The sequence below is a fragment of the Mytilus californianus genome, unplaced genomic scaffold (genome assembly GCF_021869535.1).
Source record: "Mytilus californianus isolate M0D057914Y unplaced genomic scaffold, xbMytCali1.0.p SCAF_7, whole genome shotgun sequence".
In the NCBI taxonomy this organism is placed as follows: Eukaryota; Metazoa; Mollusca; class Bivalvia; order Mytilida; family Mytilidae; genus Mytilus; species Mytilus californianus.
The window spans coordinates 76574643-76831127 of NW_026262723.1; the positions used below are offsets into that span (position 1 = coordinate 76574643).

General features: G+C 32.0%; 7 protein-coding genes and 3 long non-coding RNA genes across 15 annotated transcripts; 6 read left to right on the top strand and 4 right to left on the bottom strand.

The window, feature by feature from the left end:
- The first annotated feature begins 23514 nt into the window (after nucleotides 1-23514).
- Nucleotides 23515-25522, top strand: LOC127708417 (uncharacterized). Its single transcript, XR_007985270.1, has 3 exons — nucleotides 23515-23583; nucleotides 23948-24011; nucleotides 24270-25522. It is a non-coding gene; the product is annotated as an uncharacterized LOC127708417 (long non-coding RNA).
- Nucleotides 25523-25893: 371 nt separating this feature from the next.
- On the top strand, nucleotides 25894-28336 carry LOC127708418 (uncharacterized). Its single transcript, XR_007985271.1, has 3 exons — nucleotides 25894-25973; nucleotides 26696-26759; nucleotides 27420-28336. It is a non-coding gene; the product is annotated as an uncharacterized LOC127708418 (long non-coding RNA).
- A 147-nt stretch (nucleotides 28337-28483) lies between these two features.
- Nucleotides 28484-32798, top strand: LOC127708633 (uncharacterized). The gene is made up of 4 exons (XR_007985333.1): nucleotides 28484-29014; nucleotides 30481-30550; nucleotides 32200-32250; nucleotides 32608-32798. It is a non-coding gene; the product is annotated as an uncharacterized LOC127708633 (long non-coding RNA).
- Nucleotides 32799-50494: 17696 nt separating this feature from the next.
- On the bottom strand, nucleotides 50495-59728 carry LOC127709062 (uncharacterized). 2 transcript variants are annotated; one of them, XM_052214405.1, is made up of 4 exons: nucleotides 59604-59728; nucleotides 56923-56970; nucleotides 53777-53878; nucleotides 50495-50872 (listed from the first exon to the last, which is right to left on the bottom strand). In XM_052214405.1, the coding sequence occupies exons 1-4, from the start codon at nucleotides 59700-59702 to the stop codon at nucleotides 50759-50761; spliced, it is 363 nt and encodes a 120-aa protein (XP_052070365.1). In that variant the 5' UTR covers nucleotides 59703-59728; the 3' UTR covers nucleotides 50495-50758. The 2 variants fall into 2 exon arrangements, with proteins under 2 accessions (XP_052070365.1, XP_052070366.1); XM_052214406.1 differs by lacking the exon at nucleotides 53777-53878.
- On the top strand, nucleotides 59727-66632 carry LOC127709061 (uncharacterized). The gene is made up of 6 exons (XM_052214404.1): nucleotides 59727-59849; nucleotides 60989-61036; nucleotides 62681-62753; nucleotides 64738-64763; nucleotides 65055-65081; nucleotides 65774-66632. The coding sequence occupies exons 1-6, from the start codon at nucleotides 59781-59783 to the stop codon at nucleotides 65981-65983; spliced, it is 453 nt and encodes a 150-aa protein (XP_052070364.1). The 5' UTR covers nucleotides 59727-59780; the 3' UTR covers nucleotides 65984-66632.
- A 1216-nt stretch (nucleotides 66633-67848) lies between these two features.
- On the bottom strand, nucleotides 67849-81744 carry LOC127709046 (COP9 signalosome complex subunit 4-like). The gene is made up of 11 exons (XM_052214372.1): nucleotides 81623-81744; nucleotides 79564-79643; nucleotides 78727-78878; nucleotides 76222-76325; nucleotides 74550-74703; nucleotides 73228-73378; nucleotides 72790-72874; nucleotides 71737-71822; nucleotides 70043-70158; nucleotides 68857-68941; nucleotides 67849-68124 (listed from the first exon to the last, which is right to left on the bottom strand). Exons 1-11 carry the CDS (start codon nucleotides 81703-81705, stop codon nucleotides 67988-67990), a joined length of 1233 nt encoding a protein of 410 aa, XP_052070332.1. The 5' UTR covers nucleotides 81706-81744; the 3' UTR covers nucleotides 67849-67987.
- A 6690-nt stretch (nucleotides 81745-88434) lies between these two features.
- On the top strand, nucleotides 88435-123983 carry LOC127709028 (protein lin-54 homolog). Of its 2 annotated transcripts, XM_052214314.1 has the most exons (13): nucleotides 88435-88507; nucleotides 94541-95436; nucleotides 95908-96088; nucleotides 99429-99562; nucleotides 101365-101586; nucleotides 105776-105945; nucleotides 106352-106420; nucleotides 107976-108121; nucleotides 108375-108469; nucleotides 110015-110214; nucleotides 111460-111635; nucleotides 111906-111932; nucleotides 118805-123983. In XM_052214314.1, the coding sequence occupies exons 1-12, from the start codon at nucleotides 88489-88491 to the stop codon at nucleotides 111926-111928; spliced, it is 2331 nt and encodes a 776-aa protein (XP_052070274.1). In that variant the 5' UTR covers nucleotides 88435-88488; the 3' UTR covers nucleotides 111929-111932; nucleotides 118805-123983. The 2 variants fall into 2 exon arrangements, with proteins under 2 accessions (XP_052070274.1, XP_052070273.1); XM_052214313.1 differs by lacking the exon at nucleotides 111906-111932.
- A 5411-nt stretch (nucleotides 123984-129394) lies between these two features.
- Nucleotides 129395-196054, bottom strand: LOC127709020 (transient receptor potential cation channel subfamily M member-like 2). Of its 4 annotated transcripts, none has more exons than XM_052214289.1 (29): nucleotides 196012-196054; nucleotides 188617-189433; nucleotides 187924-187985; nucleotides 187096-187216; nucleotides 184958-185138; nucleotides 183425-183588; nucleotides 182785-182992; nucleotides 181927-182104; nucleotides 181108-181264; nucleotides 179035-179104; nucleotides 175678-175784; nucleotides 173950-174084; nucleotides 173261-173323; nucleotides 171157-171286; nucleotides 167077-167151; nucleotides 166679-166825; nucleotides 165512-165611; nucleotides 161456-161681; nucleotides 159912-160238; nucleotides 159306-159446; nucleotides 154530-154784; nucleotides 152426-152600; nucleotides 149595-149751; nucleotides 147895-148082; nucleotides 143854-143989; nucleotides 143503-143598; nucleotides 138492-138515; nucleotides 133942-134998; nucleotides 129395-133623 (listed from the first exon to the last, which is right to left on the bottom strand). In XM_052214289.1, the coding sequence occupies exons 2-28, from the start codon at nucleotides 189418-189420 to the stop codon at nucleotides 134800-134802; spliced, it is 4626 nt and encodes a 1541-aa protein (XP_052070249.1). In that variant the 5' UTR covers nucleotides 189421-189433; nucleotides 196012-196054; the 3' UTR covers nucleotides 129395-133623; nucleotides 133942-134799. The 4 variants fall into 4 exon arrangements, with proteins under 4 accessions (XP_052070249.1, XP_052070248.1, XP_052070250.1 ...); XM_052214288.1 differs by having other exon boundaries at nucleotides 195815-196036; XM_052214290.1 differs by lacking the exon at nucleotides 138492-138515 and adding an exon at nucleotides 141509-141529 and having other exon boundaries at nucleotides 195815-196036.
- An 11028-nt stretch (nucleotides 196055-207082) lies between these two features.
- On the bottom strand, nucleotides 207083-212435 carry LOC127709022 (WD repeat-containing protein on Y chromosome-like). The gene is made up of 2 exons (XM_052214297.1): nucleotides 208914-212435; nucleotides 207083-208239 (listed from the first exon to the last, which is right to left on the bottom strand). Exons 1-2 carry the CDS (start codon nucleotides 212409-212411, stop codon nucleotides 207883-207885), a joined length of 3855 nt encoding a protein of 1284 aa, XP_052070257.1. The 5' UTR covers nucleotides 212412-212435; the 3' UTR covers nucleotides 207083-207882.
- An 11550-nt stretch (nucleotides 212436-223985) lies between these two features.
- Nucleotides 223986-255262, top strand: LOC127709526 (mitotic checkpoint serine/threonine-protein kinase BUB1-like). Its single transcript, XM_052215131.1, has 24 exons — nucleotides 223986-224186; nucleotides 227643-227702; nucleotides 228752-228896; nucleotides 231097-231293; nucleotides 231808-231956; nucleotides 232120-232304; nucleotides 232670-232749; nucleotides 234687-234728; nucleotides 235234-235445; nucleotides 236729-236885; nucleotides 240955-241050; nucleotides 241316-241751; nucleotides 242633-242771; nucleotides 243979-244069; nucleotides 244938-245028; nucleotides 245561-245814; nucleotides 246316-246656; nucleotides 246957-247081; nucleotides 248326-248412; nucleotides 249165-249254; nucleotides 249630-249784; nucleotides 250476-250665; nucleotides 251022-251128; nucleotides 251742-255262. Exons 1-24 carry the CDS (start codon nucleotides 224053-224055, stop codon nucleotides 251917-251919), a joined length of 3741 nt encoding a protein of 1246 aa, XP_052071091.1. The 5' UTR covers nucleotides 223986-224052; the 3' UTR covers nucleotides 251920-255262.
- The last annotated feature ends 1223 nt before the right edge of the window (nucleotides 255263-256485 follow it).

A 256485-nucleotide genomic window follows, 5' to 3' on the forward strand; every position in this document is an offset into this window, starting at 1 on the left:
AAGTTGACTCTCGGTCATTTTAGAAATACACTGTTTAAAATGTTCTTTGTGAAAAAATGTAACGCTTACAACACATTGAATGTTGGTTTCTGTTATAATGATGAATGTGTTGTCATTGTAAATGAATATTAAAAAGCCGATTGCTGAAGACCTGGTGACAAGTTTTAATCTTATGCACAGCAAAAGAGACCCTTCATCGTTGATATGTTGGGTTTTCCTTGTATTTCAAAACACCTTTTGTCTGGTACATATGCCACGACTCATAAAATCTAACTTATATTTATTAATTTATTTTGTCCGACGAATTTGTGTCCCTGACTTTTTTTTTAATTTAAACTGATTAGCCGTTTTTTTTTTATTGTCTAAAAGAAAGTGTATACATTTTATTGTAATGCACCAAAAATTACCGTTAACATCATTTGATATGAATTTTTACTTTTATTTGTCATGAATGTACCATCCATCATGACCCTCATACAGTGTGTTGAAGTCGAGCACATTTGAAATTTTAATTAAATCTAAAAAAAATCACAGAATCATGTTAACTATTCAACTTAAGTTCTTTATTTTGATTAATTTTTAAATTCATGACTAATGATGCTTGATTTAAAAAAAAAAATACAGATATATAACAAATGAATTAGTATTTTATCATTTTATATATGTTGTAGCAGGGGTGGATCCAGCCATTTTTAAAAGAGGGTTCCAACCCAGGATAAAAGGGTATGGGGTCCAACCATATGTCTCCATTCCAAAGCATTGATTGTTAAAAAAAAGGGATGGTCCAACCCCTGGTCCCCCCTCTGGATCCGCAACTGTGTACACAAAGGTCTAATGAATAAATACAAACAAACAGGTTATTCTTGAGACCCTTTTCATGGAAAAAAATATTGTTTTTAATTTGGGTGATTATTCTTTTAAAAGAATTTAGTATTGCTGGACAAAAGACTGGCATCTCATGCGAAATTGGCAAGAGTTGGCAGTATTGATAATGGACAATTAGCATGGGAAAATGAAGACCGTACTTTGACCTATAATGGTTTACTTTTACAAATTGTGACTTGGATGGAGAGTTGTACCATTGCCATTGGCACTCATACCACATCTCCATATATCTATTAACTATAATTGCAAAGATATAGATTTTTAATAAAGATTTTTTTTTAAATATATATTTACCTATATAATATGTTAAGTAAAATTTTAAATAGGTGAAAAGTCTGCAGAAAAAATAAAGATGATGAAGATGGACAAATTATATAATTTTTTCATTGTTGTATCTTTCATTTTAGCTAGTAAAATTTACTTTCATATTCTGTTTTAGAATTTTCATTTTTGACATATATTGCCTGAAACACAGACTGTATCTTATTTTCGTTACATTGACAACAGTCAGTTTTTACTAATCCATTTTGTCATAACCGCTATAGGGTATAAGATGAATATACTTTAGACAAAAATTTCATGAAATATTTAGAATTACATATATAATGATACAATGAATAAAAAACACATAGTCACAAGTGATGCTGAAGTGAAAGTGTAAAGAAAATAATAATATTGAAAGTAGATCTGTCTGTCAGTCTGTCTGTCTATTCATCAGTCCTGTTCTTGCCATCCCACCCCTCTGAAACCATATCAAAATCAAACTTTGTAGGTTACTGTTAAGGACATAGTAAATAAATGTGCAAAATGACAGGAAATTATGATCCAATTTTTATTCTTCTTAGAGTTATGCCCTTTGAACTTAGAATTTTGGTCTAAATATTGCACAAGGTTGGCATGGTGGGTTACAGGACACATCGTATAAGTTCTATTACCTTTCTGTTTGTGATATTTTTTGATTAAACTGGTAATATTTTATCTTTTCGTAATATGTGCACTTTGGCATATCAATTAGCATTGTCCCTTGGTTCCTCTTGCAGTTGTGTCACTTTAAGGTAACACGATACCGAATGACGTTACGTCACGAGTTATCGTTCCTGCTGTTGTCGGACAAATATGAAATTGACGACAAACGTAAAACCTGATGTTTTGTTATAACTTAGAACGAGTTAAACAAACAATTTGTCTTAGTCTGGTATAAAACAGTTGAAAGATAAATGTTTCTTTATTTCAAATTTACAAATTTAGATAAGTGCATATTAAAAATATCTTCATTTTAGCGTTGCTTACTATACGTACAATGTATCATATTCACAATTCTAATAATCTACATGTATGCGATCGAAATGAAAATCACAAAAACGAGAACAATAGCAAAAATCACACATATGTGAAAGTTTAAACAAAAACATAAAAATTACTTATAAATAGTCTTTTTTTTATATAGATTAGACCGTCGGTTTTCCCGTTTGAATGGTTTTACACTTGTAATTTTTTGGACCCTTTATAGCTTGTGAACCTGGGCTCCGTGTTGAAGACCATACATTGACCTATAATAGTTTACTTTTATAAATTGTGACTTGGATGGAGAGTTGTCTCATTGGCACTCATACAACATCTTCCTATATCTTTAGTATTACATGATCGTGTAAAATGTTCGCAATATTTATCTTATATCAATACCGTGTATAATAAAATCAAACTGCAAATTTGCGGGAATGTGTGTGCTTTTTATATTGTGACGTACACTACAAATCCCGTTAGACGTTTCAGTCCTGCATTTGAACATGGCGGGAAAGCGGCGCATGCATTCTAAAAAGGGCAAGTTCACTTGGAAAAAAAGAAAAGTAGAAGATGACATACCAGTAAAAACCAGTACTTTTGAAACACAAACTGATTCAGACTTTATTTTGTGGAATGAGGGCAGAAGAATTGTAGAGCTTGGGTATTTAGCGGAACAGTTGTCTTGTTGTAAAACATGTAAAAAGTCAACACTCAACCTGTCAGACTGTCTTGCAGAAGTACGATACAGATTCGGTAGCGTATTGAAGATAAAATTCCAGCAGTGTAAAATCGTCAATTGTGTTTACACGGGAAAACAACACAGAGATGAAAATAAAGAAAACAAAGGATTTGGAATATGGGATATTAATACCAAAAGTGCTCTAGGTAAGTCAAACAAAAAAAAAAATTTCCAAGATACTCACAGTCATACATGTAGATACTTTTTTGTCATAAATATTTCCTTCATTTCGTCCATGCATGAACTCAGTGAAGTAATAATAGAAAAAATAATTTACATCTCCGTTTTATAATGATGTTTTAATTGTATTAAAACTTTCCTTTTTTAGAATCAAAATTAATATTTTTTTTAAAAGAAACTGTCTGTTGACACTTTTTATAACCGCAACAAGTGATAATGAAAACCGGGCTAACCTAAACGACGTGAACTCAACTTACCGGGTGGTGATTGCCAGTAAATGTAATTACGAGATGTTCTATTGTTTTTGCCATATATTCTATAATATTTATTATTTGTTTCCAGCAATGATACATACTGGTATAGGATTCGAACAAGTTGGATATTTCTTCTCAACCATGAATGTCCCTTCAATAACTGTAAAAGCACTAAAAAAACGAGAGCGAGAAATAGGATCGACGATAGAGAAAAAGGCTGCTGCATGACACTTGTAAACAAGGAATCGATGAGGAAATACAAATAACCAAGTAATCATTCACTGAACTAATACACAATGTATGTTAATGGGCCGGCTGTACCCCGCCTCCGGGTGCTGGATTTTCTCTCCGTGTTGAAGGCCCATTAGTTGCCTTCGGCTGTTTTCTGCTTTGGTCGAGTCGTTGTCTGTTTGACACATTCCCCATTTTCATTTTCAATTTTGATCATGTATATATATATGTGTGTAATAACAATGCTAGACAAGGGGATTTTATAAGCAGATTTAAAATGTATAGAAATGTACATGTAGCTACATCTCAAAATGTAAATCGTAAAGATCCGTACCCGATTGAATTTCCGTTTTCTTTATATCATATCATACAAAATTGAACATGTATGTTCAGTGATAAAAATCTCGTTGTTTATGTATTTCAATTATAGAACGTCAACAGAAGAGATAAACCTTCCTTCAGATATACAGTCATCGGTATAAGGACATCATTCGTAAATATAACTCAACATGCAGACATCTTATACGTTCGGGTATTTCACATCCAATCTTTTATGGTAATATTCTTTACAAAGCACAAAAATGTCAGTATTCACCTCAAAAGCTAACAAAACCTTTAAACAGACTTATTAAGAAGGGATATAGTTACGATACTGTTGTCAGGTCATTAAAGATTGCATATTTTGGCTTTAATATTGATTCACTTATAGGGTCTTTGCATCGGAATTAAACATATTTATTCTAAAACCAGTTGTTGGCATGACACGGGTTATGTTCTTCTCATATATTTTATGATGGTATAATACTAAACCCCTAACAGGAGGGATTGTGCCTGATATTCATATGATGAAGACATAATCTTTCAATCAGTTTAATTGAGGTCTGGAGCTGGCATGTCAGTAACTGCTGGTAGTCTGTTGTTATTTATGTATTATTGTCATTTTGTTTATTTTCTTTTGTTTCCTATTCTGACATTGGACTCGGACTTCTCTTAAACTGAGTTTTACTGTACGTACTGTTGTACGTTTGTTTTTTTCTACATTGGCTAGAGGTATAGGGGGAGGGTTTAGATCTCAAAAAACATGTTTAACCCCGCCGCATTTTTGCGCCTGTCCCAAGTCAGGAGCCTCTGGCCTTTGTTAGTCTTGTATCATTACAATTTTAGTTTCTTGTGTATAATTTGGAGTTTAGTATGACGTCCATTATCACTGAACTAGTATACATATTTGTTTAGGGGCCAGCTGAAGGACGCCTCCGGGTGCGGGGGTTTCTCGCTGCATTGAAGACCCATTGGTGGCCTTCGGCTGTTGTCTGCTCTATGGTCGGGTTGTTGTCTCTTTGACACATTCCCCATTTCCATTCTCAATTTTAGCCATGTACAAGTACATGTACCATAGAAAACTCTACTGACAATGATGTGGACATTGAACACTTACTTTCCGTCTCGTTTGATGGCGCTTGGCAGAAAAGGGGGAGTGGAAAAAGTTAAAATAGTAAAACAGGTAAGTTATTGAATTCTCAGATAAAATGCAGTGGTAAAAACCTAGCACAATAAACTATTTATTATGCCTAATTTTAGTCTTGTTTTTCCATCTGTAATTTTCTTTTTAAAACTGTTATATAAAACATCGTATTTATGGTCTCGCATCCAGATGAAAGTTTCTTATAATGTTCACCTTGTCTGCATATCTGTCCGTCAATGATTTTTTTTCTGAGACAAGTGCTTGTGACCATCCAAAAGAACTTGCGGTCATCCGATGTTTAGTACTTCAGTACTTTGATTTTATGAATGTTGTGACAAGCTTTGGATTTCCAAATATTTTGACCTCTAGCATCACTGAAGAGACATTTATTGTCGAAATGCACATTTGTTGTCGAATAAATGGTAGAGTTTATGTTATTATTTGTAACCTTAATTACTTATACATTCAGTTTGGTTGTATGTAATCTGTATCTCTATACTGGCTATAATGTATTGAATTTTTTAATCTGTTGTGAAACTACTTCATTATAAATGCAAGGTACTTTGATGTTCATTTTTTTTTCAGGACATGCTACGATGATTGGAGAAAAAACTGGTAAATGTTTAGACTTTGGGGTAAAATCAACAGATTGCAGAAAGTGTCTTTTTACAGATAAACAATCAGACCATGACTGTAGGAAGAACTATGCAGGAAGTGCACGATCTATGGGATCGGCAATAGCAGTAGATCTAGTTTCTAATTTAATGGAAATGGGTTACAGAGTGAAATCAATAACCATGGATGAGGATTCAACTACTATATCACGACTTCATAAGTCAGTTGATCCAAATATAGTCAAACAGTCTGACAAGAATCACATAAAGAAAACCCTTTCAAACTCTCTTTATGAAATAAAGAAAGGTCATAAAGAGTTAAGCACAAGCGCAATCAGTTACTTTGTAAGGTGTGCCTCGTATGCCATTTCTCAAAACCAAGGTCACTCTGACGAATTGAATCAAAGCTTGGTTGCAATTGTCCCTCATGCATACGGTGATCACGATCGTTGTAAATCAGAGTGGTGCGGGTTTTATGTTCCGTGAATTTCAGGAAATGAAGGACAACTGAAAAGAGTCAATGTAAAACAACGTTATATTCTGTATTCCGTAACGTCACATATTTTTGTCAATTTCTAAGCGTACCGGTCATCTTTGAAGCAATTTATCTGAAAAACAAGGATGGTGACATATGTTTTTTATGTATGTATAGATTTGGTACACATTCCTGGATATTATGTTAGTTTTTAGTCTTTCTCCGTATATGAGAAAATAGACATCCATTGAAAAATATAGAAAAGTAGGTCGAAAAAAAGGCATTTTCCCTATATATCTATGTAAATTTAGCGCAAAAAATTGACATTTACTTGTCAAAATAACAAAAAAAAAGAATGGTGACCCCCATTTTTTATTTCATATTCCGATGTAACTCGAATCAAAGTACAAATGTGCCAAAAAATTTAGAAATCGGGAGATATGCCATTCGGTATCGTGTTACCTTAAATAGTACTGACTCCTCTGCACCAGGCACGAGGATGACATACCAGTTATGTGCAACTTCTTACAATATCTTACCATATCATTAATCATGTTAATGTCCCGATACACATTTTAATATGCACCACCATGCCATATAGCATCGTCCCTTTGTGCCTCCTGCAATTAAGCTAGATATATTCAGCCTACTCACAGAATTCTTTTTTGTTACTTTCTAGAGGTGTGCCTTAGACGAAGGTTTTATATATACTCCTATATGTATACGAATATGTGAAAACTGTTGTTTCTTATTTGTGTTTGTAACTATGTATACTGTATTGTTTATTATATTTGTAAAAATAATATTATAATGATATTATATTATGCTCCTTGTGAACCCATTTGATGGAAATAAAGCATCTTCTTCTTCTTCTTCTTCTTCTTCTTATTCTATACTACTGCAACAGTTAGTTGTAGCAACTCATCTGAATCCACATAACAGAATTTCATGAAACTTTGTAGTTAAATAGGACATAATATGTAGATGTGTATATCTACAAGAACTTATCTTTTGTAGGAGTTATGAGTCTTTGAACTTAGGATTCTGGTGAGATTTTGTTTGTCCGGTGACAATGTGGGGGCATGGGGTACATGAGCATGCTTGCTACGATTCTTTAAGTTTCAAAATTGAAATAACGGCTTGAATGAATAAGTTTAAAAAGAGATGTGGAGTATATGCCAATGAGACACATCATAACAAAACAAAAACAATAGGAAGAGATCTTGATATGATCTTCAACAGATGCCTTATATAATGTCAAAATCATTAATATGACTATAAGAGCAAAAAAATTCTTCAAATTGATTTCAACTGTGTCTGTTACTCAAATATTAGAAATAAAATCGGTGGCATTCCAAGATTATTACAAAAAACCTGTATCCAAGACTGCAATGGAAATGACTGTAACAGAGATCTTCATTCAAGAGTCTTACTCTTTTAATCTTTTTCCTTTACACCATTTATGGATGAAAATAAAAATTTTGTTTAAAAGAAGAAACCATAGGTTTTAAAAATACATGATCTTTCTCTATAACACATCCCAAACATCTACTTTTATTCTAAACTGTGGGATGAATTAGAAATTGACCAACACTATCATGAGGTGCATCAAGTTTATATAAGATTTTTTTCTGCAAGCAACCAATAACAACTTTGTTTCTATATTGAAAATAACTATTCAAAGAACTGATTATGGTTCCACACAACAGTCACAGTTTCGTGGATATTATAATGGATCATAATGTCTCTACTGTAGATGAACAGCTTACACGTATCTAATATAGTAATATGTGTCTGCCCGTCTGTGTCAGGTTTATTTTATACTATTCAACTTACGTTAACCAAACTTGGTATGCAGTTGCATTATGGGCTTCAAGGATGTGTCATATCTAAAAGTCAGGTCACTCATAATTTTTGTACCATAGAACTTAGGTAGACCAATTTTGTTATGCTGATACAACATGGAGATTGGGGTGTATCATTTACCAAAGTAAGGTCACTCTGACTTTGAAATTGTCCTATGACCCCGTGATAGCAAAACGTTTTCTGATTTTTGTTTGGTGTATAACTATTCTTCTTTATCACATTATTCTGATCTTGATATTAACACCAAAACACCAAAAATCAATCAATCAAACTTTTTAAAATATGCTGAATCTACTCTTGTATTCAGATTTTGGGCCCCGTTTTAATTTGGTCCACATTGGGGTCTAAAGTGTCATAAAAAATTGCATTGTTGAGGTTCTTTGATATGCTGAATTTAACTGTGTATTTGGATTTTTTTTATTTTAGCCACATTTTACTATGGGTCAACATAAGGGCCCAAAGGGTCCAAAATTAACTTTGTTCATATTGTAAAAACGTCTTTTTTTAACTGAGTTAACCCAAATATCAGTGTTTAGATATGTACTCATTTAAATGCTTTAGACAATATCATGCAAAATTTTCAAAAATTATGCAGGTTATTGGAGCCTCATGTTTTTAGGTTTTACTGTTCATTTACCCTTTAGGTGAATGCTTTATTATCTGAACAAAATTCTGTTACATATTTTGTGAAACACCTTGTGTCATGTTTCATTTATTATATTTTTCTACCCAGCCAGTTACTCAAGTATGAAGTGAGTAGATTTCAAGTGAAAAGATTTTTACCTGTACGTATGATCATGTGACTTACAGGTCCTATAGGATTTGAATTCAAATTAGTTTGATCTTTACTTGGGCAAAGACTTGCATTATTTCCTGAAAATTTTTGAAGACATGAAATAGTTTAAAGTTTCATGACGAGTTTAAGGTATTTAATGTAGTAATAATTATTTACTTTAAGGATTATGTACCCTTCTGTTAATTCAACATGTTCAATGCTAAACATATGGAAATTATATAGAAAATCCACAGCCTTTCCCCTTGTAATCTAATATTTAACAATTCGGTGCTTGATTGACAGACGATAATTGCATGCAGTGCTAGCAATGATTTCCTTAAAACAAAATTATAAATTAAGATATTTGTTAAAACAAATGTAAATACGGACCTATTCAAGTACACCTTCGAGGGTGTGCTAGACTTTAATGACTCACCACGAGTTTTTTTGGAATTAAAAGGTTATTTAGGACTTTTTGTAAACAATAAACCGTTAAAACGCTAGCACACCATGGACAAACAAGTAAGTAATCTATGTTTAGAATTTTATAACGAAAATCTCAGTATTAAAGTCACTATTAAAGTCTCTGGATTTTCTACAAAAATCTGGTGTTATTTGTCTCAAAATTTCCATTTTCTATCGAATGCAATGAAACTATAAATAATAATGCTTTGTTCGAAGTTTCCCCTTGGTGTATGTACAAAATGGCCAATCTCTACTGTACATTATCTTTGCTGTTTTGATATTATTGCAGTTTGAAAATTTCGAATTCAGATGGCTACAGAAGGGGTCATAAACCTTAATGTATTCTGTTCTGGATTTCAAACTTTTAGTTCCAGAAAATTACTTTTAAAGAATTAAAGATTTCACAAATATTTCATACATAATAAGGTTGGATGGGAAACACAATGATGACTCTTAACCATTTCTTCATGTTTATTTATTTGAGAAGTATAACATTTTTTCATTGACTTGTTTTAATATTAAATGTTTCTTTTCAGTTCTTGGATTCTAGGAACTTATAGTCATCTAATTGGTATTAGATAGGAAAACCAGACACTATACGCCATTATATAGATTTTCAACAATGCTAGACTCAGAGTATATACAGTCAGGACAAAAGTGAGTTCCCACTGAAAAAACGTCCTATCATTTCAACTAAAATCAATATTTTTCAAAGAAATTGTACTTTCAGTAGATATTTAAAATACCACAAAGGTCAGTAAAAGACATTTAATTAAACAAGGAGGTTATAAACACCATCTCCTTGAGTTTACTAATATAATAAATTGGGACCATGGTTTCTATTTGGAAAGCTTATTATATGTAATTTCCTTTGGTTTTAGTTCATCATAATCATTTGGCAAAGTTGGCTGTGTTTAGGCAACAAATGTAATCTATGGGTAATCTCATTGGTTGTACACTAAAAAAAAAAACAACGTTATATCATTGATTAATTTCCATTTTTAAGATTTTTTTAAACCAATCATAATGTTTTTTGTGTATGCTTTTGAAAATATTACAGCAAATTGATCACAGAAAAACCAGTGCAGCTGAAAAAGGCATATATATATGGAAAAGTAAATTGAATTTTGCATTTCAGAGAATTTAAAAGACTATCCACAACATTCTCATTTTGATGAATTGTTAAACCACAGAAACTTAAAGAAGACCTACAGAAAACCTAGTCTGTATAGTATATACAACAATATAAAAGAATTGGCCAGGTGGTTCATCTATAAGGTTTGTATTGGTTGAATATTACATTTCCCTTCATCAATTTTCAACATTAAAATGATTATTTTAAATACAATATTTATTACCTTGCTTATTAAAAAGGCTTTGAAAGGCATAAACATGTTGAAAATATGCTGCACAGCCCTGTGTTTTGAACTTTGTAAAGAATAATAGTGCATATGAACTTAAGATTCCAGGATATGATTTTTGTCTCGCTTGACAGAGTGAAAAAGCGAGACATAGGTATGCTGTTTTCGGCGGTGGCAACGTCAACAGTGTATTAGTTTGTGATAAGGTCTAGTTTATGGGGAACCACTAGTGGTAGGTTAATGATAATAGGTCAGCAGTTGTATAAGCATTGGCATATCTCATTTCCATGGAGACTATTTGGCCCTGCCCCTTAGTTATGGTCTATTGACTTTGAAACTTTTGCTTAGTTTTCATGTATTAGTTTGTGATTAGGTCTGTTTATGGGGAACCACTAGTGGTAGGTCAATGATATTTGGTATGCAGTTGTATTAGCATTGGCACTTCTCATTACCATGGAGATTTTTTGACCCCACCCCCTCAGTTATGGTTTATTGACTTTGAAATTATGCTTAGTTTACATGTATTAGTTTTTGTTAAGTTTGTTTAAAGGAAACTACTTATGACAAGTCAATGGTATTTGGTATGCAGTTGTATTAGCTTTGGTACATCTCATTTCCATGGAAATTCCTTTGCCATGTACCTTCAGTCAGGGTTCATTTACTTTGAATAATTGCAAAACTTACATGTTAAAGTGTTGCTATTTTAATTTCAACATTTGCATTATTGAAATTACAAAAAAGCGAGACATTTCTCTGTGATAACAGTTTATTTACGAAACTTTATAGTAATTTTTTTTTTTTTTATCCTTAAAAGGAGTTCCTTTTGGAATTTGCATTGTCTATATTTACAGAGGTTCAACCTATAAGCTAACAAATCTGAACAGAAAGAAAAAACAAATGACTGGGTTTGACAGTATAAATAATACTGGTATTAATAAGATGATGTGGTATGATTGCTATTGAGACAATTTCTGTTTATAAACAGCCATAGGTCATGGAACAATAACCATAATCAAAGTTAATGATACTTGCATGCAAAAAAAACTTTGATCGGCTATTTTTACAGGACAATATTAATATCTTTTTGAGAAAAAAAAAAAATGTACTGTAAATTCAGAAATAGTTGTGTGCATTTATTATTGCGAATTTTTGCATTTTAGACTAAAATGCAATTTTATTTTTTGTGATATTCAGAAAATCCTGTATAATAAAAACATTGCAATAATTTCTAAATTTACAGTATTAGAATTTAAGTGAAAGATAGCAATGATTAAAGGAGACATCATGCATCAAAGAAAACATATGACCATGATGACTGTCTTAGAAATTTTTTAAAGAACCAGAAATAATATAAGTTTCCACCCTTTCAAATATTATATACAAAACCGATATTTTTCAGGAACCCAAAAATTGAGCAATGACCTTGAAGAGTAAGCAATGTGTACAGTAAGATATCCATCTTTGTAGTTACCAAAGAGTGTGGTAAGAACCTCGTCTATAATTATACATGGTAAGTATTTTTTTGTTGGTTAAAAATTATGCATCAGGACACTATAATTTTTGTCGAGCCTTCGACTTTAGTCGAAAAAGTGAGACATAGCGATCCTACATTCCGTCAGCGTCGTCGTTGGCGGCGTCCACAAATATTCACTCTGTGGTTAAAGTTTTTGAAATTTTAATAACTTTCTTAAACTATCCTGAATTTCTACCAAACTTGGACAGAAGCTTGTTTATGATCATAAGATAGTATCCAGAAGTAAATTTTGTGAAAATAAAATTCCTGTTTTTCCGTATTTTACTTGTAAATGGACTGAGTTTTTCTGCCAGGAAACATTACATTCACTCTGTGGTTAAAGTTTTTAAAATTTTAATAACTTTCTTAAACTATCCTGGATTTGTACCAAATTTTGGACAGAAGCTTGTTTATTATCAAAAGCTAGTATCTAGAAGGAAATTTTGTGAAAATTTGTACCTGTTTATCCGTATTTTACTTATAAATGGACTTAGGTTTTCTTCCAGTTAACATTAAATACAGTCTGCAGTTAAAGTTTTTAAAACATTTATTAGATTCATAAACTATCCTGGATTTATACCAAACTTTAACAGAAGCTTCTTACAATCAAAAGATAGTATCTAAAGGAATATTTTTATTGATTTTTTCCTCATTTTTGTTGAGCCTGCAATTAACAGCAAAAGTAGGCGAGACACTGGGTTCCGCGGATTCCTTACGAATTTTTTTCTTAGATCCTCATTAGGAAAAAAGGGGATGTAGGTATACATCAATGAAGCAGCAACCCAACGAAAGTATTTTTTCATATCTCAAAGCTTAAGCCCACCCTTAGACATGAATTGAAGAATGCTCAATCTTTTAGACCTGTAGATATGAAAACTTGTGCAATGCCTAAATCAAACTACATAATTTCAAGCAGAATTATTGTTTTGAACGGCTTCAAAGTTTAGATTTGCTAATTTATGTTCTTTTAAACAAAACTACCAGATGCAACTAAACATTTTTGAAAATCTATGAGATGACACCTAGAGAAAAAATTCAATCCTGTTATTTTTTTAAATACTTTATCATTGGCCTTTAACATTGTTAATTTATCAATTGCTCTGGTACTTTAATTTATTCAAATTTTTACAAGTGAATGGAAGTTGTTTTGATGAAAATCACCTTTTATCAATGGGAGGTAACTTTGATAGCTTTTTCTAATGTGTTTTTAAATGAAGCAAAATTTCATCTTTAAAAGAAACTGAATTTCTTCTCTCAATAATGTTCCTATTAGTAATGTCTTTTATATTCATAATTGATAACTGAAGATAAAGAATTACAGAAATTGGTTATATAACATAACCCTTTGCCATGCATCAACACATTTTTTTTTTCATTTTCCACAAAAATAAGGCAGATGTAGGATGTCATTCTAACAAAACATCACAGCATGGAGACCCACATCATCACACTAACATGTCAAAAGTGTATCCTACTTCATAATGCAAATATTATTTAATAATGTTAATATACAAGTTTGTGAAAAAGAATTTTTATTTAAAAGATTTTACTCATTTCTACTCTGTAGAGACTATTTCACCAGCACTTTGACTGATGCACAGAGACTTCTGACAAATAAGTACCGGTACTCAATAGAGTTGAATGCACTATTGGCGACCGGGCTTGAGGACGTGGAAAGCACTCTATCATTGTTGGTAGTTTTAAGTGCTTTGATCTCTTAGATGAGGTCTCACATAGAAACATATGTTCCTTAGTTTCATATAAATGTTCAGTGCATTACAACTGCCAGACATCTGATTGACTTTGACTGTAGACTTATTTTTAGTGTCTGCAGAGTTTAAATGAGTTTGATTAAAACCCAGCTTATCTATTCCAAGTGTTGAGAAGATTTGAATTCAATATTCTATTAATTTACATTTTTTACTTTTGATAGCAAGGCTGAGGGTTTATGCACTAGAGTAAACTTTTTTATACAAAGAGGTTGTCACTGTTCCTCAACAAAAAATTAACGAACTAATTTGTAAAGCTAAGCTAGAGACACACTTAGGAAAGACTATCTTTTTCTTTGAGGTTGAAATGGTTATAAAAACGTTTAATTATATTGTGTATTTTAGCCAGCTTCCACTTTTTTTAAAGTTTGAAAAAAAAAACTTTAAAATATTTATCCCTTACAGGGTAACAGGATTTTTTTTAAACATTAATTAAAATGAAATAATGAAGTAATAATTTGATTTAAGCAGCCACTTGGGTAAATTTTGTAAAATTGAGCTTAAAAACATAGCTGATATATTATTGTTTTCCAAGACGAAAATTGAACCTCATTCTGGTCTGTATTGCATGCAACATTTAATTTGACCAATAGTAGTGGATGGTTGCACATATGCACAGCATGGTCAGATCTTTAAAGTAAAGAAATGTCAAAATTTAATAAAAAGGAAGCAACCACAAAAAACAGCATCCCTGACTAATTTGGTCCCCATAAAATATTCTTTCACAGGTAAAACTAAAATTTTTATGCTTCCATTTTTGACTTGCTTGAGAAAAATTTTCTTCAAAAGTAAAAATCTTATATTGTTTTTTGACAGCAGTCTTATTCCCTGCAAATTTTATGGCATATCCAGAAATCAACGCCACATTGCTTATTTGAATATTATACTAAAGAAATCTGATACGGGTCTCGGAAATTATATTGAAATGATAGGGAATTTTGAAAAAAATGTCTGTTTTAACTTTAATTTAAGTGATAGACAGGTTGCCGGGACAGAAAATAAATATACACAACAATATACACTATTTAAACGAAACATAATGACTGTCGTTGCAAAAATCAAGGTTCCTGAGCTATTTTAAAAATCGAAGCGAGAGGCTTTTAACATTGCAGTAGAAAATACAGGCTGAAATGGCTGAAACGTCAAATTTGCAAACTTCGTGTTGAAAATTGGCTAACAAGGTCATTACAAAAACAGGTTGCCGGTATGAAACTTGAATGTCCAAAGAATAAGCAAGTCCAAACCTTGTATGTGTAGTCGTTGAACTCTAGGTTCCCACGTAAAGTTAAAATGTCCCTATTTCAAGAAGAATAAACTCACGAAAACACGAAAAATTCACTAAATTCACGTTCATTGTTTTGATTTTGACCGCCTGACAACTTTACGGAAATATCAGAGTGATTATAAACAAGGACTCTGTGACGGGCAACTTATAATATCCGTGTTTTAAAGATTTTAATGATATCAAGCCAGTCCAGTTCAAACTATTATCACGTGGTACAATTCTCATTTACATATTATGAATATTAATTAGCAAAAGTACTACTAATTTCTGGCTATGGTAAAGTGAGGTAAAAAAAAATTTGAAAAAAAATATTTCAAGTTTCTATAAAGGTTTAAAGTTTCTTAAAAGAACTAAAAAAAAGGTTGTTTTATATATAATAATCTTCTTTTTTTTTATATGTTTATGTGTAATGCATATTGTATACTTATTGACTGTGTATGAATGTAGTAGTAAGTTTATTGTCCCTCATGGTGCAACTATTGTCCTGAGGTGTAGCCGAGGGCAATAGTTGTATCCGAGGGGACAATAAACTTACTTTTCCACAAATATCCAGTCCCTAAGTGTTTTATTATATCAAAAAAAGACAACAGACAATAAATGGCTGTGATAAATCAACTATCGTAATATATAAAGCAGAAACCCAACCATAACGTTTACTTCATAAATATTCTGAAATGCTAAGGCTACATCTTGCACTGACGTCAACCCTAGATACAATAGGTAAAAATTACTCTCCCCGGTATTTTCAAAATCCTCCATTATAGCTGCATTGGAAAGCCTGCGAAATATAATGAAGCTTGCAGTCAAGTAGTTTCAACGAGGTCCAATAGTTCAAAGCTTGTAAGTCAAAATATTGTGTACTTACTTTATATAGAAAATGAAAATTGAGGTATAATAAATATTTATATTTCATTTCAGGGGACAAAGTTACTTCAAAGAATTGAAATAAGGTTGGTTGATCCATTTTATTTTATGTTTTTATGTGTAATGTTTTATATGTATTTTTATTTCATTTTAAGGTTTACCACAGACATTTAATTTATGAATTTTATTTTTGTTACAGATGCAGCTGGGAGGATGTTTCAGTCATAGACCTTGGATAGACTCCGTTGTAGCAGACTAGGGAGAGTAGCATATAGTTCTCGTAACGCTATACAATAGTAATAAGATCATTCTACTCTGAGATTGTTAAAGGGCCTGTTTGATAGAAGTGACGCCAACATTTTCCAACACTACTAATTTATGAATTTTATTTTTGTTACAGATGCAGCTGGGAGGATGTTTCAGTCATAGACCTTGGATAGACTCCGTTGTAGCAGACTAGGGAGAGTAGCATATAGTTCTCGTAACGCTATACAATAGTAACAAGATCATTCTACTCTGAGATTGTTAAAGGGCCTGTTTGATAGAAGTGACGCCAACATTCCCAAACTACTAATTTGTAAATTTAATGTTTGTTACAGATGGGGGCCAGAGGCAGATTCAGTCATAAACCTTGAATATGGCTTATTAGAGATCTGCTTCGATGGAATTGACAACAATTTTCTCAAACACATCACTAATCTTTATTATCTGTTTCCATTACAGAGTTTATACAGAGAATATAGGTATACCGTATTTTTAATTTTTTTTTGGGTCCTATGTAAGAGTGTCATAAAGAAATAGTATGTGGTATTAATGTCAATGGGATAAAACACACAGACAAAAATAAGTTAAATACCTTTATAAGTATGGATGAAGAAAGACAGACTAACCCATAACCAAAAGAAATGACAGACAAAAATATACAAAACAATACACAAACTAAAAATGTACAACACCAACCCAATCAAAGACCAAGGAAGAACTCAGGTGATCCAGGAAGTTGAAACCAAAAGAAATGACGGACAAAAGTCTACAAAACACTAAACTGAAAACTAAAAATGTACAACATCAAGCCAACCAGAGACCCGTGGATGAACTCAGGTGACCCAGGACAGAAGTACTACTAGGATGGGTTTTTTACTACCAGGACAGGACAGAAGTGGGTAAGTAATTGATATGTTAACAAATTTACAAATTGACAAAGTCAAGGGTGTTTTTTTCATTCATTCTTTCTTCAATTCTAAATTTTAAATGTGACAAGATAAAGATGGCACATAATTTTCAAATATAGATTTTTAGAATTATTATTCTTTGTTATTTTGAAGTATCTTCATGTTTGACAAAATTTTAACTTCAATTTAACTTTAAAAAAATATGCTCCAAAATTTATTAAATTGATACACCTTTTTTTCACAGAAAATATTGGTTATCTATTTTTTTAACATTCATGTGAGTCAAGTTAAGATAATGATGACTCAGTCTTACTCCATGAAAACACTGGTATCTTGCATTATGAGGGGCTTTAGCAAGGGGTGCTACCAAAATTTGTGTAAAAGAATAAAGCTTTCACTCACTGAGTCAGAAAAATTACTCATTAATTCCAGAGTTCTGATAAGGGTGAATCAAATTCCCACGAAAAATAAAGTCCTTATACTGTATTCCCTTTGGCTTCAAAAATAAATAACCTTGAAGTCTGTAAAAAATCCTTATGCCCCTCCATGATGATAGAAAATTAAAAAATTTCACTGAGTGAAGGGGAGGTAACTCATATGAAATGAATTTACAAATTTGAAAGAATTTAAACTACATGATCCAATTGAGCTATACATTTTTAAAGTAAGACCCAGGGACCATGCTCAGAGAAGTCATTTGTGTATATTATTTTACATTAGGGAAGTTGAGTCAGTGCAATGTGTGGATACAGCCATTTTGAAAAGGGGGTTCCAAACCTAGGAACACCATGAAACGTTCACATATTAAAAAAAAAGAGGAATCAGAATAAAAGTAGGGATTCCAACCCCCAGACTCAAAATTTAGATATTTATGTGAAGTATTTATCAATTGAAAAAATATGACTGGGTTCAGATTATTTAAATTTCATATTTTTACTCTTAATATGTACCGGTATTTAGAACAAAATTTGAATGCAGTAATTTTTTAAATATCTCAACTTTTGATGATTTGAAAATGCACACATTTACTTCTACTACTACTATGTGGTTAATCTGCAGGCGAAATTTCTATGACACAGATGTACTGTGTGTGTCATCCAGTACACCCCAAGTTAAAATTACTTTAATTCTGAATTAGTTATTTTTGTATGAAAAAGTCTTCTTTTATATTTGTTGTAAATATTCACCATTAAAAATTTCTAATATTTCTGAAGGATTATGATGAGCAATTTTTAATTGTGAAAGTTTTCATGTTATTTTTACAACAGTAGCCAAATGATCATTTGATCCATGATAGCCAAGTACCTGTACTCAAAACATGTCTATCTTTTCTTATTGAATGCAGTAAAAGATTTGTCCATAATTTTCAATAGTTAAATTATGCATCTATTAATGTGCAACAACATAAGAAGCAAAATATAGAAGTTGGAGATTAACCCAGGGTATAACGCCGCCTTTATATTTGGGGTGTTAATTTAATATTAAAAGTTATCAATACAGAGATGATGATAGTTGCAATAACTTCAGATGAGGTTTATCCTGGTTATGATTAATTTCTCTGTATTTTCACCACTACAGACTGTCATTTGATCCAACGATTGAAATTTTTTTTTAACATTGTCTCAAAGGTCTATCAGTGCTTTTTTTGTTGTGAAAAAAAAAAAGTAAAATCACAAAAATACTGAACGCTGAGGAAAAGTCAAAACGGAAAGTCCCTAATCAAATGGCAAAATCAAAAGATAATGAGTAAATGCATTTTTTTTTGGTTCTTCGTTAAAAAAAAAAAAGGTCATTTAAATTAAAATTTCGGATTTATAATGAAATAATTTTCCTAAGACATTTAAATTAAAATTTAAGATTTATAGTGAAATAATAATTTTCCTAAAATTTTTACATTTTCAAAGCATTGTAGTTGTCAGATTATAGAATAACATAGTACTTGAAATTGATTTAAACTCGTAGTCTAGTGCATGCAAAGTTCCGAAACAAAACATTCTTTATCTTCAGAGTTTTGGTGTAGACTTAACAAATATCAAATGATCATTTCAGAAATACATTATGCTTGGAGCGCTGCGTGTCTTTACTAACATATAACAAAGTTGCTTATTGGTGTTTAAGTTGTTAAGGGTTGGTTATATCTTCTGTTTGTTTCAGTTGTTCTTTGGATGGTTCTTTGGTTTTGAGGTATTTGTGGTGTTTACCATTCGAAGGAATCTATATATGTAATTCTGAAATGAAAAATATTTGATATTTCTAGTCATAAAAAAAATAATCATAAAGTTGCTTTGAACTTTGAATCTGTACGATTTTCATACTTTCTTTAATTTTCAAAATTGAAAATGAATATCTTCAATCAAAATCAAAATCTAAATTGTATTTGACATTTTATGATGTATTGGAAATGGAAAACTAAATAACATATTCTCGTAAATTAAGTTGAATTCAGGGGAAGTGGAAAATGATCCCAAAAGTTTTTTAGATATACTTTATCTTCTTCAAAATTGTTTCTGGGTATCTACATCTTTAAAGCACTGATCGCTATTAAGATAATAAAGAAGTAAAAATACATTTTTATAACATTCAAGCCATAACGAAAATTCTGCCATACAAAAAAGAATTTGGATGTTTAATCTACATTTATTATAGAGTTATAAACATATTCGCAAAGGTTATTAATTCTTACATGACTGAAAGCTTGTACAAGTCTTAATATTTGGTGAACAATAATAAATTTCTATGATATATATATATTATCACTATTTTACCGAATTTTCCTTTGATCTTACTGATAATTTCCTTTCTCAGCATAGTAGAGAGATATGGAAAGTGTCTCTAGAAACTAAGGCTGCACGTGCCATTGTCAATGTAAATTTCAACATCGTAATAAGCAAAATAGTGATAAACAGATTATCATTGGTCATCTCAACTTGATTGTTTTTCTCACTTTCGCGGTACCGGCTCAAGGGAGAAAATCAATCTCGTTGAGATGACCAACGAAATTTATAATGATTTCCAATACCCTAAAAACTTCATTTTGAGTTATCTGAAACTATCATCATCTCCAAGTAAAGAGTTATCTAACTTATCAATCCCGATATCTTACAGTAGTTATCTCCCTTTGCTTCAAGCTTCTCAACCTTTGTTTAATTTTCAACTCTCACCTTCAACACTAGGTTTTCATCCACAGATTCCAGACATTTAATGATAACTTCTTTATTATGAGACCATAATTGACAACTGGTATTAATGTTTTAATTTTACTTGTTAGTCCCATTTAACAATTGCTCATCGTAATTTGTAAAATTAAATTGTCTTGAGTTTAAGCATTTCTTTGTAAAAATTTCCTGTTTAATAGAAAATTAATCTTTTTAACTTCCCAAGCCATTCTGTGATCAATATATTAAAGGATAATTTTGTCCAGCTTCTTGAAACAATTTTTCTTTTTTGCAATCAAAACTATTGACAGTGAGCAGGATCATTTCAAAATCACAAAAAAGGAGCTTAAAACTGGTCTATTTTATTCTATTTATTATGTGTACATGAAAAGGAGTAGATTGTACAACACAAAAATTTCAAATTTCAAATCATAAGTTTGTTGAAATATAGCTCATTTTATACAATTTAGATCTTTTATTGAAAAAGGTATTAGACTGATCTTCACCCTATCATACCGTTTGAATTACAACATAAATTAATTTGCTCCTTGGTATCAAACCATTCTATCTTTTTCAAATTTGGTAATTACAATATAGGTAAAGCACTTGCCATCATAAAATACTTTAAAAAAATAAAATAAGTAAAACCCAATTATCAATAACTGACTGCAGCTATTCTTCATTGGATCCTTTTTGAAACTCATGGCCAGACAAAGAGTAATCTAAGAGCTTGACTCTTTAACAGGGATCCAACTTGAGCCTCATTAGTTCAAAGGAGTTTTCCATTAGTCCATAGTAATTAAGAAATAATTGTTGCAAGCTATACTTTATTGTAATTTTAACATTGGTAGGCATTATATACGTGATTATTTTTGCCTGAGCGATAGCATACAATCAGTTCTGTTAACCAAGCAGTTTTAGATTTATATTAGACCCTGTTTCAGACTTTGGGGATTTAATCACTAAAAAAGTTAAAGATAACCAGACTATTTTAGATTTAACTGGTAATCTGTTTTCTTTTCCTGGTAGCAAAAAAGAGCTGATTCCTGTAAGTCTGTATATTGGCTGCTTCTGGTTCTTATCCATTTAAGGAACCAATGATTCCGGAGAGTGCAGTTACCTCGACTCGGTCCATTATTGTCAAGATATCAGTGATTTTCCTTTTTTTTTGACAAAAGTCGTTGGAAGTAATCTTACATAAAACAAATTTTGATATAACCAATCAAAAATGCTATCATAAATAATCTGGGAACAAAAAATTTTACTTTTTCAATTGTAAATTTTGCTACTATTTTTCTTTCAAGTATAAAACTAAAGTAAAAAGTAAAAATCTATTTTATTGAAGTATTACGTGCCATTTGAGTTTTGAAATTAATATAAATTATAAAGTATTGAAATTAATTTTTATTATAAAGAATCAGTATTTATATCATTTCTTTGAGTTCTTAATTTTTTCTTTCTAATTTTTTTTATTAAATCTAAAGATTTCATACTTGATACATGTAATATCATTTTGCATCATATTTGTATTTTTTCATTTCAGCTTCTTTTTCTTGTACCACTGACACTTCACAGAATAATTGCGTACATGCTTATATGAAATTGTTTGAGGAATTTCCCCCCATTTTTCCCTTAATTCTGATCTTGATGATTGTTTTCCAAAATTTTCAAAGATGGTACTGATTTTGTGTAATCAACTCCTGCAGTTTTCAATCTCAATCTTTTAAACTTCACACAATGATTGTACAAATATCTAAGTTGTCCACTTGGTACTATGGAATTGTTTGATAATTTTTTTCCTGACTCGGGAACTAAGTAATTTTTTCATCAAAGGTAAAATAAATAGTTTTTAACCCATATCTTTTGGAATTCACAGAGAGTTTGCAAATCTATAGAGGCTTTTACAAATTTTCGGACTATACATGACTACTATGTACATGAGTAGTAAACCTTGAAAATGAGATATTTTTGATTAAACTATGCTTCAAAATATTTAAAAAATGTTGATTTATGTGTGTTTATTATACTATTACTACACTGTACTTTTTTTCTTACATTTGTATAAGTATTTTCATATCAGATGTCTGGTAACTTATATAAAAGCTATTATCAAAAGCTCTGTAAATAAAAAAAAATGTAAACATAGTTCTAAAATATACTTTTAATGAGTGGAAGAAATTGTGGGGTACAGAATACATTTCGTAAATTATCAAAATACAAGTTACCTGTTTAAATTTAGCATGTCTGGTATTTTTACAGTACTTTTTAAATGAATTTAATAAATTATTTGTATTTTAAATTGAGAATTTCTTCAGTTTCCATGATTGGAAAAATAATGTGAGATGCCTTGGAACATTCTGGTGACTATTGTACATTTTATAATGTACAATGGAAAGGACATTTCATTACTTAGATAAAATGGATTCAGTGGACTGATTAGCATAAAAAACTATGATGGAAAACCTTTGAAAGCAGCCAGGATAGCTGAGCTCCAAGGAAGATGGTCAAATAAATCTTCAACCAAGTCTGAGGCTTTACCAAGAAATTAAGAAGGCAAGTTTATTTAAGCCAAATATTTGTATACATTTTCTAGAAATATTCGACAAAAAGTGCATATTAAGACAACACGCCAGCACCCTTCTGATCTTCTGCATGCAAAACACCATTGATGTATTAATTTTAATAAGGTTTTATAATTTAAGTTACCATTTTCTTGAACAAGATTTTCGATCAAAATATTTAAAACTTCAAGGGGAGACAAGTACAATTAACAGCAAGATTTGTTCATTCAATGGGATATAACTGTTAAATTTGCACATCACTTTTGTGCAGTTAAATTCCAAACAAAAACCTTTGACTTGTTTTATTTTTATTATGTCAAGTTTTCTGTTTAGTCAGGTTAAAAGTTACTCCTTGCTATAGATCAATGACATTTTGTATTTATTTGCATTACTAACAAATTATCGAATTAATTAGCAATGTTGCTAATCATCAGATGTTTTTCATTTTCCGCTGCTAGGCAAGACATCTCTGTCAACAGTTTATCTTACAAACTTGTGTTTACTATTGTGTACATTTTGTAAGAAATCAGAACATTATATAGTGACTATATTTATAGAGAAATGGATTTGTAAAATATATAATGTGTCTTTTTTAATTCTTTTTAGGTTCTTCTGTGATATGTTTTCATGGTGTGGGAATAAGACTTAGTGGTCTAATACAGCTAATACGAAGGTATGTACATTGTACCAGTTAGTCCTGTTTTGAAAAAAGAAAAAGTATTATAAAATGTATTTGGAAATAGCATGTGCTCTAAGCGTGAAGGTTTGTAGGAGTTTTGTAAGAAGTCTTTTGCTTTCTTTAATTGCCTTTAAAGGATTAAATTTAATTATCTGATTTGATTATGTAAAAGTTTGTTGGGATGCTGGTTTGCTGTTCTCAACTTCTATTACATATTTATAGACTCTTATTTAATTTGCCACTGGACATTTAGCAACCAACAATCAAATGAATCAATCATTCAAAATATGGAATATACATACAGTATATCAAAAATGATCCTTTTAAACAATCTTGAATGACTAATTTTATTTTTCAGGTTAGCATCACAGCTTGTCTGTAAAGATTGAAGCTGGGAGTGGGCATTGGAGCTGACTTTTATGGTAAGAACCAATACAAAAAAAACAATATGTAAAAAAAGAAATATGTTAGAAATCTACCATTGACTTGTTTTTCATCCTTTTCTGCTAATAAAGACTGGTAGTTCAAAAAATATATCAGCAAATCACTTTTAAACAAAGTAAGAGAAAGGTTTTATGAATCATGATTATAATGACCAGTTATTTATTATTTTGCATTTGATATTGTTTCAATTTTCAGATTTTGACAATTACGTTTAATTCTGTATATTTCTTTTTCAGGTAACTGTGGCTGCATAATTGGGCTATGTGATTTTACTGTAACAGTAAAGAATGTAATTCAGACTATTTTTGTGTATGTTTGAGAAAATGTTTATAATTTTTACAAATAGAAAAAAAAAATTATGTACAGGTTCTCCATTTTCAACAAGATTGGAAGTTGTAGGTTAATAGGTCTTTGAAATTTCAAAAACTACTTTCTATTTTCTGTTCATACTCATGTCTAGGCAAAACACTTCCAGTAGTTTAAGAATGGAGAATCTAAAAAAAAAAAAAAGAAAAAAAAGAAGAAAAAAATGTTCAATTATTGAAATGTTTTTTATTTTTGCAAATTGTAATATATTTTTTCACCTTTGTGTCATTTTTAGCTGAGTTTATAACGAAGGGTATATTATTTTAAGAATATTTTACAAGAAGCATAGTTGAAGAATATCTTGATGAAAGTAAATTGATTGATTTGTGGTATTAAACACCACTTTCAGCATGATTTGCTATATCTTGGCTGCCAGTTTTTATTTGTGGAGACGGCCTGGTGAAAACATCCCCTTCAACAGAGAAACTGGCAACTCTAGTCAATTAAGATTGACGTTAAACACACCTACAATGTGAGGGTTCAGAGTGTTGACAGGCTAGTGATACAGTAGTTGAACTACTTTGACCGTTCAGCCACCATTACTCCATCCGCACTAAATATGTTATTGAAATGTGTTGAATTTTTGTAATTTAATTATTTTTTATTTTGATTACCGTATACTATTTATGTTTTTTTTGTTATATATAACAAAGATGTGGAGTTCTAACAGGGTGAAATTTAGGTCAAAGGGAGGTTATTTATTATACTGTGTTTAACTTCAAATACTTGAAATTCCCTCAATGTTAGATTTTAATTTATTTGGATACTCACATTTATGCACTTTTTTACATATCAGATGTTTTCTAGATAATAGAAATTTAGGGTGGGAAAAATTATGTGTCACTTAAAATAATTACGTGAAATTTTTCAAAAAGTTTATTAATTGAAAGTGCATCTGAAATTTTTTTATGTATGTTACTTTATTTTCTAAAAACAAATGGACACAACATAGATTGACAATAAGATATTGAGAAGAACCACCTTGTCAGCCAGGATAGCAGCTCTTAGGAAGATGGTCAATTAAATCTTCAACCAAGTCGGACTCTTTACCATGAAAATAGAAAAGGCAAGTTTATTTTAGCCAGATCTTTTAAGATAACAGACCCTTCTGAAATATTGCATTTAAAACACCATTGATGAATTAATTTACCAGTTTAGTATTTAATGATACAAGATACATGAACAAGATTTTCTATTAAAATATCAATAGTAAATCCTAAAAATAGTCATTAAACTTCAAGAAAAGACCAGTACAATTTGAAACACGATTTTGCTTTCAATGGGAGATAACTCTGTAAAATATTCAGATATTTTTTGTGCAGTTAAATTTAAATCTGACATTTTTTTACTTTTATATCTTTTATATTGATTTAAAAAAAAAATGATTTCATACAATTGTCTACCTGCAATAAGAAATCAGAACAATATTTAGTAAATTTTAGGTTATCGGTAACACACAAATTAATTTACAAAATGTATAATGTGTTGATTATAATTTCATTTCAGGTTCTTTCTGAGACATGTTTTCATGGTGTGGGAATAAGACTTGGTGGTCTTATACAGCTAATACAAAGGTATGTACCAGTATGTTAGTCCTGTTTTGGAAAACTCAAATGTATTATAAATATTTTATGGAAAAACAAGATTTGAACGCTTAAAAGATTTTTTACAGGAATCTACTCTTATTATTATATCAGTAACCAAATAAGAGTAAAGTTTAGGATCTGAATTGTTTACATAAAAATGTGTTGGCTTGTTGGATTGCTGTCTCATCCATATGTTCTTGACATATATAACACATTTTAAGACTATTTCTATTTAATGATTTGCCACTGGACCTCAAGCAACCAACAACCAATCATTCAATCTATTTAATATACATACATAATACCAACAAAGAACCTTTTAAACAGTTTTTATACGCCCGTTTACGGTATTATTATGCTATACTGTTGTCCGTCCGTCCTTCGTCAACATGTCGGACATTAACTCAAAAACACTTTAACCAATTTGCATGAAACTTTGGTGAATTGTTTACATCTATTGACGTGAGCTCCCTTTCGTTTTTTATAAATTTTAGATTTTACGTTTCCGAGTTATGAGGTTTTATTCATTAAAAAAAGGAGGGTTTTCCAGTATTCAGACAAAACTCAAGAATGCTTTCACCAACTTGCAAGAAATTGTGGTGAATTGTTTATATCTATTGACATGAGCTCCCTTTCGATTTTTATAAATTTTAGATTTTACGTTAATGAGTTACAGGGTTTTATTAATGAATTATCATTTTATATTTCAGGTTAGCATCACAGCTTGTCTGTAAGGATTGAAGCTGGGAGTGGGCATTGGAACTGACTTTTATGGTAAGAATCAATACATAGATTTATGAACTTTTCATCCAAGAGCATTTTAAAGCCCAAGATTTTTGTTAGTCACAGATGTAAATCTTACATATTAATGTCTTCTTTACTTATAGTTGAATAAACAATTTAGAAGGAGAAATAAAGATATATAAGGGAAGTCAAAAAGTATAATGTATAATGCGAAATCTTGGGATTTCAGTTTTTTTGTTATCTATAGTTGTCCCCATATATGAAAATATGTAAGTGTGGTATGTATGCCAATGAGACAGCTATCAACCAGAAACCAAATGATGTGGATGCAACTAAATGTCACCCTATGCCTTCAACAATGAGCAAAACCTATATTGTATAGTTAGCTATAAAGGTTCAACATGACTAAATGTTAAAAAATTCAATCAAGTATGTTAATAGCCTGATATACTATATATAGCTATAAAACAATGTTAAAAAGATATTTGTCAAGACAGTAAGCCAATGACTTTTTTTTCATCCTTTTATTGCTAAGAAATACTGGTACTTTAAAATTTATGTCAACAAATCACTTTATAACAAAGAAAAAGAAATGTTCTATACATTATAATTGTAATGCTCAGTTAATTATAATTGTTTTGCGTTAAATATTATTTCAATGTTCATGAGTAATGTATATTTCTTTTTCAGATAACTGTGGCTGCATAAAATGGTTGTGTGATATAACTGCAACAGTAAAGAATGTAATTCAGACTATTTTTGTGTATGCTTGAGAAAATGTTTATAATTTTTTTACAAAAAAAAAAAAAAAAAATATGTAAAGATTCTCTATTTTCAACAAGATTGGAAGTTGTAGGTTAACTTGTATTTGACATTACAAAAATTCTTTCTATTTTCCATTTATACTCATGTCTAGTCAAAACACTTCCAGCAGTTTAAGAATGGATAATCTAAAAGAAAAAGAAAGAAAAAAGAAAAAAAATGTTCAATTATTGAAATGTATTTTTTTTTTGGCAAATTGTAATGTATATATTTTTGCCATCTTTTTGTTATTTTAGGATTTGAGATACTTTAAAATTTTACAAGTTACTTTATACATGTAGTTAATGCAATTAAATCTGCCGATGTGAATATTCCCACTAAATTTCTTAGCAAAAATTTTAATTATTTTTGTTATTTTTAGCAACGTTTCAAAATACCTTACCATAGCAAATGCCTCTTTAGTGTAAACTAAAAAGATGAATAATGGTCTGCAGTAAATATATCCCCTTACAACCTTTTCTTTCATGTTAATTTTAATATCTTTAAGATATGTGACAAGGGTGCTCTAATGCAGAGGAATTTACGAAGTTAAGAAGTTAGAAATATATTTTTTGCACTTTTTTTGTCATTTTTAGCTGATTTTGGTTTGTAACCAAGGTGATATTTTTTTAAAGAATAATTTTACAAAAGGCATAGTTGAGGAACATCTTGTTGAAATTGGATTGGTTGATTTTTGGTGTTAAACACCACTTTAACATGATTTACTATAATTTTGGCTGTAAACTTTTATTTATGGAGACAGCCAGAGTGCCTGGTGAAAACATCACCTTCATCAGGGAAACGGGCAAACCATAGTCAAATTAAGAATGAAGTTACACATTTCATGTGAGGGTTCTCAGAATTGACAGGCTAGTGATACAGTAGTTGAACTACTTATAGGACCACTCTTGCCACCATAAGTCTATCAGTACGAAATATTTTATTGAATGTGTTAGATTTTTGTTATCAATCTATTTTTTAATTTTAATTGTACTATTTTATTTATTTTGTTTAATATAACAAGGATGTGGAGTCCGAACAGGGTGAAATTTGGGTCAAAGGGAGGCAATTTATTATACCCCTGTTTAACTCCACATACTTGAAATTCCGTCAATGTTAGGATTTTCATCTACTTGGTTATTCATGTTTGTACATTTTTTTTTTTAATATCAGATGTATACTAGCTAATATTGATTATTATTTAGAGCTCTGTAATAAAAAAAAATAAATGTAAGCAGAGCTCTAGATAATAAGTATGCAGGGTGGGAGAAATCTTGGGTCATTAACAATTGATTTGCTGAAATTTTCAAGAAAGGGGACTTATTGGAAATGCATCTGATATATTTAATGTATAAAACTATATTTAAAAAAAAAAGATGTTAAGATGACGAGGAGAGCCACCTTTGTCAGCGGGAGAGCAGCTCTAAGGGAGATGGTCAATTTAATCTTCACCAAGTCTGAGGCTTTACCATGAAAAATATGTGGTAAGTTTATATATTCCACAAATTTTATGGTAATAATATATATATAGGCATTTAACATTATTTTTTTTAGGGTTCTTTTCTATCAGTGTTTGATTTTTAGATTATCTAGTCTTACATTTGTTTTCTGTCTGGTATCGAGTGAGCTGTGTTGGATAGAAACCAACTGTATGCAAGTTATTATCAATGAATTTGTAAACTTATTTGGGTCGAACAAATTTTTATGCAAAGTCTGTAACTGTTTAAATATTGAATTGATATAGAATCATTTTCATAAAAGCGTGGACAAGACGATTTCTTGGCACTCTTATGTTATCTATTGACTGGGTCAGATAAGGTGAAAGTTTGTAATGCCCACTTGTTATAGACATTTAAACTGGGGTCGCCAAAGGTTCTAAATGCCTTCATCAAATAGTACGAATTACTAGCAGAGGACTAAACCTTGTGTGTTGATTTAAATGTTGAATAATTATTTTCTTTTTTTCTTCTCTTGTGCCTACATGTACTTTGCTCTTTTATTCTATTTAAATCCCTATTGGAAGGCCTCTGACTGAGTGAGCGTAAAATCACTGTTATCGATAGCCAATAGCAAAAAAGTTTAGGTACTGTAAATTCAGAAATTATTGCGTGAAATTATTAATAAATAAATTTGGTGTATTTACTGTCTTCTGATTGGTTAAAAGTATTTCTTTTATTTTCAATGTTGTCAATTTTTATGGCGACACGCCCACTCTGACGTTGTATATTCATACAACAACATCCGTGTACGTTATGGTTAATATAAATAATATAAAAAGTTCTTTGAGCCTTATTTTTGATAGAAATTTATTTATAATGAATGGCTATAATTTATTTTGAATTTATTGAACCATAAAATTAATTTTTGACTCTTCACATTTTACATAATCATTCAATGTGAAGAGTCAAAAATTAATTTTATGGTTCAATAAATTCAAAATAAATAATAACCATTCATTAATTGCGATTTTGTAATTTTAGACTAAAATGCGATTTTAATTTTTGCGAAATATTGAGAAAAATCCTGTTTAATTCATATAAAAAATTTCAAAATGCTAGTTTAAATTATTGCCAATACAACCATGTTGCATTTTTCGCAATAATAAAAACATTGCAATAGTTTCTGAATTTACAGTAATTGAGTTAGTATTATTACCAACATAAGTATTGGGGTTGTCTACGCTGTTATGAAAATGATTTTAAGAACCATCAAAAGAGAACAAAAACCATCCGATTTTGTAATTGAATATTCCAAAATCATCGTCTTATACAATTATACATGCACTTGCACAAGGTCAATTTCTATCTCTAGCAGTTTAAAGTTTATATAGTGAAGATGATAATGTATAACAGGTTTTAATAAATGAAACATAGCACTATTTTGTTAGTCTTCTTAGAGACAGATTGATCTGTAAAACAAGTAATTATTTTTTTATTTTTTTTATATTTAGGTTGTTATAATGATGATGTTTTCATGGTGTTGGGAGTAAGACTTGGATGTCTGATATTGTTAACATGTTGGTAATTAATCAAGCATCTTTTTAGTAATATAATATTTGAAATCAATTTCATAAGGTTCTTTTATATAAGTACCAAAAAAATAATTTTTCACTGATGAGATACCGGTTGAATTTTTTTGATAAATATAAAACTTGAGTTTATAATTCAGAATATCAAATATTTTTTCCATGATTTTTGTCGAGCCTTCGACTTTAGTCGAAAAAGCGAGACATAGCGATCCTACAGTTCGTCGGCGTCGGCGGCGTCCACAAATATTCACTCTGTGGTTAAAGTTTTTGAAATTTTAATAACTTTCTTAAACTATCCTGGATTTCTACCAAACTTGGACAGAAGCTTGTTTATGATCATAAGATAGTACCCAGAAGTTAATATTGTAAAAATAAAATTCCATTTTTTCCGTATTTTACTTATAAATGGACTTAGTTTTTCTGACGGGAAATATTACATTCACTCTGTGGTTAAAGTTTTTAAAATTTTAATTACTTTCTTAAACTATCCTGGGTTTGTACCTAACTTGGACAGAAGCTTGTTTATGATCATAAGATATTATTCAGAAGTAAATTTTGTAAGAAAATAAATCCATTTTTTCCTTATTTTACTTTTAAATGGACTTAGATTTTCTGCCAGGAAACAACACATTCACTCTGTGGTTAAAGTTTTTAAAATTTTAATAACTTTCTTATACTATTTTGGATTTGTACCAAACTTGGACAGAAGCTTGTTTATGATCAAAAGCTAGTATCTACAAGGAAATTTTGTAAAAAAATAAATCTATTTTTTCCGTATTTTACTTTTAAATGGACTTAGTTTTTCTGCCGGGAAACATTACATTCACTCTGTGGTTAAAGTTTTTAAAATTTTAATAACTTTCTTAAACTATCCTGGGTTTGTACCAAACTTGGACAGAAGCTTGTTTATGATCATAAGATATTATTCAGAAGTTAATATTGTAAAAATAAAATTCCATTTTTTCCGTATTTTACTTATAAATGGACTTAGTTTTTCTGCCGGGAAATATTACATTCATTCTGTGGTTAAAGTTTTTAAAATTTTAATAACTTTCTTAAACTATCCTGGGTTTTTACCAAACTTGGACAGAAGCTTGTTTATGACCATAAATATTATTCAGAAGTAAATTTTGTAAAAAATAAATCCATTTTTTCCTTATTTTACTTTTAAATGGACTTAGATTTTCTGCCAGGAAACAACACATTCACTCTGTGGTTAAAGTTTTTAAAATTTTAATAACTTTCTTATACTATTTTGGATTTGTATCAAACTTTGACAAAAGCTTGTTTATGATCAAATGCTAGTATCTAGAAGGAAATTTTGTTTTCTTCCAGATAAAATTACATTCAGTCTGCAGTTAAAGTTTTTAAACATTTATTAGATTCATAAACTATCCTGGATTTTTACCAAACTTGGACTGAAGCTTCTTACAATCAAAAGATAGTATCAAGTGGAATATTTTTATTGATTTACTTCCTCATTTTTGACGAGCCTGCGATTAACGGAAAAAGTAGGCGAGACACTGGGTTCCGCGGAACCCTTACGAATTTTTTGTTATCCTAGTGCAATTTTAAATTTAGTACATGTGTAATAATTTTTTTTAGGAAAGTTTAGTATAACTGACAACTTTTATATTCCAGGTTAGCATCAGGTTTCCATTGGGTTACTTGCTGGGATAAAGCTGTTATAAGGTGAGAACTTATTCATCAACATACAACTTTAATGTGTTTATGTTATAGTGTGATGAATGTCACTAAATATATTTCAATATATATATTTTTTCTTAATTTACAATTAAAAAAAATCAGTATTCAATCTTTTCATTTTAAAATAATGTACCCTTTAAAGCAAATACTAGATCTGAAGAAGATATATGAAGGGGAGATAACAATACAATCGGATATTTTTTATACTATATATTTTTGAGTAATCAATATTAAGTAATAAACAAATTGTTTAACATACACTGATGTCTGTTTCTTTATTCCTGTTAGATTATTTTAAAATTAAGAATCAACAATTGAAATTTAACTTTGTTTCTTTTTCAGTCAAAAGAGTTGCTGTTGCTGCCTTCCTTGTATGGTAAAATCCTCAGACTACAATCCTGCAAACCATTGGATGAACTGTTGCTATCTTTTGTTAAAAAATCAGCAGATATTTGTCTTATAAGCAGAATGAATTATAAATGCAATTAATTTTTAATGCTTTATTATTCAAATTATAAATATTTATTTCATTATTTTTTCTTGCATTCAATTATTGTTTTGTGATTGAAGAAATATAAAAAAAAACTGAAATTATTGTTATTTGAGAGGTCCCAAAGGTATGATGTATGGTTTCACAAGATACCCATAAGACTTGCTTCAGTTTACATATATTTTTTAAGTTATGTACACTGGTTAAGAATTATAAGTCCTTTGTGAAATGATTTTTTCTGGTTAGAAACCTATTAAGTAGGACTTTGATGGCCAAACACTAAAAGGGAATAAAACAAATCCCCTATTAAACAATTTAAGTACTGAGTTTTTGGTGCAATATGAACTAGAAATAAAAATGTTTAGTTAGATGGTTTGTTTTGACTCTGCATTCTTTACATTCATACAAATTAATGGCTGTCCGTTTTATTTATTGGTTTTGTTTATATATTATAAATGCATTATTCCGCATCTGAGGCCACTCAAGTGAAAATAATTACATAGTTTTTGCAGTTTGTCATATTTTCTCCTTTTTGTGTGATTGATTTCTATATTTTTCCATTTATGATTATTTATATTTTAATGTTTGATTTTTGAGGCTTGTACTCAGCTTCTAAACAATTACCTCCCCCCTCCACATGTATAACCAGGATCCTGTAAAAGAAGTTTTGGTTTTGAAGGATAGATGGATATTTATAAATGCAAGATTTTTTTAATGTGCTAGTTCATAATGTAAAAGTCTGCACAAGACATCTAACCCTACCTGAACACATTATTCTGACTTCCAGCTGACCAGTCTTTGCTCCTACTTCTAATTGCTGAATGCTTAGCAGGGGAGCATCAAATACCAATACCAATGACCCAGGGCAGGACCAAATCCCATGCCCATCTGCACTATGTTGAGCATAAAAAGGTTATTAAAGAAGATTTGTCTGTTTGTCCATCATCATCTTTCATCCACAGCTTATACTATTGGAAGGTTTTCATTTAAACTTTCAGATTATCTTCTGTATCTAATGGCTGTGTGTATTTTATTTTATTATAATGAAATTTTGGGGTTCTCAATTGTAATGAATGGACCTCCTAAGTATTTGAAAAAAAAGGGAAAGAAGCTTAATTCCCATACCACCATTTTATCATGTGAAGGATAGGTTGGTTCAAATATATTTGTTTTTAAGCATGTTTTTAGTAGTTGGATCTCATTATGACAAAATTTTAATGACTTAAATTCAAAATAAATTTGGGGTTCACACTGTATATATATTACCACTGTAGCTTTAATGTAAATTTTATAAGGCTTTGCTGTAACAAGATTTGTGTTTTATCTGGTTTTATCTGATTTTAGTGGTTTTTATGTGATTTTATTTGTTTTTACTGTCTAATCTTATTATACCAAGCCTTAGTATGATTGAGCTTATATATTTTGATTATACATGCAATTCAAAATATAAATTTACATAATGAGATCAGACATTTATTATGCTTTTAACTCTTCTTAGTGGATAAAATAGAAAAATGAATGAACATAAATATTGAAATGGTCGTTGAAGATTGACCAAATTACAAGATTTATAAATGCAGAATCTTGCTCTAATTAAATCTATGTTCTTATCAGCTGAACCAACCTATCCTTGACTATGAGTAATAAAATTTTATAAATGGAAAAGTCCATTCTTCGATTGGGGAACCTTTGGATGTGAAAAAAATATACACAATGCCAACAGATACTGAAGATTATTTGAAAGTTTAGGCAAAAACAATTCAATCCTTTTAATTGTGATTGGAAGTTGTAGATGGATGAGCAAACAGATGATATACTTGCTGACTATGGCACATTTCCTAAAGGATATGGACTATGGGTATGAGTTTTGCTCATGGTTGAAGGCTGTAGGTGACTGATAGTTTGTTAAATTCTATGTCATTTGGTCTCTGGTGGAGAGTTGTCTCGTTGGCAATCATATCTCTTTTTATTTTTATATGAAATAATTACTTATTACTTCCTGGGCAAAGAGTTCTAGTTCCAAGAAAATAATAAAAAAAAAATATTTATATCATACATGTATTGTTAAATAACTATCCTACTTTGATATAAAGAATTGACTTTGGTTAGAAATTGGGAGGAATTATAAAGAAACTTTATATACAATATAAGAGCTTGGGGTTATAAATGTTTAATGAAATGCAGTTAACTATATCCTTGGTGATCTAATAATTTTTGCACAGATCACGATATCAGTTTATTTAAATAACCCAGTAAATAAATTGAGTACACCTCATAAATGAATTTGATTCATGTATTTTTATGCATTTTTTATCTTAGTATTTACCATTGTATTCCTTGTTATATTTGTAAATGCCTCTTCGTATGTGACAAACTGAGGATTCATATATTTTATGGAATTATATAAATTTATTTTAAGTTTGGTATTTAAAAGTATTGGAAAGCACCAAGTTTAATATTGAGCAAAAAAAATATTCCTTTAAGACCTAAGGATATTAAAATTTAAGACATGTATCTCAGAACAGAATTGATTTTCTAAATTCTATTTAAACAGCTAGTCTGAGAACTGGTATCAAGAAACTAAAAAGAATCCTCAGCGCTGTCAGTTATTTTGTATAATTGTAATATTTAACCAATGATACCTTACCCATGATGCAGATCCTTTTCCTCCTTTTATTTATAAAGGGACTAAAAACTTATTATTATTACAATTTCTTTGGTATTTGTACACACTTGATGGAGCAGAATGGGTCTGGTTTCATTTGGGTATTTCATATTATGATGCATGATGATATAAATAAATAGGTAAATAAAAATTTAATTGAGAAAACCTATCTTATATTTTATTTGAGTCTGAATGACATATAAAGGGGGAAGAGGTTTCTGTGGTCAAGGGTAAACCACAGCTGATTTATTGTATGGTATGGACAAAGTTGAAAAAGCGAGACTTGGGCATGCTTTTTCCATAAGCAGCAGCTTCAACAATGTACTTGATTGTGATAAGTTCAAGTTAAAGAAAACAACTAGTGGTATGTCAATGATATTTGGTATGCAGTTATATAAGCATTGAAACATCTTATTTCTAAGGATATTATTTTGCTTCTCTCCCTCAGTCATAGTCGACTTAAAACTTTTAATTAGTTTACATGTATAAGTTTGTGATTAGGTCAATTGAAAGGGAACTATAAGTGGTATGTCAATGATATTTGGTATACAGATGTATAAGCATTGACAAATCTCAGTTCCATAGAGATTGTTCAGCTCCAGCCTCAGTCATGGTTTATTGACTGAATGTTTTGCATTATTTACATGTGATTTGTGATTAGATCAGTTTAAGATGAGTGACTAATATCTGATATTTGGTATGCAGTTGTATTGGCATTTGCAAGTCTTTTTCATAGAGATTATTTGGTCCTACTTCCTTATCATGGTTCATGGACTTTGAAACTTTCACAGTTTAACAAGGAACCAATTGATAAGTCAATGGTGTTGGGTATGCAGTTTTATAAGCATTAGCATTTCCATGGTGTTTTTATTTTGCCCTGAATCATCAGTCATGGTTCATTGCATAGATAAGTTTAAATATTGCAATTTAATTTCAACATTTGCATTATACCACCAAAAAACGCAAGACATATCTCTGTGTCAACAGTTTATATTTCCATCTCTTGGTATCTTTCAACATCATGTTTTGAGTTTTAAATGTCACAGAAACTTCTTTGCTAGTTTAAACAAGACTTGACACAAATGATACTTAGGAATTACATGACAGAAATGTTCATTGGACTTGCTTATTACCTGATTGGCTGCCAAGTCTTTAAATAGATCTAGAATTCTAAAATGATCTAGTTTATATAAAGGCTCATCAGATACAAAACACAGGGATACAGATCTAGCAGTGGATGCTCCTGATATAAAACTTCATAATCAAGACTAAAGAAGAATGAGTTAATCCATATCTTGTATGCAGTTGCCTTATGGTCTGGTTTAATCTGGCATATGAACATTATCTTAATTCCATTTTTAAGGGTATGTGTACATTATTTGTTTTCAAATTAATTTGACAGTTTTTATGTGTAATAAGGACAATTAATTATCTTATGGTTATTGCCTGTGATCTATTTCTCAAATGAAGAGATATATTTTGTATCACATTGCATGGATTGGGATAAGAAAAAGGTTTACGAAAAATTTGTTAATTTGAGTGGCTTATCCTGCACCATTTGGTCATTTAGGTTCCATGATTTGGTCTGTTCTCGGTCAGATTCTCTAGGTCAACAATGTATGGTGTACAGAATGATTGTAATGCGAATATGATTGTCTGATGAGATACTTCTAACCTTGGTCTTTTTTTTTGAAGTGTGGTTAACATTAAGTTTTTATAGACTGCAAAACTTTTGCCATTTTATAATGGTGTGGATATGTCGTCATTGTGGTCTGTAGACATATGTTTTCCAGACAATAACTTGAGTATAAGTGTATAGATCTCAAAGAAATAAAACCACAAGGTCCCATACCACCAAAGGAAGGTATGAATTGTATTTGGGGTTATTGCCCTAACAGTTTAGGAATAAAGGTTAAAAAAAAGATTTTCCGGGGTTTCCAGACCATAACTTGAGAATAAATCCATGGATTTCTATGAAACTATTATACAAGATTTCAAACCAAAAAGGGAAAGTTGGAATTGATTTTGGTGATTATGGCCCAAACTGTTTATGAATTAGGAACCAAACAAACACCAATACTTTGTATACATTATTTGTTTCTTGACCAATTTCAATTTCAATGAGAATCATGTATTCTTTGGGTTCTTTAATATGCTGAATCTGTTACCATGTTTGTGTATTTCTGTTTTCGAATTGGTTCACATTCAGGTCCAAAGGGTCCAAAATTAACTAAGTTTGATTTAAACCCAAAATTGAATTCTTTGGGTTTTTTTTATATAATCAAACTGTGTATTTAGATATTGGGCCCATTATCAAATTGGTTCACATTGAGGTCCAAATGGTCCAAAATTAAACTTTGTTTGATTTAAACCAAAATTTTAATTCTTGTGGTTCTTTGATATGCTGAATCTATTGGTAACTGTGATCTGTATTTAGATTTTGGATTTTTAGACCTGTTAACAAACTAGTTCAAATTGAGGTCCAAAGGGTCCAAAATCAAAAAATTAAAAATTGAATTTTTTGAGTTCTTTGAAATGCTGATTCTAACTTATTTTAGATTTTGGATATTAGGGTATAGGTAAATGTATTTTTGAATTCTTAGACCACATTCATTTGGAGTCCGAAACCTATGCTGTGTCAAACATTTTATCACAATCCAAATTAAGAGCTGTATCAAGCTTGAATATTGTGTTCATACTTGCCCCAATTGTTCATGGTTCAACCTCTGTGGTTGTAACAAACTGTGCCCTGCAGTGCATTTTATTATGATTAGGTCAGAACTATAGTGAGTGTATAAAATGATTGTAAGGTGTAGTATGGTTTATATTTGCATCTGACAGGGTTGATCTGAAATTGACTTTATATTCATGGGTCAATGATAATGTAAATGTTCTGTTATACCTAGATTAAAACCTGCATTTTTGGTCTTTCAACATAGAATTCAATTTTCATCAGTTTTCAGCCTGTCTGTTTAGTACAAAGCAGGGTTAATATTCATATAAGATTCACATGTTCTCATTCTTAATATGCATATTAATTTGCAGTTGAACTTAAGCAGCCAATGCCCATCCATCATCAGTTACACGGGCAAGACATTTCCCTGTGAGCATTCCTGGCCATTCTTGACCAAGTCATAAAGCCATTTGGGACAAATTTTTGATAACATTGTTCTTCTTTGAACACCTATTAATATTACATATGGTGTAGCATTCTAATGTTTTCATTGGATATGACGATCACGTGTTTCAAATGTTATTTTACGTATCTGACGCCTTGTTTCTATTTTTACGTATATTGACGCTGTGTTTCTATTTAGGCAGTAATCATTTTTCGGGAGGGGGGTGGGGGGAACTATGGATTTTTTTTATTGGAAAAAAAAGTTTGTTTCCAGTGTTTGGAGAAAAAAATAATTTGTTTATGACCCTTAGAAAAAAAAATTGTTTCACCCTCAGCTGCCACTATGTAATGCTAAAATTGAAAGAAAAAAATTGTTTTCGACTTGTCGCCAAAAAAATAGATTGTTTTTCGCCAAAGTTTGTCCGGGAAAAAAATCCATAGCCTCCCCCCCCCCCCCTCCCCCAGAAAATCAAACGTATTGTCCTCCTCAAAAGTCCATAATTGATAAATATTTCGGCAAATGACACCTGGAATATGATTAAACTACAAAAAAGTATTGGTTTGTCTCCCTTGCAATGCATATGATATTATTCCTTAGATATTTTTTTCAAGTCTGCAACATTTTGTCATTGAAGCTGTAGCTTCGTCAACAGTTAACGTCAACGCTCCGTGTAAAATATTGACAAATATAATGCCTACCCATGTTAAAATGAGCATAGAGCATGACATGAAGAAATTATTTCTTAAATAACTTTGTCAAAGTTCTCAAATTGTAAAGGGTCTAAATTAAAATCAATAGAATTTTTTGATAATTTGCAAAAATAAAGTTAATATCTTGCTTTATTCTTTTTTTTTTTATAATCTACAAGTTGTGTAAAAATTGTCAGAATGTGTATAGTTGATGAATGGAAAAAACAAACTTTGTGTGATAGAAAGAACAATAAAATGTATAATTTTAAAACTAAATATGAGAAGATAATTCTAAAAGTTTGCTTAAAATGTGAGAAAATCAAAGTCATGGGATTTGATTACTTGCTACACATGATGTATATTTCCTTAACAAAAGTGGTAAGTAAGTTTAATTGACTTATCTCCCCTTAATAGGCTTCAGGTGCGTTTACACGGTACGATTTTCCATCCGATTTTATACCAACGCTCAGGTAAATCGTAAGCGTCTGTTTACACGATACGTTTTTCCATCCGATTTTGAACAGATTCGAACAAGTGCTTTTGCTTGATAATTGAACAAATATCACGTCGAGTATCATCGATAAAACTAAAACGGAATAAGTTTCCTGGATAAAACATTTTCCTTCGTGTATTTATTAATTTCTAATGGCATATACAATGATATTCTTTCGACATTGTGAAGTTTTGTTTCGTGGAAGACCGTCAATTGCATGTTTTTTGGCGATATTTATGGAAGCTTGAAACAGTTACGAAGAACCGTTCTGTATTTTTAGACCTCTATGGTGTACCAAGAAAAAATCTATTTAAGGAATGACTGTAATATTTTTTCTGTCTATGAAGAAATAACATAAAAAATGTGGTGCACACTGAATAACCCGCGTAGCTGGTTATTTTAAAGTGTGCACCACATTTTTTATGTTATTTCGAATAGACAGAAAAAATATTACAGTCATTTCCTATAATTTAATTCTAAATTCCATTTTAAACCGGAGTAAACCATAAAAAAACGTTGATAACGTCAGGGTCACATGACAAAATTATGTCTATGAGCTGATAAACATAACAACGTCAGCCAATCAGAAGAAGCGTTACATCCAAAATTAAATTATATAACCCTAAATCCCCACTGTCCTTCAAAACAATAAACATACAACTTGAATATTTTATCTTGTATGTATATATATATATATATAGAAGTCTATAAAAAGGACCAACCAGCAAATTTACTATGTACCGGATCGTCTAGAATAGACGATAAGCACTGTGCAGATAAGGAAAAAATTATATAAGTCTAGAGATTTGCACAACGATACTAATATAAGATGGTATTACGAAGATGTTGTTATTAAATCGTGTTGACAAATATTTCGGCTTAACAAATAGCCTTCTTCAGTGTCAATAATTTTAACAATACTGATTATATGTATAAAAATAGCACAGTTCTTCGCAGTGTTGTTTAGAACTGAACACCACTTATCTAATTTAACCCATTATGTGTATATTAATGAAAGTATTCCTAACGGACTACAAATCAAGCTCATGCCACAAACACCTGGCAATTTATCCAACACATTACTTGGCAAATGGGATCAAACCCTCTAGAGTGGGTGACGCATATTCGCCGCAAAATTCGTTCATTTCCAACTGCATCCGACCTACATTCGAATATTTGAAACTTTTTATGTAGGTTTCAGAAAGTTTACTATATGAAAAAAATGTTTGATAAAGGAATTCTCTTCAAAACATTGGTTTAATGTTTTAAAAATGAACGCAAACTCAAGAGGAAATCAAGTTGTTCTTGTACCATGGGGGACACATTTTCGCCGCAATGTATGATATGACCATCCTCATTATCCTTGTATATTATAAAAACAATTGTTTGCAATTACATGAATTAGCTTGAGAGATCATTCCTATACGTTAAAAACACCTGCGTATTTGTGTGAATAACATTGGAAATGGGATAAAGAGGAATATCAACCGTTCGAACATTACAAACAGCGTTTAGCATCTATTTAGGCAAGTATTTGGTAAAGGCACACGAAATTGACAGAAAAATTGCAAAAACGGCGAAAATGTGTCCACGGCGAATATGCGCCACCCACTCTACCATTGTTCCAAGCGGTTAATGGTCCTCCTCAAACAACACTGTTTGTCCAGAACCCCTTTGTCACTTATTGTCTTTGCACTACACATGACGTCATAACGTTCAATATTTGCAATGACGTCATTTCGTTCAAGATTGCAAACAGCAAGAAAAAAGAGCAATCAGATGTTTGGTGGCAGCACTTGCCTTTAAAAAGGCCTCTACTAAAAAAACAAAAGAATTTTTGGACAAAACCCTGGCTAGGCAGGAGAAATCAGCTGAGCGTGTGTAGGACCCTGCTACAAGAGCTAAAGAATGAAGATAGTGATTCTCCTAGAAATTTTCTAAGATGCAGTCCTCAACAATTTTTAACATTGTTGAATTTGATCACAGACAAAATTGCAAGGAAGGCGACAAATATGAGATCCCCAATTAAACCAGAGGAAAGACTTGCAGTAACTCTTAGATACCAAGCTACTGGCAAGTATTTTTAAAAAATCGAAGAACATTGTTTATTTCCATGCTGCAATTTGCCTGTTATAAAACAGTTAACAAAATACATTAAAAAAAACAACAATATAAGTAAAATTGTTAACAAAGTTTAATCGTCCAAATTTATCATACTTTATGAACATGTAGTTTAGATTCTTTATATGATGATTATACCATTCTATTTATAGAAATGTTAAAAGTTCAGTCACACGGCTAGTTATCAAGCTTTAAGGACAATAAGGGTAAAGCATTAGAAGAAAATCGAATAAAACAAAATATTGGCCAAAATACTTTTTTTTTTTTTTTTTTCTTTTTTTAACGACATTATATATTTATTCACCAAATATGCTTGTTACATTGTTACACCAAGAAACAAAGCTTTTCTTGATGTATCCTGTTAGATTCCACTGATTACCCAGGTTAGTAATCAGCTGCTGGTATATATGTTTAAAATGACGAATGTAAAAAATTTCAAACGAGAAAAGTAACGGCCCGATTAAGCAGGTGGAAACCCGTTTGAAATAGAACAAAAGAATCGAAGCTCTTTGTTAGAGAAGGCGATAAATGCTTACTGTAATGTTTACAATAGTACAAAAAAATTTAAAAGTTAATTAAAACAAATAAAATGACAATTTTCTGCTCAATTACGAAGTATTTTATTTTAAAAACACCATTTGCATAAGTTTTCAATTTGTCTATTACATAGTTAAGCAGAACAATTAGATATCAAGTCGACGACATGGGTATCTATCAAGTTGGACGTAGAAAATGCATAACCTCCGATTTAAAAAAAAAATTACCACAGACGGAGAAAATATCAATCTTGTATTCTTTCAGTACTGATTTTCGTGTCTGCCCTTCCATTATGTGACTCAAGAAAAAATTCCAAAAAATGGGTAACAATTGTATCGAAAAGAGAAAATAGAGTGCACCTTTTTATGTTATGGCGTGTTTGAGTTGAATATTTTGTCTTGAAAACGTATAAAACACAAGAGTATTTGATACATCATCTCGCTATATCAAGGCTACATGTTGACTTTATAACATCAAAAATTCACAGTACTAAAAGATGAAATACATAACAAACGACAACCACTGAATAAGATGCTCCTGACTTGGGACAGTTTGTTTTCCCCACTTTTCATAATAACAGTTTGAAATGTAAAATGATCACTTACACTGACTAGAAGACAAGATTCTTAGCTCTATAATGAAGACATTTTTGCTTTTGAGATGAAGAACTACAATCAATTCTTGTTCCTTGGTTTTTGTCAAATGTATGTTTGGATATCCTTTCTTTTATATTGCGGACTATAATTGCTTCCGTAATAAAGATATTTAAAAACTGCACCGAAATATTTTATTACACTTTTATTCCCAGTTCTGCAATTACGTTGTGTTGGTATTGGTTTTATGTATAATAGATTTGTACTAATATTTTGTAATTTTCTATAATTTAAAATATGAACAATTTTAATTTTATGGTCAGTTTTGGTCTTACAATTTTTTGATACTACTATTAAATACAATATTGGAAATGATCATTTACAAGAAAAATATCTCTTGACAGCTAATCCTTAACCATACAATAATTTAACACCTTTTACTAAACTTCATGTTCATTTCGAAGACTAAAGTCTTGATATTTCAGCAAAAGGCAAAATTTAAGAAAACAAAAAAGACAAAAAACACGAATTTCATAAGCAAATATTTAAAGTTCCGTATATACGTTTGGTCCACTGGTGTCATTCGGTTCACCACTCATGGAGCAACTGGAAGATTGGTACTGTCGTTGGTACTGAAACTGTGGGTTATAAAGACTTCCAGGAGGGGTTTGATTGGCAAGTGCCTAATACTGTGGTTGTGTTTTAGATGGAGTTTTGTTGATTAAAGTTGGCAAAGGTGCTTCATTAACATATGACTGGTAAGAATTGAAATTGAAGGACGATTGGTTTGGATACAGTTGGTCGTTTGGCACCTCTGCAGGCATACACATTAACTGTGTCTCATACATCAGATTTTGTATCTTATGTTTTAACATCATCTTTGTCCTCTTGTTAGGCATTGTCGAGAGTGATTTCCCCACCAACTTTCCGAAACAATAGTCCGCTGTCTCTTCTTCTTCAGTAGAACTTAAGGGCATATCCAACAATTTATTTCTGACGGTGAGAATTTTTCCCTTTAAGATATATAGGCTTTTTTTATACCTGCTTAAATGAAATATGTAATAAAAAATATACCTTCATGTGCTACTTTTTGAGTAAAATGAGGTCGAAATTTCAGATATTTGCTCAAAATTCGGATTTGTGGACGTATTTTTCCTCCCGACAGAAATGCATAACTTTTTTGTTTAAAAAGATAAACACAAGCTGTTTTTTGTTAAATTATTTATAAGTTCTCTTTTATATAAGTATCCTATAAATTTATGAAATATTTTGTTTAGAAATAATTAAAATTTATCAAATGTTCATGAATGTAGAAAAAAAACGTCATTTTTGCTGTATATTTATCAAATTTAAAAAAAATTGCATCATTGACTTTTTCATGAAATTTGGTATATTATAATTAATCTTCATACGTAATCAAACCAAAGGTCATTTTAAAAAATAGGGGTCCATGAACTAGTTTAAAAGTTAAATCAGTTTGAATGATAAAAATCAGTCAAAAAATGTATCTTTACCCGATATGTCACAGTTTGTCGCGAAAATAACATTTCACGTTAGCAACGTCATTACCTCCCCTGTAACTGTAACGTATGCCATAAGCTTTCAATGGCTTTGAACATCAATTGATCTTCAAGCTTAACTTTAATCTTTTTCCCATCGGAAGTTGTTTGTTTGGCCTTTTTGGGTGACTGGCTTACGTCTGAATCATCCAACACTTCTGTATTCTCGTTCAATAATGTTAAGTTCTGAAATATGGAAAAGTTAATTGTAAATAAAATAGTTATGGTACTAGTAAGTTGTTGTTATATTCGTTCAACTTTCCAAATATTTTAAAATATTAAATAGATATCTTATAAAGTAAAAGAAATATCAATGGTTATTATACCTATACAAACCATATCTTCTTAATTTTATTGTCGAGCCTGCGACTTTTGTCGCAGAAAGCTCGACATAGGGATAGTGATCCGGCGGCGGCGGCGGCTAACTTTTTAAAAGCTTTATATTTTAGAAGGTGGAAGACCTGGATGCTTCATACTTAGTATATAGATGCCTCAGTTTACGAAGTTTCTGTCAGTCACATGTCCAATGTCCTTGACCTCATTTTCATGGTTCAGTGAGTACTTGAAAAAAAAGTTAAGATTTTTTGTAATGTTAAATTCTCTCTTATTATAAGTAATAGGATAACTATATTTGGTATGTGCGTACGTTGCAAGGTCCTCATGCCCGTCAGACAGTTTTCACTTGACCTCGACCTCATTTCATGGATCAGTGAATAAGGTTAAGTTTTGGTGGTCAAGTCCATATCTTAGATACTATAAGCAATAGGTCTAGTATATTTGGTGTATGGAAGGACTGTAAGGTGTACATGTCCAACTGGCAGGTGTCATCTGACCTTCACCTCATTTTCATGGTTCAGTGGTTATAGTTAAGTTTTTGTGTTTTTGTCTGTTTTTCATATACTGTATATATGCAATAGGTCTACTATATTTGGTTAATGGAATGATTGTTAGGTGTACATGTCTAGTTGACCTTGACCTCATTTTCATGGTTCAGTGGTCAAAATTAAGTTTTTGAATTTTGGTCTTTTTATCTAATACTATATGCAATAAGTCAACTATATTTGGTGTATGGAAATATTTTATGATCTATATGTTAGTCGCTCAGATTTAATTTGACCTTGACCTCATTTTCACGGTTCATTGCTCAGTGTTAAGTTTTTGTGTTTTGGTCTGTTTTTCTTAAACTATAAGCAATAGGTCAACTATATTTGTTGTATGGAAGAATTGTTAGCTGTACATGTCTGCCTGGCATGGTTCATCTGACCTTGACCTCATTTTCATGGTTCATTGGTCAATTTTTAGTTTTCTGGGTTAATGTTAAGTTTATGTGACAGTTGTAATAAAGCTTTATATTTAGGACTATCAACATTATATCAATGATTAGTAAAGAAGGCGAGACATTTCAGCGTGTGCACTCTTGTTTTAATAGGTTGTTAGTGGCTTTTAACTACATGTCAGTAACTGCGAGTACTCTAAGATCTGTACTTAGTTTCCTTATGTTGTTGGAATATACAGCCACTTCCACCCTGTGTTTTTGTTAGATGTATTTTTATTTATATCCATCTGATGAGCTAAACCTTTTTCAACTGATTTTTATAGTTCGTTCTTATGTTGTACTGTTACACCACTGTTCCAAGTATGGGGAGGGTTGGGATCTCGTTAACATGTTTAACTCGGCCAGCCACATTCTGTATGTATGTGCCTGTCCAAAGTCAGGAGCCTGTAATTCAGTGGTTGTCGCTTGTTGGTGTGTTACATATTTGTTTTTCGTTCATTTTTTTTGTACATAAATTAGGCCTTTAGTTTTCTCGTTTGAATTGTTTTAACATTTGTCATTTCGGGACCTTTCATAGCTGACTATGCGATATGGGCTTTGCTCATTGTTGAAGGCCGTACGGTGACCTATAGCTGTTAATTTCTGTGTCATCTCTTGTGGAGAGTTGTCTCATTGGCAATCATACCACATCTTCTTTTTATACGCCCGTCAAAATTTTCGACGGGACGTGTTATGATATACAAATGTCCGGCGTCCGTGTGTCCATCTTCCGGCGTAAGTTTTCGTTCTTTCTTGCTGTGTGGAAAAAAAAATCTCAAACAAGAAAAATTGTTCCAAAGTTTTTATAATCTATTGTTCATGAACAATGTAAAATGTTTTTTTTAAAGGCGATTTATCTATCAAAGAAAAACTATGAATCGTATAAATGAGCTTTGATTTAGGGACGACATCAAAAGATCAATGTAATATAAGACTGTAAGAAAAAAAAAACTTAATTCAAATATTTGGGGTCGGGTTAAAAAGTGCTGCAAGTTTTGTTTATTTGACATCTATTTTACATATACCTGTATTGGTCAATCAACTTGATTTTTCCCAAATTAAGTTAAGAGGGGGTTGGGGTCAGTGAAAAACTATGTGAATTAAGTTTGTTAATCCGACATTGAACTTTTGGTTTCGTCCCTTATTGTCCTGTGAATTTTTATCCATGACTTAATTCAGGCAAATTTTTTGCCTTTCTTGCACTGTTGAAAATAAGGACAGAGGGACATCAGATATAAATACTGTTAGTATTAAATCGCACTGATAGCAGTTACAAAATTTTAGATAAGTCAAAATAAGTTGAAATATGAAAGAAAACTTTCAAATAAGTGTTACTCCTAAACACACATAAAAATGGAGACCCACTATAAAAGCGCTTGCGACCTAACTCACTTCATGATGATGTCTTTAGTTATTGCAATTGATAAATCTTCACTTATCAATCAGAGAGAGAGCTCTACTTATCAATATCAATAAAAATATATTTTAACTGTTGAATGACTTATTCTTCAATTATTTAGTCTTAGAATTTATAACTTTAATTTTCACCAATTGTCTAAATTTGATTTATTGAACCTTTTTGTCTGCCTACGCCTTACCTAACTAAAGATGATTGAGATATGTTTAGCCGTTTTATATTAAACATTTAAAAAATTAAAAACATCTAGCTTGTAAGTTATTTCTTCAAAGACATATATAGCATTATTTTAAAGCAAACTTATTTGTCCAAGGCATAAATGAATGATTGTACTGAAATGAATGAATATATATAGCCTATTGTTAGAAAGCTGGACAAACTTCTGTTTGCTGGTGTTTATATGTTTATAAAAACACAGCTGGTATTATGCCATATAATTTCATTACTAATAGTGATTAAAATGCGTAATCTACGGTTCGGTACCAATTTCGTCGTCAGTGCTAATGAAAATATTAAATTTCTTGGTAACAAGGATGTCATATAACCTCCTAGATGGTATTTTTTAACATATATGAACATCAAAACTCATGAGATACGTTTTATGAGTGTTTGTTAAAAAATGTCATTCAAGATCAATTAACAAAAATTATGGATTTTTTCCCTAATTTTTTAAAATAATTTCCCCTTCGTACATTGATTTATAATCTCGACGCGGTTTTGATCTCAATATCATAGCCCTTTTAAAGACCACTAACTCAAGTATCGTTATTTATAATTCCCGTGCAGACGCGAATTAATTTTTATCAGAGACATGTCTCTGTTGTATTTAACAAGATTAGTAAATGCATCGACGTCTATTGGAAGGAGTTAAGAGTTATCGTTAATTATCTACTGTCCAATTTAAACAGATTGGGTTATCTCGCTTGGAAATGTGACATATTCTTGCACATGAATTGCTGTTGAGACATTGACCTATGACCAAGTGACATAAAAACCTACTAGGGTCTTAATCTACCAAAAACATGGTAAAGATCTGTCAGAGTTATATCTCATATGGTATTGTCTGGAAACGAAATGTTCGCACAAACTTGTCTATCTCTGGTTTGAGGCACCGTGACTTTGACCTTTGACCTACTGATCCAAAAAATAGATTGGGATCTTGTTCTTTTCATGGGGCATTTACAAGCTAAGTTTGGTGATATCTGGACACATGGTTGAAAAGATATCACTTGAAAACCAAAATTTTAGCCCAATTTTAGTCTATCAATTTCTGCTATGACATTGACTTTAAATTCAATAATGACCAATAGTACTGAGTCTTTTCACCTAAGGTCTAGCAAATTGCTGGTGTGGCCTTAACTTTTGTGACCTAAAATAATATGGGTTTCGTACCTATCGGCCATTATCAGAAAAAAAAATGGAAAAAGTTCTAAGATACAAATATATCATCCGGAAACCAAAATTTTATCCAAACTTAACTCAAACAATAGCTAGTGTGACCTTGACTCTAGACATTATGACCTCCATACCAATAGGGGTATTCTCAGCTAATGCAATATCTACTCTACATTGTATCGGATCGACACGCTTAGTAAGATTTTTAACCTGACTGCTCACCAAATATATCATTTTGCAGTGTGCTGTGGCTATCCGTGTTTTTGATTTTTTCATTTCATCATTTCATCATTTCATCATTTCATCATTTTCTATTGAGTAGGTCCTTATTGGGATGATCATTTACTTATTTTTTTCACGAATGTGTAAATTTTAAGTTCCTTTCCTCAGACATCCGAAACCTGTTAACTAGGCGTTTGAATGTTAAACCTGGGAAAGTAGATTCATTTCTATTTTTGCTTATTTTTTTGTGATGTTTAATTAATTCCGACCCCCGAACCCCTCTCCTCAGTTATCAGCATTTTACAAAAATTGCAGGAATAATATACTTAAATACTAAAAATAATGTTTAATATGGTTGAAAAATAGATATTTTGAAGTTGAATTGAATATACATTAAAAAAGTATATATATATATATATCAATGTGTTTTATTATTTCTATACTTTGCATATTGTCATATGTCTACATAAATTTATTTTTCCCAATGTCTCCAGTATATATGGTAACTGTTGTTTTACAATCTCACCAAAATATAGATCTGTGATTCTGCTATGCACATAAGAATGATAAGAGATAAGAGCTTCGACGAGTAAATCTGAATTTTATATCAGGGACCTTTGTACATTTGTTATTCCCTATTCGGATTTTCCTATTCCTGTCGTTTTATAGGTATTAAAACAAAAAGCTAGTTTATATTGACTGATTTTTGTTTGCTTAACGCCCAGTGGACAATATTGCATCCATGATGAAGACAGGACGAAATTAACAATTAACTCAGTAAGTAGGTCTACAAAGTGGGTAGACCAAGATTTTCCAGTAGAATAAGAGGGTATGTTGGATGGGACAGAAAATTGCTTTTAAGGACCATTCAAAATGTTGTTGCAATAGTTCTTTTACGCACATAGAGCATGGCATTCTCCCTGTATGGGTCATCGGTTTAATGTCCGCATTTTGACCGAAAGTGGCTGTGTATTTATAAATCCCACTCAATCAAACGGACGCTGCTCTTGGTGGGTTTTACTGCTGAACGGGAGAAGTACATACGTGACAATATTTCCATATCATATTTAACCCTTGGGCTGTACAGAATTCATAAAATATATAGAAGGAGATGTTGGTTAAAGTTCGATGAGAAATACATAGCTGAATCAGATGAACTTCTAAAGCACAGGTCCGGTTTAGAGAGTCTTCAAATTGGCAGGGCACTGGTGTATCTATTATTTCAAAAACACGATCTCAAATATTGGAATGAAAGAAAATCCACTTTATACAAGATCTTTGTTTGACACATATGATTTCGGTTATTATTTTAAATTCTACTTTGAGATCCAAATTCAGGAATAGACGTGGTTTAATCTTCAACTACCCTAGACTGTTCCTAGGATGTTTTTGCCATAATTTGCCCATTGAAATACTTAATGAATTTTCCCCCACGCATTTTGTTTGTATAGTTTTTTTTACTGCTGTATCCCCTTTTCTGTGTATCGTATATATCATTCAACATTTATCTACTTCACTACTTCATGCATTGGCCAACTTTTTTGCCAAAAACATTGTTACTATATTTTGGAACAATGATGGGTATAATAAAAATTAAACACAAAAAGAACATATAATGTTAAAGTCGGTCATATTATTGGAAACAACCTGACATATTACATATTTAAGGCTTATAGCATTGTTAGTATTTTGTATCCAAATAAATTAGAACTTATGTTAATTGGCAAAATAAAAACAATATATACATGCATTGTAAGAAAACTACGAATAAATATTTTGTGAAACAGGTTACATAGAAAACAAGAAGTCATGTTAAACAAACTCTTTGATCTGTTAGTTTTAATTATACTGCATATCTTTAGGTCGCTGAAATTCGTTTTACTGGTATAACAAAACATCAGTAAATATAGATTCTAGAATAACACATCCTCCTACAAAGTATAGAAACCAGGTTTTCTCCGTGGGCAACTCTCCTTTCCGAATAAACAATATCTGCAAGAGAACACATTAGTAATTTCAGAAAAACCATTTAAATTGTTTAAAAAGTTAATCAGAAGTCAATAAACAGCGATTTCTGACGAGTACAACATCTACGAACTCATACAAAACTGCATATAACGTTAGATGCTCTAGCTGGAAGGTGTGTGTTTAAATCAGATATTAAGTTAAAAAAAAGTGTCTAAGCAAGCGGTTTTTTTTTCTAGATGACAACACTATATAGAATAAGGAGATGTGGTACGAGTCCAAATAACGTGGATGTAAGCAGTTGTAGGTCACCGTACAGCCTTCTACCTGATAACGTATAGTCAGATATAAAAGCTAGGTTCCGACGTGACAAAATGTGAAACAATTCAAACGATAAAAACTAGCAGCCTAGTTTATAACAAAACAATTTTCGAAAAACATATAATAGACATGAACCACGACAACAACTAAATTATAGGCTCCTGATCTGGTACAAGCACATACAGAATGACAGACATGAACCAACGACAACAACTAAATTACAGGCTCCTGATCTGGTACAAGCACATACAGAATGACAGACATGAACCAACGACAGCAACTAAATTACAGGCTCCTGGTCTGGTACAAGCACATAAAGAATGACAGACATGAATCAACGACAACTAAATTACATGGCTCCTGATCTGGTACAATCACATAAAGAATGACAGACATGAACCACGACAGCAACTAAATTACAGGCTCCTGATCTGGTACAAGCACATAAAAAATGACAGACATGAACCAACGACAACAACTAAATTACAAGCTCCTGATCTGGTACAAGCACATAAAGAATGACAGACATGAACCAACGACAACAACTAAATTACAGGCTCCTGATCTGGTACAAGCACATAAAAAATGACAGACATGAACCAACGACAACAACTAAATTACAAGCTCCTGATCTGGTACAAGCACATAAAGAATGACAGACATGAACCAACGACAGCAACTAAATTACAGGCTCCTGATCTGGTATAAGCACATAAAGAATGACAGACATGAACCAATGACAACAACTAAATTACAGGCTCCTGATCTGGTACAAGCACATAAAGAATGATAGACATGAACCAACGACAGCAACTAAATTACAGGCTCCTGATCTGGTACAAGCACATAAAGAATGACAGACATGAACCAACGACAACAACTAAATTACAGGCTCCTGATCTGGTACAAGCACATAAAGAATGACAGACATGAACCAACGACAGCAACTAAATTACAGGCTCCTGATCTGGTACAAGCACATAAAGAATGACAGACATGAACCAACGACAGCAACTAAATTACAGGCTCCTGATCTGGTACAAGCACATAAAGAATGACAGACATGAACCAACGACAGCAACTAAATTACAGGCTCCTGATCTGGTACAAACACATAAAGAATGACAGACATGAACCAACGACAGCAACTAAATTACAGGCTCCTGATCTGGTACAAACACATAAAGAATGACAGACATGAACCAACGACAACAGCTGAATTACAGGCTTCTGATCTGGTACAAGCACATAAAGAATGACGGACATGAACCAACGACAACAACTAAATTACAGGCTCCTGACCTTGTACAAGCACATAAAGAATGACAGACATGAACCAACGACAGCAACTAAATTACAGGCTCCTGATCTTGTACAAGCACATAAAGAATGACAGACATGAACCAATGACAGCAACTAAATTACAGGATCCTGATCTGGTACAAGCGCATTAGGAATGACAGACATGAACCAACGACAACAACTAAATTACAGGCTCCTGATCTGGTACAAGCCCATAAAGAATATCAGACATGAACCAACGACAACAACTAAATTACAGGCTCCTGATCTGGTACAAGCCCATAAAGAATGACAGACATGAACCAACGACAACAACTAAATCACAGGCTTCTGATCTGGTACAAGCACATAAAGAACATTGCGAGGTTCAGTACTCTGAGTTTTCAGTAGCTCCGAAATTTTATGATACTGTATTGATCTTTACTTCTTTGCTTTTGCTTTTACTTGTGTTTTTTTTTTCTTTTTCTTTTTCTCCTTTTAATATATCTATTGTGCCAGTATAGTTGTCTTTGCTTTACCTTTACCGAATTTCATTGTGCTGTTTGATGTTTTACTGATCGAGATTAAAAGGGGTAAAATCATAAAAAGAATCTCTATGTTCTCATTTCTTACATACTATATATTTATATATCATATGTATCTTTCAGATTTATTTAATATTATTATTTGGAAAATTTTAGTTCGTAATTTAAAAACATCCGTCTTTCTAGAATTTGTTCTAAAATTGAAATAAAAGAAAACCAGAAAACTAGTAGCTACCAATTATGTCATTTGGTCGCTGGTGGATAGTTCTTTCATTGGTAATGGTTCCACATTTCCTTATCTTAAATCTGTGTATTGGCAATTTCAGATTTGCTTGGTAACAGCATGATTTCAAAACTAAACAGTTTAAGATGTGATTTGTAATTCGATATAAGTTTCAATCTCACAAACACTGCGAATGCCTTCGTAGTTATTAGAATACTAAATTCTCATCTTTGAAAACTGTCCAACTTGGTCGGATTTTCGGAATCAACATGCATTTCAGTGCTTTGCTTCGAAAAACCGCTATACTATTCTCAAGTACTTGAACAATCATTGAGCTCAGAAAAATATTGGGTACATTTAGAAGCTGTGGAACCGTAGCTCTTAGGTCCTTACGATATTTTTTTGACAATTTGTGGACCATACACATACTATGGTACACAGACCGAAAAACATAATGCCCCTCTACTATCGTAGGTGGGGCACAAAAATTGTTTTCTGCTGAAAGACTACCTAAAGGTTAAAACATGAAAAGTATAACTACAATAGGTAAACAATTCTCACCAGAATTATTTCAATCACAACAAATCCAATAAGACTTATACCCAACATGAAATAGTTAGCACCATGTTTGAATCCCTGGTCCATACTTAGGCCTATAGTTATCTGGAAAAACAATAAATAAAACGACAGAGATTACTATCATCCGCGACAAACTTTTAAGAAAATCTTACATGTTTGCTTACTACATTCGTTTTCGTTTATATTTATTCCAATTTTTTCCCGCTCAGTCACCTTTAGGTTGTCAAGACTGATCATTTATTTTCTCCTTTTTTTAAGGTATAATTGGCATTTTTTTCTGATGAGCATCACGTCTTCCAAATGTTTACCACGAAAAGTAAAAAAAATATAACAGATTAGACGATTCGGCCAACGCTTGGTTCAAATGGGTGCCAAATTCCGTGGGCTGAGTAAACCACGAATTTAAATAGTCAACAATCTACAAATTTTCTATAAACTTGTATGCAGACTTGGGAAAAACTGCGAATTCAAATCAAATATCCACGAAAATACAGTTTTTTCTCAATCCACGAAAATTGGTAACCACGAAAATAAATAAATCCATAGAAGCAGATGAACCTCTTTTGCTATAAGTTGGAAAAGGTCGGCATGCAAAATCAGGACTAAGTGATTCCTACAGCGTTTTTTAAATATAAAAATAAGGAGATGTGGTATGATTGCCAATGAGACAACTATCCACCAAAGTCCAAATGAAGTTGATGTAAGCAATTATAGACAACCGTACGGCCTTCGGCAATGAGAAAAAAAACATACCGTATGGTCGACTATAAAAGGCCCCGACGTGTAAAATATGAAACAATTCAATTGAGAAAAATAACGGCCTAATTTATAACAAAACAATTTACGAAAAACAAATATGACGGACATGAATCAACGACAAACACTAAACTACAAGCTCCGGACTTGGGGAAGGAACTATAGAATGTGGTGGGGTTAAACATGTTTCAACGCGCCAACCCTCCCCTAATTAACCTGGGACAACGGTGTAACAGTACAACATAAATTTAAATCAAACTATAAGAATCAGTTGAAAAAGGATTAACTCATCAGATCGATACAAAGCAGAAAAACATCAAACAAAAACACAGACCGTACGTGGCAGGGTATTTATACATCCATCACAACACAAAAGACCCAAGTACAGATCTGAGAGCCAATAACAACTAATACAAAAATCATGCAGCTAAGACTGTAAAATCAACTTGTATACAACATCCAATGGATTTAGTGTAAAGACGTCTTTAACAGTCAGAGGAAAACATGACCTTGTGCAATACCAAACTATCGGTATCGAAATATTGTAGTACCGTGCATGTGAATATGCGTATAACAATAATATTTAGTATGGTTTTAATTTACTGATAACAAAATCAATATTTATACCAATAAAACAATATGTAAAGATCTGACTACAGTGTAGAATTGGTAGCCTTAAGTTTATATAAGGATAGATAAGTTTACCCGGGTCGTATTTAAATTTCCGGGCTCGGTAAACAACACCACCATATAAATTTGGATGTGCTATTCCGTTTGAAATAAGTTTCCTACATGCACAGCCAAACTTACAAACCAAATATTTGTATCTATGGAATAATTCAGTAAAGGTTTTAAGTAATATGTGCAAACGAAATCCCTGACTTAACAATTCACCAGTAAAACATAGATTACGCTCACTGAAATCCAAAACGTCACTACAGGCACGAGCATAGTGAACAAGTTGAGATATATATACCGATAGATGGTGCCAAAGGAACATCACCGTCCAAAAAAGGAAAAATTAACAACAGGGAAAGACAAATCATCCTTTATGTCGTAATTTTTTGTGTAGAGTTTCTCGAGTAAAACTTAAACATCTAAATCTAGGAAATGACATTTATTGCTGTTTATATTTGATTTATTTAAAGTAAGTTCATTTGGTTAAATTTCGGCAGTATGTTTAGAGAAGTATTGATTATTGTTTGAAGTGTTGTTTAATTTATTAAGCAAATGGAATTAAGATGGGTCTTCACTGACTTTAGCTATTAACTGTGGTTCATAACAGTACAGGAACAAGTCAGCTATTAAAGGGGCACAAATGGTGCCAATAAGAATACGTACAACCTGTCGATAAACTGTATTGCCGAAACGTACATAAATGTTGTCAAGGAGAAAATTTACAGCTTAAATCATCTCATCACTCCCCCAGTAAGTATATATATTTAGCATATTTACCTTTCTCATTAGAGACAAATGCTTTATATGAGTTGCAGCAAATAAATTTTGGACCAGATTTTATCAAACGACCATTTAAACAAATAGGAAAACATGTTTGAAAAGATTTTGTAGAAGTTTAGTTTAAGGAGTGGAAAAGTCAAAACTGTCACGGCAACCGAATCAAAAGGACCTTTAAAAGCACGAAATTTATCTAAAACATCCAAAGATTTTTTCTTCACTCCAAAAATAGTTCATTCCACGATGATGAGTTCTTTTATATTAGTTAAGGAACCAGTTAAAAACACTGAAAGGTTAGAAGTAGAACACTTACTATAGAGGCCGAGACGAAACGATATTCTACGGTTTTTGTGTGTAGTTTAGGTAACCAATACATAGTGGGGACCTTCAAATGTTCAGAGGATGCCTTAAGCGGAGCTGTGGTAGTGATATGGTTATTTACTATTTGACTCTCTGTGGATCGTACGGCCTTGAATCTAGTTGAATGTATAATTTCATTCTTAAGGACTTCCGTGTAGTATTTACGTTATACCACCACCACATTGTTGGCTGCTTTGTCGACCGGTACGAACACAAAACGCTTTGCGAGTATTTGAATTTTTTTAAAGGAGGTATTAGTGAGATGTACATATTTAGATGCTCATTAACTTAATCTATTTCACTATACATCACTTATGTATTTTTTTTAAAGATTATATCTTCATTAACTATTATATTTTAATATCATTATATGGACATTCATAACTGTCTGTGAAAAATAGTTTTCTTGTTATTATTTTTTTAACCTTTTGTCTTGAATGTACATCTGATATGTACATATATATATCATAATGATTTTTTTTATTTTATTTTTTTTTGTTTGATAAAAAAAAAATTGACTTTGACTATATTAAACATCAATATATACTTTTACTTACCCCAACCATTATGACTACCAATGCAACAAATAATATTTGTAGCCGTCGCTGAAAATAAAAAAAGAATAAAACAACAATCTTACAGTAAATCGGCACACATCACTAATACTCGGTTGTTATAGGCGGAAAATATTATATGCAAATTAACGTGCCTTTGTGTGTTGTGGATGGAGAATGGTAATTTATTGATATAAGCTAATACACATTTTTTTTTATTGTATTGTGTGTTTTCACTGAAAAGTGTTTTCTATGCAAGTTTATATATAATTTATAATAACTTGTTCTATGATGTGTATGTATTTTGCCAGACAAGGGCCCATAATTGGTCAAATAAAAAGGTTTAATGTCCAATGTCTATTACCGTTGTTCAATACTATGAAAAATTAGTATGCATTTTGTGATCTTCCGGTATTTTAGTTCAGCTTAACTTAAAAACACCATTCTTGTCGCATTGTGAATTTGAACTTGAATCAAGATATGCATCGGTAAATGCAGTGGCGGGTATAAAGTGAGATGGATCTCCCTATGTTAGGAGTTTCCACTTCAAAATAACGTTTAAAACAACGAAAAATTCGCAAGGGTTTCGGTTCCACGGAACCCTGTGTCTCGCCTGCGATTGCCGCTGTCATTGTAAAAGTGTAATGTTGACTTAAAAAGTGAGTCCATTTATCAGTAAAATACAGAATTTAAAAAAAAAATCAAAATTTTTCTTTAGATGCTATTTCTTGGTCTTGCAGATTAGCTTCTGTCCAAGTTTCATAATAATCCATAAAAGTTTACAAATTTATCATGTCGAAAATATTTAATCCCTGACTGTAAATGTTAACTGTAAAAAACGAAGTCCATCTATCAGAAAAATACTAAAAATGAAAAAAAATATATTTTCAAAGGTTTGCTTCAGACATTATATCTTAGTTATTTAAAAAGCTTCTGCCAAAGTTTCATAAAACTCTATGAAGGTTTGACATTTAGTAATTGACGTGTAAAACAATCTTTAACCACAGTCTACTTGTTAACTGTAAAAGAATTAAGTCCATTTATCAGTAAAATACGGAAAAATGAAAATAAATATTTTCAAAATTTTGCTCTGGATACTGTATTTTGGTCATAAACAAGCTTCTGTTAAAATTTTATTCAATTCCATTAAGGGTTGACAAAGTTGTCTAACAAAACTTTAACCTCAGACTAAATCTGGATGTTGACTAATAAAAAAACTAATATTCGCTCTGGATACTGTATTTTGGTCATAATCAAGCTTCTGTCCTAAATTCCATGTAGGTTTGACAAAGTTATTGATGTATAGAAAAAACTTTAACCACAGACTGAACCTAAATGGTGACGCCGCCGACGCCGACGACGGAATTTAGGATCGCTATGTCTCGCTTTCGCGTAATAAATTTCGCAGGCTCGACAAAAATATGCTGGGACCAAAAGGAGTTTACACAATTCTGATCCGCAGCTGGCATGTAATTGGAGGGTTATAAGGTAAGAATACTTCGTTCAGCAGAGATTTTTTTTTAAACCCGAAGATTTACACAAGGGAAAAAAATCGTTAAAGAGTAGATATAACTGAGGACAATATGATTCTAATTCAAAAAGAGAAACGAAAGATACCAAAGGGATATTCAAACTCAGGAATCGAAAATAAACTGGCAATGTCAAGGCAAAAACGAAAAACGACCAAAAGACAAACAATAGTACACAAAACACAACATATATAATAAACTGTTGACACAGAGATATGTCTCGCTTGTCGGCATAAAGTTCAGAAAAAGACAATCTGATGGACAACAACATGGTTTATTAATTCATAATATGTACTGATAAAAATATCATTGATCCATCACAAGTAGTTCTTATCAAACTGACTTAAGCAGAAAACTTAACATTGAAAATTGCTAATTAATTCAAAGTCACTGGACTATGACCAGGGGACAGGGCCTCGAAATAGTCGTCAAACTGATATGAACTGATATAAATATATAGTAATGCAACTTCATACAAAATATCATTGAACTATCACAAGTAGATCCTATCAAACTAACTTAAGCAGAAAACTTTTAAAACAATTGTTGACGCCGTCGTCGCCGAAGCCGTCGCCGGAAAAGCAATCCCTATGTCTCGCTTTTTGAGACATTCGTCGCAGGCGAAACAAAAACTAAAGACTGAGCAACACGAACCCAACCATAAACCGATACAGGAGCTCAAGAAAGGAAAGCATATTCTGTTCCAAATGTAGCACCCGTTGGTCGTGTTGTTCATGTAAGTACAAACCCGGTGATAAGTCTAATTCGGTAGATCCCATTCGAGGATGGGAGGACGGGATTGTGGTTACGACATAGGGACATATTCTCCGTCATCTGTGTATTCAAGACTTTAATGGACAATTCTATCTTGCAGTTTTTCAAATTTGCCCATTTTGGTTAACGTAAAGTATGATATTTTAGTGTACTTTAGTACACTTATTGTGGATTATTTTTTTAACATGATCATGATGACGGAAAGTTAACAAGCATCAATTATGCGACTTTACTCAAGGAAGTAAATCTGACGTGATCAATTAACTTTTCATATTATATCAATGCAGATTTATATTTATTTATCGAATCTTCATATAAGAGATAACATGTCACTCCCATAATAGATCATAATAAGGACGGAAAGTAAGGATAATTACTTACCGATGTTGGCGACAGGTTATTGCCATAATACAGAGCATTTTCCTGAGGGTTGCCGGCACTTTCAGTAGATTTTGACAAAATAGGAGTTTTATCCGACATTCTTGACACTTCCTATTGTGAGCACGTGTTTATGATTGTTTATGTTAAGATAAACAGTCACATGAAACAATATCTAAAATGTCGGATAAAGCTAATGTAGCTTCGATAGATACAAATGCTATATACCATGAAGTATCGCCAAATATTGTAAGTACTTTTTGTAGAAATACAATCATAAATACACTTTTTTAAAACAATAATCAAGCTATCAAAAATTGACGCCCACTTAGTTGCATGGGTACTTATAATCTTATCTGTCAAGTAAAACTTATTTGTTGATTAATATTTAACAGGTTGGGATATATAATATCCCAAATAGGATACTAGCTGCGTAAACAATTTTTTTTTATTTTGGGGACAAATATTGACAACTGCAAATTAAAAGTCAGATACAAGATACGTTGCTTATAGCAACTTTTCTTATCAAATTATTCATGAGATCGATTTCAACTGGTAGAACGTATAAATTTTCAACAACAAAACTATCTTGTTTTTACTCCTTTTATAAAATTTAGCAATGATATTGTTTAAATCTACAAACTTAACTAGATGCTCCTCAAGAATCGCTCACCTGGCAATAATGTCATTTTTACTTTCACTTTTATCGCGATCAAAATATTTTTCCATTTTCAAATATACAACTGTTCCAAGTTATTTAAGTTAATTAAAAGCTTTCTTTTTTATTCAGGACCAATTATTTATTAATAATTGACGTAAAATTCAGGATACCAAAAAAAAACTTTTTACAAATTTTTCGAACTTGCTCTCCCCCAAATCAAATGACGTCTAAAGCATTCATGGCAATATAAAAAAAGACGCGATTTTTGTTATCTCAGTTTGCTTGCTTGTCAATTTTGCTTCCTAACGGTTTCTCTCAATTAATTATTGTTTCGTAACTGGTTTATTGGTTATTTTGATAAATATTTTTTTTAAAACGTTCACGACGACGGACGTCAAGTAATGGCTAAAGCTCCAATGGACGAATGAGCCAGATGAGCTTAAAAGAAAATGTAAAGGATGGGCGTTTCTGTGTTTGGTTTACGTTTTATCATTTTTGAATGCCGAAGTACCGATCGACGTGTTTCCGTTTTAGATCTGTAAAAAATACATCTACATACCTTTTCTTTACACATGTTAAGTAAGGGTGTATGTGTATATTTGTTGCATAGCCTATGGACCAGTCACATAGGACTTTAAAATATCCATTTTTTTTTGGATTTTTCAAGCAGCAGTTTTCTCAAACCTTTTATTCTAAATACATTTTGGATGAATTTTTTTATTTCCAGATTTTGCTTCTTCGCTTCTTCAATTTTCTGACGTTTATAATGGCCGTGGTAAGTATACCAAAGACAAGTTTATCACATAAATATGTTTGGCTTCAACCATTAATCATTAAGTGGTATTACTAGATATTATCATCAATATAATAAGTTCACATTAAGTTTACACATTTAAAACAAAAATCTTTTTTGTAATTTGTGAGCTTAAAATTATAGCAGTCACAGGATACATACATTTTACCATCCATACTTAAAAACAACCTTGGTTTAAGTATGGGATGTCATCAGGGTAAATAACTATACAAAAAAAAAACCAAAGTAAGACAAGCATAGTATTGTTATGTATGTGGTATACAAATGGAAAATTTAACAATGAAAAAAAAAAAAAAAAAATCTTATACCCAAGCGCCTTTGCGTGTCAATTGAATAACAAATGACCTGGTGACTATATACTAGAATAAATACTTACATAAACCAAAAGGTGACCAACACAACTAATTAACCAATTAAAACGATATTGTCATAATCAGTTTTTAATCATTCACAATTTGATAGAATATTACATCATGTTGAATGTGGGCAGTATATGAAAGAAGAAATTTGGAAGAAATGAAAAACAAACAACCCCTTCATCACTAGTTACACAATAATAGTTATTTGAAAGGGTTTTGAGTATCTTAATAAGCTCAGTTGTTTTCAAATTTGGCAGCAAGAAATAACATACGATGTAGTTTTCAAAATCTGAGAACATTCAACTTGATGTATACAAAAACAGTAAAAGGCAATCATCAAATAAATCCTTTGAAGTTTCAAACGAATTTTCTGTGGTACTCAGGATTCTAACCTGTTGATAAAATATTAAAATGAACCACTTTTTGAACTAAACTTACATATTAATCTGAATTATTTACGTGTGCTGACTCACAATGATCCGAGGGTGACATGTAAAATGTGAATCCCTAACCGGGGTGACATGTAAAAATGTGTATCCCCAATCGGGTGGCATTTTAAAATGTGTATTCCAAACCGGGGTGACATGTTGAAATGTGTATCCCTAACCGTGCGAAAAAAAAACTCGGAGCCGTCCATTCTCATAATCCGTGAAGTCTTTGGTTTGTGTATATCAAGGTAGAAAGCATAACATGAAATAAAAGGCGATGTGAGATATACATCTTTAAGCCAGTCACATAACACACAAATAAACAAAATACAAATAAAGACCATTATACATACTTCAACAATAGATTAGTGACCTTGCGACATTTCAAGCTCTATGTCGACCCCTGGTCTCAAGAGTTATGAGCATATCACACAGAGATTATCAAAGATCTGCCAATTTAAAACAAAACAAAAACTTTTAAGACATGACAACCAGTGACGAAGCTCCCGACTATGGACAGGCACATAAACATGTGGCTAAGTTAAAGTTGTAATGTTGTCAGAATTTTTTAGCCCTTGTCTGTCCCTTTGAGTTAATAAAAACATCAATTTGGTTTATAATAATTCGATTAACCCTACTGCATTCTTTAACGAATTGCTTGGTCTGAACAGAGACATATATACACATATTATATTGTATATATGTCTCTGGTCTGAATAAGTATGGAATAAGTGTGTTTAATTATTTACATATTATAACTTGATGGTTCCCCATAACGAAAGCTAGTTTTTCACAACAAATCTCTCTCTCTCTTACAGATCTCATTTATCTTGTGTATAGTCCAGGGAGATGGGAACGAGACATATTATTTATTAGCTTGTAATACTGTTAGTAAGTATATCGTTCATCTTACACAGGCGCTTTGGGAATAAACCCCCCTTTTTCTATATACATAATTGTGTGTTTTATTATTCTTATTTACATGTAAAATAAGAATAGAGGGCGTCATATGTAAACTACCTATTGAAAAATCATATGAATCAGAGCAAGAAACTCAAATATTAAGGAATATTTACAACAACAAAAATATGAAAGGAAAAGGGGGGGGGGGGGTCATTCTGCAAGCACCTGTGCCATCTTGGGGATAATTCTTTCTTTGCTCTGAGCAATAGCAATAACAATTAAATTAAGTTAGAGATACAACAAACAGATTGACATTCAGAAGTGTCATATCTTAAATAAAATGCTCCGCTGGGTGCAGCTTGATACGACCGCAGGGGTCGAACCCTGAACAGTTGGGGCAAGTATGGACACAACATTCATGCTTGATACAGCACTGAATTTGGATTGTGATTAAATATTTGACACAGCATAGGTTTCTGACACAGAATGAATGTGGTCTAAAACTTAAAAAAATTTAATTTACCTATTCAAACCATATCATTATTATTTGCTTTTATAGATAAATCAGAAATAACCAATTTAAAATGGAAAATTTTAAAGAAAAAAATCCCCCCGCAAATGTTTTGAACCCCCTTATGATTCATCACCCCCAAACTTAATCCCAGCCTTCCCTTTGTGGTATGGTACCTTGCAGTACAATTTCAGAGAGATCCATACACTTGAACACAAGTTATTGTCTGGAAACTAGAAAAATGCTTGTTTTTTGGCCCCTTATTCCTTAACATTTAGGGCAATTACCCCCAAACTCAAACCCAGCTTTCCCTTTGTGATATGGAACCTTGTATTACAATTTCATAAAGATCCATACACTTACACACAAGTTATTGTCCTGAAACTAGAAAAATGCTTGTTTTTACCCCTTTTTGGCCCTTGATTCCTAAAATTTTGAGGCAATTACTCCCAAAATCAATCCCAGCCTTCCCTTTGTGGTATGGTACCTTGCAGTACAATTTCAGAGAGATCCATACACTTGAACACAAGTTATTGTCTGGAAACTAGAAAAATGCTTATTTTTGGCCCCTCTTTGGCCCCTTATTCCTAAACATTTTGGGCAATTACCCCCAAACTCAATTCCAGCTTTCCCTTTGTGATATGGAACCTTGTAGTACAATTTCAGAAAGATCCATAGACTTACACACAAGTTATTGTCATGAAACTAGAAAAAAATGCTTTTTTTTGCCCCTTTTGTGGCCCCTAATTCCTAAAATTTTGAGGCAATTACCCCCAAAATCAATCCAAGTATTCCCTTTGTGATATGGAACCTTGCAGTACAATTTCAGAGAGATCCATACACTTGAAAACAAGTTATTGTCATGAAACTAGAAAAATGCTTGTTTTTTGCCCCTTTTTTGGCCCCTAATTCCTAAAATTTGGAAGCAATTTCCCCAAAATCAATCCCAGCATTCCCTTTGTGATATGGAACCTTGTGGTACCATGTCAGAGAGATCCATACACTAACACACAAGTTATGTCTGGAAGTTACAAAAATGCTTATTTTTGGCCCCTTTTTCCTTAACTGTTGGTACCATAACCCCCAAAATCAATCCCAACCTTCCTTTTGTGGTATTGAACCTTATGGTAAAATTTCATAGAGATCCATTCACTTAAACTAAAGTTAGAGTGCGAAAACCAATGTGTCTTCGGACGGCGACGACGACGCCAACGTCATACCAGTATACGACCGCAAAATTTTTTTGCGGTCGTATAAAAATTACTTTTGTGTCTAGTACAAAACAAGGTTCATTCAGATCTCATTAACATGTTTTCATAATCATATGTGTGTAATATTTGCCACATAACCTTAAGACACCAATTGGTCCTTTTCATCCAGGCTCTTTGTTTAATGACAAAAAGGCTACTCAAAGTTAGATTCTATCAGTTGTGATACAAATATTTTTTATTCCTTTTTCAGTCAGTTGTCTTGTTGGAATTGTTGTGGTAAGTAAAATTTATCAATTAAAAAATTAAAACCCACTTTTCAAAACCATTGAATGAGTTGATATATGTTTGAATGGAAATTATTACAATCATTCTTTTAGCAGATTTGTGTTTTTGTATTCCAAAATCATCAAAAACAGTCAAGATAAGTCTTCCTGACAAAAAGTTCTTCTGCTTTTGTGTAATATCACTGTGCAGTCCTAAATACAATTAACACCTATAGGTAAAGAGATAAAGGAAAAATCGATAAAAAAGTTATATTCTAAGGCTACATATATACTTTCTTTACAGAACTGGTGGTACAGAAGTGGAGATCTAGTATGTATCTAAATTACACAAAGGAGAAGTGGTTTGATCCTCAATGAGACAACTATCCACCAGAGACACACTATACATCCCTTTAATCAGTAGTCATCAACATATTTTGAAAAACACAATATTTCTGAGTTGTACTGGCTTTTAAATATTCAAAATATGCTTTTGTGGAATTTAAATTTTGTGACTTTCTGTTTGAATTAAGCAATTATGAAGGTTCTGAAAGATAAATATTATCCTGTTGGAATGGAATGGTACAGTTAGCTGTTGATCTTCTGTCTAAATAATTTTTCAAAAAAAATTGTACAAGTACTTGCTCATCTTATTAGGAAATCAAAAGATGAAACTAGCTACTATACACAAAAAAAATCACCATACAGATGTTTACAGAAAACTAACTTAGGAAGATTTAAACATATAGTTTACATCCAATGTTTTCAAACATGAAATCCAAAATATTCTATTGAGAGCAATACAGATAATATAACTTTGAAAATACATCTAAACAGCTATTCTAGTTTCATACAGAAGGTCTCCATATTTAACACCCTACACCCTATACAATTTTGGTACAATGTACTGTATATTGTTCTCTTCCTCACAGAGCAATGCAGGGTTTTGGAACTTTATAACATTTTCTTCATGGCATGTCACAGAAAACTTCTGACATCTTACAATACCTCCTTTTTTTACAGGGTCCAGAAAAGTTCTGGTACATCTTTATAGTAGGTGCAGTAATCATGTTCCAGTGTATTACAACAGATATTTTTGTGTTTCATGTTCTGAATGAGGATAGCAAGAATATAAATCCTCCTTCTATTAACAAAACAACAATTTTCCCTGCAATATCTGTCAAACCTGCTTCAACTGTAAAAACTTTATTTGATTTTGCTGACAGACTTTAAATGAAATTATATAACTTTTTGCCATATGTTTGGTTTTGTGCAATGGAATATTTATAAGCCATCTTTTTATATGTTCAGCTGTTGTTAATATTGGTATAGTTAATAATCTGATATGTATAAGGTTGAAAATAAACAACTACACTTGTCAATGTATTCCCAGTTAACATATTGTTATGAATACTCATGTATGAATACACATGTAATAATTGCCACTGGACATATCAATTGATCAATTAATTTATACACGGCCCTTATTTCACTTCTTTTAACTATTTATCAGTGAGCAAGCAATATGTGATCAGAACAGAAGATCTCTGTTTTATGAATAATTTTCTTTTATCTTATATCTATTAAACTGTCGGATCAAACATTTTTTAAAACATGAATTCTTTTATACATTTTCAGAAAGTATTTCAGTCATTTTGGAAATATTCTGGTCTTTTTTTCTGTGGAATTTTATAGATTTAAGCAAACCTTCCTTATAGATTTGATTTTATGAATTTGTTGTGATATGCACTAATGGAGATGTCAATCCAAATAAATACTTGTATATTTGCAAGGATAAAATGTACAACAATTCACAAAATTTTTTTTAGTGTATGATTTTTTCCATTTTGTATTTTGTTTAATAAATTCATGTGAAACATATAAATCTTTAGTATCTTCAACATATGATTGCCTGTATTAAAACATATCCATAGAATTATTAAATTCCTCATGTATTTCTCATCCTTTAGATTTTGAGAACTCAACTGCCTTATATCAACTCCATAATAGAATCTAAACAAAAAGCATCTCAACTGCCTTGCATTGCGCCAATTTCTTATTAAAATCTTTAAGATCTTTCACTTTGCTCAGTAGATGTTTGTAAGATCTGAAAACATCCAATATATATGAGGTCTTGGACATAGGCGGATCCAGGGGGGCCCAGGCCCCCATTTTGTGGGAAAAATTTGGTAGATTATATAGGGAATCACTGAAGCGTGACTGGAGCGGGCCCCCTTAGGTCAGTCAGCGGGCCCTACTTACAAAAAATTCTGGATCCGCCACTGTTGGATGACCTAAAATGTTATTGCTTTCTGTAAATTTGCTGTTGTGTCTTCAAGAAAGAAAGGGAACCATGCGTGATGACATCTTGCAGAAATTACACACTCTTCTTGCAAACCATTCAAAAGAAATATAAAGAGTGCTACAGATTCCATCATCCTATCTTGTGCCATAAAATATTTCTAGATTTTCAACAGTTATAAATTTAAAATAATTAAAAGCCTCTCATTTTAAATTTGAAAATTTAACCATATCTAGAAAACAGATTTAAGCACACTTAATGAAATGGTAGAATCACATGTACTTTTCAAAAATCAGCAAACAAAATTTTGTCAAACTTAACAAAATTCACGAAGAAAAAGATAATATATTAAGTCTGTGATGCAAAATGTGTCCAATATTCCAACTTGATAAAATTGATATATGCTGTCTTGCTAACAACTGTACTTGCTTTGCTTGAATCCTGATTTTTTATCTTCATAAACCCATGAGCCAATTTGGATAAGTTTTTTTTCAAAGTCTATATTACAGGTCAGTTACCAAACAGGAAACATAGAACCATTTTAGACAAACATTGTGTGATAGTTTTCAATGCAGTTCCTTTATCTTGTCCTGAACATATTTTGGCTACTTTTCAGTAGATATATTATTTTCCCTCTTTTGGCCACATAATTAGTTTTCAACTTTCACATTTTACATTCTGTAGGTAGCTAGCTTACTGATGTAGTAATTATCATTGGGATTTGTTATAGACAGAAGTATCTTAGCTCATGTGTGAGTAGAAAATGGCCACAAATTCAAGAAAAATGAACTCTAAGGAAAATTCAATATTTTATTAGCACTTGTCCACATTCTTCAACAGCATTTTAACAATCTTCTCATGATTTCATTGTTTTACAGAGTATTTGCCCATTATGAACAACACAAACTTTACCATAGATATCACTTATTTATTCCTCATCCTTGAGCCATTTCTGAATCTACCATTTTTATCATCCATTCAGGATTAGTTTGGTCTATTTTTTCTATGATTTGATTTACTTGAAAACACAGACTTTGTATTTGTTTATCCCAAAATGGCAATGGATCCCGTTCTGAAAAATATAAACCAAATCATATCAATCTAGATAAAAATGATGGCTGCGAATGGATATTTATCTTTAGGTGAAAGAAGAAGCAAGTTGTAAAGATCCATCAATGAGCTGATCGAGTTGTTATACACAAGAAAATTTTATTTAATTTCATAAACTGATAAGATCAATTTTGTATAGAATGCATTCCAAATTACAAATATAAAGTCAGGTTATTTGAACAAGGTGCTGTGTGTTGTTTGTCTTTGCTAGTGTGTTTATTTTCTTAGAGAAGTTAGTAGTGGGTGTGGTCTGTTGTCCAATGTTTTGGTAATTCCAGTTATACTTTTAATGTACTCTTAAATAAGGTAATATAACTCGAAAATCTAAAATTATCTAATAAATCATTAAGGGTGATACAACTCTAATTCAGAACATTGGAAAAATCCATTTAACATCCATACGTTTCTGACCAGTTAAGAGGCTGATTCTCCTATTAAAAATCTAGCATTTAGTTGGTGCTAGCAAAAGCAACAAAGACAAACTGTTTATATTGAAACTTGAAATGTTTGTGAGTATGACCAAGTTCTTGCACACCTCTGAAACCATAAAAATGCTTAAATGAGTTTTCCTTGTACATCAGTTGTTCTCATCTCCACAGTACATTGTTTTTGTGAAACTCACTATATTTATGACATTTTTTTTGTACTTGGTTCCCATCCTATAAGGTATAAAATGATAATACAGTAATTTTACCTTCAAAGTGTACAATGGAATCTATCTGATCTATACATCCATGCATTCTTTCCTCTGTTATCATCTGTGATGCTATTTTTTCAGCCTAAAATCATTTATTGGATCTATGAACAGTATAATCTATACAAACATGAAAGAAGAAAAATAAATTTTATTTCATAAGAAAACTTTTATCATTTTACATTTCTTTTTAACCTTTGATATTGAATGAAAATCAACGGCGTAATCATTATTCAAAATGTACACAGATTTATGGTCGGAAGTAATCTCTTCCATTTTTTCAAGTAATATAGGATTAAATAAAGATTTCATCCATTTGTTATACCCCTGCCTCAAAGAGGTTATGTCCCTTATCTACCTTAAAAATGTGATTATTTTTAATTTCCAGAGGTTAATTAAAGAATCACTCAACCAAATCTTTTGAGCTTTGAACACAAATTTCATGAATCATCAAATACAGGTCAAGTTTGATTTTTACAATTTTGACATTTTTATTAATCATAAGCTATTTCCCTTAGTTACCTTAATATTTGGATTTGTTTTTTGTCTCCAGGTGGTAATGAAAGTACCATTTGATGAAATCTTTTTAGATACATTGTTATGAAATATAACATACAGGTCACATTCAGTTTGAATTTTGGTTTTTGCATTTATGGTTAAAGAATTTTCTGCAACCAGGGGTATCTGTGTTCATTAGATCAACTTAACAATCCCCCTCTCCAATACATGGTCCTTCATTTCACATTTTTCTGATACAAATTTGAAGAGGATCTTATAAAAAAAATGTTGAATCAGAAAATAATATTGCATGCATGTAATTTTGATACATTGTAGTAAAATGCAAATGTTTGATATTAAATGGCTATATATTAACATGTAAACTTCGGGGAGTTAGACAAAAATGAAGGCACTATCTTGGCAACATGAATTATCATTGAGTTTTTTACAAGTTCCCTCTTTGAAAAATAGTTCCCTTTTTCAGATTTTTCTGTTTCATGAACTCATCCATGCATGATTTTGATAAGCACAAGCCTTCAGTGTTGACAGATGGACTAACTGATGGGACAAAAACATAATACCCTATATAACTTCTTCGTGTCAGATATAATAAAGGAAAATAATTTAGTCATTCATTGATATTTCATATAGTTTATTATCTGAATGAATACTGTGTCCTGTAACATACCTTGCTAGGTGGTATTTCAAGTAAAGAACCTAGTTCAGCAAATGAAATATTATTATATAATTTACTGGCAGACAGGAGATTGTGTTCTGTAACAGCTCTGTTTAATATTGTTGAACCTGGAAAAAAGAATGAGTACTGTCTTGACTAACCATATTGAATATCTAAAGAACCCCCCACCCCATTTTTTTAATGTATCCAAGTTATTTCCATATAAAAAGACTCATCAAGTCAGGCTGAAATTCTTTTGTTAATTACTTGATTGATTCTAAGTGATAAGTAGCTGTTTTAAAAACACAACCTCAACTGTGTTGAACAGTTATAAAAGAGGACATTAATGGTTTGAAATAAGCCTTGTTTTAATGGTATCAAATTACATCAATCAATATGATTTGACTATAACTGATGGAAAGAAATATACTTTTGGTAGCATGTTTCTAAAACCAAAATTTGTAAATAAAGATGGATTTTCAAAACATTTTAGAAGATATTAAATAATATGAATAAGAAGAGGAAGTATTGTGAACTATTAAAATGGCAAAAAAAAACCAATGTTACTGGGACCGATGATATGTGAACAAACCACAAAAAATGAAATTCACAGTTAAATTTTTTGGAATAAATGTGCTCTTGATTTTCCATTTCATTTTAAACTCTGGTGAGTACTACTGTGAAGTTTTTAATAAAAAGATTATCTATTATGGTCTCTCTGGTCTGTATCTATGAAAAATTTGTAAGGGTTCAGCGGAACCCAGTGTCTCGCCTACTTTTGCTGTTAGTCGCAGGCTCAACAAAAATGGGGAAAAAATTATTAAAAAATTTTCCTCTAGATACTATCTTTTGATTGTAAGAAGTTCTGTTCAAGTTTGTTTAAAATCCAAGAAGGTTTATGAATCTAATAAATGTTTTAAAAACTTTAACTGCAGACTGTACGTAATGTTAACTGGAATAAAACTAAGTCCATCTATAAGTAATATACGGAAAAACCGGAAATAAATTTTTACAAAATTTCCTTCTAGATACTAGTTTTTGATCATAAAGAAGCTTCTGTCCAAGTGTGGAACAAATCCAGGATAGTTTAAGAAAGTTATTAAAATTTTGAAAGCTTTAACCACAGAGTGAATAATGTTAACTGGCAGAAAAACTAAGTCCATTTATGAGTAAAATACGGAAAAACAGGATTTTTTTTTTACAAAATTTTCTTCTGGATACTATCTTATGATCATAAACAAGCTTCTGTCCAAGTTTGGTTGAAATGCAGGATAGTTTAAGAAAGTTATTAAAATTTCAAAAACTTTAACCACAGGGTGAATATTTGTGGATGACGCCGACGACAGAATGTAGGATCGCTATGTCTCGCTTTTGCGACAAAAGTCGCAGGCTCGACAAAAATGTTAATAAAACCATTTAACTATGAGGCCACTAAAATGGATCTTTTCTTCGTTTTTTCACATTAATAAAGTATAAAATAAGGTCAGGTTAGCCTACTTTCACTGATAATAAGTTCAAGCAGGAAATGTTACAACAATTTCAGATAAAAAATTTGACAATCCTTCATACTTGTGGGATAAGCTTGGATATTAGCTTTGACCCAAAATCATAGCAATTTATGCTGATTGTAACTTAGTGAAATTTGATCTCCAACATTTGTTCAGATAAAAAGGTACAACACAAACATGCAATATCTCAATACAAACCATCAGATGTGGAAGCTTTCTGATGAGGTTCTAGAAGAGCTGAAAATTCTTGTAAATCTGTCTGTCTAATTATTCTGTCTAAATACCTACAAAAGATTAAATTTGATTGCTGAATCTCAGTTGTATTAGTTACTATAAATATAAAAACAAGGAGATGTGGTATGATTGACTCTGTTAACTCTCCAATGTAGACCAAAAGACTCAAATGTGAACAACTACAGGTCATCATATGACCTTCAAAAATGTGCAAAAGCCATACCTTATAGTAAGTCATAAAAGGACCTACTGTAGAATGACAAAATGTGAAACAATTCAAGAGAGATGTCAATAGCCTGATTAATAATAAAACAAAAAACAATAACATATGTTTTGAGACAATAATTAAACATTGTAAACTAATTTTCACCATTTTTATAAATAATGAATTAGTATCTCACTCTCCAATTTCTATTTGCTAGTGTTAGCTCTTCTAGTGAGGTACAGAATATCTATTTGGGTGTGTGCAAATTCAAGAACATTGAATATGAAAATTCAGCTTGTTTCTAAATATTTTCAAAAAAAATCAAAATGACTTTTTACTTCCTGTCCAAAGTGTAACAATTGTTGTTATCTTCCAACCATATCATAGGATAGGCAACAAAAAATTACTATAAGACCAGTGTGTTTCTAAATATACAAAAGCCTATAAAGTATATAGTGTTCACTTAAAAGCAACAAACCTCATATAGTATGCACTATAGACTCTCAACAAGTTTAATGCCTGTCCCAAGTCAGGAGCAATAAATATGTATGGTGGCCTATAATTGCTGATTACCACTTCATTTGAATTCTGGTGGATAGTTGTCTCATTGGCAATCATACCACATCCTTTTAATTTTTAGATAAGTCGTAAATTTCAGCATATTTTTAGTACATTTCGGCTACCTAGCATATATATTGTACTGTATTGCTCATCTCTACATCAGTGTTTTTTTTTTAAGAATAATATGATATGTTAGTGTAGTTGTTGTGATTTCATTCAATATTTCTGGCATTTTTTAATTTAATACCTACATTTTTTCTAAAATATTATATGCTGGTAGCTGTTGGCATCTTTCATCTTTGAACAGTGTTGCTAACATTCTAGATCTCTGCTGTCCTGAAATTTGAAATAAACTTAACTGTAAACAAGACAATCCAAAATATTCTTGTCCTCTCTTTACAACTCTAAATATATTTTTTGTTTCATATAGATAGTATCTTATTTTTTTAAATCAACAAGGTATATCATATAATTGATATCCATATGGCAGAGGTATAAACACAAAGAAAATCCATTCAAAACAAGAGGTTCCAAAGAGCATGCAATGGCTAACTGACATAGTTTTTTTTTCAGATTTTGAAACAAGCATGGTGTTATGTGTAGTTGATTGTTGTTCTCCTTTTACATATCAAAGCTTTCATATTACATTCCACAAAATCTATTGACCCATTTGCAATATAATAACTAACCTGCAGATGCTAATATAGTACATATTAAAGCGTTTTTCAATGCTGTCATTCTCTCCTCTTCAGCTATCATTGTTTTATATGATAATTCATTATATCTTGCAGCTGCTTCTATGAACTTCCTCCTGTAGTCTAATACTCTAGCATAGCAAGCCTGTAAATAGATATATATAACATGATCAAACATGTCCATTACACCCAGATGTAGTCTAATACTCTAGCATAGCAAGCCTGTAAATAGATATATATAACATGATCAAACATGTCCATTACACCCAGATGTAGTCTAATACTCTAGCATAGCAAGCCGGTAAATAGATATATATAACATGATCAAACATGTCCATTACACCCAGATGTAGTCTAATACTCTAGCATAGCAAGCATGTAAATAGATATATATAACATGATCAAACAATACACCCAGACATGTCCAGTTATCCTAAAAAAGCCAGGAATGCATGTTCCTCAGCAATTTCAACTTTCTGTTTACTTCCCTAAATGCATCTGTATTTTTTCAGGATAGATTTATTTTCCTCATTAATAATTTATGTTGTGAAGGGGGAAAAAACTAGAGGGTCTAAAGAGCCTGTGTTGCTCACCTGCATCTTCAACAATGGCCACTTTTAAGTAAAAATCATCATTAAAGGTGAACAACTCTATTAAGAGTTAACTGACAATTTCATTCATGTGGACATTTGTAGATTTGTCCTTCTGATACTTTTTTTCTTTTTAAAGTTTCTATTTATCTATTATAGTTTTTAAGATAATAGGAAAAAAATGCAAAATACAATTTAAAAATTAACAATGACTCCAATAACGAGTTGACTAAGATTTTGGCCATTATGGCTTATTTGTAGATCTTGTCTTGCTGATCATTTGCGCTATTCAAAGTTTCCATTTATCTTTTTCATTTTTCAAGATAATAGGCAAAAATGGGAAAAAATAAGCAAAATTCGTTATTGAAGGGCAATAACTTCAATAAGGAGTTGAATAACGATTTTGGTCATGTTGAATAATTTTTATATCTTGTCTTGCTGATCATTTTTGCTTCTTAAAGTTTACATCTATCTATTATAGTTTTTAAGATTTAAGGCAATTTTTTGTAAAAGTTGACAGTCAAAGACCGACAACAACGACAGATGACAACAGATGATGACAGACATCGACGGAGGCCATGTGATGAGAACAGCTCACTTGGCCCTTTGAGCCAGGTGAGCTAAAAAGCAAAAATCAAAAGTATGTTATATAACCCACACTGTACAAGGTTCACGGAAATCATGTAATAATATTAGCACATAATAACTTATATTGACAATACTAACCTTATAACGTATCTGTAATTCTTCATTTTTGGAATCAGCTTGAAGAAGAGATGCCCTATTGATATAAGCTTCTGCTTGTACAGGATCTTCATCTTCCAGATATAACCTGGCAATCTTTAAGTATGTCTTCAGTTTGTAGTCAGCTGGATACTGTCTGCAATCAAATGAAAAAGGATGTAATTATAGAACATAAAATCCTCAAATTATACTATCCTTTGACATATTTGTTGCATGTAATTTTGCAACAAACAAATGATATTTTAAAAGTCTAATAATCAAACAACCTATTCACCTAAGAAAAACTTCCTAAATATCCTACAAAACATGTAGGCATGAGCAAGTTAACAATGTTTTTTTTTTTTAATTTCTATTTCCAAGGAGCAAAACTCCCGTAAAAATAGTTGATCAGCACTGGTTAACCAACTCTTCAAAGACCTTGCTGATATAAACCTTTGATTAATTTGATGAAAATCTGACAAGAAATGTAGGTGTGATAGTGCTTACACTGTAATGCTTAATATAAATGACATTTCAAAGGGACATTATTCCAGCAAAAATTGTTGTTTGGCACTGATTTTCTCACTCATCCAAGACATTACTGATATAAACCTTTGATTTTAATTTGATAAAAATCTGACAAGAAATTTGGGTTTGACAGCGCTTACAATGCAGTTTCCAAGACATAACTCCTGTAGAAATAATTGATCAGTGATGATTTTCCAGCTTGTCCCAGAAATTGCTGATATAAACTTCATAACAATCCTACAAGAAATGCAAATTTGAGCGCACTCACAATGCAATTTTCCATATAATTTATGTTACCAAGGGGTATAACTCCTCTTTAAATAATTGATCAGTAAAGATTTTAATGTAAGAGAAATTGCTGATAAAAAAATTTATTAATTTGATCAAAATCTGACAAGAAATGTAGGTTTGAGAGTGCTAACAATGCAATTTCCATATAATATATATTACCAACTCCTTTCAAAATGTTGATCAGCACTCATTTTATGCCTGTACCAAGTCAAGAATATGACAGTTGTTTTCCCTTCGTTTGACGTGTTTGAGCTTTCGATTTTGCCATGTTATAAAGGACTTTCCTTTTTGAATTTTCCTTGGAGTTCGTTATTTTTGTTATTTTACTTTTTCGATATTGTTCAAGACATGGTTGATAAAAGAATTTGAAATGAATTTCATAATAATCTGGCAAGAATTGTACATGTGAGTGCTTACAAGACCAGACAGACAGATGGTATTTCTATGTCCCCTGCAGAGTGTTGTGAGGGGACAAAAACTTAATATTGGCTAATGAATCAAGAAATCAAATCAAAAACTGAAAAAAAAAGCACCAAAATTTTACAGAGATTTAAATAAGTCATCAAAATATCAAAATGATGTTTGACTGTTGGTATATGTTAGACAAAACTCTACACCATAGGCTATTATCGAATCTTTTAAAATATGTGTTCTAGAATATTAATCTTAAACTTTTAGTTGACATTGGCACTGGATAAGCAAACATTTTTCTCACATTAATTACAGGAAGGACATTACAATGTTTGGTAAAACTATTTCATTATATAATTATCCCTTCATGTAACCATAACTGAAAAAGAAATTGATGAGTGATTGTCAATTATGGTAATTATCCATCTATTTATACTTTTCTAACCTTTGTCCTGTTTCAAGTGGTATCCCTACCAATACATTTGCAGCTTCTCTCCAAGACTGTTCTCTTTCATATATATTTGCTAAATGTTGTCTTATTGCACCAACCTAAAATATAAAAATACAGATTGGTGATGGTTTGGACTGAAGAAACTGTATTTTTCTTCTTTTTTCTAAAAAAAATATCAAAACATTCTTGGTTTCATATTGGGACTACATTGTGAGTTCCAAAGATATTTTCTCCATCTCTTTGATAATGTGAAAGTCAACCAAATATCAGTCCAAAATAACTAAATGACTCTGTAAAATGACATGCCAATTTGTGAAGTCCTAGATGTAGAGCCATGTTAATATAATTACTGTCTGTAAGTACACTCATATAATACATACAAACAATACTTTTTGTGTTGAAAAAAAGGTAACAATTAAAGTTGCGAGTCTACAATGTAAAATAAATTGCTTCGCCAAGCGCAGCTGGATACCACCGCAGAGGTCCAACCCTGAACAGTTGGGGCAAAAATGGACACAATATTCGCGCTTGATACAGGTCTGAATTTGGATTGTAATTAAATATTTGACACAGAATAACTGTAGTTAAAGAACTTCGAATTGGTTATATGAATTGAATTTATATTTAATTTTTGCTTTAGTGCAATACACTGTTGCGAATTGACCCCCCCCCCCCCCCCCTCCCCCCATTTTTTTTTGCAAAAAAAAAAATATTTGAAGAAATTTTCTTTTTAATTTCTGAAATCTGAAATGAGAAAAAATTGTCCCCCACCTCACAATTTCTTTATTACCCCCCACCACCAATTTTTTTTCACCTCCCCTCCCCCCCCCCCCCCCCCTTTCTTCCAAAAAAAAAAAATCTTTCCCTCAAGATATGGTCATCTCAATTCAAATTTCCAATGGAGTTTGCAACCATAATTACCCATTTAAATACATCATAAAAGTCTTAAAATAGAAAATGACATACATAATCATTGGTAAAATTAATATTCCTTAATCAGCATTTTTAAATAGTAACTTCTAAAATTAAATTGACAGGTAATCACCTCAAGACAATACAACATTTCTTTATACATAATTTAAAAGCAGTGTAAGGGAGGTAATCCAAACATAACATTGTACTTTTTTTTAATTGTCCATTAACCAGGACACCTTTGTTTTTTCTCACTTTTTTGCCTCTAATTGGGTCAATATCCCTAATGGACCTTGAGATGAGGAACTCAGATGACGTAATTAAAAAAAAATATTAGTCCGCCATACAATTGTGGATGCTGTGATTTAAAAAATGGACATAAATGAACAATAAGAACTGTTTTATAGAGCTGATGTGATGAGAAAAGAAATATGTAGATTTGACCTTTAATAAATTATCAGAAAGGACAAATTTTTTATTGAATTTTATGATCAGAATTTTGGGATTATTTCATGAGGAGAGTGACATTTTTCCCCATCTTCCGGGGTCTGGCAATTTTTGAAAAAAGTAATCTCACTTGCCACCCCGAAAATTTAACCAGACATGTATAAATGTATCAGCTTTGATATGAGCCACCATACATATTCAAGTAAACAATATGGACTGAGCAACGGAGGAAAATGTTACCATTACGGCCTATGGAGAATTAATTAAAGATCTTGACCCAAATTGGGTCAATATCCCTAATGGACCTTGAGATGAGGAACTCAGATGACGTAATTAAAAAAAAAATATTAGTCAGCCATACAATTGTGGATGCTGTGATTTTAAAAATGGACATAAATGAACAATAAGAACTGTTTTATAGAGCTGATGTGATGAGAAAAGAAATATGTAGATTTGACCTTTAATAAATTATCAGAAAGGACAAATTTTTTATTGAATTTTATGATCAGAATTTTGGGATTATTTCATGAGGAGAGTGACATTTTTCCCCATCTTCCGGGGTCTGGCAATTTGTGAAAAAAGTAATCTTACATGCCACCCCGAAAATTTTACCAGACATTTATAAATGTATCAGCTTCAATATGAGCCACCATACATATTCAAGTAAATGATATGGACTGAGCAACGGAGGAAAACGTTACCATTACCGCCTATGGAGAATTAATTAAAGATCTTGACCCATTTCCTAAACGGTTTGAGCCATAACACCCAAAGCCAATCTTAACCATCCCTTTGTGGTATGGAAACTTGTGGTATAATTTCAGAGAGATCCATACACCGTTCCACCAGTTATTGTCTGGAAACTAGAAAAATGCTTATTTGGGCCCCTTTTTGGCCCCTAATTCCTAAACTGTTAGGACTATAACCCCCAAAGTCAATCCCAACCTTCCTTTTGTGGTTATAAACCTTGTGTTCAAATTTCATAGATTTCTATTTACATTTACTAAAGTTATTGTCCGGAAACCAAATGTCTTCGGACGACGCTGATGACAAAGTAATACTAATATACGACTGAAAAATTTTTTTTGCGGTCGTATAAAAATCAGAACAACACATATTACAGTACTTATACAAACAAACCTGTTCTTCGAATGAGATCACACGAGTGTGAACTTTCTCCAGTGTGAAATGAGCCACTTCTTTTGCTAATGCATCTGGTAGCTTTGTAAGGTGGGAACAGAAATCTGACAATAACTGTCTTGAAATGACTAGACTAACATTTTCATTTACCACTGAAAAGGAAATTTATAAACTGTTCGAAAATAATATTTTGCCATCTTAATTTCAAATCATAAAGATTAATTTTTCATTAATTTTTATTTATATTGGAACTACAAAAAGAACAATGCAGATTTGAATTACATGTTAGTGTATTTTTTTTCTAATTTGGGCTGTTCAGCTTCATTATTTTTTCATTGGTAGGTAAATTACCTGTGAAAAGTTGATGGCAGATTATTCAAGTGATCTGTAAATCATTTACCTTGTGTTACACATCTATGGTTTTAGAATATATGATTGATTGATGGTTGCTTAACGTTCTTTAGAATATATATGCATTTAATTAAGAATCCTGTCCAATGTGTAGTAATCACATAAGACAACACTTGCTGCCTAAAAATCAATTCAAACATTTTACAAAAATGAAGTTCAGAATCAGCAGGAACATGTATTAATCTCTGATGTATGACACTTATATCAAATCACCAGTTTTCAGCTGTCATAATATATCTTTTGTGATTTTCGGTTGACTAAAACATTTTTAAGGTTTTCATATGCCTGTACTCATCTTAGAGTAAACACTTAATTGTTTTAATCCATATTATTTGGACTCTGTTGGATAGTTGCCTCATTGGCAATCATACCACATCTTCATATTTTATACTAAAAGAAAATTCAGGGAAAATTTACTTTACTTACATGCCTCTACAAATGCCTGCAAGCCCTGAACAAGATTACTGCCTTCAGACTTCAAAATTTCTTCCAAAAATCCTTTATACCTTGATTAATAAATTATTATTTTAAACATGATTATTAGCAAACTTAGAATATAAGGATGTTTAAATAACACTGAATAACAACAAGTGTACTTTTAAATCAATCTTACAACACAGAGATATATCTAACCTGCTTTGCAGCTAGATCAAAACCACTCTAATATTAGTACTTTACTGCATATGGACAGTATTATTCCACTTTAAGCCTTTTTATAGGGTGCAGAATCAAACCTTTTTATCCAACACCCTGTTGACATTTTCTTTTTATCTTGGCATCCTGCTCTTTTTGTTGAGCAGCTCTTTCCTTTTTACAACAACCAAATTTATATTTTTTATCACTGATATACTTCCAGTTTGTCACCACATTTAACTGAAACTAAAACACGTCCTGTCTGTGTTTTTGTTAGATTTTTTTTCTGCTTTGAATCGATCTGATGAGTTAATAGATATAAGAAGATGTGGTATGAGTGCCGATGAGACAACTCTCCATCCAAGTCAAAATTTATAAAAGTAAACCATTATAGGTCACAGTACGGTCTTCAACACGGAGCCTTGGCTCACACCGAACAGTAAGCTATAAAGGGCCCCAAAAAATTACTAGTTTAAAACCATTCAAACGGGAAAACCAACGGTCTAATCTATATAAAAAACGAGAAACGAGAAACACTTATGAACCACATCAACAAACGACAACTACTGAACATCAGATTCCTGACTTAGGACAGGTGCAAACAAATGCAGCGGGTTTAAACGTTTTAATGGTACCAAACCTTCACCCTTTTTCTGAAACAATAGTGTAACATCACAACATAGAAAGACACACTATAAAATATCAATTGAAATAGCTTAACTCAATCAAAGGACATATTAACACCATTGAACATACACTGAACAAATAAATTTGACCTATGACACAATGTAAATACAAAATAAATAAACTAAGGGAAGAATAATAAAAGTAACATGTTATATCGGTAAGAAATGTTAAACAATTAAAGAAAAAAAATATGTTCGAACAAAAATACCATCCATTTGCAATAACTTTAAACACAGGTAAATGAAAATAATTTTGTTGTTAGGTATACGTGTACAATACCAATAGAGAAAGGAAATATTTTTACAAAATAAATAATTTTGATATTCATAGTACGAAGTGAAAATTTATAGTTATACCAAACACTTATCAAAGCTGGTATATAGACTAGATATAACCCTGAATAACATTAAATAACAAAAAAGCAATACAATTAGTATCAACAGGTCAAATAAACAAGAAAGTACGATTTGAGAGTACTCGCAGTTACTGACAGCTAGTTAAAAGCCAAAACAATTAATAATAAAAAATCATGCATCAGAGACTAAAATCAACTAAAACACATCCCAGGGATTTAGTATTTTAACGTCATGGACAGTCAAAGAAGACATGACTAGTGCAATGCCAAAAATAAATGTATCGACAGACAGTAGGATAGTTAGTTTAACCTCTTTATAGATCTAAACGAACGTGGGTGTGTCTTTATACATCCCACTTAAGCATAAGCCTTTTTTAACTGATTTTTATAGTTTGTTCGTACTATATATGCTCTGTACAAAAAGTCTCTTATCTTATTCACAGAAAATGAAAACATGGAGCAGATTTTTTTAAGTAGGATTTGTATTTCAGATATATTAGTTGGAACCATATCAATCTGCTCTCATCTGTCTAGAGCTGATGCAAGCTCATGACAAAGCGTGCGAACATGTTTACATCAAGAGAAAACAAATACAACTGATAACATAATCATGAAAAAAAATCCAGCCATTTCTGCATCTTTTAACCCCTGATTTGTTTAAATCCAACCAGAAAATTATGCCTTAAAAATATTATTTTGAAAAAAAAATGTTTTTAAAGGAGCAATAAAATGTACGTTACGAATATAAGTGGACATGCACTGTACTTCAGTTTTTTAGTATATTTCTTTAACAAACGAATATATTTTTACTTTTCTGTGACATCTTTATGGGAACCTCCACCGTGCGATAATGTGGCTAACTGAGAAAGTTGTTGTCTAAAATTTGACGCCATTTTGACGCAAATATTATTCGAAACTAACGTCGTTGGCACAATTTGCTGTGTGCAAAATCAATAAAACTTTATCGGGAAAGACATGCTCTAAATGTCCGGAAAACAAAATTTTAACATGACGTTTTCCCCTATTTAACTTTGTTGGCATTTTCAGAAAAAAATTCTGGGCATAAATAAAGATTTATCCTGTCTAGTACTATAATAAAAAAATTCACACAACATTTCACCGGTAGTAAGCAAAGCAACTGTTTACCCCTTTTTTTTCTTCTGTTTACAAGCTTTATTATAAACAAGGAATTATACAAATCCTTGTTATAAATTAGGCCACCTCAAGTCACCTCAAGTTTCCTAAATATTCAACAGAAACACCAAATAAAAAAGAATGGTGATTTAAAACACACAATATATATTGGTTTATGACTAAAGCAAATTTTTCTGCATTTATTTTGAACGGTTAATTTCCCTGACAACTGTCGAATTCAACGGATTTTGTTCGTGCCCTTTTTACATGAAACCGGATATGTCGTACTATGGGACAACTATGTTTTGGTGGTATTAAACCCTTATGTCACAGGCGCTTGGGAAAAGGACTTTTCTATGTATTATTTTATTGTGTTGTATATTTTTTCATCAATATTCGTTAATATTTTAACTTCTTTAATGTGTTTTTCCCCTATTACAATTTTACAATACCAGCAGTTTTTATATGATACCCCTCTATTCTTATTTTCCACTAAGAATAGAGGGCATCATATAAAAACTCTCAATAAAAACTACTGGTATTGTAAAATAGAATGGATAAGAGCACTGAAGAACACATCAGTAAATAAGAGAAAATAAGTGAAAATATTACTGAATGGCCGTTTACTTAAAAAAATATAAAGAATACATGTAGAAAAGAGAGGGCATTCCCAATTAAGCACCCGTGGTTTATTTGTGCTTGAGCTAATACATGATATCTGTATGTCCCAGATTTGTCCACATTGTAAATGCGTACTTGTAAATTTAAAAAAGTTCTGTGATTATTTTATTCAAAATTTGCCTGTATAAATTTGCATCTTATTTATGCACCGAGTCTGTTCAAACATGAGCAACACAATCTAATTAAAATATGGCAGTGGCTATTTTGCCGGCGCCGGCAAAATAGAAAATATGCCATTTTGCCGGCTCTGATTAAAATATCTTAATGTTAGTCGGCAAAATATCATATTTCTACAGCAATGGCTATTTTGCCGGCGCCGGCCATATAGTGAATTTGTTATTTTGCCGGTTCTTTGTAAAGAGTGAATTTTAATATTTACTTTTGAAAAGTACTACGAAAATGAGCATTGTCAACTTCAAAGAATCAAATTATTACTCCATATACATGAAGTAAAGTAAGATAACACTAACAATATTTAAGTTACACATAATCGTTTATAATCATTTATGAGTCCAAGTGATAATAGGAATTTGTAAAGACATAAAAATAAAAATATTGAGCATCCCATTCGTAGCAATGAAATCATATCAAAACATGTAGTTGAAATTACTTCAAATTTAATCACACAGCCTAATACTGCATAAGAATAAAATCTCAGATTTTTAACTGTATGGTGTTAAAAAAAAAGTTAAAAATCTCATTGCATATAAATTTGATAAAACATTACACAATCTAACAAAACCTATCACATAGCTTCAAAACCAAAATTATTTAATAACATTTGCTTTTGAAATAATAGTCAGTTCTTTAAATTGCATATCTGTAAACACAATCTTTTTTACTAGCAAAATTGGCTTCCGCTTACCTAGAGCCGGCAAAATAGCCATTGCTATAGAAATATGCTATTTTGTCGGCTTAAACTGGGAACAGTATATCTAATATATATGTTCCTGGCTTAAATTAAGATATTTTAATCAGAGCCGGCAAAATAGCCACTGCCTTAAAATATCGATCCATCGTAACTCCGTCGAAGCTCATATGAGTATATAACGAAATCAGAGATATATATTTTAATTAGATTGTGAGCAACACGACTAGTGCCACATGTGGAGGAGGATCTGCTTACCCTTGCCGCGGAGCACTTGAGGTCACCCCGGTTTTTGTTGGGGTTCGTGTTGTTCAGTCTTGAGTTTTCTGTGATGTGTTGTGTTTTGTATACTGTTGTTTGTCTTTTAGCCATTTTTCTTTTATTTTTACATGGCTTTGTCAGTTTGTCATTGATTTATGAGTTTGAAAATACCTTTGGTATCTTACGACTCTCTTTTATCACAATGTCCATAAGGTGGCGAAACTTAATATAAAAGTGTTTTTTGTCTAATGATGAAATGAGACTGGTGCAACCTGATGATCTTCCAAAGGCTATAGTTTTGCTATGGATTTTGCTGGTTTATTTTACATGTCATAATACTTTTCAGAAAATGGGATTTACAATTTTTGCGGGAAATTGTTTGCTCCTTTTTGGTATAATCGGGTACAAATTGCGAAAATTTTGTTATGCTTATTTATGGGTCGATGTCACTGCTGACAGACATTTCGACTCCGAATGTATCACCAACCCAGTGGTCTGCACTTGTGTCTTGACATGGAATATCATTGATATGTTCATGTTAGTAAATGAATTGCTACAAAATGTTGAATTAATCGAAACACTAAAGTTGTTCTACCCCCATGCACATATTGCCTAAGCTGTATTTTACACAACTTATTCGGAAATTTTAGATTTGAGTGTTTTAGATCGGAGCGCCACTGATCAGTCTAATGTTGACGAAACGCGCGTCTTGCGTAGCAAATTATAAGCCTGGTATATTTAAGGAGTTATTATGGTGTCATAAAAACGAAAATTGAAACTTCGTCGCCATGTTGAAAGTTTTCAGGAAAATATATAAGTTAACTAGACCCAAATCGACCCTTCTACAATTTATGATTGCTTCAGGAGCATACAATATGAGGCAGGTGCTATACCTGATCAAGGTAACGAATGTTGTGATTTGCAATTAATTTGGTCAGAGGTTTCATACAGCCCGGAGATCAGATGAAACCCTAGATATTCCAGATGATTGTAATTTTTACAAGTTTCTGAACAGAAAATGCTTGTCAAATCTAATAAAGATACGACAACTGCAGTTCTAGTTGTTTGTCAATCACTTAGAAAAACCCCAAACGAGTTTGAGGGGGGGGGGGCGATCACAGTGATAATGGTGGGGAATCAAATTGAGAATGGAAATGGGGAATGTGTCAAAGAGACAACAACCCGACCATAGAACAGACAACAGCAGAAGGTCACCAACAGGTCTTCAATGCAGCGAGAAATTCCCGCACCCGGAGGCGTCCTTCAGCTGGCCCCTAAACAAATATATATACTAGTTCAGTGATAATGAACGCCATACTAAACTCCAAATTGTACACAAGAAACTAAAATTAAAAATAATACAAGACTAACAAAGGAGAGGCTCCTGACTTGGGACAGGCGCAAAAATGCGGCGGGGTTAAACATGTTTATGAGATCTCAACCCTCCCCCTATACCTCTAGCCAATGTAGAAAAGTAAACGCATAACAATACGCACATTAAAATTCAGTTCAAGAGAAGTCCGAGTCTGATGTCAGAAGATGTAACCAAAGAAAATAAACAAAATGACAATAATACATAAATAACAACAGACTACTAGCAGTTAACTGACATGCCAGCTCCAGACTTCAATTAAACTGATTGAAAGATTATGTCTTCATCATATGAATATCAGGCACAATCCTTCCCGTTAGGGGTTTAGTATCATACCATCATAACATATATGAGAAGAACATAACTCGTGTCATGCAAACAACTGGTTTTTAAATAATTGTGTTTAGTGCCGATGCAAAGACCCTATAAGTGAATCAATATTAACGCCAAAATATGCAATCTTTAATGACCTGACAACAGTATCGTAACTATATCCCTTCTTAATAAGTCTATTTAAAGGTTTTGTTAGCTTCAGAGGTGAATACTGACATTTTTGTGCTTTATAAAGAATATTTCCATAAAAAATTGGATGTGAAATACCTGAACGTATAAGAAGTCTGCATGTTGAGCTATATTTACGAATGATTTCCTTATACCGATGATAAAATTTAGTAAATGTTTTGACTAGTGGGAAGTCTGTTTATGCATCCGGGTGGTTTTTAGTCCAGAAATGTGACTGTCAGGTGGTGCATAGATTACAGGAAAATTAATGAAGCACAATTGAAGATGCCTATCCACTTCCAAAAATTACTTCATGTCTTAATTGCTTGGCAAATGCATCAGTGTTCTCAGTTTGTAATTTACAGTCAGGTTATTGACATTTACAAATGGCAAAATAAGACCGTCACAAGACGGCATTTATTACAAAATATGGCTTGTTTGAATATACTAAACTTCCATTTGGGTTGAGCAATACTCAGTCTACTTTTCAGCGTTGTATTGAATTAATATTTATAGGTCTACCGTGTAAGACACTTCTTATTTACCTTGATGATAGGATCATATATAGTTCGAACCTTGATGGTCGTTATTTTTGAACAATTAAACAAAGTTCTGGGACGTCTGCAAAATTCTGGGTTAAAACTTAAACCTTTAAAATGTGAACTGATTGAATCAGACCTTCTACTTTAGGTTGTATCATTAATCTAAAGTTCACTGTGAAATATGAGATGTAGGCACTCATTGAAATGTGGCTTTTTGAGTGCATGACAGAACAACATCAATATATCTGAAAGCGAAATAAAAGAAGTTACTTTGCTTTTTCTTTTTGTCTCTGAGAGAGTTCTGTATGGATTCTGATTTGAGAAATACTCAAGATATGCACATACAAGTCACGATGGACATTGCATAGTCATGCTATCAGAGTCAGTCTGTCGTTGGGGATTAAGATCAAGGATTTCAATCAGATAGTTTCCTACTATCAAATTCGTTGCTTAGATGTATATAATCAGTTTAGAAAAACAGCAGTCGATTTTTGAATGTGAAATCTCAATAATAAAGGTGAAAGATATCAAAGGTATATTCAAAGTCGTAAACTTACAATGCCAAAAAACGTCAAACGGCGAAAAGACAAACAACAGTACACAAAAAACATTATAAAAAAATAAAGACCGAGCAACACGAACCTGAATTAAGTCACAACTTTTGTTCCACTCTGACAGATTTAGAGATTGACATGTTGTATAGAAGGCTATATGAGGGTTGTTGCAAGGTTGCTGTCTCAATTACGGAAACAACATTCTCAACAGTTTTATAGACAATCTGGGACATAATATATTGACTATATATATCAGTCATGATACTATTCCCAGAGACAATAGACAATACCTATTTGCACAAACACATTTACATTAAAATTAAGTAATTATGGCATGATCAAATACAAACATGAATAAAACAGGAAATTGTGTAAATACATGCGAGTGACAGTGGCTTTCATGTGAGAATTTGAAAAAATATAATAATAAATGACAAATCAAACATTAGTGTATTCTTAAAAAATCATTTGTGACCATGTACACAAATGTAAAATTGAGAATGGAAATGGGGAATGTGTCAAAGAGACAACAACCCGACCATAGAGCAGACAACAGCCGAAGGCCACCAATGGGTCTTCAATGCACCGAGAAACTCCCGCACCCGGAGGCGTCCTTCAGCTGGCCCCTAAACAAATATGTATACTAGTTCAGTGATAATGGACGTCATGCTAAACTCCAAATTATACACAAGAAACTAAAATTAAAAATGAAACAAGACTAACAAAGGCCAGAGGCTCCTGACGGGACAGGCGCAAAAATGCGGCGGGGTTAAACATATATACACTTAAAATTTAAACACCTGACAATCATAACTATATTTTTCTGTGTTTTGTATATGCCTAGTGAACTGCGGCTCAACAGTTAGAACATATGCCTCAGTGATATTACTGAATGTTACTAAAAATCAAATTATTTTATTGGTGTAAATTCCAATACAGCAATGATATCAGCTGACATTTATAAAATGCAAATGCAAAAATAAACAAAGATGAACAAAGACGAATATACAGAGACATATTTTCTCAATGATAAGAGACACATATTTTATATCTACAATGCGTGTAGGTGTGTTTCATACTATGTTATCAAGCTATTACAATAAGCTTTAATACTACAACACGGTTCTTAACAACATTGTGATTGCTTTAAAAGAGTGTTCGTTTCGTATACAGAACAAATGTCAGTATCATTACTTTTCAAAATAAAACTAAATTTATCTTGTTCATACACATTAACAAAAGATGGAACTATATCACTTAAATTACAAAGTATATTTCTATCAAATTCTAACGCTTTACATTTATTGAGGAAATGGAATTCATCTTCAATTCCATTCTTGCAAAGTAGACCAATTTAATACATTTTAACATGTGTTTATCTTTTAAATATATGTATCTTTAAAAGGGCATGGCATGTACAGCCTTGAAAGAATTGATATCCATATTCACATAAAAAGCGTTGTTAAATCTGTTTCCGTATTTTAAACGGGGTTTATCCGAATAAACTTTCATATTACATTCTAATTCAGATCAGATAAAAAAATCGACTATTCTATTTTGTAATTTATATTAGAAATTTGATAGAAGAAATTTATTTTTTTCAAATACATTTAAAAATGAGCTCCTTCAAACAGATTTTCCTGTCATGTCACTTATTCAAAACTAAATAATATAGCTTTACTTTAGATCACCTTCGCGGAAATCAACACCGCAATGTATTATGGGATGGTAATGGTGGGCGCGTGATTTTGAACAAATACAGAATGCCTGCCCAGAGAACGGGTACTCTGCAATTAATCATAAGAACAAAATAATAATAAGCGTGTTATCATGCAAAGACTGGCTACTTATCTCTCTTCTCATATATAGAACGCCTGCCAAAGTGCAAAATTAACAGAACAGGGAGATATTTTCTGTTCATACCCCTCTCAATAAGTTCGATTTTTCCACGTCTTCACGATCAAATACTTACTGCAGCCTCCCTGATCAACAAAAATACATAAAAGTTATTGAAATAAAAACCAATTGATGTGATTTGATAAAATGGTCGACTGTTACGTTTGTATTTGACGGAATTAGGAAGTTGGATTTAGTTTCGTCATTTTAAATTTCCCTGCATTCATGTCGGGCAAATGGCGGGTTATTTGAGTTGTTCCTATGGAAAAATTTTCGTTTGACAGGAAAATAACGCTAATGGTAGTTTTTTTCCTAATACCATTCATAAAAAATATTGTAGAACACAAAATTCTTAGGCTGCAGAGGAAACATGTTTTATTATATGGTATTTTTTTGGACTAAAAAAATTTAAATTAACACTAATGTATCAAAGATTTCACCAGCTATAAGATATGTATATATAGCTGGAAATAGCATGCACTTTAGGTGCTCTTGTCAATGTATATTTGTTCCGCCTAAAGAAGTTCCACTTGAAACTTTGTTATAATCAATGTCATAATATCTGTTCCTGTTGGAACAAATATTCTATACAATTTATTCTGTTAGTAACATATACTGTTCCAGAATATTTTTTCCACTTGGAACTTATATTATAAAGGAACTTCTATTTCGTGACACTCTGCTCAATGCTTGTCTAGGCGCAGAACATTTCAACACAGACATTACAGCCCTTGGCTGCATTTATCATTTCACCTGTATTTTCAAGAGCCCATTTGCATTAGAAATAATTGCCTGTTTGAAAAGATTTATTGACTAGGCCTAGTCCCCAGAAAAAATTGATTGTGATAAATTTGCCGGATCAAAACTATTTTGAACATGTTGAAAGACAGCTTTCGAATTTGTGTACTTTCCTGTAAACTTCCTATGTCACAATGCTTATGTTAATATGTCACAGTAAGAACCGATTGCTCGATGACATTGATTACGCTGATTGACCCTGAAAAAATAAATTTGACGATCTTTTCTGCATTAGTGATTACTCGTCAACTTGAACTTCGAATATGTTCAAAATTTCATTTGTTATATTTCTTACTAGTCCGGTCAGGCTTGTGATAAATGAAAATAACTAGTCTGGTGCATCAGGCTAGTGGCTAACATCGCAGACTGTTAAAGTGATAAATAATTAGACAGCTGAAGCTAATGAAAATGTAAAATATAAAACCAAAAAATTGTATCATGAGGTTGATTATAGAAATGAAATCATTCTTATTTTCAAAGACAAAATTAACACAGAAGGGTTAAATTTGAAAAGAGCATGAAATGTATTCTATTATAACTATTTACCACCTCGGTGGTCTCGTGGTAGCTTATTCGCCTTGAATGTGGGAGGTTGTGGGTTCAAACCCTGGCCATGTCAAACCAAAGACTTTAAAATTGGTATTTGCTTCTTATAAAAATAAGATTTGGTGTGATCGCAAATGAGACAACCATCCACAAGAGACCAAATGACACAGACTTTAACAACTAATGATCACCGTAAGGCCTTTCAACAATGAGTAAAACCCATACTGCATATTCAGCTATAAAAGGCCCGAAAATGACAAATTTAAAACAATTCAAACTGGCAAACTAACTTCTAACGGCCTGATTTATGTACAAAACAATGAACGAAAAACAAATATGATATACAGCAACATACGACGACCACTGCATTACAGGCTCCTGACTTGGGACAGGCACATACAGAATGTGGCGGGGTTAAACTAGTTTGAAGTCGCCAACCCTCCCCTAACCTGGGACAGTGTTGTAACAGTACAACATAAGAACAAACTATAAAAATCAGTTGAAAAGGGCTTAATTCTTCAGATCGATACAAAGCAGAAATACATCTAACAAAAACGCAGAGTGGATGTGTCAGGGCACTTATACATCCCCACAACAAAAAGTACAGATCTGAGAGTACTCAGTTACTGACAGCTAGTTCAAAGCCAATAACAACTAATAAAAAAATTATGCATCTAAGACAAATATCAATCAGGACACATCCATGCCAACGTCCAATGGATTTAGTGTAAAGATTTCATTAACAGTCAGAGAAAAACATGACCTTGTGCAATGCCAAGATACAGGTATCGACAGATTGTAAAGCCATGAATGTGCATATGTATATAAAAATGATATTTAGTTTGATTTTAATTTACTGATAACAAAATCAATATTAATACCATTCCCGCTAAGCACACACAGGGGTTCAAATTTACTTTAGGCAATGAAAGGTCCAGGACCTTTGACCAAACATTCTTAAAGGTCCTCCTTTATTCTTAGAAGGTCCAATTTTTATTGAAAATTCAATTTATAAAAACAGAAAATGCTTACCACTCCAAAGCAATCATCATATCTTACTACATTAACCTCGTTTTTTTCTGAATTTCTTAAATAAATTCAGTCAGATAAAGGCTTCCCCTTTTCACCAACACTATATGCTGTGTTACATAACACTTTGTACCTTTTTAATTGTTTTGGTTTCAATAGCTGCTTAAGAACATACTGGCCTAACTTTGTGTCAGATAACAGCTCAACTTCATTTTCAAACTTGGGGTCAGTTTCTTTTAACCACTTTTTTGGCAAGATATATAGATACTGGGTGCTAATTTTTCATCCTGATTTTTTATGGGGTCAAGTTTAAAGTTTTTTGGTCTAACAATCCAGTGCACTTTCCCTTTCACTGTGTGTGGGAAAAATTTACCTTCTTATTTTTCCCTGTCATATTTTTGGTCTTTAGTCAAATCCTGTCTTTCAGGCTGCGTTAAACAGTTTCATCCATCACCCCTTGCTGTATCACCCATTTAATCTGGTTTTCTTTTGGAAGAGGTCACCCCAAAACCAAACAGACTCATACTGTTTACTAGTTATGTTTTAATAATATAGTCTCAAGTCCCAGTGTCATCTACGACGACCAATCAAGTGACTACACATCAAATCAATTGTGAAGAATTTAAGCGAACACAAGTTTCCTTTCAGTAAAGTTGCATATTTTAAGATTATTTTTATACTAGTTTTTGTCGAGCCTGCGACTTTTGTCGCAGAAAGCTCGACATAGGGATAGTGACCTGGCGGCAGTTACGGTGGCGGCAGCGGCATTAGCTAACTTCTTAAAAGCTTTATATTTTAGAAGCTAGAAGACCTGGATGCTTCATACTTTGTATATAGATGCCTTATGTTACGAAGTTTCCGTCTGTCATATGTCCATTGTCCTTGACCTCATTTTCATGGTTCAGTGACTACTTGAAAAAAAAGTCAACATTTTTTGTAATGTTAATTTCTTTCTTATTATGAGTAATAGGATAACTATATTTAGTATGTGCGTACCTTGCAAGGTCCTCATACCCGTCAGACAATTTTTATTTGACCTCGACCTCATTTCATGGATCAGTGAACAAGGTTAAGTTTTCGTGGTCAAGTCCATATATCAGATACTATAAGCAGTAGGTCTACTATATTTGGTATATGGAATGATTGTAAGGTGTACATGTCCAACTGGTAGGTGTCATCTGACCTTGACCTCATTTTCATGGTTCAGTGGTCAAAGTTAAGTTTTTGAGTTTTGGTCTTTTTTTCTAATACTATATGCAATAGGTCAACTATAAATGGTGTATGGAAATATTTTATGATGTAGATGTCAGTCTCACAGGTTTTATTTGACCTTGACCTCATTTTCACGGTTCATTTCTCAGTGTTAAGTTTTTGTGTTTTGGTCTGTTTTTCTTCAACTATAAGCAATAGATCAACTATATTTGATGTATGGAAGGATTGTAAGGTGTATATGTCTGTCTGGCAGGTATCATCTGACCTTGACCTCATTTTCATGGTTCATTGGTCAATGTTAAGTTTTCATGGTTAAGTTTGTTTCTTAGATACTATAAGCAATAGGTCAACTATATTTAATGCCTAAATTGATTGTAAGGTGTATATGTCTGTCTGGCATGGTTCATCTGACCTTGACCTCATTTTCATGGTTCATTGGTCAATGTTAAGTTTTCTTGTTTAAGACTGTTTCTTAGAAACAATAAGCAATAGGTCAACTATGTTTGGTTTGTTGAATGATTATAAGGTGTACATGTATTTCTCATTTGGTTTATCTGACCTTGACCTCATTTTCTTGGATCATGTTAAGTTTATGTGTTACTTGTAGTAAAGCTTTGTATTTAGGACTATCAACATAAAATCAATGGTTAGTAAAGAAGGTGAGACATTTCAGCGTGTGCACTCTTGTTTATATTTTTTGTTGGAAATGCTTTTGTAATTTTTTAACCTGCAAAAATACGAAAGTCTGTCGGGTGTAACTAACTACCGGTAAGAAGGTCCGAATCCTTAAATGGGAGGTCACGGACCTCGGACCACCGCTAATTTGAACCCCTGACACAGCATAAAGGAGTGAGAGCAAAGACTGGTCGACTCATGGTCAGAATAATGTGTCCGGGTAAGGTGACATGACTTCCTGCGGACTGTTACCTTGTGAACTAGCGTGTCAGTCTAGTACAAAACAGGGTTGATATTGATATTACATTAACATGTTCTTGTCCTGAATATGCATATTAATTTGTCACTGGACATTAAACAGCCAGCCATAATCATCATCATTATAATCTGGGTTGGCAAAGTATTACCCGCCCGGGGAAAACCCAGGTGGGACATCCCGGGTTTTCCCAGGCTGGGCAATACTCCCAGAAATGGTTAATACTGGGCAATACTAGGCAATATGATTTTTTAAGCTTATTTCAACACAAAATAGTAAAGACTTGTTGTAGTTTCATAGTATTATAGCTAAATATATACATTTTATACAGATAACCATTGAGAGTCATTTCTAGAAGATTGAAAATTCAATTTCATTCTCTTCTCCACTAATTCTATGTAGGCAGAATACAAGATTTGCACATTTTAGGATACCTTGTTAATTTCCAAGCATTGTTTCAATAATCCAAACTTTGAAAAATATGCATTTTATTGCAGTGTTTAAGTGAATTGTAAATTTAAATTGCTATGCAATCATATTGCTAAATAAACAACCTACAGGGTCATGTCATTAACACTCATAAAAATGAAAAGGCTGATTATTGTTATATAAACATATCTGTGTTCTTATCTGAATAATTACTTATCAATTAGTGATGTACATATAAATTATTTAAAAGTAATTTTTCTTACATGTAATTGTTAATTCTTTTTTTTAGGTATATATATATATTTGAAAAAAATGAATTCATTTGCTTATGTTAACAGTTTGACCAATCTAGACAGAAGGGTGATGTAATAGATTTTTAGGAGAATTATTGAGAAAGGCTTTTTTCCATTAATATTTGTCTAATGTGTCTTCATGTACACTTGTCTCAGAGTTGCTAGAATAATACTTTCTCAAATGTATACACTTGTATTATAAGACTCTCAAACAAGTAAACTTATTGATAAATTAAAATATGTTTATAAATATCTTAAGTGTATTGCATTTGTGTTTTATCACTGAATCCTCTTTAAAATTCAGGCCAGTATTTTATATTACCTAGTATTGCCCAGTATTTCCTGGTAAAACCCGGGTTTTCCCAGTATTTCCCACTGGGCTGGGCAATTCTTATAAAACCCGGGTTTTTGCCAACCCTGATATAATTATGTTTAGTTTGTACCAAATACTGAAATAAAAAATTCAGGCTTTTAAAGAGTAATAGCTATATAGGGAATATCAGATTTCTAGATAGGCTAAAATTAATTCATGGGAGCACCACTTATATTGCCCACTATGCATGCACACCCTCTATGATCCTCTAGGGAAAACACTTGAGCCTCCGTTCATTATTTGTGCTATTATATAACTGGAAAACACAGCAGAAAATGCCTATTTATGTTTATATTTTATGTTTGCAGGCATTGGTGTAGTTAACATTCATGAAAACGATCCATCTGCTCAGTCAATAGAGATAAATTCCAACAACAGCTTTTCTGGAAATACTATTTCAGTTGATTATGGTCAGTTAAAAGGCCATGTGTTGAATCCATTAGACAATCTGGAAGGTACACTTGGAAGTTTAGAGCCCACAGAATCCAACTTAGGAAATGTTGATCAGGTTCTAGTGGATTCATCAGACTCTAATAATCATACTCAAATTCAGATTGTCAACTCTACAGCAGATAGTGGACATTCTGAAGGAACTTTATTAAGGTTAAGTGATGGATCTGTTGTTAGTTCATTAATAGACAATTCACAAATTGTAAGTGCTAGTAGTTTATCAACTACATCTTCTCAGGCTGTTAAAAGACAATTGAATGCTTCATCATCTAGTCCTATGGTAACTAAAGTTATAATTACAAAAAATCCTATCTCAAGTCAACCACAAGCTGTACCGATTCAATTAAATCCATCATCTTTGCAGTCTTTACAACAGGGACAGACATTGACGTTTAATCAAACAATGGCACCTGCTGTCAGTGTGGTGCCGCAAAGTGCACAGACACCTACAAAGACCATTACAATTTCTCAGCAAGGAATTATGTCACCACAGAAACAATATTTTGCTTTACCTGTTAGTTCACCAAAGCCTGGGATAACAAAAATCCCTATTTCTCCAGCAAAGACTCCTACAAAAATAACAATGATACCAGTGACTGTTGGCAAATCTCCGCAGAGGATAGCGCCAGCTTCAGGTGTTTCTGTATTAAGTAAGAGTTTATCGGATAGTGCTACGTATACAGCTGTTCCTGTGTCATCAGGACCTACAATGATTACTTTATCACCTTCAAAAGTTTTTAAACAAGGCACAGTTGTAAGTATTATAATAGATAGACAATTAACAAACATATCTTAACATGTTTATTGTAAACGTTTAGTGTGTATGTCATTACATATTAATACAAAATGTATGCTTACAACGTACCAATATACAATACTAAAATTGATAAAAATAATAATCAGTTTTATAATACAATGTTAGTTGATTATGTTTTCATGTCAAATTTGAACCACATAATTGAACACCTGTAAAAGAATTTTAATTTACAAAAATGTATTGAGGAAATTGAGTTCCAGAAGAAAGTACATTTGGGCTTCAAAGGTTTTTCAGGATTATCTATCAAATGTAATACATCTTGTGCCTCCAATAACTTAAGGACAGTTATGTGGGCTAAAATAACGACTTCACTTATTTCTAAAAGGAGTACATGCAGGTATTTTTTTTTTAAATCAATGTGGGATCAAAGCTATGCCCTTAAGATGACTAACCATTGAATTTTATCAGGTTCAGCAGAGACCAGGGCAGATACAATTCCAACAAAATCAGGCTATTACAATAAATAAACCTCAGACACAAGGTGGTGTACGACAAGTGGCAATACCCTTATCTAGCATGCAACAGATTCAAGGCAGCAAAGTTCAATATGTTAGACTGGTAGCTCCAACACAGCAAGGCCAAACTACAGGTAGGAGAAACAAAATAGGTTAGACAGTTTCATTTTTGAAGCAAGAGCCACGATTTAGTTTTAATCTGTTGCTTCATTTCTTGATTTCAAGCTGAAATATAAGTTTGTCAGTCAGTCAATATGAAGAAAATAGGGCAAACACTACATGACACACTTTCAGAATCATAATAGAAATGCTTGTTTGGTCTCAGCTTTTGATTTTTGATTTTTACAATATTGCTATGTTGCATTTGTCTCCTAAACTTGTACTTATATTACCCCTGCTCTGAATGGAGGGCATATTGTCTTGTTTTTGCCCATCTGTCCCATAAAATTTTTTTATTGCATTTTTCTCAGGAACTTGAACTTCAAATCAGAGCTTCCTAAAATTTGGTATCAAGCTTCATTTGAGCATGCTTTACTGCATGTATGTGATATATTTTCAGATTCATCGCTAATTACGGTTTAATGAAGTTAAAAATATTTTTCATGAACACTGATTTGCATATTTAAACAATGTTCTATGAAAGAATATACAAACTGTCTTCAACATCAATGCTTTCACCTCCTTTACAAGAAATATATTGTTTATGTATTTTAGCTAAATTACTTACAAATGAAAAATTCAGTTTCATCAATTGATAAATAAGTGATGAAACACCAAAGCTCTTCATATTTAAGAGATAACTATTGTATTTAAAGCTTTGTTGACTTCCATCGGTAGTTTTGCTGTCACATATTGATTTTACCTGGTGACGCATAGCGGAGACATGTAAACAGATATTTGCGACAGTAAATCTTCTGATTGACTCCCACAAACCTTCAAATACAATACAGTTATCTCTGCTTTATAAACAAATCATTCTATTTTGGTCATTATGTTGGTGTAAAATTTTCATTAAACAGAAATTCAGCAAATTATGTTATCTTCTTTGGCATCTAAACTAGGCATGCTTCTGGTGTTAAATGTAAAATGGGGTGTTTTCTGGATTCTTGTCTGTCTTTGAATGTAACAAAATTTGATAAAAAGAAGATTTCTAGGTGCAAAATGTGGGTTTTTTTGCTTATTGTTGGAGAAATTATATGTCAATACATTCCAGAATTCAAAATGTCGGCTTCCCTTAGTCATCAGATCAGAACCTTTGATACAAAATAATTGCTTTAGAAAATATTGGAGTCTCGTGTTGATACAGGTGTGATAAAGAAAAAGCCATATTATATACCCTGATCAAGGATTCATATTACTAAAAGTATTCATTCTTGCCTCAACAGTCAAAGAGGATGTTTTTATACGTCCGTTTACAGGACGTATTATGGTATACTGTTGTCCGTCGTCAACATGTCGGACAATAACTCAAAAACGCTTAAACCAATTTGCATGAAACTTTGGTGAATTGTTTATATCTATTGACGTGAGCTCCCTTTCAATTTTTATAAATTTTGGATTTTACGTTTCCGATTTATGGGGTTTTATTCATTAAAAAAGGGGGATTTTCCAGTTTCAGACAATAACTCAAAAATGCTTCGAGCAGTTTTCATGAAACTTTGGTGAATTGTTTATATCTATTGAGGTTAGCTCCCTTTTAATTTTTATAAATTTTAGATTTTACATTTCTGAGTTATGGGGTTTTATTCATTAAAAAAAGGGGATTTTTCAGTTCTCGGACAATAACTCAAAAGTTCTTTGAGCAGTTTTCATGAAACTTTGATGACTGGTTTATATCTATTAAAATAACCTCCCTTTAGTTTTTATACGACCGCAAAAATTGCGGTCGTATATTGGTATGGCGTTTGGCGTCGTTGTCGTCCGAAGACACATTGGTTTTCGCACAATAACTTTAGTTTAAGTGAATGGATCTCTATGAAATTTTACTATAAGGTTCAATACCACAAAAGGAAGGTTGGGATTGATTTTGGGGGTTATGGTACCAACAGTTAAGGAATTAGGGGCTAAAAAGGGGACAAAAATAAGCATTTTTGTAACTTCCAGACAATAACTTGTGTTTAAGTGTATGGATCTCTCTGAAATTATACCACAAGTTACCATACCACAAAGGGATGGTTAGGATTGGCTTTGGGGGGTTATGGCTCAAACTGTTTAGGAATTAGGGGCAAAAAAGGGGGAAAAAACAAGGGTTTCCTGGTAAATGGACAATTTAAAAGCAGTGTAAGGGAGGTTGTTGGATTACCTCCTTTACACTGCTTTTAAATTATCTATTTAAGACTTTTATGATGAAATTATATTGGTAATTATGGTTCCAAACTCCATTGGAAATTTGAATTGAGATTATGACCATATCTTGAGGGAAAGATTTTTTTTTTGTTTTTTGGAAAAGGGAAGGGGGGGGGGGGGTAAAAAAGAAATTGGGGGGGGCAATTTTTTTTTTCATTTCAGATTTCAGAAATTAAAAAGAAAATTTCTTCAAGTATCTTTTTTTTTTGCAAAAAAAATAATTGGGGGAGGGGTCAATACGCAACAGCATATGTGTATTTCACAAAAGCAAAAAATAAGGGGGGTTAATTTGTTGTTGTTGTTGTTGTTGTTTGGGGGGGGGGGGGGGGGGGTCAATTCGCAACAGCATAGTGTATTGCACAAAAGCAAAAAATTGAATATAAATTCAAATCATATAACCAATTCTAAGTTCTTTGACTACAGTTATTCGGTGTCAGAAACCTATTATGTGTCAAATATTTAATTACAATCCAAATTCAGACCTGTATCAAGCGTGAATATTGTGTCCATTTTTGCCCCAACTGATTAGGGTTGGACCTCTGAGGTCATATCAATCTGTGCTCAGCGAAGCAATATATTTTTATAAATGTCTGATATGACATTGAAGAGTTATGGAACTTCATTCTTTGAAAAAGTGACAGTGTATCAAGCACTCATGGCACAGCTCTTTATTTTCACATTCCATGACATAATACAGATTAAGGGTTTAATAAAGCCTTTGCAATGGTGATCGATATGAGTTACATGACATCATACAGTTTAGGGGTTTGATAAAGACTTTGCAACAGTGACTATCTATTTCATCAAGGATGGCTGATACAGCATGATAGCACATACACTTTTCTTGTATTTACTACTATAAGTATATAATAAAACATAAAACTAAATGAAAGTTCATTCTTTTGTAAACCCTGGCACAAAATTTGATTGGTTAACTGATCAAAGTACATTCAAATATGTTATTCAGAAAAAAATAATAAAAATATGTATTAACATACCTATTGAATCAAGAAAATGATTGTGATACATTGTAACCTTGATTAATTTTTCTCTCATGAACTTTTGATGTGAAACATTGTAATCATGACTAATTTTTCTCTCATGTACTATTGATGTGTACTATTGTAGGTATTAAGACATCTTTGGCATCATTAGTCCAAGGTAAACAGATTTTTACCACAAGTGGTGCACATCCTTTGACCATACAACAAGCAGGAGGACAACAGATGAAGATTACATTACCAGTTCAAAGTAACCATCCTGTAAGTGTTTTCCAACAGTGTGCAATCGAAAATAAGTAAATAGCCATTTTACGGTAAAGCAGTATATCTCAATTACATAAATGTACAGTATTTTTTAGAACAAATAGGTTTTTGTCGAACGAGTTGCAGAGGGTATAATGTTTTTGACCGTCCGTCCGTCTGTCAGTCCGTCAGTCCTGTTTCTTGTCATCGCAACTCCTCTCAAACCACACAACAGAATTTCACGAAACCTTTTCAGATAATAAGGACATACTACGTAGATGTGCATATTGACAGGAATTATGATTCAATTTTGTTTTCTGATACAATTTTTGTCTCGCCTTGACGGAGTCAAAAAGCGAGACATAGGTATGCTGTTTCCGGCGTCGGCTAAGGCGGCGGCGGCATCAACAATGTATTAATTTGTGATTAGGTCTAGTTCATGGTGAACCACTAGTGGTAGGTCAATGATATTTGGTATGCAGTTGTATTAGCATTGGCACATCTCATTAACATGGAGATTATTTGGCCCCGCCCCCTCAGTCAAGGTCTTTTGACTGAAACTTTTCATAGTTTACATGTATTAGTTTGTGATTAGGTCAATTTATGGGGAACCACTAGTGGTAGGTCAATGATATTTGGTATGCAGTTGTATAAGCATTGGCATATCTCATTTCCATGGAGATTATTTGGATCTGCCCCCTTAGTCATGGTCTATAGACTTTGAAAATTTTGCTAAGTTAACGTGTATTTGTTTGTGATTAGGTCAGTTCAAGGGGAACCATTAGTGGTAGACCAATGTGAATTGGTGTTCAGTTGTATAAGCATTAGCACACCTCATTTCCATGGAGAATATCTGGCCCCACCCCCTCAGTCATGGTCTATTTACTTTGAAACTTTTGCTTAGTTACGTGTATTAGTTTGTGATTAGATCAGTTTAAGATGAACTGCTAATGTTAAGTCAATGATATTTGGTATGCAAATTTATTGGCATTTGCAAGTATCATTTCCATGGAAATTATATAGCCCCACCACTGATCATGGTTCATTGACTTTGAAACTTTTACATAGTTTACAAGTTAATGTTTTGTGTTTAGGTTTGTTTAAAGGGAACGACTTATAATAAGTCAATGGTATTTGGTATGCAGTTGTATTAGCATTGGCACATCTCATTCCATGGAGATTGTTTAGCCATGTACCTTCAGTCATGGTTCATCGACTTTGAATAATTGCATAACTTGCATGTTAAAGTATTTGCTGTTTTAATTTCAACATTTGCATTATCAAAATTACAAAAAGGCGAGACATATCTCTGTGATAACAGTTTATTTTTTCTTACACTTATTTTATTTCTCCAATGACAATGTGGGGACGTGGGGTATGTGAGCACACTCATTAAGGTTCTTCAATGATTTATATAAAATATCCAATCTTGACCAAACATTGTTTTATTTTGCTATAAAATTTTAACCATTTTGTTATCAGAAATGAATTTCTGTCAAGATTTTTGAAAAAAATGGTTTGTCCTGATGCTGAAAAGAGAATAATGGGTACTTAAATGTACAGTTTTTTTGTATAAAATTAAAGAATACAAAAAATTATGAGCTTGGGGTCGTAAACTTGTCATAAAATTGTTGCCAGGTAAATTTATTTTTTTTTTTTTTTTTTTTTTTTTCACTTTTACAGATTTAAGTGATGAAATGGATCAAAAATACTTTGAAATTTCTTTCGTAAATGTCGAAAATAATGAGCACTTGTGAAATCGCTGATGAACTTACTTCTTATGCATACAATTGACTTTGTAATGTTTTCTTTATTTCTAGAGACCTGTTATAGCTTCAAGTAATACACAGACAGTACAAAGAATACTGTTACCTGCTGGCCCAAATCAGTTGCAATTACGAGCAGTACCTTCTACCTTAGCTCAGATACAAACTAGTGGAGTGTCATCACTAAGTAATCTCCCTCCAGGAACAACTATTCTGTCCTCGGGTAATGCTGGTTCTGGACAAGGATTTGCCTTGGTACCTACAATGTTATCACAGGTGTGTATTAATCAGTACTGTTTATCATTTCCTATTGTTAATTATCCATTTTTAGCTCACCTGGCCCAAAGGGCCAAGTGAGCTTTTCTCATCACTTGGCGTCCGTCGTCGTCCGTTAACTTTTACAAAAATCTTCTCCTCTGAAACCACTGGGCCAAATTTAACTAAACTTGGCCACAATCATCATTGGGGTATCTAGTTTAAAAAATGTGTCAGGTGACCCGGCCAACCAACTAAGATGGTCACCATGGCTAAAAATAGAACATAGGGGTAAAATGTAGATTTTGGCTTATATCTCTGAAACCAAAGCATTTAGAGCAAATCTGACACAGAGTAATATTGTTTATCAGGTCAAGATCTATCTGCCTTGAAATTTTCAGATGAATGGGACAACTTGTTATTGGGTTGCTCCCCCTGAATTGGTAATTTTAAGGAAATTATGCCGTTTTTGGTTATTATCTTGAATATTATTATAGATAGAGATAAACTGTAAACAGCAATAATGTTCAGCAAAGTAAGATCTACAAATAAGTCATCATAACCAAAATTGTCAGTCGACCCCTTTAGGAGTTATTGCCCTTTATAGTCAATTTTTAACAATTTTTCGTAATTTTTTTTTAATCATTTACAAAAATCTTCTTCTCTGAAACTACTGAGACAAATTTAACCATACTTGGCCATAATCATTATTAGGGTATCTTGTTTAAAAAAAAATTCTGATGACCCCGCCTTCCAACCATCATGGCCGACAAGGTTAAAAATAGAACATAGGAGTAAAATGCAGTTTTTGGTTTATATCTCTGAAACTTAAGCATTTAGAGCAAATCTGACAGGTGGCAAAATGTTCATCAGATTTAGATTTATCTGCCCTGAAATTTTCAGACGAATCCGACAACCCGTTGTTGGGTTGCTGCCCCTGAGTTAGTAATTTTACAGAAATTTTGCAGTTTTTTGTTATTATCTTAGATATCATTATAATATCTAATATCTAATACTATTAATTATGATTTTAACCTTATTTTACATGATTTCCAAAGCATCAGTAAATACAGGTGAGCGACACAGGCTCTTGAGAGCCTCTAGTTAGATGGTGAAGTTCCTTTGTCACCATCTCATGGTGTTTATATATCTCAACTTGTTCGATTTGCTCGTGTATGTAACAACGTATTTGATTTTAACGAAAGAAATCTATGTATTACTGAAAAATTATTACACCAGGGTTTTCGATATCACAAACTAGTCAAAACATTTACTAAATTTTATCATCGGTACAAGGACATTATTCGTAAATATAAATCAACATGCAGACATCTTATACGTTCAGGTATTTCACATCCAATCTTTTATGGTAATATTCTTTACAAAGCACAAAAATGTCGTCATTCACCTCACAAGCTAACCAAACCTTTAAACAGACTTATTAAGAAGGGATATAGTTACGATACTGTTGTCAGGTCATTAAAGATGGCATATTTTAGTTTTAATATTGATTCACTCATAGGGTATTTGCATCGGAAATAAACACATGTATTCTAAAATCAGTTGTTGGCATGATACAGGTTATGGTCTTCTCATATATTTTATGATGGTATGATACTAAACCCCTAAAAGGAGGGATTGTGCTTGACTTTCATATGATGAAGACATAATCTTTCAATCAGTTTAATTGAGGTCTGGAGCTGGCATGTCAGTAACTGCTAGTAGTCCTTTGTTAATTTATGTATCATTGTCATTTTGCTTAGTTTCTTTTGTTACCTATTCTGACATTGGACTCGGACTTCTTTTAAACTGAGTTTTACTGTGCGTATTGCTGTGTGTTTGTTTTTTCTACATTGGCTAGAGGTATAGGGAAGGGTTGAGATCTCACAAAACATGTTTAACCCTGCCACATTTTTGCGCCTGTCTCATGTCGGGAGCCTCTGGCCTATGTTAGTCTTGTATGATTTTTGTCGAGCCTTTGACTTTAGTCGAAAAAGCGAGACATAGCGATCCTACATTCCGTTGTCGTCGTTGTTGGCGGCGTCCACAAATATTCACTCTGTGGTTAAAGTTTTTGAAATTTTAATAACTTTCTTAAACTATCCTGGATTTCTACCAAACTTGGACAGAAGCTTGTTTATGATCATAAGATAGTATCCAGAAGTAAATTTTGTAAAAATAAAATTCCTGTTTTTCCGTTTTTTATTTGTAAATGGACTTAGTTTTTTGCCGGGAAACATTACATTCACTCTGTGGTTAAAGTTTTTAAAATTTTAATAACTTTCTTAAACTATCCTGGATTTGTACCAAACTTGGACAGAAGCTTGTTTATGATCATAATATATATAGTATGCAGAAGTAAATTTGTTAAAAAAAAATTTCATTTTTTCCGTATTTTACTTATAAATGGACTTAATTTTTCTGCCAGGAAACAATACATTCACTCTGTAGTTAAAGTTTTTAAAATTTTAATAACTTTCTTAAACTATCCTGAATTTGTACCAAACTTGGACAGAAGCTTGTTTATGATCAAAAGCTAGTATCTAGAAGGAAATTTTGTTAAAATTTTGTACCTGTTTATCCGTTTTTACTTATAAATGGACTTAGTTTTTCTTCCAGTTAACATTAAATACAGTCTGCAGTTAACATTTATTAGATTCATAAACTATCCTGGATTTATACTAAACTTTGACAGAAGTTTCTTACAATCAAAAGATAGTACTTATCTAAAGGAATATTTTTATTAATTTTTTTCCCTCATTTTTGTTGAGCCTGCGATTAACAGCAAAAGTAGGCGAGACACTGGGTTCCGTGGAACCCTCACAAATTTTTAATTTTAGTTCATTTATATGTTTTGGAGTTTAGTATGATGACCATTATCACTGAACTAGTACACATTTTTGTTTAGGAGCTAGCTGAAGCACGCCTCCGGGTGCGGGGTTTTCTCGCTGTGTTGAAGACCCATTGGTGGCCTTCAGCTGTATTCTGCTGTCTGGTTGGATTGTTGTCTCTTTGACACATTCCCCATTTCCATTCTCAATTTTATTATCATTCTCTTAGTTACGGTAGTTGATAAGAGTCTCACAGTTAACCATATATTGCAAAACAGTACAAAAATATGATATTGGGTTTTAGTTTCATTAATCCCCATAATGATGTATAGTATAACTATCTACATTTATTTATATGAGAATCTATCAAACTACACTTAACAATGATTGTCAAACAGCCAGTTTTGCATTAAGGTCTGGGTACTTGCTAAGAAGTATATGATATTAACCTGTTAGTCAGTCATTTCTCCCAATACTTTATATAGGATTGCAACCACATTTAGATATATGGTAAAATAAAAAGAGAGGAAGATCATTTTTGAATTTGAGGTCACTTCCACCAAGCTTTAGTTCTAACAAATTTGTGGAGAAAGTGGTTTCTGGTGCTAAATAACAGGATTGCAACCATACTTTGAATTATGGTCACATTTGATAAGCAGGAAGATCCTTGTCAATTTAGAAGTCACTGCATCCAAGGTCAAGGTTGAAAGTTACTGGAAACATGAGAAATAAACTGAAATTTATGCAGGAAACAGGTTTCCTGATGCTATATTAAATACTAAATATGGAATTGCAACCTGACTTGGAAATATGGTCACATATGATTAGAGAAAGATCCTTGTAGACTTTGAAGTCACTAGGTCAAACTTTTTAAAATAAGATTTGTGTAGAACATCTTTACTGTCTGAAATCATAAAAGAAAAGAATCATGTCTTAAAGTAAACAGAAAAAAACTACTGTGGATTCATTATTATTAGTTGTAGATCAAATTTTGTGGAACTCCTGACAAAAAGTGAACCACGAATTTAAATGTTTAACGAAGTACAAATTTTCCATAAATATAAAAAGAAGATGTGGTAAGATTGCCAATGAGACAACTCTCCACAGGAGACCAAATGACACAGAAGCTTGTAAATATGACCTAAACAAAACCATGAAATCAAATATCCATGAAATACAATGATTCTTCAATCCAAGAAAATTGGTACCCATGAAAATAAATGAATCCACAGTATGTCATCAGATCATAATAAACTTTTTCCATTTACATTGGGGGTTTTGGGTATGTGAGCTTGCTCACTAGATGTTCTTTAATCGATACTGCCATGATTATTGATTACTGATGATTTTTATTAACATTCATATTTGACTTTTATCAGATGGCTCAGCAGCAGCAACAGGCAACAGTACAAGTGAGACCAATGACTTCCCAGGCAACAGTAATAGCACAACCATTACAGAATAGACAAGAGTTTATACCTATAGCTAGTAATAACCCAGTCCTTAGTGCTTCAGTGGCTAATTCAACGAGAAATAACAATAGTGAGGGGTATGTGAATAATAAAGTACATCCTGTTCTAAGATTAAATGGATTAAAAAGTAATTGAATTTCTAATTGTTGCCAATGCTGCTTAGTTATAAATAAATATATATGTTTTAGGACTAAATCTTTTCACCAACCTATTTCAGAGTCTTCATTGTGCATGGCTTTTTGTTTTCAGCATTTATAGAGCTGAAAGGAAAGATAATTCTATGTTCTGAAACTACAATTAACGTTTAACAAACTGTCATTTTTGCAGAGTTGAATTGACTTGTTGAACTTGGTTCTACTAAGGAATGGTAAATGCTTCAGTAGCAACTATTTCTCTCAGAATATTATACCTAAGGATAAATATGATGTTGAAATGAAATAATAGGTTTGATATAATTATATAAGGTTATTGTTTGTATTGCAGAGCAATTGAACCAACAGGTGCAAGACCTAGGAAACCATGTAACTGTACAAAGTCACAATGCTTAAAATTGTAAGTTTACCTAAATTGAAAAGATTACTTGAAGAAGATAGTTTTTGTTTCACCTTTTCTGCTGGTGGCATCAACAATTGTTAAGTTTTCTGCTTAAGTCAGTTTGATAGCAACAACTTGTGACAGGTCAATGATATTTTCTATAAAGTAGCATTAATATCAGAACATAACAGTTTGATGACTTTTGGGACCTTGCCCCCCCATAGGTCATGGTCCAGTGGCTTTCAATTAATTACCAACTTTCAATGTTAAGTTTTTTTAAGTAAGTTTGATAGGAACTACTTATAATAGACAATGATATTTTGTTGCCTGAACAGGTAAATTTCAGCTATCAAACATCTAATTAACCTGGATTGTAAAGAGGGGGTATTAAAGTAGGATTTGATTTGATAGTACTTATTCATCATGTGACTTTTAAGACTGGAAATTTGTGGCTGTAGGCAAAAGGTCAGGTCTAAAAGATCCCATAAACTTCAATTTTTTTAATTATGTTAAAATGCCAAACCCAGGGGCACTCTGGCTTCCTCCACCAATAAAAACTGAATGCCATGAAATAGCACAAAAGTGCTGAAAGTGGCATTAAACTCCAATCAATCAATCTTTTAAGTTTATGTCAGTAAAATATTAACATATAAAAATAAGGAGATGAGGTATGATTGCCAATAAAACAACTATCCACCAAAGTTCAAATAAAGTGGATGAAAGCAATTATAGGCAATATAGTCTCAGATTAGTTTATACAACATGTACAAACATCACACAGCTAACATCTTGCAAGAAAAGAAAATGGAACTTCCTTCCTACCTACCCTATTTTTTTTAAAGGATGTAACCTTAAACAGACATATATTTATTTTTTGCCTAAAGAGATATGGAATGATTAGATAAGACAACTATCTATTGAAGACCAAAGGAAAAGAATGTTGACAACTACAGGTCACTGTATGGCCTACAACAATGAGCAAAACTCTTTTAGTTACAGTATTAAGCTTTAAAAGGCCCAGCATTAACAAAATGTCAAATAATTCAAACCACTTCGGTGGTCTCGTGGTAGCATGTTCGCCTCGAGTGCGAGAGGTTGTGGGTTCAAACCCCAGCCGTTTCAAACCAAAGACTTTAAAATTGGTAATATGCTGCTTCTCCGCCAAGCACGCGGCATTAAGGAGTAACAGCAAAGACTGGTCAGCTTGTAGTCAGAATAATGTGTCCAGGTAAGGTGATAGTCTTCCTGTGGACTGTTACTTTGTGAACTAGCACATTAAAAATCCGGCTCAGCATGTCGGTCTTGTACAAAGCAGGGTTAATATTCATATAACATTAACATGTTCTCGTCCTGAATATGCATATTAATTTGCCTTTGGACATTAAGCAGCCATCCATCATCATCATCATCATCATCAAATAATTCAAAAAAGTAAACCAGGGGTCAGTAGTGAAACAAAACAACAGTAAATCAATCTAAAAATCAGTTGGAACATGTATGATTTAAAACTCTTTTCAAGAATCCATACCAATGTACTCCATATTTATTTTATATTATATTTTGTTTTTTACAGATATTGTGACTGTTTTGCTAATGGGGAATTTTGCCATAATTGTAACTGTACTAATTGTGCCAATAACCTTATACATGAAGAAGAACGGTCAAGAGCTATTAAATCGTGTCTGGATAGGAATCCTATGGCATTTCATCCAAAAATAGGTGAGGGAATATAAGCATGACAGTGAAATTACAGCTGTTCTCATTATAGAGATATTCATCTTTTGAATTAGAAACACAGAATATATGAAGATTATCTGGCCCTACCACATCAGTCATGGTCCATGGACTTTGAACATTTTTCATACTTTACATATTAAATTGTTCCATTTAAATTTTAACATTTGCATTATGCTATTCATATAACATACAGGCAAGACATATCTCTGCGTCAACAGTTTATTGCTATTTACAGGTAAAGGACAGATAGGTAATGGTAACAGACGACATAATAAAGGGTGTAATTGTAAACGGTCAGGTTGTCTGAAAAATTACTGTGAATGTTATGAGGTAAGTACTATAGGCTTAGTTAGATCAGGTTGTCTAAAAAGTTACTGTTCATGTTATTGAGTAGGTAATGTGGGCATAGTTAAGTCAAGTTGTTTGTAAAACTATTGTGAATATTATGTTATCACGTTTCTTATGCAATGCCATAAGTAATGTGGAAATATCCTTTGACTGCAGTGTTGTATTGTTACTGCTTCTGACAATCAGATGTATTCAACTAGATGTGGGTATACAGCAATCAGACACCAGCCCAACAACATAAAAAATCAAAAGAAATGAAACACTAATTTTCATCTCAAGCATTTGTCATTTTCAATGAAAAACTTGATACAACACATTGTTTTCACTGTATAAATCTAACCACACTTGTTATATTGTAAAAAGTTTTTCAGGAGTACCATATAGTGGGTTATTTTCGCGAGGTTTTTATTTTTCGCTTATTTTGGCGGGTAAAGGAAAATCACGAAAATTTAATTCCACGAAAAATTTAGGCATATGTTCGGGACTTTCTAATAACTAAAGCATTTTGTAAACGATCTATTTTTTTCCAGGTCGACGGGTCAATGACAGTTTATGATAATTTGAACAACATAAATGCCAAAGGGTATTATTCACATATACTTTATAAAAATTATAAAATGGCTGTCAGGTGTTAATCAATTGGTGTCAAATAATATAAGAGTGTAAGGTACTCTGTCAGGTATTTAACCCTTATTAATTAGTGTCAAATTATATAACAGTTGCAAGTCACTCTTGATAATTTTATAATCTAATTAGTACATCAATTTCATAACAAATAGACCGTAACATTTACAAGAAGTTTGTACACCTCTGACAAATATCTAAGTACCGGTATTCTATTGATTTACTGTGTCAAAATGTAATCAATAAATAAGACGTCATGCAGGTAAAACAATCATTTAGCCATAACAATAGACGCTTGTTTGTCAATTTTTACAACTTTTTAATGGCAACCATTTCAGTATCCGTCAAAATATTTAATAGGAATTGAGGATTAGGCCAAAATAAAAACCGCCATATTTTTCGTATACTTTGTTGCCCCCGCGAAAAAAACCCGCTATCGATATTATATCAAAACTGTGTCAGATGAAAACTTGTTAAAATTCAATCTCAGACACAGAAATGTCATACTTTAAAAATAGACCACTTTCGAATTTGTGCACTTTCCCATAAAATTCCTATGTCACAATGCTTACGTTATTACGTCACAGTAAGAAACCAATTGTTCAATGACGTTGTTAATGCCGATTGATCTGGGGTCAACTGGTGTAGCTTATTCATAAAAACAACTAGAAATTGGTGTATGACTACATTAAAACAATGTATTAAAAATCAGAATATTGTTCAGTAAGATTTATCTGAAAGATGTTAAGATATTTGATATCATTAAACAACTGTCATGTTAAGAAGGTGAGCTTTCAGAAAACCAGTCTTTAAGTAGTTCCCTTGCCTTATATTTAGTAAACTTCCATCTTTTGATTCCCTCTAGAAAAAAATATTTATGTTTATCTACTTTTTTCTTTTCAGGCAAAAATTATGTGTTCTAATGCTTGTAAATGTTTTGGTTGTAAAAACTTTGAAGAGAGTCCAGAACGAAGGACATTAATGCATTTAGCCGATGCTGCTGAAGTTAGGGTACAACAACAAACTGCAGCCAAAACGAAACTGTCTTCACAAATATCAGGAGTGCCATCCAAACCACCTACATCAACAGCTACAGGAGAAAGGTACAGAAAGGTTATCTCAAGATAGAACAGTTTCAATGTAAAGATGAAGGCAATTTTTTAAGAATTTCAGATCTCCTTTACTAGAAGTTTAGATTTAGTGTTGGTAAAACGTTATTTATGTCATCTGTGTATGTTAAAGGGTAATAACACTAGCATTATCCTACCCAAGAAACCCTCTTTTTCCAGTGGCTGTCCAAATTTCCCAGCCTTCCTACCAGTTGACTATTTCAGAATTGTTTAATTTGATCTTGTCCTCAATATATGTGTGAAATATTTCCCACTGAGCATTAAGCAATCAACAATCAGTTACTCTTCAATACATTATTACTCAATATGAGTGCAGTACACCTATAGAAGTATTATTATAACCCCACTAATAGAGTGAATTGACCTTGTCCATCTGTTTGTCCTTCCAAAACTTCTGTTACTTAATTCTCAGCTTCTTGAACTTTAAAATGTTGAGCTGTTCAGTTTTAAAGATTTTCAAATTTAAAAGGCAGTCATTACCTTAGTTTGCAAAACTTTGAATATTTATTAAATATACATGGGGGAATTTTTTGTATGACATTGCAAGGAACATGTTGTTGTCCCACATGCAACATGGTGTGGGGGACATAGAAATACTGGGTTTCTCTTTTACTTCCTCCTATCCATCCAATCTTGTAAGCTCTTTTACATGTACACAGTCCAAATCTGTATGAAATTTAAATCAAAGGTTTATATCAGCAATGTCTAGAATGAGTTCGTAAATCAGTGTCAATCAACTATTTGTAAAGGCGTTTATGCCCTTGAAAATGTGAAATTATATGAAAAAATTGCATTGTAAGCACTCTCAAGACTACATTTCTTGTAGAATTATGAAATTTATATAAAGGATTACATCAGTATTATCTGGATCAAATTTGAAAATCCGTGCTGAATAATTATTTTTACAGGAGTTATGTTTTTTGAAATGTTAGTTTAAAGCATTTTACGCACTCTCACATCTACATTTCATGTTGGATTTTTGTGAAACAATTTCAACAAAATCTTGGAAGAGTTTGAAAATCAGCACCAATCAACTATTTTAAGAGGAGTTATGCCCCTTTGAAATATAGATTGAATGGAAAATAATATTGTTGGCAAGGGTATTAATGAAAAAATTTTCAAAGAACAAAAAAAAAATTGGAAGTAAGTACCCTTTGACTCATCGTCCTAGGATATTGGAATGCTCTTCTTTATATTCAACATGTTTGACTTTTTTAGATTACCGTACACCTTTATAACAAGTGAAGTTGCAGAAGCTACATGTGCCTGTTTGTTAGCACAAGCTGAGGAGTCAGAACGAATGAAGATGCCACCTGTTGTACAGGAGCGTATGGTGATAGAGGAATTTGGACGATGTTTGTTACAGATCATAGAATCAGCTAATAAAACCAAAGGTATATCCCTATTTTAGAATGTATAAAGATGACTTTATTTGTATAAAGATTCTTGGAAGTATAAGTAATGATGAGTATGATATTGTATAAATTTTCTGATATGGCTCTCTATTCGAATAATCATTTATTGTTACATTGACTTTCAATTTGTACAAATTTGTTCTATGGTTTAACTTTTTAACAATTGAAAAAAGTACAGAAAGCCTTTTTTTCATTTTGTACATCAGTTCATTTCATCAGTTCTGTTCATTACTCTCATTCATTTTCCAGAACTCATCATATTTGCTGAGTAAAAAGGTGAGCTGTGGTTATGTGGTCTGTATTCCTTCCAGACAAACCTTTTATTGTTGAAATTCTCATTTTATAAAGATTTCGTGAGAGTTGACCAAATTGCTATTAATGAAGAGGGTAAACATTGCTTGTTGCATTATTTTTCTGTTCACATTACAAGTTGTCTGAAGGAATATGAATTCATCAGTTGTTGCATGACATTGTTGAGTGGATTTGAATGATATTGCTTTAGGTATTTAGTTTCAATTAGAAAATGTGAAAATCAAGTGCAAGCATGATTTTCTGTTTTATTTAGTTGATTGTAATGTTTACATACTTGTTAATCAATCAGCCATTTTCCTATAACTGGCCCAAATTTTGCCAGTTTGAAGTATTGCCATTACTTGCATTCTGTTAATAATAGGCCCATTCTATTCAATGGATGTGGTAGGATATGAAGCGACTTTTAAAATCTCCCCGCAACCAACATACTTTCTTAGGTTATTTGGCATACACCAAAGGACATAAAACCATTAATGACCCATGACAAAAATAAACCCTCGAAATTTCCCTACCACATATAGTTTAATGGAATAGCCCTAACTTAAATATACCCCACGCAATTTTTGCGTCGGGTATAATGTTTTTGACCCATGCGTCAGTCCTGTTCTTGTCATCGCAACTCCTCTGAAACCACACAATAGAATTTCATGAAACTATAGATAATAAGGACATACTATGTTGATGTGCATATCGACAGGAAATTATGATTCAATTTTTATGTCCGTGTCGTAGCGGAGGGAGCATTAAGTTTTACCCTTGTCCGTCTACGTACATACGTACGTCCCAAAATTGGTTTCCATTCTCTTAACTTTAGTTTGCCTCTACCAAATGTTATGAAACTTATACACAATGCTTATTACCACAAAACACAGATCAAATTTGAATTTTGGGGGCGTCACTTTTACCATTCTAGAGTTATGCCCCTTTACAAATGGAAAAATTGCTGAATTATTTGTTCCCGTTCTCTAATTTAAGTTTGCCTCAACCAAATGTTATGAAACTTATACACAATGCTTATTATCAAAAAACACAGATCAAGATTGAATTTTGATGGCGTCCCTTTAACCGTTCTAGAGTTATGCCCCTTTACAAATGGTAAAATTGCTGAACTATTTGTTTCCGTTCTCTTACTTAAGTTTGCCTCAACCAAATGTTATGAAACTTAAACACAATGCTTATTACCACAAAAAAACAGATCAAGTTTGAATTTTGGTGGCGTCACTTTTACCGTTCTAGAGTTATGCCCCTTTACAAATGGAAAAATTGCTGAAATATTTGTTTCCGCTCTCTAACTTAAGTTTGCCTCAACTAAATGATATGAAACTTATACACAATGCTTATTACCACAAAACTCAGATCAATTTTGAAATTTGGTGGCGTCACTATTACCGTTCTAGAGTTATGCCCCTTTACAAATGGAAAAATTGCTGAATTTTTTGTTTCCGTTCTTTAACTTTAGTTTGCCTCAACCAGATGTTATTACCACAAAACTCAGATCAAGTACAAATTTGGGTAGCGTCACTTTTACAGTTCCTGAGTTATGTCCCTTTATTAGTTATGTGCAAGTGGGGGCATCATCTGTGTCCCATGGACACATTCCCCATTTATTTTTCTAAGAGTTATGCCCCTTTGAACTTATTGGCCTCAATATACTACAGTCTGTCAGTCCTGTTCTTGTCATCGCAACTACTATGTACATATCAACAGGCAATTATGATTCAATTTTTTTCTAGGAGTTATGCCCCTTTGCACTTACTGGCCTCAATATACTACTGCAACAGTTTGTCATTGCAACTCCTCTGAAACTACACAACAGAATTTCATGAAACGTTGTAGATAATAAAGACATATTATGTAGATGTGCATATCGACTTGAAATTATGATTCAATTTTTTTTACAGGAGTTGTGCCCATTTTAACTTAGTATACTACTGCAACAGTTTGTCATAGCAACTCCTCTGAAACCATACAACAGAACTTCATGAAACTTTGTAGATAACAAGGAAATACTATATAGATGTGCATATCGACAGGAAATTATGATTCAATTTTTTAAAAGCGTTTTCTTTTATTGTCATCGTATATGGCCATTTTGTTTATTGTCAAAATAGAGTACACACGTTTTTCATTCTAGAGTTCTTTCAAGATCGAGTAAAAGTATGTGTTTGCTTGATTTTTGTATTGAAAATAAGTAAATTTGATAAAACATTCCTCAAATGCAATATTTAAATGGAAGTTTAATAATTAACCCTTTTACTTAGAAATTTTTATCCTCTAAAGGTTCGTAACAGGCTTCATTTTCGAAGCAGTGATTCAAGAAATTCAGCACCCAGTACCAGCTAATTCTCAATCAGTCTTATTACCAATTTAAAGGGAACCAACACGTTATTTTTTTTTTTTTTTTTTACGAATTAAATTTTGATGTTTTTAAAGAATAAGTATGGGCTCTCTTGCTTGTTTAAATATCAAAATACTTATGTTAATTTAATCGGAGTATCGTATTAGTATAGTTTTTGCAGATCTGTTAAAAGATGTGTTTATTTTCACGTTGTAATTTGTGGTATTAAGATATATCATTACGGGGACTGTTTAACAATGCCTGTTATTTCGTATGGAAACAGTTTTAAAAAAGCGATTTAAGTTTTGACATTTTCTGTAAGCTATACGGCAAATGCTTTTACCAGCGCTATCACGCTTTGATTTTTCTAGAAGTTATGCCCAGTTGAACATAGAATTTTGGCCTCAATATACTACTGCAACAGTTTGTCATTGCAACTACCTTGCATCCACACAACAGAATTTCATGAAACTTGGCAGATAATTAGGACAAACTATGTAGATGTGCATATTGACAGGAAATTATGATTCAATTATTTTCTAGGAGTTATCCCCTTTGAAATAGAATTTTGGTCTATGTATACTACTGCAATAGTTTGTCATGGCAACTCCTGAATACACACAGAATTTCACGAAACTTTGTAGATGATAAGGACATAATATGTTTATGTGCTTATCGCAAAGAAATATTTATCAGTTGACTTTTGTAGGAGTTAAGAGTCTATGAACTTATGAATCTAGTGAGATTTTGTTTGCCCAGTGACAATGTGGGGGCGTGGGGTATGTGTGCGTGCTCCCAAAGGTTCTTTCATTATATGGGGGTATACTGTTTTACCTGTGTCTGTCCATCCGTCAGTCCGTCCGTCCCATGAATATTTTTCGTCGCATCTTTCTCAGGAACTTCATTACAAGGATTTCTTTAATTTGGTTTCAGGGTTTATATGAGTCAGCTATACAGTATGATGTGTATTTAGATTCATCACTCAACAATTTCCTGTTTACTTTATACTTTTAGCGGGGCAGGGGTATCATTAGTGAACAGTAGCTGACAGATTCACTTGTTTTATAATATTTTGTTCAATTTGTTAAGTTGAATATGCTATATTGTGTTTTTTAACTGAATTTTGTGAATAAAATGTTGACAGTTATTGACTGCATCTTTTAGTGTTCGCATGTGGATGTCCCCCTCCTTATTGTGGAATTTTAACAGCATGATATTCCCCAAAATGAAAAATGATGAGCACCATTCTAACATGAGGAATGTTATAGGTACTAATATGTCTTGTTATCAGTCGGTTTTATTGTCCAGTTGAAATTTGCATTCAAGAAACAATTTTGATAGGTCTCTAAAAATTGGTTTCCATAAAGAAAATGGAACGGTCACTCTGATCTACATTGTATGTTTCACTGGTTTTGATTGAATTTTGATACTAAATGACCACGACCATATAACTTGTTGTGTAGGGATGTATCTTTGGTAGTACAGCAGCTTTTCATAAAATGTAGTTCACTTATTGATTTGAAGAATCTTTCCAACATTCTATTTTTTTCTGTTTATTTAGGCAGTTGTCAAAAGCATTTACTGAACAAATTGCATGATTTAGAATAGTTTTAATTTGAATGACTTGTATGTTCAATAACTTGAATATATGCAATAAAAGGAATATTTAAAAAAAAAACTCAAAAAATATCTCTATTCATTTAAGTTTTATGATTTTTCTTGAATATTTCAAAAGTTAAAATTTCTGGTACTTATTAAGTGGGCTTAAATGAGACCGAAATATCGTGAATGCTTCATATTTTCAAAGTACATATTCATCTTGACCTAATCCAAGGTTAATTTTAACTGTATCATATGTCCTTAAATTTTACATTTCATTACTTTTTGTCTCGCCTGGGACGAAAGTCGCAGTATGTGAGACTTGGGTATTACTATATTTGTATGAAGCTTTATATTTCAGAAGCTAGAAGACCTGGATGCTTCATATCTTGTATGCAGATACCTTATGTTAAGAAGTTTCTGTCTGTCATATGTCCATCGTCCTAGACCTCATTTTCATGGTTCATCGACTGCTTGAAAAAAAAATTGAGTTTTTTGTTATATGTATTTCTCATTTATTATGAGTAATAAGATAACTATATTTGGTATATGGGTTCCTTGCAACATCTACATGTTCTCCAGACAGGGTTCACCTGACCTCTACCTCATTTCATGTATCAGTGTTTAAGGTTAAAGTTACATGAATAGGTCAGTTTCTCAAATACTATAAGTAGATGGTCAACTAAATGTGGTGTATGGAATGATTGTAATGGGTACATGTCAGTCTGGCAGGTTTTATCTGACCTTGACCTCATTTTCATGGTTCATTGGTCAATGTTAAGTTTTAGTGTTTTGGTCTGTTTTTTTCAAATACCATAAGCAATAGGTCAACTATATTTGGTGTATGGAATGATTGTAAGGTGTACATGTCTGTCTGGTAGATATCATCTGACCTCATTTTCATGGTTCATTGGTCATGATAAGTTTTTATACGACCGCAATTTTTGCAGTTGTATATTGGTATGACGTTGGCGTCGTCGTCGTAGTCGTCCGAAGACACATTGGTTTTCGCACTCTAACTTTAGTTTAAGTGAATGGATCTCTATGAAATTTTACCAAAAGGTTCAATACCACAAAAGGAAGGTTGGGATTGATTTTGGGGGTTATGGTACCAACAGTTAAGGAATTAGGGGCCAAAAAGGGGCCAAAAATAAGCATTTTTGTAACTTCCAGACATAACTTGTGTGTTAGTGTATGGATCTCTCTGACATTGTACCACAAGGTTCCATATCACACAGGGAATGCTTGGATTGATTTTGGGGGTAATTACTTCAAAATATTAGGAATTAGGGGCCAAAAAAGGGGCAAAAACAAGCATTTTTCTAGTTTCATGACAATAACTTGTGTGTAAGTGTATGGATCTTTCTGAAATCGTACTACAAGGTTCTATATCACAAAGGGAAAGCTGGAATTGAGTTTGGGGGTAATTGCCCAAAACATTTAGGAATAAGGGGCCAAAAATAAGCATTTTTCTAGTTTCCAGACAATAACTTGTGTTCAAGTGTATGGATCTCTCTGAAATTGTACTGCAAGGTACCATACCACAAAGGGAAGGCTGGGATTGATTTTGGGGGTTATTGCTTCAAAATTTTAGGAATTAGGGACCAAAAAAAGGGCAAAAAACATTTTTTTCTAGTTTCAGGACAATAACTTGTGTGTAAGTGTATGGATCTTTATGAAATTGTACTACAAGGTTCCATATCACAAAGGGAAAGCTGGGTTTGAGTTTGGGGGTAATTGCCCTAAACGTTTAGGAATTTGGGGCCAAAAAGGGGCAAAAAAACGCATTTTTCTAGTTTCCAGACAATAACTTGTGTTCAAGTGTATGGATCTCTCTGAAATTGTACTGCAGGTACCATACCACAAAGGGAAGGCTGGGATTGAGTTTGGGGGTGATGAATCATAAGGGGGATCAAAAAATTTTGGGGGGGGATTTTTTTTTTCTTTAAAATTTTCCATTTTATATTGTTTATTTCTGATTTATATATAAAAGCAAATAATAATGATATGGTTTGAAAAGGTAAATTAAAAATTCTTAAGTTCTTAGACCACATTCATTCTGTGTCAGAAACCTGTGCTGTGTCAAATATTTAATCACAATCCAAATTCAGTGCTGTATCAAGCTTGAATGTTGTGTCCATACTTGCCCCAACTGTTCAGGGTTCGACCTCTGCGGTCGTATCAAGCTGCGCCCAGTGGAGCATTTTATTGTGTTTTGGTTTGTTTTTCAAATACTAATAGCAGTAGGTCAGCTATATTTGGTGTATGGAATAACTGTAAGGTGTACATGTCTATCTGGCAGGTATAATCTGACCTTGACCCCATTTTCATGGTTCATTGGTCAATGTTAAGTTTTTGTGTTTTGGTCTGTTTTCCAATTACCATAAGCAATAGGCCAACTATATTTGGTGTTTAAAAAAATTGCAAGGTGTATATTTCTGTCTGACAGGATTTATCTGACCTTGATCTCATTCTCATAGATCTTTAAAATGTTAAGTTTATATGATACTTTAAATAAAAAATTATCTTCAAGACTTTCAACATAAAATCAATGGTCAGTTAAGCAGGCGAGACATTTCAGCATGTACACTCTTGTTTCAGATAGTGATCGTGACTTACAATTATGTAATTTAGTGTAAGGAATATAAGAGAATACAAAAAACCTCTCACAAAAAGTAGTCACTTTGACCATATCTTTAGGCTTCATTGCATGATTGATTCTTACTGAGTTTAATATCCAGTTCTTTTTTCAGATATTTGTGATCACATTTCATTCTTTATTTCACTGAAGTTATATTCCATGTCTTTTAACTTTTATTTTTAAGATATAAGGATTATGAAGGTGATTTGGGGAAAAGGTAATTTTTTTAATCCTACATTATCTATTTTTTTTATATAGGTGATGACGAAGAAGAAAGATGATTTCAATGGAAGATATCTGATTGGTTAAGAAATCATGTGATAGAAAGAGTAAAGCTGAATGGAAGGAGGGATAAAAGAAGTCATTATATATATTTACTATGTAATTATATTAGACTGTTTAACCTGGCAGCAGTGTATCTATGCATGTTATCATGTCGTCCATCAATATCATACTTACACCAAAGTAAAGCTTGAAAATAACCCCTACTGCTCACATTCAGAAGTCATTTGATTTTGTGTAGAATGTTAGTGTGTGAAGGCGTGAATGAAATTCTTAATGCTGCATATCTCTTGCTGGTTATCATGTTAAAAAAAAACCAAGCTAGTAGTGAAATATAACATAGCCTTATTACATACATACATTGAAGGCAGAGGAAATGTGTATTGTGTTTTGGATTGGATTGTCTGAGCTATTGTGTAATTTCAATTAGAAATTGTTACTGGATAAATGTTAATAAATATTTTATGATATTGTACATTTTTTTAATTTCAACAAGTAATATTTGTTATTTCATTATAACTGTATAGAATTATTGTAAATAATGTACATAATTGTTAAGTAATAATATATAATTAAATTTTTATCATGTCAAGTTTGCTTCCAAAAGAATGGAAGTAACATAAAATATGTGAGGCATGTTAATGTTTAATTCTTCTTAACTACACAAACTTTATCAATCTGTAGGTTCTGTCTATTTATTGTTTTAATGTGTGCTGTAATAATATAGGGCAATTAGATATTCAGAATGATGGAAATTTGTTTAATTTAGATATCAGATTTTGTTTCAATAATTTCAAATTTTCATGTTCCCAGTTTGCAGTAAAAAAAATTTTTTTTATATGTTGTACATATACAAAATTCAACCAAAAGAAAAACCCTTAGATCTAACGTGATATTATCAACGTGATGAAAACAAATTCTTTTTAGTATCCAAGTAAACCTCTCCTCATTATTTTGTGATTATTAATGAGTTAACTTTCAGGGGCACTAGCTGTCAAATTCATGTTCACCGATTTGACTCAAATTTTCATATTTGATTTATAATAATGTAAAACAATTGTCAAAATTATAAAAAGTCTAAAATAAACATTTTACAGAGCATGGGCTCGATAATATGTAACTTCGTTTCATGTGTATTTTAGTCTTGACGCCATCTAATTAACTATCGAGTTGACCTCTGAACATGTCTGATTGCCATATAAGGGATATATACATAAATATAGATATAAATAAGATATTGAAATCGTGCAATTAGATTTTTCTAGGTCTGTTTAATTTCGTATCATAGATTAAAACTATATGTTAATCGTCATTTTTACCTGTATAAGTATGATTTTTTTGTGGATCGAATCAGTCAATAAAATTATTTACCTTTGTTTCACTTTCAATGTTGACATTCTTTTCCTTTAAATACCTTGACACGCACAATGCATGCGTTATCAATCTCTAGCTAAGGGGTTAAATTAAAGTTCACATGAATACGGATTCAATGAGGTCGAAATATTCACTTGCAAGTGAATAATTCATCATCAATGTTTCTTAGCTTAATTTGACAAAATTGAACCATATTGGCTGCTAAAAGCGAATTATTATTTCACGATTTCACTTTCATTAAGGATTGAACAAAAAAAAATCATACATTGAATTTTTTGTATATCTCATAGCTAGTGCCCTTTTAATGATTTGATTTTCACCATTCTGAAAAATATAATAATGATCCGTTTAATTTATATGACATACATGAGTATAGAAAAGAAGCATAAAGATTTCATCTTGCACACCAATATAAACTCTAAAACAAGATTGCTGAATTTTGGGAAAAGTCTTGTAAAAAGCAGTTTAACTCATAATTTGAAAAAAAAATAAAAATATCCATTAATTTTTATTTATAGATCTGAAAATATTGAACCAACTTTTTTTTCATCATAACCTGTTAAATTCTTAACACGACTTTTAAGTTCTTTACTTTCAGTTATGCCTATCACATTAAGTGATATTATTTCATATTTCATAGCATTTACAAAAACAGTCTTTTTCATTGTTGACATACTTGTAGTTTTAATCATAAACAAAGGGCTTTAGTTTTATCATTACATATAACTTTTACTGCATTTAATTTTAATCTTTAAAATTAAGGATTTTGCTTGTCATGTATGATTTGTATGGTTTTTATTTTATCATGACTGTTTAATTAAAAAGACTAGGTGATTTAGAAAATAAGTTTTCAAATTTTGTAGTACATGTACCTCATTTCTCTCTTCTCTTTCAATCATTTTAAAAATCATTTTCAGTTTAATAGGAGTCATTACAATTACATCATATTTAAAGTTACATCATTGATATATGTATTGTTTAATGTAGTATTGTTTTCTCTTAGGCAGCTTTCAGAATATAGAAATAGTGGGATGTTTCAAAGGTGAATGGAATATTGATATATCAGAAAGATAAAAATTAGTACCACATATATACACATATGTTACATATTAAATACATGTATACACATTTATGTTTATAATATTGAATCAATTTGACCTAAGGGCTATTAGGAAATTAAATGAATGGGGGAAATGGCAAACACCTTTAGGCCATAACCACCCATAATATAAAATTTTCTTTTTTGTTTATGTTTCTAACAAAAATCTAAGGAAAATGCATCCAACTGACAATGAGAACCAGTCGTTCGCCAACCTCTGTCAATTTTGAAACGACCCTAAAGTATTTACTGTTGGCAGTTGAAAATTGATAATTATTGCCCATTACATTTAAATTTTAAGAACTCCCATAAAACAAGAAACAATTCAGACTATTGAATAATGCTTTACTATCCTCTTTTGATTTATGAGATCTGAACATGGTTAAACTTCTGTTGCCTAAATTTACTGATCATACATTGTGAAGTTTTAAAATTAAACATTGCCTTTTGTTAAGCAAAGAAACATATTAGGTAAACTTTTGAATTGAAATTTGTCAATTGTTGGAGTTAAATGCTCTATTTTCTATTTCATGTGTAAATTTTGGTTGAATAAAACTCGACTTAAAGGGGTATTATCGGCCAAATTCATGTCTGCCGAATTGACTCAAACTCTCAAGTTTGATTTATAACATACTAAAATGCATATTAGAATTACAAAAGTCCCACTGGGAAAAATAAACATTGCCTGAAATCGTAAAAAGTATCAACATCTTATTTATGATGGACATGGCCTTTGAAGATTACAGATAGGCATGTGACCCCTATATAGATATAAAAGGATAATAATAAGTAGCATGTTAAATAGTATAATGCTGAGTTTTCTGTTTTTATATCATGGATTCAAAAAAATTAGGTGCATCTCTTTGCCTTTAACCTGTATAAAAATTTTATTTGGTGGGTCCAAAGAGGAAACCAAATCTGTCTTCCTGTTGAAACTTAGATTCATTTTGAATAACTGAACTTGCTAAGTCATACAGGTTGCATGCATATGGATCTAAATGAGGTTGAATTGTTGTCTTGCAAGTCAATAATGTATCAATGAAGTTTTTGGTCTTATTTTGAAAAAAATTTAACCAAAATCAAATGCTTATAATGAATAAAGTTCAATATTCAGTTCTTGTAAATGATTTTCAACTTATTCTGTCAAAATCGTAGCTAACTAAAATTTGGGCAAAATATTTGCTTTAACAATTTGATAATGTCCCATGAGATTATTATGATTTCTATCGACTTTGAGGTGACTTGGTCAAAGGTCAAGTTACAGTATTCATTAATAGACTGGAGTGAGGGCAAACAAATTTTGGATTGAGTGATATCTTTTGAAGCATATGAGAGTTGTGATCTGTTATACCTTTTGAATAAGGCTAGGATTTTTTTTAATTGAATCCCTTATTTGGCTTTGATATGCTGTTTCAATTTTTTCTCGCAAGTTATGTTATTTTAAATGCTTATTGAAGTTTTTGCTTCAAAAAAAAAGGTAAACGGCTAGCACCTCTTCAGAATAATAGGTAGAAGGGACTTCTCTTTTTGAAACTGATGGGGAAATGTGGTGAGACTTAATTGCCTGTTGGCTCATGGTGCTATAATATTTGGGTTTTACAATGATTTATCTTGCCTTTACTACTTTTGTAAAAGAAAACACCTCAAAATTTTATGTGAAATGTTTCCCTTACATGTTGTGGAAACCAATTTTTCTGAAGATAGGTCAGTGTGTAATAACATTGTAACTATTTACCACTTATGCCTTTTGACAGTATATACATGTTGGATTTACTTTTCCTCTATGTGTAGAATCTTTCAATCAAATTTCTATATTTTGTTGTACATATTGTAGACCCTTGTAGATATTGTTATCTAATGTTGTTTGTACAGTTAATCATTGCTCACACTTCACCCTGGGATTGAATTCCCCAGTATGTAGTTATTTCTATCTGTTTTGCATGAATGTATTTTAGAATGGAATCTAGTGTGTTATTGAACATGTGATTTATCTTAACATTGCTTTAGTTGGTATGCGAGTGTGATCATGAAGAAAATTTACTTTTTTAACTACCCGAATATATGATAATATTTTTGTGCTATAATAAAATGATGTACAAAAATAATGTATTAATTGAATTTGAAAACTAATTTTTCTGGCATAAATGCAGAACTTATAGTTTCAATAAAACCATACAGTGTATACACAGAAGTAACAAAGCCCCTGTCAGATACTAGTGTTTATAGAGAATTGTTATTACACTTTCTTATTGTAAAATCTAATATACTGATAGACCACTCAGATTTTCATTTTGATATGGTCTATTTATAAAATTGTATATCAAAATATTTGAAAAACAATATGTTCTGTTTCATGTGCATTCTGCACAATAATTTTTGACTTGATTTACCTTAGAAAAACTTCAATTTATTATTAAAAAAGAGAAAACATGTCTATATTTTTTAGTTTGAAAAAATATCAAGGAAAATTATTTTTGTTTTTCTAGTTTTCTTGTTGATATGCATAATATTAGAATACAGAGTGCACAGTTTTTAATATGACAAGCTCCATAGTGAAGCTTTATTAACCAGGGACTATTAGTAAGGTAATGGAAGTGTGGTTTATGTGCAATATTATAACTGTTGAATGGTATTTCATTTCCTTGCAGCTTGTGTGAAGCAAACAATAAACAATCTCTATAATCTGGCATTTAACTTATTTTTTGTCTAGATTTAATTAACATGGCTGAATAATATCAATTACTGTGGATTCATTATTATTTGAAGGATACCAATTTTCGTGGATTTCAAAATTAAATGTTCAACAAATGACAAATTTTCTATAGGCTTGTATGCAGACTTCGGCAAAACCACAAAATCAAATATCCACGAACATGCAAGTTTTCCTTAATCCACGAAAATTGGTACCCACATAAATAATGAATCCACAGTAACTGACAATCATCCAGATAATGTGTGCTGTTTTTTTATCCGTCAATGAAATGTCACAGAAAAACCGAATTCAGGAAAAATCTCTTATTTGCATGTTGTTTTTTAAGCTTAATTGGCTCTATGGCCATCTCTTCACTTGGATTGTGTGCCACAGACCATTTGATATTATTCCATCATGTTATATCTGTCATCTTATTTTGTTATGAACACTAATCTAAAAGGCTGGAGAAAATAAGACCAAACTTTGGCAGCTACACAAAACTGATTATGATTGCTTAAGTTAAGCTACTGCTTTAGTCTATTGTGTTAACATAAATCTCTGCCTTGACAAACAAAAGTGCAAATGCCAAAATACAGCCTGTTTACTGACCATGATTGTATTTATTTTTAAAGGATTTAAGATTAAGGGTTTACTACTTGTATCACATAAACTTGATATCATTAATTCTCTCTGTAAATGAGGCCATGGTCAGAAAAACCCTGTCAAAAGACATGAACACCTTACAATCATTCCATACACCAAATATAGTTAAGCTATTGCTTATAGTATCTGAGAAACAGACCTTATCATGAAAACTTAACTAACTAATGAAGAGGAGGTCAAGATCAGATGATCCTGCTAGGCAGACATGTACACCTTACAATCATTCCACACACTATATACAGTTTACTTATTGCATATAATATCTAAAAAAAAAGACTTAACCAGGAAAACTTAACATTGTCCAAAGGTCAGGTGAAGTCTGGCAGATAGACAATTTCACCTTATAATCATTCCATACAATAAATATAGTTGACCTCTAAGAAACCGACAAAACAACAAAAATTCTACATCAACCAATGAACCATATGGTATCTGAGAAACATACCTAACAATGAAAAACTTTATGTTCTCCAAAGAACCATGAAAATAAGATAAGGGTTTGATAAAACATGCCAGACAACAGACCTGTACACCTTTCAGTCATTACATACATCAAATATAGTTGATTTATTACTTATAGTGTCCCTGGAACAGACTCTACTATGTATTGGTTACCTAACTACACAAATAACTTCTATGTCATTTGGTCACTGGTGGAGAATTGTCTCATTGGCAATCATACCACGTCTTATTTTTATATACGGTAAACCACAAATACTAAGCATGAATGAACCATGAAAATGATGTCAAGGCCAGATGATACATGGCAGGCAGACATGTACACCTCACGTAAGGTAAAGTAAAGTAAACTATCATTGAATTCAATACATATAGTTACCTATTGCATATACATGTAGTATCTTGAGAAAAAGACCAAACCACAAAAAAACACTTAAATATTGAAAATTGATCCATGAATATGAAGTTGAAAGTTTAGATGAAACCTAGATAGAGATGTACACCTTAGAATCATTTTATGCACCAAATATAGTTAACCTACCGGTACATTGCTTATGGTATCTGAGATCAGGACTTCACTTCAAAACATGAACCATCATCTTTTCATTGATCCATTAAATGAGAGCAAGGTTAGGTGATCTGTCTTACAGACATGTAGACCTTTTGAGGATCCCATATACCTTTAATATATAATTATATTACTCATAATATTAAAGTGAGAAATTCATGTGAAAAAAAAAATTGCTTTTTATTCACTTTCTGAACCATGAAAATGAGGTTAGGGATATGAAGATACAAGATGGAGCCTTGTTACATGTGGCATCTTTATATTCTAATTTGCAAACACAAACGAAGATAAAATATTTATCAAATAACCACAAACTATCACATGGGAGACGCCACTTGAAGAGACAAATGCACTCTTTATTATTAATATTAGTGTAATAATGTAGAAAGTTTGTGTAAATACACAGAAATTTAGCAGCTGGTACAAATACTGGTTTCCATGTACTAGTGGTCTACAAATGTGATAATAAATGATATAAATTATTATATTATTCATCTATTTGTCAAAATGCTTTTGTACACTTTGACTGCAATGGCTCGAATGACTTTAAACTGCCTAAATTTACTCATGTATGAACACAATACCCCGATCATACTGACCTTACTATAAATAACCAAACACATGTTAACTATAAACAAACAACATTTTTACATATAAAAATAAGATGTTCATATTTTTGTACAACTTCTGAAGCATATAGGTTTTTTATTATCTGAAATATAAAGTGTTCAATACAAGTAAAGGCAGTGGCCAAAATTGCAACTGAAGAAGCATCTCTATGTTTCCCTTTGGGAAGACAAAAATTGCTTTTCTGACGATACTTAAAACTTGAAAGAGCTTGCCTTGACAACGACAATAACAGAATAGACCAAGTACTATGACAGAAATGTCCCTTTCATGGTAGTTATGTAGAATTGCTACTCAATCACCATTTGCAATGCCATTGTAGAATTTATTTTCACACTTGATCTTATGAGAAGAATTTAGAAAAATCATCTTGAGAACTTTTCCATATGTCATTAAAGTTTATTGTGTGGTACCAACAAGGAGTGGTTCCTTAAATGCTTATAAATATGGCCATTAATAAGGGACTGCTGTTGTTTGCTGTCTGTCATATTTGTTCATTGTTTTTAGAAGACACCAAACTGTTGTTTTTTCCTTTGAATTGTTTCATTTGTCATGCTGGGGCCTTTTAAATCCTACTAAACGGTATTGGTTTTGTTCATTGTTAAAGACGGTACAATGACCTATAGTTGCTTTCATCCATGTCCTTTGGTTTCTGATGCATAGTCCTCTCATTTACATCAGTGTTTATATTGAACAGATTGAAAATATATTATTGATATTAAATAAATACAAAATCACAAGCAGTTTTTTTTAGTTGAAACATGTATTTTTAATCTTTAAGAAGATATTTTTTTTACTCAGGTAAATTAATCAATGAGTGATGGATTTCTCTTGGAAGAAATTTAAGCTTCCTAGTGAATAAATTACACAGAGAACAATAGCTTTTGTATTTATTCAATGGGACAATAGAACTGACAAAAGTTTAAATAGAGTGACCAATAGATGAATCTGTGGAAAAGTTTCATTTAGTTCACAATAATATAAAGATAAGGAGATGTAATATGATTGCCAATGAGACAACCATCCACCAGAGTTCAAATGACGTGGATTTATGCAATTAAAGGTAACCATACAGCCTTCAACAATGAGAAAAACCCATTCTGTACAGCCAGCTGTAAAAGGCCCAGACTAAATGTGAAACAATTCAGACAAAAAACTAACGGCCTAATTTATAACAATACAATTTACCAAAAAAAATATGACAGACATCAACCAATGACAAGCACTGAATAACAGGCTACTGACTTTGGACAGGAACATAAAAATCTGGGTGGGATGGGGGTAAACATGTTTCTGAACACTCAACCCTCCCCTTTACCTGGGACAGTGGTGTAACAACACAACATAAGAACAAACAGTTAAAATCAGTTGTAAATGACTTAACTCAATAGGCCACTTCACAGTTATTGCAGCCATATTGAATAGGGGCAGATTTCTTGGATGGAGAAATAGTAAGAAAGTAAGGGAAAATCTATGCATGTTTCCAAGCAACTTTTCTGTTTCAATATGTTTTTCAAAGCATTTTCACCTCCAATATGAAAATCTGCCATTATTATACATGGCTGCAATACCTGCGAAAGGGCCTATTGATAGGTATAAAGCACAAAAAAAATAAAAGATCCAAAGCACCCATATAGTACTCGCCATTTACTAGTAAATAAAGTCATTTTCTCAGCAGCTACAGCTGAACTAATTGGGTCTATAGAGTCATAAGGTGTTCATGTCCAACTGACTGGTCAGCAGACCTTCCCCTGTATCAATGTTCAATAATCCACATACATTTTCATACTTAGGTCAGTTTTCAATTACTATATGTAATATGTCATCTGTCTTTGATCTGTAGAATTTATGTTAGATGTACATCTTAAAGGGTTAAACTGATCTTAACCTTATTTTCAAGGTAAAACGATCAAAATATTTAGATTTCTTTTAAATGTAAAACTTTAATATGTAAAATTTTAACATACTATTTGGTCATTGTTAACTAAGCATATATTTTACAGCTCTTCTATAAAAGCATGCAAAGCAAACCTTTGATCAACTTGCTTGCTATGTTTGTTTGGATGTTTGTAAACAAAAGGTAGGTAGTCTGTTTCAGTCTGTTTACTAATCAAATCCCAGTATATACAAAACAGACTGAAATTCCGCCTACCTATTGTTTGCAAACATCCAAGCAAACCTAGCAAGCAAGTTGATCAAAGGTTTGCTTTGCATGCTTTTAAAGAAGAGCTGTAGTGTATATACACTTGTCTTATCATGTATAAATTAAAAATATATAGTGAATGAATGTAAATAATGACTACTAAATGAATGTAGATCAAAATGACCACAAATGTTCACCTGTATGAAACAAGAGTGTGCATGCTGAAATGCTTAACTTAACATGATTGATTTTATGACGATAGTTCCTAAAAATAAAGTCTTACTACAAGTATCACATATACTAAACATTATCAATGATCTATGAAAATGAGATCACAGTCAGATAAACCAAGCCAGACAGACATGTAAACCTTAATTACAATCATTTTATACACCAAAAATAGTTGACCTATTGCTTATAATATAGAAGTTTATAGTTGTCTCATTGGCAATCCTACCACATCTCCTTATTTTTATAAAAACAGACCAAACCATGAAAAATTGATATTGACCAATGAACCTTGAAAATGAGGTCAAGGTCAGATGAAACCTGCCAGACAAAAATGTACACCTTACAATCATTCTATGCATCAAATATAGCTGACCTTGATCACTGATCCATAAAATGAGGTCGAGGTAAGGGGAACTCTATGTTAAGGACGCGTAAGCCTTACAAGGAACCCATATACCAAATACAGTTATCTTATTACTCATAAGACAGAAATTCACATGACAATGAAACTGAACTTTTTTTTCAAGCAGTCACTGAACCATGAAAATGAGGTCAAGGACAACGGACATAAGACAGACGAAAACTAAAGCATAAGGCATCTGTATACAAGGTATGAAGCCTCCAGGTAGTCTACTCTCTAAAATATAAAGCATAATACAAACAGTTTACGCCAAAAGTGAATTGTAATCTGAGACAATAATAACACAGAATTTTAGTAATTCGTTTTATTTTCTTTCTATAATTAACAGTTTTAATAGGAGTAAGTGTAAAATGTGTAAAAAAATAGTAACAACCATGACATAAAAACAATTACATGTATACATAAACACTAACCCACAAAATATAGAATGGTAAATTTTCCAAATCTGATGCAATTTTTTTGACAGTCATGGTAGTTCTTTGATACTAGCAATATCATTCAGATATCTAGGTTGCTAATAGATTAGGAAAAAAACAATAATAACTTCCTTAATTATGATAATTTAAAGGGAGAACATTCATATTGTTTACTTGGTATATTGGTTTATACAGTCAATACTGCATTTAACCTTAAAAGTTATCTAGCAATATAAAAAAACAACAGTGTACCCTACTTATCCACATAGTTTCTCTGTCCAAGGGTAATAAATCCAAATTACAATGTTTTTGTTGTTTTAAACTTTTTCATAAATCCTGCAGAAATGTAGACATGAATCGCTTACAATGTTATTTTCCATATAATTTCTATTTTCAAGGGGCTCCAGAAAATATATGTTATTGACACTGAATTTTGAACTCTTCCAATAGTTATACCTTGATGAAATAAAACTTTAAAATATATGTTACATAATTTTTTTTACAAAAAATGTAGGTGTGCAATTTTCTTACAATTAAATGTTCAATTTAAATCACATTTCAAAGAGACATAATTCTTGTCAAAATGGTTGATTATAGGCATTGATAGAAATTTCATAAAAATTTGACAATAAATGTATGCATGAAAGCTGTTACAATGCAATTTCCATTAGAATTTACATTTCCAAGGGACACAACTCTAGTAAAAATGGTTGATTGGCACTAATTTTCAAAACTTGTCCATGACATTGCTGATATAAACCTTTGATATGAAATGTGGACGTGAGTGTGCTTACAAGACCCGACACAAGGAAACACAGACACAGGGATTTTGATTGCTGAAGACAGTTGAAAATAAGTGCATTCAAGTACATTTTGAGGCTTATTTGGCTCTGAAAATTCACATAAAATTAAAAATCATAATCTGGTCATTACAAATCAAATTCTTGATTATAAGCTTAAAGAATGGCTTTCATAAAACTTAAATATTTGCTAAGCATTGATTATACCATTTTGTCTTTGACATCATAAAAGTGTGTCATAAGGGAGTTTTTTTTTCAGATTTTAGCAAAAATAGGCTCATTACAGAACATTTTTGCTGAATTAACATAAAGCAAAAGTATGGCCAAGATTAATTTCGACAGTGGAAAGATAAATAAATATACACTTACTGTCAAAATATCTTTATGGACAACAGTTATGCTGTATGGTATTTGTAGCATGTGCAAGCCAAATAATTAGAATTTTGAAATTTTGCTTTATTTTCTGTCCTTCTATAGCTGTTTAACCCATGAAAGGAGTATATTTCAAAACAAACCAATGTTAGTCACACACATGACATCTCAAAAATTTATACCATGTCTTATTATTGGTATGCATAATCTACTTCGCCAAGAAATTGACAGTAATTCATCACCAAATAATACCTGAATATAACATACAGCTTTTATACTTTACAATGCTGTCAGATAACACTAACTAGAATAAGTATTTTTTGTTGTTTTAAATACTAAAACTAAAGAAAAAAAGTAAAGGAAAAAAGACAATATTTCAATGAACAAATACAGCAAAGAATAAATTAAACACGAAACACATAATGCCTCAAAAGTACATTATACAAACAATGTACTTGAACTAGCAAAATAAATCAAAACATTCTGCATGTTATTTTAGTAATCTATACCATAATAATTAACAATGTGATCACCAGCTGTATGAACAAAGTAATTAATCATGTGATCACCAGCTGTATGACCAAAGTAATTAATCATGTGATCACCAGCTGTGTGACCAAAGTAATTAATCATGTGATCACCAGCTGTATGACCAAAGTAATTAATCATGTGATCACCAGCTGTATGACCAAAGTAATTAATCATGTGATCACCAGCTGTATGACCAAAGTAATTAATCATGTGATCACCATCTGTATGACCAAAATTTATAACATGATTTCTCAGTAAACTATGGATTTCTTGACGAGAAAAATAATTAGTATATTTCAGTAGAATTACTATATAAGGATTTGATGTAGTATGGTTTAATGATGTCAATCATTCCAGATATTCTTTAATATTACGATATTTTATAATCTTATCATGGTATAGATACCTATATTAACCTCTTAAAACTTACATGTACATAAATTGAAATTAAATATGGTGAACCAACACCTGAAGTGGTGATCGTGTGGTAGGGTAAAATATACATAAATCGTGAGGTAACAATAATATGAGTTAATGCCTGCTTGTGATAAAACTGAACAGCCCTGAGTGACATCACTTCTTTGTACATTTTTAAAACATAAAGACTATTGTGTATGTTGAATATAAATGCAATTCTAATTCATCACTTACACAGACGTGTTTTACCTATAAAGCATGAGGCTCTGTATCGCTCACAAGACTTTTGTGTTGAGGCCTAATTAGTCATACCAACATTATTTTCTGCAACAAAATCAATGTCATTCAGACAAAAATTCCAGTGGTCAGTGGAACATTTTAAGCATCGTTAGCATTAAAGTCATGCTAAGAAGATAAAAATATATAGTAATATGAACCAGAAGATGTTTGCCAAGTGGTGTCATAAGGTCACCAAGCCCTACAAATTGAATTAAAAACAAGTTCAATGATTGTATGTTATGGCACTTTTTTTTTAACAAAAGCACTTAACGCTTGTAAAGAAGTTTCAAAACTGCATTAGTCAATCTTAAACAAACATAAATTTGATTTATCAGCATCTATGAGTCTTCCAAGGAAGATGTGTGTTGCTTGCTTTTTCCAAATAATATTTGCAGTAATGGAGAAGTCCATGTTTTGGTATGGGAAATCTTAAATATCACTTAGAACAAAAATCAACAAGAGTGCACACTCTGAAATAACCATATGAAATGCAAACAGACAGAATTAGTAAATGCTATCAACGTCAATTCTAAGGCTTCTTTACAAGTTTCCAGTAGGTTTTATACTTCACCAGACATTTATATATACATGTATCTACAGTGTTAAAACACAACCATTTAAATGAAATAACTAAAACAACAACCTTAACATGATTGTACTTCTAAAAACATGATGCATATATGAATTAAATATCACAGTCTTACTTGTCTATCTATGAAATCATTAAACAACATTTAATTCTCCAAGAATAACTCCTAATATTTTTTAACATACCTTCTATTTTAAACATTTCTTGTTCAGTTTGTTATATTAGGGCTTAATGCAACAAAGTGCTTACTTATGTTTTAAAAATAAAAATGGATTTTTATTTTTAAATATAATATAAAATACAAAACAAACAATATTTATACATAAATGCATATTACTGTTTTCATATAGATTTTCACAGCATATAATTCTTCTGGTTTCATAAGTCACAACTTTTTATCTTAGCTGTTTTTCAGTAACGATATGTTTTACACTATACATGCAGTTTTTAAATTTTTCAATTCTGATGGGAAAAAACATTGCGAGAATTAGTACTTTTCTTGTAAACTTGTATTCAAACAACTTATCTTATTACATTCCTGCTATTATTCAAATCATAGGCTTAACATCATCCACCTGACAAAAATCTACCAGTATCTGAAAAAACATCTCTTTTAAGTGTTTTGTATGTAAGGTACGCAGCTTCAGCAATAGTCTGTGATTATTGAAATAAAAGGATTTTCAACATGTCAAGGACTGCAATGACCTGATTTGTACTGTAAAATCAGATACAATAAATAAAATACAAAAATGTTAATAAATACATGTATACAAAAGGAGTTATTTTCTTTCTTTTTTCCTGTTAGGAAATTCATAACATAGTTCAAGTAATTTGTCATTATTTTAAAATGTAAAACTATAAATATTGTACTAATAAGTTAAAATTAAATATGAAAAAAATGCATTAAGTATCCTATACAATGTACAACTAAATACATGTACTTACAAACAAATACAAACTAGACAAGACAAACTACAATTAGAGTTAGTATAATAGTTAATAAATAGTTTAATAACTACATATTTATACAAATCATACAAATGTACATGTGTGTGATGAGTCAAGATTGTATTGTGTAGTTTCTTTATATTTGAAATTTCTGTTTCTATTACAGCTTTTCTATAAAAGCATGCAAAGCAAACCTTTGATCAACTTGCTTGCTATGTTTGCTTGGATGTTTTTTAAACAAAAGGGTAGGCGAAGTTTCAGTCTGTTTAATATATACTGGTATTTGATTGGACAATAAAAATTCACATACAATGTGAAACTTAACATTTAAATGAAGTTAATGTTTATTGTCCAATCAAATTCCAGTATATAGTAAACAGACTGAAATAGACTACCTACCTGTTGTTTACAAACATCCAAACAAACATAGCAAGCAAGTTGATCAAAGGTTTGATTTGCATGCTTTTATAGAAAAGCTGTAAACAACAAAAAGATTTGTGAAATACATGTAATATTTCAATCAAATTTATAAATTTGTCAATTGTATTTTAGTGATTTAGATTTAGATTTTGTTTCAAGAACTGGTATAAAAATGTAAAAATATCAGATCTATTTCTTCTATCTACAATAAGGGTTTTAAACTATTTAAATTAAATTTGTGAAGTTACATTAAAAACTAGTAACAATAATATCAAATGCATCTTAAGAAATGTGGAACGTAATGTAAAAATTTCAAGAATGAACAGAGCATTATAAAATCCCATATAAAATATAAAATGACATGAAGTGGCTCGGATTTGACAATTTTGTTATCATATAAAAATTATATATATATTTCTGTAAGAAAAAATGAAAGTTTGATTTAAAACTCAGGAGTGTATTGAACATTTATAAATAAAATTTTGTAAAGGATTTTAAAAGGTTAAAGATTATATTGATTATTGGGTAAGTCAAAAAGACTTGTCTTTTTACTACAAAATATTCCTTACAGAACTTGTTGAAGAGAATTGTTCCTAATTGATATGTCATCTCTAAAAGAGGTTATATGTATAATAAACAAATGACTCCTCAAGAAGAACATCCTTGTTATTATAGTGTTCCTTCAAAATAAATTTCTTAAAATACAACTTATCATTACATATACTATTCAGGCTTTAAATACCAAATTTGATTGTTAATTATATATTAAATAAGTTGTTCAACATACTAATTTGAATCTTTTTTCTTGACAAATTTTGTATTCTTCTTTGTCACAGTGATACATGAATTCTTTTTTACTTTATTCTCAGGGTAAGATGAATAATGTACAACATGTTTTATTTTTAACTTCAAGCCCTTATTACTAGGTATCTGGATGAAGATTTGTAATATCTAAGGATGGTGTCTGTAGCTGATTTTTCTTTAGATCCAGTAACAACTTCTCCATTCTGCTCATTGCTTTGGTCATATCCTGAACTTCTGCATGCACATAGAATGCTAATTTATCAAACTTTTCTTGTATATTCGGTCCCTGTACAGAAGCTGTTGTTGTAGTGGACATCCTGTAGATAAAAAAGTATTTTTAAAGCATGGCATGGATTAGTTAATTGTATCTTGTCCCATCTGAAACATAATTCATAGGAAGTGTAAAATAAGCATATTGTTTAACATTTCATACCGATATAACATGTTACTTTTATTATTCTTCCCTTAGTTTATTTATTTTGTAGTTACATTGTATCATAGGTCAAATTTATTTGTTCAGTGTATGTTCACTGGTGTTAATATGTCCTTTGATTAAGTTAAGCTATTTCAGGTGATATTTTATAGTGTGTCTTTCTATGTTGTTATGTTACACTATTGTTTCAGAAAAAGGGTGAAGGTTTAGTACCATTAAAACGTTTAAACCCGCTGCATTTGTTTGCACCTGTCCTAAGTCAGGAATCTGATGTTCAGTAGTTGTCGTCTGTTGATGTGGTTCATAAGTGTTTCTCGTTTTTTATATAGATTAGACCGTTGGTTTTCCCGTTTGAATGGTTTTACACTAGTAATTTTTGGGGCCCTTTATAGCTTACTGTTCGGTGTGAGCCAAGGCTCCGTGTTGAAGACTGTACTGTGACCTATAATGGTTTACTTTTATAAATTTTGACTTGGATGGAGAGTTGTCTCATTGGCACTCATACCACATCTTCTTATATCTATATGTGTTCCCTAAAGGCAATGTTTACAAAATTAATCGTATCATCTCTTTCACTTAATTATGAACCCTAATTTGTATGGAGATAACTTATGATGTTGAAACCTTGTTGGTCAGTTTTCAACAAATTTTCACGATCAAATAACCAGATTTTGGGTAAGATGTATTGCTTAGTAACCAAATATTATATGTCAATTGTCAATAATATTTTGAATGTAGATTTTTTGGCAAGGAATAATTGTATGTTGATTAGTTTTCGGAATTATGTATAATAAATCTCCCAAAAGTTTTTACATATTTTTCTTCCTAACTTTGTGGTCTCAGGCAAACCTGATGAACATTATTATAGAAACAAGTTTCTGAAATTGGTATCATGGATTCATACTATATCTAAAGACTTTACCCTTGTCATTAGACTAAGATGATAAGGTCAAACTCAAGCTCAAGTGACAATAAACTGCTTCGCCGAGTGCAGCTGGATATAACCGCAGAGGTCCAACCCTGAACAGTTGGGGGCAAAAATGGACACAATATTCAAGCTTGATACAGGTCTGAATTTGGATTGTAATTAAATATAAATTTGACACATTATAGGTTTCTGACACAAAAAAAATGTAGTCAAAGAACTTGAAATTGGTTGTATGATTTGAATCTATATTCAATTGAAGATTTCTTGCTGTTGCGCAATACACTGTGCAGTTGCGCAATACTTAGTAAATCTGTTTTCAGACTATATACAAACGAATTAGCAAAATAAATTGTGACCCCCAATTTTTTTCTTTGGAAAATTGACAATTGAGGAAACAAAAATTGACACCCCCCATAATAAATTTTTTTTTAACCCCCCCTCCAAAAAAAATAATATTTGAAGAGAATTTTCTTTTGAGGAAAAAAAAATGCCCCCCATCCCCAAAAAATTTTTTTTTACCCCCTCCTTCCAAAAAAAATAATTTTGAAGAAATTTTCTTTTTGTAAAATGTGGTATGAATTAAGAGACATCCATACACTTAAACACAAGTTATTGTCTGAAAACTAGAAAAATGCTTGTTTTAGACCCTTTTTGGCCCCTAATTCCTGAACGGTTTGGGCAATTACCCAAAAATGAATCCCAACCTTCTACTTGTGGTATTGAACCTTGTGGTACAATTTCAGAGCAATCAAAATACTTATACACAAGTTATTGTCCTGAAACTAGAAAAATGCTTGTTTTGGCCCCTTTTTGGCCCCTAATTCGTAAACGGTTGGGACTATAACCCCCAAAAACAATCCCAACCTTTCTTTTGTGGTATTGAACCTTTTGCTTAAATTTCATAGAGATCCATACACTTAAACTAAAGTTATTGTCCGGAATCCAAATGCATGATTTGAATTTATATTCAATTGAAGATTTCTTTTTCTTTGGAAAATTGTCAATTTCTTGAATCTTGAGGGAAAAAAAATTGACCCCCGCAAAATTATTTTATTTACCCCCCCCCCCCCCCCCCCCCCCCCCCCCCCCTTTCCAAAAAATATAACATTTGAAGAGAATTTTCTTTTGGGGAAAAAAAATTGTCCCCTCCAAAAAAAAAAATTTTTACCCTCCCTTCCAAAAAAATTAATTTTGAAGAAATTTTGTTTTTGTAAAATGTGGTATGAATTAAGAGACATCCATACACTTAAACACAAGTTATTGTCTGAAAACTAGAAAAATGCTTGTTTTAGACCCTTTTTTGCCCCTAATTCCTGAATGATTTGGGCAATTACCCCCAAAATGAATCCCAACCTTCTACTTGTGGTATTGAACCTTGTGGTACAATTTCAGAGCAATCAAAATACTTATACACAAGTTATTGTCCTGAAACTAGAAAAAATGCTTGTTTTGGCCCCTAATTCGTAAAAGGTTGGGACCATCACCCCCAAAAACAATCCCAACCTTCCTTTTGTGGTATTGAACCTTTTGGTTAAATTTCATAGAGATCCATACACTTAAACTAAAGTTATTGTTCGGAAACCAAATGTCTTCTGACGACGCTGACGCCGACAACAACGTGATACCAATATACGACCGCAAAACTTTTTTCCGGTCATATAATGACTAGTTAACAGTCTTGTAAGCATTAAGTTGGTATTTATAATAAGTGGTGCAGCATGGGGCTCTCCATTTTTGAAAGTCATTTGAAAATAGAGTAAATTAACTAAATAAATCAGGAACAATTTTTCTGTTCATAGATTTTGTTTTATTCATTGCTATCCTCAAAAGGCTGTATTACTTTCTCTGCACCCATCCTCTTACCAACTTGACTGACATTTTTCACTGTGTGTTTAGATAAGAGAAGGGTGCCATATTATTGTTGAATAAACCTCATTATTAATAAAACTTTGTCCATCTTTCTATCAAAATTGTGATACATAAAATTTAAACAAATATCATCAGGAAAAATAAAAATATCCCATTATAATTTTATTTATGATACAGATACTAGTATTGATGGCTTTATTTACCATCCCTTCTTTTATAGAGGAGAGTGTTTACACTATTTTGTATAATGTACGAACAAAAAAGACTATTTTTTCTAGGGATATCTTTCAACAGCAATGTCATTGAAACCATTCACTCTGAAAGTGTTGTTCAGATAAGATATGCACAAATCAGTGGTGCAACCAGAGGCTGTCCATTTCTGAAAATTTGTAACACTGGAATTAACTATGATATGATACTTGTCAATAAAACATGTGCATTGTCAATACAAGTCCATGTGAATTTCCCCTATATTTATACTGATTACAGAAAAAAATATCAATAGCACCAACAAATGCAAGAGAAAGAATAGCATAAATGAGATGCCACACAAGACCACACCATGCAAATAGTATCATACCCAATGTTTGAAACGTTAGATTTTCTGAAAGGCAAGTAAAGAGAATAATAAAAAAAATATTTTGAAAGGGGTGACTAAGGTTAACCTGAAATGACTGAAAAAGGTAGGTTAAAAAAGCTAATATATGTGTTAGTACATGTCTCAAAGTTGTCTAGCAATAAAAAAAAACATTTATAAATTATTCTTTCCTGCTTAGATCATGTTCTCCTTTTAAAACTTAGAGCCATTCATGTGTAAAATGCAGGTTATGGTAGTTAAGTGATTTTATTGACCTCATTATCACAATGTTATATTATTATTAAGATGTTTTCTCTAATGAAATATCATTATCCTATGAACTGTATTTTCATGGCAAATAGATGTCCAGTGAACAACATTTTAACTAAGTTCAAGATAAGAAGAATGTGAATATTGACACAAAGTGTAGTGGTTGACATTTAAGAAGGCATGATTTCTAAACAAAAAAATCAAGCAATTTGAGCCAACTTTCTATATACTAGTCATTGATTCAGTTTTAGTTTGTATTGTTTACTTGTTGCTGTGTTTTAGTTACATCTAATGCTAACATTATTTAAATAAGAGCTATACTTGTTTTATTGTTGAAGGCCATATGGTCAACTTTGGATGTCTATTTGGTGATTTGTGTTGTTGGGTTGCTGTCACATGTTTTCTTTTATTCACATATCACCTTCTCTGGACACAGTATTCAGACTGCAAACTGACCAGAACAAGCATTCTGAGAGTATTGCATGGCAATATATAGTCCCCTACCGTTTAAGAATTCATTGTACTGGAACAAAATGCTAACTTGATCTATAATTTATCATGGTGTTAACTATATAACAAATATCAAGTCAATATCTTTAAGCATGATGAAAAAAAGTGTGGAAAACTGATTATTTGAGTGAATTTTCTAAGTCCAAGGACCATAACTCTGCACAAAATCATAAGACTGGAACAAAATTCGAACTTGATCTGTAACTTGTCATGATAAAACTATATACCAATTATTAAATCAATATCTTCAAGCATTACAAAAAAAAGTGTGGAAAACTGATTATTTGAGTGAATTTTCTAAGTCCAAGGACCATAACGCTGCACAAAATCATCAGACGGGAACATAATTCGAACTTGATCTGTAACTTTTCATGATAAAACTACATGCCATTTATTAAATCAATATCTTCAAGCATGACAAAAAAAAGTGTGGAAAACTGATTATTTGAGTGAATTTTCTAAGTCCAAGGACCATAACTCTGCACAAAATCATCAGACCAGAACAAAATTCGAACTTGATCTGTAACTTGTCATGATAAAACTACATGCCATTTATTAAATCAATATCTTCAAGCATGACAAAAAAAAGTGTGGAAAACTGATTATTTGAGTGAATTTTCTAAGTCCAAGGACCATAACGTTGCACAAAATCATCAGACGGGAACATAATTCGAACTTGATCTGTAACTTTTCATGATAAAACTACATGCCATTTATTAAATCAATATCTTCAAGCATGACAAAAAAAAGTGTGGAAAACTGATTATTTGAGTGAATTTTCTAAGTCCAAGGACCATAACTCTGCACAAAATCATCAGACCAGAACAAAATTCGAACTTGATCTGTAACTTGTCATGATAAAACTACATGCCATTTATTAAATCAATATCTTCAAGCATGACAAAAAAAAGTGTGGAAAACTGATTATTTGAGTGAATTTTCTAAGTCCAAGGACCATAACGTTGCACAAAATCATCAGACGGGAACATAATTCAAACTTGATCTGTAACTTTTCATGATAAAACTATATACCTAAATTCAAATCAATATTTTATATCTTAGTGTATAAACAGCAAAAATCATTTTAAAGTCTTTGATCTGACCTGGGCAAATACCAAACCCAAGATTTTGAATTTTCAAAGCAAAATACTTTAAGATCACAAGTTTATTTTGAAGTTTCTTAAATTTGAACTCTTAATAAAAATGACAATTATTCAACCATTAATAGAACAAGCATTTTGTGAGTATTGCATGGCAATACATAGTCCCCTACCGGTTACAAATTCATTGTAATGGAACGAAATTCTAACTTGATTTATAACTTGTCATGGTGTAAACTACATAAAAATATCAAGTCAAAATCTTCAAGCATGACGTAAAAAACTGTTGAAAACTGATTATTTTGTGAATTTTCTATGTCCAAAGACCATAACTCTGCACAAAATTATCAGACTGGAACAAAATTCCAACTTGATCTGTAACTTGTCATGATAAATCTATATACTAATTATCAAATCAATATCTTCAAGAATGACAACAACCTACCACTAAATTCTTCAAACAATTTACCAAAGAAAAGGAAAAAAATCCAAAATGTCATTTTGTCTTTTAAATCTTTTAAAAAATGAGTTATTTCCCTTTGAACAGAAATCTACTAATTAATAAGTATTTCATCAAAAATTTAATTCTAGGGAAAGGGCTTTAACTGAACAAAGAGAAAAGCTAAATTCGTTAAAATTGAACTTGACCTGTAACTTGTCATGATAAATCAATAAACCAAATATCAAATCAATATCTTCAAGCACGAGAAAAAAAGTCTGGAAAACTGATTTGCCGGACTGACAGATGGACAGATGGACAGACACAGACAGACAGACAGACAGACAGACGGAGTGCAAACCTTAAGTCCCCTTGGGACTAATAAAGGTGAGGGTAGCAACTGTAACAACCAAATATATGTGCAAAGTAAAAATGTCTAATATATGGTATAAAATAGAAGTAAAATAAACACATTTCTTATTTTCTTACATATTGAGAATTGGTTATCACATAAAAAGACATTGGAAAATTGAGAATCTAAAATAACAGTGCAACTAGGGTTAAAGATTAGATCTATAGAGTGTTCAATCAATGCTTCAATAATCTATTTCATCTATTTCAATGTTATTATTTTTTGTGTTATTCAGAAGATTAAAAGCAATAATTCATAGAATTTAGAATAAAAGAGATTTCCCCCTTACTGTGATGATCTGAATGAAGTTCTGAAATTAAAAGAAAAGGATAAAAATAACATATATACCATGATATCAAATAATATCTTTCACTTTTATGTCACCTTGGCATGATCTTGCATGTTATTACTGATACACAAATACTTTGGGTAAACCAGTTGTTACATTGTTGACAACAATAATGGTATACCTCATCTTCAGACAAACATTATAGTTAAGACACAATCAAAATGCAGTGTAAAACAAGAGTACACATGCTGAAATGTATCACCTGCTTTACTGATCATTGATTTTATGTTGAAAGTCTTAAAGATAAAGGTTTTACTACAAGTATCACAAAAACTTAACATTTTTAAAGATCCATGACAATGAGGTCAAGGTCAGATAAATTCTGTCAAATAGACATGTACACCTTACAATTATTCAATACACCAAATATAGTTGACCTATTGCTTATGGTTATTTAAAAACAGAACTTAAACATTGAACAATGAACCATTGAAAATGAGGTCAAGGTCAGATGATACTGGCTAGACAGACATGTACACCTTACAATCATTCTATACACCAAACATAGTTGACCTTTTGCTATAAGTTCTTGAAAAACAGACCAAAACAAAAAAACGTATCAATGAACAATAAACCATAAAATAAGGTCAAGGTCAGATGAAACTTGCCAGACTGACATGTACCCCGTACAATCATTCCATATGCCATATATTGTTGACCTAAAGTTTATAGTATCTGAGAAACGAACCTAACCACGTAACTTTAACCTCGATCACTGATCCATGAAATGAGGTCAACTTAGGTGAACCCTGTCTGACTGACAAGTAGACGTTGTAAGAAACCCATATACCAAATATAGTTATCCTATTACTCAAAATAAGTGAAAAATTCACATGACAAAAAAAACCAATTTCAGTTGCTGAACCATGAAAATGAGGTCAAGGACAATGGACATATGACAGACAGAAACTTTGTAACTTAAAGTATCTGCATACAAAGTATAAAGCATCTAGGTCTTCTACCTTCTGAAATATAAAGCTAATTTTACACAAATAATTTACACCACCGCCGCCAGATAGTAATCCCCATGTCTCGCATACTGTGATTTTCATTACAAGAAAGACAAAAACTGAGTTAAATCTTTGTTAAATAGTAATGGTATATTAGCTGTGCCTGGAAGATATTGTGGTAATTATTGTACAACTTACTTAACATCTCTGTTTAAGAAAAAAAAACACAATTTAAATTTTCTAGTCTTTTCTCCACTATGGTGCTTTTTCTCAAATAATTGGTCCAAATATGATTTGTGCAGATGATTAGAAAAAAATCCATACCCCACAGTTAACTTATATTCATCTATGATTTGACGTCATTTTAGTTTGATAACTTTTATAAGATTTGTACTTTGGAAAATCATTAAAAACGTGTAGCATGATGTCACCAATAAAAAATTTGAACTGGACTGATAAATCAGAAAATACAAAGTTTGTAAGAATCCTGTATGATTCAATTTTCACTAGAGTATAAAATATGTTGACTTTGTATTTCAAGTTTCTTATTTCCATATACCTGTTTTGCAGCTGTCTTTTTAACTTTAAAATCAAACTTATTTGTAGAAGAGAAATAATATTAAGTTTTAAAGCAGACATTTAAGAAATAGAGCTATAAATATTGAAAGCTTACTTTAATTTCACTTGCTCAGGAAGGCAAGTGCATATGTGCAAAATTTTGTTAAAATTTTTTGGCAATTAAGAGGTCTGAACTTGCCACCAACTGGAGATATTAAAGCTTTTTTATTATTTCATCCTATCATAAAATCAAAAGTGAAATTTCTTTTCCTGAATGTTCCCCTTTACCATCTGACTTCCCTCTGTATATCATCCTTTTATCAAAGGCCAGCTTTTCATGTATGGTTACATTTTGGAATACTTTTAACCAAATCATCTACCTCACAAGAAGGTATCTATTTTATTATGCATTTTTGTATGACATACCTTGCAGTTAGTGGAGGTTTGCTGTCTGATCCTTCCATACTGTGGCGTGATACACTCTCTTTTATTTTATCTAATTCATCTATAACTCTCTCCAATCTAAAAAAAAAATATTTGTATTTTTACACTCACAGTTGAACAAAGAAGTCTTTTGCAATAAAGAGATAAAAGAAGCCATTTCATACATTGATTCAAAACAAAATTTGAAACTTTAATCTTAGACACAGAGTTTCCAAAACTATCAAATCTGCCAGTTAATAAGTTGGCTGAATTATTTCCATGTCTGTCTTACAGTTAACAAAAACTTCAGATCAATATATAATACAAAACTAATTACAGAAATAAGAAGTATACCTTTCTGATGTAGAAGACACCTGGAAGTTAAGATCATTGCTCATTGCTTGCTTAGTTTCATACATATAAGTCTCCATAGCTTCCTTTTCAAACAAATGTAATCTAACAATGTCTTCTTCATCCTGCATTTCCAGTCCTATAAAAAGATTTCTTACTTGTCAAATTTTCTTCTAATTATCCCAGCTGTAACAGGGAATATATCTATAAGTTAATTGAGTCAAATGACAATGAATGTCAAATGTCATCTGACTGATTGATGGTTATCTGTGTAATGTCAGGAACAAATATATAAATTAAGACACATAATGGAAATATTTATAAAATAATGAAATGTAAAAAATGTTAAGTTGGAGCTGATTGAAAACAAGAGTGCACACACTGAAATGTCTCACCTGCTTTACTGACCATTGATTTTATGTTGATGGTCCTAAATATAAAACTTTACTACCAGTATCACATAAACTTAACATGATCCAAGAAAATGAGGTCAAGGTTAGATAAACCAAGTACACCTTACAATCAATCTATGCATTAAATATAGTTGACATATTGCTTATAGTATCTAAGAAACAAACTTAACCATAATAAAATGCTCCGCAGGGCGCAGCTTGATACGACCGCAGAGGTCGAACCCTGAACAGTTGGGGCAAGTATGGACACAACATTCAAGCTTGATACAGCTCTGAATTTGGATTGTGATTAAATATTTGACACAGCATAGGTTTCTGACACAGAATGAATGTGGTCTTAGAACTTAAAAATTTTAAATTGGACATTCACCTATTATGGTCCAATATCCAAAATCTAAATACATGGTTAGATTCAGCATATCAAAGAACCCCAAGAATTCAATTTTTGATGAAATCAAACAAAGTTTAATTTTGGACCCTTTTGATCTCAATGTGGACAAAAATGATAACAGGGCCCAAAAATCAAAAATCTAAATACATGGTTAGATTCAGCATATCAAAGAACCCCATATATTCAATTTTTGTTGAAATCAAACAAAGTTTAATTTTGGACCCCGATTTGGACCAACTTGAAAACTGGGCCCATAATCAAAAATCTAAATACATGGTTAGATTCAGCATATCAAAGAACCCCATATATTCAATTTTTGTTGAAATCAAACAAAGTTTAATTTTGGACCCCGATTTGGACCAACTTGAAAACTGGGCCCATAATCAAAAATCTAAATACATGGTTAGATTCAGCATATCAAAGAACCCCATATATTCAATTTTTGATGAAATCAAACAAAGTTTAATTTTGGACCCTTTTGATCTCAATGTAGACAAAGTTGATAACGGGGCCCAACAATCAAAAATCTAAATACATGGTTAGATTCAGCATATCAAAGAACCCCATATATTCATTTTTTGTTGAAATCAAACAAAGTTTAATTTTGGACCCCGATTTGGACCAACTTGAAAACTGGGCCCATAATCAAAAATCTAAATACATGGTTAGATTCAGCATATCAAAGAACCCCATATATTCAATTTTTGTTGAAATCAAACAAAGTTTAATTTTGGACCCCGATTTGGACCAACTCGAAAACTGGGCCCATAATCAAAAATCTAAATACATGGTTAGATTCAGCATATCAAAGAACCCCATATATTCAATTTTTGTTGAAATCAAACTAAGTTTAATTTTGGACCCTTTGGACCTTTATGTAGACCAATTTGAAAACAGAACCAAAAATTAAGAATCTAAATACACGGTTAGATTCGGCATATCAAAGAACCCCAATAATTCAATTTTTGATGAAATCAAACAAAGTAAAATTTTGGACCCTTTGGACCTCAATGTGGACCAATTTAAAAACGGGGCCCAAAATCCAAAAACTTAATACACGGTTAGATTCAGCATATTAAAGAACCCCAAGAATTCAAGAATAAAACCCCATTGAAATTGATCAAGAAATAAGCAATTTATACGAAGTATCTTCTTTTGCACAATACTGTGCAATTGATTATTTCTTGCTATTGCGCAATACTGTACAATTGACAATTTCTTGCTATTGCGCAATATTGTGCTATTGGATATTTCTTGCTATTGCGCAATACTGTGCAATTGAAGATTTCTTGCTATTGCGCAATACTGTGCAATTGAAGATTTCTTGCTATTGTGCAATACTGTGCAATTGAAAATTTCTTGCTTTTGCACAATACTTATTATATAATAATTTACACATCCTGTTTGGTGTGTATCTCCTACCATATCATTATTATTTGCTTTTAAATATAAATCAGAAATAACCAACTTAAAATGGAAAATTTTAAAAGAAAAAATAAAAAAGGAAAAAAAGAAAAAAAAAAGAAAAAAAAAACCCCACCCCCAAAATTTTTTGAACCCCCTTATGATTCATCACCCCCAAACTCAATCTCAGCCTTCCCTTTGTGGTATGGTACCTTGCAGTACAATTTCAGAGAGATCCATACACTTGAACACAAGTTATTGTCTGGAAACTAGAAAAATGCTTATTTTTGGCCCCTTTTTGGCCCCCAATTCCTAAACGTTTCGGGCAATTACCCCCAAACTCAATTCCAGCTTTCCCTTTGTGATATGGAACCTTGTAGTACAATTTCAGAAATATCCAAACACTTACACACAAGTTATTGTCATGAAACTAGAAAAATGCTTGTTTTTTGCCCCTTTTTTGGCCCCTAATTCCTAACATTTTGAGGCAATTACCCCCAAAATCAATTACAGCCTTCCCTTTGTGATATGGAACCTTGTGGTACAATGTCAGAGAGATCCATACACTTACACACAAGTTATTGTCTGGAAGTTACAAAAATGCTTATTGTTGGCCCCTTTTTGGCCCCTAATTCCTTAACTGTTGGTACCATAACCCCCAAAATCAATCCCAACCTTCCTTTCATGGTATTGAACCTTATGGTAAAATTTCATGGAGATCCATTCACTTAAACTAAAGTGAGAGTGCGAAAACCAATGTGTCTTCGGATGACGCCAGACGACGCCGGACGACGACGACGACGACGACGACGACGACGCCAACGTCATACCAATATACGACCAAAAAATTTTTAATTTTTGCGGTCGTATAAAAACTCGACATTAACCAATAAACCATGAAAATGGGGTCAAGGTCAGATGATACCTGCCAGACAGACATATACACCTTACAATCATTCCATACAATAATTAACCTATTGCTTATAGTTTAATAAAACAGATCAAATCATAAAAAAATTAACTCTGAGCAATGAACCGTGAAAATGAGGTCAAGGTCAAATAAAACCTGCCAGACTGACATGTACATTGTAAAATATTTCCGTACACCAAAGAAAATTGACCATTTGCATACAGTATTAGAAAAAATGATCAAAACACAAAAACTTTACTTTAACCACTGAACCATGAAAATGAGGTCAAGGTCAGATGACACCTGCAAGTCAGACATGTACACCTTACAATCATTCCATGCACCTAATATAGTAGACCTATTGCTAATAGTTTCTGAGATATGGACTTCACCACGAAAACTTAACCTTGTTCACTGATCCATGAAATGAGGTCGAGGTCAGATGAAAACTGTCTGACAGGCACAAGGACCTTGCAATGTACGCACATATTAAATATAGTTATCATATTACTCATAATAAGAAAGTAATTAACATTACAAAAAAACTTTTTTTCAAGTAATCACTGAACCATGAAAATGAGGTCAAGGACAATGGACATATGACAGACGGAAACTTCATAACATAAGGCATCTATATACAAAGTATGAAGCATCCAGGTCTTCCACCTTCTAAAACATAAAGCTTTTAAGTAGTTAGTTAACACCGCTGTGGCCGCCGCTGCTGCCCGATAACTATACCTAAGTCGAGCTTTCTGCGACAGAAGTCACAGGCTCGACAAAAATAACTGTAAATCACTCTGTTTCAATGTATTCTACATAACTTTATATCCCATGTAAAATTGTTTGAAGTCAGAACTTAATAAGTAAAATGTAACTTATTTCTTCTAACTTTATAATTCATTATACATACAGTATGTTATACTCACTAAAATCATTATAATAAGGGAACTTCCCACAGCACATCACAATCATACTTCTGACTATTCTGAATATATGGTTCAGAAGAATAAATGGTGGAACTAATGCAGGTCTGTCGTAGTACTCATATACCAGAGAAAATTTGTAAAACTTCCAAACTTGCTCAGATTTATCCTGGACCTTCTGAAAGGTGTCTCTGTAAAGACAATGAGAATCTTGCGAAATTATTCCTATTAGCGCTCTTTCTATAACGCATTTCTGTATCTGGTGATTATGCTTCAAATGTTTGGAATGTAAAAAATGTTCACAATGTGAAATACCGGTAATAGTAATATTATCTAATTTCTACTATTTATACTTATTGGGTAAATCTTATCTTACCCAAATGAAGATCATTTGTTGAGGATCTTCTAAACACCATTCCTGCCAAGTATTGTAAAATATAGAGAAAAAGACAAACATGGTTTCACCATAGGGTTTCAATGGGAATCATTTGATATCAATGCTGCCATGTTTGTCTCCTATCTAACTTCAAATCAGAATAATTTGTGGAAAGTCTCACAATCACGAATCCCCTTTAGTTTCAAAACATTTTCCATTGCAGTTTCTAGGTGGAAGATTTTTGACAATTGGCCAATCAGTATCACAGATTGACTCTGTGGTCAATGATTTTCATTTGAACAAAATGATGATCATTTGTAGAGGACCTTCCATACATCATTCCAGTCAAGTTTGGTTTAAATTGGCCACATAGATACAGAGAAGGACATGTGATTTTCTATTGGGACTCAAAGGGAACTTGTCACTATTAACTAAATATCCCAATTTTGCAAAATATTTCAAAAAGCAAATTTTATTGTGAATTTCTAGCATCATTAAAATATATGATAACAAGAGGTCTGTACTATAGGTCTTTGGGCAATGAATCTAAGTATAAAATTTAATAAACTGTTGACACAGAGATATGTCTAGAATGTACATAATTTGATAAAAATTTGCAAATGTTGAAATTAAATTAGCTATACTTTAACATGTATATTATGCGAAATATTCAAAGTCAATGAACCATGACTGAGGGTAAAGGGCCAAATAATTTCCATGGAAAAAAGATATTCCAATTCTAATACAACTGCATACCAAATATAATTGACTAATAATTATAAGTGGTCCCCCTTAAACTGACCTAATTACTAATTTTAACATGTAAACTATGCCAAAAGTTCTAAAGTCAAAAGACTATGACTGAGGTAGTAGGGCCAAATAATCTCCACAGAAAAGAGATGTGCCAATACTTATACAACTGCAAACAAAATATCATCGATTTACAATTAGTGATTTTCCTTAACCTGACCTAATCACAAATTTTAACAAATTGTTTACACAGCTGCCACTGAAAACAACATACCTAAGTCTTGCCTTTTGACTCCATCAAGTCAAGACAAAAAGTCAATAAGCATGAAACATGATCCAGTGCCCTAAATGTTGCAATTGTTAAATATTGACATTGGTTTTGGGGAAATGAACCAAAACACATGACTTAACCACACAAAATTTACAGACAGACAATTAACGGTGAATCTGTAAGACCAAACTGTACTAATTAATGAAACTGCAATAATAGAGGATAAAATATCTGATTGATATCAAAGCGATACCATAATGAAAAGACTTGACTGCAATATTTTCCATAAGAAATAAATATACTCACGAGAACATGGCAATCAATAGATTAACCAATAAGATATTTGTCAGCACCATATAAATAGCTAAGAGTAAAGGCACTATGGCATTCTGTTGGGGACATCTAGTCATTGTCCCATTTAGGTATAAGGCAGGATCATCTGTACATGATGATGGCTCTGATCCTAATTGAATAAAACAAAATATACATTCTCATAGGGCAAAAATATCTTTAAACATATTGTTGAAACAAATTAAATCTCATATAAAACATTTTGTTTTAGCTGCTGTTAAGTATGAACAAGAATGTGTCCATAGTACACGGTTGCCCCACTCGCACTATCATTTTCTATGTTCAGTGGACCATGAAATTGGGGTCAAAACTCTAATTTGGCATTGTAATTAGAAAGATCATAATTATCATAGGGAACATGTGTACTAAGTTTCAAGTTGATTGGACTTCAACTTCATCAAAAACTACCTTGACCAAAAACTTTAACCTGAAGCGGGCACTATCATTTTCTATGTTCAGTGGACCGTGAAATTGGGGTCAAAACTCTAATTTGGCATTTAAATTAGAAAGATCATATCATAGGGAACATGTGTACTAAGTTTCAAGTCGATTGGACTTCAACTTCATTAATAAACTGCTTCGCTGAGCTAAAATGGACACAATATTCAAGCTTGATACAGGTCTGAATTTGGATTGTAATTAAATATTTGACATATTATAGGTTTCTGAATAAATGTAGTCAAAGAACTTGAAATTGGTTATATGAATTGAATTTATATTCAATTAAAGATTTCTTTCTATTGTGCAATACACTGTGCTGTTGCGCAATACTAGTAAATCTGTTGTCAGACTATAAACAAATAAAGTTCAATAACTTCTCAATGTTATATTAGAAATTTATAAAAAAAACTAAAGGGAGGTTATCTTAATAGATATAAATCAGTCATCAAAGTTTAATGAAAACTGCTCTAAGCACTTCAAGGATATTGTCCAAAAACTTGAAAATCACCCCTTTTTTATGAATAAAATCTTGTAACTCGGAAACATAAAATCTAAAATTTATAAAAATCAAAAGGGAGCTTACAACAATAGATATAAACCATTTACCAAAGTTTCATAAAAAATGCTGAAAGCATTTTTGAGTTATTGTACGAAAACTGGAAAATCCCCCTTTTTGTAACGAATAAAACCCCATAAATCAGAAACGTATAGTCTAAAATTTATAAAAATCAAAAGGGAGCTCATGTCGATAGCATTAAACAATTCACCAAAGTTTCTTGCAAATTGGTGAAATTGTTTTTGAGTTATACTGTTGAAAACTGGAAAATCCCCCCTTTTTTAATGAATAAAACTCCAAAATAGGAAACGGTAAATCCGAAATTTATAAAAAACGAAAGGGAGCTCACGTCAATAGATATAAACAATTCACCAAAGTTTCATGCATATTGGTAAAAGCGTTTTTGAGTTAATGTCCGACATTTAGACGACGGAGGGACAGACGGACAGACGGACGGTCAACGGTATACCATAATACGTCCCGTAAACGGGCGTATAAAAACTACCTTGACCAAAAATGGACGGACGAACAAAGGAACAAACGGACATCGAACGGACGCACAGACCGAAAAACATAATGCCCCTAGGTGGGGCATAAAAATGTAAGGTAGCATTCAGAAGATCCTGCCATATGAGCTTTCTGAGTCATTATATAAATAACACATAGCTGAGAGGGTGATAGAGCAGATTGTTACCCCGAGAAAACATTGTCAACTGAGGTTAAGTCAAGGTTGACAATATTTTTTCAAGGGGTACCAATCTGCTCTATCACCCTCTCAGCTATGTGTTATTTAATTTATTATACTGAATGTTCTATCATTATTGTCTTTAACAGCTAAATTCTAAATTGACATCACTTACACATTACAGTTATTAGAAAAAACAACAGAAATGAAGCAAGATATTTTTTTCCCTTTTGACAGTGAATGAAGATGTTCTGAGGCCAAAACGTAGAACTTGATCATTGTCCAGAATTTATTGATGTAAATGCAATACATCGTCCTTTAAGTTATTGATTTTGATTGGTCTGCACAAGATTGTGACATTCAAAAAATTGTCTCTGGCTGAGACATGGGATAGAGTACATTATCTCCCTCGAATAAGCCAATCAAAATCTGGTATTTTAACATGAAGCATAATAAATACAATTATTATACAGGAAGCTTTACCAAACACAGTCTGACTGTAGTATTTTTCCAGTCATATCAACATTTTAGAATATATTACTTCTAAATACATTCTGTTAGTCAGAAATAAAGTTTTCTCACTGTTCCTATTTGACTTGTGCATAAAAAGCATGTTTGGCATAAAATTTTGATGAAATAACTACAAAACTTGTATAAAATTAATCAAAAAATAAAGAGCTGGGCCATGAGGGCATGATACGCTTGTCACTTTTTCAACAAATAAAGTTCCATACCTCCTCAATGTTATATCAGAAATTTATAAAAAAACTAAAGGGAGCTTATTTTAATAGATATATACCAGTAACCAAAGTTTCATGAAAACTGCTCAAAGTATTTTTGAATTATTGTCCGAAAACTAGAAAATCACCTCTTTTTTATGAATAAAATCCCTTAACTCAGAAAGGTAAAAGCTAAAATTTATATAAATTGAAAAAGGGAGCTTACGTCAATAGATATAAACAATTCACCAAAATTTCCCGAAAATTGGTTAAAGCATTTTTTAAGTTATGGTCTGACATGTTGACAATGGACGGACAACGGTATACCATGATACGTCCCATAAACGGGCGTATAATATCAGTAAACACAACACAATCAACTAACCTTCGATGTTTTCTATGAAAAGTTCCCCATACATCTGCCAATATGGTAGGTAAACAATATCCTTGAGAAGGCTCCAGCTTTGTGGAGCATTGGGAAACAAGTTGGCTTGATAGGTCACCCCAAAACTAAACACAAATACTGCTAATATCATGAAGAAAAACTGTATATCTGTGATCTGAAAAAAAGTTCAATGCATGGAACTTGACAGAAATCTATTGTCATACCAATATTGATCAAAATCTATAAAATATTGTTGAAAAGCTATTTCCATCTTCTTTCTATGTTGTGTGTGAACATACAGTAACTTCAGAAAATTTTTGCCATGTTTTTAGTATTGTGAAAATTGCAATGGAATAGGTTGAGCAAAACCAACAACTCACATTTTCAATTTTGATAGCATTATTTGTTAGCAAAATTTCCGGAAATAGACATAATTAATCTTGCATGTTTGTCCATTTTTCAACAATTGCAATAAAAAATGCAAGCCAAAATTTCTGAATTAACTGTATATATATTTAAACAAGTTATTTAAGATTTCCTCCTGCCTACCACAACAAGAGGCTCTCAAGAGCCTGAATCGCTCACCTGTATTTCAGAGGAGAAGATTTTGATATGTAAGCAAACTTGATGAACACTGTGTAAAATTGTCTTTAAAGGGCAATAACTCCTTAAGGGGTCAATTGACAATTTCGGTCATATCAACTTTTTTGTAGACCTTACTTTGCTGAACATTATTGCTGCTTACAGTTTATATATATCTATAATAATATTCAAAATAATAACAAAAAACTGCAAAATTTTGTTAAAACTACCAATTCTGTGGCAGCAACCACCCAACAATGGGTTCTTCGATTCGTCTAATAATTTCAGGGCCGATAGATCTTGACCAATTAAACAATTTTACTCGATGTCACATTTGCTCTAAAAGATTTAGTTTTTGAGATATAAGCCAAAAACTGCATTTGACCCTTATGTTCTATTTTTAGCCATGGCAGCCATGTTTGTCGATGGATACAAACTTTGGATACAATTTATAAACAAGATACCCTAAGGAACATTTAGTTAAAGTTTGAAGGTAATTGGCCCAGTAGTTTCAGAGGAGAAGATTTTTAAATGTTAGCAAACTTAATGAACAAATTGTGTAAAATTGTCTTTAAAGGGCAAATACTCCTTAAGGGGTCAATTGACAATAATGATCATATTAACTTTTTTGTAGATCTTACTTTGCTGAACATTATTGCTGCTTACAGTTTATATATATCTATAATAATATTCAAAATAATAACAAAAAACTGCAAAATTTTGTTAAAACTACCAATTGGGTGGAAGCAACCCAACAATGGGTTGTTCGATTCGTCTGAAAATTTCAGAGCTGATAGATCTTGACCAATTGAACAATTTTATCCCATGTCAGATTTGCTCTAAAAGCTTTAGTTTTTGAGATATAAGCCAAAAACTGCATTTGACCCTATGTTCTATTTTTAGCCATGGCTGCCATGTTTGTCGATGGATCAAAACTTCGAATACAATTTATAAACTAGATACCCCAAGGAACATTTATTCAAAGTTTGAAGGTATTTGGCCCAGTAGTTTCAGAAGAGAAGATTTTTTAAATAGTTTACGACGATAGATGACGACAACAGACGACGGACGATGACGAACCCCAAGTGATGGCATAAGCTCACATGGGGCCCTTTGGGCTCTGGTGAGCTAAAAAGGAAAACTGTTTCTTGATAAATAAACCAAATTATGCAAATAAATCTTCAACAATTACTTAAAATTGAACAATTTAGCAGGTGAACTTTGATAAAATAAAAATTTCATAATAAAATGACCTGAATCAAATTGAACCACTTCCATAATACAGCAAATTGATTGGCAAATTTTAGTAAGTAGAATTGAGTTGTTGGATTTGTTCATCCAAGGTTAAACTTCTATTTCTTAAGAGTAGTGCACTAACGTCAAATAAAGAGTATGGTGTCATAGTATCATCTTTAAGAGCCGTCCCCACTAGTCCCCAGTGAACTTCCCAATATAAAATATTTGGTTCTACATAATAAGTTTTCATGGCAATCTAATAAAACAAATACAAGAAAAAACATACCATTTTCCTGATCATAATCACTTTTGGTCCAATATTTTTCTCCACAAAAAAGAACTGCATTGTCCTCATGATATACATGGCTAAGGTTATACTGTAGGTCATCCTGGCCCAAAGGAAGTCCTCCTTTGACAGAGAGAATCTCATAATAAATGAGGACAAAAACAATATATACATGATCAAGTCAAACTTGTTCCACACACTGCCCCACCAACTGCGTAGTTTGTATAATAGGGATAACTGTTCTTTCATCAGTATCTGAAGAGAAAACAACAAAATGCAATAAGGCTGTATTCTGCAAATTCTATTTTCCACTTATTGGTGGCTCGTTGGCATTTAATTTTGCACTGACTGCATTGGAGGTCAAACATGGCTTACATACCAAATAGACAAAAATAGTTTTGGTGTTAAAAATAAACTGTTAACACAGAGATATGTCTTGCCTATTTGTTATTTTGATAATGCAAATGTTGAAATTAAAATAGCAATACTTTAACGTGTAAGTTATGAAAATATTTAAAGTCAATGAACCATGACTGAAGGTACAGGGCTAAACAATCTCCATGGAAATGAGATGTGCCAATGCTAATACAACTGCAAACCAAATACCATTGACTTTTCATAAGTCGTTCCCTTTAAACAAACCTAAACACAAACATTAACTTGTAAACTATGTAAAAGTTTCAAAGTCAATGAACCATAATTAGGGGGTGGGGTTATATAATCTCCATGGAAATAAAACTTGCAAATGCCAATACATTTGCATACAAAATATCATTGACTTTACATTAGTGGTTCATCTTAAACTGACCTAATCACAAACTAATACATGAAAACTAAGCAAAAGTTTCAAAGTCAATAGACCATGAATGAGAGGGCGGGGCCAAATAATCTCCATGGAAATGAGATATGCCAATGCTAATACAACTGCATACCAAATATCATTGACCTATCACTAGTGGTTCCCCATAAACTGACCTAATCACAAACTAATACATGAAAACTAAGCAAAGTTTCAAAGTCAACAGACCTTTACTGAGGGGGCGGGGCCAAATAATCTCCATGGTAATGAGATGTGCCAATGCTAATACAACTGCATACCAAATATCATTGACCTACCACTAGTGGTTCACCATGAACTAGACCTAATCACAAACTAATACATTGTTGATGCCGTCGCCGCCGACACCGGAAACAGCATACCTATGTCTTACTTTTTGACTCTGTCAAGGCGAGACAAAAATATAAACTTTAATACTGAGTGTTTTGATCAACTAAAAATGTTGCATCTTAGCTTTTTGTAAAATTATTACATGTTTCATTATTTTCCTATCTTGATGAAAGTGTGGTGAACAATATTATCAAAGATGGAAAATTGGTAAAATTTGTTGTTTATTGCGAACCAAATGAAAGTCTTCCACAGAGTCGTCTGCTCTTGACCAGTGTATTTAAACTTTTGTCTATTCTCTTGTCCTATTGAATAAATACAATAGCTATTGTTCTCTGTGTAGTTTTTTCACTGGGACCTTTAAATTTCTTCTAGGAGAAATCTATCACTCATTGATTAATTTACCTGACCAAAAAATTATCTTCTTTTTCGGCGGAAATAGTTGTATAAACTCGCATAAACTGCATGCATTATTGTATTTAATCAATATCAATAATATATTTTCAATCTGTTCAATATAAACATTTTGATAAACACTGATTTAATTATAAAAAGTTTATTTCTGACAAAATTTTTAGTACATGTATTGTTCCAATGAATTTGCATGTTCTTGTTGTTGTTCAGTTATAGAATACATTTATCAAGACCTTAATTTAAACACAATAATTTTCAAGTTTTTATTTGTCAAACACACAAAAAAAAGCAAATTTTAATAGGGAAAATATAAAAAATTTGTTCAGAAATCAACTTTTAATTTTTGAATCAGTGTTTATATTGAAACTATTAAAAATGAATTATTGATATTGAATAAATACAACACCACATGCAGTTTTTTTTAGTCCTTATTTAGTATTTGTACATGTATTTTCATTTTTGACAGTTCAATTTTTTGTTCAGGTAAATTAATCAGTGAGTGATAGATTTCTCTTGGAAGAAATTTAAAGGTCCCATCAAATAAACTACACAGAGAACAAAAGCTATTGTATTTATTAGATGGGACAAAAGAACTTACAAAAGTTTAAATCGACAGGTAACTTGCAGGTGAATCTGTGGAAAAGTATCATTGGGTTCGCAATAATATTATAAGTCTAAAGTATGTAAGGTTTTAATAACCACCTATATTTATATGTGGCCAAATTTTTTGAACCCCCTCATGATTCATCACCCCCAAACTCAATCCCAGCCTTCCCTTTGTGGTATGGTACCTTGCAGTACAATTTCAGAGAGATCCATACACTTGAACACAAGTTATTGTCTGGAAACTAGAAAAATGCTTGTTTTTAGGCCCCTTTTTGGGCCCCAAATTCCTAAACGTTTAGGGCAATTACCCCCAAACTCAAACCCAGCTTTCCCTTTGTGATATGGAACCTTGTAGTACAATTTCATAAAGATACATACACTTACACACAAGTTATTGTCCTGAAACTAGAAAAATGCTTGTTTTTTGCCCCTTTTTTGGCCCCTAATTCCTAAAATTTTGAGGCAATGACCCCAAAAATCAATCCCAGCATTTCCTTTGTGATATGGAACCTTATGGTATAATGTCAGAGAGATCCATACACTAACACACAAGTTATGTCTGGAAGTTACAAAAATACTTATTTTTGGCCCCTAATTCCTTAACTGTTGGTAACATAACCCCCAACATCAATCCCAACCTTCCTTTTGTGGTATTGAACCTTATGGTAAAATTTAATAGAGATCCATTCACTTAAACTAAAGTTAGAGTGCGAAAACCAATGTGTCTTCGGACGATGATGACGACGTCGGACGACTACGACGCCAACGTCATACCAATATACGACCACAAAATTTGTTTGCGGTCGTATAAAAATATAAGCTATATACCCTTTTGGAGCAGGGGAAAACCTAATTTTTTCTCACAAAAGTTATAATATCCTCGAGGAACCCTTAATCAATTGTGTAAACTTAATAGTAATAAACAGTTATACACATCTCTGTAAAGAAGAAACCATTTGCATAAATATCAATAACGTGAAATGTGGATAAAAATATAGCAGTTCAATATTACTAGTTCATAAAACTAGCTACTGCATTGAGGTTATTTTAGCTATTTTGCAAAAAGGACAAAAATAAACTATAATTTATGTTTTTACATATAAATAATGAAATTTTTCAAAAGACACTTATAAATATGATTCCATAAATAAACTCACACATTGTTTTTTTTTTTTTAATGTTATGCCAATTTAGGCATTATTCTTAGAAATGCATGAATATATATATATATATATATAGTATATATATAGAGGCAAACACAGAACTTGCATTGCCTACCTTAAACCTTGTGAGCTAAGAATAACATATGGATTATGATTGCTAGCAAACAAACACTGGCTTTTGATTATATAACACAGAAAACTTAAATTTTTATTCTGTAAATATGATTCATTGATCCAATAGTGAATAAGACATTAAAAGTTGTCAACATAAACAATATATCATCTACCATATAAAGAATTGTAATGTTAAAGACCATTAATCAATTATGTTGTTTAGATTACCTTGATGATTGTTGACACATTACTGTAAATAAAAGTATGCAGTCTTTTATAATATTGGCCATTCATATTTCATATTTTTCTATTAAAAGAATTTTTATAGATTTCATTTATAATGGACATAATTGTAGGTATCAAATTACAGTTTTAAATGTAAAATTTAATTTGTATCTGTATCTGTTATTGTCCAAGTTATTAGAAGAAATACATTAATTGTGGATCCCACTGGAAGACCTATTAGAAGAAATGAAATTAATACAGCTTTCCTATGACATGCTTTCTCCACACTCAAACAATTATAAACTTCTAATGAATATTTTAATGTTTAAATACCAATGAGTGAGAAAAAAAAAATAAATAGTAGCAAAATATATAACTAGCTGCATTAATAATAGATATCTGGCTTGAAACATATTATTACCGATTCATGTTCAACTTTGATGTAACGACAACATAAAATCTATATTGAAAAGGCACAGAAAGTTTAACTACATTAGTTTTTTTAAATTTACTATGTGAAGAAAATATAATTTGATATACATAGCTGTTTTGTACTTATGACAAATGTTACATATGCTTTGAATTCATTTACTGTGTATATTTGTGGAATATCAATTTTCGCAGATTTCATGAGTAGAGGAATACCATTTATTCAAATACTTGACAAAATATTAATGTTAAGTTACTTTGATAGGAGCCAATATCATACTTATTCAAAACTCAAGTATAGGGCAGTCATGGTGCCTTCAAACATGTTTCACCCAGCAACATTCTTAATGTGCCTGTCCCAAGTAAGGTGCCTGTAGTTCATGTCTGTCATATTTGATTTTCATAAATTGTTTTATTATAAATTAGGCCATAAGTTTTCTCAATTGAATTTATTCAAATTTTTCGTGTCGGGGCCTTTTATAGTCGACTATTCTGTATGGGTTTTTCTCATTGTTGAAGGCCGTACAGTTGCCTGTAATTGCTTATATCCACTTATTTAAAACTTTGGTGGATAGTTGTCTCATTGACAATCATACCACATCTCCTTATTCTCAGATGGTATCTAGATTTTTCTCAAAGTTGTTTTACAAATTGAAGTACCTGTCTGACTTCCTCCGTCACCATAGTGACTGTCCATCCCCAAGTTATATACTCATACACAGATATTCCACCATCATCTGTAGCATGTAAATCTGTCAGTACAAACAATGTAAATATTCCTATAAACACCAGGTAGGAAATCTGAAAGAGGCAAAGATTAATGATCCACTATTATCTATATCAAGTAAATCTATCACGATATTCCTATAAACACCAGTTAAGAAATCTGAAAGAGGCAAAGATTAATGTTCCACAATTATCTATATCAGGTAAATCTGTCAGTACAAACAATGTGAATATACCTATAAACACCAGGTAGGAAATCTGAAAGAGGCAAGGATCAATGATCCACTATTATCTATATCATATAAATCTGTCAGAACACCAAGTAAGAAATCTGAAAGAGGCAAAAGTTAAAGTTCCAAATAATATAACTTATCAATATAATTTAACTATGATATATATGACAGCCTTCAAAAGCAAAAAGGTGCAAATATAAGATTATATTGATTTCGCATATGAACATGTATTTCTTTGATTTTAATTTAATCTGATCTAACATTCTTTTCATAAGAGTAAACTTATAAAAAGAGTCGTAGACCTTACCAAATAGATCCAGAATTTAGTGACAGGTGCTGTGTAGAAGTAATAAATGGCATAAGGTATGCTGATTGTGTCATCAGTATTTCCACAAGCACACATGGCAACTTTGTAAAATTTTCCATGTTTTTTTGGCTTCAATTCTTTCTCTGTAAAGTCTATTGTGTTTTCAGGTGTCACTTTATTTGTCGTGGCATGAGGATCTTCTGACATGGCCATACATTCTTCCTCGATTATTTCTTCTTCCTCCCTTTCTAAATCTTCCCCCGGAGCTTTACTGGTAATAAACTTAATTGCAGGGATCAGGAATGGAATAAAAATGCTGATGATAATCTGAAAATAAGAAAATGTTGTATTATCACACATAATCAAATATCTTCATACCCATTCAATTATTATTAAACAATTACTGATACAACCTTATTTTAATTCTATTTTCATTTTAGGCTACTGCCTTTTTAAACCTACACAGGTATAATATCCTTAAACAGTTCTTTTAGGCAAAACTTACTGGAATACCTTTTAGTCATATAAACAAGAAAGCACACATTGATGGGCTAATCGTACTCCCATACATTATTCAAAGTTACAGAAAACAGGAGCAGAAGGACTTATTATGTTCAGTAGTATTGGAGAATTGTGTGAAAAAAATTTGACATATTGAAAAAATCAAACAATTGGCAAACAAAAAGTAGGTATCTGACAGATCAGAAAATTGCTCATAGAAAGAAAATAGTATTATTTCAATCTCAAAAAGAATTTTTACCTGTCTTTTATTTATAATTCCCCTTTAACTTACATGTGAAAGATATATAAAATCGCATATATGTCAAACTTAGATCTAATCTTTATTTAATACATCAACTATTAAAAAACTTTAGGAATAAATGACTGCAAGTCGATCAAGTCGACAAGAAAATAGTTTCAGCAAAAATAACCTAGTTTACAGTACTACCGTTATATGACAAAAATTTGAGTTAACATAATTTATGAAATATTTCTATCTGATATTCTTCGTGAGTACCAAAATCTCATATCCTTATATCTGATTATATATTTAGTTACCTTGTTATCCAAGAAGTTTGCAGATAAAATTATGGATTTAACATTTTGTCTTGAATATCTAAATGAATTCAAATCACAAATGCAGTAGAACACCTAAGAAAACACTATTTCCACTATCCTCCCATTGACCCTTAGACGATATGCAAACTGCAAATGTTATCCTCTGCTTTGGAATTGCATAAGTGATATATGTAATGTTTAAAGTTTCATGAAAAATCCTGTATCATCCCATGGGAAAACGAAATTTGAATTAATGCAAAGGGTCTGATTTTCATGTCAATACTTGCATTACCTAGTAGAATAAATTAAGCAATATTACTTTTGAAACATCCTTTATCTATCTTAATTATTCCATTTCAGGATCTCATACTATGCTTTGTTCACAGCTGCTTCAGGGATGAAGATATCAAACAATTTAATGAAACCTTAATCAGTAATGCTTTAGCCCAGACCTACTTACATGATATTAAGAATCAATAATATACCTTCATGTTAGATGTATAAAGAGCCATTCTACCCTTCCAAATACTGTTGAGTTTAGCCATACATGCTGTTTGTCCCATGAAATCCATCATCTCATTAGCATCAGCTATCGTAAACTGTGTGGTATTACCATACTGTTCTACTGTCTGTACTAACATGGATGTGGCTAAATATCGGTTCTGTATGTAACACTCTGTTATCAAACTACATGCTAGACCCTCATAAAACCTAAGAAAGACCCATGAGCTCTTTAGAATACCTGATAGTGATATACACAAAACTCAGACAAAAAGAAATATTCCCCTTAACTGTATGTTCATGAAGAATTTCCTCTTGAAGTAATTTTTTTTTACTTATTGATCATGATTGTGGATAATGTATTTGATCAACCATATATTTTCATTTTCAAGTTTGGTTTCGACTTTAAAACCAGCATAAGAAACAATTGACAACAGGCACAAAGAAATTATAAGATTTACATGACCTTTTCCATATGGTAATCATTAAAAATTCAAATCACTCGCCAACATTAGCTAACTGTTTCATTTTATGCTTTTCTTTACAGTCTGTTGTGCTGTGCTTCCATAGCTGACCTAAACCAATGCCAAACTGTATAATGACATTTTTATATGTGCATAGTTTCATCACACTTTCTCACATAATTGGATATAATTGTGTATTGTTGATATTGCATTTTTATTATTGGTGCAGTTTGTTGCACCATGTTCTCCTACATGAGCAAGTTATATAGCATGAACAACAAATGCTATGTTTTTTAAAAAATAGTTCTATTTCTTTTATTTAAAAATACTATAGGGTTTTGAAATATTTTCTCAGCCAATTTTTATGCAATCAACATGTTACCACAGTCATTAATATGATAATTCAAAATTTGGACCCTTGGATTGATTGATTGATGTTTAATGCCACTCTCAGATTCAGAACTAATGGCTTTTTAGCGGTGGTCAGTTTTCATTGGGAGGAAGCTGGAGTGCCCTTGGACAATTTAAGATAAAATGCTTCGCTGGGGCGCAGCTTGATACGACCGCAGAGGTCGAACCCTGAACAGTTGGGGCAAGTATGGACACAACATTCAAACTTGATACAGCTCTGAATTTGGATTGTTATTAAATATTTGACACAGCATAGGTTTCTGACACAGAAAGAATGTGGTCTATGAACTTGAATTTTTTTAATTTACCTATTATGGTCCAATGTCCAAAATCAAAATACATGGTTAGATTCAGCATATCAAAGAACCCCATATATTCAATTTTTGTTAAAATCAAACAAAGTTTAATTTTGGACCCCAACTTGGACAAACTTGAAAATTGGGCCCATAATAAAAAATCTAAACACATGTTTAGATTCAGCATATCAAAGAACCCCAAGAATTCAATTTTTGCTAAAATCAAACTAAGTTTAATTTTGGACCCTTTGGACCTTAATGTAGACCAATTTAAAAAACGGGATTTAAAATTAAAAATCTAAATACACAGTTAGATTTGGAATATCAAAAAACCCCAATAATTCAATTTTTGATGAAATCAAACAAAGTTTAATTTTGGACCCTTTTGACCTCAATATGAACCAATTTGATAGCGGGGCCCACAAATAAAAATTCTAAATTCATGGTTAGATTCAGCATATCAAAGAACCCCATATATTCAATTTTTGTTGAAATCAAAAAAAGTTTAATTTTGGACCCCAACTTGGACCAACTTGAAAACTGGGCCCATAATCAAAAATCTAAACACATGTTTAGATTCAGCATATCAAAGAACCCCAAGAATTCAATTTTTGTTAAAATCAAACTAAGTTTAATTTTGGACCCTTTGGACCTCAATGAAGACCAATTTAAAAAACAGGACCCAAATTAAAAATCTAAAAACACGGTTAGATTTGGCATATCAAAGAACCCCAATAATTCAATTTTCGATGAAATCAAACAAAGTTTAATTTTGGACCCTTTTGACCTCAATATGAACCAATTTGATAGCAGGGCCCACAAATAAAAAATCTAAATACATGGTTAGATTCAGCATATCAAAGAACCTCATATATTCAATTTTTGTTGAAATCAAACAAAGTTTAATTTTGGACCCCAATTTGGACCAACTTGAAAACTGGGCCCATAATCAAAAATCTAAATACATGTTTAGATTCAGCATATCAAAGAACCTCATTTATTCAATTTTTGTTGAAATCATACAAAGTTTAAATACTGGACCCTATCTTGGATCAACTTGAAAACTGGGCCCATAATCAAAAATCTAAACACATGTTTAGATTCAGCAAATCAAAGAACCCCAAGAATTCAATTTTTGTTAAAATCAAACTAAGTTTAATTTTGGACCCTTTGGACCTCAATGTAGACCAATTTAAAAAACAGGACCCAAAATTAAAAACCTAAATACACGGTTAGATTTGGAATATCAAAGAACCCCAATAATTCAATTTTAGATGAAATCAAACAAAGTTTAATTTTGGACCCTTTTGACCTCAATATGAACCAATTAGATAACGGGGTCCACAAATAAAAAATCTAAATACATGGTTAGATTCAGCATATCAAAGAACCCCATATATTCAATTTTTGTTGAAATCAAACAAAGTTTAATTTTGGACCCCATTTTGGACCAACTTGAAAACTGGGCCAAAAATCAAAAATCTAAATACATGTTTAGATTCAGCATATCAAAGAACCTCATATATTCAATTTTTGCTAAAATCAAACAAAGTTTAATTTTGGACCCTTTGGACATTAATGTAGACCAATTTGAAAACTGGACCCAAAATTAAAAATCTAAATACACTGTTAGATTTGGCATAACAAATAAATAAATGTGATCAAAGATTTTACAAATCTAATGCGCCATACTGTGCAATTAAAGATTACTTCTTGAAATTTTTCAATATTTGAAATTTGAAAAAAAAATAATATTTGAAGAATAATTCTTTTTAATTTCTGAAATCTGAAATGAGAAAAAATTGGCCCCCCACAATTTCTTTTTATCCCCCCCCCCTCTTTTTCCCCAAAAAAAATTCTTTCCCTCAAGATATGGTCATAATCTCAATTCAAATTTCCAATGGAGTTGGCAACCATAATTACCCATTTAAATTTACCATAGTGCTAACTTAATCTAATTTATAATAGAATTAATAAAAATATAGTGTCAAATCTTTCATATGGATTTTTTTGTAAAAAAAAAAGATGAAAACATTTGCAGATATTTTTACTGGTCTTCCTTTATAAATATGCATTTCTTTAAACATAATTTAAAAGCAGTGTAAGGGAAGTAACCAAAACGTTGTATTTGGATTACCTCCCTTACACTGTTTTAGATTATCTTTATTGTTCATTAACCATTACTTTATACATAATTTAAAAGCAGTGTAAGGGAGATAATTTCAATGATGTATTTGATTTATCTCCCTTACACTGCTTTAAATTATGTTTTGTACTAAAGTATTTGTCCATTAACCAGGACAACCTTGTTTTTCCCCCTTTTTTGCCCCTAATTCCTAAACGGTTTGAGCCATAACCCCCCAAAGCAAATCCTAACCATCCCTTTGTGGTATGGAAAATTGTAGTATAATTTCAGAGAGATCCATACACCGTTCCACAGTTATTGTCTGGAAACTAGAAAATGCTCATTTTTGGCCCCTTTTTGGCCCCTAATTCCTTAACTGTTGGTACCATAACCGCCAAAATCAATCCCAACCTTCCTTTTGTGGTATTTAACCTTATGGTCAAATTTCAAAAAGATCCATTCACTTAAACTAAAGTTAGAGTGCGAAAACCAATATGTATTCGGACGACGACGCCGGACGACGACGACGACGACGACGCCAGACGACGACGACGACGACGACGACGACGACGACGACGACGACGACGACGACGACGCCAACGTCATACCAATATACGACCACAAAATTTTTTTGCGGTCGTATAACTAGTCAACATTCACATCATTGAAATAGATATTTTGAATGCAAGGCAGTACCAGAATGACTGAAATACCATTTCAATAATACATGAACAAGATAATTACTTAGAATTTTCCATGTATGACAAGCTTAGCTCCATATCTTCATCAGAATCTGCTATGTTTGATAAAGCTTTGGTCAAAGCACTGGCCATCAGAGCCGAACCTGAAAAGAACCCAAACATTGTCTTTTAGAAATTTCTGTACATATAAAAAAGAATATTAAGGATATACAATACAGAAGTAGTGAAAGATAACATACTGTGAAATCTTTATTAATTGTGGGATACCAATTTTCATGGATTTCATGAGTAAAAATAAACCATGAATTTAAATGTCCAACAAAGTACATGTTTTCTAAAGGCTTGTGTGCAGACTTTCATAAAACCTTGATATAAAATATCCCAGAAAATACCATTTTTCCTCAATAAACAAAAAAAAGTAACCCTGAATCCACAGTAACTAAAATTAGCATGTTATTTTTGCTATGCTGCTAATACTCTGTAATAGATACCTAATTTGAGGTAAACACTCTGATGTTATCAAATACAGTTGCATGAACTTGAAAGGGAAAGTAGACATGATATTTATGAAAGCAGGTGAAATCTTCCAAAAGGCATTAAGCTAGAGGCAAATTAATACTTTGGTTAGTTTTCTCTCATCATAAAGTTTAAATATGGTTAGTTTTCTCATTAAAATGTTTAAATATAACAGTGATCTCTAGGTCATAGCCAAATGTCCTATGCCACTGTGTAAATGAGAAATAAAATTGTGTGTTCAGTATTGAGTTGTACAACAGGAACATAGATTACATTATAAAGCGTATTTCAAGCTTTTGTATTTCAGCCACATGGACTTATTTGAGACCTTCCCTTGTTGATCAATTTTGTATTCAAAGTTTCTGTAATGTTATGCATGACCATAACTATATCCACTTGAGGCTCGGGCTAGGGAACAACAAGTGATCTCAAAGTTTATGTGTAAATCAATTTTCAAAGCAATGGGCAGCTTTATTGCTTGTTGTGGTTATTAGCATTGTGTATGAGTTTCTTAACATTTGAATGAGGCAAACTTACGCTAGAGTGCGGAAACGAAAATGGACAGACGGAATGACGGACGGACGGTCAAGGGTAACCCTTAATGCCCCCATCGCCCAAAGTGGGGGCATAAAAATACCTTGAAATGGTTGTCTTTATTATGGTTCTAAGTATGTAAAATAATAAACCAACTTACATGTATAATCTCTTCCACGTTTCCAGAAAAGCATTGCTATATCTTTCCTATTCATCATCACTGCCCATAGAAATAATTCTTTGTTTGGATTATCAAAATAAACTTTCATTTTAGATCTTCTTTTGGAAAAGGCCATATGTTTTCTTTCTGTAAAAATAAACATTGAAACTTTTTCCAAATAAACAAAACTCAAAATCCTGTAAATAGCATCTATATAATGTTTAATTTTCAGAGTCTGAGGAAAACTTTCTGTTTTATTCTCCAATATCTGTATTTCTACAAAATAATTACAATAACGTACACTTTAATATAAATGTTTGCAAAGTCAAGAAAAAACCTTTAACCAGCATTGGCAATAGTCTACCTTAATAAGATACATTGTACATCATTTTACTTACTTTCTGTTTCTTGTGTTTTTATATATCCTAATTTGGGTAGTACATTTCCTACAATGTAAGTTGAACTGCTGCTTCCTAGAAAAAATCATTGAAAATAACATCAGCTGATAACAAGCAAAATTTTACTATGTGCATGTATATGGTAATAAAGGTAAATAAGCATAATACACTAAGCTGCACATCAGGTTACATAATGCTATGGTTTTCTTGCCTAAGCCTAAGTTTCAGGGTGTTATTTTTTTTTAGGTTTTATACCATGACTTTAACCAATGTTTAGGTCTGAATTCCTAAGATCATCTTCATGACTGTGCTATGTGTATGTGAGAAAAATTTAGGTTTGAAAAAAAAAGTTATATATAATACATAATTTATCTAATAAGTAATACAGTCTACAATTCTAATTCATTATATTGACCTTCAATCAAACAATTTGGAAAAATTTCTTTGACATAAGGAAGCTTGGTCCAAAGTGTTGCTTTGAAAGATTTTTACCATTCTGTGTACACGAAAATGTGTGAGTCTTTCAAAGAAGATGGGTGTTGCCTGCCATCTCCAGATTATATTAGTCTAAGTTCATATTTTAGTAATTTTTTTGGATTTTTTGGATTTTCATCTTCTTTTCATTTTCCCATGATGTTGTCTTTCTTTGTTTTTTCATCTAATGTTTTCTTGTTGTTCCCTTGTTATCTTCTTAAACAATCCAATAGAAGTTTGTTTGAGTGATATTTTTTTTTATAGAAACTAAATTCTAAAAGGGATAACTATATTTTAAATGCACTATTAGGTAAATAAAGCATCCTTATAAGGAAGTTGGTATAGTAAAGCATACAATACACTAAGATATATATATAATTTGGTTGAAGATATTTTTTTATGTAAAAATGATGATATGATGATGTGAATGGTCACAGTATGCACATTATTATAGTATTTTATGAATGAATAAATTTGCTTTTAGTAAAAAGTTACAACCAGTATGTTAATAGCTAAAATAATGGTACTTTTGTTTGCTTCTGTCACCTGTCTTCTGCTCACCTATCAGGTGCATTATAATCTCTTATATTAACTTAATACCACAAAACTAATAAAACAAGCAGCAATGGACAGAAATTTCAGTATACTGATAAGCAGAAATGAATACATATATATTTATATGACAGATTTTTGTGTCTCTGAAATTGCCACTTCACACATTCTACTTTGTGAGGACCACCTTACCATTGACATTTTCTTCCAACTGATCAATATATTCAGAACGTTAAAAAAACAATAAACTTTATATGCGAGAGGAAGATTGATTGATTGGTGTTTAATGCCACTTTCAGTACTATTGCGCTACTTCCTGTGGGTCAGTTTTATTTGTTAAGGAAGCCGGAGATACTAGAGAGAACCACTGAACTTGGGTATGAAAAACTGACAATCACAGCTGTGTAAGCAAAAAATATACTCTCATGTGCCTTTAAAAATCCTACCATTAAAGAAGTACAATACTAATGACACACCACTTTGGACATTATATATAGAATGGGAAGCACAACCAAGCCACTCAAGCATTAAATGTAGGTTCTGATGCAAAATTGCTTTGTACTACACAAAAATGATTGCAGTTAGGAAATATCACTAAAATATCACAATTGATTTCTGAAATAAGGAGCTACATGCAAAACTTAAGTCAAGTGAATCTAAAATATAAGCAGGAATTTACTATATGCGAAACTAAGTGGTGAAATAAATTTCATTTGTATTATAATCAGGGGAATTGACAAAAATTAGATTGAATGTAACATTATCAATCAGATGTAACACGAAGCCTATCATTGTTACAAAAATATATTGTACTGTAAAAAAAACCCAATATGTTTTGAAACAAAATTGAAACACCATAAAAGGTTTTCAAGAAATACATCATTCACTAATATAATTCAAGTATAGACTGTAGTCATTATGACTCAAAGGGTTATCAAACTGTTTTATACTATGACAGAATTGTTGGTGTGCCATTAAAGGTTTCTCAGTAACTGACTCAAAATTCAAAACTGAAACAAACCATCCATACAAACTGAGGTTGATTTTACAGACTTAATTGGTTACTGAACATACAATTTGACAACAAACACACTTAAAATTGCTATCATAGAAATTGGTAACACCTGAGGAACAGCCACCTGAGCAAATTTAATCTTATCAGCAAACATTTTTTTTTAACAGATGTAGTAACTATCAGATTAGTCCTATAATATGTGCCTTCGCATTATATTTCATTATTAAACGTTTTCATGCTGATATTTTCATTTTTTTTAAATGTGACACATTGATAGTAAAAACAAAAAAAAGAAAATAAGAAATAGCAAAATAGCAAAATAAGAAAAAAGAAAATATCAGAAATATACAGAAATAGAAAATAATGCCCAAGGTCATATATTATAGGACTACTATCAGATCAGTTGTAAGAAAATGTTTTGGTGATCCATGTGATAAATTTGAATCTTATCTACTTACTATCATCTGGCCCTGTATCATTGAATAAATGATTGAAATATGAAAATGTTCTTTACCTACAGAAATGTGATGTTTAAATAGCTAAGCAACAGAACATCATGGTTTTATAAACTATATGATAGTGAAACAACAGTAGTATACAGTCCACCTATCCTACTATTTATGGTAACAAAAATCTTTTTTTATAGGTTATTTGTAAAAAAAAAATTCTCACAGCGAAGAACAATCTTTCCTATGAAAATTACCACATTGGCTATACCAACAACCAATTAACTGCCCACCAATTTTCTTCCATAGGACAGAAATTCTTACTAGATGTGTTGGTACAAAACAAATGCCCTGATTCTAGCAATTAAGATGTAAAAATGGGCTATAATTCTATCCATAATGAAAAAAAATTAACAAAACATGTGATCTATAGCTAATCGTTATGGAACTACATACCAAAAGTCAGGCACAACAAAAAGTGTGAACTACAATCATATTTCTGAATGGCGGAGAAAAAAGGACAGAACGAAAAATGTCTGCTAAGCAGGAGCTAATAATATTTTAGTTGATAGGAAAATTCAACCAAAATGCATAAATGCATATTAGGATCTAACACATATTACACTTGTCAATGAAAAGTAAACATTTGTAGAATATGATATTGACCACTGATCACCACTGATCAACAATTTAATATCCAAATACAAATGTTGTGAACATAATAAAATTGAGAATGGAAATGGGGAATGTAAGTTAGTGGTGAATACTTGTTTATTGTAAAACAGAATATTTGTGCAGCTCAAAATCAGTTGAATTAATCAATACCAATTTATAAGAACATATAAATTAATTGTATGAGAGGAGTTGCAGTGACAAAGTGGGTTCTAAAAAACATTAAAATTTCTAAGCTGAAGGGGGCAAAACTTGAAATGACAGGATAAATGCTGAGCATGGCCAAAATTTCTAAATTCAAAATCAGGAAGATTCCTATATTGTCCAAATTATACTATATAATACCAAACTTTTTGTTTTTCAAGCATATAATGATATAAAGATAAGTAAAACTTTACTCCATTACCACTTTGTGGTGGACTAGTATACATGTAGTATGTAACTGTTCTATTACACCCAGTCCTTTTGGTAAATAACTACCCTAATGGTGTTACAATAAATACATTAAGCAAAAAGATTGATTTTACTAATTAAGGTAGCAATGTATTCATAATACACAAATATGAAAGAAAGAAATATTTAAGTAGCATATATTTCTAATAAATGGCAGGTTTTGCTGATGCTCTTAATACTCATTCCAATACAATACTAAAACATTTACATGCATATGTCATAAAACTTCTAGTTTTGGTTACTGCAGTTAAACTCATCTAAAAATTGAACATAGATAATACATACATGTGTAATACAATATATTGTACTAAAAAAATCCTTAAAGTTGATTTTATAATTTAATCTATAAATAAAAACAAAATAACTGCAAATCACAAGAGGTGCTTCTAAAGAAGGAAAATTTCAACACAGATCATGTATCATCTAGATAAATCCACTTATATTTGCATAAAAAGATGTCGTTATTACCTTTGTAAGGGTTTAAAGCTTCATCTCCCAGAAGATGAACAATCACTTTACCAATCTGTACCAGTAAATCTGGAGGCTGTTCAAGGAATGTACTTAAAGGTCGGCAACAGAAATAAGCTCCCCAGGATTGCTGAAAAAAATCAAATAGTTCTATATGACCAGTTTTATGCATTGTGTACAATTGGTAAAATCATAGTTAAAAACCACTAAAATGTCTGGGTTTTGCAGGATTAATTATTTTCATATGTTAGTGGTGGTTTGTGGTGGATTGTGGTAGGAGGGAAAACCTTTCTATTTCTGTATACATGAAATATCATGATAAGAAACCAGCAACAAATAATACCATCTGAAGCCATCAGAAACCATGTTTAGATAACTAGTTTTAGACTTGATAATACTATATTCTAAAAATAATATAACTACAGGTACTACATTTTCAAAATATCAATCAAACTATTCTGTAGAGATATAATAATTATAATAATAAGATGTGGTATGATTGACAATGAGACAACTCTCCACCAGAGACCAAATGACATAGAAGTTTACAACTGTAGGTCACTGTACAGCCTACAACAATGAGCAAAACCCATACCATATAGTAAGCTTTAAAAGGCACCAAAATGACAAATGTAAAACAATTCAAACAAAAATACTAACGATCTGATTTAAGACTATATCAATACAAAAATTCTTGGTTAATATAGATATCATTTTTTTTAAACTCTTGAGATGCAGTACATACAGTAATTTACCATTGTATTTTTTGTACACTTTCACTTTAAAACCATTTCAGCATAACATTATTAACTGAGTATGGGAATGAATTCACAGATCACAATATTATTCTTTAACAAACAAGCTCTTTAGATAAAAATTTCTAGTCACAATAAAACTGTATTAGTACATTGTAATTGCTTTTGAAAGTCTATTTATACAAAGCTTTTGTTCTGTATCACCAGATGAATAAACTTGATGAAAGTAATGTCCAATATATGCCTCTGATGATGTTATTTCACTACAGAAATGAAAATCCCAACTGTGGCTTTAAGCAATTCAAAACCAGTCTATTACATGAAAACAGCCAACAGTGTGTACATGGAATATGAATTCATCGGAAAATTTTTTTTTAATTTGCTTTATTTCAATAAAGAATATTTGTTCATATTTTTTGCAAATTCAAAATGCATTCGTTAAATTGGTAAGTGAAATACTGAAATTATTTTAGTGGAAGGTGGTGGTCAGTGCTAACGTACTATTGTAATATGCAGGAACGAATAGGTTATAGTAATATGATGCTATAGTGCTTAAAATAAAGAAAAACATAAGAAAAAGTTTCAAATTATCATACAAAAAACGTTCCATAAAAGATATAAAATAATCAGTTAATAATGTTGTGATATCTCAGTAAACTATAAAATCACTGCATACATATTAAATGATTCACTCAGTGTTTTATCATGTGATAGCTGCATACTCACCCTTGTAGCATTCTATATTATCAAAAATTCAAACTTTGAATATGCAAAAGAAGAAAAGTTACAAATGCTGTAGGGAAAAATGCTTTCAATAGTAACCAGAGTTACATGTGACATGATTCCGACTAATCAAAATCCTGAATGATAGCATCACCCATCATACGATTCCAAAGTTCACTTAAGTGTAGTTAAGACCAACACAGGGCATTAACCAAACCAGTAATTAACTCATAACCATCCTATGAATATATGGGATCTATGACAAAGTGGATGTGTGTGAGTTGTTATTGACTTTCATTGGTTGGGTTACTATCACACTGACATACTGTAAATCTAAAAATTATTGCATGCATTTATTACGAGATTATTTATTGCGATTTCAGGTAAATCTGCATAGAGTTACATGTATCAGATATCAAAATGTGAGTTCTTATAATTCACCCAGTCACATTATTTGCATTAATAAAAACCTCACTATAATTTCTTAATTTACAGTATACCAAATTTAAAACATACATCTTTGTAAATTTCCAGATAAAGAGAAAGATATAAAGATCTCTTAAAGCTAGAAAACAATAACTATATAATTTCAGAAGCCCTTTAAAGCTATACATCAGCATACCTACCTTTATGTACATCATGTGATTTTTTAGAAGCTGGGCTGCCCTGTCTGACTTGTCTACCATACACTGAAAATTATGTTAATATTCAGTTGTTTATAAATTTCAATCTCTTCAACTTTTTATTTTTGCCTTTATTTTTGGCAAAATAAACCTTTTTTATTCACTATGGATTCATTTATTTTTGTGGGCACTAATTTTCGTAGATTTAGGAAAAAATTGTATTTTCGTGAGTTTTTCATTTAGTGGTGTTCAAAAAATTTGTATACAAGCCTATAATCTATTTATAGTTTGTTAAACATTTAAATTTGTGGTTACCCTATATTCACAAAATCAACAAAATTTGGTGACCCACAAACAATTGTGAATTCACAGTAGTAGAAAAATGTCTTACTGTTTCAAGACCCACAACTATCTTTCTTATATGGATGTATGCAAGTTAATGGATAACATCCACAGCAACTATATGACTTTAGTTCATTCTAACAAAAGTGCATGTTTTTATTTTCTATTTAACATTTTAAAAAGAATTGAAATGAATATGAATATGAACAAAAACAAAAGCTATTTCAGTCTAAATGTGTTCTGCATTTAGGTATGGAGAGATTGTCTTGATTGATATTGTATTTTACTGGATATTTAGTCTTTCGATTCATATTGCTCTTAATGGAGAGAAAAAATTCCTGTTTGCTTACATTGGCATAAATATTCCACAGATTGTTGATATCTAAGAACTGTTCCATATCTGTGGCATTCTCCAAGAATAACTTGACAAATTCTGTTCTGTTCTGGATCAATGACTTTACCATTCCATCATCAAGATTCATTTCCTGAAAAAAAAGAAAACAAATCCAATGGAACCTTACAACCTTATTTTTAAGGAATACAAAATAAACTGTGATCTATTGTTCACTAATAATACAACTGTTCAATGTTGTTGACTCCATTTTACAATTTACATAGATACATGGAAGGTACCAAGACAACTAGTTTAACCAAATCACAGTATGCACTTTATCATTTGTTTGTCTCTCTGCCTTTTATATTACTGTGGATTCATTTATTTTTTGTGGGTGCAATTTTTGTGGATGAGAAACACTTGTTTTTTCATGGTTATTTAATTCCATAGTTTTGCCAAAGTCTGCATCAAACCTTATAGAAAATATGTCATTGTTAAACCCTTATAGAAAATGTGTCATTGTTAAACCCTTAAAGAAAATGTGTCATTGTTAAACCCTCATAGAAAATGTGTCATTGTGAAACCCTCATAGAAAATGTGTCATTGTTAAACCCTTATAGAAAATGTGTCATTGTTAAACCCTCATAGAAAATGTGTCATTGTTAAACCCTTATAGAAAATGTGTCATTGTTAAACCCTCATAGAAAATGTGTCACTGTTAAACCTGTGTCATTGTTAAACCCTCATAGAAAATGTGTCATTGTTAAACCCTCATAGAAAATGTGTCATTGTTAAACCCTTATAGAAAATGTGTCATTGTTAAACCCTCATAGAAAATGTGTCATTGTTAATCCCTTATAGAAAATGTGTCATTGTTAAACCCTCATAGAAAATGTGTCATTGTTAAACCCTTATAGAAAATGTGTCATTGTTAAACCCTCATAGAAAATGTGTCATTGTTAAACCCCCTATAGAAAGTGTGTCATTGTTAAACCCTTATAGAAAATGTGTCATTGTTAAACCCTTATAGAAAATGTGTCATTGTTAATCCCTTATAGAAAATGTGTCATTGTTAAACCCTTATAGAAAATGTGTCATTGTTAATCCCTTATAGAAAATGTGTCATTGTTAAACCCTTATAGAAAATGTGTCATTGTTAAACCCTTATAGAAAATGTGTCATTGATAAAAATTTGAATTCCTGATTCACCTTTACCTACGAAATCCACAAAAATTGGTATCCAAAGAATAATACTGAATCCACAGTAGGTGATTGTAGGTTGTTATTTCCGTTTGCTGTAGTATGTATTATATTTAGAAATTGTACTTCTCTCTTTAATACATAAAAGATTTTTTGATAAATAATGTCAGCCTTTGAAACTTACAGTAGCTCAGCCTTTGAACTTACAGTAGATGTCTTTGCAGCCAAAAGAGGAATTGTTTATTTGAAAACAATTTTAACACTTTCTTGGAATACATTCATTTTATTTTACTTTATTTTACTCTTTGTAAAAAGCAAAAAAGTAGTTTTTAACTACTACATATACCTTTAAACCCTCCTGATGTTTTGAAAAGAATTTTCCTTACCAAATTTACAAACAAAATATTTTACTGACATCTCAAAGTCAAACATTTTGTTATATTGTTATAAAAATTAATAACAAATAATAGCTTGCAATTGTCTTTCCAAATTCATAAACTGTGTACTTTATAACTTTTTACTACATTTAAAAAGTTTGACTTACCTGCCATTTATCTCTACTTGCTAATTTAAAGATTTGATTTTTAGCAATGTCACTCCTGTTCCATGTAAGTGCTAATGATAACTGGGCATCTGTACTGGACTTATTAGCTGAAGGAGACAAACTTTATTAGTATAATTTCATTACAGAAACACTCATAAATAATTCCAAGATTTTTAAGCTAGATCCTCAATTTAAGATGCAAAATTACATAATACTACTGTCCTATTTAAAAGCATACTCTATATTATAGCCAATTTTGCATCTATGGCAAGTCATCTATTGGATTTCCAAAAGGGAAAATCTCATGACTAGACAGTAGTCCAAATTGGCCAAACATTATAATTTAACGAACATAACATGTGACAACTCCATGGTAAACTCCATTAAACAAAATGTTTAACCTGTTACAAGACAGTAAAATTATTTTTTGTGTCCATCAGACTAACAAGCTGTCAGAAAATTAGATGCAATTCAAAATTCTATCAGAGATGAATGATAATAAAATGCTTCGCTGGGCACAGCTTGATACGACCGCAGAGGTCGAACCATGAACAGTTGGGGCAAGTATGGACACAAAATTCAAGCTTGATACAGCTCTGAATTTGCATTGTGATTAAATATTTGACACAGCATAGGTTTCTGACACAGAAAGAATGTGGTCTAAGAACTTGAATTTTTTAAATTTACCTATTATGGTCCAATGTCCAAAATCAAAATACATGGTTAGATTCAGCATATCAAAGAACCCCATATATTCAATTTTTGTTGAAATCAAACAAAGTTTAATTTTGGACCCCAATTTGGACCAACTTGAAAACTGGGCCAAAAATCTAAAATCTATATTCATGTTTAGATTCAGCATATCAAAGAACCCCATATATTCAATTTTTGTTGAAATCAAACAAAGTTTAATTTTGGACCCCAACTTGGACCAACTTGAAAACTGGGCCCATAATCAAAAATCTAAACACATGTTTAGATTCAGCATATCAAAGAATTCAATTTTAGTTAAAATCAAACTAAGTTTAATTTTGGACCCTTTGGACCTTAATGTAGACCAATTTAAAATACAGGACCCAAAATTAAAAATCTAAATACACGGTTAGATTTGGCATATCAAAGAACCCCAATAATTCAATTTTTGATGAAATCAAACGAAGTTTAATTTTGGACCCTTTTGACATCAATATGAACCAATTTGATAGCGGGGTCCACAAATAAAAAATCTAAATACATGGTTAGATTCAGCATATCAAAGAACCCCATATATTCAATTTTTGTTGAAATCAAACAAAGTTTAATTTTGGACCCCAATTTGGACCAACTTGAAAACTGGGCCAAAAATCAAAAATCTAAATACATGTTTAGATTCAGCATATCAAAGAACCCCATATATTCAATTTTTGTTAAAATCAAACAAAGTTTAATTTTGGACCCTTTGGACCTTTAATGTAGACCAATTTGAAAACTGGACCCAAAATTAAAAATCTAAATACACGGTTAGATTCGGCATAACAAATGAATAAATGTGGTCAAAGATTTTACAAATCTAATGTGCCATACTGTGCAATTAAAGATTACTTCTTGAAATTTTTCAATATTTGAAATTTGAAAAAAAATAATATCTGAAGAATAATTCTGTTAATTTCTGAAATCTGAAATGAGAAAAAATTGACCCCCCACAATTTCTTTTTACCCCCCCCCCCTTTTTTCCCCCAAAAAATTCTTTCCCTCAAGATATGGTCATAACCTCAATTCAAATTTCCAATGGAGTTTGCAACCATAATTACCCATTTAAATTTACCATAGTGCTAACTTAATCTATTTTATAATAGAATTTAAAATATAGTGTCAAATCTTTCATATGGATTTTTTTGTAAAAAAAAAAGATGCAACATTTGCAGATATTTTTACTGGTCTTCCTTTATAAATATGCATTTCTTTAAACATAATTTAAAAGCAGTGTAAGGGAAGTAACCAAAACGTTGTATTTGGATTACCTCCCTTACACTGTTTTAAATTATCTTAATTGTTCATTAACCATTACTTTATACATAATTTAAAAGCAGTGTAAGGGAGGTAATTTCAATGATGTATTTGATTTATCTCCCTTACACTGCTTTAAATTATGTTTTGTACTAAAGTATTTGTCCATTAACCAGGACAACCTTGTTTTTCCCCCTTTTTTGCCCCTAATTCCTAAACGGTTTGAGCCATAATCCCCCAAAGCAAATCCTAACCATCCCTTTGTGGTATGGAAACTTGTAGTATAATTTCAGAGCGATCCATACACCGTTCCAGAGTTATTGTCTGGAAACTAGAAAATGCTTATTTTTGGCCCCTTTTTGGCCCTCAATTCCTTAACTGTTGGTACCATAACCCCCAAAATCAATCCCACCCTTCCTTTTGTGGTATTTAACCTTATGGTAAAATTTCAAAGAGATCCATTCACTTTAACTAAAGTTAGAGTGTAAAAACCAATGTGTCTTCGGACGACAACGACGACGCCGGACAACTACGACGACAACGACGACCAGGACGACGCCAACGTCATACCAATATACGACCGCAAAAATTTTTTGCGGTCGTATAATAAAAATGATAATTGGCATGCATTATGTTAACACTAAAGAGTCAGTCGTCTTGAGATTGCTCACTGTATGATATTCTATTGACTTCATTGTTAAATACTTCACAGAAGCTTCAAGACAGGGAACACAGAATCAGCAATATGTGTTTAATTTCTTATGCTTTCAATAGACTTTTATCCCATGTGTATATACCCAAATTGTTAGAAGCAAAGGCACTAATCTTAAGAGTGTAGAAGTTGACGTGTGTGAGAAACATAAATTGGAGCATCGTTTATACTAAATATTTTTCAAGCATGTTTTTTTTTATTATGGAAAACCACATGCATGATGTCCCACTGAAAGTGACTTTTGAGGGAAATTGAGCACTTAATGCTGCTCCAAGAGTAAACTCCCTTGAAACTGTATTGAATGCCTTTAAATATCATAATTTGCTAACTATTTTGATTTTTTTTAGGTTTTTTTTTTTCAGAGCATGGATAATTTCATCTTATCCTCAACCATTATCATTTTTTTTCTAAAGTTAGGTTGCAAGATATAAAAAATACCAGAAATTTGACAGTACAATTTAAAACAACAAATATGTTTTATTGTACATTTTTTGTGAAAACATACATATTATGGTATGAGAAAAATACTAGTCAAAATTTAAATAAGAATGGATGACAATAGATAGTTAATGTTCTTGTCAGAGCTATATGTTCTAAAATAAGACTGTTTGATAAACAATTCATTAAAATCTTCACTGCAATCTTTTTCATGAACTCACCCTTGAATAAAGTCAGAAGGATAGCCTCATCCATTTCCTCTTTAGCATTTTCTAAGTCATATATATGAATCTAAAAGTTTAAAATATGCATTTTATTTATTAAAATTTAGACAATCTTCATGCACAAATAAATAAATAAAACATAGATATTTAGCCTTCTATCAGCATTTAAACTGTATGCTTGCATTATTTCTGTCATCAGTATATACCCAATACAAAAAAAAAGATATTGTAGCTTCATATTTTTTTTTAATTAACACCTCCTTTAAAAACAAATTTTTCACTAACTAGTCTATTTTAAGAATTACTTGGTATTACAATAATTTGACAACTTCTATCAAGCAATGTCAACTGGTGATAAAAAAAAGTATCCATGTCTTTGATTACAGCAGTTCAACTTTTCAATTGATACAATATATGAAAAATAAATGAAGAATGTGTCCTATGGACACAGATGATGCCCCTGCTTGCATATAATGTTATAAAGAGACATAACTCAAGAAAGGTAAAACTGACGCCACCAAAATTCGAACTTGATCTGAGTTTTGTAGTAATAAGCATTGTGTATAAGTTTCATAACATTTGGTTGAGGCAAACTTAAGTTAGAGAACGGAAACATAAAATTCAGCAATTTTTCCATTTATAAAGAGGTATAACTCAAGAACGGTAAAAGTGACACCACCCAATTTCAATCTTGATCTGTGTTTTGTGGTAATAAGCATTGTGTATAAGTTTCATAACATTTAGTTGAGGCAAATAAAAGTTAGAAAAACGGAAACGAAAAATTCAGCAATTTTTATGTTTACAAATGGCATAACTCATGAACAGTAAAAGTGACGCCACCCAATTTCGGACTTGATCTGTGTTTTGTGGTAATAAGCATTGAGTATATGTTTTATAACATTTGGTTCAGGCAAACTATGCGATGGACAGACAAGACGGACAAGGTTAACACTTAATGACCCCTTTGCCTAGCGGCGGGGGCATAAAAAGCTTAAAAACAAAAGTTTTAGGAAACTTAAACATATTTATAACTTGCATATCTCTTTCCTAAGTACAGTCTATTTTTTTACCTCAAGATTTTCTGTTTTATTTGCATTACAGGTGAAATTGAGCTAGGAATAAAATGGCCTTAATCAATGAAAGCAGGTTGAATAAACAAGACATGATTTTTTTTTATACAATTTGATATGTTATTTCAACCTAGCCACACACATTAAATGCAATATAAACCAGCTTTTTGGAACCTCATCTTAAATAAACTGTTGACACAGAGATATGTCTCGACTACTGCCAGAAAATTTTAAAAAAGACAATCTGATGGACAACAACATTGCAACAATTCAAAGTTGCTTGAACATAACCTAAGTGACAAGGCCTCGAAATAGTCATCAAACTGATTTGTACTGATAGTAATGCAACTTTATACATATCATTGATCTATCACAAGTAGTTCCTATCAAACTGACTTAAGCAGAAAAACCTAGCATTTAAAATTGCTTATTTTAATTGAAAGTCACTGGACCTTGACCTAGAGGGGTGGACCTCGAAAAAGCTGTCAAACTGATATGTTCTGATAGTAATATAATTTTATAGAAAACATCATTGATCTATCACAAGTAGTTCCTATCAAACTAACTTAAGCAGAAAACTTGACAGTGAAAATTGCATATCAATTGAAAGCCTCTGGACCTTGACTTGGGGGAGGGGGAGGGCCATGAAATAGCTGTCAAACTGATATGTACTGATAGTAATGAAACTTTATACAAAACATAATTGATCTATCACAATTAGTTCCTATCAAACTGACTAAAGCAGAAAACTTAACAATTGTTGACACATCCTCCACAGCCGCTACCAAAGAAATACCTATGTCTCACTTTCCACGACATTTGTTGCAGGGGAAACAAAAATTGGACATTGTTCCCCACATTTGTTGGAAAAAACATCATCTGAAAAAAATAAGAATAGGCTCTGGCCCGATCCAGGTTAAAGAAAGAAAAAACACAATTGAAACATAATTAAACTTTGCTCAATTTTTGCTTCTTTCTTCCAAAATATAATTTTATTTACCATGTTTCGCTTCTCCAAGCATTCCCTTAATTGTCGAATAGCACCACTTATAATAGCTGATTTTTTAGAAAAATCTTGGGGTCTCCATTCAAATAATTCCTCTGCAACTACTGCCATTGTTTCTTCAAAATTTGCACTAAAAGCACTTTTTTCAGTCCTAAAAAAGGATTTAATAAAAAAATCAGGAATGATAAAGTAATACATAAATATATAAATATATTTGGAATATCAATGAGTATTTGAATACTCAAGTATCACTCAGAATATCTGAGAACAGAATATGAAATTGATGCTTTAGTTATTGTATACTTGTTTTATATAGTGTTTGCTTTCCATAAATATGTTTTCCTTTAAAACGACTCTGACACTTCATGAGTTAATCAAGTCACACTCAGATAAAAACAATTCCGTGTTTATTTACTACAGACTGGTGGACAATGTTACACATATGTATCAAACCTTGATCTATCTATACTAGGTGACAAAATTAAGCATGCACATTAATTCAGCAAATTATTTATCTTGATGATACTGGAACATGATGAATGTTATATTGTTGAAGAGTAAGATTTAGAGCTTGACATATGTTGTGAGAGCTTAACAATTATTGGAAACTGCATGTGGATCTCTAGATGTCCACGTACTAGTGTAGTTAAGTTGATGTCCTATAATATAGGTTTAAGATACATCTCCATTTGTTTATAATAATAACTTGCAACAAGCTGATCTGATATTATCTATCAAATTAATGAATATAGGGTATGCATCTGCATTATTTTCAAACACTTCATTTCTGCAAACAGCTTAAACAAAACTTACTGTCTATTTTTTAAGGATGCCACTTGTGTCTGTCTATAACCTTCAGCAATAAAATCAGCAGCTCTGCCTGATCCATCTAAAACTAACACCGGAACTTCATTTCTTATAGACTGCCATACTGTCTTCATAGAATTAATACCTCCTTCAACAATGATCATTACTACTGGTACATATACACCTACATTTATTAACAATATAATAAAAATATCAGCATGTTTAAACTTCCAATTTCAGCTTGGAATAAATATCTATAATAAATAAAGAAAAAAAATAAATTTGGCACTACACTATTAAGTGTTTTCATTAAAAAATTAAATCCTTAGGTCAAGACACTACGACAACAGTGATGGAGAAATTTCACATTGGCTCTTTAACCAGGTAAGCTAAGGACTAATCTTTTATGATTGCTGATTCTTATTTTTTGATTCCTTAGTTTTCGTCCTTCAGGAACCATCACAAAGATAAATTAAAAAGAAATATTTATGGCAAGTGGAATATCAGGAAGTGACTTTACATCAAAGTGTAACCATAGTGTTGAAAGTGAAATTAGAAATTTCTTAAGAAACCAAAAGATTCTCAACTTCTTAATCACTTTCATTATCATACATGTTTGCATTTACTATTGTTTTATTTTAGGCATGGGAGCATTTAAATTAATACCACAGCAGCAATCCCATAACTTTTGTTGTTAAAAGAGGTTCTTTATTCTAAATATTATTATGTTACCTTTTTTAAATTTTCACATCCTTGAAATTCCAAGCTTAAGCAACATATGAATGACAATTGTTGTCATAGTATTGTGAAAATAAAGCAAACAATAATTATTTACATATATATGTAACACCTCTTTGTACATACATGTTTCTGATTCTGGGTTACATTCTTGTTGTGATATATGGCCCTCAAGTTTAGAGCGAAATTCTATTTCCCCTCCAAATTTAGAGTCTGTTCCATCATCCACCAGTATAAAGTGGGTATGGTTATGGTCTAAAGGTACTTTCTTTCCAGTTGCAGACTCTACTAAATGTTTGTTATATACTGCAGGAAATAATCCATCTTTTAGATCCTTAAATAAAACAAATATTAAGAATGACACTTTAAGATATTCCATCAAAAATGAACAATTTCATAGTTTAACCATATTCCTTTTTAATCAAAGTAATTTTCAGTGAAGAAACTTTGCTAGGAGAATATTTGCAGCTTTTTAAAGATAAAAGTGATTTTATTCTCATCTTCTGCTTGTATGTCACATTGTATGGACCCCCTTTTTTCTTCTTTTCTTTTGTTTTTTTAATTAAGAGTTACAGTAATTTTTTAATATTCAAATTTCTTTCATTTAATTTAATGTGCTTTAGCTCTGATCTGTACTATCAATAATAAAAAAAAAAGCCAGGTCCATTCCCCGAGCACCTGTCGTTTGTCACAAAAGACTTCTTTTCTTCTTTTTTAGAGGGTAAAATGGCATAACAAAAAAATGTACATATTCCTTTCCTCTTACATCATCTCCATCTAAGGACTCACTGCCAGCCACAGCTCCCCAGGTTGGTACTCCAAGTGCTACAATATTGTCACGTTTGCCAAATGTAATAAAATGGTCCCTTACAGCCTCCCCTACAAATTCCATTACTCCTGTACCTGTACCTCCAGTCACAATCCATGCACCTGGAATGGAAGTTAAAATAAAATGCTTCGCTGAGCGAAAGCCTGATACGACCGCATAGGTCGAACACTGAACAGTTGGGGCAAGTTTGGACACAATATTCAAGCTTGATACTGTCTGAATTTGGATTGTGATCAAGTTTTTGACATAATATAGGTTTCTGACACTATCAATAATAAAAAACAAAACAAAATAAATGTGGTCAAAGATCTTAAAAATTTGAAATGGGACATTTAATTTACCTAGTATGGTCTGATATCCAAAATCTAACAACATGGTTAGATTCAGCATATCAAAAAACACCAAAAATTTAGTTGAAATCAAACAAAGTTTAATTTTGGGCCCTTCAAACCTTAATATGGACTAATTTGAAAACAGGGCCCAAAATAAAAAATCTAAATGCACAATAAGATTCAGCATATCATAGAGCTGCAATAATTCAGTTTTTGATGAAATCAAACAAAGTTTAATTTTGGATCCTTTGGACCTCAATGTAGACCAATTTAAAAATGAGGCCCAATATTCAAAATAGTAATACAAGGTAAGAACCCCCAAAAATTAAAGACTAAATTTAATCCCATTGAAATTGATTAAAAGATTTGTATTTATTTTCAATTGAAGAGTTCTTGCTATTGCGCAATACTGTGCTGTTGCACAATACTTAGTTAATCTGTTATATATAATAATTTACACACCCTATTTGTTGTGTATCTCCTGCCATATCAGTATTTGTTGCTTTTATATATAAATCAGAAATAATCAATGTAAAAATAGAAAGTTTTGGGGGAAAAAAACCCCAAAAATATGAAGAAAAAAAATCCCCCCAAAAAATTTTTTTTGTTGAAAAATCTTGAAGAAAAAAATTACTCCAAACATAGGTGACCTACTGCTTACTGTATCTGAGTTTATGAAAATGTTAAACAGAAAAACTGATAAGTGATGAGAAAATCTCTTATGACCTTTTCAGTTAGGTGATTCAAACATGATTGATTTATTGAATGTTGGGGTTTAATGCCACTTTCAGCACTATTTGCTATTTTGTGGCAGTCAGTTTTTTTTAAGGAGGGGGGGAGGGAATGCTTGGAGAAAACTTTCGACTTTTGGCAGGATAACTGACAATCCCCAAACATGCATTATCAATAATTTGTTTACCATTTTCCAAAGTATACAAATTTAACTTTTTATAATTGGGAGCAACACTATTCACTAAATTCAGAGTCTTACCATATTCTTGATGTAGATTGAATTGAAAGTACAAAATGTTTTTAGAAATAATTGATGTATAATGTATTATGAAAAAAAGCATATTTACAGATCCTGAGCACTCTTCACAATATGAAAATAGCTGAGCTCTAAAATAATATATCTTACCTGTTGAAATAGCTGCTTTCATTAGACCTCTTTTGAATCTATTAGCTAACCTTGGTTTCAGATCAAACCTTTTAGCACCACCTGTCACTGATATTAACAACTGAGGATGACTTAGCTCCCATATGTTTAGCATCAGTTCATAAATTATATTTGGATTTGTGTCAGGTGAAACTCTTATGTACTGAAAGTAACACAAAATTAAGTACAAATGTTTGATAATAAATTGATAAATCAATTGAAAAAGCAAATAAGCAACAGGATTTCCACTCTTTTTTTCATCAAAAATTCTTGGGTTTTTCCATCATTACTACAAGAAATACATTTATTTTCAAGGAAAGTATCAGAAGAAATAGACATGGAAACAATAAGTTACTGTTGTCTGTAAGACATTTAAGTTGGTAACAATTACAAACAAATTTGCTTTCTTACAAACACTCCAAAGACTTTAAAAACAAGAATGTGTTCATAGTACACGGATGCCCCACTCGCACAGTATCATTTTCTATGTTCAGTGGACCGTGAAATTGACCAAAAACTTTAACCTGAAGCGGGACAGACGGACGGACGGACGAACGGACGCACAGACTGAAAAATATAATGCCCCTAGGTGGGGCATAAAAAGCTATAGTCAGTAACTTAGTGCTCTATCAATAGGCAAAAAATCCCACTCTTAAAAATGTTTCAAAGACTAAACAACTTTGAATAAGACACAGAAAGGGAAATAACATTTGCTGTCAGTACATGAACAGTTTAACCAAATGTTTTTTGAGTGAATGAACCAGAAAAAGGAACTAACCACAAACTTTCAATTATTCAATTATGCAGAAATTTTAGACACTGGCACATGACTTGGTGTCAAGAATAATAATTTCAATGAAAATGAAATTAACTGATGCAAACCAATCATTACTGACTTTTGTTTATAGTTTCCTACTAAGTTAACATAAATATATTTTTTCGTTTAAAATTTCCTTCATTGTCTTGCCTAACAAATAAAAAAAATCAGTTTGCAGTATTTTTGTCCAATCTTTTATAATTCTATATATCTATTTTTTCATCTACATTGTTATTAATAAGCACTCAATAATAACAAACATTTACATTTTCAAAGGTAATGTAAAATTGCAATATAAATCTTGAAATCATCATATTCGACTTCTGGGAACACGGGATTCATTTTCAATAAATTCATCGGAAACTTCAGTCTATAGTTGAAGGATACAGACTAAAGTCAGAGATTTTTCTCACTTTTATACATTTGTCTTCATAACAACAGTTTTATTTTCTGAACCATCATTAATAGTCATAGTTGGGATGTAAAACTAATTAATAGATTGCGAAGTATCCTCTTCAAAACTATTATTTCTATCAAAAAAAAATCCTTTATGTGACATGTGACGCAAGTTAACCACACAATTTCATTAAACAATTCAATCAACAAGTTTATCAATTAGTTCATTGTTGTCTATAGCTATAAATGCAATCAGCTGATTTGATTTTCTGTCATAATCGTAACACGTGACAAGTTCAAGGTAAATTCCAAGATTTGTCTTATCAGGGGAAGATCCTGAAAAACCAGAAAAAAAAATAAACAAGATGGACGAAGTCCAACCGTTATAATTCTTTCACCAATAATAAATTTTGATCGCCACAATTTTTATCTTAATGCAAAAATAGTGACTGCCAGCAGAAACCCTGACTTGCACTGGCAACTGTTGACGACATCATAAAATCGAAAAAAAAGTTGGGGCTTCCAAGGTCGACATGTGTTGTTGCCTGTCGTGTCCAATTAATGTACTAGCAGTCCATGTTTTGATATGGAAAACAGGATCAAAAATTAAAATAGCAGTTTCAAAAAGTTTGGCTCATTTCTGACAAGCTGTTTTCCTGATTTTGTGGATTAACTAACTGGTATAAGCATAAAAGTTCGTGTTTTGGTATTGAAATCCCCAAAAATCACTCAGATCAACAATCAAAATATAACAGGTGTACAACAAAGTACAGACAACACCTACAATGTATGTCTAACTTTCTGAAAGGAACTTTGGTGACTTTAGATGCAAGTAAGATAAAAATAGTGACATTTGTCAATTACAATGGTTCAAACGACTTTAAGTCAAACTAACAAATATACTCACTGGTGATTTGTCAGTATCATGGCCATAACCTACAAACATAATTTCTCCAAAGGAATCACATAGTTCAGGAGTACTGTCTGTATGAAAGTGTGGTATATGTTTGTATCCTGGTGTTGATTCCCTGAAATAAAAACAACATCATAATTAAAACTAAAAATCTCCCTGGCACATGAACTGCTCAGGATGCGACCATAACACTGTAATCATGGTAATGCACCTTATGAATGATTTAGGGATTATTTGGGTCAAATTTTATTTTAACTGTAAATAGATGTATTTACACTTGTTTACAAATTTGTCTGCCATTACTTAAAGTCACACAAGTTCCCACAAAATTTTGCATCAAAATCAAAAAAAATTTGACATATATTGTTGCAGGATGTCAGAAGGTTATTCAGAGCTAGATCTAGGGTCATTTGGAGAAAATTCAGCTAAATACTCAAAAGTGTAAATATGCCTATAGGTTGGTAAAGATATCACTTCTTTTAATGTTTTTCTTTCACCAATGGTATTTATTTAACTTTTTTTTCTCATATTTTTATACATCAATTTTAGGCCTATCATTTGAAATATAGTTTTCCAATATCTCTGAAGTCAATTTTAATTCTGAAAAAGGCTCACATCATATTATCCATTCTGAGTAAGACTCTTAAAAACATAAGGATGTTGTTTAACTTTTGAAGAAGAGTCTACATTTTTTCTTAAAACCTTTGTTTTATGTATTTCTATTCCATGTCCAATATATATATCAAACTTAAATGACAAGAATTACATATATATATATATATTCTAAAATCATCATCTAAACACTGTTCAACGTAAACTCACTTAAGGTGTTTTGATCTTCTTTGCTTAATATTTGCCTCATGCACAAAGTCCTTAAAGATATTCTGAAATAAATAAATAAACACTTAAAATATGAATGATAAGATTAAACTTTTTCAGTATAAGGGACAAAAACCAAATTTATACAGTTTAGTATACTAGTACACGAAGCATCACAAACCTACATGTTCAAAACTGTAAGCAAATCAATAAGAGCTTCTGTTGAATCCCTTTTTAACCTGCAGTACATGTTATATGAGATATAAGTAAACTCAACTGAAATGATCCTGAAAGCTACATGTACTCAGACTTACAACAAGAATAATTCAAGAATCTAATTCAATTGAATGTAAAATATAGATCTGCATGTATGAAGCTTTACAAGTCGACTTTTTCTACCAAAAGACCATACCATACTACAAACACAAACTTTTGGACCAATTTGGGGTCCATAAAAAATATTTAACTTGGGACAAAAATCTATCCTTTTAGTCAATGATCTGCATTCATATAGACACATGAAATAAAGACATACATGCATACTTAACAAATAATTATTTTTACATGAAAAATAAATGTAAACCTCTCCCTACTGAATATAAACTTAGATATGTTGGATGAGACTTATCAGTAAATATTAACTCTTCTTTTCTGTCTAATTTTTTTAACATAAAAAATAAATAAAAAAAAACTTACCCTGTCAACCCCAATTTTAGTTCGTTTTGAGTGTCTAGATTTTCTTGATCTATTAAAAACAGCAGATGCACGACTCGTAGAACGTGGTGACTTCCCATAGCCTTTTTCTGGAACAGTAAATGTACCATTACTTTTAACAGATGCTTTATCAGTCTCTGTCAGCTTAAATGACTGATTAGTATTGCCTTCAATGGTAAAAGTACTTGTACTCTCCAAAGAACTTTGTCCCTTTTTTTTCCTTTTACTTCTCCGATGTTTTTGTGTTCTTTGACTGTCATCTTTTGCAGGTGCAGGTATTTTGGTGTGTCCTTCTGGGGATTTATCTTTCTTTGATTTTTTTCGCTTTTCATATTTTGGTTTACCTGATGGTGTATAATCCCCATCAAATGGATCTTCAGGATCTAGATTTTCCAACATTCCTTCATATGAAGTATGTGTATTATAACGAGGAGTACGTAAATTGCTTTCCAAATAGGCATCAGAATACTCTCGCTCTACTGGACCTATAGTTACATTTTTTTGTTTCAACTTCCTCACTGGTGTATCATCTGCTCCTTCTTGATTATGTGATTCCAGTGTTTCAGCCACAGTTCCAAATTCTGATGCCCAATGTCCAGTTCTTGGACCTCTACCTTCTCTTGAAGTTCTCCCTTCCCCATGTTTATCATATGAAGAACTGTCCATTGTCTTCCTAAATTCTACGTCACTATGTGATGTATCAAGATTTCTGATCGTTGACAAGTTATCTAATTCACGATCTGATCCAATGCTGAAATTCCTACTGTAGTCATCATCATTGTTCATTATACAACATGATCTACAATTACAAGGTTCAAACAATTTGTATTTCCAGTATCTCTGATAGTTTCAAATATTTAAGAATGTGACATTACTGTTACAGCTTTTACAAAACATAAACACAACTTGAGTATGAAGGTAAATTTTATAAGCATATATAATTTATTTAGTTGAATAAAAGGAATGTCTGACTTATAATATTGATTATAACTACTATCAAATATTACACTTGAAGATAACGAGATAATTGTGTAAATAAATTTATAAAATTTACAAGAGGTGTGCAATCATAAGACATGTAGTATCATTAAGTCTATTGCCTAATATCAAAAAAGAGTGCACACACTGAAATGTTTCACCTGCTTGACTAAATGGTTTTTTTTATCAGGGTTTTCATACAGGTATAACATAAACGTAACATTATCAATGAATGATCAATGAAAATGATGTCAAGGTTAGATGAACCCTGTCAGAGACATGACCACCTTACGATCATTCAATACACCAAATATAGTTGACTTACATTTATTGCTTATGGTATTTGAAATACAGACCTGTCATCACTGAATCACACTATTAAACTTAACATTGGCCAATCAATCATGAACACATTTGCTCTAAATAATCTGGCCACATTATTATTTAGTTTTCCTTTTGTTTTGTTGTATAGACCTGTCATGATTTTATATGAAACATAAGCATTTAAAAAAGAAATTTGAAAAGAGACATGTTGAATATGTTTATCCAATAAAAAAATTCAGGCCACTTTGGGTACATTATTAATTGTCATTCAAATCACAAGGTTGGACCTTTCTGTCACTTAAAATGCATATACATGTATATTGTAGCATACTTAATGAGTTAATGTGAAGATTCCATAATCAACACCCCATACGATGCCATATACACATGTATATATCATTTCTATGAAATCACACTTAAAATCACTGAAGGAGCCAGGCTGTGGTGATACATTTGCTTTGTTGTTTTACAATCCATACATTCACTCTTTTGACTGATTTTAATCTTACTAGTTCACTTAACACAGTTTTTACTATCAAAATTAAATCACTATAGATAGATACCTAATTGACAATGTATGTATTTAAAGATCAACAGTCAATCAAATTCATCTAATTATTAAATACCAATCTATAAATGAAGCAAAACAGCTTGTGACTAACCAAATAATTTCAAAAATATTTCTTTCATCAAACATTCATCTTTAATTTCCAGGAATTACTTAAAAAAAAGTCTGTATGAAATCAAATACCATTTGAAAATAAAGATGTATTGATATAAAAATAATAGTGAAGTGACTGTGGCAGAACAAACCCTGGATGAACAGACCCAAGGGAGAAATGTAAAGTCGGCGAACAGATCTAATACCAGATAAACCCTGTCAGATGGACTTTACAATACACCATACACCAAATATAGTTGACATAATGCTTAAAGTATCTGAGAAACAGACATTATCACAAAAACTTAATGAAATGAGGTCAAGGTCAGATGACTGTGTACAGCTTACAAATAATCTATATACATGTACTAAATAAAGTTTTAGCATTAAATATAAATCACTGAAAATAACTGAAAAAATCTAATACAGTTTTATAAAAGTAGTCACTTAACCATAAAAATGAGGTCAAGGACATTGGGCACCATATGCCAGACGAAAACTTCAGAACATCAGACATCTGTATGCAAGATTAGAAGTATCCAGGTTATCAACAATGTACATGTACCTTCTGAAATATAAAGTTTTATGCAATGAGCTAACAACACAATCAATTACTGCCAGATTAGCATCCTTATGTTTGTCATTCAGGGAAATACTATCAAATTAGCAAGGTATGTATTTATAGACCAACAGTCAATCAAATTTATTCTAACTAAATACCAATCTATAAATGAATATGTGCCCCCCAAGTTGGTCATCAGCTGCAAAAAGTGTCAATTTTGACAATTTTTCCATGTATTTCTTGACCTGGAAGTCCGAGGAATGCTGATAGATGAATCTCACTGAAGTCTGAATGTAGAGTGGACCCAAGTGAATTCACAGTGACCTCATAAGTGCTGATTTCGGAGTAAACGAGATCCAAGTATGGTAGTCTAAAGAAGGTAATTTCCACCGTAAAATCCAATATTTTCTAATTTCTCCCTGATATTTGGCTTCACCTGGACCTGCAAATGAATGTAGTTGTTCCCTAAAAGTTTTTCAATAATAGACCCGATCAGTAGTCATATGCCTGCAGGTTTACCCTATTTTATGAAGTTTTAGGCCTCTGTAATGTGTGTCCCAGAAACTGAAAGGAACCCCACTCTCCAGAAAAACCAGTTTGGACAGATTTCAATTTTCGTAGTTCGCATTTGGGCTCAAACTGCACCTCAAACCTGAGAAACATGACAATAAATAGCCTTAGGTTGAGGGAACATGCATCAATTTCAAAATATATATACAGTTGACCTCTAAAAGTATGGAGAGCCATTGGAGCCAAAAACAGTATCTTGGGTAGAGGCCGTAACATTACGCCCCATGCATGGTAAGGGTTACAAGGTGTATAATATGAGGACAAAGTCCTCAATAACAATACTAAAATCAATAAAAAAAAATCGATAAAATAATGAATCCAAAATCATTAACTTATTTCACAACAGTTGCAATTGTAAATTACCCTGTTCCTGTTTTGGTGACAGCGGCTGCCATGTTGAAATCATATTTTTTCACGAAAATTTGTATCTCTGGATACATGTCTATCTTTTCCGATTTCATTAAGAAAAAAATTATAATTCTATTTAAATAATACTTTAACAATAAGATAAAAACATTATCTGAAACAAACAGTTTAGATCAGGTTTCTTTGATTACATAGATCTGGAAAAATTTAAAGGCATAGCATGCCCTACAAATGTATATATAAAACTCAAAGGCGTTTTCAGTTTCATAACATTAAAAACTGAACTGGATTTTGCTGTCCATTTTTTTTTTATTCCTACAGAAGGTGCCAAAATAAACAAAGTTAATAAAGATTTTTGAGAACCTCCCCTTGTGAAATAATCAAGTAAACTGTATGCATTGGCATGATTGGCATGGACAATAGATATCTGACAACAATAGGTTTATTAAAACTGTGTCACTGAGTGGATCGTATCAAGTGAGACTCAGGTGTTTGTTAATTTGGTGTCTTCCCACTATTTCTACATTTTAAAAATACATATATTCTCTCTATTCCTACAAACAAAGTACAATAGCTGATTATTAGCTAGGTACAAAAATGTAAGTTATTGTTTTTGCAATTTAGATTTAATTGATTTACAGGTAAATAAGAGCCAAAAAATAAACACTTTTTACTTATTTATGAAGAATTATGATAATAAAGATAAAAACATGGATGCATTGCAGAGAATAATATAGAAAAGTATATATAGAAATGAACTTTGAATTTATATAAAAGGAAAAAACTGAATGTTTCAAATATGAAAAGAAATGAGGAAGAAAAGGCTTAATACAGAAATGTAAAATTCAAATTGAAATATACATATTACACACATATAGTTTAAAATTTGAAATGATATCTTAATTATAGACAGCCTTGATGCTGGGATCAATGATTAATTAAGCTTAAAACAGCTCTGAATTTGGATTGTGATTGAATATTTAAAATAGATTATTATCTAATTAATAATGAAAATGATATTTGCAAATCTGAACCCCAAACAAGATCATGTAAAAATTAAACATTAACACACACAACAAGAATAAAATACCACATAACAACTGTGACTTAAAAAAAATAGTTATAAAGAAATTTTGATGTTATCATTACTGGTTCATGGAATAAGTTTGAGTTATTTCCCTTTGAACAGAAATATGGTTTAACATAGTACTCTAACATTAGATATGATTTAACCACTAAAAAATAGTTCTCTAAAATTAGATATGATGTAACACAATGTATATCTATATTATTACTCTATTTTCAAATTATAATCAAATATAATTAATAGTTCCAAATATTTTTTCTTTCATTTGTCACAAACTAATATAGATCTGCAACTTATCTATCAATGTCAACAACTTTAAATGTAATGAAATATATCCTTTAATAAAAATAGATTATTATCTAATTAAAAGAGTTCATTTCATAAAAAAAAAATTATATATATAGCATTCAGAAAATTAGTTTATACAGAATAACAAACAAACCTACCACAAAATTCTTCAAACAATTTACCAAAGAAAAGAAAAAAAAATCCAAAATGTCATTTATCATTAATACAATGTCTTTTAAAAATCTTTTAAAAAATGAGTTATTTTCCTTTGTACAGAAATGGATTAATACATCAAAAATTGAATTCTTGGGAAAGGGCTATAACTGAACAACGAGAAAAGCTAAAATCGTGAAAATTGAACTTGACCTTCATTTAGTCACAGGAAACAACATATCTAAATTTGATATCTTGATATCTTCAAAGTGTTGTCATGTAAATGAACGGACACTGTTTGGCAGCAGCCCGCCCGCCTTACATCCCCAAATCAATAACCGATTTTTACTTCGAAAATTCCAGTTTAAAAGTATAAGGTTGAAAAGGCAAAGCCAAATTTAAACTACACTTCATAACACAAAGTAAAATGATCCACAGTGCCCAGATCATTACATGCATTGCACCTAGGACCCAAAGGTAGGACCAAGCTATGTATTAGTCAGAGATCACAATGACTTTATATAGACTGATTTTGTGTTTATTTTGTTCATGGTTCATGAAACATGCTTCTTTAAGAACTTAAATTCTTGCTTTATGAGGACTGATTATATGATAAATTCTGATATATCTACATTTTTGTAAACATATTATATTGTCAAGTAATTTTGATATTTTTTTCTCTTATTTATAGGATGATATTTTTTATAGAACACTAAGTGTTTAAAGTATAATATGGGGCTTAAATACTGCGTACATCATTGTGTTTGTAAACTCTATCTTTTGGGACTTTGTACCAATGTGTTTTGATTTATATTTGATGGATTCACTCAATGACAAAAAGAGTTTTGGCATGATACGGGTTATGTTCTTCTCATATATTTTATGATGGTATGATACAAAACCCCCAACGGGAGGGATTGTACTTGATTTTCATATGATGAAGACATAATCTTTCAATCAGTTTAATTGAGGTCTGGAGCTGGCATGTCAGTAACTGCTAGTAGTCCTTTGTTAATTTATGTATCATTGTCATTTTGCTTAGTTTCTTTTGTTACTTATTCTGACATCGGACTCGGACTTCTTTTAAACTGAGTTTTACTGTGTGTATCGCTGTGTGTTTGTTTATTCTACATTGGATAGAGGTATAGGGCGAGGGTTGAGATCTCACAAAACATGTTTAACCCTGTCGCATTTTTGCGCCTGTCCCAAGTCAGGAGCCTCTGGCCTTTGTTAGTCTTGTATGTTTTTTAATTTTAGTTCGTTTATATGTTTTGGAATTTAGTGTGACGTCCATTTTCACTGAACTAGTGCACATTTTTATTTACGGGCCAGCTGAGGACCACCCCATGATGTTGATAAAAACCCAAGAGGTTTTATGGATATTTACCTGAACTTAATTAGCCTCTTGTTTTTACTACCTAATCTAATTCAATTCCTTGTTTATTTAACTATTCCTCCATGGATTTTTTACAAATGACATACCAGATTTTAAAATATTTGAATAGGAGGAATAAACCTGAATTTCATCATATTCTGACATGTCTAGATCTGAAGAACTAAGAAAAAGTGGACAGCAACATTCAATTAAGTTTAAAATTTTCTGAAACATAAAATGCATTTTAATTTTATATATTTATATAGGCATGCTTTATATGCCTTAATATTTTTCTCGATGCACAGGTCTATCTGCACTCGAGTAAATACACCTAATCGCTATTTATTCCATTCCGGATAAGTTCTAAAATTACACAACTTTTTCATCCAGTTGAAGCTATCTGGGACCCTGTTTAAACAATGCACCATGCATGATACTTTTTAATGAGACCTGTTCAAAACATCGTAAATACTTCAAACACAATATTTTTTTGACTATAATTTGAGTTTGGAAAAAGTGGATCATAATCTATCAAAGTTTCCTATTGATCGCTGTCTAAATTTTTCCCTCCCTCAGCTCGTTACTGATGACCTTTGTTTGCGGCCTGTTGACCCAAACAGGAAGTTGTCTAAATGACTGTTTTCTCCGGATTGGACTAAATAGCGATAAGGTGTATTATGTGGTGTAAACAGTCATTTTAGCCATAGGGTCCACATGAACCTTAAGTATTTTAAAGGTTTGCTGACTTCGTCCCCTTTCACAGGTAACACCTGCCTCATATTATTTCAGATGAGGACTGACTGACGTTAAACCTACTGTCACTACATTTTGTACTTCACTCTTCTCCACTATCCCCACTGGCAGTACCAAGGAACAGTCAACTGTTCGAGCAGTGACAGTGCAGAATCAAAATTGGTGGGGTTTTTTTTATCTTAAGACGATATAATTGTTGTCGCTTTTGTAGAGTTTTGTGTTTCACTGTATACAAATATATAGTATCTGTGGTTGTTTACCGTTTGTCGTTGTTGCCCTGGTAGGCCACTTATGCTACACAAAATAAACCGCTTACATCCACAAAACTGGTATCTAAATTATAAATACGCACACCGAAGAAACCAGTATATAGTCTATTTCTATAACTTGGTTAACATGTGAATTATAAAAAAAAAGTTTTAGCTTTCTATAAAGCTGCCCAGTATCAAATATTTATGTCAGCTGTTGTTGGTTTTATATTTTGTGAACAAAGTATTTTTCTTTTGTTTATTTTATATCTTTTGGTTTCAATTATTCAACATCTAAACTTTTATTTGACAAAACTTTTCTCTAACTTTTGTGCACGGTGTTGGTGCATTTTCCATTTTGCTACTGTGATAGACATAACTTATTTTCCTTTTATCTCTTTATTTCAGGCAATTAAGATGGATCATCGTTATATATTTCCTCTGATAGAATTTTCTTATAATTTGTCAAAATGTAAATATTACCATGCTTTTTTCAAAAAAATAAATTAAAAGTATGAGTTCACCATGCTTATTTTTTTCAAGCTACAAGTCGTGTAAAATTGCCTAAATTTGCAAAGATTATTTATGAAAAATACTTTTTGTGAATAAAAAGAAATCTATGGGATAGACTTCTGAAATAAAATATGAGAAGATATGTTTTATAATATAATTTTAGGAAATACAAAGAAAAAATGGTGTCACCAAACATGTTTCCTTGCTAGAAGTAAAAAAGGACAATTTGTTTAACTTTCTATAAAATTTTTACTATTGAGTTATCTCACCTTAAATGGCTAGCATGATTCGAACAGACAAACACATATTTGGTATTTGTTAAAACAGTCTAAATAATGCAACAAATCACTTAGTTTTCTTTATTCAAATAAACAATATTACACATTAATTGTCTCAGAATTTGCAGATCTAAGCAAAGAACTAGACTGATGGCAAAATGCTATTTTACAATCCAAGATGGCGGTTAATCTTCCTTAATTAATTTCTTTTAAACATAAATATATATAGCATTTACCATAACAGAAAAAAAGGATATTGGGTGTCCATCCATGACACAAAATCAGTACATAAAATTGAGAATGGAAATGGGGAATGTGTCAAAGAGACAACAACCCGACCAAAGAGCAGAAAACAGCCGAAGGCCACCAATGGGTCTTCAACACAGCGAGAAAATCCCGCACTCGGAGGCGGGCTTCAGCTGGCCCCTAAACAAAAATGTGTACTAGTTAATGAAAATGGACGTCACACTAAACTCCAAAACAAATAATTGAACTAAAATTAAAAAAAACATACAAGACTAACAAAGGCCAGAGGATCCTGACTTGGGACAGGCGCAAAAATGCGGCGGGGTATAAACATGTTTTGTGAGATCTGAATCACCCCCTTATACCTCTAGCCAATGTAGAATAAACAAACACATAGCAATACGCACAGTAAAACTCAGTTTAAAAGAAGTCCGAGTCCGATGTCAGAATAGGTACAAAAGAAACTAAGCAAAATGACAATGATACATACATAAACAAAGGACTACTAGCAGTTACTGACATGCCAGCTCCAGACCTCAATTAAACTGATTGAAAGACTATGCCTTCATCATATGAAAATCAAGCACAATCCCTCCCGTTAGGGATTTAGTATCAATTCATCATAAAATATATAAGAAGTACATAACCCGTATCATGCCAACAACTGATTTTAGAATAAACGTGTTTATTTCCGATGCAAAGACCCTATGAGTGAATCAATATTAATACCAAAATATGCCATCTTTAATGACCTGACAACAGTATCGTAGCTATATCCCTTCTGAATAAGTCTGTTTAAAGGTTTGGTTAGCTTTTGGGGTGAATGTCGACATTTTTGTGCTTTGTATAGACTATTACCATAAAAGATTGGATGTGAAATACCTGAACGTATAAGATGTCTGCATGTTGATTTATATTTACGAATGATGTCCTTGAACCGATGATAGAATTTGGTAAATGTTTTGACTAGTTTGTGATACCGAAAACCCTGGTGTAATAATATTTCAGTAATACAAAGGTTTCTTTCGTTAAAATCATATATATATATTACATTTACTGTAACAGAAAAGAAAGGATATGGAGTATCGATCCATGAAACAAAATCAGTACATGTACAGCACAGCACACAAAACGCAATATTCTTTTAGTACTTACACATATCATTAACAAAAATAACACTTTTTTCAATTTCATGCGTCCAGCTCGCTATTCTAGATTTGCCTTCATTAGGAACGTTCAACCTATACATTTGGTACCCAGGGATATAAATAAAAAAAAGTGCTCTAGAAGAATCATGACCAATACGGACAGAGAATAGCCAAATTCATCGAATGTCAACTTTGTCTGAGGTAGTTCGAACCTTAGTTTCTTGATAATTTCAATATGTATCAACGGGGAATTTTAAAATACATGTGTGTAGTATGTTATAAATCATGTCAACACATGATTACTTTGATATTTTCGGTGACTAATAATACATTAGCAGTGGTATCGATCTGTTGCTACACAGAAATAACAAAAGGAAGACATTTTAGTTCATTAATTTATTTGGTATTTAAATTTTGTTAACCATTTTGAAATAACTCATGTTACAGAAATATTAACATAATTGAGATAAACTACCTGTCTTAAGGTGGATTATCACTATATATTTCCTCAGATAGAATTTTCTTGTACTTTTCCAAAATGTAGATTTTACCTTGATTTTAAAAAATGTAATAAAATGTATGGGTCACCGTGCTTTTTTTTCAAGCTACAAGTCAAGTCGTGTAAATTGCCCAATTTTGCATAGAATTTTCGTGAAAACACACCTTTTTGTGGATAAAAAGAAATCTATGAGATATATAATTTTGAAATAAGATATGACAAGCTAGGTTTTATAATATGATTGAAAGGGACAAAAGCTACGAATTAGACAAAAAAATTAAAATAAGATTCTTTTTGTTTCACGTATTAATAAAAGCGGAATTTTGAAATAATTTCGTTATAAGCAGTGAGTTTGTCCCAGATTTGTCAAAATAAGCTCAAAAACATCGCTGATGTATTATTGACTTGCAAGTCAATAATTCGACCTTATGTGAATCCGTATTCATTTGACCTTCAATTTAACCTCTTAGCTGAAGATGGGTTACGTATGTACTATGCGTGTTTAGCTATTAGAAGGAAAAGAATATGTCAACATTGAAATTGAAACAAGGGTGAACAATTTCGTTTGACTAATTCGAACGACAAAACAATCATTCTTATACAGGTAAAAACGATGGTTAACATTTATTTTAAACCTATAACATATAAATAGACCTAGAAAAATCAAATTGCACGTGGTCACTATATCTATTTATATTTATATTTATGTTTATATCGGGTTATATGACCGTGGGCAGCCTTCGGAGCCGTCCGAGGTCATCTCGGTGGTTAATTAGATGGCGTCTAGACAAAAAATACACCAATCTAATTAGAATATAGACCTCTGATGTCGTTATACTTCATGAAGTATAACGACATCAGAGGTCTATATTTTGATTAGATTGAAAATACACACGAAATGCTGATACATACCATTGAGTACATGCATTGTTAATTGTTTATTTTACACTTTTTGTAATTTTTATATACGTTTTAGTATGTTATTAATCAAATATGAAAATTTGATTCAAATCGGTGAACGTGAATTTGATAGCTAATGCCCCTTTAGGAAAAGAAAAAGAAAAAATGGAGTCACCGAGCTTGTTTTCTTGCTACAAGTACAAATTTTAAATTTCATTGATATTCCTTTATAAAAAAATTACTATAAGAGTAATCTCCCATTATATGGCTAAGTTGAAAAATTGAATCGAACAAAAAACATCATTTGGTATTTGTTGAAACAGTCTAAATAATGCAATAAATCTTTATTTAGATAAAAGCTTATACATTAATTGCAAATCTGTCTCAAAACTTGCAGACTTGAACAAAGAACTAGACAGATTGTGTACTGTTATTTTACCATCCAAGATGGCGGTATACAGTTAATCTACTTTAAAACGTTTTCCCTTCTCAGTGCGATGCATGTTAAGTCTTATTTGCAAGCCTTATGCGGCCATGATGACCCAGTTAGAATTGTCTACTTGATACAAATTTTGAAATGGTTTTTGTCTTTAATTAATTTCTTGCTATAACGCCTGGTATGAATTGGCTTGTGAGAATTACCATTGTCTTTATTTTCTTGTAAATACATTGTTGCTTGTTTTATTGTCTTGGTATCATTGACGTTTCTAGAAAAATCATTGTTTTGCGTAACTAAAATAGTTGATTATAAAATGGTGTTTGTTTCGTTTCTGTGTCTCGTTTTTGGCAAATCCATTCCATCATAGATAAATACCAGTGTTTTACAATCCAACAAACTTAGTCTAATTTCAGATGACAAAGGTTCCATACTGGTATATCAATACAGAAGACTGGATACATGAACGTTCACATATTTTATTTTTCCATCCAACATATATACAGTCAGTTCATAAAACATATTTACAGCAATCATGGCAATATACATTAACCCACCGCTACTCGCAGATCGAGGGCGGGGCGAACCGATGCGTCACAATTTCTCTCTCTTTTCTCTACCTTTTTTTCAAAATCAACCTTTATAAAACATGTTGATAGAAAAGTTTTGACCAATGAAAATAGAAAAAGGTACTTATAAACAAATAGTTTCCAAACAATGAAATATATCAAAAGCAGATTAAATTAAGACTTAGTGTTAATTGACATTATTCACTCTATATGCAGTTTGTGTGTTGACAAATAAATTACATTGATGACCATTGATGTCAAAAAGTATTCTCACGACATAATCTTAATCTTAATCCATCAATATTTCCTAGTAACGCGAACACGACTAACAAATGTCTCTTATCAAATTATTTGAAAATAGTTCAAAATCTTGTTTCCCGAACAAAATGCACTTCTTGCTTAATAAAAATATTGAAACTTAATTACTTATGAGAAATTATTACTTTTGATACCAAACACGACATAAAAAAAGGAAAATGCTAAAATTCACAATTTCACGCATTTTTACAACATGACATCATTCACGTATCGTTATTGAAAACAGTGCTTTCACTGGTCATATCGATAAAAAAAAATATTGTCATTTTATGTTGAATAGCATAAACTAGGCTTGCAAATAGTGAAAAATAAGCATTGAAAATTAAAAGACACCAATTTTTAATACTCGATTACTCCTATTTCCCGTCATGTTCAACTTTTTGTGTTCTATCGTATTTGTCATACCAAAATCTACGTCACTGAAACCGAAAATCGGAAAATGGCGGATTATTTGTTCTAGTTTGATCCCAATAAATAAGAAATGAAATATTATACAAGCCACCAATATGAACAAACGAGTACAACGGTTTTAATAAAAGCTGGTTAACACATGATAAAGGAAAAATCACTTTGTTCTTACTGTGCTATACTCTGGATAATGAACAGCTAAGGTGTGATTAAATTATATATACCGATTTGATTGGTCAATAACTGTTTTAGAACATGACGACATCAATTTACATGAACTTTTTGGAAATATTCTGACGATATTCAATCCAAGGTTTTCAAAGTTTTCTTGTAGGATAAAGAAAAGGTAAAATACGCATTAAAATAGTAAAAGGTTGGTTACTTTTAAACTATAACTTTTTTGATATCTAGGCTTCCTCCTAAATTGTTACAGTACTTGGAGAATTGTGCTTTAATAGCAAATCTTTGTTTCTGTTAGATTTATTAACATTTTTTATATTAATTCGTGACAATCAAATCAAATCAAATACTTTTTCTTTTAAGTCGCCAAGACAAATGATAATGCAACATAAGCTCGGAGTGACCATTTGAACCAACATAAACGACCTGTCTATTGTTGAACACAATATATTGCCCTCTTGTGACGTGCTAAGGTGGTTTTTGTCGTTTGATCGCTCTCTTATTGGCGTATAACCCAAATCTATGTCTGATGCACTTTCAAATCGGTGTATGACAAATCATAAACGAAAGGGTTATTGAGTAAAGATTAATTGCTTTTCTTTCTCTCAAGAATATGCCCAGAGGAAGATTATTCGAAGAGAGATGTATTTAAATTTATAGTGCAAAGTAAACAAAACAAAAACCGTTTCAATTGCAATCTTCCCCCTCCCCCCCCCCCCCCCCCCTCATCTTTTTTTCATTCTGAAGACATGTCTCATCTAAACGAAGTCTGATTATCTCCAACTTACTAATATGTTTTTTTTCTGTTATGGCACATACTTGAATATAAATCTCATTTAATTCGATCCCAAAATAATATTCACTTAAAAGGAATTAATATTTCAAAAGTCGTAATAAATTCCATTGAGAACAAAACTAATCCAAATCAGGTTTCAGCTATTTGGATATGTTAAGAAATTACCATTTTTTTTTTATCTTGTTTGACTTTGAAACACTGATTTAAGATTAATGTGTACACATAATATCATTAAGTGTTCTAAGGAAGAGAAGCACTTTCTATTTCATAATTTGAAACGACAAAGGGTATACAAAGTTGTTAGTTGACCAACTATGCCGTAATTGCAAGGTCAGTGGCGGATCTAAAGGGGGAAGAGGGCGTACGTCCCCCCTTTTGGTTGGAAAATATATAATGTTTAATCTAAAATCGTCAAACTTTTCTTATGGAATTACGCCTAAGTCTATGCCTTTGAAAAAATCATGGATCCGCCCCTAAAGATAAGAGTGCATTTGAACTGTGCAGTATATCTGAGGTAGTAAATGCACACATTAGCTATGCATTATCCAGATTATAGCTAAAATAAGTAAGAACAAACAGATTCTGCCTTTGTCGTGTGTTAATACTTTTTAAATATTTATTCATTTTTAGTGACTATTTCGGAATCGAATTTAATGACGTTCATATTTAAGTATGTGCCAAAAACAGGAAAAATAAATATAGATGTTACAGATCAATCATACCATGATTAGATGCGACATGTCTTAAAAATTGGTCGCCGAATACAGTTTTAAAAAAGAGGACAGTTAAATATTAAAAGTATTATAATTTTTTTTCTGTTTACTTTGCACTTTAGAGAAAGTAAAGCAAGAACTCTATACTCACAAAACATTTTTAACCCCACCGCATTTCGCGCCTGTCCAAAGTCAGGAACATCTCTTTTTCAATTAATCTTCCTCGATCTGAGCATATTCTTGAAAGTAAAACAAGTAATATGTACTCACAAAACATGTTTAACCCCGCCACATTTTACACCTGTCCCAAGTCAGGAACCTCTAGCCTTTGTTAGATTGTGTTTTTTTTTTATATTTTGGTTCGTTTGTATGTTTCGTAGTTTAGTGTGGCGTCATTTCGCTGAACTAGTATACATTGTTGATAAGAGGCCAACTAAATAAGCCTTTCAAACCATCAAAAGAAAAATATTATCACCGAACAGAAAAAAATAGAACAAACTATTGCAAAAGTTTTGCTGCCAAATTTTTATTCCAACTAACGCCATCACGAGTTGGTTGACCGTTATGGAATATCCGTTTCACAGAAGATAGCGGATATGTTACAGTTGTCGTAACTACAATCCCGTCCCCCTTTCCCCGAATGTGACCTACCGAATTAGATTTATCAGCTATTTTGTACTTACACGAGCAACACGACGGGTGCCACATGTGGAGCAGGATGTGCTTACCCCTTCCGGAGCACCTATCACCCCCGGTTTTTGTTGGGGCTCGTGTTGCTCACTCTTCAGTTTTCTATGTTATGTTTTGTATACTGTTCGTTTTTTTTCATTTTTTGCCATGGCAATTTTAGTTTGTTTTTTTTACTTATGAGGTTGAATATCCCTTTGGTGCCTTTATTCTTCTATCGGACACCAATCACGATTTCCTTTTGTTAAGCAAGATGTATCTTGTTTCTTGTATATCTAATTAAACATTCACACCATGATGCGACACAGAAGGTACGTCTTTACTGAAGAAACAAAAATAATTCCAGGAAGACGGAGTTCACAAGGATATTTGCTGATGATATTGATTATAAATTCGCACTGTTTATCAATCTTTTGATGTACGAATATATTGTTCTTGTGCCTCTAGGTTTTCATTAATCGACTCGGAAAAGGCTGGTATACTCATATTACTTTACACAAGGTCGTGTTTTTCTCAGACAGCTTATGACATCTTTACACTAAATCCATTTGTTGTGTACGGATGAATATTTTAGTATTTGAAAGTGGCTTGGAACTAGCTTTCAGTAACTGCGAGTATTCTTAAATCCGTACTTTGAGTCTTTAGTCTTTTTCTAAGTATTTTGTTTTGTGTGTGTGTGCGCGCGCATTGTGTCGATCTGACGAGTCAAACCTTCTTCAACTGATTTTTACAATTTTTTCGTAGGTTGTAATGTTACACCACTGTCCTACGAGTAGCAATTTTATCAGCAATCAAAGCCGGGCTTCAAAGTTATTGTGAAACTACCTATTCTAGAGGTGGCATGAATCGGATGTGGATACTAAAAAAATTCAAAGATTTTTAGAGTACATACATTCTAAGTCTCTTTCATCTTGCAAAAGTATTAAAACATTTGACTTTTCTATACTTTACACATGTATTCCCAATTCCAAACTTAAAGACAAATTGAAAGAGCTGGTCCTGCTTTCTTTCATAAAAAAAGAATGGTCAATGTAGATACAAGTATCTTGTCTTAAGGAGGGATAAATCGTACTTTGTAAAAAATCACTCTGATTCAAACAAAAAATTCTCTGAAACTGACATTATCAAGATGCTTGATTTCTTGATTGACAACATATTTGTTACGTTTGGGGGACGTTTTTTTTTCAACAAACAATCGGCATTCCCATGGGAACCAACTGTACTTCTCTTCTTGCCGACTTGTTCATTTGTTCATATGAGGCTGACTTCATACAGGAACTTCTTATGAAGAAAGAAAAGAAGTTAGAAGTATCCTTTAACTTTACTTTCCGCTATATAGATGATGTTGTCTCACTAAATAATTCAAAATTTGGTGACTATGTTGAATGCATCGAACTTGATATAAAGGATACAACAGATGCAGTTGAGTTTGCTTCATATCTTAACTTACATCTAGAAATTGACAACGATGGCCGGTTGAAAACAAAACTTTACGACAAAAGGGATGATTTCAGCTTTCCAATTGTGAACTTTCCATTTCTGTGCAGCAACATTCCAGCAGCGCCTGCATAAGGAGTTTATATCTCCCAGTTGGTACGATATTCCAGGGCTTGTATTTCCTATCATGATTTCCTTGATAGAGGGTTGCTGCTCACAAGGAAGCTATTAAACCAAGAGTTCCAAGTGGTGAAGTTGAAGTCATCCCTTCGTAAATTTTACGGACGCCATCACGGTTTGCATGGTTGACCGTTATAGATTTTACGTTTCACAGATGATAGCGATTATGTTCCAATTGTCGTAACTACAATCCCGTCCCCCTTTCCCCGAATGTGACCTACCGAATTAGACTTATTAACGGGTTTGTACAAACATGAGCAACACGACGGATGCCGCATGTAGAGCAGGATGACGATTGTGCTTACCCTTCCGGAGCACCTGAGATCACCCCCAGTTTGTGGTGGGGTTCGTGTTGCGGACGTCTTCACTCTTCTGTGTTGTGTTTTGTGTTCTGTTGTTTGTTTGTTGGTCTTTTTCTTTTTAGCCATGGCGTTGTTAGTTTATTTTTGACTTGTGAATTCGAATGTCCCTTTGGTATCTTTCGCCTCTCTTTTAGGGAAGGACTGAGCACTTGCAAACATGTTTAACTCCGCAATATGCTGTATGTGCCTGTCCAGAGTCAGAAGCCTGTTATTTCCATGGTTTTCGTTGGTTGCCGTCTATCATATTTGTTTTTCATTTATTGTTTTTTAATTAAACCAGGCTGGTGGTTATCTCGTTTAAACTGTTGAATATTTTGTCATGTCGGGACCTTTAATAGCATTCTATACGGTATGTGTTTTAGTAATTGTGAATGCCGTATGGTGACCTATAGATGCTTTCGTTTACGTCATTTGGTCTATGTGGATAGTTTTCTCAATGCAATCACGGAAGAAAGAAAGGTTTCAACATGCCTGTAGCCCTTGCTGTTGACTACACATTAGAACATATATCCTAGCTAATCATACAAAATGGGATGTGGCTAGAGGAACATCGCCATCTGAAAAAGGGAACTTTTTTATGGAAAAGTTGAAATCATCTCTTTTCTCGTATAATTCAGTTTCAGTTTTATTATTTTGTACCACATAGACTGAGTTATGTTTAAAAATGGACCAAATTGACTGTCATATAACTGGGAAAACGTGTTATCTTACTATGCGGTATGGGTTTTGCTCCGATTGTTGAATGCCGTACGGAGATCTATAGATGTTAACTTCTACGTCATTTAGTCTCTGGTGAAGAGTTGACTCATTGGCAATCATACCACATCTTCTTATTTTGATATTCTTGTTGATTGTCTTGTTTGTGTGTCATTTTTCTCGGAGGGATCGGTTGTTGGTGGTTAGTGAGGTATGTATGTTAATTGTATTGTCTGATATTTGTTTATTTCACGAGTAGGACTCATTCTTAAATAAATAATTTGTAAATTGGGAGACATTTCACGCTAAATGATTGCAGAAGGGAGCTGAGGACTGAAAGAAATCATAAATGAAATGGATAAAGATACACTGTCCACCCGCGCCCTTTATTTATAATGTTCAAAAGAAGATAAAGAATACATTTAAGAAATCAAACACCTTGCGGTGGTATAATTTTTTTATTTTTTTATAAAAGTGACCGCTTATCTAAAAAGTTGTATAATCGGGACTTGATTTGGCAAACACAAGAATGGTTTGGATCGCAGGGTTAGACAAACTAATTATTCAAGATAAACAAGTTACCGTCTTAAAAAACATATAAATATACAAATGTAAAAGATCTGTTATTTTGCTGTTCCAATAAAACAAAATTGAAGGTGGACTGTTTTCATTGAATTTGGCAGAAAATGAAATTTATACAAATTTTGATGTTATAAGAAAAAACCTGATCCGCAAATTTTCTGTTAAAAGACATATGTTCCATCTTGTCTTTGTTTTAACAATGACTGGCCATATAATATTTGCCGAAAAATTCTAATTTGAAATTTTAGCTAGAAACAGGACCCATATTTGGGCCTTTTCAAACCTATTCTTTTATAATAAATATAGGTTAGATTAGACTTCATATTTTACGCGATGTAAAACGGCAGTACATGTGTTAAGTGTTCATATTATGTACATCTAGAAAATGCATCACAGTATATTCAGGGATAGCTAAAATGGGTAAAGCCTTCCGATACCTTATATGCAGTTCACAAATATTTCGCTGTCCACTGAATGAAAAACTACTTATTTTCTGAAATATGTCTACGAGCTTGTGAGCTAAATGAGATTTAAATAAAAACTAAACAATAATATCACACAGTTCTAGTACAAAAATTGTTTTCCAAGAATAAAATATGTTAGTAAATGTCAATTTGAAAGCAACACAGTTACACAAATTTACATGAAAAAGTGTTTCTTTGTATACACGAAACTCGGTCAAAGCGCATGAAATTCGATTTTTAAAGCATCAGGGAACGTTGCGAGATGAACTCTTTCGTGTACCTAATTGAAAGAAATTCAAACATTTAAAACTATTGTTCATACAAAGCCTTATATACATTTTAGTTGTACCACTATCTAATGTGTGAAACATAGCAGTTATGGTCTGTGTACATTGCGTGTGCTAGCGTAATAAAACAGCTATGTTGTGCCACTGTGTACAGGACAATAGACCCACCGATTTAACCTGATGCTCATTTGTGCTCATTTGTGTTCTCCTCCAGTATTTTATCGATGAGGTCCGTCTCATGGGGCGCTTCTTTTACTTTTAGATCAGCAAAGAGGGAATCTGGTTTCTTCTGAATTTTGTTCTGTGCACGCTTGATTCTACCCATTTGATTTTTACCCTTTGGCAATGGAGGTTTGTTGGTTATCTTATTGAACAGTCCAATGAGTGCAGGTCCTTTTTCCTGTTTTCGAGGTTCTCCTTTCAGTTTACTTAGGACCGTTCCACTATAATACTTTGCTCTTATGTCTTCAAGAACCTTCATTTGCTCTGCGTCCATATCCAGATTGAGATCAGAGTATGGTAAACATCGGAAGACAGAAATCTAAGGGAAAAAGATAAATTGAATAGGGCACTGCATTAATATGAAATTTGTCTTGTTAGATGATTTTGTGACATCGCCAAATGAAAAATTGTTACCATTAACATGATGGGCGTCACTCGTGGAGCAGGAATTGCTCACCATTCCGCTGCCCATTAGCTCAAAACTTTTTTTGTGGGGTTTGTGTTGCTCAATCTTCAATTTTCTGAGTTGTGTTTTATAGACTGCTCGTCGCTTTTTTGTTAGGGTGGTGTTGTATGTTTTTCTTCGACTTTAGGTTTTGTCAACACGTGACCTCTATCTGATACCCTCCTTTCTTTTGACGAACCACAACACTTACAGTCAAGTCACAGTGACTTGACTATTCTGTGTTTTTACACTTTTACTACACATACTCTAGATTGTCAAATGGGAGGTTTCTGGGCATGAAAAACTGGTTTAACATGTTAGTCGGTTTTTTTCTTTGTTTGTACGACTGGTTTTTTTTGTGAGGAGTCGGGTATTGGTGGCTGGTGTAAATTTGTTGTGCTGTCCAATATTTTGGGTAATTTATTTTTACTTTTATGTTTTATTACTGAACAATCTCTAATTCCTTTACATGTTGTCCATCTGTCTTGGCTGGAATTTTTTAACAATAGAGAAATCAGAAATGACGCAGTACTAGATTACAAACTTACCGATGAGTTAATTGCAACAAACTTATCCATGGTTGGAAGCATTCTGTGTCTCATTGTTTTCTTGTAAGTTTTTCCTAGTATCTCACTTCCACTACTCTTTTTAACTTTTGTTCGACCTGAATGAGCTGATCTCGGCTTTACGTGTTGGTCGCTCTTAGCAGTTGTGTCAGAAACCAATTCGTCTGTACCCATTTCAAATTCGTCTTCTTCTTCCACCTCCCCAGTCTTTGTTCGAGCAAGCATCAAAGCTGCATCAATTGCTTGTGTCCATAAACCCGAACGCCCTTGGTTAAGGACCTTCAGAGTACTGGCAGAACCGACACGATGTAAATCTGAAGGAATGCGTATTCTTGGTGTTGGTACACGTTTTAAGACCGTAGGGATTGACTTCCAGGGCTCGCCGAATGTACCGATGTAGCATCCATTCAAAGTCCAAACTCGAATTGCGCAATCACTGCTCGCAGTAATGAGAAGTTTGTCTTCTTCAACATACTCAATCTTGTTAATTATTTTGGTGTGAGCACGAAATGAGTTTACCAAGAAAGGCCATTTTAATGTTATTTTTGGCAAAGTTGACGAAGGCGGTGGTCTAGTAGCAATATCGGGCGGTCTCTTTTCCGCCGAAACAAGACTGTTTGGTGGTTCTTCAGAACAATACATAAGTCTAACAAATGTGAAGGTCTCGTTGAGGTAATTCCATCGACTTGCTCTTTGTGACACTGATGTGACTGATTTTGTACAGTATTCTGTTATATCCCAAATTTTGATGTAACCACAGCTATCTGCAGTGAACAACAACTTGTTGTTGATATCTGTACTCATTGTATGCACACTTTCACCAACTTTGTGAGCCGCATTAAACTGGCCTAAAAGTCCGCCCTGGTGATGAATTGACCAAGCACGAACCCAACCTTCAGCACCGCTTGTCATCATGATTGCTGTTTCTCCGTTTTCTCGATCACGTGATTCCAAAAACAGAATGCATTCGATGGCTGACTCATAGAGTTTGCACAATTCGTCATACTCCTCTCGTCTGCTCAGCTGGTTTTTGTTTGCCTCTTCGGATACTGGTGATTGACTGTGAAATAACGGGAGTAACGGGTGATCAACCTGTGTGTCATCCACACGATTCAACTTTCGAGACCACTTGTTTTCTTTTAACAGAACGTTTTCTTTCACTCTGCTCAAAATGTCCTTATTTTGTCGCAAGAAACTTAACTTTCTAGTTTTCATTTTCATCATTTCTTCGTTGGCAACGGATCCAAATGTCTTCAGTATGTCTGCTGAAATGTCATCTTCTTGATTCTCTTTCAAAACTGGCTCTGGACGAGTTTCTAAGCACTTAGTTATATTTTCCCCGATTGGCTGTGTGCCTTTGTTAGCATTTAAAGTACAATAAACGTGTCCTGTGTCACGTGACCAAACGACGATGTCGCCATCATATGCACCTGTAGCGATGATGTTTGGACTCAGGTGTGTCATGCACAAAATGTCTTCGTTATGCTTTTGTTTCCATTCTTTTCTATATTCTTCATCTCCACCATCAACATAAATGTATACTTGTCGTGACCATCCAGTTACAAAAATTCGATGATTAACGCTGACTACTCCGCTTATTTCCAATTTGTCGGGTGAAATTAATGTTTGTAGACAATTTCCATTATTAAAGTTCCACACCTTAACACTTCCGTCTCTTGCACCGGTGATGACACGACGTTGTGGTCCATCAAACGTCATTGTTGTAATCTCTACTGGAACTTCAAATCCTCTTTCTTCTCGTGAGTGTGCGTTTACCGTCTGTATGACTTTCTCACCACTGTGTAAATCCCAAACGGTAATTACAGAATCTTGACATGCACTTACAACAAACCTGAAAGTCTTGTTGTAAAGTGCTGTTACCACTGGTTTGTTATGTGATCGTATCTCTGCTACTTGTACTTCTTCGTCCACTTTTTCTAACATGGCAAGCTGGTTTGTTGCAATGATTAGAGTCTGTAAAACAGGGTTAAAGTACACCGAAGACAAAGAATATTTTCCCAATTTGACAACTCTGCCACCCACTTGCTGGAGACAGGCTTGGTCTTTTAAGTCGTACACACGAATATTTTTTGCTTTATCAATGCTGATCGTCTGATTTCGACGAGAGTTTATAATCACGTGACTAATCGGTTTTGAGTGCCCCTTCAGAATGGAAATTGCTTTGCTGCATACATATGGGTTCCATACTCTAACCCAATAATCCATACCTCCCGTGACCAGTATGTTGTTTTCCGGGCAATAATCGAAACAAAGAATTCCCTTGTTAATTTTAAAAACAGACTGATTTGTTCTTTTCTTTTCAAATTCGAATAAACACAAAGATGTTTCTGTGGTTTGGCAGCAAGACACTATGGAAGATAACTCTGGAATGTATTTGACTTGTAATACCCAGTCCGTATGTAATCGGTTAAATCTATATCCTTTGGCACCTTTAAAGAAACCTCTTATAATTTCTGGTACACTTATCTGTTTGCATGCATTCCGCTTTGCACCAAAACACCCAAAAAGACCTCCAAGGAGACATTGGTCGAAAACAAAAACACTGACACTCCCTGACGTGTCTCCATAGGCAAAAATTGCATGATTTAAATCTTGTATATTTACCCAATAATCCATACATGTAACGCAGTCGTCCAGTCCTGTTAGGTAGTAACGCTTCAGAAAATTATTACCATGTATGTCATATATAGTAATGTCACGGTCCGTTGAGGCTAATGCAATCATACCAACATTATACATGCATGCTAGATCGACCATCCATGGGTGTGTTGCTCGATCTCCAAATTCAGTTATAACATTGAAACTTTCTATATGTTTCATGTTCATATTCCATGTCAACATAATTCCTTCTTTGCTAAGGGTTACATATTTACCGTTTGTGTGATCTATGAAGTTTTTACCTGCCTTTTTCTGAATAGAGGGGTAGAATTTAACAGCTACTATACTTTCCCGGTGTTTACTAGGTATTGGAGTTGTTTCTTGTGGGAGTGGTCTCTGGCGCATCATCTCAATCATCAGCGTTTTCCCCTGATACTCTAGTAAGTTATATGTAACATATTCTTCCCAGTCCACCTTTTCATCACAGTTTGCGTCTACTTTCATGAACAGAATTTCAATTTCGTTATCCGTCATTCTATGTCCGACTGTTTTCCTCATGGCGTCTTTAAATTCGTCAATGTCAAGTCCGTCTTCGTCTGCAGCAAATATAGCTTGAAGTTGTGCATACCTCACTGCGGCTGCTATTTTATCTGGATCAAAATCTTCTTTTTTATCGCCCTTCTTTGCAAATTTGCGCTTACTACTGTTAGTATTCGTCGATTCCGAATTCGGAACGGGTTTCGTTGAAGCTGTAAACTGGACTGTTTGTTTTATTTCTGGTAAGTTTATTGACGATTTATCTGACCCTTTATGAAGCTGGTAATTTGAAGATATGGCTTTTGAGGCTGGTAACGTAAGCATTTTATTTTCTATCGTATCTTACAAGATTCCTTCATAATAGCTAAACCGTTGCGAAGGAAGTTACGTTGGCCAACATGCACAAAATAACGTTATGTTGTTTGGCGCAAACAAAACAACATAGGATACGTTTTTAAATGGGCTTACGGTCATAATATAAGAGGGAGTGGACAGCTTTTGAGGGAGGTGGGAGATGGGGGCGGGAGGTGTGAGAAGGGGGTGGGAGGTGGGAGAGAAAAAAAGATTCTAAAAGTGGGAGGTGGGAGATAGGGGGCGGGAGGTTGGAGAAGGGGGACGGGAGGTAGGAGAAGGGTACCCCCTGTCCATCCCCTCATATAAACTTTACTCAGTACTCGGAGAAAGAAATTTGTGCTCGTGACACCAAATCCAGTATTTTAATTGGTTGAATTCTGAGTCTGAGTACGATAATCGTATATAAACATGTATACAATCATTTATAAAATAATAACATTCTAACTAAAAATCAGTCTGGCTTTACACGGGGGATTTAACTCTGCTGTCAACAAATTGATGAATATTTCAAATGACTTTGGGCAAGCTTTAGACAATGGGAAGGAGATAAGGGTGGTATTTTGTGATATAAGTAAGACCATTGACCGTGTTTGGCACAAAGGTGGGACTTAACTCTGCTGTCAACAAATTGATGAATATTTCAAATGACTTTGGGCAAGCTTTAGACAATGGGAAGGAGATAAGGGTGGTATTTTGTGATATAAGTAAGACCATTGACCGTGTTTGGCACAAAGGTTTATTATTGTTCTTATGTTGTACTGTTACACCACTGTCCTAGGTTTGGGTTGAGCGCTCACAAACATGTTTAACCCCGCCACATTCTTTATGTGCCTGTCCCAAGTCAGGAGCCTGTAGTTCAGTGGCGTTGGTTCATGTCTGTCAAATTTTTTTTTCGTAAATTGTTTTGTTATAAATTAGGCCGAAAATTTTCTCAATCGAATTGTTTCATATTTTTCATGTCGGGGCCTTTTATAGCCGACCATACGGTATGGGTTTTTCTCATTGTTGAAGGCCGTACGGTGCCTATAATTGCTTACATCCACTCCATTTGAACTTTGGTTGATAGTTGTCTCATTGACAATCATACCACATCTCCTTATTTTTATATTCGAGAAGCAGGTGTTTCGGGTTCCTTATTAAAATGGTTTGAAAATCATCTCACTAGAAGAGTCCAAAAAGTGCTAATGAACGGTTCAAACTATGAATGGCTACCGGTAAATGCAGGAGTTCCACAAGGGTCCATTCTGGGCCCTCTCCTCTTTGGAAGATTTATTAACGACATAGTTGAAGACATTCACGCTAAAATTAAACTCTTTGCAGATGAAACTTCTTTATATATCATTGTTGATAATCCATCAGAATCAGCCACTACTTTGAATATTGACTTAGACAAAATTCACAATGGTCCAAGAAATGGCTTGTGAATTTCAACGCCCAAAAGACAGAAAGTATGATTATTTCTAAAAACTAAATAAACCTCTCCACCCCACTTAAAGTGAATACTCAACAGTTTTAAAAAAAATAGTTGAAATGCATAAACATTTTTGTGTCTTTTTTACAAATAACGGAAGCTGGAATGACCATATTGAATATATTGCTAAAAAAATCATACAAAAGAATACTAGTAAACATAATGAGGAGAAAACTAACTAGCATGAATAAATTGTATATTGAAACTAAATGGGAAAAAATGTCCGAAAGAAGATTCAATCATAGATCAGTCCTTTTTCATAAAATTTTGAACAACATTTAAACACCAGATTATCTTAGAGACGCTATGCCCGATTCAGTGGGAAGTAGATCAAACTTATTCGTTCAGTGTATACTACTTGTTTTTGTGTATTGTCTTTTTGATCGAGTTAAGCCATTTCAATTGATATTTTATTGTGTGTCTTTTTATATTATAATTTTATACCACTGTTTCATGTTAGGGTGAAAGTTGGCGCCTGTTAAAACGTTTTAACCCGCTGCATTTTTATGCACCTGTCTTAAGTTAGGAGCCTGTTGTTCAGTGGTTGTCGTTTGTTGATGTGGTTCATAAGTGTTTCTCGTTTTTTATATAGATTAGACCGTTGGTTTTCCTGTTTGAATTGTTTTACACTAGTCTTTTTGGGGCCCTTTATAGCTTGCTGTTCGGTGTGAGCAAAGGTTCCGTACACGTGAAGGCCGTACTTTGACATATAATTGTATACTTTTTACGCATTGTGACTTGGATGGATAGTTGTCTCATTGGCACTCATACCACATCTTCTTATTTATAATGACCATTATACAAGACAATGTAATAATGTTATTCAATATAATACACGGACCCGTTTATACTCAGAGTATGTTTTCAGTCCCAGCGACATCCAAGTCATGGAATAGGCTTCATTTAAACGTAAGAAAATGTGAATTTCTTTCAATTTTTAATAAACAAATTTGTACTCAAAATAGTAAAGTCCCTCCTTATTACTATGTAGGAAATCGATTTGGACTCACTTAAGGATGAACTCGAGTTCATTAATTTCTCATCTATTTCTTCGGAATTTAGTAGACTCTCCAAACTGTCGTTGTGGTGACTTGGAAACAAATTCTCATTTCCTATTATCCTGTCCAATATATACCAATTTAAGGCAGGAACTTCTGCTTTCAATTTCAGATTTTCAAGTTCAATTTGACATTAATACCTTGCTATTTGGTTCAACCGTACTATCGGACGAGCAAAACAGCCTTTTATTTAATTTGGTACAGAAAAATATATACTAGGCAAAAAAAGAAACGTTACATGTTTGTAAGGTCATTTATATCTTTTATAACAAAAAAATGATAACAATAAGTTGATGGAATAGTTAGCTAACATAATTTTGAAGAGAACAATAACAGGTTTTCTCTATTTGAAACAATATTGCACATTTTCGGACAATTTTAACAGGACGAGTACAAAATTCAAGTTAACATGTCAATACCGTGTTTGACCACCTCTTGCATTTATGACCGCCTGACACATCCGTCGCATCGAATCAATTAGACGTCGGATAAAGTCTTGAGGGATGTTGTTCTATTCCCTGAAAAGTTCTGTTTGGAGCTGGGCGAGCGTTTCCGGTGGATTTTTACTATTTCTGATACGTCGTCCAAGTTCGTCCCAATTTAAAGGTGTTCGATTGGCGATAAATCTGGAGACATGGCTGGCCATGGCAACACACGAATGTGATTATTCTCCAAAAAAGTTCATCGAAATGTGAGCCACGTGACAACGGGTGTTGTCCTGCTGAAAAACGTGGTTAAAACGATGCCTTCGAAGAAACGGGAGAACAACTGGAGCAAGAATTTCGTCCCTATACCTTGTTGTATTTAGGTTACCATCAATAATTTTGAGATCGGTGCGTTCCTGATAGGTTAATCCGCCCCATACCATAATTCCGCCACAACCAAACCGATCTGTTTCCTGTACGCACGCATCAGAAAATCGTTCATTTCGCCTCCGGTAGACCCTGGCTCTGTCGTCGCTAAATTTCAAGTTGAATTTCGATTCATCGGTAAAAAGAACCTGTTTCCATGTTAGCCTATTTTTTTTACATTATTTAACAAATGAGTAAATTTGATAGATAAATCATTCAGGTCACTAGTTTTAATCTTGAAAATATTTGAAATTAATATATGTGATTGTTTTAATTAAAAACCAATGTAACGTTTCTTTTTTTGCCTAGTATAATAAAAACCAAACGATTCAATCCTTGATGCAAATGCTCGATCATTTATAAAACCTAAACATTTCATTCTGCACACAACACTCTATACTATTTATCACGTTTATTCAGTATTTTTTTCATGAAACTTCAATATCTTATTTTTATTTACAAACTGACTATTTCAGAACATGCTATACTTACATGATAATGACCATATAAGAAATTTAATTGTATAATAGGAGACAGATTAATAAAAGCAATTTTGCTTGTTTCTGAACCCTATTCATTTATTTCGTGTATCAGAATAATATACTATATGTATTGATTTATTTGAATAAATATTGTTTAAACTAATCGTACTCGAAATTTTTATGACCGCAAGGCCAGGATGACCAGCGCCATTATTGATAAAAATACAAACTATATACCTACTCTGCCTCTGTGAATCGATTGAATCGATGCACATACGTGAGACAACACTGAATAATGATGCAATACCATGGATATACATTTTTTGTACTTAGGGTTACATGACTGTGAACCGAACTTATTGATTTTTCAACGGTATTGCCCGCATACTATATTGAATTTTCAATTGTGTGTTCGGACACAAAAAGCACGCTAACTAAATTTTGCACCGGAACCTTGCCACTAATATTAGTAAAAATACAAAGACAAAGTATGGCACGTCAAACGTTTCAATATTCAAATACAAACAACAAAAAACTACACATTGTAAAGATAGCCCCTCATGGTACAGTCACACAATGTGGTATGGTTAAACCAATTTATATTTACATATATCGGAATTATAAGAAATAACAAATATATCAAAGGAAAATGCCTTTAATTGCTGTTTCTTATCTTCACAATTTCATGAAAGATCTTCAGCAGTCTTCTAAAAGGCTCTCAACTTACTGTGATATCAAGGTGGTAGCGGCGAAACAAATCGGAGGATGAACCATGGTCACCAAAAATGATTTCAGTTTAAGCATTTGGATGTGGGTTTTATGTTTTCTTGCTATACTGCAGTGCCATATAATAATAAGAACATTCGGTACGATAACCATTGAGACAACTCTATACCATAGACCAAATGACGTAGAATTTAACAAGTATAGGTCACCGTACAGTATAGTATATAGTCAGTATACATCATAGACCAGAATTAATTTTTACGGTGACAAATCTTCCGCCTGAAAAAAATATCATAGAGGAAGAAATAAACCGTTACATCACATCCATGACTCTACAATCTGTCGATACCTGTATCTTGGCATTGCACAATGTCATGTTTTTCTCTGATTGTTAATGACGTCTTTACGCTAAATCCATTGGATGTTGGATGTGTACTAATTGATATTTTATGCCCGCCACATTATGTATGTGCCCGTCCAAAGTCAGGAGCTTGTAATTTAGTGGTTGTCGTTTGTTGCTGTATATCATATTTGTTTGTCGTTCATTATTTTGTACATAAATCAGACCGTTAGTTTTCTCATTTGAATAGTTTTACATTTGTCATTTCGGGGCCTTTTATGGCTGACTATGTGGTATGGGTTTTTGCTCATTGTTAATGACCGTACGGTGACCTATAGCTGTTAACTTCTATGTCATTTGGTCTCTGGTGGGAAGTTGTCTCATTGGCAATTATACCACATCTTCTTATTTTTACATATAGGTTTTTTGGAAAAATTTTGGAATTTTGAAATTTTCCCCCAATATTTTGTTACAATTTTTTGGACAATTTTTTCAGTTTAACATTTTTTTTTTTACCAAAATGTAAATAAATGTAGATAAATTTCGTACCAATTTGAGTTTGTTATGCAAAATTGTGGATTTTAACTCTCAGTATGAATATTGCTGTTCTACAAGAATTACTGTTGTGAACTGTAAAAAGGGTTTAAGGGCATACGGTACAGAAAAGATCCCTCGTTGACTTTCCCTTAACTGATTTCAGCAGTCGAAAATTGGTCTTATCATAACTCTACTTTCTATTTTTTTCCCTCAAAAATGAAAAAAATTGGACACAACACACCAAGACATAAATGTTCTCGAAAGAGTAAGAATGAATGTAGCACCATTTAAAATCGTTTGTAAATCGTACTACTACGTACGAGTGTCTTGTAAAAGAATTAGGAAATAGGAATAGATTAGCACTCAGGTAATCCCACATACAAAAACATATCATTTGACAAGGATGAGATTTTGGCGAATCATAAGTCCTTCATGGCTTCAATGAACATTACATTGAGGACTTACCTTGTTTGTATTGGATACCTAAGCTTCACAAAATTCCGTACAAACAACGGTACATTGCCGGCTCATCTGCATGTTCTACAAAGGAATTGTCCATTAGATTGACAAAAATTCTGTCCGCATTGAAAGCGGGTCTTCAGAAATACTTTGAAACTGCTTACTCGCGTAGTGATATTATCAATATGTTGATTCTAAAAAAAAACTCAAAAGAACTTCTGGATAATTTTAAATCTCGATCTTTCTCTGAAATTAATTCTATCAAAACTTTTGATTTTTTCACCCTGTATACCACCATTCCCCACGTGAAATTGAAAAATCGTCTAAAAGAAATAATCCACAATGCTTTTCAATATAAAAATGGTAGCATATGCTATACATTTATTACTTTTGGATACCATACGGCATATTTTGTTAATAGTGATAGTGAACAAAAAGGTTAAACATGATACACAGAGGAACAAGTGATCAGAATGCTCCAGTTTCTTATTGATAACATACTTGTTGACTTTGGAGGTAGACTTTTTAACAAATTGTCGGCATTCCTAAGGGAACGAACTGTGCGCCTCTCCTTGCCGACCTCTTCTTATTTTCATATGAGTCGGAGTTCCTTTAGACACTTGTCAAAAACAAGAAGATCAAAGAAGCCAGATCATTTAATTTCACATTCAGATAAATTGATGATGTTCTTTCCATAAACAATTCAAACTTATCTGATTGGGTTCCATTAATATATCCTCCAGAACTAGAAATTAAAGAAACAACAGACACGGCTTTCTCTGACTCATTTTTATAGTTATACCTCAAATTTGACATAAGCGGTCAGCTCAGTACCAGAATCTATGACAAACGAGACGATTTTGATTTTGAAATTATCAATTTCTCCACCTCAGTAGCAATATACCAACTTCACCTGCATATGGTTTATACATTTCCCAACTCATTCGGTATTCAAGAGCTCGCAGCTGCTACTCAGACTTTGTAAAACGTCACCAGTGTCTGAGCAGAAAGTTGATGAACCAGGGTTATGTAAAGGAACGTCTCGTCCTTTTTTCTAAAAAAGTTCATCAGAAGATATCAAGACCTTGTTGATAAATATTCCGTATCAACTTCAAAAATAATACATGATGGTCTCGATTTTGTCATCAGCAAATTAAAACATAACTAAATTTGTATTCTTTTCAAACGTTTTTTTGGGATGTATAAATACACATCCACGTTCATTTTTTATATAGAGATTACTCTATCTATATATTACATTATACATATTTTTAGTCTCTGATGCATGATATTGTATTATTAATTGTTTTTGGTTTTAACTAGCTTTCAGTAACTGCGAGTACTTTCGTGTTAATTTGACCTGTTGATACAATTTGTAATGTATTTTTGTTATTTAATGTTTACTTATTCAGTGTTATATCTAGACTCACTATTTTTAATATATACCACCTTTGATAAGTGTTTAGTATGACGATAAATTTTCACTTTTGTTCTCGTACTAGGAACAACAAAATTATTTATTTTGTAAAAATTATTTCCGTACTCCATGTATACCTTACAACAAAATTATTTTTATTTACCTATGTACGTTCTTTTATTTGGCGGCATTTTGTCCAAGGTTATGGTTGTCTTTCTGTTATTGTTTTACATCTAACCCCCTTGTCTGATTAATTTTATATTTAAATTGTGTCATAGATCAAATTTATTTGTTCAGTGTATGTTCACTTGTTTTTGTTAATATGTCTTTTGATTGGGTTAAGCCATTTTAATTGATATTTTATAGTGTGTCTTTCTATGTTGTGATGTTACACTATTGTTTCAGGTAGGTTGAAGGTTGGCGCCTATTAAAACGTTTAAACCCGCTGCATTTGTTTGCACCTGTCCTAAGTCAGGAACCTGATGTTCAGTGGTTGTCGTTTGTTGATGTGGTTCATAAGTGTTTCTCGTTTCTCGTTTTTTATATAGATTATGTGACAGAATATAAGTTCCCCCTAAGTATTTGTTCCAAAGAACGTTTAGCATATAAGAAAAGTTCCATTGGGAACTTTCCTTATATAATACTTTATCCAATGCTAAAAGAAAATTTCCCTCACAAAGGATAAAATATTACATAATGAAAGTTCCCAATGGAACTTTTGTTACATACTTAAAGATCTTTGAAATAAATATTATGGACAATGTTTTGACATTAGAAGTACCAAGAACAACATCAAATAGGGGTGACATGTATCATTAAACACAAAATCATTTTATTAAACAATACCAATATCAACCTGTTAAAATCTATATGATTCATTGACAATCAGAATCAGTCGTATACATATTTTGTTATAAAAGACCTTTACATGTTGGAAAAATTGCCAACAGTGTATTAAGTTTGGGCAAAATTCATTATAGGATGTATACGAGGATGTTATAGACTGAAATGTGTAAGTTCATCTGTGATATTCACCTTTGACCTTGAAAATCAATATGCTTAAAGACAAGGACTAACAGTTTACTAAGTTTGGATAAAATCCATTGCAGGATGTTGATTGACAGTTGTAGATTAATAAAAGTGTCAAGAATTTTTGTTATATAACCAAAAGTACCAGGAAAATTTATTATATGATAAAAGTTCCAGGAATATTTGTTAATATGTAATAAAAGTTCCAAGAATATTTGTTATATAATAAAAGTTTCAGGAATATTTGTTATATAACCATGATACATGACACTCTTTCTTTAATGGAACAAATATTATGAAACCATATCATGATTTAGTTCCAGGAAAATATCTTATGAAGGTGGAAATAATATTATGTAATGTTTGTTCCCAAGAACTTTTATTATCCATAGTTTGGTTCAAGGGGGAACAAGTATTATGCGAAACAAATATATGTTCACAATACCACAACTTCTTATATCTATTGATATATAGATTCTAGGTACTGACGTTGTTTATCATCTTAATTACGTGTTATAGTGTTCTTTTATTTGTCTTTGTAAATTTTTAACGTTTACTGTTTGGTCCATTTTTGGTAATATCCTAGCTATAGGCGTGGCTCGGTACTTGTACATCCCGCCATTGTGTTGGTGTGCTGTGGTCATTTTTCAGTGTAGTCTTTTGTTTCGTCTTTGCGTATGTGCTTTGTTTATATGCCATTTTGTTTTTCTTTGTTGACATATTTGTTTGTTTTTATAGTGATTGAGATTATAACACAATGTTGACTGCTGTACCCCTATTTTTTACATGTTTACATTTTATGTCTGTTTGTTTTGTTCACACATTGTTGTCAATATAATGGAATTTTATGCGACTGTCATACAAGTGAGAAGTTTGGCTAGCTTTAAAACCAGGTTTAGTCAACCATTTTCTACATATGGAAATGCCTGTACCAAGTCAGGAATATGACAGTTGTTTTTCATTCGTTTGATGTGTTTGAGCTTTTGATTTTGCCATGCAATTGTTTAGGGACTTTCCGTTTTTGAATTTTCCTTGGAGTTCGGTATTTTTGTTGTTTTACTATTTTTTGTATTATATAAACGGATTCTGACAACTGATAAAACTTCACTTCGTTTCATCAACTTTCCAAATCGACTCTTTAAATGAAACATACAAATTGGTCAAACTTTTCTAGGACAAACAAACAAACTAAAAGTAAATCAATGATAAATGTCTGAAGAAAAAATGGACCAAATAGGAAAATCAAAACACCTTCTTATTGGTTGCAAATCGAATTGAGAAAAACACAAGTCATTTAGGACTTACATACTTTACAATGCTTTTATAATACCTTACCCAAATAAGAAAATGTTAACCTTTCTCTTGTTCTTGTTTTGTAATTCCATGCATTACACCAAAATCCAAATAACGAAAACGCATACGACAATTAACGTACTGACGAAGTTCCTGACTTTGGACAGACAGACTGAAGCTAACAAAACCTTTAAATAGACTTATTAAGAAGGGATATAGTTACGATACTGTTGTCAGGTCATTAAAGATTGCATATTTTGGCGTTGATATTGATTCACTTATAGGGTCTTTGCATCGGCACTAAACACATTTATTTAAAAACCAGTTGTTGGCATGACACGGGTTATGTTCTTCTCATATATGTTATGATGGTATGATACTAAACCCCTAACGGGAAGGATTGTGCCTGATATTCATATGATGAAGACATAATCTTTCAATCAGTTTAATTGAAGTCTGGAGCTGGCATGTCAGTTAACTGCTAGTAGTCTGTTGTTATATATGTATTATTGTCATTTTGTTTATTTTCTTTGGTTACATCTTCTGACATCAGACTCGGACTTCTTTTGAACTGAATTTTAATGTGCGTATTGTTATGCGTTTACTTTTCTACATTGGCTAGAGGTATAGGGGGAGGGTTGAGATCTCATAAACATGTTTAACCCCGCCGCATTTTTGCGCCTGTCCCAAGTCAGGAGCCTCTAGCCTTTGTTAGTCTTGTATTATTTTTAATTTTAGTTTCTTGTGTACAATTTGGAGTTTAGTATGGCGTTCATTATCACTGAACTAGTATATATATTTGTTTAGGGGCCAGCTGAAGGACGCCTCCGGGTGCGGGAATTTCTCGCTGCATTGAAGACCTGTTGGTGACCTTCTGCTGTTGTCTGTTCTATGGTCGGGTTGTTGTCTCTTTGACACATTCCCCATTTCCATTCTCAATTTTATATGAAAATGTGGTGGGTCTATACTATTTTTTTTTAAATATCAACGCTCTCCCTTTTTAAATATTGATGATAAGTAGATTAACAAGACCAGAGTCATTTAAAGTATGTATAATATATGGACCCCATAGGAAATAAGCCGTATGGCTTTCATGAGCAATCCAGATGATCAGATTAGGTATCAACAACTGTTTTAAGATTTTACGATTTTAGTATGCTTACATGTCTGCTATTGTTGTATACTTCTTTTGTAATGATTTATGTTGATATTTTCATTATAACCAATCATTGTTAATCACAGATGTTAAGTTATGTATTTATTTTGTTTTGTTATGAATGATTTTTATGCTCAGCAATGGGTGCCATAATTGGCTAACAATATATCTTGTATCTTGTATTTGATCAAATAAATCTATTTATCTTTTTGAAATTAAGTCGCTTACAGTACTTGAAAATACACAATATTAATGCAAATATATCGAGAAAAAAAAAGAGAAATCTAAATACTATTAAACATATGGTCAAATCTGTTTTGATGGGTTATAAGGTTTAGTAATTATATTTCCCTTTTTCCTTTTTAATATCTGGACAGACAACAAATTGAACAATTCTAAAATCTTTACATTCACCCTGACTTGAGAGGCAACTTCTTTTCATCAGAGACATATTCACGTGATACATATCTATATATATGTCTCTGTTTTCATACCCTTAAATGAAAAATAGCTCCGGCTAGATAGCACAAGATTAAAAGTATCTTACTGTTTTAATTAGTCATTATTTTAATAAAGTCATTAGATACAAAACAAACAATTTCAAATCAATCAATCAATCAATTTAAAAGCTGTAAAAAAAATTAAAAAAAGAAACGCCGGAAAAATATAGTGTCCGTGTCGTCTGTATTCTAATTTTACAAATCCCAGAAGCGGAAATGCGCATGCCAGAAGGCGGAAATTTTGAACAATTTTTGTTTTGTTTTGAGGGCTGAATTTTTATTTTTCTTTAAAATGAGTGAGGAGAATGAATGGGAACTCAGTAAAGAAAATGTGCAACCCATCCGTCAAGGAAGACACTTTTCAAATCTTTCAGCTTCTCTGCAGTCATCGGAAGACCAACTGGCTCAGTTAAGAAAAGAGAAACAGTAAGATTCAAGCCAAAACTGGCAAAATTCATATAATTTTTCATGGCATTTTTATAATCCGTTTTGGGATTCTATGTCCGGATATTTTTTTCTGATTTGGCCATCCTTCAAATAACATCTCCAGGAATAAAACTGAACTTGGCGACCACAATACTTGTATATCTAGTATTGTCAACAATACTCGTATATAATTAATGTACAAGTATTGTACAAAAAATGTTCAAAACCAATAGGGTTTGTTATTATTCATTGATGTGTTTTATCAACAACTTGCTGGTGTTTTTTTGTTCTAATGCATTTAGGCAGATATAAAAATTGAGACTATGTAAAAAAAAGTATGTTGCTTTATGAATGTCTGACAATCAAAATATACGTGAATAAACTGTACAATAAAGACGGCTAAGGTCAGCAAAAAATCTGGGATTTGTTGACAATTGAAATTTTGTGAAATTCCTAGTTTTAAACAAAATTTTGACTAGCCCGTCGTACTACTGTGATGAAATCTTTACTAGCCCTCCCTAATTTTTACTAGCCTCGGGCTAGCGGACTAGCGAAAGTGTTGAACCCTGCCTCCCATTTCGTACCCTTGCAAAAACCATTCCTACCCTGACCATTTCGTTACAAAAAATGAATAAATGTTTCTAATTTTCTATCCTGAAATACATATTTTTCAAATCATTACATAACTTTTGAATATTTTTGAGTAAAGGCAGTAATAATTACTCTACTTCAATGTATTTATATTTTATATAAACAATACTATGACAATACTTGTACATTAATTATATACGAGTATTGTTGACAATACTAGTATACAAGTATTGTGGTCGCCAAGTTCAGTTGATCCATAAAACCATTTGTGACGGGATTGCTTCCCTTAGTACGTATAGACTGTAGTAGATACTTAGTCAGCCTTGGCTTAGGCATTTGAACCAAGGAAGTACTTCTTTAGCTCAGTCTGTTGTTTGTGTAGAGTGCTGCCTTGTCACGCAGAGGTCCAGGGTTCAAGTCCCAGAGGAGAAAAAGTGATTTTACATGAAGAATCATGCTCTCTGGTTACACATTAAAGCATGTCTTCAAAATCCGCGCACTGACTCATGTTATTCTGGCCCAAGTTGTTTCTTCCCTAGCCTAGTATCCTAGACAATGATAATATAGTGTGAGTGGAGAATGAAGTCCTGACACCATTTGTTGTTAAAATTGTCTTTAACTTTTTCTCTGCTGTTACAACAACAGTATCGCTGCCCCCATGGACTGAAAAAGGATTACTGCAAATACATGTATCCCACAGTTAAAAATTTAAAGTTAATGATTTTGGATTGGTGTGAGACAAGTTGGCCGGGAGACAACTCAGACTGTCTACAAAAAAGACAACTCGGACCATCAATAAGTCAACTCGGATAGTCTATAAGTCAACTCAGGCCATCTATAATGCTAACTAAGACTAAGTATAGAATTAGAGTTTTGACGAAATAAATGATTTAATGTGTCTGAAGAGAAATCTTAATAAAGTTTTGAGTATATAAATGACAAAAATGACAACTAGGGCGTCTACAATTAAATGACACTCCCTAGATTTTTTTATTTCTGTTGTTTGAAAGCTGTATGGGTAAATAATGTTTGAAATGTTTTGGTAGATTCTTTTTAGAATAATTAAATTTACATTTTTGATTGTTGATTTCATTTAATTATTATTACGAAATAACAAGTTTATTAAGTTTGTTTAATAAATTGATGAAGATTTTATTCAAAATATACAATCACCATGATGAAGTAGAAATGAGAATCTACATTAAAGGATACTTTTATGTAAATTATAACATGTTATCATATAAATAGCACAAACTCTATGTTTATACCAAGGATCCGGAAATTTTTCCACACAATTTCGGTCATTTTGAGATGATTGAAAAGTTGGTGCCCCTTTCCATGTCAACTTGAGTCTTGACTAGATTCATAGCATCAACGAACTTGTATTGCTGTTTCATCGCATTTACTAAGTAAATGTCGTACCATTACCATGAAGAACAGTTTAGGGAAGGCAATAGTTTAAAATTGAAATGATTTTAATGACTCAAAATGGTAAATCTCTCAGACATTGCTTACGTTTCTTTCGATTTGACAAAAGTTAAAACCGGAAGTTTGCGATAAAGTTAAAGTACGAATAATTCCGGATTCATTTCCGGGATTTGTTTTGTTTATCAAATTGACAGGAAATCACCGGCTTTTTATGTTTTTTTTTTTATTTTATTACCTTTAAAAGTGTTTGAATGTAACAGACAATAGTTGCACTCGTTTAATTTAGCATGAAATCAATTTGCATTTTACGATTAAATATTAAATTTGCTGAAGACAATTTCACGCATGCGTATTATACAGTAGATAAAGCACATAAAAAAATACTTTTTTCTCCGTGAATTTAGGTTTAATTTTTAAATCAGATTTGATGATTGTCTTTGCTGAAAAGTAATTAAATAATGAATACACTTGTCAGGGAATTTCAATTTTTGTTAAGATATTATTCTGAGCTTGTGATCACTGTCAGGTGTGAATTAAAACCACAGGTAAAAAGTGATTAGCGATCATTAGCCAATGTTTCCCGGAGGCATTGATATAGATATTAGGAGGGCCCTCAGGATTATCAAACTACTGGAGTGGCAGTTTTATTACAGGAAAGGGATTATAAACAAAACAAGTGATCACAACTTACACAAGACAGTGCAAAATGGCGATTAAGAAATCCGATTTCAAACATTGAGTCAATGAAATGACCGAAATTACTTCTTTAAAAAATAAAATTTGTCCTAAATCCCAATTACTCGTTTAGGACAAATAGTTTCATCTTAGGACATGACTGGCATATATGACCGTTTCCGGACCCTTGGTTTATACATTGTTGGAGTTGGCATTATAGACGGTCCAAGTTGACTTTAAAATAATAAAGAATTCAACAAATAAGTAAAACAAATTCAACCTAGGTTTCCTTTTTTTTTTTTTGCTTCAAATATAAAGTTTTATAATAAATTGGTAAAGATAAGTAAAAATTTGAATTCACATTATACAAAAAAAAAAAATAATTATGTTTTGCAAATTTAACAACATGCAAATGATATTGTCAAGTAAAATATGACATTTAATAATTTATATAGCTCAAATCCTCCTTAAATACTTTGTCTGAGCTTTCATTATAGAAGGTCCTAGTTGACTTTTTAGACGGTCCGTATTGACTTATTGATGGTCCGAGTTGACTTATTAGTAGGACCGAGTCAAATCTTGTCTCCGGACAGAGTTGTCCCGCACTCTTTTGGATTTACTTGTATATTGATTTTACTATCAGTACTGAAAGGAGAAATTTGTCCTCGATTATTGACAGGATACATTTGCAATGAGTTGATCTTTGTAAATTAATTTAAATGAACTTATCATGTTACACATGTATATATATTTGTACTATAGACAATTTGAAGATGAGCTTAGAACGTACAGTGGAGAAGATCCCTTGGAAGTTTGGTATAGGTATGTAAAATTAATGCATTGAAATGTTAAAAAGGGAAACATAGATGTTTCTTTTTTATTGGCTAAATTATAATTAATGCATACATGCAGGGCTCAGGCTACAGCCGTACAGGGCAACTTGAAGCAGTCGCTTTCCCTTCCGTTACTTTACTTTTCCTTACCATCAAAAGCATTATCTGGTAGCCGGGGTGTTCACAACAGCCGCTTTTGTTATCGGAAACTTTCCATTTTTACCAAGATGATGAAACAGCAATTTTCATTATAAGTAAAGAAATTCAAAGACATCAACAATTTATTTCTTTAAAAATGGTGAAAGCAATGGCTTTACAGATTGGTTGTACTTTATTTCAATGAAACAACTTATAATGAAGTATTTTCTTTCACTTCCAGTACTTGTTACTCGAGAGCATACATCAAAAAATTCTGATTTGGCAAATAAAAATGTGCACTAGTTTAGTGAAAATGGACGTCACACTAAACTCCAAAACATATAAATGAACTAAAATTAAAAAACATACAAGACTAACAAAGGCCAGAAGCTCCTGACTTGGGACAGGCGCATAAATGCGGTGGGGTTAAACATGTTTTGTGAGATCAAGTATCAATCAAGTTATTAATTACACATCCTGCCCAACTGATGTTTCGGATACAAATATAATTCTTGGCTCTCCAATATCCACATAAAAAGCAACAGTAATAAAGTTGATTGATTGATTGTTGGTTGCTTAACGTCCAGTGGCAAATATTGTAAAAAAGTTGTAATGCCTTTGTAATGAATTTTACAGTATCCATGATAAATGTCAATAAAAAATGTTTTTGGTTCATTTTATATTAGAATGTTGATATGTGGGATTAATATTACAGGTTACATTAGATCCTAGATAACATGAGACCACAGCACTTAAAACTGAAATTCAATTTGTTTACAAAAAAGGAAAATAAGTTTTCGAAAAATAGATGATAGTTTAAAAAAAATATTTGTCAAAGAGGTGGCAATGAAAAATATTGACCCAGGGGAATCCTTGTTAATGAATAACATCGCTTTTTAGATATTTGGTCTGGACAGAACAGAATTGTGTTAAAGGTGGTAAAGAAAACAACCTTGAAAAATTATTAGAGAATTATCTGAAACAGTTTACAGAAGAGAAAAGATATCATAATGACCCTCGATATGTTTCAGCATGGATTCGATACGTAAGTTTATGTATAGTTTATTACCATGCATAGGACCTAATCCACATTTGTAATACTTGGGAGAAAGAGAAGAGTCTTCTTTTATTGGTTTTATTTTTATTTTTTGTTGTTTACAAATGGACAGACATTAATAGTGTTTCCTACAGGAGGTTTTGGCGTGGTATGGTGTCCTGCCGTGTTTTTCTTGACGCCCTGCCCTATTTAAGAAAAAAAATTGGCGCCATGCCTCCTTTCCGTTGTAATTTAATATCGGTTCTGCAATTAATCTTTTAGCAAAGCCATTACGAGTTATTTCCCTTGGAACGAAATAAAAAATTACAAATACGGTTCATGATTGAGTCTTATAGGGACAATATCGATCAGTACCTTTACGAATTTAAAAGGGATCGTTTGAGTTATAATTTTACGATGCATGGGACATGTGGGATGAACATTGATTACGTAAACAATCCAATGTTTGTTTATATTTTTTACTTATATTATTCAGTCGGTCAAGACGTTGAATTGGGTGTGAATTTATGACAGCTATATGTTGTTATCAAAGTTAAATTAAAGTTAAGAATATAGCTGATATAGTTTTGAATAGTACGAAAAATCAACAATGTTTCAATAAAAATAACAACAAAAAACACTGAATTAGATGGAGAAAAAAAGATCAATAGTATAAGACTATGTATAGTAAGTCTTGCTATACAAATCTTTGAATATCCTTAAACTATTTGTAGAGATAATTGTTATGAGCCAATGTAGCTTTGATTGTTATAAACATGTGAGATCCAAAAGGTATTTGGCATATCTTTTGTGCATTTAAAAGCAATGCATTGCATATGCTCTTGGTCATACAAAGTCCACTTTCAACACACATCCTTAGACAATCAGTCTCAGTGATGCAGTATTAAAGTTATGAATTATTGATTGAAATGAGGCAGTTGCACAATGAACATGCTAAAGATTCTATTAGCTGAGTCTAGAAGTGATAGTTTTATTACAAAAAGGAATTAAATTAACAACCTAATATACATATCTTTATTTCTTACCAATAAGTATGAAACAAAGGTATATTTCCATTTAATCCCTATCCATAACAGTGCCTTTATATCTATGTAGGTGCCCTAAAAGTGTAGTCCTCCGTGCAAAGGTTGCCCTTAAAGTGTAGCCAATCACGCTAAGAGTGCCCTCTGAGAAAAAAATTACCCTGCCCTTTTCAAAAGCTGCAGGAAACACTACATTAAATTCACTGCTACTATGTATAATCACCTAAGGTAAGACCACCCCCTGAAGACGATAATTTGTTCCAAGAAAGATAACACAAATATCATTTTTCCCTGTGCTGAAAGACCTACTCAAGATCTGTCTCCATCTTCCTGAGTTGTTTAAAGGGTAATAGGTTTAGGAGGTCTTTTGAGTTATGGTGCAAAGCTAAAGCTTTATTGTTATATTTTTATTTGTATATAAATGAAATGCTGAAAAAGAAATTGAAAGTACACATTAAAGATGTTTTTCCTGGTCATTATGCCCATGCAATAACTTCCTTAGTCCTGCATGTATCATACTATACAGTTACCCCAAAAAAGGTCGGGTTTTCATATTACACAAAAGTGACTAAAGCCTTCAAAACCCTGATTGATCAAAGGTATTAGCTTTTATCCTAAATGCATCCACATAATCGACCACATGAAGATAAAAAACACAAGGAGGTATTATATGGCAAGATCAATTCAGGTCTTTAGAAATTGGACACAATCTACATTGACTTATTTTTTGTGTGCAGTAAAAACTTAGAATAAGATGCAGACTGTGGTAATAGTTTCTAGACATCAATAACTTTTTCTGTATTTGACTCAATAAATGGACTTAGTTGAGTTTCTGTTTTTGCAGTCAATATTTAGGTAATCTGTGGTGAAAGATTTTAGAACTTGAAAAACTTTGTCAAACCTTGAAGGAACACTGACAGAAGGCACTTCTTAAATATTGTTCTGTATATTACTGATAAAAGGACTAAGTTTTTTGGTTGTAAACATTACACTTTAACATTGACAGCAGCAGTCACATGTACTTTATAGACCTTTCAAAATTACAAATGATCAGTAAAACTGTTTTTTTTTTTTTTCAGCATTTTATACAATTTTAAACATTTATTTTTTTTCTCCCCTGTGATAAAATCATATACATGTACATCATTCATTTGTCATTCTTGCAGGCAAATATGTGTAAAGATCCTTCAGACATATTTAATTATATGTTTGATCAGAAGATTGGAAATGAACTTAGCTGTTTCTATGAATCATGGGCTTGGATTCTGGAACAGATGGGAAATACAAAGAAAGCCAATCTAATATACCAAGAGGGAATTAAAAGAAGAGCAGAACCTTTGGACCTTCTTGAAAGAAAATATAAGTGAGACTTCAAGAATTTTTGTAATTATGATTATATGAGATTTATTTAGAAAAACATTCCTCTGAACTTCAGCTATAGATTGATTTACTGTACTTTTGAGAAAAAGTTGCTTTTACAAATCTGTCTCAATAAAATATTTGAGGATATACAGAACATTTTTATACATTAACACTCCCTTTGAAGTATGGCAAAAATATTACAACATCTCATAAAACTTCACAGTATGTTGCTGCGGCGGAAGGTGGTATCTGTGATCACTAGATCACCTCTTTAGTAAAATCTGAAGTTAAATTTGAGTGAGCAGTTTGTGGTTGGCAGGTAGAAATATCAGAATATATCAAGCTATTGTAAAGGTGTGACATTTGTAGAGACAAATATACATATTAAAAAGGTATTGAATTGTTGTCTTATCATATTTTGTAGTTTTTCTCAGTCATTTTATTGTGATTTAAAAAATATTAAACATGTGTATGAGAATATATATGAAAAATATAATAATTTAATTTCTTTTCAGCAACTTTCAAATGAGGGTAGCAAGAGGCCTAGCCGGTAAAATAATGGATGATGCACCAGAAGAATCAGTTGAAAAAAGGGCAGCACTTGGGCAGCTCAAAACAATGAGTAGAAAAGTTCCAATCAATAGAGCAGATGCCACAGCACTAAGTAAGTAATACAGGTAGAGCTCTCGAAAAGTGGTGGTCTGAAGGTCTTAACCACTTAAATTTTGCAAACGGCCGAAACAATTTTTATAATTTGTAATAGAAATAATAGTGAGGACCACAGCAGATTTTACAGCTATTTTAATGTTTTCTTTAATGCTCTATAGAACCCAGAGGCCTTGGTCTGCAGTCGGTGAAACCAGCACAGGTTGGACAGTCATTTCAAATATTTAATGATGAGAATCAAGACCCATCATTGCCAGGGCAACAAGGGGACTGGTCTGATGTTCCTACTAAAGCTGCTGTTAATAAAGAAAATGAAAGAAAAGCGGGAGTATGGACCAAAGCTAAGGTGAGATGAGAAGGACAATTGCATGTTAGTTAAAAAAAACGTGTAGGAGGAGAATAGTGATGAAGTGAAGATAAATGTGGTTTAATGCTGTATATAGACCAACTTAAATATGAATTGTAGCCATAGTTAGAAATGAGAAGTGGCTGCTGAAGCCATTTAATGTAGATTTTGTTGTTAGTTTAAAATAAATTAAAATGACCATTAGATAGGAGTGAAGTAACATTTCTTAATTGTTATCTGGGAGTATGTCAGCTTTTTAATCCCCTCACCCTCCATATCTGAGTACACTATTTATAAAGTTGTTTTATGAATATATGAACAAGTTTTGGACTTTCCTTTCAAACATTTCACTATCTGCATTGTAGATACCATGTAAGACAGTGGCACCTCCACCAACACCATCCTTTACACCGTTTATTGATGAGAATGCTGATCAACCAATGGCGTAAGTAATTCTTACTTACCTAATGTTTCCACAAGAAACATAGAGAGGTAAAATGTATTGATTCATCTATAAAGATAATAACTGGGACACATTTTCTAAATTTTGTTTATTGTTTTCGATGCTATGTCAGTATTAGAATTCCCACTATAATTAAATCACAAAACACCAGAAATATGAAGGTACATTTTTTTTATAAATACCATATTAAAGTTTTTTTGTAGTCAGAAGAAAAAGGTAATCTTGTTCAGTGTTCTCCCCAGGCCATTAAAGGACAGCGGTCCCGCGATGTATAATTTTTTACCGCAGTGGTATCGTTCTCACCGCGATGTATAATTTTTCTCCGTGGTGCTAAAATTTTCAGTTAAAAAATCGTAAATCGGTAAAGTGTTAAACGACTTGTTAAATCTTTTCCGTGAGGTATAAAATTCCAGGTGAAATTTGACCAGTTCAAACCAGTTCAACACGGATTGTTTACACCACGTGATGATTTACCTTTATGAGGTTAACCTTTGTTGATTGGATTTAATCGATGTAATCAACACTTTTTACATGATTCTTTTGTGTTTAATTTCAGAGGTCATAACTTTATGATCAAAGATAACTATCAATTATCACTCACCACCTGACAAGTCGGCAAATACTTTGTACACAAACCGTGTTGACCCGATAGTTGTACACACGACGGTACATATTTTGTACTTTATAAAGTTAGCTCAATACTTATATTATAGTTTTATATGTCTCTGATTAAACCATGGCCAAAATTATCTTTAATTATGACATAGTTATTGCATGATATTCCGGTTTCAAAACTGTCAACAAGTAATTCAAAGGGGAAGGATCACATGACCCAGTTAGTTCATGTAAAATATTCAAGATTATTTACAATTAACTGCAATCTATTCTATTTTATAAATAAAATGCATGACTGTACCTTCAAACTGGATATCTATATCCATATGATCATTAATGAATAACAGAAGTGATCCTGCAATTTTAATCCATAAGCACATGTTAAATCTATTTATATCTACTTCCTGTCATTTAGGCGGGAAAATAGGGAGACTTTGTTGTTGACATTGAATATGTTACTTATAGATCTGTAGACCTAAGATAAATTTATAGATTTAGGAATTCTTTTTAAATGGATCATGACAAATAAAGATTTAGATTTCAGTGCAGTATTAAGTCTGTATCTATGTTTGATTATCACCAAAGACAAGAAAGGTTAATATTTACATGTACATGAAATCTATGGCAAAATGTTTTAAAATTTATGAAAAATTTCTTTTTATTAAAATTTAAGATAGAAACTGGTTCAAATTATAACACAATTTTGTTCTTGTTAATTTTATATCTCCTTATGACAGGAATCCTTTCACATACAACAACTTTCTTTTTAGAAACTAGAAAGTTTTTTTAAATTGAACATTTTTGTTCTCTTTTGAATCTGGGAACAGTATATCTAACAATATATATGTTCCTGTTTGAATGATATTTTATTTTTATTGATCATGGATAAAAGATTTAATTACTTTAAATTTAGATGAATATTATGTAATGAATCATGTTTTATTTATTTTTAAAAAATAATAAAAAGAATACAAACTGTTTATTGATCTTTTTAACCAATAATATTCTGGCATAACACAGTACCACAGTATTAAAACAAAACAAGAGACATAAAAACTGCAGCAGCTAGAAATATAGCGACGCCACGCGACACAACTGATTGTATGAATCATTTCACCAAGCTGTTCACACAAGTTACCCTGGTGCTATCCAAAAATCCTGGGGAGAACACTGTTGTTGAAGACCATGCCACTTGATATTATACCATGTATTGATTTTTTTTTGTATTTTTTTCGTTTGTAATAATTTAATCAACAATATGAGAGAAATTTTTTCATCAAATTGATATTATTTACTATTTCCAGGACACCAAGGAAGTTACCTGAAGTTGGAAATCAGGTTTTAAGGTAAGAAGGGATTCTATTCTGCAAAAGTTTAAATATCAAACCAATCTTACTATGTCATGTTTATGTTTTGTAAGGAACACAGAAAATTGACATTTTGATCTGTTTATTGAAAAGTGTTCCCTGAGCCAATGCTTGAGTTTGCAGATGCAATCCCAGGATGTAGGGAATTCATTTAATTTGAATTTTGTGCAACTTTGAAAGAAACTACTGATGATTAATTAATTGATGGGTGTTTGCTTTACTCTGGACTACTGATGAATGGCTACCCGTATCCAGTATTGTGTTGAATAAGCATCTTTCATTCTATGTCAGATTCATATTCAAATCTTATGATATAAATTATTATTCATTTACTTAAACATCCTTACAACTCAGTATCGTGCAGTCTTGAGATACTGTTGAAAGAATTTTTGAAATTTGTAAAAAGTTTGAATGTCAGCTATATACTTCTACTGGAATATAAATAATCAATGAAAATATGATATTTGAATTTTATATATTTCAGTGCTCGTAAACCTCTAAAACATACTGACAACTTACACAATTTAAGACATGAAACAAATGATCCTAACCAACAACCTATGTATGCTAAAGATAAGGTGTATTGTGGAGCTGAAGAGTATTCATTTGAAGAAATTAGAGCAGCTAAATGGTTTTCCAAAAAGAAAAAAGAAGAAGACAAAAGAAGATTAGAGGAAGAACAACAATTGATTGATGGTTAAGATATTTTAATTCCTTCAATATTTACTCCATATTATGTTTTTGTAAATGATTATATCAAAAGTTATATACTTCATTACTAAATATGATTGACTTCTTTTCAATCTAAAATTAGGAATGTTTTGAATTAGTTGAATCTCATACATATTATAAGTGTATTGTTGAAGATATTTTTCTACCGAAATTTAGATTGCCAAAAAGATATATACCAAATTTTGAAAATATGTTTAGACTGAAATTCCAAAATAAATAAATGGTGATTAAAAAAAGAAAATATCTCACTGAAATAACCTTAATTATTACTGTACAATCAATCATTTGTTGTCATTTGCCATTACCGTAATCGGGCTTGTATAGTTCGCACTAGTACATAGTCCGCACCCCCTTCTCCCCACGAAATTTTTGGTAAAAAAACTTTTTGTAACTGTTAGAAAAGGTCTAATGAAACTCCGGTTATTTCAAATCGTGTGTGGTCGTATGCGGTATTTTCTTGGAAAAACCTATTTTCCATCAACAAACAGAAGCTGAAACTGCTTATAAATGATTCTAAAAGCCTTCACGATTGTTAAAATAAGTCTTAATCACACAAAAAACAATTTAGAAACTTGTTTATGTTTAAACCGGAAGTTTGAAAAGCACATGTAAAAGAAGAGAAAAAACAGTGAGAGTCGAAATCCGTACATACTAGATATCAATATAATACGACTTTGAAAGTAAAACAGTTCCATCCTGATGTAAAATAGTGTTAAATATATCTATCACATTAATGTTTGAAGGGTTTTAAGCTAATAAATAACATATTAGTCACTATGAAACACCAAAACGGAACGTATAATAACCGATTACGTTTTGTAATTTACACATCGTAAGCTGGTTTACGGTTGTCTTTTTACTTTTTATGTACAGTTTCATCAGGTAGACACCAGTTTATTTTATAAGCAATGCATTGAAAAGAAACGAGAAATTTGTTATGAAGTGTTTAATTTTTAAATTTATCAATATTAATTTGATATTGATTAATAATAACTTATTAATATGGATTAGGTAAAATTATTAGTTTAAAAAATGATAAGAGCGCCCTCTACAATATCAATAACAAACATGGCGGAACGAAAATAAACCACCTCGCGAAATTGAATTATTTCTCTTATTTCTTGCTTATTGTACTCTATAGTCCGCACCCCTGCTAGCAGGTTCAATTTTGGAGAATAAAACCGCGGACTATACAAACCTTTTAACGGTAAATATTGTCATAACTCAATATTTTTGTATCCTTACAGAACAGAGGGAGCAGTTAAGACGTAACCAACTGATGCTACAACAGGAGGCAGAACAGTTTAGAATGCGTCAGCAAACGTTACAACAGGAACATCAGGCTATCCTAGAGCAATGTAAATCAGAAATACAAAGACAACAGGAGGAATTCAAAAGAGAAAGGTATTCCATTCCTTCTTCACTGAAGAGTTTGACTGCATTAATTGGTTAAGTTTAAGTTGTCCAGTCTCTGATACTTTAAGCAATAGGTCAACTATATTTGCCAATATTTGGTGTATGAAATGATTGTAAGGTGTACATGTCCGTCTCAGTAAGCAGACAGAAAGTCACAAATTTGATAGGACAAAAGTCACAGGACAAAAACTCACAAATCATTTGTTTATAATTGTTTGAATATATAAGAGAAAGTTCTTAAAATAATTTCTTATTATTATACATATTCATTTTACAGTTTAGGAAAAGAGAAAGTTCTTAAAATAATTTCTTATTATTATACATATTCATTTTACAGTTTAGGAAATTGTTCATAAGCCTTGATAATTGAAGATTTATCAAATTTTAATCATGCAAAGTATATATTTCTTTGCACCATGAAACCATTTAAAGGTACCAAGCCACTTTGATCTTTATTGGTTTTTTTTAGAATACATTTTGCTTAAAAAGTTGCTTTATATATAATAATAGTTCAAGAAAAATACAAAAATATTTTTAAAAATAAGTGTTTTCTTATTCAAAGAAAAATAATCTCAAAACTGAATTGTAACTTTATGTCCTGTGACTTTCTGTCCTACATTTGTCCGTTGAATAGGGTTTAACTGACCTTGAACTAATTTTCATGGTTTATCATCATGTTAAGGTTTTGTGGTTATATCCATTTCTCAAATGCTGTAAGCAACAGGCCAACTATTACCTTGAGCACATTAAAAATTTAGCTGACAATATTGACCTAATACCAAGCTGGATCCATATTAATTAACCAAACTCTAGAGTGGATGCTAAATTGTTGTCACCCTTTTCTCTGAAACTGCTGAACAGAATGACTGCATATTTTGTCAGCAGCTTTATAAACCATGATGAGTTGTAAAGTGCAAGCACTTTTTGGATCTGTCAAAATATATACCTACTTTTACCTACTCGAGCAGATACTTTTAAATTTTTAATGTTGAGTAAACTTAATTTTGTCACATATTTATCCAGTACTACTGAACCAAATGACTTGATATTTGGTCAGAGCTCAGCAGTGATAAATTGTAATGCGTGTGCTTTTTTGTCTCCCCTGCGACAAAAGTCGAGGAAAGTGAGACATGGGGGTTGCTTTTCTGGCGATGGCTGGGGCGACAGGGTCAACAATTGTAAAGTTTTCTGCTTAAGTTAGTTTGATAGGAAATACTTGTGATAGATCATTGATATTTAATATAAAGTTGCATTACTATCAGCACATATCAGTTTGATGACTATTTCGAGGCCCTGCCCCCAAGGTCATGGTCCAGCAACTGAATTAATTAGCAATTTTCAATGTTAAGTTTTCTGCTTAAGTTAGTTTGATAGGATGTACTTGTGATAGATCAATGATATTTTGTATGAAGTTGCATTACTATCAGTTCATATCAGTTTGACGATTATTTTGAGGCCCTGCCCCCTAGTACCACTTGGTCCAGTGACTGAATTAATTTGCAATTTTCAATGTTAAGTTTTCTGCTTAAGTTAGTTTGATAGGATGTACTTGTGATAGATCAATGATATTTTATATGAAATTGCATTACTATCAGTTCATAGCAGTTTGAGGACTATTTTGAAGCCCTACCCACTAGATAATGGTCCAGCGACTGGATTATTAAACCATGTTGCTGTTCATCAGATTGTCTTTTTCTGAATTTAATGCAGACAGGCAAGACATATCTTTGTGTACACTGTGTATTTTTATCTGTCAGACACCTACTTCCTGGTTACTGATACTTTGAATTACAAGTGGGATATGCTTAGCATGACCATATGTGCATTTTTGTTGAAACAGAGTTCAAAAAGTAACATTAGACCTAACAGATGCATGTTCTCATCCTAAATATTGTTTAAAGAAGGTCTGTCATCCATCTATCCTACATTTTCCTCAGTCAGAGTTATCTTAGGCAGTTTTGGCTGATCTGTTGAGGCACTTTTGGGTTTTGTACTCTTAACATTACATGTTTTTGACTTTTTTAACTTTTGGTCTTGAGCATACCTGATAAAAGTTTCTTCATGAACATACGTATTGCACACACAAAGCATATTATCCAAAATTTAGTACCACTTGATTGGTACCACTGCTGTTTGACTATCAGTCCCCATGGGTACCAAGAAATCATATTATATATATTTAGTACCACTAGAAAGGTACCGCTGCTGATAGACTATTAGCGCCCAAAGGGTACCATTTGGTCAGGAGATAGTACCTAAAATATGTTTGGATGTGCTCTTTAATGTTTTTCATTTTGGCATTACAGATTTTGGTCCTGAATTTAACTGATGAAGGTAACCCCAGAAACATGACTCATGTTCACAGAAATATATCATGCATTTTTGTCGAGCCTGCGACTTTTGTCGCAGAAAGCTCGACATAGGGATAGCGATCCGGCGGGGGCGGCGGCGGCGTTAGCTAACTTCTTAAAAGCTTTATATTTTAGAAGGTGGAAGGTCTGGATGCTTCATACTTTGTATATGGATGCCTCATGTTACGAAGTTTCCGTCAGTCACATGTCCAATGTCCTTGACCTCATTTTCATGGTTCAGTGACTACTTGAAAAAAAAGTTAAGATTTTTTGTAATGTTAGATTCTCTCTTATTATAGGTAATAAGATAACTATATTTGGTATGTGCGTACCTTGCAAGGTCCCCATGCCCGTCAGACAGTTTTCACTTGACCTCGACCTCATTTCATGGATCAGTGAACAAGGTTAAGTTTTGGTGGTCAAGTCCATATCTCAGATACTATAAGCAATAGGTCTAGTATATTCGGTGTATGGAAGGACTGTAAGGTGTACATGTCCAACTGGCAGGTGTCATTTGACCTTGACCTCATTTTCATGGTTCAGTGGTTATAGTTAAGTTTTTGTGTCTTGGTCTGTTTTTCTTATACTGTATGCCATAGGTCTACTATATTTGGTGTATGGAATGATTGTAAGGTGTACATGTCTAGCGGGCAGGTGTCATTTGACCTTGACCTCATTTTCATGGTTCAGTGGTCAAAGTTAAGTTTTTGAGTTTTGGTCTTTTTTTCTAATACTATGTGCAATAGTTCAACTATATTTGGTATGTGCGTACCTTGCAAGGTCCTCATGCCCGTCAGACAGTTTTCACTTGACCTCGACCTCATTTCATGGATCAATGAACAAGGTTAAGTTTTGGTGGTCAAGTCCATATCTCAGATACTATAAGCAATAGGTCTAGTATATTCGGTGTATGGAAGGACTGTAAGGTGTACATGTCCAACTGGCAGGTGTCATCTGACCTTGGCCTCATTTTCATGGTTCAGTGGTTATAGTTAAGTTTTTGTGTTTTGGTCTGTATTTCTTATACTGTATGCCATAGTTCTACTATATTTGGTGTATGGAATGATTGTAAGGTGTACATGTCTAGCGGGCAGGTGTCATCTGACCTTGACCTCATTTTCATGGTTCAGTGGTCAAAGTTAAGTTTTTTGAGTTTTGGTCTTTTTTCTAATACTATATGCAATAGTTCAACTATATTTGGTGTATGGAAATATTTTATGATCTATTTGGCAGTCACACAGGTTTTATTTAACCTTGACCTCATTTTCAAGGTTCATTGCTCAGTGTTAAGTTTTTGTGTTTTGGTCTGTTTTTCTTAAACTATAAGCAATAGGTCAACTATATTTGTTGTATGGAAGAATTGTTAGCTGTACATGCCTGCCTAGCATGGTTCATCTGACCTTGACCTCATTTTCATGGTTCATTGGTCAATGTTAAGGTTACTTGGTTAATGTTAAGTTTATGTGACAGTTGTAATAAAGCTTTATATTTAGGACTATCAACATAATATCAATGATTAGTAAAGAAGGCGAGACATTTCAGCGTGTGCACTCTTGTTCTGTATAAATTTAGATATTTATGAATTATATATTATTAGATTCTAATTTTCCAATTCATAATTAACATTTTCTTCATCATTTTTATTTATGATACTATTTTATTACTAAAAAGATAATCAGTGTAAAATTTCAAATGGTATAATTTAGAGAAATGATGATGCAAAGACAGAAGGAAATACTTGAAAAAGAAATAGAAGACAGAATGAATGCCGGTTTGGCAGCAGCTGGTGGTAGTGGAAATAGGTTTGTTTTATTTATTTCTACTGATTTAGATATCCAAATTATACTGAATTAAACGTCTTTATGGGGAATAACGTTCATGTCTGGGCTTCATGTGATATTATAGAATAGGTACAATTGGAACTTTTATTTGATTTATATAACTGCCAACAATGTATGAAAATATAGTACCATTAAGATAAATGATTCTATATTATAATGAAATTGAAAACACAGCACTGTTTATGTGTAAACATATAAATAGATATAAATTTTGGTGTTCTTACAGGGAGAAAAGCAGCTCAAAACAGTTAAACTTTGTCGAAATGAATGAATCTTCATCAAGACCAACACAGAACAGCATATTACAGACACAGAGTCCCCTTGATACATTGTCCAAGATGCCATTAAATTGTCTGAGTGATATGACTGACACTAAAGTTTCTCCTTCTGTCTCTCATGGTAATCGGGAGAACGCTTTAGAAAGGCCATCTCAACAGTGTACAGTACCAAGTATTTCATTACAGACGGAAAAACCTACCTTACCTCAGGTTTTCCAGCCAAGAAGTAATCAAGATTATTCTTCAGTGAAACCTGTCGAGGAGGTCCATCCAGCACAGGGTCATCTTAGCTTGTCAGAGGTTCAAAATAACAGTTACAGAACACCTATAAACAAATCACTGGCTATGAGTACTGCAGGAGGTAGAAATAGTGGTGGCAGACAGGTATATACACTTGACCTCTCATGATCAGTATTGGTTCCTGTCCAATTTTTTAGCGCTTGTATGTATTGTTATTTTGAATCTTCAATTCTTCCTTTTGAAACATGCTAAGGTCACTGAGAGACTGTAGTCATCTGTTGTCTTTTCATATGTTTAAAATTATTATGCCTCTCCTTTGATGAAAGGCGACATATTTAAGTGGTATTTCTTCTTCTTCTCATAAAACCTTGCAAGTGAATGATTTGACCTCATTAAATCCATATTCATGTGAACTTCAATTGAACCCCTTAGTTAGAGATGGGTTACGCATGAACTAGGCGTGTTCAGCTATTAATAAGAAAAGAATGTCAACATTGGAAGTGAAACACGGGTAAACCATTTGGTTGACTGATTCGGTCTACAAAAATTCATTCTTATACAGGTAAAGACGATTATTAACATATTTTTTTAACCTATAATATGAAATCAAACAGACCTAGAAAAATCCAATTGCACATGGTCACGATCTATTTATATCTATGTTTATGTTTATATCCGGTTATATGGCCATCGGCAGTCTTCAGAGGTCATCTCGTTGGTTAATTAGATGGCTTCTAGACTAAAACACACAAAATGTGGATACATACTATTGAGTCTATGCATTATAAATTGTTTATTTTAGACTTTTTATAATTTTGATATCCGTTTTAGTATGTTATAAGTCGATTATGAAAATTTGAGTCAAATCGGTGAACATGAATTTGACAGCTAATGCCCCTTTAAATTCAAAAATTAAGGCAAAAAGGTACAAAATTAACAGATTTTCTGGCATGTATCCTGGTTTATTGGAATTATTTAAAGATTTGTAAATGTTATGTTTTAAAACAATTTTTACTATATTTTAGAGTTTATCTGAACCTTCCCCTACAGTAAACACAAAAGAAGCCATGCAGTTAGTGATGGGAATGTTTAATGCATCACTAGCAATCGATGCTAATCTTGGATGGGAAGATGATGATGACAATATGGTCACAGCACCTCCAGGTAAAATTAACATTGAGATGTAGAGTTGAAATATAAGAAGTTTGGGATATGTTAATGAGGATAACTTCTGTTGGAATGAAAATGGAAAAACATATATTAACTTAATTTTCAGTATAAAGAATATTTAAATTGTTAAAGTTTCAAAATGGTGGTCAAATTTTTATATTTTATTTATTTATAAATCAAACAGTTGCTAATAACTTTATGTTGGACAAATAAGATTTCACAGAGTAAGAAAACTGTAAAAAAAAACCTGTTTAATTATGAAAAGAAATTTACTTGAAGAATATTTGCTTTCCAAAGTTGTTTATAACATTTTTATGCCCCACAACTGAAAGTTGGGGGGCATATTGCTTTACCCCTGTCCGTCCTTCCGTCTGCCCGTCTGTCCCATTATGGGTATATAGATATTCCAGATAACCTCTCCTACAGTTTGAATGCGAGGAAGTTTTCACTTTGCTGGCTGTTTGTACATACATTGAAGGTGTGCATGTGGTCAGGGTTTTGATTTTTATTAATATATGCTCTTTTGGGAGATAGTTGAACTTTGTCATTTTTGGAGTATATACTTGCATAAGAAGTGCATAGCATTTCCAGATAACTCCTCCTACAGTGAACCATAGATCTATGTTCTCCCATGCTCAACTTTGTGTATTTTAGAATAACACTTTGCATCTGCAGGGGCATCATTTGTGTCTCCCAGACACAATGATATCTCAAAGAAAGTCCTACATTGACTTTGTTATAATATAGTTACTTCAGATGTGGGGGCATCACTTTGTCTAGTTTTCAAATAGAATTTAGGGACTTAGAATAATCGCTTGGTTTATATGGGCCAGATATTTAACGTCGATGATTAAAAAACCAAACAACACATTACTTCTCAAAATGAATAGGTACTTGTCAGTGTCTTAAAAAGATGAACATTTATTGTATGTATTGTATGCTCTGAATGGCTTTGTGAAAAAGCATTTACAAATCAAAAATAGTTATAAATCCCATGAAAAGACAACAATGACAACAACCACTTACATTTGTCTTCCCTAGGTAACCTGGATAATTGAATGGAAATTTGTGGTTTTCTCATGTCCACTTTGTTTTTTTTCTTTCTGAATAGTTTGGGTTTTTTTATTCATATTTTATTTGAAAACTTGTATTTACTGTTTTTTGGTAATCTTGAAATATTCTATTTCAATTTCATTGATAGTATCACAGCCTCCAGTTTCCAATGCTCCATTTACAATATTTACTGATGACCAAATGGATACTGGTGAGAGGAATGAAAATGCTGTAAACAGGTAATCATAGTGTAATAAAGATTTTGTTAAAACCAATTTTCAGATTAAAAAATGACATAAAACGTTCAGATATACTCCTATGCCTACACATGACCTTTATTTGAATAGTAAAAATATTGTGCTAGGCGGATCGTATATCAAGTTTGCAAAATATCTCTTAGTTTCATTGATATGAAACAACAATTTCAAAACATAAGGAGTTGATATTTTGGTCTTTAGGTAGCTTTGGAAAAGGTTGTGATTTAATCAAAGCAATTCTCTCTAAACTTGAGATTGATATAATATATTTTATACACAGGAAATATTAGATAATAATGTATCATTAATGTTCTTTAGGATTGATTTATTTTTGGAAAAAAAGGTATCTTTGAGATACCATTAAAAGTTCAAAAAGATTGGTTATCATTTATTAAATGTGCTGACTGCAGTAGGTAATACAACTCATGCCACAGCCCTTACAATAACACATATTGTCTATGTTGTCATGCTGTGTATGATTGGGAATGTCAGGATATGGTAGAATAATATCAAATTAAAACACCATCTAATATTCACATGTCAGTCTGTAATGATAAATAATACAGTGAGGCTTAAAGATTGAAATATGTTCTTTCCTTTATTTTATGTTATTACTTTTAAACCGAAAGTATACATTTATACTTTGCCTTAATCAAACTTAATATTGGTACTCTGTTATATGATTGCAATGTTCCAAGATAGTTGGATACATCTTGTTTGGTCTTGATATCAAGACTAGCAATGTTTTATTTAACCATAATCAATTGAGGCGGTGAGACATTTCATCATGTAGCCATTGAGTTTATAGGGAAGTTATTATATTATGAGTAAATAATGTTTTTGTATGCAGGTTATCAAATAAATCAACAGACTTTATTGGTCAAAGGAAGAAGGGTTTAAACCGAGGTGGACTTCAGTCTGTTAGTAAAGACAACTTTGAGGTATTTAGTATAATGATTATAAAGATAATTTTCAATTATTTTTAAAGTAATATTGTCAGTAATGCACATTTTACGTTCTACATGCTATAAAGTCAAGTCAGTATTTGAGATTTTCAGTTTTCCTTTGTGTAATCTATATAAATCTCACAATGTCACAATCTAGTGAAATTCAGGTAGGATAACTTTGATAACTTGCTTTGGAAATATTTTTTATTCTTTGGAACATCTTTTCAGTAAATTGAGGAAATACTACATGTAGTTAGTGTTGTCCTTGTCCTTCAACACATAATTTTTACTAAATATGTACTAACCAACTGTTAACCTTTTTATGTATTTTTCTAAGATAATCAGTAAGTGCAGTAAGAGAGTGTATTTATCTTAAATGTTAATAACCATGTATAGTTATTTTCAAATGTGTGCCATGTGTGATATCAGGAAAAAATAGATTGAAATAAAGTTGTAAAATGATTTTATAAATAGTATAATTTTTATTTTTGTTTATTTATAAAACCTTTCTATTGATTTTTCCCAGACAATGGAGTATGAAGGTAAGATGGAAGCAATTGAGTCCCAGGCCAGGGATGATATAACCATATGTCCAATTGGTACAAACCAAAGCTTTGCTGCTGCAGCTAGGGTAGCATCTACACCATTCAACAGAGATAAACCATTAGATTCTCTCAGTGATGTTTCTCGTATCTCTAGTCATTCTGATGCTAAAAGTTCTTTACAGATTTACACAGACAGTCATCTTCATACATCAAAGGAGGAAATCAAGGATCTTAGGTAAAATAATATCAGGTGACAGTCATAGGAAAATTATACTGTACTATAAGAAAGTGCTGCTTGTAAAGAAGTTGGATAAAGAAATGTTATATTTATTACCCAGGAATTTGTTTCCAAATTGACAAATTTAAGATATAAAGATTTCAAGTAAAAAAAACACTTGTAATAAAATTAATGTTTCCAAGGGGCATAACTCTTTTAAAAATAATTGATCGGCACTGATTTTCGAACTCGTCCAAGACATTACTAATATAAACCTATGATATAAGTTTCATAAAAATCTGGCAAGAATTGTACACATGAGAGCGCTTACGATGCAATTTGCCATATAATTAATGTTTCCAAGGGGCGTAACTCTTAAAAATAATTGATCGGCACTGATTTTCGAACAACACCTGAGACATAGCTGATATAAACCCATGACATAAGTTTCTTAAAAATCTTATTAATCACTTTAAACATTTATTATTGATTTACTAGAAAATGATTTTTGTTTTCTAGCCCTATCATGGAAGGCAGTAATGAAGAATCATCGGGAAATCATGGACAGTCTACTGTTAATAGTGTTTTCAAATCTCACAATTCACATGTTGCCATGGAAACAGACTTTTGTGACATACCAAAATTTGAAGACTTAAACCAGTCAACACATGTGATAGATATTACAAAATATACTCCATCACCTTCAGTTCACCTGCAAACTAAACCTAGGAATCCATTTGATGAAAATGACATTGATAAATTTTTGCACACATTATCACCACCTTTGGAATCAACGTCTAATTATTATGAAAGGGATGAACTCTTACCAGAAATCAGAGTTGCTAATATGATTGATTTAGGTAAGGTTTTGAGTTTTATTTAACCTCAACAAAGCCATTCCTCTCATTTTTCATTTCAAAAATTAAGTGTCTCTATTGCATAAATATTGCTATCATCAGGGTACTTTGTGGAATCTCTTCTTCATGTTTGATAAAAGATTTATGAATTTATGGATACCTAGTTTCTTTTATTTGTTGTATTTTATCTAAAACAGACAATTGCAGTTAGTAGAATTATGCATTAATATCTCAACGATAGTAGTGAATTGAATTTTTTTGTAAACTAAAAGAAGATAATTAAATACTTTATATCCCCAACAGGGCAGGATACATTTATTGCTGAAGAACTGGTTGGGAAAGGTGGCTATGCTAAAGTATACAAGGTCTCAAGTTATGATTATCTTAATGAAGATGGTGAGGACAGTGTAGAAACATTGGCTTTAAAGGTAATAATGTATATACTTTTAGAAAGTTATTTTGTCATGCCTTTTTTTTTTTTTATCTGTATTGAGTTAGTACCTTGTAGTCATACCAAAAAATGTACATGGCCATTTGCATTGGGTGTTTACTGCATTGGAAACCCTCAAAATTTAATAATTTTTTCAATATTTTTTATATTCTATACACATGCGAATGTCCATTTTCCAATATTACATTAACAGGACCAGGAATTATTTACAACTCAATAACAAACTGAAGACTTGACAACAGATAAAATATTTCACTGTTTATATCCTGTTACGAAGTATTGGAGAATATAGTTTAATATGTTCATCTGTCAGTCATCTTTTTTTCCCAATGATAAATCAAATACTACATGTTGAATTGCATATGTTCACATATATTCAGAGGAAAATATTTAGGTCACTATGTCTAAGGTCAAGTTCATACAGTATGAAAATAAACCTAAATCAGTGCAAGAATGGAGTCTTGGGATTATGACTCTAGAACCTTGCATGAAATTGGAACCAAACTTCAATATATAGTCACATTTAATGAGTGGAAGATTCCTGTTCATTTGAGATTACTGTGTCCAAGGTCAATGTCATAGCAACTTAAAATGGGCTGAAATAAGTACAAAAAAGGTTTTCAGGGTTATCTCTAGAATGATACAATGGATTGCAAGGAACCATGCATAAATGGTCATATATTATGAGAGGAGAATCTTTATTGATTTTGAGATCATTACTTCTAAGGTCAAGGTCAAGTTATAAAAACAGATTATGATGTATCCAGACAGTAATCCCAGAACCTTTCATGGGATTGGAACCAAAGTTGCATATATGGTCACATATGTTAAATGCAAGATCACTATTTGTTCAGAGGTCAATACGTCAAGGTTATAGTTCTTTAAAATAAACTAATAAGTGCAGAATTGAGGTTTCTCTATGACAATTCCAGGACCTTAATTGGGATTGGAACCAAACTTTGATATATGATAACATACAAGAAGAGGGCATTTAAACATCCTGCTCAGCTAAATGGACACTCCCTCTGCTGGAAGGGATAGGTACAGGCAACAGTATTTCTATACATATTCATCCTGTAGATGCCTTTTCACACAGAAATTAAAATTTACTTCAATTAAATTTTTAAGATTACACCGGCAAGTGCAGAAACTTTACAAAGTTTGTTATAATAGTATACCAATGTTATAATTAATAAATTAAGTCTTTATTTTTCTTTTCAGGTTCAGTCACCACCTTGTCCTTGGGAGTTTTATATATGTAATGAATTACAAAACAGATTAACACAGATGAATAATCCTATTGATATTGTAGGTTTTCGTAGTTTATATATATATATATCATAGGATTTATATTGATGGATAGTAAGAAATTTCTAGTGTCCAACTTTTATTATACCCCCGTTTCGAAGTAGGAGGTATACTGTCGTACTCCTGTATGTCCTTCTGTCCATCTGTCCCATGAAATTTTGTTCACATTTTTCTCAGGATTTACAAATCAGTGTCCTGAAATTTGTTATTGGATTCCAGGTGAATATGTTTTATTGTGTGATGCATTGTCAAATCATCGCTCATCAACTTTCTGTTTAATGAATACTGAAATATTGTTAACATGCAACCAACAAACAAGAGAAAAAGATAATATGAATTACAAAAGATGTATTGGTCACCTACCAAACTCTAAAAACCAACAACAAACAAGAAAAAAAGAAACACAGATACAACCAATAAGAAATGTTTATACTTTCTTTTCCATTTTATAGACCAACTTCATAGGAAACAAAATACAAACTTGTTCTCCAGATAGCTTTTCCACCCAACCATTTTTCCTAGAAAATTTGTTTTTACAGTAGAACATAATAGAAACATTACATTCACACTTTTAAGAAGTTGATAATTACTTTATAAAATAACTTGATAAAATTGGAACATATCAAAATATTTTGTAAACCATACAAATTGTAAAAAGGTTTATGTGATAAAATGCTGCTAGATGACAACAACTATCCATAGAAGGAAAGTTTTGTCTTTTATCAATAATTTGCCATTGTTTTTATTTGTAGAAACCTGCCATGATGAATGCTAAGAAAGGATACTTTTTCAACAATTGTAGCTGTATTCTGACAGATTACCATGCACAAGGAACCCTTTTGGTATTTGATAATTTATAGTTATTGAGTGTTTTTGGTTTTTGTCTTGCCTGCAAAGAAAGCAGAGAATGGGAGACAAAGAGTGTCTAATCAGGTGGCAGTGACCACATTAACTGTTTGTGTATACTGTAAAACTTTATATATTAGAAGGTAGAAGACCTGAATACTTCATACCTTATATACAGATGTCTTATGTTGTGAGGATTCTGTCTGTCATGTGTCAATTGTCCTTGACCTCATTTTTCATGTACAAGTAATGGGTATAATGAGTTTTTCCAATTGTTAGAGTAACTTAAAAATTAGTTTAAATGACCATTATTTCAATAGTTGCAGCGGAGTGACCACATGACCTACATAGCTTTAATAATCTCTTTTCAGGATCTTGTAAACAAACTGACCAAGTCCAACAGCACTGTAGGTGAAGCCTTAGCTATGTATGTTACCATAGAGATGTTATATATGATTGAATACCTACACAAGTGTCAGATTATCCATGGTGATGTGAAACCAGATAACTTCTTACTAATTGATATGTAAGTCCTTGTGTACTGTATAATAAGTAAATCCCTGTATGCTACCTAATGTGAAGGTATGATTGTATTTCTACCTCCTGGGTGAATATATGTTTATACTACGATATGTATTAAGAAAAGTCATATTTCACTTACTTAGTTCTTGTTTGTTACACTGTAAAACAGGTTTATATAGTCACACTTTGAGTGTGTTCACTGTGTAAAATCATGGCTGATTTTAACTCAACTTGGCTAAAGAATTTTAGGGCACTTTGTGGAAAGTATTCTTTTTAAATACGTTTTACCTAGAATCTGGTTTGGCCATTGTTACTATCAACAAATCATAGACTCAGTTTATCTGAACATTTTGTTGTATCAACTATTACATTTTATGGTATGATTAGGGTTAACTAAATCATGTAAATAGATAATTTTGCATCGTTATGTATTTACTGACTATCTTACTATGACTTCTTGTTTTAAGAGAAAAGTAAACTGATTGAGAAATCTGATTAGGGAAATTTTAAAGTAGATTTTTGTATTGAGACCTTGTATTGAAAGTTTTACAATTACTGGATTAAAATTTTCAGAGAAATTTTGCACCTTTTGTCTATAATCGTTTTAAAATTATGGAGTATTTGTGGTAATGACTGTCTAAAACTTTGAATGCATATTTACATATTTTAATCTAAGTGTTTGCCACTTTTGATAGACCCAAGCTGAAAAGCAGTACTGATCCAACAGTTGTTTTTGGTGGAGGTAGCCGTTGTATGCAGCTGATAGACTTCGGACAAAGTATTGACATGTCTAAATATCCAAAAGGTACAACATTCATGGCTAAAGTAAAGACTTCTGGTTTCCAGTGCATAGAAATGCAGACCGATAGGCCATGGACATACCAGGTATAACAAATAAAACAAAATAATTGTTCGTCATTCTTGTTTCACACCCCTCTGTAGTTATTTTCTTAAATGTTTGTTTTATTAGCTGAATTTAAATCTTTGCATATAACTCATTTTATATAATGCAAACTTCACATGATTTTATAGGCTAAATAAGTCCCTTATATCTCATGTGATCTCAGTTTTCAGGCTGTTAAATATCAAAAGGGTTCAAAATCACATTTTTCAGAGTCAAGAATTTGCTGCTGGCATTTATGTAGTCTGTAAGTGACAGGACTTGCTGACATTGAAATATTCTGCATTTAGCATAGCCTTAATTGTAAATTTTTATAGATAATGTATTTAATTGTTTTCAGACTGACTTATTTGGTTTAGTTGGTACAATCCATGTGTTAGTGTTCAGGAAATATATGCAGGTTTATCAAAGCTACGGAGAGTGGAAAATTACCTCTAGTCTTGTCAGGTAGGTTATAGTGCATGTTAAATCTATGATCTTGGACTTAATGAACATATAGCCTGGAATTGCAAATATAGTCAGATTTATCAAGCCTTTCAAAAATGAGTTAATTTTATTGATAAAATAACAGGTTAATATAACCTGGAGACTTTAGTTCAAAAAGGTCACTTGTAATGTCACAAACCTATTGAAATTGACATATTTGAGCTAAAATGACAATTTTACACATAGTATTTGGACAAAATAGATATGAGCAACAACTTTACCCATATGATATTTTACTTGACCTTGTTTTCAAATTGTGTTTTCAAAATAAAATTGTGTTATATTTTCATATTGCTGTGAAATTTGTGATGATCTATTTATTAGTTTATTTTACTACATTTTACTTCATTTGGGATCTTAATAATGAGGTGAATTTGTAAGACTAAACAGGATTCATTAAACCTTGACCTCATTTTTTCATTTGACATTGTTTTTTTATGAGTACATCAAATACTTTTAGTAGGTCAAGTATGTTTCCTATTTAAATAAACAGGGGCACTTAAATGGTACTCTACGATATTCATTTTTAATTGCTACTCAAGTTTGAGTAAGGACATTTATATTTACATTTCAGATCATGGAATGTACCATTGTGGAAGAAGTTGTTCCATGAATGTTTGAACATACCTAGCTGTGATCAGATTCCAGACATTTCATTGATTAGAAAGGAGTTTGAGGAGTACTTTTGCAATAATTTGTTGGAAAAATATAATAGTATACAAAATGCTCTTTCCTTCCAGTTAGTGAAGTAGAACTAAATGTTGCATAAGCTCATGGATCAGCATTTAAATTTTGGGTTATCCAAAAGCAAGTAGCACTTTTTTGTATATTTTTCTGGTAATTGAATTTAATAGAAAATAAGAAAACCCTGTTAGCTTATTTAATTCTGTTAACTTGTTGTATCTGTCTCCAACTCTATAAAATTGTTTAATAGAAGGAATATAATGTATTAATGTCATTTAGGGTAAAAAAAATATTTTTACAAAACCACTGTAAAAAGTAGTCAAAATAGTGTTGATTATAGAATTAAATCAAAACCATATTAAAACATGATATCTTGGCTAATTGTTTACTTTAATAAATATAAGGCAGTATAAGCTCCTGCTTTTTAGCTCACCTGGCCCAAAAGGGCAAAGTGAGCTTTTCTCATCACTTGGCGTCCATCATTCGTCGTCATCATCCGTTAACTTTTACAAAAATCTTCTCATCGGAAACTACTGGGCCAAATAAAACCAAACTTGGCCTAAATCATCCTTAGGGTATCTAGTTTTAAAAATGTATCCAATGACCACGTCCATCAACCAAGATGGCCGCTATGGCTTAAAATAGAACATGGGGGTAAAATGCAGCTTTTGGCTTATATCTTTGAAACTAAAGCATTAAGAGTAAATCTGACATGGGGGTAATAATGTTCATCAGGTCAAGATCTATCTGCCCTGAAATTTTCAGACACATCAGACAACCCGTTGTTGGGTTGCTGCCCCTGAATTGGTAATTTTAAGGAAATTTTATAGTTTTTGGTTATTATCTTGAATATTATAATAGATAGAGATAAACTGTAAACAGCAAAGTAAGATCTACAAATAAGTCAAAATGACCAAAATTGTCAATTGACCCATAAAGAGTAATTGCCCTTTAAAGTCAATTTTTCACAATTTTCGTAAATTTTTGTAATCTTTTACAAAAATCTTCTCCTCTGAAACTACTGGGGCAAATTAAACCAAACTCGGCCTAAATCATCCTTAGGGTATCTAGTTTAAAAAATGTATCTGATGACCCCGCCCATCAACAAAGATGGCCGCCATGGCTAAAATAGAATATGGGGTAAAATGCAGTTTTTGGCTAAAATCTCTGAAACCAAAGCATTTAGAGCAAATCTGACATGGGGGTAAAATTGTTCATCAGGTCAAGATCTATCTGCCCTGAAATTTTCAGACGCATCAGACAACCCGTTGTTGAGTTGCTGCCCCTGAATTGGTAATTTTAAGGAAATTTTGCAGTTTTTGGTTATTATCTTAAATATTATAATAGATAGAGATAAACTGTAAACAGCAAAGTAAGATCTACAAATAAGTCAACATGACCAAAATTGTCAATTGACCCCATAAAGAGTTATTGCCCTTTAAAGTCAATTTTTAACAATTTTTCGTAAATTTTTGTAATCTTTTACTAAAATCTTCTCCTCTGAAACTACTGGGCCAAATTAAACCAAACTTAACCTAAATCATCCTTAGGGTATCTAGTTTCAAAAATGTATCCGATGACCCCGTCCATCAACCAACATGGCCGACATGGCTAAAATTAGATCATAGAGCTAAAATGCAAGTTTTGTCTATTATTTTGTGAACCATTATAAATAGAGAAAATCTGAAAGGAGCAAAAATGTTCAAAATGATGAGCTCTACCAATTGTCCATATACGTCAAAACTGTCAGACAAATTCTTATAGGATTTATTGCCCATAAATGACAAATTTACCTTTTTTTTTCATTTTTGCCTATTATTATGAAAACTATGATATTTAGAGAGAAACATTTTTTTCCCGTTATGCCTTATATGATTTAAATTGTAATAGATAAATAAACATTTTAAATCACAAAAATGATCAGCAAGGCAACATCTGTTAAAAAGTCAAATTTTGCTGATATAGTTAGTAGACTGTCACTCTTCATAGGAGTGATTGCTTTTCAATAAGGTTTTTTTTACCCTCTTTTGCTTTTGTGTTTTGAGCAAAAACTAAAGAAGATAGAGAGAAACTAAACAGACTAAAAGATCAGTAATACAAGATCAACAAAATAGAGATTTTTGTCATGAAGTCTATTCTCGTCTACCAAGGTGAGTGACACAGGCTCTTTAGAGCCTCTAGTTGAACTGCTATGAACAGAAGCTGGGTCAATATAAAAATAAGGAGATTTTCTGTTTCAGATCTTGTTTATAGAGACAGAATATGTGTATAAATGTAATACAAAACTAGTTGATTATGTAATCTGTAATAAAGTTAGTCAGAAAACTAGAATATGTTTTTGAATGAAATTATGACTGCTTACTAGCACTAGGAAAGATATGAGAGACAATATAAACAAAACTTTAACATATTTTCTATGAAAGTTATGCATATTTTGTTTCATAATCATCATTGTTCTGTATCGATTTTTTTTTAATGATTGTGTTATTGGATATTTTTCTAGACAATGGTGGAAATTAACATATACCAATTCTGTGTTCAATATGTCATATTTGCTTCAATGTGTTCAAATAAATGTAATAATAATGAAATATGTGTGTATATTTTCTCATTGTTAATGTGAAAAATGTATCTCTGTAAATAATTTCTATTATATATATAATGTTTATACATATGTATGATTTTTGTTTGAGAGTAAGTGCTTTATTTTCTAAAACTATATTCTTCACTAGCTCTTTTTATGTTACTAGTTTAAGGTTTAACCAAAGAATATTGTTCTGAAATTCAGTTTGTTATTTGATTGTCTTGCTTATCATACCTTCATCTTCACCCAAAACCTTTGATACAATTTCATAGAATTTAAAGAACTGTAAAAGTAATGTGCACCTCCAATTACACATTTTGATGTAAATGAGTTTTGTGGTTTCTATTAGCAATTCAACAGTAAAGTTTTGATTACATGTTTAGATAGATATAATTTTTTAAGCAACGAATGAAAAGTTAATTATATACCAATATGTAGACTGTACGTGAATCTCCTTTCATTAGAATGTTTCTAAGATTCTATTTCCTAAACTTCATAAGATTGTTAGATTTTTTTAGGGTTTTACTCTAGTCGCTACTGGATATACTAGTCTAAACTAATTAAACTTGACTGGCAAGAATATTATTTCTACTTACAGATTATTTGACCTCATCATAGTTCAGAAAATTTCAATTAGAATGCTTCAGATTGAACCAATAAAAAAAAAATATCAGTATCAAGAGAATGAATAGTTGTAACATCTAAATGTTGGTACATGTATAAAATTATATATTTTCTTTATATCTGACCTTATCTTTTTTCTGCTTCTATTCATATTCAATGTTTACATAACCTTTTTACAGAGAAATAAACATGTATATAAACTGTCAATGTCTTCAAATATATTTATAGAATTTTATTTGTTGCAATCACTGTTACTGTCCCTTTTGATAGAATGAAATGCATTGTACAATCAAACCAGACCAGGAGTAAACTAGATTCAAAATGTTTCAAAAATTTTATTAGATAGTCAAGTTTGTTGCATTTCTTAATGCTTTCAGCTGCTAACTTTGACAATGTTTCTTTTGTATGTTGCCAAAAATGCAATCCCCTATCTTCTTCAGAAGATAGCCCACTTGGACAAGGCAAGTTGTAGTTAAAACAATCAAGAAATGGTTTTAGGGTCTTCAAGTAATTTTTTGTCTGGATTCCGAAAATCAAAATAGGAGCCTGCTCTTGATGGGGAGTATACAAGCCTATCATATAGATTAAGCCAATTTCTGTCAAAAAGTCATTTATTTCCAGCATTATTTTTTATGGGAAGGTTATAGATAATTCCTGGTTGAAAAAGATTCCTTAGCAAATTTAATTTTTGTTCCTTTGTTATTTGCAACCAAAAGCCAATGTCGTTTTTATATTTGTATTTATGTTTGAGATTGTGTTGTATAAATAGAGGCTTCAAATGGTCTGTTTGTCTCTTCTTTCTTCTATACATCACATTGAATTAATTTGAGAAAATGTTTTTGCAGCAGTAAAAAGGAAAATTCTGGCATTTCAATTTTGAAAGGACATTTTTCTTGCCTGCTTCAGATATTGTAGAAACAAGACATAAGTATTACTTTACAGCATTAATGTTGTAAAGATTTTAATTTCTGAAGGTGTAATACGTATTCATTTTTATTCTGTAGTTAGTCACTACTTCGGTGTTAACATGTATATCTATTATATAGTCATTTTATAAATTTACTGTTTGCAAAAGTATGAATTATTCTAAATACTAAGGATTTTCTTATCCCAGGCATATAACCTTATCCGTATTTGGCACAACTTTTTGGAACTTTTGGTCCTCAATGCTCTTCAACTTTGTACTTGTTTTGGCTTTCAAACTTTTTTTATCTGAGCGTCACTGATGGGTCTTATTTACGCGTCTGGCGTATTAAATTATAAGCCTGGTAACTTATGATAGCTATTATTTGTGTGTATCTCTGACCTGTATGTTCTCCCATTTATTTGTATTGTAGTCCTGTCATGTAATCTTGTCATTTTAATGTTATATTTAACATTGCCATAAAAGCGGGAGGTTTGGCTAGCCACAAAACCAGGTTCAACC

Bases quoted from the DNA above. Each gene is read 5' to 3' on its own strand.
- LOC127709062 (XM_052214405.1), bottom strand. From the start codon at position 59,702: ATGTCGGATAAAACTCCTATTTTGTCAAAATCTACTGAAAGTGCCGGC. The intron at 53,879-56,922 runs GTAAGTAAAAGT...TTGTTTTTCCAG, and splicing joins TGGTAGTCATAATGGTTGGG to ATAACTATAGGCCTAAGTAT. The intron at 50,873-53,776 runs GTGAGAATTGTT...GTTCTCTTGCAG, and splicing joins TTGTGATTGAAATAATTCTG to ATATTGTTTATTCGGAAAGG.
- LOC127709061 (XM_052214404.1), top strand. From the start codon at position 59,781: ATGTCGGATAAAGCTAATGTAGCTTCGATAGATACAAATGCTATATAC. The intron at 62,754-64,737 runs GTAAGTATATCG...TTCCTTTTTCAG, and splicing joins ATTAGCTTGTAATACTGTTA to TCAGTTGTCTTGTTGGAATT. The intron at 65,082-65,773 runs GTATGTATCTAA...CTTTTTTTACAG, and splicing joins GGTACAGAAGTGGAGATCTA to GGTCCAGAAAAGTTCTGGTA.
- LOC127709046 (XM_052214372.1), bottom strand. From the start codon at position 81,705: ATGGCGTCAAATTTTAGACAACAACTTTCTCAGTTAGCCACATTATCG. The intron at 74,704-76,221 runs GTTAGAAAAGTA...ATTTGATTGCAG, and splicing joins CCACTTGAAACAGGACAAAG to ACAGTATCCAGCTGACTACA. The intron at 68,125-68,856 runs GTAAAATTACTG...TATATTTTTCAG, and splicing joins TTCCATTGTACACTTTGAAG to AACGGGATCCATTGCCATTT.
- LOC127709028 (XM_052214314.1), top strand. The intron at 96,089-99,428 runs GTAGGAGAAACA...GTACTATTGTAG, and splicing joins ACAGCAAGGCCAAACTACAG to GTATTAAGACATCTTTGGCA. The intron at 110,215-111,459 runs GTACAGAAAGGT...TGACTTTTTTAG, and splicing joins TCAACAGCTACAGGAGAAAG to ATTACCGTACACCTTTATAA.
- LOC127709020 (XM_052214289.1), bottom strand. From the start codon at position 189,420: ATGAACAATGATGATGACTACAGTAGGAATTTCAGCATTGGATCAGAT. The intron at 187,986-188,616 runs GTAAGTTTTTTT...TATTTATTTCAG, and splicing joins CTAAAATTGGGGTTGACAGG to AATATCTTTAAGGACTTTGT. The intron at 165,612-166,678 runs GTAAGTTGGTTT...GGTTCTTTTCAG, and splicing joins ACGTGGAAGAGATTATACAT to GTTCGGCTCTGATGGCCAGT.
- LOC127709022 (XM_052214297.1), bottom strand. From the start codon at position 212,411: ATGCTTACGTTACCAGCCTCAAAAGCCATATCTTCAAATTACCAGCTT. The intron at 208,240-208,913 runs GTAAGTTTGTAA...TTTTTCCCTTAG, and splicing joins TTGTTGCAATTAACTCATCG to ATTTCTGTCTTCCGATGTTT.
- LOC127709526 (XM_052215131.1), top strand. From the start codon at position 224,053: ATGAGTGAGGAGAATGAATGGGAACTCAGTAAAGAAAATGTGCAACCC. The intron at 227,703-228,751 runs GTATGTAAAATT...ATCGCTTTTTAG, and splicing joins CCCTTGGAAGTTTGGTATAG to ATATTTGGTCTGGACAGAAC. The intron at 232,750-234,686 runs GTAAGTAATTCT...TACTATTTCCAG, and splicing joins AATGCTGATCAACCAATGGC to GACACCAAGGAAGTTACCTG.